Genomic DNA, 271968 nt, shown 5'->3' on the forward strand with positions numbered 1-271968 from the left:
ACATGAAAGATGACCATAAATTGCAAAAAGGGGAAGATTCAACCAAACCCCTTTTTGGCCTTTGTTCTTAACAATTACTAGTACCGGCTAAACAGAGACACCAGAGAAACAAACAAAGAGAGACCCAATAGCCCAAACAACTGAACCCTACGGCACCCACACCCATATAGTGAATACCCTTTTTTTGACACAATATATTTATAGATAAGACCCACAATCAAATTTACTTCTTGAGACTACCACGAATACCGGGGCGACCCTTAGAAGTCTCAACGGCAAGGGCGGCGTGACGATTTACAAGCTTCTCCTCTTCGTATGGGAGCTTCGGATGTCGAGCCTCGTGATGAATCTGCATCGATTTCAAATCAGGTGCGGTTGTCTTGCAGTGCGGACACTCGTACTTTGCGTGACCACCTTTCTCGATGCCGATGCGATCGGCCATGCCAGCCTTTCCGCCTCCGCGGTTGGTGGTTGCCGCATCGATCTTCGCGGCAATTTCCTTGGCTGTGTGCTTCTTCGGCTTCGCCTTCCCTGTCATGGTGAAATGATCAGATCTTGGAGAAGGGTTTTGTTGATTTTCGATCAGAGGTCCAAAAAAAATAGGGAAGAGAAAGAACCGAAAACCCTAATTTGGGGGACTTGACGGGCATTGGGTATGGTGGATATAAATAGAGGCCAGTTTTAAACACTAATCAAGTGCAGTCGAGTCCATTTTAATTTCGTGAAGTACTGGGTTTTGATTGGGCATTGAGAATTTAAATCTGTACAATTCCATTTCTAGTGGAGACTTTAGGTTTGTGGTGGTAGAATTGAAATCACGTGATTAATACCTGTTTGAGCTCCGTTTATCTCGTCCACAGTTTTGGTTTTATTTTTATTTTCCGGATTTACCCAGCGTTTTTTGTTTAGAGGAAGCGTATAATTGTCATTTCAGTTTTCAAGCCAATGAGAGAAAATATATATGGACACTTGGACAGTTTAACGGTGGAAGATTACTTTCTAACTCAAGTTTCTATATATAGAAAATGTGCCATTTTTACTATTAACATTTTACTATGCCAAGATTCTATATTAAATTTTATATATGATTTACAAGTAAAATTCTAATAACTTACCCTTTTTTATAAAAAAATAATAATAATAATGGACAATCGAATTTTTAATTGATTTATTAAAAGTGAGCATCAACAACTTAACAAAGATAAAAATTAGTTTCTACCTATGATAGAAAATATTAGTTGTTAGTGAATATATTATTCAATGAAAATGGAAACCAAAATACAAATCTAAGCAAGAAATACAATATATAAGATTTTGATTAAAATAAATGTTACAACTCAATTGTTAAAAATACAATTAAATAGATGTGAGAAGAAGTAGAAAAAAAGAAGATTACAAACTCAAAACAAAAATATAAAGAATAAAGAAGAACATGAAGAATAAAAAAAAAACAATAAGAAAAGAAAACAAAGCAAAAACAACAATAACATTGTAACACTTACACAATTAAAGTGTTGAGTTGTGTGAATCACTAACTTGAACAAGGTTCAAAATATTTGTCTAAAAGCTTATTTCTCCATATTCTCTATGCAATGAACTCTCAAGTTTGGAAATAGCTCTATGAAATTATCAAGTATTTTTGTGTATTTTTCAGTCAAGTGTTTTGTTGATAGAAAATTGTGTGTCTTACAAGTGAGCATTAGACTCTTATTTATAGAGTTTTGAGACACCCTTTGAATTTCAAATTTCATTAACTCTTTGGTTGTTACCAATATTGAATTGGACGTTTATGAATTTAAAATAAAGATTTGAGAGTTACTTGGGATGTTAAAATCGTTCAAATTGAATAAATGACAAAATAGAATTTGGCTGCCATGCCTGGAAAGGCAATAACAGCCTCCCAATTTTGCATATTTCTTCAAAATGTTTCAAGTTTGTATATTTTTCTCAATTTTGTAACCTCCATACACCTAATATGGGTTAAAAACATGTCTTCAACAACCATATCACATATGGCTTTATGAAACTCAATCACAAATACGTAACTCTCAATCTACACATTATTGAATAATATTTATGAGTTACAAATTTGTAGCTGTTTTTATAACTCCAAAATATGTTACACTTGGATACAGACATATGTCCAATTTTGTGACTCTCAATAATATGTTACAAAGTGTGACAAATCACATTTGTCACATAATTTAATCCAACATAAAATTATATAAAATAATATAACATTAAGATTAGTTGCAAAAATAATTAAGAGACTTGGGAGTTCATGATTGAAAATTAGATGCTATTTGTGGATGCTCTCTATCTCTTTAATTAGCGGAGATAGAGTGGTCGATGTCTATTTTGTTTGAATGGGATAGTGAATGTGTGTTATGGCCATTGAAAATTAGATGTTCTCTATCTCTTTTTAGAGGTGATAGAGTGTTGGTTCAATATCTCCATCATTTAAATAGGATGGAGGATGTGTGTTAGAAAGTATCTTGGTGTTGATGGATTATTCTTTTTCATATTATATTTTTGAACTTCTTTCTATAAACATTATTGACTAAAGAATATGATCAACTCTGGAATAAAAATAGAATTTAGAGTGGGGGTACTTGTATAAAGGAACTTTGATGCTCAAATTAGTGAGGGTTATCTCAACAATTTAATAGAAAAAGTGTAAGAAAACAATCCAAGATTCTTTTAAATATTCTTCATTCTAGTATTGATAGAAATTATAAGGTAAGAGAGTTAGAGGGTGTTTGGCACCTTAACTAAAAAACTGTATTTTGTTTTTAAAAGCTAAAAACTGTTTTTTGAAAACCAGTAAAGGTGTTTGACATTGTTTTCAGAAAACAATTTTTAAAAACAAAGTTACAAAAAAACAGAAAATTTTGAAAACAATAAAAAGTTGTTTTCTGTTGTTCTCAAATTATTTTCTGTTGTTCTCAAATTTTCAATCCTTACTTTTTCACTTCTTATTTTTCATCATTTTTTCTTTTAAATTATTTTATTTTATTATTTATTACGAACTTTTAAAATATTTTTCTCTTTGTTAATTTTTTATTTAAGATTTAAAAAAAATAAAACTAAAAAATTGTTTTTAGAAAACATTAACCAAACACCTCTTGTTTTTTGAAAACTACCAAAATAGTTTTTTGTTCTCATTTCTGATAACACAATTTTAAAAATAAAAAATAGAAAACAATACCAAACAAGCCTTTACTATTTATTTCCTTGGTCCACATCACCTTTGACTATGACTTTCATCAGAGGCCAAACTAACCTAGTTCTTCTTTTGATGATTATTCGATACAAAATCAAACTCCTTTAATTTTGGTGAAACACATTGCATTGCACAATTTATTAACATAGGCAAACTAATCTAGAGAATGAGTGGTTGGCCTATCTTCATAAATTCTTTCCCCACAGAGTCTTGTTCATCTTGTTTCACTACCACATTACTGATTACTCACTTCCCTTTCATATTAACTTATTGTTTACTATGTAGTTATCCTTTCCAATCAAACAAAATCAGTTTCTTCTAAGAAGAAAACTAGAAAGCTCTGACGCCCTAACTTCTCCTATAAGAGCAACTCTAATAGTGGCTACCCCATTAGTTGCTTAACATGTCCAAATCATCCCAAAATATAATTTTTTTTATTTTCTCTCTCATCCATATTATTTTTGGCAACTTTTTTCATAAAAATGCTCTACTGCTAAGACACCCCAAAAGTTGTCAACTATGGTCTCACACATTAATATTTAATATATTATTTTATAATTATAAATATTGTCACACTAAATTTTTTAAATCCATATATTAATATAAATAAATATTACATAAAATTTAAATTAGACGAAATTTAAAGGAGCTTATAAAATGACATAATCATAATTAATCAATCCAACATAATTAAAAAAATACTAATTAAAATGATTTCCAAATTTTGGCCATACGTGCTCTACCAAGTCCGCCTGAAGATTGTGATGAATGTTTCTATCACGAATTTCAGCATTTCTTTGAAGCATTGTCGAGAAGTCAAAAATAGGTTCATGCAATACTTCAACCATTAGGGTGTCGACGGGGTCATCATCATAATTAAAATCAAACAAACTCTCAAATGCATCTCTTTCATCCTCGACAATAATGTTGTGCAATATGATGCATGCATACATAATATCTTTGAGAACATCTCTTTGCCAAAAACGTGTTGGTCCTCATACAATAGCAAAACGAGATTGAAGTACTCCGAATGTTCGCTCAACATCTTTGCGTACCGCTTCTTGGCATCGGACAAATAATTTTCTTTTCTCTCCTTGAGGTAGTGGGATATTGAAAATTTGAGAATATTGAAATTTTGGATTTTGGGTGTTGGTATATGGAGAATTTTAGGAATCCATTGGTAAGAAAAGAAATTTTGTGATATTGATAATTTGGAAGAAGAATGTATGAAATGGTGTGAAAATTGAATGAAATAGATGAGTATTTATAGAAGAAAAAAATTTAATAAATTGTGTGCTAATAATAATAAAAACAGTAATAATTTAGACATTTTTTTACATCAACGGTAATAATAATTGTATGCTAGCTGTATTTTACATACATATATAATATACTAGATACACATTTGCTTAGTTTTATTTATAGAATTTATTAATTATTTTTATTAAATTTCTATTAATGTCATATAAATTTTAAATAAATATCATATTTTAATTAAATAATTAATTTATTTTTGTTTAAGTTTATGTTTGTTCAATTTTTGAATTTAGAATATGACAATTATATATTATATGTTTAATGTAATATTAAATATTATACATGTATTTTAAATTTAAGTTTCTTGCTAGTTTTTAAAAAAAAATCAATTTGTTACTAATTGGCAGTAGATTATATTATATATTTAATATGATATTATTCTAATAAGTGAATTTAAGTTTAATTAAATTTTATTTAAGTTTTTAAAATAATTTTATTATTTTTAAATAATTATCATTGTAAAATATCTCAAAAATATCATATTTTAATTTGTTTAATTATTTATTATTTTTAAATAATTATCATTGTAAAATATCTAAAAAAATATCATATTTTAATTTGTTTAATTATTTATTATTTTAAAAAAAATTATCATTGTAAAATATTTAAAAAATATCTTATTTTAATTTTTTAATTATTTATTTTATTTTATTTAAGTTTAAGCATTTACAACCTACCGTTAGATATAAGAGTATTCTGTTAAATATAATAATATTTCATTAAAGTTAACATTAAAAAAATAAAAAATCGTTAAAACCAATAATTTTTTTATCTACACACTTATTATATAGAATAGATATGCATACTTAAAAAAAAAAAAAAAAATAGCAATCATTGCCTGGGCTGCTTCAAATTTGAAAAGCAATCCCTCTCTCCAATGTTAAACTATCATTCATTCATGTAGCATGTCAGTAAGTCACTGCTTTAACCACATGCAGTGGAGTTGCTCTAAGAGTCATTCGAAAGGTTATCAAAATAAATAAATAAATCAAAATGGTTTAATTATGCCCTAATTTAATTTGTACCCTTGGATTAATTTGATCAAATGATTTAAAATTGATGTAAAAAATGGTCTCCAAAGAACGGCTCCCATCATAAAATATCAAATTCACTAGAATATTTTTTTTGTTTACTTTATTTGTTTTCATATTTCCTATTTTTTATTATTACCATGTTAGTCTTAAATGCAATATAAATTTTTTTTTTTTACAAAATTGAATGAGCCTATGTAATCAAAATTTGATTTTTTTCCTTAACAATTTGGAACTTCTACGAGTTTACCGATTATTTACTTAAAGCTAGTAAATGCATCTTATTTAAATATATATATATATATTAGAAATTTGATTGCTCTCAACCAATTTCCCAACGATTGATATAACCCAACATATAATTTAATCCAATTTTGTTAGTTTTATAATATCGTGTGCGCCGCTGATGGAATGATGAATTGAAATGTAGCCATTTTAATCAAAATTATGTCACTTCAGTAGTATTTGCAAGGAATCTGTTAATTCAATCTAATCCTAATGTAAAGATTCGAGTTTAGAAAATCAGCATTATAAACTATACATGATAATTATGTATCACTTGAAACATTTGATTTGGCTTTATTTGTTATTCTTAAAGCATTAATTTGAAACCAATAGCCTTAGTTGAGTTCACAATCAAGTTTTACTTTATCAAGACAAACCATAATGTTCAAAATGAAAGCCCAAACACATATGACAAGACATGTTTTGTCTTCAAACCCTTAAAACAGAGAAGACAACAAATGCAAGGCAATCAGTCAAGGGTGCCCATTTAGTGGAAAACAAACACCGAAATGAAAATGTTTTATTGGTTTTTTTTTTCTCTAATGAAAGTAATCACAAAATCTAACGAGGAAGATGGAATTTCCGTACTAATTGGCTCGTTCCTATGTGTAAAAAAGATCAACACTTGAGGTTGAGAATGAAGAAGTATACAAAGGTTGTTTTGTTCCAAAGAACCTATTGTGAAAGGAAAAGAAAAACCTAATAGTGGGGACCGCAATATATATATCATATATGCAAACTTAAAGAGGGAAATCTTAATTAGATAAAAGAACAAAACTATATGAACTCGATTGCTAAACTGAAGTCATCTGGGGCTTCTGAACATTGTCTTCTTTGTAGAGAAGCCTTCTCTTTTTGGAACCATAGCCATGGTAACGGTAGATGATGCTGTAAAGGCAATGCCTCAAGGAGAGCACTTCGAATGACTCAATAAACTTCTTGTCTGTTTCTCTAGATTTCACACCAGCAAATCGCTGGTACTCTTCGAATACGGAAGCCAAGCACCAATTCTGCAGTTTTCGCAGGCAACCAACAAGACAACCAGTCCTATGCTGCGGAAACGAAAATGGAATTATGGTTAGATGATGTGTCAAAGTCTCAAAGATAACAAGGTTTCAACTAAATTAACTATAGACTGGTTGAACTAGCACATGTGGCTGGAAATAAAGATATGGTCACCAAACTACGACCTAGAACTAGATAGCAACCGTTGGTTTGGCTCATGCAAGCACATGTCACTAGATACACTATCAAATATTGGAGTACACGTTATCCATTAACTATAAAATCTAGAAAAGTGGAACACATACTATCCATTAACTACATCTACACCTAGTACTAAGTGGAAAACACACACAGACAGACGTAAGGCAAGCATAAAAAAGTGGTATTGAAAAGCTAATTGACTATAACCACATAAATGAACTTATACCTTTCCACGCTTGCAATGGATCAAAACTGGATGGTTTCTCACGTCTGCAAACACCAAACAGTAAATTTATAAATTTAGAAAGTACTTTAAAACCGACCAAAATATTATCGGACAAAAATGAAAGATGAAAAGTATGTTTTCTGATTTTTTCAGTACCAACTAAGATCTTCAGAGCATCCATGATAGCATCCTTGAGAAGAGAAACAGTAGGCTCCTGTAGATTATTGACACGTCATAAGCAATAATTTCAGCAACTAAATTATTATCCTTAAACAACAATGGCAGGCACCGCACACATTAAGATATTCGATTTTCAAAACAATATTTAGCAAATAAGTACATTGCATGCTATGTTGCTCTTTACAGTTGTCACTAACAATATTTTAATCTACAAGCCCACAGATTGCCAATCTAGACATAAAACCATTAATTGAAATACAATAATGCTATAGTTTACTTTAGCACCTTAAGAGAACTATTTCTTTCAAAGCAAGAATTTAATCGACCAACTTTATAAAAAAAATAAAGTGATTCAAATAGTATATTATTATTATTCACCAAAATAATGAAGGAATACTTTTCAACAAAAACCCACATAGGGAATTGGGAACTTGAAATAAGAGCATTAAAATAAATAATACAAACAAATGCTTATCATTGCAAAACAACATGCAATGAAGACATTTGAATACACCCATTCATAGACCTTGTTTTGAAAAGTAGAAAGGGAATGTTTTGGTACTCAAAAACAATGAAAAGGACAGAAAATTCAGAAAGATCAAGAGAGAGAGAGATAGAATGACAACATACCGTTTTGCCCTCTATTCCAAATTGAAAGAGCCTAATATTGTTAGCCTCAAGAAACTTCAAATTCTCTTCTGGATAAGGTTCAGGACACAAATATCTGCAAAATTACACACAGTTTGGTCAAATTCAAAGGGAAATTCAACCAAAGAAATCAGTCAAACAATATATTATTCTTCTCTTAAATAGTACCAACCTTTTAATTCTAAAATTTCAATCAAAACATTAATCAAATTAATCAGAAAAGTGTAAGAGAATATTACTAATTGAAAGGAATATCTCAACATAATTAAGCGCTAAACCCCAATTTTCTTCTGTTTAAAAAATTAACAACGTTTTTTTCCTTTCAATTCTGTCACTTTCTGTGTTTTCTTTTCCCAGACATATACGTCGATACGAATATATACACACACATATATATGTATACTGTACATGCATATTCGCGTGTATGTAAAGAAGACTTACATGATGCAACGAAGATTTAGGGTTTTGAGAAATCGAAAATTGGAGGGTTGAGGTAAGCCAGATCTATAAATGCCATCTTCCACCATTGAGAAATTTACCGGCGGCACCAAAATGTCTTCGTCCGCCGTTTTCTCCTTCAGTATAATCGCCATCGCCGTCTCTGCAACTACTACTATACTATATCTTCTACAATTTGCGATTTCGGCAGAACCAAAAAAAACCAGGAAAGCCGAAACCCAAAAAAATATGAAAAGAATGATCTCTAAAACAAAAAGGGTTTTCGTATGTCACAAAATGAATGCTGGTAATGAATTTGTGTATATATCAATGGCGGAAGAACAAGAGGCGCTCATGGTTTTTTATTTCAAAGAACGCTTTTTTTTGGGGGATTTTGAGGGATTCAAAAGATTTTGATTCAATTTGTGTTCTGCGAAACTTTCTTTAGGTATTTATATATGTATTTTTAACATGAGCGGTGCTTTTTTATTATTAAATATCTTTAATAGATATAATTGGATTTTCCATATTTAAATTATTTTATTGTTTACTAAATTTTCTAAATTTGTAGGGTTTTCTTTTTATTGAAACTAATTTTGGATTCTTTTGAGAGAAAAATTATATTAAAAAAGGAGTGAAAGTGATTGAGGTGTGTGGTGTTTTCTAATTGGATTTGGATTATTTTTGTTGAATGAGTCTTTAGATTCAAATTTCAATTTGAGTGGACTAGTCTAGTGCCTTCTTTTATAGAATCTTTATTCCTTTATTTTTAAAAAAATTTGCAAAGTTTTTATTTATTTTTTAAAATATTATCCTTTTTGGTGAATTATATAATTTTAAACTAATATATTTAAAAATAAAGCTTTGCCAAACAAAACTAACAACAAAGTTTACGGTGGAATTGATATAATAAATTACCACCAATCAATTATACTTGTGTTGAAAGATTCTAATTTTGAAAATTATTATTTTGGTTTTAAGTTGTTACTAGAGTTTACATTTGTATACGCATATAATTTTCAAGTTAAGTATACAATTAGAAGAGGATTTAGTAAAAGATTGAAATAAGAAGAAAATATATAACAAGAGAAATTAATAAAATCAAATAAAAATATGTCTCTCGGCAAAATTACATATATTTTAAAGTTATTTTGTACTCTAGCATAATTCTAATAATTATTTATAATATAGTGTCTCATAATTTAGATAAGTAGTCGAAAAATTCAAACAACCGGTCGAAAATTTTACATAATCGAAAAATTTAGATAACTAATCAAATTTTAAATAAATATTATTTTATAAAAAATTATGAAAAGTAGATCAGAATACAAAACAACTTAAAAAAAAAGTTTATTTTCTTCCATTTATCTTTAAAATAATTATAAATAAGCAAATTTAAGAGGGACCACATGCCCCCACTTGCCTCCCAAAGGTGTGTCCTTGTACAAAGGATATATATTAAATTCAAACTTGTAAGATAGTGCATAGATCATAAACACATTAGCATGATGGTACGATATGCCGTATAACATCACACAACGTTGGTCATTCTATTCATCATGTTGTCCCATACTCAACAATTGAACCAACAATTGAGCCAAGAATTGAACAAGTGTTAAATAGGACAGACATATATCACTACACTGTCCTCAAAAATTAGTCCTACTTTTTACTTAGTGAGATCTCCATGTTCTCCTTGAGGATCTCAGCGCATTACCTAAAGACAGGCCCGGCTCAAGGGTGGGGCGAGCAGAGCATAGGTCTAAGACTTCTCGGCTTGAGAAGGCCCCAAAATTTAGAAGGAAAAAAATACTATATATATGCACCAAAGAAAAAGATAATATGTATAAATGTAATCAATATCATTTTGTTTTAATAGGTTAGCACAATTGGTGAGAGATAATTGTGTTTTACTAAGATCAGGGTTAGGGTTCGATCATAAAAGCATCTCTAACTTTGTTTTCAAACTCACTTTTACTTTATTTTGAAGCCAGAATCATTTTCCAGTCACACTTCAACTTTATCTTCAAAATAAAGAAACTTAATTTCTAACTTCATTAATAAATATAGCACTATTCATTTAAAGTAAAACTAAATTATTATAAAATAATTAGTTTATAAAACGAATTATTGTTTAAATTAATAATTATATAATATTAATATTTATTGATTATTGATGATTAAGAAGAATAAAAAATAATATTTTATTTTGAAATAAGAGTTTATACTTTTTTGGACCATGTATTTTGTCTCATTACCTGTTTGGACCATGTGTTTTGACAAATTACTTTTTGGACTCTATATTTTGTAAAATGGTTAAAATAGAACCCTAAACCCGATTTTGGTCAATATTTTCTCAACTAAAATCACAAATAATTTACTAAACTAACAATTCAGAACAAAAATAAAATCATTCTGCTTAAAAACTATGTTGTTATATTCAATTTTTTCTTCATCAAAATTGAGTTTATGGTTCTATTTTAACCATTTTACAAAACATACAGTCTAAAAAGTAATTTGTCAAAACACAAGGTCCAAACAGGTAATGAGACAAAACACAGGGTCTAAAAAAGTATAAACCCTTCAAATAATGGATCGGACATGAAATGGTAATTTACTATAATAAAAATGGTAAAATGACAATCAAGTTAATTTAAAATAAAACTTGGGTTGGAATTGGCTTTATGACATTAATTTTTTTTTTTTAAAAGTATAAAGAGCATTTATATATATATGTAGGAAGGTTCGATACCTGGCAATTGAACTTTTTTTTTAATTAAACGAAATAGTAAACACATATTATAGTTAGTCAATCAAATACATCTTGATTAAGTAGTATAATGGTGAGCAAAATTTCTTCCTTTAAGGAGGTCTTTTTAAAGATTAGAATATATATTAAGTAGTTAATGATATTCGACATTAACTTGTATGACATATAATTATTGATGTAATTTAATATCGTTTTCGTACATTTTAACTTTGTAGGATATGTGTCAGCTTTTAAACAGTCTAAAATATTTTAAAATTAATTAAAAATATAAAAATATTTATTTTTAAAATTTTTTTTTTTTTTGAATTTTTAATTATTTTTAAAATATTTAAAAATTAAAAATATTTTGAACGAATTGGAAACTAACTTGTGTCTAAGTTAATTTTAAAATAGTAGAGAGTCAATTGTAAAAAAATTCACTACTTGGATTTGCCATTAACTTTTACATAAGAATTTAATTACAAAATTTATAACTAATTAAGTAATTTTGTCACAATCCTTACTTTCAACTTAATAATTTGAGCCAATAAAAAAAAGCAAGCTAATATTTATTTGAATTTAAATATCTTACCTCTTACACGGTAAGGAAAATTATCCTGATAATTATAATTGTAGTTTGTAATCATTTTATTTGCGTAGCGAAAAATTAAAAAAAAAAAAAACATTATTAGCACAAATCAAATCTGTTTGACAATTTTGAACATCAACACATGATTTGAATAATATTAAGGAATTTTAACCAAAATAATAATTATAATAATAACATTTTAACTGTATTTTCCCTCAAAATTATATATTTAGCTATCATACTATTTTATAATAATAATAATAATAATAATAATATAGCCGAACGTAATCTTGACTCCTCAGTCTCATGTTATGTTCCATTTTTTATTTATTTATTTTTAATGTACGTGCAATCTTACGGGATTTAAATAAAAAATAACTTCAAAAAATAAACAATACTCCAAAAATTGATTGATAATATATCCTTTTATATAACAATAATAATAATAATATTATCCTGAATAATTCTTTAAAATAAATTAATATAGAGACAGAGAGTGGCATGTGGTCAATTAGGTTCACTGAATTTGTTCATAACCTTTTTCTATAACACTTTTTTCTTGTGACATACGAACTTTCTCTCCATATGATATGACCACATGATCAACTTTGAGTGAAGTAATTTTTTGATGGCTATACTGTAATAATAATAATAATAATAATAATAACCTTAAACAAATTTTGTCTTATTCCTCGATTATCTACTCCTGATATAATGAGAGGGATTGAAGTTTTCATCTTATTATAATTTTCCATTTATATATATATTTGTACACTAGCGAATGTGAACGAGCATCGTTAATAATGTTGAATGAGTACAAAAATATGCTTATCTGAATTTTTGTAGGTGAATAAAGTAAATAATAATTCATAATTAATAATTTATTTTTTTTGGATTATTATTATTATTATGTATTTTTCTACTTTTCTAATTCTCTTGGACTTAAAAATTGAATTGACTATATTATTGAATTTTTCTTTGTTTATAAAAAGATAATTTGATTGTAAATTAATATTTTTCTAAATATTTAATTAAACTATTTATAACTTCACAAATAGTTTATTAATTTAGAAGAAATAAAAGGCATCATTCTCCCATTAAAAAAAAACAATGACTATATTACAAATCAATAAATCAATAATATTTAATTATAAAAAAAAATTATTTTTTTAGGAAAAAAATAATCTCAATGATTGTGAGAAAATAATTATGTAAGTTAGTAAAATTTAGGAGTTAAAAAAAGCATAATATAGTAAAACAAAAATAAAGGAAAGAAAAACTGACAAAATGAAAGAGAATAATAATAAGATCTTGTTAGTAAGTAATATAGACAGTTTTATAAAATGACATTGTAAAAATTTAGTTGATGAAAGATGATATTTTAAAAAAAATAGAAATTTGGTTTGTAAAATTTAAGATATAAGGGATAAATAAATAAGTCAGATTTGTCAAAAAGAAAAATAGTGGATGACATAAAAATAAAAAATTATTTACTCAAAAGGATAAATTTTTTTTTTTTAATATTCAAAACAGTGAACAGCATGGAACAAAAAAAGAAGAAAAATCAGTAAAAAGTAAAAATTAAAAGACAAAACAACAGAAGATAAGATGGAAGGAATAAATTAATGTAAACTTTACTTACATTTATATTTGTATATTTAATATTGTTTTATATTTATATATTTAATATTGATATAAAATGTTCACGGATAGAAAATTTAAGAAAAAAATAAAATAAAATAAAATAGGACAAAAGAAAGATGAGCAGCAGCTTATCTATTTATATATACTAAATACATGTAACGTTCAATATGCACGTTTGTTTGTGTAGTTTTATTTATAGAATTTATTAATTATTTTTACTAAATTTATATTAATGTCATGTAAATTTTAAAATAAAAATCTTATTTTAATTAAATTATTTATTTATTTTTGTTTAAGTTTATGTTTGTTCTAGTTTATGAATTTGAGAGTGACAATAAGAGATTATATATTATATGTTTAATGTAATATTAAATATTATGCGTAGATTTTAAATTTAAGTTTCTTGCTAGTTTTTTTTTTAAATAATTTATTCTAATTCACAGTAGATTATATTATATGTTTAATATGATATTAATCTAATAAATGAGTTTAAGTTTAATTAAATATTTATTTAAGTTATAAAACATATGATTTTATTATTTTTAAATAATTATTATTGTAAAACATTTCAAAAATATCATATTTTAATTTGTTTAATTATTTTTTATTTTAAAATAATTATCATTATAAAATATATGAAAAATATTTTATTTTTAATTTGTTTAATTATTAATTATTTTTAAATAATTATCATTGTAAAATATCTTAAAAATATCATATTTTAATTTTTTTTAATTGTTTATTTTATTTTATTTAAGTTTAAGTATTTAGAAACTACCGTTAAATATAAGAATATTATGTTAAATATAAGAATATTATGTTAAAATTAACTTTAAAAAAATAAAAAATAAACCGTTAAAATCAAGAATTTCCGTTATCTACACATTTATTATATAGAAGAGATATATAGAGAGAGGATGTAGTGATTTTTTGGGGACTAATTCCGTAATGATAGGTGCACTAAAATTATGCACAAAAACATTACACGCACTATTTTTTAAAACAATGAATCACGTCTGAAATAAATTTAATTGGTTAAATAAAACTATCGCTTTAGTTGGTATAATGTTTTGGTGCATAATTTTAATGTACATATCATTACTCATATGTAATATTGGCATAGAATTGGCCTTCGACCCCTTAGATCAAGGATCCTAATTTGTAAAAAACTTATTAAAATATATATGATAAAAAAAAAATTGGGCTCCTAAGACTAATTTTTATCAAGGTCTCAATAATTTAGGGCTGACCAAGTATACAGCATTGCTAGTATAGTATTGTAAAACTAATTAGAGAAGTTTTTTTTTTTTTTTAAAGTATGCTATATTTTTAATAATACATCATATATTTATGTAAGCAAAAAAGTATAAAATAAATAAGGGAATAATATATAGATATTAAAATGAAGACAATGCAATCAATCTAATCAGCTAATTTCTAGGTTCGTCTTCTCCGATGGCTATTGACCCAGTCACCAACACGTTGATCGTTTTTGGACCCCACTATTGTTTGAACATTCAAGACTTTTTCTTTTTATCAAAATGCAAATATTATTTGGTTTTGGAGCCACTTGGACAATGTCGCGAAAATGATATATTTTATATTTGATTTTTCGAACTATAACCTTTTATGCTTTCCTTGTGGATTATGTGAGCTTGAATTTAATAACCAACAAACGTGGTCATTATTATAAACTCTTTGCAATTATTCAAAATAGGTTAACTTGTAAACTTTGACAATATGAGTTTAGCTTTAGCATCCATGTTCCTTTCACCTTCCTCAATAACCAATTATTGAACACTTCCTCGAGTGACATGATTCACTTTTTGGATCGGTATGAATTGCGTAATATATATAGATTTGAAAATAAGAAATGGTGCATTCGTGACTAAGCAATTCAAGATTGGTGAGCGAAAAATCGCTACGATCTTGAGAGAGATATTCGAGTATGGTGTCCCACATAAAATAAGTATAAGAATATTAAGTCATTAATAAAAACACGGGGAACTCCACTAATCACCAATTGGTTTTGAAATTGAACCTCATGCTTCTTACCATGCACCTCATTCTATTTCTAAAACCAATTTCCACATTCTAAGACTGGAGATATTAATTTAACTTGAAATTCGTTTATAAAAGCAGTCTTAATATATGGCTAGCTATTGTAAAATACATTTTCTTAAAAAAAAAATGAAATGATTTTAAAATAGAACTCTATTTAATCTTTTATTTTATATATTTATAGAATACTATATGCAAGTAATGTGTAATACACGTTTGTTAAGTTTTAATTATAAAATTTATTAAATTTTTATGATTGGCATATAAATTTTAAATAAATAAATAATATTATATATAAAATAATGACATAAACATATTATAGAAAAATTGTATCAAAACATTGTTTATGGTTTTTTTTTAAATATATATAATATAATAACATATTATATCACAAACTACAGTATTTAAAGTACAAAATATTCATGATATTATTCAAATTACACATTAATGAATGGAGAATGAGCTTGTTTGTTCTTGATAGAATATAAATGTTATTCTAATCTCTGATGTAGTTATATAATCATACTATTTATACACATGACACATACATATAATATATTTATAATATTTATTGTTATTCAATATGAATATATATTTATATAAGCTAGATCAAATAAAAAAATGCATGTTTTCTTTTTAAATATAAATAATAATTTTTTAATAAAAATTAAGATTATGTATTATATATTATTATAATGATATTTTATAATATTTAAATTTATATTAATATAATTATTAAATATCTAATCTTGTATTAAATATTATTCTAATAACGATATTTTATAATATTTGAATTCATATTAATATAGTTACTAAATATTTATTCTACCAAAATTTTATTAAAAAAATAGGATTATATATTATATATTAATAATATTTGAATTTTTATTTTTATTAATATAATTATTAAATATGTAGTTTTATATTAAATATTATTATAATAATAATAATATTTGAATTTATATTAATGTAATTAATAAATATCTATTTTTATTTGATTTTAAATGTATATTTTGTTAAATATTTATAATATTTTGTTGAAGTTAAAAAAAATTGTTAAAACTAAGAAAACTTTAAAATACACCGTTTTTAGTGGCATAAGTACCCAATGTTTGGGTTTTGTACGCGCTATAGACCCAATGTTTATTTTTAGTGGCAATAGTACCCAAAGTCAGTAAAAGTGTAATTCTGACAAATACATCGCATATGATCTACTTATACATCTGGAAATAACATAACACTACAATGTGTAAGTAGATCATATCGTAGACTGACAAGTCAATGTAAATCATGTGCACTGACTAATCTTAGGACTAACTTATTTTGAACATATAATCATATTTATATTCCACTGTGATTACGTCACTATAAATACGATTAGCTATATGCTTGAGATTTAATAGAAGTTTATATTAAACAAATAATCATGAAAATAAAACATGTAAGCAAAGTGAATGAATAAGTCAAAAAATGGTTTCTATTCTTTTTGTTGATCCAGATTTTGGCCAACTGACACGGAGTCAAAATACGCTTAACGTGGATGAATATGTTGAAATGAGTGTGATGACGAAAATAATAAGAACACAAGATTTTATAGTGGTTCGGCCCCAAGATCTGGTAATAACCTACGTCCACTTGAATTGTTATTAAAATGAGATTCAAAGGAGTGATCAAAGAACTAGGGTCCAATGAGTTTCACTGACCTCTGAAGAAGAAAAATACAATTATTCTCGTGTAATCTCTCTCTAATCTCAAAAGATCTTTTTTGCTTAAAAGAAAAGGGATCCGCCCTTCTTCCCTGAGCCTTCTTCCTCTATTTATAAGCTCAGGGAAGATTTACATTGATTTGTTACAGATATTCTTTCCTAAATAATTGGATACTCAGGAAATCATGGGAGATAATTTCGGATTCCATCATAACTTCCTCAGATTTCCCCCGCGTATAATGTGCGTACGACCAGGCTGGTCGTATGAATAAACCAATCGCATAATGCTGGATGTCTTCATGGTCGATAGTCGAACACAGATTCTGCAAGGTGTCAGTCACGTGTAATTAATGCCTGCCATGTCATTCGCTTCTGAATTTTGGGGGATAACATTTGCCCCCCAAGTTTGTTTAGTGCGACCAGCAATAAAGAAACTTAAGGGAACAACCGTTCATATCCCTATGATGTCTGTCAGAACCCCCGTGCGTTTTCGGAAACCGTGACATAATTATGTCTAATCAAGCCTTTTCAGTTTCCAAAAAGACACTTTTGACGGCTTATACACTTCCCCACGTTTCGAAAGTGGGAAGTGATGATTATTGCCTTTTGGCCATACCTTCAATCCCTATAAGTAAGCTTTTCTTTCCCATTAAGAAATTTGTACTCACCGTCTTTGCCAATATTCTCAAGAACTTGCACCAGAGTTTAGAGCTTCGAAAACCAGTCCGACGTCTAGCCGAAGGTCTTCCGGTTCGAGTTTTCATTTTCTTCCGAATCTTTATCTTCGCCGAGGTAAGAACTCCATCTTTTAATTTCTCTATTACGCCATGCATGCCGTTTTTATGCTCTGAGACTTCTGTGTTCTTGAATAGGGTTTTAAGGGTTTTTTGGTATAAACCGCCTACTGTCTGGTAAAGGTGCGTTTTTATGCTTTGTATAGGTTAGGACTATAGGTTGATAGTCAGAATCTCTGGTTTGGGACGTTAGGTTGACGAAAGATTCAACCTTTAAACCAGGTGAAAAAACCAAAAAAAATTCCCGCCCTTCAGGAGTCAAAAAAGTTCTCTTTTCAGAAAACAGTTTACTTTCCTTTTTGTTTTTATCCGTCTTTTAAATTACCCACGTTGAAGTTAGCGTAGGATTAGGATGATGCTGGTTATTTAGGCACGAGCAACGTTATCCCAATCTCCCACACTACTTCACGGATTGTGTCTTATCTCCTCCATTGTCTGTTTGCAGTTCATATGCAGGACCCTTGGGGGGGAGAAAGACCTATTGAAGACGAACTCTTGGCCCAACTGCTCGAAGGCGAAGAGAATCCATCCACACTGATTCCAGAAATTCCCTTTTCACGTCCTAACCCAAATCCTCCACCAGCTCCCACTCAAAAAATGGCCAGAACAAAAACCAAAGCTAGAAAAAGACACAACCTTAACTCTCCAAGTCAGCCTCCTGCTGATGCCCCCTCGACCAGTGGTCGAGGTGAATTCCCTCCTGAAACCGAAGTTCAGAGGCGTGCCCGTCCTCGCCATGCCAACCAGCCGGCTGTTGAGTGGCACGTCATTTCCCCAAGTTCGGTGACAATTCGCATGATCACCAACTATTTAAACAAATACAATCTGACGGGGGTGACCCTGGTCAGACCTTCCATCGACCAGCGAGCCAACCTACCAAGGGGGGTTATAGCGCCTGGTCAAGATACCATATCGAGGCGGGTGCCACCCTGCCTCTTCATTCTTTCTTTCAAGGGGTGGCAAACTACTTCGGGGTGGCACCCTTTCAAATTACCCCGAATGGGTATAGGATGCTGGCCGCGCTCTATATCCTCTACAAGCTCAAGAAATGGTCAGCTCCTTCTCCTCATGAGGTCAATTTTCTATTCGACCTTAAGTCCAACCCCAACCAGGATGGTACGGGGTTTTTCCACTTCTGTTACCAGGAGACCGGACGCACCTTCCTGTCCGACACCACCCACATCTCCAACGTGGGGAAGTATCATCAAGAGTACTTCCTTACGCCCGACATTGCCGCGGATAATCTGGCCTTCACTCGAGGAGGTAAAGAAAATTATAATCCTTGAACCAGTAGTTCCTGTGCTTTAATTCTTTCTTGTCGTAATACTTCGCTGTTCCATTGTGTTCCAGGTCCATGGTTACGCCCGACCCCTACTCCAGGAATGGAGTCGAGGGCAGCACTCTTAGCCAGTATGTCAAATGCTTCTAAGAGTGTGAAGAACTTAATTAATGAGGCTAACCTTAGGTTGGCTGGCCTTTTGGGCTCCCAACCTGCAGCTAACGAACCCGCGACAGGTGGTGTCCATGCTGATGTGGAACCTGAGCAGGGACCCGAGCAGCAACCTCAGGCACCCCCTCCTAGGAGGAGGCCAACTGGGGTTACAATCAGGGAACCTGTTGTTCCCCACCGAGCAGCGGAATCATCGGTCCCCAAGGGCAAGGGGAAACAAAAGGCTGTTGAACCTACCGAACTATCTGACGACTCGTCGGATGTAAACGATACATCATTCTCATTTTTAAATAACTTGCCAATTCCCCTCCACCTATTTGATGGGGATGGCAATTTTAGGAACGCCCCTTCTTTAAATTCAGATTTCTTCCAGGAACTAGGTAGTTCAGTAGATAATGTTACGACCAGTAGGTGTAGCTCGAGTACCTTACTTTTGTAATCCTTCTACTCCAATCTCTGTTTTTCCGTGACCCTTTAATCTCATTGTTTGAATTGTTTCTCTTTGTGCAGGTATGGACTCCGGGGACTTCTTTGACCATTACTAAGCTGCTGCTGACTCTTCTGTCCCGAAGAAGGACAGTAAAAGGGCTCGAGGGGAAAGTAGCAAGACCCCTTCGAAGAAGGCCCGGACAGAAGATGCTCCTGCCACAGCCCCTTCCAAGGACTCACCACCTCCGCCTCCTTCTGAGCAGACGACCCCCGCGCCCGTCAATCCTCGACCTTCCTCAAAGGCCGTAGACAAAGAGACCTTGGACCATTTGTCCGAAGGCTCCCTGTCCAGCCACATAGTTGGCATGGCCAGGGAGAGAATATATCGGCTCTCGAAGCACAAACGCACTCAAACCGCCATCAATGACACCGTCACTATGGACGTCGACCAGGTCATCAACAGGGGGTTGAATGAGATAGCCAGCGTAAGTCATCTTTTTCTATTTCATGGTTTATATTATACTTCTTTTCCTGACTTTTATTTCATTTTTTCTTCAGGGGCTGCTGTCTTTGACTGCTGGCTGGCGCCGTGCTGGGGCGTTGGTCTCTCGAGAAAAAAACTATGACTCCAGGCTGGCCCAGGCCAAGCAAGCGCTTGAGGCTAGTAACGCTAAGCTGCTCGAGGATAACAATAAGCTGCTTGTGGAGAACAAGAAGCTATCCAAGCTGAACGAGAAACTGTGCGAGGACCAATCCACTCTCACCCTGGAGCTTCAGGAATCCCAAGAGACATTGAGGCAGGCCCACGAGGAGCGTAAGACCTGGAGGGAGAGTGTTGTACTCATTACCCAAGAATGTAAGCAGGCCCAACTTGACCTGACTGGCAGCAAGGAGGAGACAAAGAGGCTTGAGGGACGGGTGCAGGAATTTGAGGAGCGCGTTCAGGAGCTTGAAGGGCGCATTCAGGAGCTCGAGGAGGACGGGGCCATAAATCTGAAGAAGTACAAGGAAGCCACCTTCCTAAGTTTCTACGATCTCTGGAAATACAACCTGGGGGCCAAAATTGACTACCTCTCTGAGAAGTTGCAAAGGACGCTGATGGCGCAGTGCACTACTCGGTTGGAGGCAGAGGAGAGAGCTAAGGCCAAGACCCCTGCTGCTGATGCTAAGGCTGATCCTCCGGCTAATAAGAGTGCTCCTAATCCAAAAGACCCTCCTGCTCCCCAGTAATTCTCTTTTTATCTCACGGGCCTACTTGTAAAGACAATTTTCTTCTATTGCTGCGAGGGCAGCTTTTTTACTCTTATATTTGAACAATTACAGCCGAGCAATACTGCTCACAGTGTAAAAGGTTTTTTCCTTTTAATTTCATATTTACATCCGAGCACTAATGCTCGCGGTGTAAACGATTGCCTTATTGATATTATAATGTTTCTTTTATTATAATACTTGTTCGCATGACCGAACAAAGCATAGTACTTTGGTTTGATTTAACAAAACATAAATTTTGACAAATGCTCTAAGTACCGTAGCATGCTTTCGCTCATTTTGTTCATGTGTTTACATACCTCATGGTATGCTTTGCTATCGATGTACCTTATATGCCCCCCAAGTGATCGAGGAGCTTTAGGTCCTTGGTAACTTGCCTTGACCACGACCTGTTCGAACATTGCTGCTCGTCATGAAATTCAACACTTGTAATACAGCAAAACAACACACGTAATGAACAAATACTTGTAAAAATAAATTTACAAAGGTTGGCAAGAATGACTGGCTGCGCACAGTCCCTTATAATCTCGTATTAAAATGGACTAAACATGTTTGTACGAGTGATCTTAAAAAAAAAGATCTTACACTTATAAGCGATTAGCCATGCAACGTGGCCAACCCTTTTTCGAAACTTGTAAAAAGTAAAAATTAATACAAGCCAGTCCTTTAAGAAGGACTGTTCATTGGTAATACTTGCGCAGGTGTTCTTCATTCCAGTAGCGTAGAACGAGATCTCCATTTAAGCGTGCAAGTTTGTAGGTGCCCGGGTGAAGGACTTCTTCGATCTGGTACGATCCTTCCCAATTTGGTCCAAGTACTCCAGCAGTGGGGTCGCGGGTATTCAAGAAAACTCGTCGTAGCACTAGATCTCTGACGTTGAATTTTCTTTCTTTTACTTTTGAATTAAAGTACCAGGCGACTTTTTGCTGGTACGCAGCTACTCGGAGTTGGGCTTTTTCTCGTTTTTCTTCTATTGAGTCTAGGGACTCCGTCATCAATTGGCTGTTCTGATCCTGGTCGTATGTAATTTGTCGATGCGAGGGCGGATCTAACTCGTCTGGTAACATGGCTTCATATCCGTATGTTAAGGAAAGCGGAGTATAACATGTCGCTGTTCGGTGAGACATTCTGTACGACCAGAGGACTTCAGGCAGCTGTTCTGGCCATGCTCCTTTTGCATCTTCTAGCCTTTTCTTCATGGTAGATTTAAGCATCTTATTCACGGCTTCTACTTGTCCATTTGCTTGCGGATGCGCAAATGAAGAAAAGCTTTTACTAATTCTGTGTCTTTCGCAGAAGTCTGTAAATAAGTCAATGTCAAACTGGGTTTCGTTGTCTGAGACAATCTTTCGAGGCAGACCATATCGACAAATAATGTTCTTGATGACAAAGTCAAGAACTTTCTTGGTCGTTATGGTAGCGAGTGGTTCAGCTTCGGCCCACTTGGTGAAGTAGTCGACTGCTACAATCGCGTATTTCACCCCACCTTTTCTGGTTGGTAGTGAGCCAATCAAATCTATGCCCCATACGGCGAAAGGCCATGGACTCTGCATCTGCGTTAACTCGTTTGGAGCTACGCGTGGAATTTTGGAAAATCTTTGACACTTATCGCATTTCCGCACGTACTCCGCAGAGTCTTCATTCATAGTTGGCCAGAAATAGCCCCGCCTTAGAATCTTCTTTGCCAAAATTTTCCCCCCAGCATGATCTCCGCAAAAGCCTTCATGTACTTCCTTCATCAATTCCTTAGCTTTCTCGGGCGTGATACATCTGAGTAGTGGCATGGAATATCCCCTTCGGTATAAAACACCATCGACCAGTATATATCTCGCGACTTGCCTTTGAAGAGTTCTGGCTTTGTTCCTATCTGTCGGCAGTGCACCGCTGGTAAGAGACTCCAAGTATGGCGCCATCCATGTATCTTCCATCCGGATTTCCATGCTAGTCACATCTGTTCGTATGCTTGGCTCGCTCAACCTTTCTACTGGCACAATGTTTAAAGTGTCAGCATCTTTCGCGCTTGTGAGTTTGGCTAAGGCATCTGCATTCGAATTCTGGTCTCGAGGTATCTCCTGGAGGGTATACTTCTGGAACTGTGCCAATAGATCTCTATTTTTATTTAGGTAGGCTCCCATTTTGAGACCCCGTGCTTGATATTCCCCTAGAACCTGATTCACCGCCACTTGTGAATCACTGCAAATATCGAGCACCTTTATATTCATGTCTTTTGCCAATCGCAATCCAGCGAGGAGGGCCTCGTATTCTACTTCATTATTCGAGGCTACGAAGTCAAACCTAATGGCACAGTGAAATCGATGCCCTTCCGGCGTTATCAATATCACTCCTGCTCCCGCGTGAGATTCGTTTGGCGACCCATCCGTGAATAACTTCCACGAGGGAGCTTGATCATGAGGCTCAGGCGCATTAGGTTTTTCGCATTGCTCGTCGCCTGGGAGTTCGGTAAACTCTGCAATGAGATTGGCCAAGACTTGTCCCTTTACTGCTGCTCGCGGTGAATATGTAATATCAAACTGCCCTAATTCGACTGCCCATTTTAATAGACGCCCAGCCGCCTCTGGTTTCTGGAGGACTTGCCGAAGGGGCTGGTCGGTTAAAACTGTGATAGGATGGACTTGGAAGTAAGGACGTAACTTCCTTGAGGCCAGGATTAAGCAATATGCTAACCTCTCGATGGGTGGATACCTCTGTTCTGCTCCGATTAGCCTCTTGCTTACATAGTAAACCGTTTTTTGTACGCCTTCTTCCTCTCGTACTAGCACCGCACTAGCAGCAAATTCAGTGATCGCCAGGTAAATGAACAAAGTTTCTCCTTCGATTGGCTTTGATAGAACGGGAGGCTGTGCCATATGGGCTTTTAAAGCCTGAACGGCTTGCTAGCAGTCTCCTGTCCATTAAAATTTCTTATTGCCCCTAAATAGATTAAAGAAAGGGGCGCATTTGTCTGTTGATTTAGAAATAAATCTACTTAGGGCCGCAATTCTCCCAATCAAACTTTGTACATCCTTGATCTTTTTCGGTGACTTCATATCGATCAGGGATTTTATCTTGTCGAGGTTGGCCTCAATTCCTCTTGAATTAACGATAAACCCCAAAAACTTCCTTGATCCAACTCCGAAGGAACATTTGAGAGGGTTTAGTTTCATCTGGTACTTGTTCAATACGTTGAAACATTCTTGTAATCCTTCACATGTCCTTCTGCTTTTCTAGACTTTACCAGCATGTCGTCCACGTATACCTCCATGTTTACTCCGATTAACTCTTTGAACATGTGGTTAACTAGTCGCTGGTAAGTGGCACCTGCGTTTTTCAGTCCGAAGGGCATTACTTTATAACAGTATAACCCCGTATCGGTCCGAAAGCTGGTGTGATCCTCGTCAGGGGGATGCATGCTGATCTGATTGTAGCCCGAGTATGCATCCATGAAAGAGAGGATTTCGTGTCCTGCAGTAGCATCGACCAGTTGGTCGATCCTTGGGAGTGGGAAGCAATCCTTCGGGCAGGCTTTGTTGAGATCTGTAAAATCCACGCAGGTTCGCCATTTGCCGTTAGGCTTGGGAACCAGCACTGGATTAGAGACCCACAACGGATAGAATGCTACCCGGATGAATCCATTCTCCTTTAGTCTTTCGACTTCCTCCTTTAAGGCTTTCGATCTATCCTTATCGAGCAGCCTTCTCTTTTGTTGCACTGGTGGAAAACTTTTGTCTATGTTCAGGACATGGCTGATAACTGCAGGATCTATCCCGACCATGTCTTTGTGCGACCAGGCGAAGACTTCCTGGTTTCGTCGCAAAAATTCCACTAGTGCATGCTTCGCGATTGCTTCCAAATTTTTCCCGACCTTTACTACTCTAGTCGGGTCTTTTTCGTTGAGTTGGATCTCTTATAGGTCCTCAACGGGTCCAACAGTATCTTCAAAATCCCCAAAGCGAGGATCTAAATCTCTATCCTCACTTTGGGCAACACCCTATTTGGTGACTCCTTCACCGGATTGGGCTTGTGTATCAACTGCCATTTGCAACCTATCAGGGGGAGTGCCTTTTGTCATTCCTTTCTTTGCCTTCGTGACCAAAGCGTTATAGCACTCCCTGGCTTCTCTCTAGTTTCCTAACACACGTCCTACCCCTGCGTCTGCCGGGAGTTTCATGGCTAAGTGCCATATGGAGGTGACGGCCCATAGGTCAACCAGTATGGGTCTTCCAATGACGTCATTGTACGTCGAGGGACAATCGACCACTATGAAAGTAGCGAGTAATGTCCTGGTAGCAGGCGTTGTACCTGCTATCACTGGAAGTCTGACTAACCCTGCGGGGGCGAGTCCTTCGCCAGAGAAGCCGTATATTGTTTGGTTGCAAGGCTCCAAGTCCTTGACGGACAACTTCATGCGTTCCAGAGAAGACTTGTACAGGATGTTCACTGAACTTCCTGTATCGACTAGCACTCTCTTAACCATCATATTGGCCATTTGGATGTCCACGACCAGCGGATCGGAGTGTGGGAACCGGACATGTTGGGCATCGCTATCAGAGAAGGTTATCTCGCCCTCTTTTGATCGAGCCTTTTTAGGCGCGCGGTCCTCCACAGCCATCATCTCTATGTCCTGGTCATGGCGTAGGGTCCGAGCGTATCGTTCCTGGCCTTGCCGCTGTTTCCCGCGAGGTGCGGGCCTTTGCAGATGGTTAATAGGGTGCCGGCTACGGGATCAGGCTGCAAAGGTGGCAAGCGTTGGCGTGTGGGCGCTTGCTCGTTGCCACCTGGAGCTTCTCGTTGGGAATTTCCCGAGGCCCGTACATATCTTCTCAAGTGTCCTTGTCTGATAAGGAACTTGATCTCATCCTTCAACTGGTTGCATTCGTTGGTGTCGTGTCCGTAGTCATTATGATAACGACAGAACTTGGTAGTGTCTCTTCTCAAAATATCCTTTCGAATGGGGGCAGGCTTCTTGTAAGGCACACTGGAACTCGTGGCCTGATATACCTCTCCCCGAGATTCAATAAGGGCAGTATAGTTAGTGAACCGAGGTTCATAATGATTACCCTTGGTCCTTTTGTTGTCAGAGGTGGAAGGCTCGTTGTGTGGCTGTTTTCCACCATTCTTGCCATTGCCATTGCTGTTCCCGTTGCCTTTGCCGTTGCCGTTGGGTTTCGACCCATTGGCGGCTTTGGAGGGCTCGGATGTCCCCTTATCTTTTCCTGGGGGTTTTCCTTCATTGGCAATGGCGTCTTCGAGCTTGATATAGCGATCAACTCGATCTAGAAATTCCTGGGTCGTTCTAACCCCATGCTTTTTGAGGCCCTCCCATAGAGGGGTACGGCGCTTAACTCCTGCCATCATGGCCATCATTTTGCCTTCATCACCCACCGTTTTTGCTCCGGCGGCTGCTCGCATAAAACGATGAACTTAGTCTTTCAGCGATTCTCCGTTTTGTTAGCGTATCTCGACCAGCTGATTTGTCTCGGTAGGGTGCACACGACCCACATAGAACTGTCTGTAAAAATCTTTCACGAACATTTCCTAGGAAATTATACTTGCAGGAGGGAATTTGAAAAACCACTCCTGTACAGCGTCAGAAAGTGTTGTAGGGAAGATCCTGCACCGAGCGTCTTCGGACACTTTCTGAATGTCCATTTATATCTCAAAATTGTTGACATGAGATACCGGGTCACCATACCCGTCAAAGTTTGGAAGCGTAGGCATCTTAAACTTGCTAGGAGTTTCCGCCATGGCTATCCTCTGGATGAAAGGAGTACATTTTCTCCTATCATGGTCGATATACGATGCTCTTCCCCCGACGAGCTTCTGCACTGCCTGGTTGAGGGCATCTATCTGGGCCTGTACGGCGCTAGGAATCGCCGGGGCCTCTGCTGTTGCTGGGGGGATGTATTCATCGTGTCGCTCCCAGCGATCGTTGAGGACATCCCACAAATCTTCATCTCTTCTTCTCTGCTCGTTAGGTCCGAGTCGATCAAAGACGTTGTTATGTTGGTGCTGCCCCCCAGCATCGCGTCCTTCAGGGTAGTCGCCCCTAAGCGGTGGGCTTCTGCCCCTTCCTCTTTGTTCGTTTCTCTGACCGACATTACCCCTACCTGAGTCGACTTCATTATAATCGGGATCGTCCCTAAACCTCGAGTGGTCACGACGGGATCGACCGTTCCCTCGATTGCCTTCCCAAGCTGGTACCTCCTAAGCGTTAGAGGGTGGCCTGTGCTAGTCGGTAGGTCCCCGTGCATTATCATGCCGTGGGGGGCCTCGGACCGCAGAGCCAGACTCTGAGTTCCTTCTGTTACCAGAAGGACGCTGTCCTCTGCTCGGGGGATTTGGCTCATCGCCCCTATGGCGTCTAGGACTACGGGGCTGCTGCCCGGCCCTTTTCTGCCTTAACTACGGGGGATTGCCACGACCAGCCTGTGAGACAAGCTGTGCTTTAGCATCCCTTGGTGGGAGATCTTCCTGAGGCACAGTGGGCTGCTCGGGCCTTTGTGGGCTCGAGGGTTGGATAGGCGGGCTAGGATTGGGACCCCTTTGGGGTGGCCCATCCGCGGGTTGATCAGGCTGCGAGGCAGGTGCTGCCCAATTCCTAGCCAACTGTAGGGCTGCTTCGAGGGCTGACATGGCCTCCCTCTGACGGCGGTCCATTTCCGCCTGTCTCTCGCTCAGCTCCAGGCGTTGTCGCTCAATTTCTTGTTGCTGCCGCGCCATGATTTCGGCAGCACTTTCCTGGCTTGCCCTTAGGTTGGCCAGTTCCTCATGTAATGCCCCTAGGGTATTCTTCAGCATCGCATCATCCATTTCTTCCTCATCAAAATCCAAATGTGGCTCATCCTCAGCCACGTTTGCAGGAGGAGGAGGATGAGATGACGCAGCCCCAGCCGCCTATCCAGTTTTCTTGGCAGTTTTCGCCATTGATATTTCAACGATAATCTATCAAGCTCTCAATGAAAGCACCAGAATGTTGACCCAGATTTTGGCCAACTGACACAAAGTCAAAATACGCTTGACGTGGATGAATATGTTGAAATGAGTGTGATAACGAAAATAATAAGAACACAAGATTTTATAGTGGTTCGGCCCCAGGATCTGGTAATATCCTACGTCCACTTGAATTGTTATTAAAATGAGATTCAAAGGAGTGATCAAAGAACTAGGGTCCAATGAGTTTCACTGACCTCTGAAGAAGAAAAATACAATTATTCTCGTGTAATCTCTCTCTAATCTCAAAAGATCTTTTTTGCTTAAAAGAAAAGGGATCCGCCCTTCTTCCCTGAGCCTTCTTCCTCTATTTATAAGCTCAGGGAAGATTTACATTGATTTGTTACAGATATTCTTTCCTAAATAATCGGATACTCAGGAAATCATGGGAGATAATTTCAGATTCCATCATAACTGCCTAAGATTTCCTCCGCGTATAATGTGCGTACGACCAGACTGGTCGTATGAATAAACCGATCGCATAATGCTGGATGTCTTCATGGTCGATAGTCGAACACAGATTCTGCCAGGTGTCAGTCATGTGTAATTAATGTCTGTCATGTCATTCGCTTCTGAATTTTGGGGGATAACACTTTTATTGATAATAAAATGAGATTACAAAGAAATTGGGTTTTAATTAGGATATAAAACCCCATCAGTTATATGCATTTTTTTCAATACTTTTATATAGGGCTGAGCATAAAATCCGAAAAACCGAAAAAACCGTATACACCGACCTTTCGAACACCGAAAAAATCGAAACCGATTAAACCGAGCACCGAAAATACCGCCAACGACGCAAACCGCCACTGTTCGGTCGGTTTGAAAATTTTGTTCGGACCGACCGGCGAAACCTAAATCGACCGAACAATATAATATATAATAATATAATATTATATAATTATTAATTATTAAAATTATTAAATAAAAATAAAAATAAAAAAAATATGAAATTATATTCTATATATTTATGTTTTAAAAATGCACAAAAATGGATTCCAACAATCCAAAAAATTTAGTTTTTTAACTAAAACTTTCAAAAAAAAAAAATTAATTTAAAAATATAAGAAATTCGATTTGGTCGGTTTAACCGACCAAACCGCAGTCCAAAACAGTCGGTTTTTTCTTTTAACTGGTTTGGTCGGTCGGTTTTTGGATTGCACCAATCCGGACCGAAAACTGAATTCTGGATTTTATGTTATGAAAAAATCGTCCAAACCGACCTATGCTCACCCCTACTTTTATATTCTGTTATATCCATATGGAATATATCTTTTGTTTTATATGCATGTAACATATATATATATATGGGGCACTCTTAATGGTTACTACTCATGGATTGTTACTTTAATATTAACTATTAGATTAACATCAATGGTCCATATTTATAGTTGTTAATCAATATTTCTAAAAATAAATTTTGATTTTTTTAAATTTTTTGAAAGGCTACCTGATTACATGGCAGTCACATATTTATTAAATTAAATAATCAAAAAAATATTATTTAAGCATTATATATTAAAATTCAAAATTAATATAGAAAAAAATTTTACCAGTTGGTGACTTGTTATACTAAGTCACTATGGTTCCACATCATCATAATTGTTAATACCCTTCTATGGGTAGTAACCATTGAGAAGTCTTCCATATATATATGTGTGTCATATATGCTTAACGTATTCTAGAATTTTGAGCATATATCATATATTTTTTGTTGTTGCATATTGTGTAGTTTAAATACATATATGCATATTAATGAAATGCTCCAAATTTTCTTATAATAAATAGGAAAATGTATATGCATACTCACTTACCTTAATTGGTATTGTCATTACAAATATTTATTTATAGATATATGTGTGGAAGTATATTATCAACACGATAATTATGAGCATATTATGTAGATTTATTTTTCCATATATATGTATGATTTATGCATATTAATATATATATTTATATGAATACAGTAGTATATGAATTTTACATATATATATATATGCACATATTTTTATATAATTTAAGTTTAAGTTACATTCACTTAAAATTTTATATATTACATGCGACATGAACGTTTTATATAGTAATATATATATACACATGGAAAATTTGATAGTGTCATGATGACAAGTGACTTCAAAATTAATGAGTGAGACAAATGTGTTTATATCAAACATACAAATGATGGATATATTATTCTTTGTTTGTATTTAGATGATATACTCATTGTCAGAACCAACCAACAAATGGTAAAATCTACCAAATATATGTTGAACTCAATGTTTGACATGAATGACATGGGATTGGCTAATGTAATTTTAGGAATAAAAATTACAAGGACGCCAGTTGGACTTAGTTTAAGTTAGTCACACTATGTGGACAAGATTCTTTACAAATTTGGTCAAAATGATTCTGGTGTGTCCAGAACACCAATTAACACAAGTCATCATCTATCCAAGAATAAAAGTGACAGTGTCGCTTAAGCTGATTATGCTAGAGTGATAGGCAATCTAATGTACTTGATGAGTTGTACAAGACTAGATATTGCCTACATTGTAAGTACTTTAAGTCGATTCACAAGTAATCCAGGTGTTGAGCATTGGAAGACAATTATAAAAGTACTTAGGTACTTCTGGTATACTCATGACTATGGGTTGAACTATACCAGAGATCCAGTTGTTATTGAAGGATACACTGACGCAAGATGGATATCTGACATCCAAGACTCGAAACATACTAGTGGATATGTGTTCACTCTAGGTGGCACAGCCGTTTCATGGAAATTCTCGAAACAAACTGTAATCACTAGATCCACGATGTAATCCGAGTTTGTAGCTCTGGATAAATGTAGTGAAGAAGCAAAATGGCTGCATAATTTCTTGGAGGATATTCCAGAATGGCCTAAACCTATGCCTGCAATATGCATATATTGTGATAACCAAGCAACAATTGATAGGGTACAAAATGTTTTGTATAACGGTAAGTCTAGACACATACATCGATGACATAATACCGTTACACAATTGATCTCAACAGGAGTTATCTTGATTGATTATGTGACGTCAAAAGATAAAGTTGTGGATTCGCTAACCAAAGAGTTAAACATAGATCAAGTTGAAAAGACATCAGAAGGAATGAGACTTAAGCTCAAAGGAAATTAAGGTCGATATAAATGAAACCCAATCAAGTTAATTGGGGATCCCAAGATCTAGGTTCAATGGGACAACCTAATTATGGAGACCGAGTAAGATCACTGTGGGGGATTACCCCTACCCGTTCCAATGGTGAAACAGTGATGCCCGTTGTAAAAGAGGTTAAGCTTAAGTTTTTAATGATCTTTACGCATTGGAAGTTCAAGCAGAGTAATGTGGGATTGCTCTTAGAAAAGAGGTCACCTATGTGAGAGAGAAGTGGGGCCACTTCAAAGGAGAATTGTGGGGGCTCAATTCTCTAAAACCTTTTGCAGAACCAGGCAGATGTTCGCACCCAAAATGAACATAACCATGAGAACCGAAACTATGCTGGGAAGATATCCATGTGAGATATATCATGGTTTACACAAATGACAGAACAGTTCAAAGGCATCACGTCTACCGATGAGTTAGTAAAGTAAATATATTCTCACAAAGGAAGGTTCAAAGGCAAACACCCTCCTATCCTATGCAGGTATCAATCATAGAACTCTATCAATTTGTTGCATCGAGTTATGCCAAGTCATTGTTTCTTAATGTTGATCAATTTCATTCATGTGGGGGATTGTTGGAAAAAATTGAGTGAATGAGAAATTGGTGTCTAAAATGGTAATGATTCAGCAAATCACTTTGATTAAAGATGAGATTATAAGAACATTGTGTGATTTATTTTGATTGATTTTAGCAAATCACTTTGGTCAAAACTGAGATTATCATAATATTGTGTGATTAATTCTGATTGATTTTCAGAAAATCACTTTGTGTAACATTTGATATTACCATAATAAGTGTGATGAACTCTTATTGATTTTCAAAAAATAAAATCTCAGATTTGTGGGATATTTGTGCATTAATGCACTTAATTTCACACACATTTTCAACCCTCCATGAAGCCTATAAAAGGAGGTTTCTCCTCTCATTCTAAGACACGCAGATATAGAGTATCACACACAATAATCTTGGTCTCTTTCTCTCTTCTGTCTTTGTAGTATTTTCTAGTGATAGAGAGAATGTTTGTTTCGAGTTCGCCTAAGTAGATGCAGTGGTGCTTTCGTCCTACTTAATAGTTGTTGTATCCTGGGAAGTGGTTTCTCACGAATCATATAGCACCATTCAGATACAGGGGACAAATCTGCTTTAAGGAAAATGCACTTCGTGTACCTCGGGTTTGGTTTATTCTTTCTATTATATTTTTGCATTTCTATTTTTCAATTAAATGTATTAATATATATATATTTCATTATTCTCTACTATATTATTTCTAACAGTATTATTTTGTATTTTGTATTGAATATATATATATTATATTCTATAAATCTTAATAAAGTAGGATTGTATTACAATCATTATTATACTAAATTATATGAAAACAAAAATAACTAATATATAGCTATACGATCCATTCTCAAAAATTAATCCAATAACATAATTTATTTATTTATGAGATAATTTAATATTATTGATTTTTTACATAATTATATTGTATTTAACTTCTCATATATTTATATATAATATATGCAAGCGACGTACAATTCAGTTTGCTTAGTTTTATTTAGAAAAATCTATTAATTATTTTTATAATTATCATATAATTTTTTTTAAAAAAATAATATTATATATACAAGAATTACATAAACATATTAAAAGAACAACTAAACTAAAACATTGTCTTTGGTTTTTTTTTTAAAATATGATAACATTTTAGACCACAAATTACCATATTTAAAGTACAAAATATTCATGATATTATTCAAAGCACACATCAATGATTGAATAAGTTGGAGCAGAAACTTGTTTATTATTGATAGAAGAGAAATTGTATTCTACTTTTTTATATAGTTGTATAATCATATTTTTTATACATACGACACGTATTTATAATATTTGTTGTTATTTAATATGAATATATATATTTATATAAGTTAGATTAAGTAATAAAAAAAAGTAACATGTTTGTTTTTTAAAATATAAATGATAAATATTTTTTATAAAAAATAAGATTATGTATTAAATATTATTATAATTAATAATAATATAATTATTAAATATTTAGTATGTATTATATATTATTTATAATAATAAAATTTAATATATTTGAATTTATATTAATATAATTATTAGATATCTAGTTTTGTATTAAATATTATTATAATAATGATATTTTATAATATTTGAATTTGTAATGCCCTAATTTCTCATAAATTATTGAGAACACAATGTTAGATTATAATCATAAACATTGCTCTTTTATTGAATGAAAACTTAAAAATAAGTATGTGGATCCATAGTTTTACAAAAAAAAAAAATAATAATTGTCTTTAACATATTTAAAATGAGCAACATTAAATAAAACTTTAAAATGAACATGCTTTAATAAAAATAGGTCTGCTTGATCTTCCTCGACTATATGGTCCCCACGAGTACATCACGAAGCTTCTAGGTCTCACTCGTCATCGGCCTTTCTATCTTTAATTGCCCGAAATAACAACATCGTAAGGGGTGAGCTTCTAAGCCCAGTAAAGAGAATACAAACAAGAGTTAGTCATATAATCATATAATCAAACTTATTATAAATTTCATAAGAGTCATAACAAAACTTATTTATACTAATCATACAACAACATAAAACTCTAGGTCATATCATAGCCTAAGTCATAATCATAAATCATAATCTAAATCATAGTTCGTAGTCACAAGTCATAGGTCATAATCATAACTATAGGTCATAATAACAAGTCAAATATAATGAAAAGATAAGTGCTTATACATGGGTGGCAATTAAGTCCCAGGCAATAGTCTGTCATACACCGGACATCAACTTAGGTCCGTCATAAAATTTTGGCAACCAAGCATACTGGACATAAGTCTATCATACATCATTGAACAACTTAGGTCCAAACACACTCACTCCTTTATTGTACCTAAAATGTTAGGTCATACAAAACATAAATTAGATCATAAACTAAACTACCTAATTTTCCTTACCAAATCTGGGATATTGAAGACAAGTGCGAGATCATAAACTAAACTACCTAATTTTCCTTACCAAATTCGGGATATTGAAGACAAGTGCGAGAAACTCCTAAAACCAAACATAAAGAAACCATAAGTCCTCTAGAGAAAAGAAAATGAAGAGAAGATCTAAACCATTGGAATAAGACTTACCAAAAACCTTAAGTTTCAAAGAAATTGAATACCTAACCAAAAGTCATTTTAACGAGTTAGGTTTTGAAATAAAAGAAAAGATTAAGAAGAACTATAATGAATTAAACCCGAGGATAAAAATACCTTAGATAGATTAGAACTTCGATCTACACCTCAATACCGAAATCACACTCTATCTTACTTCCTAAATGTTTAGAAAAACTTTAGATTTGAAAGCTTTAACCCCAAAACCCTTGTGTTTCTCTCTAGAATGAACTTAGTAGCTTGGAGACTCTAAAATGTGCTTGAATGGTGAAGCAAATGGCTGGGTGAAGGGTCCTATTTATAGAGTTCAATGAGTGAAACTAACTTCTATTTCAATGAATAAAAAATACACTTTTCACTCAATAGATGTCCAGAACTCAGTCAAAAACATTTAGGAACAAGTTAAAGTTATTAAGGGTTGTTTCTAGTTTCGAATTCCATGAAAATTCAAAAAATGCATAAGGGAGCCGATATATCACCCCCAATAAGCGATATATCGCCTGCCCCATAATCCCGAGCCTTCGTGGTTTCGTTCGTGCGAAGTCGACGTATTTTCTGTATCAATCATAGCAATATATTGGCCCCTATAGCTGTGATATATCGGCATACACTGATATATCAAACACATTTTTGCACACTTTCAGCACACTTGAATTTGTTTAAACCACTTTAACTGAGTAAAACATGATCCTAACAGCTGAGGGAAGGTTCTAGACTTCTTGGGTTTATCCTTTATTAATTTATTCATCTAAAATCCTTAAATCCTTAACAAATATGCATGTGACAAGTGTCATTCTATCTAAACCTTATGTTATAATAATGTAACGACCCAACTATTATAGACTTTGGACCATTAATGACTACTATACTAATCTTAAGAAAACGTACATATGAAATAACCATAACTTTATTTAAAAACTGTAAAGTAAAGGTTAAATACATAAAAATTCATTTAGGATATGGGATCTCATTGTTTTGAAAACAAAACATAACTTAAATAAATTGGTTACAAAATTAAGTGCGGAAAAATAATACATAGAAATCATAACTAAAAGACTTAAAAACTTCATCCTCGAATTGAACGCGCAATCCACCGATTCCATCCTGCCTCAATACACATCCCCAAGCTGCCAAGAATCTTTCCACCGCCATAACTATTTTCCTGCACACATAAACATAAAGGAATGAGCCTAATGCCCAGCAAGGAAAATCTACTACAAGCATGAAACATAATCATACACATAACTATAAGCTATAAACATATAACATATATCTATAAAGACGTACATCATATAAGACTATACTATTAATGGACTTTCTAATATCTGAGGTAGGTTAGATCACATGGTAGGTTTATGATAACCCATCTACGTCCCTTGTATAATATCTGAGGTAGGGTAAATCATAACCATGAAACATAAGAAAACATAACATAACATACTATAGCATAACTTATCATAACATATCTACATAACATATAAGCATATAAAACTATCCTATTTTCCTTACCAAAATACCGGGATGATGAGAACAAAGTCAGGATTTTGGAACACTCCTAAAAATCATAATAGAGAGGTGAGTTTTCTAAAAGAAAGAGATGAAGAGGAATGAACTAAACCATCGAGAAGATACTTACCAACAAGAAATCTCAAGTTCGAAGAACTTAGATGCCTAATCACGAATAGAGAAGACTGAGTTAGGACTATAAAACTAATGAAACAATACTGAAAGGAACTAATAATAGGAATACCTTGAATGTTTCTATGACCGAACTATACCTCGAAACTGAAATACACTATAACCTTACTTCCCAAGTGTTTATTAAGCTTATAATGATTAAGCTTATAACCCCAACCCAAGTATTTATCACTCTATAGTCTCACTAGCACCTGGAAAGCTCTGATTAATGCTGGAAGAATGAATGAAAAGGCTTGGTGCTAGGTCATATTTATAGAGTTGTAGGAATAAAAATCTTCTTTTTGACTTTGAATAAAAATAATGAATTTAATTGAAAATATTTTAATATCCTTCAGCCAAAGGCTTAGGACTTGGTCAAATTGTTCATAGAGAATTAAGGAGTCAAAGCTTGATTTTTAAAACAAAAATAATAAAAACAAATAAAATCCTAACTTCTAACTCCCTAAATCTCGTAACTCTAGACTCACCCGAAGTAAAATCAATATATCTGGAGCTGTAGGACTTTGATTTAGAGTCTCTTTATACCGTTAGAAATATAATTCAATTATCTACAACTTTTTAGAAATACTATTTTTCGAAATTCATAATATAACTAGGTCAAAAATAGGTAGGAAGTTACAGTACCCTAAAGTTACGAAAAATCTATTTAATTATCTAAATAACAACTTAATCCACAAATAAATAAAATTGTGATAAATGTCATGCTCCTAACAGATTATGGTGAAGACTAAGTCTTTTATTTCCCTTATGTTATCATTAAAATAATAATTCCTTAATAATTATGCATATGACAAGTGTCATATTCCTATAGGCTCTATCTTAACCTTAAGAATAACCATGCTCATGACAAGTGTCATATTCTTATTACCTCTATCTAATCCTTAGGTTATAATAATTAACATATTAATAACCAGAAATATTAATCAAACATTATGTTATAATTAATATTCTTAAACTATAGGTTAAACTTACAAAATCCATAACTATTGTTAGGAGTTTCCAACTAAGTCCTGACTTGAACCAAAATCCACAGTAATGAACATACTGTTGACTGCGTTTTTGGCCAACGACGTGAGAACGTCAAAAACGATAAAGCCTTCAAGATAAATAAAACGACACAGACAGTTTTTAACAGAAAGTGAATAAAACACGCAATTTTTATAGTGGTTCAGCCCCAATATGTTGGTAATAGCCTAATCCACTTAGAGATTTGATTATATATTCACACTCAAGATCAGATGAACCTGTGTCAACTGAGTTTCTTTAGTGTGAATTCTCATAATACAAGAGTTCTCTCACGAAAAAGCTCTTTCTCTCTCTAGAAAGTTCAGACCAAAACTCAATATTTTCCAAAAAGGGTCCATCTCTAATCCCATAAGCCATACATTTATAGGCTTACGATCATACATCTGTTATCCCCTAGAATCGGGATATTTCATTATATTTATTATATCTAAATTACAAAAATATTCAAAATATAACAGAACACCCAATTTGTGGGAAGAATGAGAGATTCCCGCGTATGCCAAGACCGATTCTTGTTGAAGCCGTTTCTGGGAATCTTGACGTAGTCTGCTCTACCTAGTTTATGAATATCACCTTCTGGTCGGCCATACTTCTGCTGGGCAGATATGCTCTTGACTGGTCGGACATGCACTTGCTGGTAGGACATGCACTTGCTGGTCGGACATGCACTTGCTGGTAGGACATGCACATGATCGATCGGCCAATGTCATTCCTAGCAATATCACTCCTAGGCAGCAATGTCACTCCTGGGGCAGTAATGTCACTCCTAGGCAGCAATGTCACTCCTGGGCAGCAATGCCACTCCTGGGCAGTAATGTCACTCCTGGGCGGATTTATCAACTTACCCGATCGGTCATGACACCTCTCAAGCAGTCAAAACTCTTCATTGATGCACTACGCTACTCCTAAGCCAGGTCACCCAACCATTCCTTGCCACTTGTCATTTCTATTGCCACATCATCATTTTCAAATTTTGAGGATAACATTTGCTCCCCAAGTTTATTATATGATACCTCACATAATAAATTTTTTCTCCACAGCTGACGGCATTATGTAAAAAATAACTGTTCAACTTCCTGCCATGCAGCAGACCACAACTTCACAGACCACGATCACTGCAAATAACTGCCAATGATCGTGGGGAGAAAAAATATCGCAGGAATTCCAAGGGTCCAAAAATAAGTGGTAACTCCCACTTTTTTCCTTTAAATAATCCTTACTCTCTCACATTCCCACTTATACAAGAAAATCAACTTTTAAAACCCTTCTTCTTCTTTTTTCTCTCTTGGCCGAAATTTCTTGGCTTCTCCCTCTTTTGGCCTAAACTTCAAGGGACTCCAAGGGGAAGCTCTTCATTCCTTCAAGCAATCTCCAAGCAAGTCAAGGGTTCTCCAAAGTTGGGTAAGTCTTCTCCTCCATGCTCTCATATTGTTGTTATTTTCTTCAAAAACTTCATGAAATAACATGCTATGGCTGAAACTTTATTGGGAGTTTTTTCTTGAATTTGTTCATGAATCTTATAGATATAATGTGTTGGGTGGCTATTTTGATGATGTTTGTATTATGGGTAACCCAACATTATCTTCAATTTCATAAGAATTTCAAGAAAAATAGGTCAATTTAGTATAAACCATGATTATAGGTCATTTTTATTCTTGGTAAACATGTGGTCCAATCAGACCACATATGCACTCCTCGGACCAAGTGGAATCCGACCGGACACACGCATCGGGCATGCTTGGCTTGGACTCCCATGGCTAGACACCATGTTAAGCCTGGTCCGCTCGGACCAAACTCGCACCTCTCCTCGGACACCTCCTCGGACATATGGTGTCCGACCGAACACACCCTAGCTCTTCGTACGCGCCTGCTTGGATGCACACGGTTGGCCACGCATTTCCTCGGACATATGGTGTACGACCGGACACACCTCTAGCCCTTCGTACGCACCTACTTGGATGCATACGGCTGGCCACGCATCTCCTCGGGCCTAAGGTGTCCGACCAGACATGCCCATCAGCTCCTCGTCGGATGCTCTCTTTGGATGCCTAGGCATCTGATCGGATGCACAAGCCTTCCTTGGCACTAGGCACAATTTTAAGACCAAGCATGGTATACTCCATGTCATATGCATTTTGAACACTTTTAGGAAATTTTAAACATTTTTAGGCACTTTCAAGCACTAAAATTATTTTTCCCAAGCATGCAATATTTTTACTATTTAGATAAATTTTTCTAAGTAGAAAAATAAATTGTGTTCTTGTTGAATTTTATCCGTATGGTTACTCACCTCCCCATTTTTGATTTATTTTTGTAGATGAATCACTTTGACTATAGGGGAGGTGACAACCATACGGACTCCAATACATCTATCCCGCAGTCAATCGAGACCCCTCAAAACAGCGATTCCTCATCCGAATCTTCCATCAGTCGCACTCCTGAGGATCGCCTCCGCCGCTTCAAGCAGATCCTTCCTCGTTCAGCCTTGTATTTCCTTCACGAGGAACAATTTCTTCAACAAGCTGTACAGTCAACCATGAGGGTGAAGAAGTCTAATAGAATCCCCCAGGACCAAGATCCACAAGTTGCCTGCAAAGCGGTGCAAAAGGTGGTAGAACGCAGTGAGGCCCACACTGCAGCTCCTTCGAGGTCACCTCTTCAGGTGTCAAAATCAAGTAACACTCAGAGATGAATTACTCAGAAGTTTGCCACCGAGGTCCAGCACTTGGCCATCCAAAAACCACGGAAGGGGCGAGAAGAAGCACCTTCCTGGTTCACTGCCCAGCCTTCAAAACTCAATCCCGGGATGTTCTACAAACACATCCAAGCTTTGGGTTTGAGTGGTGTGAACGTGACATGTCCGGGCCCTCATCAGAGAGCCAACAGGCCTGGCGGAGCATACTGTGCCTGGGCCAGGCACCATATCCATGCAGGAGCGACACTCCCACTATACTCCTATTTCCAGTCTATAGCGGATTATTTCAACGTCACCCCTTTCCAGATCGCACCAAATGGGGTCCAGGCATTGTCCACGCTGTATATTCTTTACTTTCTGCAAGGTTGGGACGAGCCCACTCCTCATGAGGTACATTATTTGTTCGACTTCAGGACTAACCCCACCACAAGAACACGGGTTTTTTCCACTTCTTTCATAGGAAAAAGGGGATTAAATACCTCTGTGGTATTGCGCACAAGTCGAACCCCGGGAAATACTATACTGAGTATTTCCTCACATCAGACATCAAAGCCAACAACTTGGCTTTTACACATGCGGGTCCGTTCGAGCAACCCTTGCCTACTCAAGGGATGTTCAAGCGAGCAAAGGTGCTGGCTAACATGAGTATCAAGGAGAAAGACGTGAAAAGTTTGGTCACTGTAGATAACCTTCAGATGGTGGGTCTGATACCGTGTAACCAAAATATCACGGTGGAGAGTACCACTGAGGAGAACAACGCGACTGATCAGTCCAATGCGGGCACTAAGGTGGTGACTGACCAGTTTTCTTCTGGGCCATCTCGACTTTCCCATAGACCTGGCGATCTTGTCATTAGGGAGCCTCAACCTGAGCCTCGGCACAGATCTGTTATTCCCGCTCAGTCTAGGAAAGGAAAAGCTATCCAGACTGAGAGGGACCTCAGCTCATCTTCGGACGACGAAGATGACTTCCTCGATCAGATTCTCAACTCAGGTCTGGTAGTCATAGGAATATGTTTGATAACTTGGTAATTTGGGACTAATAAAACTATAGTAGTAACATACTTATCTACATTTTATTATATTTATTTTTCTAACAATTTTGTGTTTTCCTCTTTTGCAGATCCAGAGATGTTCAGGCAGTGCATCGCTCCTCCTGCTCCAAAGAGGAAATATGGCGATGGAAGTGGCTCCACGCCCCCGAGGAAGGTCCCGAGGGTAGTGTCGCCCAGCCAAGGGAAACAACCCGAGGGGTTGATTACACTCCCGCAGTTGACTCCTTCCTCGCTTCCTCCCTCTGCGAGCCTAACTCCTACCCGCTCGGCTAGCTCGAGTGAGATCCTCCGCGCTGCTAGTGGCCTCGGAAAAGAACTACTCGAGGAGACTGTCCATGATACTTCAATGCTTCAAAGCTTCGAATCCTTTCCTCGGCTTAGCGTTGAAGTTGTCTTAAGAAGAGGGATTGCTCAATTGATGAATGTAAGTGTTTTATCTTAAGACAATTTGTTATTAATATTTTTACTTATAATAACCTCCCGTTTTTCATGCAGTCTCTTGTCACCATCAGTCACGCTCAGCTCTGAGCAGTTGATTATAAAGAGTTGATCAAGGTCCTATATGATCAACTAGTGGACGCCCAAGCTAAAGTGGAGACTCTAACTGCTTCGAAGAAAGACTCCAAATCCAAGCTGGAGCAGGCAGAGAGGACCGTGGCTGAGCGGGATGATTCTCTTAGGAGACTGTCTGATGAGAATCAACAGTAAGTTCAAACCAACAAGTCCTTGACTGATCAACTAGAGAAGCTGACCCATGAGAACTAGGAGTTAGCTCGCGAGAATGAGGGACTAATTAGCGAGAATGAAGAGCTGAAGCAGGAGAAGGAAGCCGATATAACCCGTTACGAGGAGGCTTGCTTCAACTGCTTTTATCAGGTGTGGAAGCTGAATAAACCTCTCAAGCTCGACTTTCTCACCGATGAGATTAAGGCAGAGGAGCTTGCCAGATGTGAGGCAAGGGCTGCTGAGGAAGCTGCAAATCCTACTGGCACTACACCTGCCTCCTCTACACTATCATTTCGATCGGGAGGAACAGTTGATGCCGAGGAGGGGGTTGATCAGCCTACTAGAGCAACCGACCAGTGATCCCTCATCCTACCAGCCTTGCATAACCAGTTGTTGTCCTACCAGTCTTATCATAGTTTCTTTTGTTTTTTATACCTTTGCTCGTATGATTGAGCTGTTTGGCACTTGCACTCTACTTTTCTTTTTTAACTAGCTTGAAACATTTAAGTCTTTTTATATTTAAGACATTACAAGTGTATTGTGGATAGTAGAGTTTCTATATGCCCTCAATTTTCACATGAGTACTTAGTTTTCTAACTTATAAATTCTAAACATTTCATAAGTCCATACTAAATATACTTCCTCACGCTTTTATTGCTCTAAGATTTTATGAGCATAACGTTTATTTTCACACGAATATCTGCTTCTAACTTAATTTTTTTTTTTAAATTCCAAGTTACTTAAGCTTTGTCAAACAAGTTAGCTTAATGGCCTTTTTAGACTTCAAAAATTTACAAGTCAGCCCAAAAACATATATCTTTGCTCGTGCTCTTATTGCCTGTGTTGAAATGTACGCAAGTGTACGCCAGTATACCCTATGTGCCCCCCAAGTGATTGAGGGTTGAAAAATCCTTGATCACGTGCTACTTAACCGAATTTGTCCAAGCGGTTACTACTCGTGAAACACATAGGATATACAAACATATTTCAGCAGTTAACCACTACAAAAACATGAAACTATTTAAACATTGGTCATTCATCTGATGGGTACCGACCAGTTGATCACTGCCCGGTATTTCTTTTAGAAGACCTCTTATGTTTTAAGTTGTGACGATAGTTGAACACTGCCAAGCAAGAATAATCAACACATATGCAAAATTTGTAGCAAGATCCGACCACGCTGCGCGTGATCTCTTTTATTACTCGTAAAAATAAATGACAAAACGTGTCTAACAACGAGTTCAAAACAAAATAACATTGTTCAAAATAACATGACTGGTTAGCAAATAGCCAGTTCACAAACAAAAACTTAAATAACAAGTGGAGCACTTGATACAAAGCTACTACTCTGTAAGCAGTATTCATTGATAATATTTCCTCAAGTGCTCACCATTCCAATAATTCCTGATCAGCTCTCCATTTAACCGAGCAAGCTTATATGTGCCAGGGGGCAAGACTTGCTCAATTTGATATGGTCCTTCCCAGTTTGGTCCTAGTACGCCAGCTGCTGGGTCTCTGACAAACACCTTTCTGAGGACCAAATCTCCGACCTGGAACTTTCGATCTCGGACTTTGGAATTGAAGTAGCGCGCCACTTTTTGCTGGTGAGCAGCAACTCTCAGGTTTGCCTCCTCCCTTCTCTCCTCGAGGAAGTCTAAAGATTCTGCTAACAATTGATGATTCTCCTCCTGGTTGTACATGGTCCTTCGATGAGATGGTGGGTCTATCTCCATAGGTAACATGGCTTCATACCCATATGCCAAGGAGAATGGGGTATGTCCAGTTGTTGTCCGGGCAGTAGTCCTATATGACCAAAGGACTTCTGGCAATTCTTCCGCCCAAGCACCCTTAGCTCGCTCTAGGCACTTTTTCAGAGTGTCCTTCAGTGTTTTGTTTATGACTTCAACCTGCCCATTGGCTTGTGGATGGGCTACCGAGGAGAAACTTTTTGTGATGCCATGCCGAGTGCAAAAATCGGTAAATATGTCGCTGTCAAATTAGGTGCCGTTGTCAGACACTATCTTATTGGGCAGACCATAGCGACATATTATCTTCTTAACTACAAAGTCCAATACTTTCTTTGATGTGATCGTGGCTAGTGGTTCGGCTTCGGTCCACTTAGTGAAATAATCTACTGCAACCACTGCAAACTGCACTCCTCCTTTCCCTTTGGGCAATTTTCCGATCAGATCAACCCCCCATACTGCAAAAGGCCATGGACTCTGCATTTGCTTCAAGACATTCGGAGGCGCCCTGGGCACTTTAGAAAATCTCTGGCATTTCTCACACCTTTTCACATACTCCATAGATTCCTCGTTCATTGTAGGCCAGAAAAATCCTTGCCGCAGAATCTTTTTAGATAGACTCTGCCCCCCAGCATGATCTCCACAGAACCCTTCGTGAACTTCAGCCAGTAAAGTTTTTGACTGGTCGGGTGTTATGCACCTAAGTAAAGGTAGGGAGTACCCTCTCCTATATAACACTCCATCCATCATGATGTACCTAGCAGCTTGCCTCATAATCTTCCTTGCTTCATTACGATCATCTGGGAGGGTTCCTTGCTCAAGATAAGCAATGATGGGAGCCATCCAGGTGTTAGATATTGTGATAGGCAAGGCTTCTTGTTCATCAATGCTCGGCTCTGCCAAGTATTCCACCGGTACTATATTTAGAGTTTTAGCATCTTTTGCACTGGCTAGCTTTGCTAGAGCATCTGCATTAGAGTTCTGCTCTCGTGGTACTAACTTGATGGTATACTCCTCGAATTGTGCTAGCAGATCCTTGGTCTTATTTAAGTATGCCACCATGCGTAGGCCCCTTACTTGATATTTTCCCAAGATTTGGTAGACCACCAATTGAGAATTGCTGTTTACTTCTACCGACCGGGCACGCACATCTCTAGCCAGTCGCAAGCCTGCTAGGAGGGCTTCATACTCCGCCTCATTATTAGAAGCATTGAATCCGAACCTCAGTGCACAATGAATTCGGTGCTTCTCAGGTGTGACCAATATAATGCCAGCTCCTGAATGATTCTCATTCGACGACCCATCAACGAAAAGCTGCCAAGTAGGAAGTTCACCTTTCTGCCCATTGACACACTCTTGTTGGTTGGGAACATCAACTATCCCAGTACACTCAGCGATGAAATCTGCCAAAGCTTGACCCTTAATAGCAGACCTCGGCTGGTACTTGATGTCAAATTGGCCTAACTCAACTGCCCATTTAAGTAGCCGACCAGACGACTCCGGCTTCTGTAGGACTTGGCGTAGAGGCTGGTCAGTAAGGACTCTAATGGGGTGTGCCTGGAAGTATGGCCTCAATTTTCGTGATGCAAGTACCAAACAATAAGCCAACTTTTCGATCACGGGATACCGGGACTCTGCTCCTATCAATCGCTTGCTAACATAGTACACCGGGTGCTGCACTCTATCCTCTTCTCGTACTAAAGCAGCACTAACAGCATGCTCCGTGAATGCTAGGTACAAAAAAGGTCTTCTCCATCAACTGGCTTAGAAAGAACAGGAGGTTGGGCCAAATGCTCCTTTATGGCCTGGAAAGCTTGCTCACATTCTGCTGTCCACTCAAACTTCTTGCTTCCTCTAAGCAGGTTAAAAAATGGGACACACTTGTCCGTTGATTTAGAGACGAACCTGCTTAGAGCTGCAATCCGCCCAGTCAAGCTTTGTACATCTTTTATTCTGGCCGGAGACTTCATTTCTATGAGAGCCTTTATCTTTTCTGGGTTTGCCTCTATTCCTCGGGAGTTCACAATAAACCCAAGAAATTTTCCAGAACCCACTCCAAATGAGCACTTGAGGGGGTTTAACTTCATGCTGTACTTTCTCAATATTGCAAAGCACTCTTCCAAGTCTTGCACATGCCCTTCAGCTTCTTTTGATTTCACTAGCATATCATCTACGTATACCTCCATGCTTTTGCCGATTAAGTCCCGGAACATACCATTGACCAAACGCTGGTAGGTAGCTCCTGCATTCTTCAATCCAAAGGGCATGACCCTATAGCAGTATAGTCCTATATCTGTTCGGAAGCTGGTATGCTCTTCATCAGGAGGATGCATGCTGATCTGGTTGTACCCCGAATATGCATCCATGAAGGACAATGTTTCATGACCAGAGGTTGCATCTACCAACTGGTCTATTCTCGGTAAAGGAAAGCAATCCTTTGGGCATGCTTTGTTCAGATCAATAAAATCTACACAGGTTCTCCATTTTCCATTGGGTTTGGGCACCAGCACTGGGTTTGAAACCCAGGTAGGGTAATATGCTTCCCTTATAAACCCATTCTCCTTTAGCCGCTCTACCTCCTCCTTAAGAGCTTTTGCTCGATCCTTGTCAAGCAATCTCCTCTTCTGCTGCACTGCTGGATAACTTTCATCCATGTTGAGCATGTGGCTGATCACAGTTGGTGAGATACCCACCATATCCTTGTGAGACCAGGCGAAGACATCTTGATTCCTTCGCAAGAATTCTATCAGCTGTGCTCTCACCTCTGCTTTCAACTTTTTTCCAATCTTGACCCCTCTGGTCGGGTCATTCTCATCTATCGGGACCTCCTCTAACTCCTCGGACGGTCCCACATCACTTTCATAATCCCCAAAGCGAGGATCAAAGTCCCTTCCCTTGCTTTAGGCAACGCCCTATTTGGTGACTTCATCACCGGATGAGGTTTTCTGCTCTTTTAAACCAAGAGTGCTCTCTTGGTCAAACTCCTCTATCATCTCTTCTTGATCAGTTACAATTGCAAAACTTAGGTCGACTTCCATTTTGTCCACCTCCTCTCTCTCAACACATATAATCATGTTGCTCTCCTTGGCCCCCTTCCTTGCTTTAGCTACCGAGGCATTGTAGCACTCCCTAGCCTCCCTCTGGTCTCCTTGGACACAGCCTCTACCAGCACTGGTCGGGAACTTCATGGAAAGGTGCTAGATTGAAACTACCACATGCAAGTTTGTGAGCAGTGGTCGACCAATAACTACATTGTAGGCGGACGGGCAGTCAATAATTAAAAACTCGGTCATTACTGTCTTATGTTTGGGAGCTTCCCCCGTTGTGACTGGTAACTTGATTGTTCCAGCTGGTGACAATCCTTCTTCAGTAAACCCATAAATGACTTGAGAGCAAGGCTTCAAGTCACTGATGGATAGCTTCATCCTCTCGAAGGATGACTTATAAATAATGTTTACAGAACTCTCAGTGTCGACCAGACACCTCTTCACCTTCATATTGGAAATTTGGACTGTCACAACAAGAGGGTCATTATGAGGATATCTCACGTGTCGAGCATCTTCTTTAGTGAAAGTGAGAGACTCACTTTCGTATCTTGGGTTCTTTGGTGGTCGCTCCTCCACCGTCATAATTTCGGAGGTGGATGCTGCATCCAACTCATGACGAAGGGTGCGAGCATACCTCTCCCTCGCCTTATTGCTATCTCCAGCAAGATGTGGTCCTCCACATATAGTATCTAGTGTGAAGTCCACAGGTTCAGGTTGCAAAGGCAGGGATCGTTGCCGCTTGAACCCAGGATTGTTGTTACTCCCCTCTCCTTGGGTCTTCTCTGCTTGATACTTTTTTAGCTTCCTCGACCAGAGGAGAAACTCTATCTCATCCTTGAGATGATTACACTCATTCGTGTCGTAACCATAGTCTCCATGGAAGCGACAGAACTTGTTCATATCTCTTTTACTCATCTCCTTCTTGATAGGTGGGGGTTTCTGGTAAGGGACCTCTTGATGACTGGCCAAGTAGATCTCTGCTCGGCTCGCCGAAAGAGTGGTGTAGTTGGTGAATCGAGGTTCATACTTATTCGGCTTGTCGTTTGATTCCGACTTAGCCTTCTTCTCATAGTGGCGGTCAAACTCGTTATTCCCACGTTTCTTACCACCATTTTGATCGTTTCCACCATTCTTGGGAGGATCAGTCGATCTGCTCGGATTGTTCAGTCCATTCTCTCCCTTCTCAATTGCATCATCCAACTTCATGTATTTGTCCGCCCGGTCCAGAAACTGTTGTAATGTTGCAATTGGATGGTGATGGATGCTGTCCCACAAAGGACTTCGATAGATAATGCCGAAAGAGATTGCCACCATCTTCCCCTCATCTCCAACCGCAGTAGCTCGGTTAGCTTCTCTCATGAACCTCTGAATGTAGTTCTTGAGAGACTCATCTTTTCCCTGTTTAATATCCACCAAGTGATTAGCGTAAACAGGGGGGGTCCGAGCAGTACTAAACTGCCTGCAAAACTCCTTTCTAAAACTTTCCCAAGAAGTGATGGAGTCAGGTTTGAATTTCCAGTACCACTCCTGGGCAGTGTCGGAGAATGTGGTGGGGAAGACTCTGCAGCGATAGTCATCACTCACCCCGAGCAGCTCCATCTGATCTTCGAACTTCCCAACATGTCTTACCGGGTCTGCCTTTTCTGTATAAACTGGCAGTATCGGTGCTTTGTATTTCGCTGGTGGTTGAGCTGCTCTAATTCGAGCACAAAAAAGGCTGCCACTTCTGTGGTCTACGGATCAATTGCAGCTGGTCGTTTTGACAGACTCTGAACTACTGCTGTCAAAGCATCAAGCTGGGCTTGAATGCCTGGGGCCACTGGTAGGGATTCATTTCTGGGACCGCCTGGTCGGGCGTTCCTATCCGGCACACCATCATTGAGTATTTCTACTCGACTGGTAGGACGGATTGGTTCTTGCCCTTCGATCGGGACGGTCCTTCTTTTATCATCAATGATGTCCCTCAGATCCTTCTGAGTAGTGTGCTTTCCCAACCGATCGAACACCGTACTCCGAGTCTTCTTGGAAGGTTTTCTGGGTGGAACATGCTCCTTGCCACTACGCTGGTTGGGATGCAGTGGTGGCCTTCCTGTCTGAGCTGGGTGATCTTCTCCTCCTCGATGGTTATCATTATTATTCTCCTTCGAATGGTCAGTGTGATGACTGTCACCTTCATCACGCCCATGCCCATCTTTGAAGTGAGAAGTCTCATTGCCACGAAGAGCTCTATTGTGCTCCTGCTCAGGAGCTGTTTTCTTGCTGCCTGACTTGCGACTTCCTGATTGTAGGTCTCTGATCGGTGGCTCCTTGAGGGGGTTCTTGAGTTCACCCTTTGAGTTGAGGCAGTATGCGATCAGACTCCATCTTCCTCACGACCAGATGGGTTATTACCACCCCTCCTTGGTCTATCATTGTTCTTATGACCAGCTTTTGTGGTCCTTGCTCTTGAGGTGGCAGCCACTCCAGGTGCAGCTTGAGCATTGGCCCGGGTCTGCTGTGTAGCTGCCTCTAGAGCGAGTGCAGCCTCGCGATGTCGCCTGTCGGCTTCCTCCTGTTGTCGTCGGATCTCCTCACTCCTGGCGTCCATTTCCTGTCTTTGTTGCTCGAATGCAACATTTTGCCTAGCTATTTCTTCAGCGAACGCCTCCTGCCTGGCATTGAACTGTGCCATCTCATCCTGGAAGGCGCTCATGGCTTCCTAGAGCTCTTCAACCTCTGGGGTTACGTCCTCGAGCATAACTCTAGGCTCAGTTTCACGATCTTGAAGGCTAGGACCTTCTGATCTGGCAGGCTCTTTAGAGGAGCCTGTCTTCTTGGAGGCCACATTGGTGTTCTTAGGCGCCATAATATCTCAGGGACTGTCTGTCTTTCTCTTAGGCTCTCAATGAAAGCACCAAAATGTTGACCGCGTTTTTGGCCAACGACGTGAGAACGTCAAAAACGATAAAGCCTTCAAGAGAAATAAAATGACACAGACAGTTTTTAACAGAAAGTAAATAAAACACGCAATTTTTATAGTGGTTCAGCCCCAATATGTTGGTAATAGCCTAATCCACTTAGAGATTTGATTATATATTCACACTCAAGATCAGATGAACCTGTGTCAACTGAGTTTATTTAGTGTGAATTCTCATAATACAAGAGTTCTCTCACGAAAAAGCTCTTTCTCTCTCTAGAAAGTTCAGACCAAAACTTAAGATTTTCCAAAAAGGGTCCATCTCTAATCCCATAAGCCATATATTTATAGGCTTAGGATCATAAATCTGCTATCCCCTAGAATCGGGATATTTCATTATATTTATTATATCTAAATTACAAAAATATTCAAAATATAACAGAACACCCAATTTGTGGAATGAATGAGAGATTCCCGTGTATGCCAAGACCGATTCTTGTTGAAGCCGTTTCTGGGAATCTTGACGTAGTCTGCTCTACCTAGTTGATGAATATCACCTTCTGGTCGGCCATACTTCTGCTGGGCAGATATGCTCTTGACTGGTCGGACATGCACTTGTTGGTAGGACATGAACTTGCTGGTAGGACATGCACTTGCTGGTAGGACATGCACATGACCGATCGGCCAATGTCATTCCTAGCAATATCACTCTTGGGCAGCAATTGCACTCCTGGGCAGCAATGTCACTCCTGGGCAGCAATGTCATTCCTGGGAAGCAACGCCACTCCTGGGCAGTAATGTCACTCCTGGGCGGATTTATCAACTTACCCGATCGATCATGACACCTCTCAAGCAGTCAAAACTCTTCATTGATGCACTGCGCTACTCCTAAGCCAGGTCACCCAACCATTCCTTGCCACTTGTCATTTCTATTGCCACATCATCATTTTCAAATTTTGGGGATAACACATACTATAACTAATACTAGCTATTACTACTACTACTACTATCTAACTAGCTAAGTAAATTCTGGGACTCTACAAATAAATATCATTTCTAGGACCAGCTATCTTAATCAAACCTTATGATAAAATAAATACTTATAAACTATAGGCTAAACTTATAAAATCCATAACTATCTCTATGAGTTTCCAACTAAATCCCGACTTGAGCCAATATCCACGAAAACTAAAATATTACAGCGCAAGCTACTACTATCTAACTAAGTAAAATTCTGAGACGCTACATAATTTATATTAATATAATTTCTAAAATATTTATTGACCATATATTTTTTAATTAGTTTTAAAGGTATATTCTATTAAATATTTGTAATATTCTATTAAAATTAACAAACAAACAAAATTGTTAGATACATAATTTTTATAAAGAAGAGACATGATTAGTAATAGAAAAATTTATAATTTTGTATTTTTTTATATAATTAAGTATTAAGAGAAGACTAACTCATTCATTTTGTGTGACTTATGATTATGGCACCTATATTTTTCACCTAAGAGAAGTTTCCTTCTATATATTAATATAAAAGATAAATATGAAACATAATGCCTCATTAAAGATTTTATTGATTGCAGAAGCATTAGGTAAGCTAAGGTTATACACCAAGGTAGAACTACTTAAAAAATGGGAGAAAACTTATTCAAACCAACACTAATGTGGACAGATTTGAATCAGTTTCTCTCATTTTTACTTGTAATATCCGTCTTTGCATTTTATGTGTATTGTGGTAATTTTGATCTGTTAAGGCAATTTGGTAATCTATGTTAATGCATATGAATTTTTTATTTTATTTTATTTTCATGATAATATGTGATTTATTTCATGATTATGATATGTGTATATGACAGCAGCAAAACACGGCTCTTTCAAGTATCAAGGGCTTAAGTGCCAAAGATATTGGAAATTAGGGGTTAAAATATAATTATGAATCTTGTGGTATAGATTGTAATTTTCATAAGTCAAAACTATTATTTTAAGGAGAAATTACAAAAAAAAAAAAAAACTTGATCCTAAATATGATATGGTTAGAATTAGGGGAAAATTTATCTTTTGGTTTTAGGGTTAGTATTTGCAGATTAAAATAAAATCAAGATTAAATTTATCGTATTATTGTCAGTCACTGTATCGATCAAAGCAAGGATTCTCTCTAAGGTTGAGGTCTAAAGGTTTGGAGAACTAAGAATCAACTTGAAGGTAAGATCCTGTTACTCTTTACAATCTAGGTCATGTTTATGATTATCATGGAATTTAAGGGTAGATGATAAGAATTAGTTGTTACAATTTCATGTTGGGGTATTTTATGAATATGCTTTAATGTTATAAACATGCTATTGAAGAATTAATGATGAATTAGGGACTGATTTTGGGATATATGTTTATAACTTAGGAAGAATGAGTTTTATTGCACGAGAATTGTTAGAGTTATTGAGTTAGGCGATTCTCATGAATTTTTTGTATTTTATTGATCTCTAATAATTGTATGATGATATAGAGGGATTCAATATGAGAAAAACTCAAAAAGAATCGTTCAAATCGGATTTAAATTGAGAGAGTTATGGTTGTTTAAAGAACAGTCGCGATCTGGGTTCTCCGTCATGTGCAACTGCGTCCAAGGGGTAGCCCGACTGCGCTACATGCCCCGAAAACATGTTTTTTTTTCCCCTCATTTTGATGATTTTGGTTGGGGCTTTGATGATATAGTTTAAGGGTTTTCTTTTTGAGAATTTTAGGACTTTCTTAAGGACACTTTAAGGCTATTAGGAGTCCTAGAATGTCTAAGAGAGATTGATAAGTCTAATATGATGCATGGTCTCTAAGTTCAAGATTGTATGTTGTTTGGCTTAGGACTTGCTAAATGATACTCGAATGGAATAAGGAACGTGTTTTGGAGTGTTGTTGGACCTGAGGTAAGAAGAGTGGTCACTGTAACACAAGGTGTGCATTGAAGGCACAAATGTTATGTATATGTGATTTAATTAAGTATATGTATGGTTAAACTTATGAATATAGCATGTTTACGTATGTTGTTGCATGCTTACATTGATATGGGTGTGAATATACTTAAGCAGAGTTGCTATGACCTATGTTTATGTTATGACATTGTTTGGTGTTTGGTAAGATGTTGGGCAGGGTAGTTATCAGAATAGGTAAGGTGTCCGAGGCCGTGGAGGTTTAGGGTGGGACGCCACTTGCTACTATAAACTGTCAACACTTGCTTACGTTGTTGTTTGATGTATGCTTGCGTGACATGCTTACGTTATGAAAATGTATGTGTACGTTATGATAAAATGCATGCTTACGTTTCTCGTACTTAGTTGCATACGTGACCAGATTAGCACTAGCTTACGACAGGAATGACGTTGGTAATACGTGTATGATTGCATTATAATATGCTATGATTATGTGATGTTATGATAGGATATAGTATGCTATGGTATGTTAAGTTATGCTATGAGAATGATATGATACGACATGAATTATTACTGAACTTTATATAGGTTAAGGTATATATTATGAGTGGTATATGACTTAAGTTGTAGTATATGAATTAGGTTGTGATAGTTGAACTAGGTTATATTTTGTGTTTATGTTTTTTGTTTGGGCTTTTGGGTTGTGACCTATATAACTCTTCTTGTTGGGCGTTAGCTCACGGGTACTCTGTGTTGTAGGTAAGATCAAAAGCGTAGTAGATGAGGCAATGAGTTGGAGCAGGCTCGGTCCGATGTGTGCATGCTGTGAATGGTTTACCTAGAGGTTAAGGGGTTTCTACTTATGCATTATTGTTATAAATGCTTTTAACCTTAGGTGTTACGTTAAGTCTTAAAACTTTTATTTTTATTTACATTATACATGTAAAACATGATTTATTTTAAATATCGAGATCTCAAGTTACATATTTGTAAAATGTGTTAATTCATAATTGTTTGAATAAAAAATTTGGTTTTCTTAAAGAAATTCATGTAAACATTAATCTACTTAAATATGGAATATTTGATAAATTAATGAGTTTTAAGTCTTGTCCTTACATTACTTATTAGCTTTTGCTTGTAAATATTTATTTCATAACTAGTAAAGACCTTTGATTTATTCTTCATACCTATTGATATTTTTGTCAAATTGCTGAAAGAATTCATTATCTTTTAAAAGCTACTTTTTGAAAAGAATATTATTATGGGTATATATGGCATATGGTAATTTATTCAATTTAATATGGGATGCTATATATTTTATTCTACATTTAAATATATAAAATTTGATATTAATAAATTATATCAATCATTGTATGCTGCATCATATGATATTCAGCATTTAAGGTGCAACATAATGACAACATTCTTTTGCAAAAGTTTTACAATAAAATTATTTGATAAATACATAGAAACCCTTAGTAAATTAATAAAGAAGTTAAAGCTAGAATATCAAACCAATTTCAAATTTTAATTTAGAATATATAATTATCTTTGTATATTTATTTGTTTGTTATATATATTATTCAACATAAAAAAGAATTGAAATAAATAATATAATAATAAAAATTATTAACAAATCAAAATATAATTTTATATTTATTAAATATTTTAAAATATTATTTATTTTAGTAATTTTATATCAACAAATCACTTTAATTATATAGAGTTAATCAAACATCAAAATATTACTTTTGCATTTGTTGTACTTTCAGATTATAATTTATCAAGCATATTTTAGTTGTTTTTTCTTACAAAGCAGCTAAAGTTGATGGTTGAATAATAAGTTACAACTATACCAAACTCATCTTATATAATATTGAAATATTTGAATAGATTTCCATTTTTGTAGAATGACTATTTTTTTTAAAACAATTTCATTGCATATATAATTAAAAAAATATTTTATTTATTTATATTTTAGGTCTTGTTTCATTACATTCTTATTTCTATTCTCATTCATATGTTTTTATTATTCTCAAGTCTCAACCAAACACATCCATAATGGCAATTTAATATAATATAATTTAAAATTATTTAAAAAATACTTTAGAACAAAATTTAATTGTTGATTAAATTAATCATATAAATTACATAAAAAAGTATCAAATATATTTTAAGAATGCATCAGTAGATATAATATGTATATCTGTATTTTTTAATTTTTAATTTTTTAATATTTGATGTGATTAGTTTAGACTAAATTTGCATTATTATGTATGTTTTCATTGAATATTTTAGTTTTTGCTCATTGGGTTTTAATAAAGCAGGATTACACGCATCATTATACAAAATTATATAAAAACAAAAACAGTTAATATATATTTATATGATCCATTCTCAATAATTAATAATCCAATAATATAATTTATTTATTTATGAGATAATTTAAAATTATTGATTTTTTTTTTACATAATTTGGTTGTGATTTGTCCATATGCTACACTACTTTTTATTAACGAAAAGTAAGCACTACTTTTAGTTTTAGTGCTTAATTATTATATTCCTCAATTATGTAAAGCCAAGATCTGTTTTAGAAAAAGATGAAGACTAAATTAGAAAAAAACTTTAATAATAACTCGAATATTATAAACTTTCACAATGACTCAACTTTTGCAACCGAACAATATATATATATATATATATTTTTTTTCTTTTGATTTGTCGGTTTAACTTTACCTATAAGATATTATTATGTATTTTACAATGCTTAATAATCACATATAAAGTTTGTTTTTTTTTCTTCTACCACATGTTTGGCTTAACAACTAAATCATAAAGAAATGGTGGTTTTATTACTGATAAACTACATACAAATTTATGTTAATAAACTAAAAAAAAATAACGATATAATTATAAGTGGAAGTAATGAGAATTCTAGAATTATATTATTTAATTAATATACCACGTTTTACTTATAATAATAAGTATTATTTTTGTTCGTTTTTTTAATCATTTTATTTTTAATTTTTTACTTTATTATCTTATTTTATAATTTTTTTTGTGGGATCTTATTTTATCATTTAATGATGTCCAATTTTTTATACAAATGATAATTTTTTTAAAAAAAATAAGAACTTCATTGATAATGAGTGCTAAAGATCAGACATAACAAAAGATTGAATAAATAAGTGAAATTAGGGCCTGTTTCATATTGTTTTCTGCTTTTTGTTTTCAAAATTGTTTTGTAGAAATGAGAACAGAAAACAATTTTTGTAGCTTTTAAAAAACAACAAGTGTTTGGTTAATGTTTTATAAAAATAATTTTTTAATTATTTTTTAAAAAAAACTTAAATAAAAAATTAATAAATATATTTATAAAGTATAAAAATCTTTTAAAAGTTTGTAATAAATAATGAGATAAAGTAATGTGAAAGAAAAATATGGAGAGAGAAAGTAAGAAGAGAAATTTTGAGGTTGAAAATTGAGGAGAAAAGTTGATGCAAGAAAAAAATGAGAGAGAAAATAACGAGATACAAAAAATGATAAAAGAGAAAATAAGGATATAGGAAGTGATGAAAGGGAAAATAATGAGATAATAAGTGATGAGAGAGAAAATAAGGAGACCAAAAGTGATAAGAGAGAAAGTGATGTTAGAGAAAGTGAAAAGAGAAGAAGTGAGGAGAGATAAACTAATGAGACATAAAGTAATATGAGATAATAAATAATAAAAAAGGTTATGAGAAAAAAAATTGACAAAAAAAATTTGAGAACAACTAAAAACAACTTTTGGTTGTTCTCAAATTTTTTTGTTTTTTGTTTTTTGTGACATTGTTTTTAAAAATTATATTTTAAAAATAATGTCAAACACCCGCATTTGTTTTCAAAAAACAATTTTTTAGTGAATGATTCAAACACCTTCTAAGTTTCTATACATTTTGTGACTCATATATCCAAAATACACTAATCACTACTAACAATAAAAAAAGATATTGTTATTTGCCTTGTTTCCAAAAATATCATTACTATCTTTTTAGCCTTCCTCTTCCTTTATATTATTTTTTTCTCTCTGTCTTGGTCCATTCTCTCTTTCTCATAGATAACCACAACACCCACCACCACAACTTCTACACCCTCTTCCATATATATATATATATATATATCGAATAAATGTCGACATGATTTTTTTTTTTTATATTTTTTTCATAATTAAAACTTTGAAATTTGCATAAAACTGATTTAGTTTGATGGTTGCTCGATATCAGCTCGATGGAGCTTTCAAAATTAATAATTTCATAAAATAAAAATTTGTTCAATGGTTGTTCGATGATACTCGATATGATTCTTGCAAGAGGCATAATTTTTCAATTAGGTGTTTGTTTAGGGTGATTTTTGTATTTTTGATGTTTTTTTTAGATCTACGCGTTTGAGGTGTATAAACACATTTGTGAAATATAAATCTTGACAAAATACAAAAATTCAAAACACACCTCATGTTTAAGTCGTGTTTTTAATTTTTAAACTTCTCAAATGTGTATATACACATTTCAAACATGGAGATCTAAAAAAAATACCCACATTAAAAAAAAACAATCACCCCAAATGAAAAATTACGCCTCCTGCAAGAATCTCATTGAGCAACCATTGAGCAATATCGAGCAACTGTCGAGTTTCATCGAGAAAAGTCAATTTTTTTATGAAATTTTTTATTTTTAAAGCCCCATCGAGCTTCATCAAGGAGCATTGAGTTGGGCATGAAAAACAAGATTTTTTTATGGCAAAATCGATGAAGCTTGATGGTGGTTGATGCCCTACGCTCGATATTGCTCGATGGTACTCGATGCAATTTTTGGAAAATGCATAATTTTTTATTCGGGTGTTCGTTTGAGGTGTTTTTTTTTATTTCAATTATGTTTTCGAGATCTACACGTTTGAGATATTTGTATTCACATTTAGAAAGTGTAAAGCTTTACAACATGACCAAAATTGGGGTATTGTTTTGAATTTTTGTATTTTTTTAAAGCTTTAAACTTCCCAAATGTGTATATACATATCTAGAATGTGTAGAACTAAAAAAAAATCACACTAACGGATGAAAAATTGTGCCTCTTGCAAGAATCACATCGAGCAACCATCGAGAAAAGTTAATATTTTTATAAAAAATTTGATTTTTAAGGTCACATCGAGCTGATATCAAGCAAAGTTGATTTTCTGCAGATTTTAGAATTTTAGATCTAAAATGAATCACAAAAAAAAATTATACCGAGATCTGTTCGTAATGCAATAATTGATATTTACTTGCCACTATATTGAGTTCTTTTTTACTTAACTTACTCATTGATATTTTTTTCCAGAGAAAGAGAGAAAATAAAAAGATAGAATAAAATATATGCCAGGATGATTTTAGGAAAACAATAAATGAGTCTCAATAATGGTGGCATAGAAACTCAAGTTTTCTGTACATAAAGGGTCAAAATGAGCATGGCCACCATACAGTGTGGTCCACACTACAGTCTCTCTTTCATAGACAAAAGGAGCTTAGCCGCCAGTGAGTGACCTGAACCATTTGCAAGTCTAAACAGAGTGTTTACAAACTTGGAAAGTATCACTCAAAACCATGTATTTACTATTTTTGGTGTATATTATATACATAGATATATGATTATATATTTTTATTTATATTCCTCATATATTTAGTAAAAAAAATTAAAACTGTATTTTTAAAATAAGATATTTTTTAAGACAGTAAAAATAATTATTTTTTGAAAAAAATTATAATAAAAAAGATACATACTGATACAAATTTCAAAGAGAATTTATACTATAAATGGGTTTTTTTGTCATCTTGTAAATAGTATAATTTTTTTGTTTTTTTTATGTTTGTATCATATGAATTTTTTTTTTCTATATAAATGTAGCTTTAAGAAAATAAGCTAATTAGGTTGTATTGAAAAAGATATGAAAGTTAATTGGTAATAAAAGCCATATAACTTTATAAAATTTATATTTGAAAAAATTATTAATATAGAAAAACCAAATTTATAAATATAATCGGTCAAAACGAGTTTAGCCACCATACAGTGTGGTCCACACTATAGTCTCTTTCATAGACAAAGGGAGCTCAGCCACCAGTGAGTGAGCTAAACCATTTGCAAGTCTAGGAGAGAGTGTTTAACATAGAGAGCCAAAACCATTGCAGACTTGGAAAATATCACTCAAAACCATGTATTTACTATTTTTGGTGTATACATAGATATTTGGTGTCTTGCTCGGTACCAAGGCGCCGGGTATCTTATTTTTCGATACATTATTTTATAAATAATATAATATTTTGATTAAATTAATTATGTGACAAATAATAAAGCAATGACAAATGTTATTTTGTCAAATGTTATATTGTAGAGTTACAATTTAAGAAATAACGATCATAATAAGTTTTATAATATATAGAGTGGAGTTACAATTCTTGATAAATGATGATCATAAGTTTCGTAACTCTCGCAAATATTCACCAATTAATGTGTAAAATGAGTTATACATTTTAAATTTGATTTTCATTAGCTATAATATTTTATAGTTGTTGTGTGCATATTTTTAACCCCAAAGGAGTTTAGTGGAATTAGAAAATCAAATGGTGGACGAAAACTCTATAAATATAAATTATTTTGCTTGTTTGGATGTAATGTGTGAATGTGAAAACACACACTGCATAGATTATAACACTTGTGATGATATGCTCATATTTAGAACACTATGATGAGTATGAGAGAATGATTGATAAATCCTTAGAAACATTTCTAGAGAATATTCCCAAAGTTTTCTTATGAGGGAGGAAATAGCTTTTAGAACAAAGGTTCTGAACCTTGTTTAAGTCTTGTGTATCTCTTGAGATCTTTATCTTCTACCTTCTACTTTTATGATAATTTACATAAGTTATGTAATATTTTCTCATCTTTTTCCTTTACTTTTTGTGTTTATTTTGATTGTAATCATCTCTCTTGTTATATATTTCTAACATCTTCATCATGGTTGTCGGTTTGTTTTAGTGTGACCTAGCGGCCCCCCTCCTCTATAAGATATTTCATCTTTACTGTTGAATTTTAAAGTGTTTCATTTTATATCTATTTTTTTTTTCAACTTTGGATATTCCTATCAGGGTTATTAGTTACCCATTCAAGTTTTCATATCTATTTTTTTTTCCAAATTTGGATATTCTCACTAGGGTAATTGATTACCCATTCACATTTTCATCATTTTTTTTTTCTTCACATTTGAATGTTCCGATCAGAGTAATTGGTTACCCATTGACATTTTCATATCTATTTTTTTTTTATCTAAATTTGGATGTTCCTATCAGGGTTACTAGTTACCCATTCAAGTTTTCATATATATATATATATATACATATATTTTAGATTTGGATATTCCCACTAGGATAACTAGTTACCCATTCATATTTTCATATAATTTATTTCTAGATTTGAATGTTTCTATCAGGGTAATTTGCATATTATGCATGCCCAATAAGATTATTGAAATTACATGTTAAACTCTACACTTATAAATAAAATATTTACACCAACATGCAATGACACATTTATCCTCAATATAACTATTTTTTAAAGTGAATAAATTCCAACTGGTCACCAAAACCAGTTACTAGGGTTTTAATTTCTTTTAAAAACTTGCTTAATTTTTATTTGAAAAACTTAATGTCGGCTCAGATAGTACACTTATTAAGTAGGGTAAATAGTACGTGGGGTCCTTAAACTTTACCACTTGTATCACTTAAGGAGAAAAAAAATGATGTTATAGTTAAAAACACCGTTAATAAATTTAATGCTTTTAAAATTTAAAGTATGTATTTTTTTTTTGGATATTGACGGTGATAATACTCAAAATTTTCAAAAGTTGCACTTTAATACCCAATTTTTTTTTTTGCGGTAATAGTACATAAATCTATAATTTTGGTGCATCTATTAGTACTCACCGTGACTGTCTGTTAAGTATCTACGTGGCACATTTTTATTAGTCTAATTGGCGGCGATAATACCCAATTCTTTTCAAAAGTTACACTTTAATACATTTTTTTTGCAGTAATACTTATATCTACAATTTTGGTGCAACTGTTAGTACTCACCGTTAACTGCCCGTTAAGTATCCACGTGAAACATATGGATTTTTGGATGATTTTAGACTAAATTATTTAAATATTATAAAAATCATTTTAAAATTTAAAAAAATCTAAAAGATTATTAAAAACTAATTAATAAAAACTAAAATATGCAAATTTGAAACAACCCAAATTAAAATTGAAACTCAAAATCATCCCGAATTAGTTTTTAATAATCTTTTAGATTTTTTAAAATTTAAAATGATTTTTATAGTATTTAAAGAATTTAGGGATATTGGCGGCGATAATACCCAAATAATTTATAAAGTTACACTTTAATACCTAAATTTACAAGTATAAAAATGTGTTACGTGGATACTTAACAGTTGTACTAAAATTGTAGATTTATGTATTATTACCGTAAAAAAAAAAATTTGGCTATTAAAGTGTAACTTTTGAAAAAAATTGGGTATTATCGCCGCCAATATCCATTTTTTTTATTTCTTAATATTTCAAGAGAATATATAAGTCAATTACTAAAATAATATATTTGGTAATAATGAATGAATTAATTAAAAAATGGGTGCTATGTTTTTTTGTTTGTTAAAATCTTATCTTACCCTAATAAATTAAAATTTATTTAATAAAACATAACATTGAGATCTAAGTGAGCCTAAAAGTAATTGTTGGTGATCTAATTGCTACAAAATAAAGATAGAGGAACTAGGTAATACAATTGTAAAGCTTGGAACCGAAGTGTTATTTACCTACTAAGTAATAAGACCTTTTACATTGTTGAATATTAATTTTATAAAATTTAGGGTTTATACTTTTTTGGATCCTATATTTTTTTTATTACCTATTTGGACTTTGTGTTTTAAAAAATTTATTTTTGCACCAAATATTTTTTAAAATGGTTCAAATAGACCCCTAAACTCAATTTTGATGAAGAAAAAATTGAATATAACAACACAGTTTTTAAGCAGAATGATTTTATTTTTGTTCTGAATTGTTAGATTGGTGAATTATTTGCTATTTTTGTTGAGAAAACTTTGACAAAAATCGGGTTTAGGATTCTATTTGAACAATTTTACAAAACATAGGGTTCAAAAAATAATTTGTCAAAACACAGAGTCTAAAAAAGTATAAACCCTAAAATTTATGGTGTGACCCAACCCACTCAAGTACCAGCAGGTTGAAATTGGTGTATTTAGTATGTTTTCTCAACAAAAAAAAAACTGTATTTTTGAAATAGGATATTTTTTTAGACTATAAAAATAATATAAATGTTTAAATCAATTATTTTTTGAAAAAAATATAATGAAAAAGATTCATACCGATACAAAGTTAAAGTGGAACTTACGCTATAAATGGCCTTTTTTTTCCATCTTTTGAAAAATATAGGATTTTCATTTTATTTATTTTGTATGACTTTTTTTAAAAAAAGAATCAAACATATAGAAAAAAATTTCAATATAAATTGAACTTTAAGAAAATAAGCCATAACTTATGGCTTTAATAAGGTTTTCTTAAGAAAAAAATTATGAAAATGAATTACTAAAAAATTTCATATAAAAATATAACTTCTTAAAACTTATGTTTGAAAAAATGATTAATATAGAAAAACAATATTTATAAAAAAAAATTCCCAATTTAAAATGGGGATTTTTTCATAGATATGGCTTTTTAGCTATTAATATGCAAAAATATGGTAATTAAAATTTTTTTAGTTTGTACGGACAAATTTAATTAAAAAAATCAGATTATGGGAAAAAAATATGGCATAATAATAATTTTTTACAAAAATATGACATAATAATAATTTTTTTACAAAAATATGGAAAAAAAAACTCATAGAAAGGAATACAAGTTTTAAAAAACCATAAAATAATACTTGTAAAAAAAAAATCATATTTTTGAAAACTTTATCGAAAAACCCATATAAAATGTAATTTTCTAATTAAAATGTGACCGGCAAATTATAATTTGGACTCAATCCAAGATTGAAACCAGAAAAGAGATGGGCCCAAAACAAGATTCCTGGTGGAGCCCAAATTGAAGCCCAAAACCAAAAGTGATGGAAGCCCAATTCAGAAATTGGAAAGAATGAGTTGGATAAGGGGATAAGGTTTGTGTTATTTGGTCCACAAATCATCCAATGAAATCCAAGAGTGGCTGAGAGCCACAATCTCCATGGAAGCTCTCTATAATCAAATCAAACTGTTGTTATGTTATGCCTCTGCAACTCTTCCTTGAGACTTGGATAGGTTTTTTTGTGTGTTTTGGTTGTTGTTGTGTGTGTAAGTGAGAGGAGCAGAAGGCACAATCATGGCCTCAGCAACTTCACCAATGCTCAAATCCAACTTCACTTCTTCCCCACTTTCAAGAGCTCTCCTCTCTCCCAAAGGCCTCTCTTCTTCTCCTCTTAGGCTTCTCCCTACCAGAAGATCCTTCTCTGTCAAAGCTGTTCAATCTGAAAAGGTAAATCATATAGTGTTTATATATATATATATATATATATACATAAACTCATGTAGTGTTACTTAACTCTTTACACATGCAAATTCTTGGCAATTGTAACTAGTGTTTGAGATCTTTTAATTGTAACTAGTGTTTGTTTCTACTTGTGTTGTGAAGTTATAATTTGATTTAAGTCAAAAAATAAAAATATTAAATAACATCTGTTAATTCTTGATTTGTCTTGTAAATAACTCCTCAACACAAATTTTGAAAAGGAAAAAAAATATTATTGATGCATAATTAGGGCTGATTTGTATCATGCTAATGTGATTATTAATTAAATGTGAAAATTTATAGTATATGTGGACAATTTATAATAAAAACAAAACTGACTTGACAAATGTAACTAGTGTTTGATTTGGTCACAACTCACAATGATATTTTATTTTATCTTAATCTTTTGTAGTGCTTGATAATATGTAATAATGGCAAATATAATGTTTATATTTTTTTTAGGCACCGTTCCAAGTGATTCAGCCAATCAATGGTGACCCCTTCATTGGAAGCTTAGAGACTCCAGTAACATCCAGCCCATTGGTGGCATGGTACCTATCCAACCTCCCAGCATACAGGACTGCAGTGAGCCCACTTCTGAGGGGAATTGAGGTGGGCTTGGCCCATGGGTTTCTCCTGGTAGGCCCATTTGTGAAGACTGGGCCTTTGAGGAACACAGAGTATGCAGGTGGAGCAGGGTCATTGGCTGCAGCAGGGCTTGTTGTGATCCTAAGCATTTGCTTGACAATGTATGGAGTTGCTTCCTTCAAGGAAGGTGAGCCATCCACTGCTCCTTCTTTAACCCTAACTGGGAGGAAGAAGGAGCCTGATCAGCTCCAAACCGCTGAGGGTTGGGCCAAGTTCACCGGCGGATTCTTCTTCGGGGGAATCTCCGGTGTCACTTGGGCCTTCTTCCTCCTCTATGTGCTTGATCTTCCCTACTACTTCAAATAGAGACTCTCCATTGTAGTTCTTTGAGAATTCACTTTATATCATGTATTAATGCTTTTATGAAGGAAATGGAAAAACATTTGTATATTTGACTTTGACCACTTTGCCACTACTTTTAAATTAATGCACTTCAAGTTTGTATTATTCTTTCTATTATATCTTTGTATATGTATAAATTATAAATGTTTTTACTCAATATTTAACCTCTTGTCGAAAATTCTCAATACTAAATGAATACCTTTAAACAAAGTAACATTGAAAAAGAGTACATTTGAACTTACTTAATAATTAGTAGTAAAAAAATACTAATAAGTACTTATTGAAATGACATGTCTATGTATACATAGAAAGGTTATGTAATCTACAGATTTATATAATTACATATAACCACAATAATAATCACATATGACAATTCACAACATACATATAACATATATATATATATATATGTATATGTATGTAAAGGTTCAAACATATTCACCACAAAAAAGAGTACACAAAAAAGAGAGAACTTTGAACTGAAGATGACTTAAGCATATATAGTCCTGAGCTTAGATACAATTTAAATATAATGATGTGGATCATGGTGACTAATATTCTTGCTTAACAAGAGGTGGCTGATTATTATTATTATGATGATCAGACTGTGTAGCCACCATGGCCGGGAACTCAAAGGATGATCTCCAAGGAACATCATGAGAGAGCAAATCAGGAGGAATGAGATTCTCCCAACCCTTAACGGCGTCGTTATGTGTTGTAGAACCGTCCCAACCTATGTGTGTCACATGCTTTACGTCCGTTGGTCCTCCTATTTCCATATCCATTTCTAGTTCTTCCATTTCTTCTTTGTAAACTGTCAAATATTGTCATCATGCCATCAAAATCTCATATATATATATATATACATACATTCATTAAAATTGTATATATACATATTACCAATATATAAGATTCTAATTTTGATTATTCTTTACACACATTACTAAAAAAAAAAATGAGATTTTTCAACAGTTTTTAACTATTATTATTGAGCAACAACGACAGTCGACTATTTATCGTATTTGCTTATGATATTGTGATGATTCATCACGATATGTTTTTCTATTAAGAAAAATCTGAAAAAGATTTTAGGCTTATTTATATTCTTTTTACAATTTTATATTATATTTTGAGAATAACTTTAGTGTTGACTGTGAGGAAGAGACTAGTTGACATTATTACTTGTACAAAAAATCTTGATAAATTTGGTCAAAAAGGGTAGGACAATTCCTTGATTTTGTCGTATAAATTAATATATATATATATATTTTATAGCTTACCAAAAATTTGAGAGATGTTCTTGAAACCCTTGAAGAGCCTATTGATTCCAGTTGATATGTTTGGCTTTAGAGACCTAAACGAGTTCTTTGTGCTTTCTCCTGATAAGCTCTCATCATCATCATCATCCTCATCATATTCTTTATCCATTTCTTTAGGCCCTTAAACATAACATACATGCATGGAAATGTGAGATGGGTTTGTGTAAGATAAGCCAAAAAGAATAATACACAGAGAGAAAAAGATAGAGATAGGGAAAGAGAAAGAGAAAGAGAAAGAGAAAGAGACTTATGGGATGAGGAGGGTTTGTAGTAGAAAAATTCTTGGATGAAGATGATCTTCTTGGTTGATGTGCACCAACAGCCACGCTTGATTCAGAGACACAACCAACAGAAAATGGAAGAAGAACAAGTCTTTCCATTCTTTCTCTCATTTTTGTTTAATTTTCTGAGATCAAAGATCGATAGAAAGAAAAAAAAGGCAGAGAAAAGAGAATAGAAATAGAAAATATATGGTGTTTTGGTTGATGAAACGCAAACTCAGAAGTGGGAATAGGTTTGTTATAATAAGGTATAACGATCACATGTATGGCTTTGATATCAAGTTACAATAATTTTACGTATAAAAAGTCAAGCTACAAACACAAGCTAGTTAGGTGGGAGATAGAGATATCAACACACAACTAACTAAAGGGTATGTTTGGACGTAGAATATAATACATAACTACATATGTACAACTATTCTTAATATATGTCTTTGTATATAATGAAGTTTAACCTAACATGCAATCATTCAATTCCAAACCCACGTGTCTACATTGGACGTACATAAATAAATGACCTAAAGAATGTATAATGTTTTAGTTAAATTTCACCACTTTGATGAGTTCACTTAAGTTTTCTCTATACGGTGGGGTCACTTGTTCACTTACCTCTCTTGTATAGAAAGCCAATATCTCTTTAAATTTGTTTTTTGTTTACTTAGTTTGAACTCAACACAACAACATTGGAGAAGTATATGCTAAGCTATCTTGGATTGTTGGTGTTTTAAAATTACTTTGAATCCTCATGGCTTTGTGGACTGAAATGGGTATTTCTTGAACTCAAAGAAGGAGAGGATATGATGATGAGTTTAAAGAATAGAAAATGAATACAATTGGATTATTAATTTGTTGAGGCAGCTAGCTTACACTACATTACAGGTTGAATAATAGTACCCACTGCCACTAGCTATGAATATTATTATTATTATTTATTTATAACCCAAAAATAAAAGGGATAATAATTTGGGACCACTCTACCATATATTCTCTTCAATTTTTTTTTAAAAAAAAAAAAGAGAAACCCCAACAACTTCAAAAAAAGAAAAAAAATGATTATGAGGTTAATTAATTCATAATTATAAATCTTTTGAGACTTAATTAATGAGTTAATCTTTTTTTTTAGTCCAAGAATAACCCCACAATCTTATTTTGGTTTATAGCTTTATATATAATATTGCTCAAATGTGGACCACAACCAACCTTTTTTGTTTTATTTTGATCTTTAAACTTTAAAATATTATCATTTAATCATCTATAATCCTCTATTTATTTTATTGACAAAAATAATCGATGTCTAACCAATAAAGAATGTGTTTTTTTTAGGAATTTATTATATAAATTTCAACCTAAAGACCAGAGAATAAACTTGGGAATTAATAATTATAGAAAGAATATGACACTTTAACAAGTTCAAAGTTTAGTGTCTTTCTTCAAGGTCATTATCGTTTTGTAATGTTTATGTTGTTTTTTTTTTGGGGTCGTTGTCGTTTAAAACATGATGTTGCTTTGAGCTTTGTTGCCGTTTGGCTGCTTTCCTTAAATTTTTGTTCATTTTTAGCTTTTTAATTCATTGTCGTTTGAAACTATGGTTGTCGTTTGAGCTTTTACTATCATTTTCTGTCGTTTATAAAGTTCACCGTTTTCCCAAGTCTTGAACTCATTTTAATGTCATTGTCGTTTTCCTTTACAATGGTTTACTACGCTGTCGTTATGTAGTCACTGTTGATTATCTTCTTGTTGTAATTGTAGTCTTTTCTCCTATTGATGTCATTTTTATATTTTTCTTCTTCTTCTTCTTATCTTTTAAACATCATAATTATCACTTTCAATAATTGTTATATAAAAACATTTTTATTTATTTTCAGGACTATACCAGGGCCTTATGCCTTTAAAGAGAAATAAAACTATAGAAACACTTGAACAGTAAACTGAACCTCGAAGGTAAGAAATAAACCTCTCAATTGAAGTTACATGAACAGGACACTCAACAATTGTTTTCAATAACCTTTTGAGTACTCTTTTGTCTAATTCATGAGGAAGCAGTTCTGATAGATATGTTGCTGTATCTATAATTTTTTCAAGTATGCAAGTATATAACTATATATAATTCATTTCATTGTGTTAAAGCAGTGAAATACAAGGATGATTGCTAAGGAACTAAACAAAATGTCACTTGATAAGGTAATTTAAAGCCCAAAATGATGAAAAACTCAATGACCAAAAGCTATAATCGGATGTACACCAAAAATGTTAGAACATGTTGTGTAATGTTAGAACCTCACCAGTAATCTCCACAAGAGCAGGAACCATCCTTAAAGTGATGGAACCTGCGAATATCTCTAACAATGATCTCCCTATTCAAAAGCTGAGAAGTATACTTGATAAAGTTATGACAGTCAGTACAAACTCTAAGGTTTTTCATGATTCGAATTGGAGTCCCGGATGGCAGGCTGATGATTCCGCAAGCAATGGCAAGCTTTTCGCTGTGATAACCGAGGAACTGTTCGCTTTGTTCTTCTTCTACATCCTGCATTACCTGATCCACTGCGGATGAGTAACCTATCTCCTTCAATCTTCCAATCAGTTCATCTAAGTATAAGTATATCTCAGCTTCACTTGGATGAGACCTATCTCCCATAACAAAACTGTGGACTTGGTTCTTCAGTTGGATCCAAGATTGACCAGGGAGTTTATTGATCCCTCTCTGTCTCATTAAGCTCCTCACTTTAGCTGCTTCTTCCCATCTTTGATTGACAGCACACATATTCGAAAACAGGACATGGGATCCGGCATCTGATGATTTGAGGTGGAGAAGCTTTTCAGAAACCCAGTTTCCCATTTCTATATTTCTGTGAAGTCTGCAAGAAGATAGAAATGACTTCAAAACTAAACTCTGATTAGAAATATGGTTTCTATGAATGAACTTTTTAGCCTCGTCTAAGTGTCCAGCCCGGCCATAAAGATCAACCATACAAGTGAAGTGTTCAATTCCAGGTTTGATGTGATAAACTTCTTTCATCAAGCGAAAATAGTTGCAGCCTTCTTCAAGAAGGCCAGCATGGCTGCAAGCCGTTAAAACCACAGTAAAAGAAATTTCATTTGGTTTGAATCCCTCTTCTATCATGAGTTCGAAAATCCGAATTGCTTCGTGTCCTTGCCCATGTAAAGCACAAGCAGAAACCATTGATGTCCACAGCACAACATTGGGACTAGAGGTTTGGTTAAAAATCACCCGAGCATCCTCTAGGCTTCCACATTTGGAATACATATCAACTAGTGAGGAACCTAAGTGAAAATCCAGTTGGTGCCCAATTTTCTGAATGTATGCATGGATATGTTGACCGAGTGTTAAACTCCCAACATTAGCACAGACAGAGGCAATGGTTGTGACTGTAAATCTGTCTACGCCAATATTATCACTAACCATAGAAACAAAAGTCTGTAAAGCATTTTCATACTCGTTATTATGAACAAACCCAGAAATCAATGAGCTCCATGCTATGATTTCTGTCATTGATTCATCGCTAGAAACGATGGGATTTAGAGAGTTCGAATGAAGCTGGCGCATCTTTCTGAAGATCACCAGTGCCTTCTCCATTTCCCCACATCTGCAATAGAAATCTATAAGAGAAGTCTTAATAAATCCCTTGTTGTGGATACCTAATGTAAGGACAAGGTTGTGAATTTGTCTCCCAAGTTCCAAGAGTGATAACTTTGAAGCCAAAACCAAACCTGTGGAGAATGTGAACTCATTGAATGTTGGCCCCTTTTTTGCCATCTCATAGAGTAGTTTCAATGCAGCGCCTTCATACCCTTTGCGCATTAGCCCATCTATAACCGTATTCCAACTAGCGACATCTTTGAAAGGAAACCTATCAAACAAATCAAGAGACTTCTCCACATCTCCAATACGCATATGCCCACCTATCATGATATTCCAAGCAATTGTGTCTCTCTCTTTTCTCCTTCCAAATAATCTTTCTGCATATTGAAAAGCACCACATTTTACATATACATCAAGAATAGAATTTTCCAATGCAACATCCAAATCAATCCCATTTCTCACTATCCATCCATGAATTCCCTTAGCAATCTGAGGTTCACTTTTACTAGAACACAAGCTTAACACGCTAGATAATGTAAATTGGTTTGGAGGAACACCCTCAGTCTGCATTTTCCTAAAAAGTTCAGACACCATCCTAGAAGAACCAATTCGAGCTAAACCGGAAATAAAGATAGTCCACGAGCGGATATCCCTGCCGGGTATTTCATCAAACAACTTGTGTGCATTGTCAAAGTTCTGAGATTTCACATACAAGCTCAAGAGGTAATTCGCCGCGTTCAAACTCCTAACTGTACCATCCTTCACCGCCTTGGCATGAAGAATATGAGCCATGGAATTGCAAGGGAAATCACACTAAAGATCCTGTAATGGCTGTTAAAAGTACATAAAGGATTAAACTTTCAGGTGCTCATACAATTTCACATGGTTAGTGCTCACAGATCAACTTAGTGCCAGAAAAATGTAAGATTTTTCAAAAAGCAATAAATTGGTTAAGAACCCATCAACCCAGATTATCAGTCAATAAAACTTTCTTGCAAGAGAGGACCTTCTAAATCCCTCAGATGTCAGCAACACAGTAAACTTCAACTTCTATCTCTCTGTAAAAGAGGGTCTATTTTGTATGTTACTATATAGTGTATATGTATATTATGTTGCATTTATCTATATCTAAGGTACATTATATAATTTGGTTAGTATATTATTTTAACAATATTTAAAATATAAAATATTTAGCTTATAAATTAGCATATGATAGACATAACTTAAAGGAGCAAATTCCAAAACGGTAGTAATACTTATCATTACTTCAATTGAGATAATGAAAAAAGAAGCATAAAGACTCCACAATCTCTTATATAAATTACTGATAAATAAAGCTCAAGGCACTATTGGCTGAAGTATAACCTCCATCAACGACAAGATTATGAGCCGTAATGAAGCCAGCTTCATCACTAGCCAGGAACAGAGCAGCCATAGCCACATCCTCCACAGCCCCTCCTCTCCCTCTCAGCAAAGTTCCCCTCTCACCAATGATCTTCCTCACATCCTCAGCCTTCATATCAACTTTCCCAAGAAACTTTCTATAAGCACTGACAAGCATATCCGTGGGAACCCCATGTGGAGAAATGGAGTTAACTCGAATCCCATGGATTCCCAGCTCACAAGCTGAGCTTCTAACGAACCCAATAATGGCTTCCTTCGATAATGTATAGCCATGGGATCCCAAGCCTCCCATAATGGCCGCCGAGCTCGATGTGCATATAATGCTTCCCCTGATTTGAGCCTTGATCATGGCTCTGGCTGCGTACTTCGTTCCATGTAACATGCCTAGAACGTTCACAGAAAGAAGGCACTGAACTTTGTCCATCTCAAGACTTGTTATGCTTCCTCCGGCGGGGCCAGAGATTCCGGCGTTGTTGAACATGATGTCTAGTTGGCCTTTCCATTTTATTGCCAGTTCAACGGCCGATTCTACGTCGGCTTCTTTTGCCACATCGCAGTGTATGTATCGGCCACCTATCGAGTCCGCCAGCGCTGCGCCGAGGTCGTCGAGGATGTCAGCGACGATGACATGTGCGCCATTTTGAGCGAACACCTTGGCTGTGGCTGCTCCAATCCCTCTTGCACCACCGGTTATTACTGCTACTTTTCCCGCCAACCTAACAGAATTTCAAACATGAAACTCCAACAACATAGAAAATAGACTTGTATTTGAATACCCTTTTAACTAAATTAACTACTAGTCATAGCCATTCTGATATCAAGAACAATTAAAGCTTATTTGGTTAGAAAAGGGTTGCCTTTGTTTTAACAAATTTTGTTTTAGACTAATTACCTCTTTTCAGAAACCTTAGTAGATAGCTCCATCTGAACTATTGAAGGTAGTTTATATGTGATAACATCAAAACACCATAAAAAAGATTATAAGATGCTTATAAAGAACAGATTCAGGTAATATTTAAAGAGTGTTGTTGTTGTTGTTGAAATGGTTGGCTTGCCTTTGTTTAATGTTTCACATTCTTTTCATGCCCAAAGCTACTTCCAAACCGTAAATTTCGAACTTCAATCAAACCCCTCTGTTTTCAATGAATTAATTTTCAATTGTTGGTTTCCATTGTTTATTGTTATTCTCTAATCATGAATTTTCAATTTCTCAACTCTCACAAAGCTGATGCTTAGCAATATTTTCTCGTCCAATTCAATTAGAGATTATATTTTCAAAATTCACAACCAATCCATTCAATGTCTTTGATATATATACATATATTTAATTTAATCTTATCTAATTGGTAATTTTTTAATTGATTTTTTTATATTAATTTTAAATAAATTCAAAATTACTAATGTAATAAATTAGTGTATAAATAAAACATAACATTCAATATTAAAAATGACAATAACAATAACAATTATACACTAATTTTCTGAATTAGTATATTCCTCCTTCAAAAAATTAATTAATGTAATTTAGAGTGCAATGTGAGTTTTTTGGTCCTTGATTTGTTTGTGTCATTTGAGAAATTCCTGAAATTTTGGAGTGCAATGCTATTGGTTTTTTTTTTTGTTGTATATTTTTTTTATTTAAATTATTAGTATAATATAAAATTAAAATTGAAAAAAAAATATAATTATAATAACCAAAATAAATAATTAAATAAAGAAAATTATCATGGGTGTTTTAGACCTTAAATCTTGGATATTCATTGTTACACCCGAATTTCAATGATGAATAAATGAGTCTCGAAATGTAGGATCGTAAAGCGTAAGCTCGAAAATAACAAGCAATGACTGAACACTCGTATAGATAAGCATGATTCCTGACTTGTTCTTGTTGGCGATCGAGCACAAGTTTAAAAAGCTCGAGCTTAAGGTTCAAGTTCAAAAGAAAGAATATTCTCTGACACTTATAGGTGTTATTCGAGTCTTGGTTGTAAGCTCGAAGATATTGGTTTCCGAAGAGTGAGTTCGATGAAACCACTAGCTGAGGAGGAGGTTGACTGGAATAACGAGCTCAAAGTATTGGTCGCTCTCGAAAGCGGGTTAACCTTGCGTTCGAGGTCAGCAACGCGTTTTGCACACAACAACTATTAAGAGATCCCTATTCCATAGGGATTTGTTGTTATCTGATATTAAATCCCAATTATCATAGGATATTATGTATGTAATGTATTTATTTACATTTATTTCATATTTGAATAATTGGTTGTAACTTCCCTGAATCAGGGGAATGTTTTCTCCCAACTAGGCTTATAAATAACCTATTAATTTTCATTTGTATTGACAAGCAAATTGGTATTGAGAATACTCTGTCGAATTACTCTGAGAAAGTTTTGAAGGAGTATTACGATTCAATAATATTGACTCGAGGACTAGACAGATTTTAACTGTTGAACCACGTAAAATGTCTACTGTTATTTTCTTATTTTCTAAAGTATATTTAGTGCTCTTCAAATTTAACTTGACAAAAAACGACGTCAACATTCGTTGAGCCATTATATTTGTAATTAAAAAATATATATAAATACTCCATTAATTAAAAAAAAAACATTTTTAACATCCTTTCTTAATATTTTTTTGACATTCTTTGATTTCTTTTTCTTTTGTCAATTTCAAAAAATTTATTTTATCTTATTTTTATAGTTTTTTTTATAAAATATTGTATAGTTTTTTTTTTCAAATACTTTTTATATTTTTTTGTTTTAATTTTTATTTTAATATTTAAAATATATATTATTTATATGTACTTTTTTAGAATATAAAAAATTAGAAAAATGTGGGCATTGAAAAAAATATATTATATATTATTTTTTAATAAAAATGGGCATCTATCTATACTATTAGTAAAAGAGCGCATAAGCAGCTCTTGGTTCATCTTTTTTTTTTCTTTCCATTTTTACCATTTAATTATTTTATATATTACTTTTGCTATTTAATCAAAAAAACATGTAATTCTTCATTGAAATAAGGTTATTTAGGTAGTTTGAGTGTTTTTGTTTTGAACTTGTCTGATTTTTTTTTTCGTAAAGTGTTTTGCCCAGCACATCATCATCTATTCATCTATTCTCCTGTCACGATAAAAAAAAAAAGTAGTTCTTCGTCCATTTTTTCTTCCCATTTTTACTTGTGTACAATCTTATATTTACTTTTTTTAATATAACAAAATTGCATACTTTTTTTAATTACGCTTTTTTTTGTTTTGGAGTGTTGTGAATCTTTTACCTTTTCACTAGCAAATAGATTACGAAAAAAAAATTGGAACAGTCCAAAACAAAAATGTGTGATTTTACTTAAATACCCAAATATAATATAGAAATTATACTTTTTATGAAAACAAGATAAAGTAAATATAAATTAGCATAAGGTTAAAAGTGGCAAAAACGTGGCAAAAAAGTGGCAAAAATTAGCATAAGGTTCTCCTCAGCTTTGTGTGATATAACTCTTTCTCTCTCCTCACATTAGGGAGGATACCAGACACAGTTCAAATCCGGCGAAAGCTCAAGCTCGGGAGAGGAATAGAAGGGGTAAGCATACCTAGGCTCCATAATTATTTTTTTCCTTTGCTCTTTAGCAGGCTTCTACCCACTTCATAATTATTTAGCTCATTCTATCTCTTTCTCTTGCTACCTCATCATTATCTAAAATTTATCATAAAAGTATAAATTTATAATACATGACCAGCACGTGCCTTGCACGTGCTACGCCCTACTAGTACTATTAGTAAAAGAGCGCATAAGCAGCTCTTGGTTCATCTTTTTTTCCATCTTCACCCCTTAATTATTTAATATATTACTTTTTCTTCTTTATTTAAATAAGGTTATTTGGGTAGTTTGAGCGTTTTTGTTTTGGACTTGTCTGATTTTTTTTTGGAAAGTGTTTTGCCCATCCTTGTTTCAGTACATCATCATTCATTCTCCTGTCAGGATAAAAAAAAAAAAAGCAGCTCTTCGTTCATTTTTTCTTCCACTTTTACCTGTGTACAATCTTATATTTACTTTCTTTAATATAACGAAATTGCATACTTTTTTTAATTACGTATGTCTACTTAAGTAACTTTACTCTTTTTTTGTTTTGGAGTGTTATGAATTTTTTACCTTTTTACAAACCTTTCTTCAGCTCATATTCTTTCTCTCTCCTCACGTTACCCATCCAGACATTTTATTTATACCATTTTTCCCTTTTATTTCTCTCTCTCTAGCTTTGTGCAGTAGTATTGTTTAAAAGAAGAAACTCTTTAAGCTGCCTTATTTTTTATTGTAAATATGCTCCAAAAGTAACTTAGAACTTTTGGAGAGCACCTCTATATAAAATTTTGGAAACTAGCTTTGTATAATAAAGAAGCCTTCAGTTGTTGTTTCAGTACATCTTCTCTCTATATGAATTATTTATGTTCTCTGTATATGTATAGATGTGCGTGCATACACTTTTGAAAATGCTTGTTTTAAAATTTTAGATTGTATAGCAAACCAATATTAATATACTTATAAGTGTTATGAGACAAAAGAGAAAAAATATAGTTTATTTCTCTAAAGCTAACAGATAAAAAAATATTCTCGATTTTCTTTATATGCATATACATACAAGTTGATTTATAAACTACGTAGCCTCACTCACACGTAGTCTTTAATACAAAGCAATTGGACAAAAGAAAAAAAGACAATAATCTATAATACAAAGCAGTGATATGATAAAACTCCTTCAAATGTCCACTTTCCATAGAATATATATTAAAATATCAATTGTTTTGTTGCTTAGTTTGTGAGTATGACCAATTTTGGTGGTCATTCTTACAAGTATAATACTCAAGGTTCTGTAACAGATCTTTTCTTCACAGAGCTTCACTATACACTTAACATCATCGCCAGCTGCCCACCCTCATCCAAACTCTTCAGCTTTTACACTTCTCTCTTTTGCCTCATTGGGATAAGTCCAATTGAATGCTTGCAAAAAGAAAAGAGATTTGGAGTTAATTTCTTGAAAACATGTTATATGACTTTTATATGAGTTAGTTATTTTCCAAATTATTTAAGTTGTTTCACAATAAAATAAAATCTTGTAATAAGTTCTCTTTTTCCATTCTCAAAAACCACTTTCTACTCAAATATAGCAAGACAGAAGTTGACGTGGCCAAAGATTCGCTAAAAAATATTGAAATTGCTAATACACTTAGATTTAGAGAAAGAAGAAGTAGTTACATAGTCAATAAATAATGTATATTTTGCAAAGCCTGAAAACTCATCTACAACATAAGACTTAAAGATAATATAATATTGATAATCAATACAAATAAACAAGTATACTTAAGTAATGTTACTCTTCATTTTTTGGAATGTTATTTTTATCTTTACTCAGGCTTCTACCCACTCTATAATTTTTAGCTCCAATGTCTTTTTCTCTTGCTCCCTCATTGTTTTCATCATTATCTAACATTTCTTTTTTAAAAGTATAAATTTATAATATATGACTAGTGCACGTACTACCCCCTAGTAGTATTCATTTAAAAGGCAAATAGTACATTTCGCTAAAGGCAAAAAAAAAAGTCTTCTTTATCTTTGATTGGCGCGAGCTCGTTCTGTCAAAGTTTTAATCTTTTCAAGATTTCCATTGTAATACAGTATGTTTCTGTGTTTCTTTTGCTAATTCATAGCTCTTTATGTTAAACTTCAGTAAAATGCGTGAAGTTTCGCTACAAAGGTCTTCTTAATAATGTTATTTTTCTTCTTGGTTTTGTAGCTGCTTGATTACTGGGTTTTGGTCTTTTTGGATATGGCTTCTTGTTCTGAGCCATCCCTAAAGAAATACGACGTGTTCCTCAGTTTTAGAGGCGAGGACACCCGTGACACTTTCACAAGTCATCTCTATGCTGCTTTGTGTCGAAAGAAAATCGAAACTTACATTGATACAAGACTTGAAAGGGGAGATGAAATTTCTCCTGCTCTTATGGAAGCTATTGAGGAATCAGATGTCTCAGTAGTAGTTTTCTCTGAAAATTATGCTTCTTCCTCGTGGTGTTTGGAGGAGCTTGTGCATATACTCTATTGCAGGGAAACCAAAGATCAAGTAGTTATACCTGTATTTTATGATATTGATCCATCCCATGTCCGAAAACAAAAGGGCAGTTATGAAGTTGCGTTTACAGAGCTTGAAGATCGGTTTGAGGATGAAATGGATAAGGTGCTCGAGTGGAAGGAGGCTTTAAAAGTAGCAGCTAAAATATCTGGGTTTGATTCAAGAGTCACTAGGTAGGATCTTGCTTATGAAATTCTACTTACATCAAGTGGCTGAACAAAATGTTTAGTAATGTCTTTATACTTTATGCATTTATAGTCATATCGATTCTTATATGTATGCATATATATATATATTTATATGCTTAGATTTTATCATACCAATGTGTACAAATATGAGGAGAATTTATCAGGATTCTGATTAGTCACTAAGGAAACTACTACTACTATATATGAAAGTACTCACTCATCTGAGGCTTTGATTCTAGGACTATGGTTTCATGGACATTTTGAAGACTTACATTAAACAAATCATTCAGAAAAAATAAAAATAAAAATAAAAAAAAGAGTGCAATGTCGAATATAGATATATCCATCATCAACCCCAATCTTAAATGATATAGAGAGTCATGTGGTCATAGGCATAGCCTAATGGTACTTGTTGACGCGGTTCTTCGGCAACAGGTAATTAAGAGAAGAAGAGAAAGAGATTAGTACTTAAAAGTAGAACCGCCGCAGATATGAAATCTTTGTGAGAAGAACTAGGTGACCCTAAACACGTTTTTTAAGTGGTTCGAAGGTTAAAATCCTTCTACTCCACTAGTCAATATTATTGATCTTTTCTGGGTAATTGGTTTACAAAATATATAGTTCTTACAAGACTATTTTTTCCAACCCCTATCAATTCCCAGGGTCTCCATATTTATAGGAGAAGGCACCTGGAAATTGGTAGGGAGGTCATCCCGTGACCTTACCATTTGTCATATCAAGTCTGTGATATTCATGATTACTTCCTAAACCTGACACACAAGTGTGGTCTAATCAGTATGGAAGGAGATAATGGGCCGCACGGCCCAACCCATCCGTGGGTGTCTGAATACGCACGTTCCTGCGGCGTGTCCGAGAAGTCAGGGGGATATCGGACACGTGATGGCAGGATTATGCACGTTTATCTTGCGTGTTGACCTCCCATAGGGTCAGAGCTTCCTGAGAAGCTCGCTACCGGAGCAATCCATAACCCGAGCTGATCCTTCAGTGGTCGTCGGATGTTGTTCCCAGCTCCCGGAACAACAAGAAGGAGCAGGAAACTCCATCCCCTCGAGCTAGAAAGGGCCCGTCCTGAAGATAAAGCCTCTGGCCTGTGGGAGCCTCGGGCTAAATCATGTTTAGTCCGAGGATCGTCCTGCTAAACAGCCCGTGGGAAATCCAGGGCGTACATCTGCCCCCCAAGCTCCTGCTCGTGGTCCATGACGTCAGACATGGGAGACCACAGTTGGAGCTTTTAGACTTCTCCCACAACCCTTCGCATTCCATGCTTTTCGCATGCGTCTGATACGTGGAACGCCGCGGGTGGCGACGGTACATTCTACGAGAACCGCATTAAATGGCCTAGCCTACTGTCCAGCCGTCGTTTCACATTTCGAGTGGAGGGTCTCCCAGGAGCCTTTTACACGTGATCCCCCCTTGTATAAAAAGGGGGTGGTCATCCCACGCACGGACCACCTTACCATTCAGAACCTCTCAAATTTCCTTCTTTTCTCTCTGACCTTCCGAAGAGCAAAACCCTCATTTCCATTGCTCTCATCTTCTCCGTTCACGAAGCTTAAGCGTGCGAGTTCCTTCAAGGCCTTGGAGACTACTGTGCCAACGAAGCCCCTACCCGCGCAGCAACCTCGCTCACCATCCAACCCTATACTGTAAGTCTTCTGTCCCCATTTATTTTTGAAAGCATGCCACTGTAGCCTAGGTAAAAAAATTTACTGTAGCCACATGCAGAGGTTTTCTGGGTCGCGCGGATATGGAGGGTGATGGCCCTTCTTTGATTAGGGCACATTTGCCATGGGACATCGCCTTAGAACATGGGTTCCATGATTCTTTCTTAGGAACAATTTCTGGTAGGATCCGTAGGAACTTTGGGTGCAAAAACCGGGTAGCTTAGGGAATACGCCTTAAAAGCGGTTTTGCCACGCCTGGCCTGTTGAAACTTTCCCCCCAAGGCAAAATTTTTTATTTTTTTTTTACTCTGAGCCATCTGATACACGAATTCCGAGTAATCTGGGATCTGTTGAGGGCATAGGCGCGTGTTCCTTGGAACGCGTGGCACCACTCTCCACGGGCTGGGCTTACCCCAGCTCGTGTACTTAATGCTTGCCTCACTCTCCTGCTTGGGTCGCCTTTTCTAAAGTGTTTTCTTTTGCTCGATAGGCGACCAGATGGCTCCAAAGAGAAATCTGCCACAGAAGAATGTGGGAAGTTTGGCCTCCCAGAAGGATAAAGGAAAGGCGGTGGTGACCAGCTCGCCAATTCCTCACTTTGGACCGGCGATGGAGAAGCAGGCCGAGGTGGCTCCTGACGCGTTTTTCGAGGCGGAGAGAATCGTCTCGAAGATAACCAGCCAGGCAAAGATCACCAAAATCTTCCTTAACCACAACATTCCTCTGGGGAAGACCTCCGTGATCGCCCGACCTGCTGCGGATGGGGAGAGGAGCTGCACGCCGCTCGACGAGTCGTTCGCGGCCTGGAGCGGGGAACACTTCAAGGCAGGGGCCTTCCTCCCCCTGGATCAGTATTTTGCTGATTTTCTGAACTACGTGGGGTTGGCCCCATTTCAGCTCCCCCCCAATTCCTACCGTCTGCTGGCGGGACTGAGGTATTTGTTCCAAAAGCATGAGTGGGAGGTCCCCACTCCTGCTGATATCTTGTATTTCTTCTGCCTCAAAGCCAGCCCGGACCAGCGGGGGCGAGGCGACGGGTTCTATTACCTAACCCGCTTCCCTAACACAGCAGCAGTGATCGAGCTGCCGAGCCATCCAAACGACTTCAAAGACCAGTTTTTTATGTCTACTGGGTTCCGAAACTGCGATCATCATTATTTCAACCGCCCTCGTAAGTAATCCTCCATTTAGCTCGCCTTTTAACGGTTATCTTATTTTAGCCCGTCCCTTATTCCAATTCTGATTTCGACCAACCTTGCAGCCATCTACTCGAGGACCGAAAAGTCCGTGACCCTCGGGGGTCAATACGACACACTGGCGAACCTGCCTCCCAGTGAGAAAGACTACCGCGTGCTCGTGACGGACGAGACGATGGTATTCTGCAAGCTGATTTTCCCAAATCAGACTTTGAATTTGAAAAGGCCCCGGGGGCCTCCCCCAGCCCGCGACAACAGGCCGATCGTCGCGGAGGAGGTCGCAGATGACGAAGGCGAGGAAGAAGGTGAGGAAGTTCCTCTGGTGAGGAACAGGAAGCGGAGCTTGGAGGTCGCCCAGGGGATGATCGAGGAGAGGGCCCAATCCGGAGCAGCCGCGGGTCCTTCCGGTCAAGGTAACTTTTACTTATTTAAGAACGTAGATAGGGCCACTGCAGACCCCCGGCTGGTTAGGTTCAACCCTAGGCAGCTCGTCCATCGTCACCCAAGGAATCCGGACCTGGACACGCTTCTGCTCCACTGCGTTGACCAGCTCGTGCTGGACAACCAAGAGAGTCGGCCCAAGGGTACCGTAGTAGTAGATAATACCCTAGCCTTTAGGTCGGCCATTTTTGAGGAGTACAGGACCAATTTACGCACGTGGCCTGCGCTCCAGAGGGGCGTCTACGCTCCGGGGATTAGGCAGTACGCAGAAGAGTCCAGCCCCGATTCAGAACCGGACCTAGAACCTTCGCCAGTTCGTGAGATAATCGTCCTAGGCTCTTCCAGCTCGGGGGGTAGGGCTCCCTTAGTATTTGCTTTCTTATTGCCTTTATTTCTGTATGATTGCTGATAACCGTGTTTTTTGCTCTTTGGCAGAAGAGATGTCTCAGCCCGGGAATAGTCTGCGGGGCGTTGTGTTTGGTGGGAATCCCCCAGCGGGGCCGAGGTTAAAGAGGCTTCGCGATTCCAAGAGCTCGACTGGGGTCTCCACCAAATCCCCAGCTACGGAGAAGGGGAGAGACCCGTCATCCCAGGTCGCGGGGGCGAACCTCCCTGTCGCCAGGACAGGACTCATGCATCCGCCACCCCAACGATCTCCACTGGCCGCCCAGGACGGGGTAATAGAGGTCGGGAATCTGGCCGCGGTAGCCCCGGACGTGCGTATCCCGGTCGACCCCCGGGCTCTGGAGAAGATGCCCGAAGCATTCCGGGGTACGGTGTACGAGTCGGCCAGCTACGCCGTCAGCCACTATTACAATATCAGGGAGAAGGAGCTCCGGGCCATCGAAACAACGAGCCCGGTCCGAGTTATAGAGTCCGCTATGGACATGACTTTAACGGTAAAGTGCCCCCTTCTTTTAAGGCTTTGACACTCACACGCCGCCTTTCTCCTTCCAGTTTGCTAATTTATCACTCTTTTCTTGCAGGGCATGGCTGCCGCCTATAGAGGCATCGTTAGAACCAAGGCCCAGCTCGAGGGTTTGGAAGCAGATCGCCAGACTGCCCTCCAGGAGTCTCAGGAGGCGAGAGACGCCTTGGCGGCCTCAAAAGCCAAGCTAGAGAAGGTCCGCTCGGAGAACCAAGAGCTTAAATGCTCCCTGGCCGCATCCGAGCTAGAGAAGCTTCGCTCCGAGAACCTAGAGCTTAAAAACTCCCTGGCCGCATCGCGGGCAGACCTTGAGGTGGCGAAGGCCGAAGTCCAGACCTCCCAGACCGCCCTGAAAGACGAGCGGGTCGTGTCGGAGCAGTCCTTACAGGACCTATTCTATCACTGCTGGTCCCACAATCCGGACTCGGACTTCTCCTTCATGCCGCCGGACCTCTGGGCATTCCTGTTGCCGCGGCTTCAAGCCCGCCTGAATAAGGAGGCTCCTCCATCGGAGACTGGAGAGGCCTCTGCCGCGGCGGAGCAGGGTGAGACCGCGACCTCCAAAGGGCCAGCTGATGGGGCTTAGGATGCTTCTTGTTTTCGTATTTTGAACTCTTTTTTTTTTATTGTAATTCTCTTTTTTTTGTGAGGCGTTTCCGCCTCGAGACAATTTGCTCAACCAGTTTTACATATATATTTTCATGTATTTGGTCATAATTTATCTCTTTATTTTTATGAACGTAGTTCGAGCTAACTTTATCCGTATCCCGGGCTCTTTAAATAAGATCCGCGTTCAACAATTTTCTAGTTCACTCCTAAGTTTTCTGACCTGGTTAAGACCAGGAGCTTATTTTGAAAAAACTCAGATCGCGTCAACTTTTATCCGTATCCCGGGATCTTTAAAGAAGAACCTCGGTCAACAAATTTTAGCTAACTTCTAAGTTTTATGACCTGGTTAAGACCAGGAACTTATTTTGAAAAAACTTAGTTCGTGTCAACTTTTATCCGTATCCCGGGCTCTTTAAAGAAGAACCTCGGTCAACAAATTTTAGCTAACTTCTAAGTTTTATGACCTGGTTAAGACCAGGAACTTATTTTGAAAAAACTTAGTTCGTGTCAACTTTTATCCGTATCCCGGGCTCTTTAAAGAAGAACCTCGGTCAACAAATTTTAGCTAACTTCTAAGTTTTATGACCTGGTTAAGACCAGGATAGGACTTAGTTTGTGATAACTCTTATCCATAGATAAAAATTAACACCTAAGTCGTTAAGGAGACCTGGATATATCCGGGTACCATATGCCCCCCAAGTAACTGGGAAAGGGTCTTTCGTTGTTACTTTAAAATTACCCTTGCAAATAACGAGAAACATTTGATTTTTATTTATACATCGGAGGTGACCTTCTAGGTCTTACACATGTTTATTGATAATATTTCTTTAGGTGGATTGCATTCCAAGTCCGCGGGACCGCCCCTCCACCAAGTCGAGCTAATTTATACGTCCCTTCTTTGATGACTTCGATGACCTGGTATGGTCCTTCCCAGCTTGGTCCCAGAACCCCATCTTTGGGATCTTTCCCGGCCAGGAAAACTCTCCTCAAGACCAAATCGCCGACGCTAAAGGCACGTCTTTTGACCTTAGCGTTGAAGTAGCGAGTGATTTTCTGTTGATAATGGGCGAGCTGGAGTTGTGAATCCTCTCGCCTCTCATCCATCAAGTCTAAGGAGTGGCATAGGAGCTCGTGGTTCTTGTTCTGTTCGGAGGACCGGACCCTGTGCGATAGGACCTTTACCTCCACGGGGAGGACCGCCTCACTTCCAAAGGTTAGGGAGAAAGGAGTGTGACCCGTGGGAGTCCGATGTGAGGTCCTATAGGCCCACAGAACTTGGGGGAGCTGTTCTGGCCAGATCCCCTTTGCCTCATCTAGCCTCTTCTTGAGGCTTGCCTTCAGAGTTTTATTGACAGCTTCGACCTGGCCGTTCGCCTGGGGATAGGCCACGGATGAGAAACTTTTCACAATTCCGTTCTTTTCGCAAAATTCGGTGAACAGGTCGCTGTCAAATTGAGTGCCATTGTCGGAAACGATCTTTTTGGGTAGGCCGAAGCGACAAACGATGCTTTTAACCACGAAGTCTAGCACCTTTTTCGATGTTATTGTCGCCAACGGCTCTGCTTCGGCCCACTTTGTGAAGTAGTCAATGGCTACCACGGCGTAACGGACCCCGCCCTTTCCGGTGGGCAGGGCGCCTATTAGATCTATGCCCCAAATGGCGAAGGGCCAGGGAGACGATATCATTTTTAGCTCGGTCGGGGGTGCTCGTGCAACCGCGGCGAACCGCTGACATTTGTCGCACTTTTTTACGTATGAGATCGAGTCTTTGGACAGAGTCGGCCAGTAAAAACCCTGCCGAAGGATCTTCAAGGCCAGGCTTTGCCCCCCAGTGTGATCTCCGCAGAATCCGTCATGAACTTCCTGCAGGATGGCCTTCACCTCACTTGGAAGAACACACCGGAGGAGAGGTAATGAATGCCCACGTCGGTACAACACCCCCTCGACTAGCGTATATCTCGGAGCTTGATAAAGGACTCGCCGTACGTCGTTGCGCCCTTCGGGTAACTTGCCCTCGACGAGGTACTCAACAATGGGAGTCATCCAGGTCGGCCTGATGTCAATCATCTCAATATCCGCTCGATCTCCGTCTATGCTTGGTTTGTCCAAGAACTCAATTGGCACCAACCCCAGGGTTTCTGCCTCCCCCGAGGTGGCGAGCTTGGCGAGAGCATCTGCATTGGCGTTCTGCTCCCGAGGTATCTGCTCGATCGACCCTTGCCCAAACGTAGATAATTCAGATTTTACCTTAGCCAAATAAGAGGCCATCTTGGGACCCCGCGCCTGATACTCGCCTAAGACCTGATTCACCACGAGCTGGGAGTCGCTGAAGCACTGGACAGAGCTTGCCTTTAGCTCGCTAGCTATCCTAAGTCCGGCTAACAAGGCCTCGTACTCTGCCTCGTTGTTGGACGCCTTGAACCCGAATCTCAGCGCCGAATGGAATCTATGTCCTTCTGGGGATATCAGAATAATTCCGGCCCCGGAGCCGTTCTCGTTAGATGAGCCATCAACGAAGATCCTCCACTATGAGCCTGAGGATGTGAGCTGCTGTGAATCTTCTGATGGGATCTCACGGAATCCCGCGCATTCTGCCACGAAGTCGGCCAAGGCTTGACTTTTTATGGTAGTTCGGGGAGTATAGAAAATCTCGAACTGACTGAGTTCGACCGCCCACTTTAGCAAGCGTCCCGAGGCTTCAGGCTTTTGCAAAACCTGCCTTAGAGGCTGATCGGTCATGACGTGTACAGAGTGGGACTGGAAGTATGGCCTGAGTTTTCGCGAGGCCGTGATTAGGCAGAACGCCAGCTTTTCCATCAACGGGTACCTTGACTCAGCTCCGAGGAGTCTCTTGCTGATGTAATAAACCGGTTTCTGAGCCCGGTCCTCTTCTCGCACCAGAACGGCACTAGCTGCGTCCTCAGTCACGGCCATGTAGAGGAAAAGAGGTTCTCCTACCCTGGGCTTTGATAGCACAGGTGGCTCAGCCAGGTGCGTTTTTAGGTCGAGGAATGCGCCCTCGCACTCTACTGTCCATTCGAACTTCTTGTTTCCGCGGAGCAGGTTGTAGAAAGGCAGGCACTTGTCGGTCGATTTGGAAATGAACCGGTTCAGTGCCGCCACCCTTCCTGTGAGTCCTTGGACATCTTTCCGCGACCTGGGGGATGGAAGCTCGAGCAGTGACCTGATCTTGTCGGGATTTGCCTCGATTCCTCGGGTATTGACTATGAAACCCAAGAACTTCCCCGATGCGACACCGAAAGTGCATTTCTGAGGATTGAGCCTCATGCCATATTCTCGTAGTATGTTAAAACATTCTTCCAGGTCGGCAACGTGGTTGGTGGCAGACTTTGACTTGACAAGCATATCATCGACGTACACTTCCATGTTCTTCCCGATCTGATCCGCGAACATTCTATTTACCAGCCTTTGGTAGGTAGCTCCGGCGTTCTTTAGACCGAACGGCATGACCTTATAGCAATAGACATTAGTCGGGGTCATGAAGCTGGTGTGATCCTGGTCTGCTGGATTCATCGCGATCTGATTGTAGCCCGAGTACGCGTCCATGAAGGACATGAGCTCGTGCCCCGCCGTGGCATCCACCAGTTGATCGATCCTCGGCAACGGAAAGCAATCCTTGGGGCAGGCTTTATTCAGGTCGGAAAAATCAATACAGGTCCGCCACTTGCCATTGGGCTTTGGAACTAACACGGGATTGGCAACCCAAATGGGAAATCTGGCTTCGCGGATAAAGCCACATTTCTTGAGCCGGGCCACTTCTTCTTCAAGGGCCTCGGCTCGGGTTGTCCCTAAACGCCTCTGCTTTTGAGACTTTGCAGGGACGCTTTTGTCTAGGTGGAGCGTGTGCATGATTACGCTCGGACTGATCCCTATCATGTCCTCGTGCGACCATGCGAATATGTCTAGGTTCTTTTTCAGAAACGCGGTCAGATCCGCCTTTCTTCTATCGCAGAGGTTCTTTCCGAGCTTCACCATCCGTGAAGGGTTTTGTTCATCGATGCCTACCTCCTCGAGATCTTCAATAGCTTGGAGCTCGGACCTGTCCTCGCCTACTCGGGGGTCAATGTCCTCGCTTAAGGCGAGCTTTTCATCTTCGGAAACCCGAGGTTTTTCAATCTCAGGGGCCGCCTTGGGTCCCTGCGATTCCTCTTCATCCTGAATGGCCATCGCCACCTGCCCGGGTTTAGATTTTCCCTTCATGGAAATGCTGTAGCATTCCCTGGCAGCGAGTTGATCGCCCTTGATAGTGCAGACCCCTGTCGAAGTAGGGAACTTCATGGCGAGGTGCCGGACGGATGTGATGGCTTCGAAAGCAACGAGCGTTGGTCGGCCCAAAATTGCATTGTAGGCAGCGGAGCAGTCAATGACTACGAATTCGAGCAGTTTGGACACTGTTCGGGACTCGTCGCCTAGGGTGATCACCAGCTCGATCGTTCCTATCGCTGCTGACCCTTCGCCTGAAAAACCATATAGCATCATCGAGGTTGCCTTTAGCTCGGAGACGGTCAGACCCATTTTTTCTAAGGTTGAACGGAATAGGAGATTCACCGAGCTCCCATTGTCCACTAACACCCTCCTTACTCTCCGGTTGGCGAGCTGGACTGCTACGACCAAGGGATCGTTATGAGGGAATTGGACATGGCCCGCGTCCTCCACCGTGAAAGTGACTGGTTGTTTCTCTAACCTTTGTTGTTTTGATTGACGCTGTTCCGGGACGAACTCCCCTCCATTGTGGGCCTTCAACTCATTTATGTACCTCTTCTGGGCGCCTCTGCTCGTGCCAGCCATGTGTGGCCCTCCAGAGATGGTGGAAATCTCTCCCTCGACCACGGGGGGAGGGACGTCCTGATCTACTCGAGGTCCAGGTTGACTGGCTGGGATCTCCGGAGCGGGTCGACCTGTGGGGACCCTGTTCCGCGAGTATTGCGCCAACGGACCTGCTCGGATGAGAGTCTCGATTTCATCTTTGAGGTGCCTGCAGTCGTCGGTATTGTGCCCGACGTCGTTATGAAAACGGCAGAATTTGGAAGCGTCTCTCTTTCCCTTAGGGTGCTTTATTGGCTCCGGTCTTTTCCAGGGGACTCGCGTAGCGTTGGCCAGGAAAATATTCTCTCTGGTTTGGGTGAGCTCGGTATACGCTGTGAACACGGGCTTGAATTTATCCACGGACTTATTCTTCTTTTGACCGTGCTGGACGTTTTCACCATTTCCTTTTCTTTTGCCGCCACCGGGCTGGTTGCTCTGCGTGACGTCGGGAGTCGCTACTACGATCTCTGTTCCCGCCCCAGCGGGCTTCTCGAGGACCTGGCTGGTCCCTGCGGCTGAAGCTTCAGCTTCCTCCAAGTTTATCCAAGTTTATCACTAACTGAGCTGACCCCCCTCCTTTGAATATCCTTCCACAGATCTCCGCCTACTAGGATCCCGGTCCTCATAGCCATGAGTTTGGAGCTGTCGTCGGCATCTCTGGCTCGAGCAGCGACATTTGCAAATCTGCTCAAGTAGGCTTTTAGCGTTTCTCCAGGTTGCTGTCTCACGTTAGCTAGGGAGTCGGCCTGGACCCTGGCGGCCTGAGAGGCGCGGAATGCCCTCTTGAAGTCAGCCGAAAAGGTCTTCCAGGAGCTGATTGACTGCCTTTTACTTTGTTTGAACCACTGCCTGGCAGGTCCAGTTAGGGTGGAAGGAAAGATCAAGCAACGAAGCTCTGGCCCGATGTTATGAGCCATCATTAGGGTGTTGAACATCCCTAAGTGGTCAGATGGGTCTCCATCCCCGTTGAACTTTGACAAGTGAGGCATACGAAAGCCAGAAGGGTATGCCGTTGCTGCTATGTTGGGGGCGAAGAGCTCCATCTCATCCCCTGAATCATATTCGTCTTTTTCTTTCTCTGACAGGAGCTTCTTCATCAGCTCTTCCATTTGAGTTAAGCGCTCTAAGGTTTTGTCCTGAGATCCTGGGTTATTCCGGGGCTGTTCAACAGCTCCGGACCCGTTGTACATATTAGGCGGGTTATTGCCCCTCCTATCTGGAGATAGGTCATTTGGGGCATTCCCGCCATTACGTACTTCGGATCGGACCCCAACTGAGCGGGCCTGGCTACCATCCCTAACTCGATCCTCTCTGTGAGAGTTGAGGCGATCTCGAAGGTCGCCTCCCTGGGTATTATGGTGACTTTGTGCTGAACTTAGTCGCTGTCGCAGGTCTCCTCCCGAAAGATCACTCCGTGCACTACCGGTCCTGTGACTCCTGCTGGACAGGCTCGATGTGCGTCTTTGGCGGCTCCGACCTGATCCTTCCCCCGGCACCCTGCTGCGCCGGGAAGGCCCGGCCGATGGCGGGTCTCTCCTACTATTTATGTAGGCCGGGATGTCTCGGATGGTTTGAGGAGACGGATATCTGATGGGAGAGGGAGGATGTCTGACCGGAGAGGCGATCCTAGTGCCGTCTGGACGGACTAAATTTGGTGGGGGCCTCTCGGCCCTGCCAGCTTGATGGTTTCGCGCTGGGCGATCTGGACGAGGAACTGGACGCTCTTCGGGGACGGGCTGACGTCTCCGGATCTCCTCGGCCCTCCTTTGGGAATTTCCCCTATCTCTTCTGGGTGTCCTCGAGGAAGGCTGAGAGCTAGGGGTTGATGTCCTAACCGAACGGCTGTACTGCTGCGGTTCGGTCTGAGGCATTTCCCTGAAGTTCGCCTCTTGATGGCGTGATGAAGGGGTGGAGTTGGCTGCAGGGAGTCTACCCGAACGGCTATACCTGGATCGATTACTCTGGCGAGACTTAGGAGCCTCGCCTTGCCTCTCTCCAACGTTACCGTTGGTTGTGAGAGGGGGTAGTCGACTCAGAATATCCTGGATTTGCTGACCAGCTGCTGCTAGCTGGCTCCTCAGTTGAGCATTTTCCATCTCCACCGCAGTATAATAACCTGGATTCGGATTAGGCGGCCGGGGCGTCGAACTACCAGTATCGTCTTGGCCGGCCGGCTGCTTTCCTGGCCTTTGCTGGACTTCAGGAACTTGCTCCTCGGGGAGGGCAACATGGCGGGCCTCCTGCCCATCATGCTGTTCTGTCTCGTTGCCATGTTTGGATCGAGTGGTCACCATAGTTGTATGTTTGTGGTAGTACTAATTAGATTCGCTCTCAACGAAAGCACCAAACTGTTGACGCGGTTCTTCGGCAACAGGTAATTAAGAGAAGAAGAGAAAGAGATTAGTACTTAAAAGTAGAACCGCCGCAGATATGAAATCTTTGTGAGAAGAACTAGGTGACCCTAAACACGTTTTTTAAGTGGTTCGAAGGTTAAAATCCTTCTACTCCACTAGTCAATATTATTGATCTTTTCTGGGTAATTGGTTTACAAAATATATAGTTCTTACAAGACTATTTTTTCCAACCCCTATCAATTCCCAGGGTCTCCATATTTATAGGAGAAGGCACCTGGAAATTGGTAGGGAGGTCATCCCGTGACCTTACCATTTGTCATATCAAGTCTGTGATATTCATGATTACTTCCTAAACCTGACACACAAGTGTGGTCTAATCAGTATGGAAGGAGATAATGGGCCGCACGGCCCAACCCATCCGTGGGTGTCTGAATACGCACGTTCCTGCGGCGTGTCCGAGAAGTCAGGGGGATATCGGACACGTGATGGCAGGATTATGCACGTTTATCTTGCGTGTTGACCTCCCATAGGGTCAGAGCTTCCTGAGAAGCTCGCTACCGGAGCAATCCATAACCCGAGCTGATCCTTCAGTGGTCGTCGGATGTTGTTCCCAGCTCCCGGAACAACAAGAAGGAGCAGGAAACTCCATCCCCTCGAGCTAGAAAGGGCCCGTCCTGAAGATAAAGCCTCTGGCCTGTGGGAGCCTCGGGCTAAATCATGTTTAGTCCGAGGATCGTCCTGCTAAACAGCCCGTGGGAAATCCAGGGCGTACAGTACTCGAATCCCCCTCTCCCAATATAGAAAAAACGATATAGAGAGTCATGCATATAGGGGAAGTACTGAAACAAGCCTTAGCCAAAAAGAGAACTGATCTTTAATGATAATGTCTTTCTTAATGCTATCCTTTTGGTTTTTTCTTTTCGTTTCTTTTTGAGATTGTTGAAACTCTGCACCCATTAACCACAAACACCAAATTTATGTTGAAACAACCCTAAAATAGTATAGTTTTAGCACTAAAATATTTTTATATTCCAATTATAACACTAAAATTTACACCAAAAATATACTCTAATAAAATATACTATCTTTCTATTATTTTATTTAAATAAATGTATTATATACTTAAAACAATTAATACTATTATACCGTTGTCTACAGTACCATACTATATAAGGTGGTACCGTAGACAACATCATATTTGATGTAAAGTTTGCAGTTGGATTGGATTTGCTTTTGTGCCTTTTAGGTCATTTCCAATGTAACACCAAAAAACTATATTTGGTGTTGGAGATACTCCAATGTAACATTATATACAACTGCAATTTGCTGTGTTTGCTACAGTATACAGCATATATGTCGTGTACTGTAGCACACGGTATTCTCTTCTTTTATTATTTTATTATATATATTTATATTATTATATATATAATTTAGAATTTAGTTTATTATGTGGAGATTAAATTGTATATACCACAAATTATTTTTTTAATTATAATTTAAATAAAACATTATTAAATATTTGTATTTTTTTTAATATTACACAATACAAACATTACAAATTTAAAGACACATTAAAAAAATTAAAATCGAACACATTAAACATCACATTCTCATTATATTCAATAGTACACATTCTCAACATTCACAATCACATTACAATTTTTTTTAATATTAATCATAGTAATGCATACGAAACATGCCCAAAATTATACAATAAAACATTATAAACTTAAATCATAGTCAATGTTACACAATAAAAACATTACAAACTTAAACATATATTGAAAAATTAAAATTAAACACACCAAAATCAAACGGAAAGCAATAACAAAGAAATGAACCTTATGAGATAATATAATAATAAAAAGAATATTCAATTTATTTTAAAAAATAATATAATAATAAAGATTTTTTTTTGTAGTTTTAGAATTTTTAATAAAGAATATATTCAAATAGCTTTTTATACCAAATTTGATGTTGTAGTGAAACCAAATTTGGTGTCAAGATTGGAGATGCTCGTATATGCATTTTACCACCTTTTAGCATATAAGGTGTACTGTAGACAACATCATATATGCAGTTTTGCAGTCTAGTTGGAGCTGCCCAAGAAAACTCTAATTAAAGCAGGTTAGAATATGCTAGGGCCACAGTAGAACAGAAAAATTAATATGACATCCGACATTACTAATATAAAAGGCTCACATTCCACAGGTTTCTTTGTTTAGTTGTGGTTCAGTCTTACTAACTATTGTTTGTCCTTCAAATATGCAAGGTCTGAGGCTAAATTGGTCGATGATATTGTTGAAGACATTATCAAGAAATTGAATCGTATGTCATCAGCTGATGATTTAGAAGGTTTAGTTGGAATTAAGAAACACATTGAGAGAGTTACATCATTGTTATGCATTGATTCATTAGAAGTTCATACTACTGTTATTTGGGGCATGGGTGGTATTGGTAAGACGACTCTAGCCGGTGCTATCTATAATAGAATCTCTTCTCAGTTTGATGGTTGCTCATTTCTTGCAAATGTTAGGGAAGAATCAGAGAGACATGGGTTAACCAGTTTACGAAATAAGCTTCTTGCTGAATTACTTGACGAAAAGAATCTGAACATTAGAACTCCATCTTTAGGATCAAGTTTTGTTACAAAGAGGCTTCGAAGCAAAAAGTTTCTTGTTGTTCTTGATGATGTTAGTTTACCAAGCCAGTTGAAATGTTTAGTTGGAGAGCCTAATCAATTTGGCGCTGGAAGTAGAATCATTGTTACAACTAGAGATGTGCAGGTGCTTAGGAAAGGAGTTAATGAGATATACAAGCTCGAGGGGTTAAATTTTGATGAAGCTCTTCAACTCTTTCGTTTGAATGCTTTTGAAAGAAACTCTTTTACAAATGATTATCTAGAGCTATCAAAAAAGGTGGTAAAATATGCTAATGGTATTCCATTAGCACTTGTTGTTTTAGGCTCCCACCTACTAGGCAGGAGCAAAGGAGCATGGGAAAGTGCAATGGCTAAATTGATGCAAACACCCCATGGAGAAATTCAAGATGTGTTGAAAATAAGTTATGATGGACTAGAACTTGATCAAAAAGAGATATTTCTTGATATTGCATGTTTCTATAAAGGAAAAAGCATAAAGTTTGTAGAAAGAATACTAGATGGATGTGGTTTCTCTGCAAAGATAGAGATAGATATTTTTATTAAAAAGTCTCTTATAGCTATCATAAACAACAAGGTCTGGATGCATGACTTGTTAGAATATATGGGTCGGGAGATTGTTCGCCAAGAATCTACAGATGTCCCTGGAAATCGCAGTAGGCTGTGGATTGCAAAGGATGTTTATGATGTATTGAAAACAAATTCAGTAAGACCTTGCTAAAAGATGATGAGACTATTTCTACTAATTATGCATAATGTAAATTTTACATCAAATTTCATTTATATTTGTGTTCTTGATTGTTAGGGAACTGAAGCTATTAAAGGCATATTCTTAAACATGTCAAAGATTGAAGAAGTACGATTGAATCCTATGGCCTTTTCAAAAATGCAGAAACTGAGGTTGCTTAGGATTTATAATTCTGATTCTGTCCATGATTGTAAATTGAACCTTGGTGAAGGTCTTCAATCACTTCCTTATTCGCTTAGATATATCCATTGGCGTGGATACCCTCTGAAATCAATACCACCAGAGTTTAATCCCGAGAATCTTGTTGAACTTAACATGCCCTACTGCAATGTTGACAAGCTTTGGAATGGGGTCCAGGTATAATTTTAGTCTGCATGTGTACTACTTGCAGAGTCTAAAGTTCATACTAAGTTACTCAAGCTATTTACTGAAACTATTTTTCTGTTGTTACAGAATCTGAGCTGCTTAAGAAAGATCAATCTTAGTCACTCCAAACAGCTGACTGAAATCCCAGATCTCTCCAAGGCTCAAAATCTTCAATATGTCAATCTTCAGTACTGCATATGTTTGCTCAATGTTCCATCTTATTTTCAGAGCCTTGATAAGCTTGCCAAACTCAATCTTACAGGCTGTCGACGTCTTACAAATATTCCGGAGATAAATGGAAATATGGAATACCTGAATTTGAGTCGGACTATGATTGAAGACTTGCCCTCATCAATTGGTTGCCTGCATAAACTTGTGTCACTGAATCTTGATTACTGTGATGGCATAAAGAATCTCCCTAGTATTTGCATGCTAAAGTCCTTACAGAATCTTATTCTAGTTGGTTGCTCATCTTTCTACGAGTGTCCTGAGTTACCAAAAAATATAAGAGAATTAGATTTGAGTGATTCACTGATAGAAACAGTCCCTTCATCTATTGAGGGCCTTCTTCATCTCAGGAAACTATCTCTGGAAAATTGCATAATGCTAGAGTGTCTCCCACCTTGCATTTATAAGTTGAAATCTCTTGAGTATCTTTCGCTGTCTGGTTGCTCAAGCTTGGAAACGTTTCCAGAAATATCAGAGCCTATGGAACATTTAGTGCATCTTAATTTAAATGGAACATCAATTAAAAAGTTACCATTGTTGATTGAAAATCTGATAGGGCTTGAAATATTATACTTGGACATGTGTGAAAATCTTGAGTTTGTCCCAGATAGCCTCTTTAACTTGCAGCACCTTGAAACCCTCGTTATTAACTTTTCAAAACTTGAAAAATTGCCATCCTTGTCATTTGGTTTGTGCTCTTTAAGTCTTCTAGAACTGAGCTGTTGTAATTTATTAGAAATCCCTGATCAGCTCGGTTGCTTATCCTCATTGAAAAGGTTAAACTTAAGTGGGAATGCTTTTCATACCATTCCTACATCCATTAAACAACTTCTTAAGTTGGATTACATTGACATAAGCAATTGCAAGAGTCTTAAATTCTTACCAGAGCTTCCATCACGTATTGAATTTCTTGATGCTCATGGCTGCACATCATTGGAAATTGTTTCTAGCTCAAAGGCTGCACTCATGGAAGGCTGGGAGCACTTCAAACTTTCCTCAGAGCAACTTATATTTTTGAATTGTGTGAACTTAGATGAGACTGCACGCATCAACATAATCACTGATTCCCATATTAGAATTTTGCGTATGGCAACTTTAATGACCTGGTCAGGATATGGATATGTACGTCTCTCTCTCTCTCTGTTCACTGAATAGCTTGTTTCTTTCTTCTTCATAATAAATTAACTATTTTTCATAGCTTCTTAATCAAAATCCTTTCCTTCTTACAGGGGCATACTTATTCAATTAGTATCTGTTGTCCTGGATGTGAAATCCAAAAATGGTTTAGCTACCAGGCTACTGGACCCTCAATAACTATCAAGCTTTCTCCGCATTCGCTTAATGCAAACTTTTTAGGTTTTGCTTTATGTGTTGTGGCAACATTGGAGGATTATTGTTTGTATGGAGATTTGAATTTTCAATGTCACTGTCATTTCAAAACAAATAATGGTGAAACCCGTGAATTCCAATGGCGTTTGAGGGGTTGGGGATGGCATAATGAGGTCGAAACCAGAATTGTCAATTCAGATCATATATTTCTGTGGTATGATTACAGAATGTGTTGTATCGCAAAAGAAGATAGTTTTACCGAGGTGTCATTTGAATTCTACCCTGTAGATGCGTTAAGAAGATCTATCAACTCGTGCAAAGTGAAAAAATGCGGGATCTGTCTACTGTACGAGGAAGACACAGTTAGTCTCTTTGAGCTTGAATGAAGATGTTGGAGAACCAGAGTATGAAGAAGGTACTAAAACTAGGTGACACTTGAGTGAACTTCAAGACAATTTGAAACTAATGCATTTCCCTATGAGTACTAAATGTTTGTCTCCTACATTATGGTGACTGGTGAGTAAACTTCTCTCATTCAAGTGTTCATCAAAACATTTTTGTTGTTTTGATCTTATGGTTTTTAAGGCACTCCACAATTCTGTAGTAGATAACAAGACAAAAACATGTTTAACCATGTGAAACTTTTCAGACCCTATGAAAGAGGGCACATTGAACTCATTTTGATGAGTAAGCTGATCTTACGACATTTTTTTTATGATATGATACTATTTTCTGTACAAGGCAATCTTTTGTTCTTAATATACATGCACATATCTTTACTATAAATAAACTTTTGCTTGAGTTATTAACAATATGCGTTATGAATTTTATGATGATGTTATCTTCTTTTTTTTTTTTTGGATGGAAAATCTGCTTTTATTAATCACACACTTCTGCTAAATGAGGCAGCAAATCAGTTGGTTCCTCCCCCAAGTTGAATATACGATCAGCATATAAATGTGAGGCTCTAGCAAAGTCATGAGCAACTACATTTGCGGACCGTTTTACAAACAAAACTAAAATATTGTTTGTCTTAGATAAAAGTGACATGCACTCATTTATCATCGACCCAAATATTGAAAACATGGTAATTGAACTTCTCAAAGCTTGAATTACCACCAGACAATCAGTCTTTAGGATGACATTGTTTCACGCATGCCCTTGATCCAGCTAAGGGCCTCATGAACTCCCGTTGCCTCATCTACAACAGGGTCCACTCCACCTCTAAGAAATCTGGTTTGAGCTTTGATCAGCAAACCTCTTTCCCAACTGCATCTACATTGACCTCAATACTTTTTGTCTGTGGTGAAATCCAATGCTCCGTTCCATCTAAATTCTGCAAACATGAATAAGATGAAGAGCATTTCTCCATTGATTAAGGTAGACTATAGCAGTTGCAACAATTTCCTCAGCCCCTGATCTCTTCTTCTTCTTCCAAATCATATCATTTCTAGCTCCCCAAATGGCCCAACACACCACTGCCATCCTGCATTGCTTCTCCTCACTCAGCCTACTAAACTGTTGAGCAAACCAGTTGAAGAAATCCCTTTCCTCTGCCATAACTGTCCCAATCCCAGCAGTTTCTAGCTTCTGAACAGGACACTAGGCTATGAGTAATAGTTTCATACTCATAACCACAAACTGGACAAAGCATACAGACATCCACGTGTTTAGAAGCCAGCTGAACCAAAGATGGTAGGCAACCCGAACAAGCACGCCAGACCAAGTTTTTTACTTTAGGTGGCAACTTCAACTTCCAGAATCCCTTCTAGAAAACTGAAACAGCTGCTTCATTCCATTTCCCATTGCTCTCTTGTAATAACTTGTATGCGCTTTCTACTTTCTACTGAGTAAATCCGATAAACTTCTTTAGTCCATACATAGTGATCCCCAACCTGTGTCAGATGCAAATGAATACTCAGAATCAATCTTCTATCTCTTTCTTCAAACATGTCTTAGATGATATCCACGTCCTTGTTAGGCCTAAATTGGTTTTAAATAAAAATACAATTTTATTATATTTGAATGTTATAATTATTATTTGAATTAATTATATAATAATATGAAGAAAATTCTTTATTCATTCATAAGCATATATATGATGTTGTACTAGTATGAGAGAATTAAGATCATATATAATGAATAAAATAGTCAGTAACATATTAAAGTAAGATATCTCTAATGAATGATCACTAGTGTTTGCTAAGCATACAAGATGTAAGTAATCTAGATTCAGATTACTGACGTGGATAGACATCTTAGTAAAAGTGTTGTATATAATAGTGATTATATATGACATGACTGATGAGAATTAATTATCTTTATAAACTTGTCGTTTGACGGAAAGATTTAATTCTTGTCATAATAGATGATCATTTGTAGAACAGTCTAAATTCTAAGTATTCATGAATTCATGTTTATGTTCATTGGATCTTTTGATTCACTCGTTAAGATCTCTTAGAATAATGATTTTTGTTTTGGAGATTCAATATCATAGACGGCTGAGAATATGAATTACAATATTGGAAACTATACTTTCCTAATAGATCAAATATTAGTTCTCTTAAGGGTTGATTCTGGAACTGAATAGTTATTAAACTCAAATCTATAATTAGATTATAAATTAATTATTCGTTAGTGAATTAATGATACTTAAGGATCAAGAGGTAATTAGAAAGGTAAAACGATAATTTTGAACAGCTCTAATTAACGAACTAATAATGGATGACATAACTATATATATTGATTATATCAATGGACTACTAGAGAAAACTCTGTAAGTATAATTCTATAAATACTTAGAGTATCATGTAATTAATAAAGAAGATTATTAGATTAAAGAGTTTAATTAATAATCTGATTTATTGGAGTTTCGTATTATAGGTTCATGGTCCCCAAATCACCTCTGTCCTACACTATCAAGGGTAAGGATGTCAAATGAAAGATTTGTTAAGAGAAATGACTAAATTGCAAATGAATTAATTTTTCAGGGCAAGAAAATAATTATTTGATAGTTATGGGTAATTAATTAATTATGAATTAATTAATTATTTAACTATATAATTTTTATTTTGAAAAATTATAGATTACAATTAATATTAATCTTGTTTATAAAGCTGATGGTTGGCAACATTTTTTCTTCCAATTCAATTAGAGATTGTATTTTCAAAGTTCACAATCAATCCATTGAATTCAATGTACTTTAATATTTTCTTTTTGTTTTAATATTTAATCTAATCTAATTGGTAGTTTTTTAATTAACTTTTAATATTTGTTATTAATTTTAAATAAATTCAAATTTACTAAATATTTATAATAATTACTACTTATTATAGATATGTTTTAGTCAATATTAATACTAAAGACATCCTAACTATTTAGTATCAGATCAATAAAATAAAAAGAGTGTCAAATTTTATTATTATAGAACGTACTTAGAGTACTTTCCTCTTAGAGTACTTTTAATGGAGGAAGTAAAATGTCTAATTCTTTATAATATAGAGAAAAATGGTTAAATAGTATTCCAATGGGTGATGTAAACTTATATTTTTTTTACCTAAATGAATAGTATTTCTCTATATGGAGTGAAATACTATTTATCAAGTTATAAATATTTTATTATTTTTTATAAACTTTTTTATATATATATGAGTGTGATACTATTATATTTAGTTATTTTATTTCTTAAAATAAATAATTTTTTTTAAAAAAAAATATAATATTTAAATGATGTAGAGAAAAAATAAGGAAACTAATGTATGGTATAATGTAAAAATTTGAGATAAATTATAAAAAAATATGTTTTAGTGATGTATTTTGTAATACACGTTCTCTATAATATTTAGCTAAAACTCATTTATACATATATTTATAATAGCTATGCACAAACTCCAATTAATCCATATCTACTTTTACATATCATTTATATAATATTTTAATATTATTATTTTTCATTATAAACTTTCTTTCTTCTATTTAATATATATTTATTATTTATTATTTCTTTTTTCTTTTTCAATTATTTTATTTTACTTTAATTAATAAAATACGTTTAAAGATATAATATTTAAATGATGTAGAGAAATATATAGAAAATCTTATGTATGTTATAATATAAAACTTAGAGGTAAAATAGAAAAAAATATATTTTGGGGACATATTTTAAAGGATGGAGTAGAATAATCATTGAGAGTGCTAAGTGTTCAACATTATAAATACTTCATAATAATCTCTTAAAATATTTCATATTAAATTTAGTATATTTATTAAGAAATATATAATATTTTATGTTAAATTTAAATTATATTATATAGATTGAATTTAATAGGTTTAATGGGTTCTTAAATAAATGAATAATAATAATAATAATAATAATAATAATAATAATGGGTTCTATTCTATCTATTTCAATTATTATTAATTTTTTGTTGTTGTTCCCTCCAATTTATTTAACCCATTAAATTTGATCGGATCAGTTACCCAGTTTGTAGCGGATCTTAGCACCCAGCGAGGAAGACAGACAAAAAAAAAAAGTCTTCTTGATCTTTGACTGACACGAGCTCCCTTTGTAGCATTGACCTGGTACAGAAATGGGTTCTGTTGAAGTTTTTATCTTTACAAGATTTCCATTGTAATACAGTATGTTTCTATATTTCTTTTGCTAAACAATAGCTCTTTATGTTAAATTTCAGTAAAATGTGTGAAATTTAGCTCCTACAAGGCTCAAAGGAGGTTACTTTTTCTGGGCATTTTATGGTTTTGTAGCTGCTAGATTACAGGGTTTTGGTCTTCTTGGGTATGGCTTCTTGTTCTGAGCCATCCCTAAAGAAATACGATGTGTTCCTCAGTTTTAGAGGCGAGGACACTCGTGACACTATCACAAGTCATCTCTATGCTGCTTTGTGTCGAAAGAAAATCGAAACTTATATTGATACCAGACTTGAAAGGGGAGATGAAATTTCTCCTGCTCTTATGGAAGCTATTGAGGAATCAGATGTCTCAGTAGTAATTTTCTCTGAAAATTATGCTTCTTCCTCGTGGTGTTTGGAGGAGCTTGTGCATATACTCTATTGCAGGGAAACCAAAGATCAAGTAGTTATACCTGTATTTTATAATATTGATCCATCCCATGTTCGAAAACAAAAGGGCAGTTATGAAGTTGCGTTTACAGAGCTTGAAGATCGGTTTGAGGATGAAATGGATAAGGTGCTCGAGTGGAAGGAGGCTTTAAAAGTAGCAGCTAATTTATCTGGGTTTGATTCGAGAGTTACTAGGTAGGATCTTGCTTATGAATTTCTACTTACATTGAGTGGCTGAACAAAGTGTTGAGTAATGTCTTTATACTTTATGCATTTTATACTTATATCGATTCTTACATGTATGTGTATGCTTAGATTTTATCATACCAATTTATGAAAATATGAGGAGTATTTGTCATGATTCTGATTAGTCACTAAGGAAACTACTAATACTCTATATGAAAGTTATCTCTCATCTAAGACTTAGCTGAGAGAAAGAAAGAAAGAAAGAAAAAAAAAAGAGTGCATATAGATATATCCATTATCAACCCCATTCTTTAATGATACAGAGAGTCATGCATATACAATTGTGGAAGTACTGAAACAAGCCTTAGCCTTGAAGAGAATTGATCTTTAATGATAATTACTATCTTAATGCTATCCTTTTAGTTTTTTTTTTTTCCTTTTCCTTTTGAGATTGGTGAAACTCTGTATTTACTAAGAAATCTCCAAGTAAAGCAGGTTAGAATATGCTAGGGCCACAGTAGAACAGAAAACTCAATATGAAATCTGACATTACTAAAATGAAAGGCTCATATTCCTCAGGTTTCTTTGTTTAGTTGTGGTTCAGTCTTACTAACTATTGTTTGTCCTTCAAATATGCAAGGCCTGAGGCTAAATTGGTTGAGGATATTGTTGAAGACATTATCAAGAAATTGAATCATATGTCATCAGCTGATGATTTAGAAGGTTTAGTTGGAATTGAGAAACACATTGAGCGAGTTAAATCATTGTTATGTATTGATTCATTAGAAGTTCGTACTACTGTTATTTGGGGCATGGGTGGTATTGGTAAGACGACTCTAGCCGGTGCTATCTATAATAGTATCTCTTCTCAGTTTGATGGTTGCTCATTTCTCACAAATGTTAGGGAAGAATCAGACAGACATGGGCTAATCAGTTTACGAAATAAGCTTCTTGCTGAATTACTTGATGAGAAGAATTTGAATATTAGAACTCCATCTTTAGGATCAAGTTTTGTTAAGAAGAGGCTTCGAAGCAAAAAGTTTTTCATTGTTCTTGATGATGTGAATTCACCAAGCCAGTTGAAATGTTTAGTTGGAGAGCCTAATCAATTTGGCGCTGGAAGTAGAATCATTGTTACAACTAGAGACGTGCAAGTGCTTAGGAAAGGAGCTAATGAGATATACAAGCTCGAGGGGTTAAATTTTGATGAAGCTCATCAACTCTTTAATTTGCATGCTTTTGAAGAAAACTCTTCCACAAATGATTATCTAGAGCTATCAAAAAAGGTGGTAAAATATGCTAATGGCGTTCCATTAGCACTCGTTGTTTTAGGTTCCCACCTACTAGGCAGGAGCAAAGAAGCATGGGAAAGTGCAATGGCTAAATTGATGCAAACGCCTCATGGAGAAATTCAAGATGTGTTGAAAATAAGTTATGATGGACTAGAACTTGATCAGAAAGAGATATTTCTTGATATTGCATGTTTCTATAAAGGAAAAAGCATAACGTTTGTAGAAAGAATACTAGATGGATGTGGTTTCTCTGCAAAGATAGAAATAGATATTTTAATCAAAAAGTCTCTTATAGCTATCATAGACAACAAGCTTTGGATGCATGACTTGTTAGAATATATGGGTCGAGAAATTGTTCGCCAAGAATCTACAGATGTCCCTGGAAATCGCAGTAGGTTGTGGATCGCGAAGGATGTTTATGATGTATTGAAAACAAATTCAGTAAGACCTCGCTAAAAGACGATGAGACTATTTCTACTAATTATGCGTGATGTAAATTTTAGCGAACTTTTACATTGAATTTTATTTATATTTTTGTTCTTGATTGTTAGGGAACTGAAGCTATTAAAGGCATATTCCTAAACATGTCAAAGATTGAAGAAGTAAGATTGAGTCCTATGGTGTTCTCAAAAATGCAGAAACTGAGGTTGCTTAGAATTTATACTTCTGGTTCTGTCGATGATTGTAAGTTGCACCTTGGTGAAGGTCTTCAATCACTTCCCTATTCGCTTAGATATATCCATTGGCATGGATACCCTCTGAAATCATTACCACCGGAGTTTAATCCTGAGAATCTTGTTGAACTTAACATGCCTTATTGCAAGGTTGATAAGCTTTGGAATGGGGTCCAGGTATAGTTTTAGTTTGCTTGTGTACTACATGCAAAGTCTAAAGTTCATACTAAGTTACTCAAGCTATTTACTAAAACTATTTTTCTTTTGTTACAGCATTTGAGCCGCTTAAGAAAGATCAATCTTAGTCACTCCAAACAGTTGACTGAAATCCCAGATCTCTCCAAGGCTCAAAATCTCCAATATGTCAATCTTCAGTTCTGCACATGTTTGCGCAATGTTCCATCTTATTTTCAGAGCCTTGATAAGCTTACCAAATTCAATCTTACAGGCTGTCGACGTCTTACAAATATTCCGGAGATAAAAGGAAATATGGAATACCTGCATTTAAGTCAAACTATGATTGAAGACTTGCCTTCATCAATTGGTTGCCTAGATAAACTTGTGTCACTGAATCTTGATTATTGTGAAGGCATAAAGAATCTCCCAAGTAGTATTTGCATGCTAAAGTCCTTACAAATTCTTATTCTAGTCGGTTGCTCATCTTTTGACAAGTTTCCCGAGTTACCAAAAACTATAAGAGAATTAGATTTGAGTGATTCACTGATAGAAATAGTCCCTTCATCTATTGAGGGCCTTCTTCATCTCAGGAAACTATCTCTGGAAGATTGTATTATGCTAGAGTGTCTCCCACCTTGCATTTATAAGCTGAAATCACTTGAGTATCTTTCGCTGTCTGGTTGCTCAAGCTTAGAAACGTTTCCAGAAATATCAGAGCTTATGGAACATTTAAAGAGTCTTAATTTAAAAGAAACAGCAATTAAAGAGTTACCATTGTCAATTGATAATCTGATAGTGCTTCAAACATTAAACTTGCAGATGTGTGAAAATCTTGAGTTTGTCCCAGATAGCCTCTTTAGCTTGCAGCACCTTGAAATCCTCCTTGTTGACCATTCAAAACTTGAAAAATTGCCTTCCTTGTCATTTGGTTTGGGCTCTTTAAGTGTTCTAGAACTGAGCTGTTGTAATTTATTAGAAATCCCTGATCAGCTTGGTTGCTTATCCTCATTGGAAAGGTTAAACTTAAGTTGGAATGCTTTTCATATAATTCCTACATCCATCAAACAACTTTCTAAGTTGACTTACTTTGACATAAGCAATTGCAAGAGTCTTAAATCCTTACCAGAGCTTCCATCATGTATAGAATTTCTTGATGCTCATGGCTGCACATCATTGGCAGTTGTTTCTAGCTCAGGGGCTGCACTCATGCAAGGTTGGGATCACTTCCAAGTTTCCTCAGAGCAACTTATATTTTTGAATTGTGTGAAGTTAGATGAGAATGCACTCATCAACATAACCACTGATGCCCATATAAGAATTTTGCGTATGGCAACTTTATTGGCCTGGTCAGGAGATGGATATGTATGTCTCTCTCTCTCTCTCTCTCTGTTCACTGGATAGCTTGTTTCTTTCTTCTTCATAATAATTAACTATTTTTCATAAAATTGTCATCAAAATCCTTTCTATCTTACAGGGGCATGCTTATTCAATTAGTATCTGTTGTCCTGGACATGAAATTCAAAAATGGTTTAGCTACGAGAATACTGGACCCTCAATAAATATCAAGCTTTCTCCGCAATGGCATAATGCAAACTTTTTAGGTTTTGCTTTATGTGTTGTGGCTACATTGGAGGATCATTGTTTGTATGGAGATTTGAATTTTCAATGTCACTGTCACTTCAAAACAAACAATGGTGAAACCCGTGAATTCCAATGGCGTTTGAGGGGTTGGGGATGGTATAATGAGGGTGAAACCAGAATTGTCAATTCGGATCATATGTTTCTGTGGTATGATTACAGAATTTGTTGTAGCGCAAAAGAAGACAGTTTTACCGAGGTGTCATTTGAATTTTACACTGTAGATGCGTTAAGAAGACCTATTAATTCTTGCAAAGTGAAAAAATGCGGGATTTCTCTACTGTACAAGCAAGACACATTAGATCTCTTGAACTTTGAATGAAGATGTTGGAGAACCAGGGTATGAAGAAGATACTAAAACTAGGTGATACTTCAGTGAGTCTCCGGAAAATTTGAAACTAATGCATTTCCCTTGGAGTGCTTGATGTTTCTCTCCTACAATATGGTGACAGGTGAGTAAACTGCTCTCATTCAAGTGTTCATCAAAATTTCTTTTGGTGTTTTGATCTTATGGTTTTTGAAGCACTCCTCATCACCTATGCTGTACTAGATAATAAGACAAAAACATGTTCAACCATGTGAACTTTTCAGACCCAATGAAAGAGATTGAACTCATTATAATGAGTAAGTTATTCCTATGACAGTTTTTTAATGGTATTATATACTATTTTCTGTACAAGGGCAATCTTTTGTTCTTAATATACATGCACATATCACTATAACTAAGCTTTTGGGATTGAATTTGAGTTCGAGTTTGTATCTCAGATTTTGTTCAATTTCTCTTTTGGATTTGTACAAATTTGCTTGATGTTAGATATGAGTTTTGTGTTTGTATTGATTTGAATAATGTGTAATCTCTAAAAAATTACTTGATTGGTTTTAGTTAATTTGAAGTTTTCTGGGTCTAGTTTTCTTCATGTTCGTATGACAGGTTCATTATTCAAAGGTTCATCCAAATATTTTGATTTCAAATTCATTTATCATATTGAATCAATAAACCAAATATTTTAATTTTAAGAAGCAAAAAAAAATTGATTTAATTAATTGTTTTGTTCCACTTAACATAATTATCTTATCTTATTTTATTTTAATTAAAAAGATATATACTATGAAATGGAATTAGAATTCCACTCATCCTAGAGTGGAATGTCCATTCCACTGATCTGGGTGAAGCTTTCCTTTCCATTCTTGGCCATTACTACCAAGCAAACAGCCCCTAAGGGCACAAAAGCTACCAAGAACCAGGATAAAATTCTTGAAACACCATGTAACTGTTGTAATGGTTATTAATTACAATTCATATGATCATTAAAGTAGTTCAGGTTCAGCTAAGATCTCACTAGTTCCATGTAAAGGCATTCCTTGCCTCATAAACATATGTGTTATTATTGACTTTTCAGCCAGAAAGTGGTAGATTTGGAATAAAATAGATACAATTATAGAGTTTGTTAATTATAACAAAGTGACAAGTCCTACAAGAATATGGTATTGAGTCTAATTTTCTCTGTTCTCATTAGTATACAATCTTAAAGTTACTTTTCAAATTCATCAAATATTAAAGTTAACTTAAAGTTTCAACTATTTGTGATCTCTCAATACTATGACATAGGCACAAATGTGCATCGTTATACAATCATATGGGTGATAAATTTACTTAAGAAACCAAGACTATTTGTAACAAATTACTTTTCTTTTGTCATTTTTCTAATGAATTAGCAATTTCTCAACAATCACAAGATTGATGCTTGGGCTTGGCCCAGTCCAGGGCCCGTTATGATGCCGAAAATGGGCTGGGCCAACAAGAGGGAGAGACAGACACTGAGGCAGTGGTCGTCTTCTCCATCGTTTCTGTTTAAAAAGAAAAGAATAAAAATGACTTCTTTATCATTCACTGGCGCGAGCTCCCTTTGTGGCATTGAGCAGGTACTACAATGGGTTCTTCTGTAAAGCATTGATCTTTGCAAGATTTCTATTGTAGTACAGTGCCTCTCAATCAAAATAAGCATTTCCAATAGCTTCAATGCTCATAAACCTCAGAAGAAGAATACCCATTCTTCCAAGTTTCTCCATTAACGCTTCTCATTCCATTCCCTTCTTCAGATTTAGCTCTGCTTCATTACCAAGTCCTTCACTTGACGATGACCCTCAAATTCCATCGCTAAACTCTGTAAACCCTCTTTCCAAGTCCCAGCTCCAATCTCTGGTTCTCGCTCGATACTCCAATGGAAACTTCACTGACCTCGTCTCGAACGTCGTCGTTTTCCCACCTGTTCTCCTCGCCGCCTGTCAAAACCTTGCCGCCACTCGATCCGGAAATGGCTCCGACCCGGTTGAGTTCTCGTCCCTGTTTCGTTCTGTCTCGAAGCGGTTTTCGCTCGACGAATTGGGTCGGGAGATACGCGAGAATCGGTTCGATATCGAGGCTGCTTGTGTCAGAATGGCGCCTTCTGTGAATAGAGGTGAGTGTTTGGTTTTGCCCAATTTGAAATTGAAGGTTTTGGTTGAAGCTATTCGAATGGTTTTGGAGATTGTTTATGATGAGAGGTTTGTGACTTTTTCTTATGGTGGTCGAATTGGTATGGGACGACACACCGCCATTAGATACCTCAAGAACACAGTGGAGAATCCCAGTTGGTGGTTTAGTGTTAGCTTTAATCATGAGAAGTTTGATTATCGTCATGTAGAAAAGTTATGCTTGTTTATACAAGAGAAAATCAATGATAAGATACTAGTTGATATTATTAAGAGGTTGTTTGAATGTAAGGTTGTGGGAATTGAATTGGGTAGTTGTTACTTTGGAAGAGGGTTTCCTCAAGAAAGTGGATTGAGTTCAATTTTGGTTAATGTTTACTTCAATGGGTTTGATAAAGAACTTCATGAAATGCGCCTTAAAAAGAATCAAGAAAATCCCAAATTTGTGTCGAAGGAACTCGTTTCCAAGGATGATGATGTTTTCTATAAGCCAGTAAAGATATATGCAGTTAGGTACTTGGATGAAATACTAGTGATGACATCTGGGTCAAAGATGCTGACTTTAGACTTGAAGAATTGGGTGTTGAAATACTTAGAAGGGAGATTGGAATTGAAAGTTGATAATGTAAAGACAGCAATTCATAGTGCAGTGTCTGAGAAGATTGGTTTTATTGGAATGGAACTACAGGCAGTTCAGCCTTCGGTTTTACATCCTCCAGTATCGGAAAAGGCAATGAGAGCTCGAAAGAAGTATCTTAGACAGAAGGAAGTTAGAGCTTTAGAGTTGAAGAATGCCAGAGAGAGGAATAGGAAGAAATTGGGGATGAAGATATTGAGTCATCTTTTTAAAAAGTCAAAGCAAAGTGATGGCTTTAAATTTGAATATCAAATTGAGAATGAAGTAAGGAAGATCTTCAGCACTTGGGCTGATGAAGTTGTGCGAGAGTTCTTTGGGTCACTCGAAGAGCGTTGGGCTTGGCACCGTCAGCTATCAGCAGGGCATTTTCTTTCTTTGAGACACATTAGAGACCAATTGCCCCAAGAGCTTGTTGATTCTTATGATAAGTTCCAAGAGCAAGTAGACAAACATCTAAATCCAATCAAAGCCAAAAAGGCATTGGAAGAAGAAGAAAGGAGAAAAGAAGAGGAAGAGGAAAGGAAATATGCTAAGAACACAGTTGAGGATTTAACGAGGTTATGTATCAAAGTTGATGCACCAATAGAACTTGTTAGGAAGGCAGTTAGGTTGGTTGGGTTTACAAATCATATGGGCCGTCCAAGACCGATCAGTTTACTCACTGCTCTTGAAGATGCTGATATTGTGAAGTGGTATGCTGGTGTTGGAAGAAGGTGGCTAGATTTCTTCTGCTGCTGTCACAACTTCAAGATGGTCAAAACTATTGTAACTTATCACTTGAGGTTTTCTTGTATTTTAACATTAGCAGAAAAGCATGAATCGACCAAACGGGAAGCCATGAAGCATTACACTAAAGATTTGAAAATTTTCGATATGAGTGGAAATGAAGAAGTTCATTTCCCCACAGAAAGGGAAGTAAAGATGATGGGAGATAGAAACCTTTCTGATCCAAAGCTTGTGGATGGCGCTATATCTTTGGCTCTGATTAGATTGGCCTCTGATGAACCTCCATATTCATGCGTTGCTCATTTTTGTGAGAGAACAGATACTACTGTTTACAGAGTAATGTTACTGCAAAAACATATAAAGGTAAACTCACTGGATGATGATAAATGGGTGAAGGGGATGGGTGCTATTCATGATAGCCTTAATCTGAAGTGCCTTCCTCTTTGCCCCGATCACATTCACGACTTTTATATGGGAAGAATCACATTCCAGGATATTGATTGTGCTTCGTTTGTGGATGTAGACTAGGTATTAGAAGATATCAAGGTTTTCTCCACATTGGCTTAATGCCCAACTCTTTGGGTTTTGCTCTGTTTGTTGTGGCTGCATAGCCTGCATTGGAAGATTATTGTTTAGATGGAGGTTTGAATTTTCAGGATGGTGTCACTGTTACTTAAAAACAAACAATGGTGAAAGCTGTGAATTCGAATGGCATCTAAGGGGTTGGGGATGGTATAATGAGGGCAACACCAGAATTGTCAATTCAGATCCTATTTTTGTGGAGTACTTGTATGATTACAAAATTTCTTGTAGCGAAAAAGAAGGTAGTTTTATGAGTGTCGTTTGACTTCTATGCTCCTATTAACACCTGCAAAGTGAAATATATGGGATGTCTACTGTACATGCAAGATGTGACTACTATTAACTCCTGCCAAGTGAAAATATTTAGTTTCTTCAATGAAGATGTTGGAGAACCAAAACATGAAGTTACTTAAACTAGGAGATACTGCAGTGAGTCTCAATACAGTGGAAGTGGAATTTGGTAGCTGTTGTAGGAAAGAAGAACTCCACACTAAGCCGATTTTTCTTTCTTACATTATGGCGATGGTTGGTGAGTCAACTACTCTCATTCAAGCATCCATCAAAGCATTTTCTTATCTTATATTTATGGTCATTGAAACAATCTACATCACCAATGCTGTGGTAGATAACAGGCAAAAACATATTTAAGAACATACGTTACTTGTCAACTTTTTAAACCATATCCTTTGCTAGACACAATGAACTCATTTTAACGTGTGAGCTGATTTTATAACTTTTTTTTTAATTGATTAATTTGGTTTTTTTTCAAGGTGGTATGATACTGTATTTTGTAAGGAAATTATCCCAAGTGCAAATGCTTACCGTTTTAAAAAATAAAATGGCAAAGTACACGAAACTTACTCGCGCATGGTATGGGGTTCAACTATTATTCCATATTATCAACCTGATAAAAACGCGCTCGTTGACCCAAAAGCAATCAACTCATAGAACATCAAAGTCAAATTACATATCGTATTAATCAAGTAATATAGTTTAATATTGTAGTTTATTGCAAAGTTTCAACATTTATTATTTGGGATCTCTCTATTTATGAACTATCTTCATTTTTATTGGTATCTCACTATTAAATATTGAATACTTTTCACATACAGGTACATACATACATTCATATGCGACATGGGTTCTTATTTCTCAAGCTCAAGGTGCGATGTCTTTATTAGTTTCAGAGGCGAGGACACTCGAAATGGTTTCACTAGTCATCTTTACCATGCTTTAAGAGCAAAGAAAATCAGTACTTACATGGATGACAAATTGAAGAAAGGAAATGAAATTTCGCCAACACTTACCAAAGCCATTAAAAGAGCAAAGCTTTCTGTAATTGTTTTCTCAGAAAACTATGCTTCTTCGTCTTGGTGTTTGGACGAACTCGTTCAGATACTCGAGCGCAAGGAGAAGAAGAAACAACTTGTTGTGCCTATTTTTTATGGTGTAGATCCATCTGATATCAGGAAACAAAAAGGGTGTTATACAATTACATCTGAACGCTTTGAGGGTAGAAAACGCAAAGTTCTTGATAAATGGAGGAAGGCTTTGAACAAAGCTGCTAGTTTATCAGGATGGGACTCATCGAGTATTAGGTAATAACTAACAACAATCTTCATGTTTTGTTTTATTTATCAATAAACTACTCTTAATTATAGAAACTTGAGACTAATTGTGTACTCTGTTGCTATTGTTTGTGTTAAGGCCGGAATCAAAATTGATAGATGAAATCGTCAAAGATGTTAAGAAAAAGCTGAAAGTTCTTGAGGAAGAGGAAGCTGCAATCATGGCGGCTGTGATTGCTTCAAACACATTTGCTGGAGCATCCGTATCTTGAGATTGTATAGCTTGCTCTGCTGGTACATACCAATTATTGTTGTATTACATTTTTCGTTTTCAAGCTAGATTTTTATTTTTTATTTATATAAATTTTTTCTGTGTAAATGCTTTTTTGCTGAAGAGCCAAATGATAATAAAGAACAACGATTATGTTGTTGCTTGCTTATTTAATTTTGATCATTTTGTATATTTATACTTATGAAACCATGAAACCACCAAGAAGTAAGAGCAATATCAATTAATATAGAAAAGAAAAACAATAGAATGATAAAATCACAGCAACACAATGAGATTACAATGCCTTTTTAAGCTCAGAGATATCTTTGTTTAACTTTCTCTGTACAAGTTCCCTCACAGAACAATTTTTTCTATACAAGTTCACTCATCAAATCTAAGGTTACAATTTTATACAAGCTTTTAGCAAAATTCACAGAAGCCTATGAAGCAAGCTGATTGATTTCTTTCTTTCCTTAAAAATAAAAATGAGAGAACTAAACACACATATGGAGGTATGAAGACAGTTTTTAACAAACATTTGAGAAGATATAGATTGATATATGGATGTATTTGTCTAGAGAAAAGAAATCATACACGATGCATCTTAATTTATAGCTCTAAGTGTCTTCAGTCCCTCAGACGCATGCATATGGTATGTTCTCCTTGTGTCTATTGTATGTATAGGAATAATTGACTGCATTTGATTCATGTGCAGGACAACACTTTGTAACAATACTGCCTGAAGTACTAGATTGTTTGTCAACAAATTACGCATTGTTCCAAAGTCATGAATGCTTCATCAGAACAGGTAAGCTTGTAATATGAATCAGGCTGGAGGCCGGCCTAATTCGTTAACTTTTAGATGTGAAATATTAAAATAGCTTTCCACTAAAAGGGAAGATAAATCTCTCGAAAACTTCGAGATAGACATGGATCATGCTTTCTTACTCTTTCCAAGCTCTTAACTTTATTTATTCTTGAAGGTTCTGGTTAAATTTGGTTGTGTTTAATTTTGGCTACTTACATTTTTTTTTCTTTCCATTTCGGTTATTTGTTTTTGGGAACACGTCAATTCCACTTCAGCTACTGTTGTTCTTGAGGAATATGGTCACAAAGAAGAGTATGGACCTTTGTTTGTCACCACGTTTGAAAGATTTACTCACGCATCGTCAGTAGTTGCTCTCAATTCTTCGTATATATGCGACCAAGAGCCTGATCTAGTAGAGGCATACACAAATTTTGCATCCTCTTTTGTCCGCTGCTGTCATAAGGTCTTTTACAGTTCTAAATCACTCTTTCTGTGGGGTTGGGGATGGTATAATGAGGGCGAAACCAGAATTGTCAATTCGGATCATATGTTTCTGTGGTATGATTACAGAATTTGTTGTAGCGCAAAAGAAGACAGTTTTACCGAGGTGTCATTTGAATTTTACACTGTAGATGCGTTAAGAAGACCTATTAACTCTTGCTGAGTGAAAAAATGCGGGATTTCTCTACTGTACAAGCAAGACACATTAGATCTCTTGAACTTTGAATGCAGATGTTGGAGAACCAGAGTATGAAGAAGATACTAAAACTAGGTGGTACTTCAGTGAGTCTCAGTAAAATTTGAAACTAATGCATTTCCCTTTGAGTGCTTGATGTTTCTCTCCTACAATATGGTGACAGGTGAGTAAACTTCTCTCATTCAAGTGTTCATCAAAATTTCTTTTGGTGTTTTGATCTTATGGTTTTTGAAGCACTCCACATCACCTATGCTGTACTAGATAATAAGACAAAAACATGTTCAACCATGTGAACTTTTCAGACCCAATGAAAGAGATTGAACTCATTATAATGAGTAAGTTATTCCTATGACATTTTTTTAATGATATTATATACTATTTTCTGTACAAGGGCAATCTTTTGTTCTTAATATACATGCACATATCACTATAACTAAGCTTTTGGGATTGAATTTGAGTTCGAGTTTGTATCTCAGATTTTGTTCAATTTCTCTTTTGGATTTGTACAAATTTGCTTGATGTTAGATATGAGTTTTGTGTTTATATTGATTTGAATAATGTGTATTCTCTAAAATATTACTTGATTGGTTTTAGTTAATTTGAAGTTTTCTGGGTCTAGTTTTCTTCATGTTCGTATGGCAGGGCAGGTTCATTATTCAAAGGTTAATCCAAATATTTTGATTTCAAATTCATTTATCATATTGAATCAATAAACCAAATATTAAAAATCGATTTAATTAATTCTTTTGTTCCACTTAACATAATTATGTTATCTTATTTTATTTTAATTAAAAAGATATATACTATGAAATGGAATTAGAATTCCACTCATCCTAGAGTGGAATGCTTTCCTTTCCATTCTTGGCCATTACTACCAAGCAAACAGCCCCTAAGGGCAGAAAAGCTACCAAGAACCAGGATAAAATTCTTGAAACACCATGTAACTGTTGTAATGGTTATTAATTAAAATTCATATGATCATTAAAGTAGTTCAGGTTCAGCTAAGATCTCACTAGTTCCATGTAAAGGCATTCCTTGCCTCATAAACATATGTGTTATTATTGACTTTTCAACCAGAAAGTGGTAGATTTGGAATAAAATAGATACAGTTATAGAGTTTGTTAAATATAACCAAGTGACTAGTCCTACAAGAATATGGTATTGAGTCTAATTTTCTCTGTTCTCATTAGTATACAATCTTAAAGTTACTTTTCAAATTCATCAAATATTAAAGTTAACTTAAAGTTTCAACTATTTGTGATCTCTCAATACTATGACATAGAGGCACAAAGGTGCATCGTTATACAATCATATGGGTGATAAATTTACCTAAGAAACCAAGACTATCTGCAATAAATTACCTAAGAAACCAAGACTATCTGCAATAAATTTCTCAACAATCACAAGATTGATGCTTGGGCTTGGCCCAGTCCAGGGCCCATTGTGATGCTGAAAATGGGCTGGGCCAACAAGAGGGAGAGACAGACACTGAGGCAGTGGTCGTCTTCTCCATCGTTTCTGTTTAAAAAGAAAAGAATAAAAATGTCTTCTTTATCATTCACTGGCGTGAGCTCCCTTTGTGACATTGAGCAGGTACTGCCATGGTTTCTTCTGTAAAGCATTGATCTTTGCAAGATTTCTATTGTAGTACAGTGCTTCTCAATCAAAATAAGCATTTCCAATAGCTTCAATGCTCATAAACCTCAGAAGAAGAATACCCATTCTTCCAAGTTTCTCCATTAACGCTTCTCATTCCATTCCCTTCTTGAGATTTAGCTCTGCTTCATTACCAAGTCCTTTACTTGACGATGACCCTCAAATTCCATCGCTAAACTCTGTAAACCCTCTTTCCAAGTCCCAGCTCCAATCTCTGGTTCTCGCTCGATACTCCAATGGAAACTTCACTGACCTCGTCTCGAACGTCGTCGTTTTCCCACCTGTTCTCCTCGCCGCCTGCCAAAACCTCGCCGCCACTCGATCCGGAAATGGCTCCGACCCGGTTGAGTTCTCGTCCCTGTTTCGTTCTGTCTCGAAGCGGTTTTCGCTCGACGAACTGGGTCGGGAGATACGCGAGAATCGGTTCGATATCGAGGCTGCTTGTGTCAGAATGGCGCCTTCTGTGAATAGAGGTGAGTGTTTGGTTTTGCCCAATTTGAAATTGAAGGTTTTGGTTGAAGCTATTCGAATGGTTTTGGAGATTGTTTATGATGAGAGGTTTGTGACGTTTTCTTATGGTGGTCGAATTGGTATGGGACGACACACCGCCATTAGATACCTCAAGAACACAGTGGAGAATCCCAGTTGGTGGTTTAGTGTTAGCTTTAATCATGAGAAGTTTGATTATCGTCATGTAGAAAAGTTATGCTTGTTTATACAAGAGAAAATCAATGATAAGATACTAGTTGATATTATCAAGAGGTTGTTTGAATGTAAGGTTGTGGGAATTGAATTGGGTAGTTGTTACTTTGGAAGAGGGTTTCCTCAAGAAAGTGGATTGAGTTCAATTTTGGTTAATGTTTTCTTCAATGGGTTTGATAAAGAACTTCATGAAATGCGCCTTCAAAAGAATCAAGAAAATCCCAAATTTGTGTCGAATGAACTCGTTTCCAAGGATGATGATGTTTTCTATAAGCCAGTAAAGATATATGCAGTTAGGTACTTGGATGAAATACTAGTGATAACATCTGGGTCAAAGATGCTGACTTTAGACTTGAAGAATTGGGTGTTGAAATACTTAGAAGGGAGATTGGAATTGAAAGTTGATAATGTAAAGACAGCAATTCATAGTGCAGTGTCTGAGAAGATTGGTTTTATTGGAATGGAACTACAGGCAGTTCAGCCTTCGGTTTTACATCCTCCAGTATCGGAAAAGGCAATGAGAGCTCGAAAGAAGTATCTTAGGCAGAAGGAAGTTAGAGCTTTAGAGTTGAAGAATGCCAGAGAGAGGAATAGGAAGAAATTGGGGATGAAGATATTGAGTCATCTTTTTAAAAAGTCAAAGCAAAGTGATGGCTTTAAATTTGAATATCAAATTGAGAATGAAGTAAGGAAGATCTTCAGCACTTGGGCTGATGAAGTTGTGCGAGAGTTCTTTGGGTCACTCGAAGAGCGTTGGGCTTGGCACCGGCAGCTATCAGCAGGGCATTTTCTTTCTTTGAGACACATTAGAGACCAATTACCCCAAGAGCTTGTTGATTCTTATGATAAGTTCCAAGAGCAAGTAGACAAACATCTAAATCCAATCAAAGCCAAAAAGGCATTGGAAGAAGAAGAAAGGAGAAAAGAAGAGGAAGAGGAAAGGAAATATGCTAAGAACACAGTTGAGGATTTAACGAGGTTATGTATCAAAGTTGATGCACCCATAGAACTTGTTAGGAAGGCAGTTAGGTTGGTTGGGTTTACAAATCATATGGGCCGTCCAAGACCGATCAGTTTACTCACTGCTCTTGAAGATGCTGATATTGTGAAGTGGTATGCTGGTGTTGGAAGAAGGTGGCTAGATTTCTTCTGCTGCTGTCACAACTTCAAGATGGTCAAAACTATTGTAACTTATCACTTGAGGTTTTCTTGTATTTTAACATTAGCAGAAAAGCATGAATCGACTAAACAGGAAGCCATGAAGCATTACACTAAAGGTTTGAAAATTTTCGATATGAGTGGAAATGAAGAAGTTCATTTCCCCACAGAAAGGGAAGTAAAGATGATGGGAGATAGAAACCTTTCTGATCCAAAGCTTGTGGATGGCGCTATATCTTTAGCTCTGATTAGATTGGCTTCTGATGAACCTCCATATTCGTGCGTTGCTCATTTTTGTGATAGAACAGATACTACTGTTTACAGAGTAAGGTTACTGCAAAAACATATAAAGGTAAACTCACTGGATGATGATAAATGGGTGAAGGGGATGGGTGCTATTCATGATAGCCTTAATCTGAAGTGCCTTCCTCTTTGCCCCGATCACATTCACGACTTTTATATGGGAAGAATCACATTCCAGGATATTGATTGTGCTTCGTTTGTGAATGTAGACTAGGTATTAAAAGATATCAAGGTTTTCTCCACATTGGCTTAATGCCCAACTTTTTGGGTTTTGCTCTGTTTGTTGTGGCTGCATAGCCTGCATTGGAGATTATTGTTTGGATGGAGGTTTGAATTTTCAGGATGGTGTCACTGTTACTTAAAAACAAACAATGGTGAAAGCTGTGAAATCGAATGGCGTCTGAGGGGTTGGGGATGGTATAATGAGGGCAACACTAGAATTGTCAATTCAGATCGCATTTTTGTGTAGTACTTGTATGATTACAAAATATCTTGTAGTGAAAAAGAAGGTAGTTTTACGAGTGTCGTTTGACTTCTATGCTCCTATGAACTCCTGCAAAGTGAAAATATTTAGTTTCTTCAATGAAGATGTTGGAGAACCAAAACATGAAGTTACTTAAACTAGGAGATTCTGCAGTGAGTCTCAATACAGTGGAAGTGGAATTTGATAGCTGTAGTAGGGAAGAAGAAGAAGAAGAAGAACTCCACACTAAGCTGATTTTTCTTTCTTACACTATGGCGAGGGTTGGTGAGTCAACTACTCTCATTCAAGCCCCCATCAAAACATTTTCTTATCTTATATTTATGGTCATTGAAACAATCTCCATCACCAATGCTGTGGTAGATAACAGGCAAAAACATATTTAAGAACATACGTTACTTGTCAACTTTTTAAACCATATCCTTTGCTAGACACAATGAGGACACAATGAACTCATTTTAACGTGTGAGCTGATTTTATAACTTTTTTTTTAATTGATTAATTTGGTTTTTTTCAAGGTGGTATGATACTGTATTTTGTAAGGAAATTATCCCAAGTGCAAATGCTTACCGTTTTAAAAAATAAAATGGCAAAGTACACGAAACTTACTTGCGCATGGTATGGGGTTCAACTATTATTCCATATCATCAACCTGATAAAAACGCGCTCGTTGACCCAAAAGCAACCACTCATAGAGCATCAAAGTCAAATTACATATCGTATTAATAAAGTAATATAGTTTAATATTGTAGTTTATTGCGAAGTTTCAACATTTATTATTTGGGATCTCTCTATTTATGAACTATCTTCATTTTTATTGGTATCTCATTATTAAATATTGAATATTTTTCACATACAGGTACATACATACATTCATATGCGACATGGGTTCTTCTTTCTCAAGCTCAAGGTGCGATGTCTTTATTAGTTTCAGAGGTAAAGACACTCGAAACACTTTCACTAGTTATCTTTACTCTGCTTTGAGAGCAAAGAAAATCAGTACTTACATGGATGACAGAATAAAGAAAGGAAAAGAGATTTCTCCAACAATTACCAAAGCCATTAAGAGAGCAAAGCTTTCTGTGATTGTTTTCTCAGAAAACTATGCTTCTTCTTCTTGGTGTTTGGATGAACTGGTGCAAATACTGGAGTGCAAGAGAAAGAAGAATCAGATTGTTATACCTATTTTTTATGGTGTTGATCCATCAGATATCAGAAAACAAAAAGGGAGTTATACAATTTCATCTGAACGCTTTGAGGGCAAAAAAAGCAAAGTACTTGATAAGTGGAGGAAGGCTTTGAAAAAAGCTGCTAATATATCAGGATGGGACTCACAAAGGGTTAGGTGAAAACTAATTGCTATCTCTATATTTTTTTTTTAATTATATTATTATTGTTTTTTTTGGCAATATATAATTATTGTTTTTAGGGTTTATATATTTAGAATCTTGTGTTTTGTATATATTTTATAAAATAATTCAAATAAATTCCTAAATTCAATTATGATAAATAAAAAATTAAGTATAACAACACAATTGTGAGTCAGTATGATTGTGATTTGATTGTGAGATATTAGTTTGGTAAATTATTTATGATTTTAGTTCAAAAAATTATGATCAAAATCAGATTTAAGAGTTTATTTGAACTGTTTTATAAAATAAAAGATCCAAAAAATAATTTATCATGATCTAAATCGATAATAAAACAAAACACATAATTCAAATAATATAAATCCTTATTTTTATTAAGTAGTTCCCACCTAAAATCTTCTTATGTCATATCAACCAAATTATAATCTTATCATTTTTTTTTAGGGATTTATATTTTTTAAGCTCTGTGTTTTGTTTTATTATCTGTTTGGATTCTGTATTTTGACAAATTACTTTTTGGACCTTATTTTGTAAAATGGTTAAAATAGAACCCTAAACCTGATTTTGGTTAATATTTTCTCAACTAAAATCACAAATAATTTACCAAACTAACAATTCAGAACAAAAATAAAATCATTCTGCTTAAAAACTATGTTGTTATATTCAATTTTTTCTTTATCAAAATTGAGTTTAGGGTTCTATTTTACAAAATATATGGTCTAAAAAGTAATTTATCAAAACAAAAGGTCCAAACAAATAATGAGACAAAATACAGGTCCAAAAAAATATAAATCATTTTTTTTAGTTACTACTTTTGACTGGTATAATGAATATAATGATTAATGTACTTCAACTTAAGTAGTTCTATAGATAAATTTAGTTAGCTTATCAAGTTTAGGATTTTATTTATTTTTATGAAAATCATTAAAAAATATTATGACAATATTTATTTCATTTTTATCATATATTTTTCAGAGGAAAAGTCCTTAATATTTTCAATTTCAATTTATTACACTTATCTTTTTAATTATTTTTCTTCACGGAAAAAATCTCTCACGATAGGTTTTAGATTTTAGTGCGACTTTTAGTTCTTCACTATTACCTTCTAGATATTTGTGATGAAAATTTGTGATATTTTAAACTTGTTGCACTTATTCCTTATTTTTTATGGCAAATATTCTTAATATTACAAAAAAACTGGGAAATTTAAAATAAATTAATATCCTAAACAAATGTTAGTTACACATTTTAAAATTTTGAAATAAATAAATAAAAAAAATTATTTGATCTAGGTATATATTAAAAAATAATTATTATTTCAAAATCTTAAAGAATTTATTTATTAAAGCTTGTTAAGATTTATTTATGATTTTTAATATTTTTTTAGAGCCACACCAAAAATATAACTTAAAACTTAATTTTGTAATAAAATAAAAATATTGAGCATATTAGTACAACAAATTAAAAATATTGATGATTTTCACCACCAATACTAATTCAGCATCAAAATGTAATGTTAAAGAGTGCAACAAATTGAAAATATTAGGAGCTTTCGTCAAACACATATCTCAACTTTATAATTAACTATGTCATTTTCAAGTGTGTTTAACACTAATCGTAATTCTTAATATTTAAAAACAAATCACATGTTTGTGTTTAATATAATATCTCGATTTTGTGTTTTATTATTAATGAACTGCTCTACTTAATTAATTAGTTAGAAACTTGAGACTAATAACTACAGCATATTGTTGTTTTAATTGATTATATGTTAAAAGGCCAGAACAAAAATTGGTTGAGGAAATCGTGAAAGATGTTACGAAGAGATTAAAAATTGACAGTGCAACCATGGTGGCCACGGGCGTTGTTGCTGGAAGCACTGCTGCCGGAGTAACTCTATGTTTTTAAAACTGAATAATAGTTTGTTCTCTTGTTGTATACGAATTATATTGTAGTGTTTTACAAAGCCAAAAGAACAAGGATAAAATCACAGCAACACAATGAGATTACAAGTTCACATAAATGTTTCACTCACAGAACAGTGCTCTATTTTAGCTTTAAGACCTTTTTAACTCTTTTTTTTTGTTGTTGTTGTTTACAATTTGGTAACTACTCAAATGTTTTCTTTATTTCATCTTTCAATTCTATGGCACTCATATATTAGCTGTACATTGGCACAACAGGCATGTCAGACCTATGCCTGAGGCCATAATTAAAAATTGCCTAAAGTTTAGAAAAATATAAAAATTTCTTGGACCCTCAATGGTTCAATGTTGGCGCTAGATATGAATATTTATTTCTTAGTTATTTGACAAGTAGAAATGAAAAGAAGATTCGGCCATTATAAAATTACAATATTACCTTTAAATTTTGAATGGTGTTGTTTGGTAATATTTGAAAAAAATAATTTTTTATTTAATTAATTAAAGATTTGATAATTAAATATAAAAAGTGTTTGATAAATCTATTTTTATTTATTATTTTTTTTTAAATTTATTAAATTTTGAAAATAGAATTTTTTTTAAATCATTTTGATTTTTTTTTCTTCTCTTCTTCAAATCAACATTTCATATTGTTAAACAAAAAATATAAATAAGAGTTATCAAACACGTTTATTATCTTTTATTTTTAAAAATAAAAAACAAAAATAGTCACCAAATATATTTTTATTTTTTAAAAATAAAAAAACAAAAATAAAATAATATTTTTATTCTTGTGTTTAAAAATTCAAAAACAAAAATTTTACCAAAAACAACCATTATATAAATTCGTTTTCTTAAGTAATTCGTTTTCTTAAGTAAAAAGACTAAAATATTTTACTTTTTGAGTAAAATTACCGATGATGCAGCCAGGGTGGCCACAGTAAAACTCTCTTGGTTTGGTACATGGGAATTATTGTAGTATTTGCTCAAAGCCAAAACGAAAATTAAAATTGATATTACAAGTCTTTATTTTAGCTCAAGACCTTTCTAACTATCTCTTTTGTTCACAATCTAAAAACTACTGAAATCTTTTATCTAAGTGCTTAGTTTACGATAAACTAACTGCCCATATCAGCTGGCACAAGTTAGTTAAATGTAGTAATAACGGATATTGACCAAAAATTTCAGAACTAATTGGCACTTTGAACAAACAACTGTTAGAGAATAGAATCCCACATGGAAAGTATGTGGGATCATCATACCATTTATAAGAGTATGAGTTACTCCACTTATCACCAATTGGTTTTTAGATGGAGCCTCATGATTCTTAACATGGTATCAGAGCCAAAGAAAACTCTAACGAGTATGTCCGATCCAAATCCAAAAACCGGTCCCAAAAAAGAGAGCCAAAAGAGCCCTTTGTGATTCGGGGATAGTGAGCCAAAAAGAGCCAAAAGAGCCAACGAGTCACTTGCGATCGAGCCGTCCAAGATTGGTGAGCAAAAATAGCCACCATCTTGAGGGGGGATGTTAGAGAATAGAATCCCACATGGAAAGTATGTGGGATCATCATACCATTTATAAGAGTATGAGTTACTCCACTCATCACCAATTGGTTTTGAGATGGAACCTCATACTTCTTACCATGCATCACTTTCCACATTCTAACAACAACTAATATTTTAGATGAACATACACCAAAAATTTCATCAGAACTAATTGGCACTACGAAACTTTTTTGTTTTTGATTTTGGAAATTAGGGAATGATTGAATCCTTTAATTTAACAAGTACTATTATTTTTGGCTCAGTATTGAGTTTTTATTATTAGCAAATTGAAGGTTTTTGCAGTTATTAACATCCTAATCTTACTTGACAGATTTTCCTCATAACTATAATAATAATTACATACGAAAACTTGCCTCAAAACAAGAACATATATATCACTAAACTCAGAACCAAAAACATGTCTTTCGTGTTCCATAACTCCTGTCCGATCTTCTCTACCACACCTTTTGGGTTAGCTTTAAAAACAACTCGCTTTTTCTTACCAAAAAAGTGTGAACTATTTGTGGCTTTCTTAGGTTCACGCTCTTTAAATCATCACGATCTTATTCTTCTATATAAATAATCACCACCCTAATCGATCAATCCATGCACGAACTCATAAGTAATATCAAAATCCAACCATGGTTTCAATTTCCCACTTTTTGTTATCTTTTTTGCCTTGTATTTCTCTCATTTTCTTCTCAGCTGCCCAAGCTTTACAAGAGCCCAGAGAAGGTGTTTCATCAGAATCTGTAGGAGCCATGTTAACACCAAAATCTTCTAAGTTCCAAACCTCAGACTCAGAGCCAGAGCCTCCTTTCTCCTCTGCAAATGTGGACAAGGATTCTATGGACTCTTTGAGAGTGGAAGCAAGGCCTTCTAGTATAGAAGGACATTTTAAGATGATGAAGATGAAAATGATTCCAGTTCCCATGGAAGTTTCATTTTCAGAACCTATGCATTTAGACAAGAATCCCATGGCTTCTTTGCCACAAGATAAAGCAGGAACTTTCACTAGTACAGACCCAAATGTTGAGAAGATGATGATGAAGAAGACTCCAGCTCCCATGGAAGTTTCAGTACTGCCAGAGCCTATACATTTAGACAAGGATCCCATGGCTACTTTACCACAAAATAAAGCAGGAACTTTCACTAGTACAAACCCGAATGTTGGTCAACCAAGCTCTATTTCTCGGAAGCTAAAGGTTTAGAAAATAAAAGATTAGGAAGGATCTTGAATAAGATGTATGCGTGTGTGACTAAAAAATCATATGGAGTTTGTGATGGAATCTATGCTACTTATCTTAATGATTATTATACGTGAATAAACTTGTTTTCTCGCGGTTATAAGTGTTATCTTTTGTAGCTTTAGATTTTGGAAATATAGTATTAGCTCATGCATACTCTGCTACAAAATATGCTAACTGTTTCTTATCAAACTCAGATTGATAATAGTAAAATCAAGATATATGTTAGAATTTTCTTCTTCTTATTCTCCAAAGCAAGGACTTGAATAATGCCATTGGCCGATGCTAAGTATAGGGACACGAAAATGCTTTTTTTTTTCAGTGGTGACAGGTCAATATTTAAACAATAACAAATGACAAAAAAAGTGTAACAACAACTGTACAAATCAGAAACTAAGATCAAGCAAAAGCTAAATTCTCATCATCAAAACCCCAACAGTAAAGTTAATTTCCAAATCATATTCACCATTATGATTCTTGGAGTGGAAGTGATCCAATTTTTACTAAATGGCCAATTTTTGGAATAAGCCATAATGTTGGCATATCAATAAATTTATTCCAAGAAATTTCCCAATCAAAAATAAAAACAAGGGAATTGAAATGAAGTTCTCTCACAATCATAAATAGTTTAGTTTTTTAATAGTTAATCCTAACAGTAGAGACGAATTTCACTTCAAATTATGTTCCACTTTTCCTCTAGCGACTGGCAAATCATTGTGGTACAACGTGCAGCGCTTAGCGGATAATTAGAAACTACAAACAAACAAAAAAATTACAACAAATAACAAGTTAAAAAGAGCAATGTTCAAAGATAAAATAAAAAACAATACAAATAAGAAAATGTGCTCAAAAAGTAGAAAGACTTTTACCAGCTATAAAATCATCGACATAGTCCGGCTCAATCTTTCCATGAGCCATTGCACCAACCTCATCCAAATGCATGCATAATAAGAGTCAAATAACATTTATTAGAAAATTCACACGAGAAAAATTATAACATTTTTGTACGTACCACAAAAACGATGTCTCTATCACTTTCAAAGTTATGGACATAATCTTTCATTTTTATCAACTTTTCCGAGCTAAAAGAGAATCCTTTCATTCAAACATATATATTAAGTCAGTTAATATAAATGTTATAATATGTAAATATATGATACAGAGTTGCTAAGGGCACCAGTGGTGTCCACACTACAAAGAGTTGACGTATCGCTATTGGTGCAATTCAATATCAGGTCCCACATATTTGAATTTAATAAATATTGTAGGATATCGTTAACCAATTATGAAGTATCACCTCGTGGGTTGTTGGGCACCATAAAGTGTCAAATATCAACATTCATTAAAGAAAAGCAAGAGTTAAAAGCTCACCGATTTTATGAGAATTGATAGGTAAATACTGAGTTACAGGATTTTTGATTACACGCAAAAGTTTTGCACGAGTTTTTTCATTCTTTATACTTAGCCTTTGTAATAGTTGCGCTGCAAAGTTTAGATGAAAATAATAGTGAACAAACAAACATACTAAAATAAGCCATGTTTTGAGATAACTATTGAGTGAGTACTTACATATAAGACTATAAAAACGTTTCGATGTTCTTGGCAAATGAGTTCGAGGTTTTACTTCAATTAAAACCCCTTTCTCAGTTCTTATGTACAATCCTTTTAACCTTCCAGCTTTGTTAAGTGGACTATCTAAGATGGCCAAAAGGGCCTGCACAATATCAAGTCAAATTCACTATAATAATAATTATAATAATCTTAATTAATTAGTATAATCAAGTCAAATTCACATTTTTGGTTAATTAAAAAAATGAAAGAAGAAGAGAAACCTGATGGACAATATCGGGTCGGTAATCACTTTCGTTTTTGCCATTGTTCCTTAAAAAGTTTGAGTGATTGTCAGAGTTTAAAAGCTGATAAGTCTGTTGTGAAAAGATAGAAAAACAAAAATATATTCAAGAGAATACATAAGAAAAAAGTATATGCACACAATGAAATTAAAGAAGAATACCAAGTACAATACATAATGGGAAGGTAGCTTTGTAGGTAAATATATATATATGCGAAAATTACTTTGGTAATATTTATAGTATTTTCGATACATGGATTAACTCTATTATGATTGTTTATAATGTAGTTACAAGTAAATTCTCACAATTTTTCAAAAAAATTTAGATGTCGAAATTAAGATTCATATGCGCACAACAAATTGTTTGAATCTTAATTTTAATATCCTAAATTATTTTGAATTTCTTAAAAAATTGTAAGAGGTCCCGTTATGTAAAAAAATTAGAGTTAACTTATTTATGTATCGAAAATACTAAAATATATATCTAGATAGTGATTAAAAATAATCAATATTATAGTGGTACCCTGTATATACCCACATTTAGTGACCACCACTTAATCACAACATTTTTTTTTAAATAAATGTCATAAGTTACAACAAAAATTTGATCGTGATTAAGAAATAGCATTTAGTCAAAACTTATTTTATGTAGAGATCAAATTTGTTGGGCTAACGAATTTTAGTGGTTAGCTAGTAATTTGGCAAATAAATAGGTATATAAATAATTAAACATGCCGGCCTAACATAATTTTTGGTTATATATATATATATATAGATAAGATGAATTAAATATAAAGTAGAGAGAGACCTTTCCAACTTTGCCAACTTCCAAAGAAGCTCTCTCAAGGACAAATATAACACCAGCTTGTGGTTTGGGCTTTGATTGTTGGGATTGCTGAGGTGGATTTGGAATTCCATATTCAATCTCAAATGAACCATCTTCTTCTTCTTCTTCTTTGTCATATCTCTCAGATTTCTTCATCTTATTACCCTTAATACTATAAGGTCGTACTATTGTAATATGTTAATAAAAAGAAAATAATAAAATTAGAGGAATATCTCTATAATAGTTTCTTAGAGAACAAGTCAAATATAAAATAAATAAATCAAATAAGTAAATATTTATTTGATGAGATTCTCACTACTGTAATTGCATAAAAAAACTAACAAACTAACAAATTAACAGACTCACCATAAAAAAGAAAAATTATATATCATCAAACTAAACAAACAAAAATCTCACAAATAATATCAATCAAAGGAATTGTTTACCTATTTCACTTTGCTCAAATCATCATGATAACTTCAAAAAAACCCTATAGTCGCTCTCCTAGGATGATTTTAAATATTTAAAATTAATTAATATTCGTAATCGTAACTAAGAATCAATATTGATGCAAACCTAAAACAAAAATTAACCTGTACAACAAATAATTAACTAAATTGGTATAATATATATATGAGGGTCTTTTAATGATTATTACCCATTAATGATTACTTTAATATTAACTAATGATTCATATTTATAGTTGTTAATTAATATTTCTGATTACATGACGGTCACATATTTATTAAAAAAAATCTTATTTAAGCATTATATATGAAAATTCAAAATTAATGTGAAAAAATATATATATTGCCATAATACAAAATTACTATATTGCCATAATTATTAGTAACATTAAAAAGTCTTATATATATTCAGACAAATTTTAAATAAATGTGGCATTTAGCAAATTCAATCATGAACATAAAATACTAAAATTTATAGTAAAAATCAAACCATTCAGTAATAATATTTTATATTACAGAGAATATCACATATTTCATAATACAATATTAATTAATGCAAAGTAATATGGTGAGAACATATTAATTGTTGGGTTCCGACCAAGTCTCATTCATGCCTATAAAATATTCCAATCAACCCATATTTTCATTTTCTTTCGTTATCATTTTATTTAATTTATCTCTAATTATTATTTTTTTTATTATAAATTTTCATAATATTTTCTCTGTCTAAATATATTTATTAACATTTTTATTCAAGATTTTTATAACAAGAAAATTAAAATTAGTGGTTATTAGTTAAACTCTTTTTGTTTTTTTGAAAACAACCAAAATAATTTTCTATTCTCATTTTTGAAAATAAAATACAAAGAATAATATCAAAGAGAAGCTTAGCAACCATGGAGAGAAATCATCATTAGAGGTAGGGTGCTTATCCGATCCGATCCAACATTTTTATCCCTAACTAATCCAATCCAATTAAATGTTGGATGTTAGAAATTATTATCCAATCCAATCCGATTTAGTCTAAAAATCCAATCCAATTGTAATTGGATTTGTAATTAGATTGGATCGCTTATTTTATATTTGAACCTAAATTTTAATATTAAAGAAGTTAACAAGTAAAAAAAAACATACAAAAAACTATACACTATGTAGTAATAATACTAAATTAAGTCTTTACAATTGCTACATTAAATCCATTAATTTTTTATTACTAATTTCTCAAAGCTAATAACTAAAGTGCTATAATAACATAACATGAAAAAATATAAGAAAATTAAATACATTTATAATTTTCATAATTGTATTTTCATAGTCTCATCCGATATTCGATCTAATCTAATTAATATTCAACTTTACAAATTCAATCTAATCCAATACAATTGTAATTGAATATCTAATTTTTTGTAATTGGATTGGTTTGGATTAATTCAAGGTAATCAAATTAGTTTGAATTGATTCGGATAATTGGATTGGTTTGGATCCTGAACACTCTTAATTAGATGAACCAATTTACATTCCCATCCAGATTTATTTGGTGTTTTCAAGTGGGACACAATTGATTGATCTTATCTAAAGATTATTAGTGGTCCAAACATTAACGTTTCTTTACGTAGTAATAAATAATAGTCCATAATTTTGGGCACACAATTGAAGAGTACAAATAATTATGCAATTCAATGAACGATATTAAGATGAAAAGAAAAAGAAAGAGAACGATCATCACATATATATAGGGGTATTGAAGACTGCCTTTGCGGAATCAATTGGAAATATATATGTAATGTTCATATTAATTAAATGAATGTAATGTTTGATATAAGAAAGATAATGATGAATCAAAAATAAAAACTCTATATCAACCCAACCAAGAACAAAGGACCCAAAATAACTCAAACGTTAGGATGAAATCCTTGAAATCTTAAATTTCTACAGAAACACAAAATCAAAGTGCAAAGAGAAGAACCCAATCTAATAAACTAACAAAGTAAATAAAGAGAACATACCACTAAAGAGGGATGAGAGGGATATATATATATATATATATGACAGATCCTGCGTGGTAGTTGTGGAGCTTTAGAGAGGAGAGGGTGAAAGAGAAGTGACGAGGAAAGCAATAGAGATGGAGGAGAACAATGAGAGTTAGGGTTATTAGGCTTTGATTATTATTGTTATATATTTTTTATATATATAAATTTCAACAAAAGTATATAAATATTAAATTATAATAAAACTTTTCTATTTATGAGTTTATTTGGTCTTTTTACTATGTCGTGTCTTTGGGCTCATCTATTCGTGCTTTCATGTCGTGTCACTAGACTCCGGACTTGTTCATATTTAGACAATTTATTACCGGAGAGAGGCAGATCTATGGTTGCTGTGAGACTCCCGAGAGAGACGGTGGCCTACGCAATGTGCCGCCGAGGGAGAACGTGGATTTTAGAAAACAAATGTTAATTAGAGTTCTTTTTAATTAGGTTATGAGATTATAATTTTTTTAGATATTTATAGAGTCAATAATGCAAACATTTTTTTAAGGACAATAATGGAAACAATTTAGCTAATTTAATAATAATAAATTCAATTAAATTGACCAAATATAATTATTAAATATCTTTTCCTTTTCATATTTTTAAGGAATGTTAGTTTTCATTTTACCTAATACTACTAGAGGACAACGGAAAAAAAATTAATGTATATAAAAATTTATAGTAGCCATAATAAATATATTAGACATTGATATCTTTCTTCAACACTTTATTCACTTTTCCACCTTTAGAGAAACAAATCAAATGATAATTCAGTTTTATAGGTTACGGACCATAAAAGTCTCTACTTAGTTTGAATTTTAAATAATAAAGTAAAAATATATACGTAATTTTTTATATTCAAATAGAAAGATATTATATGCTGAAAAAAGAAGATTTTTCTAATTTTTTAATTATAACTTTTATTTTGTAGTTAAATTTGAGAAAAAACTTACGATTTTATCTAACTTATTATTATATTGGTGATTTTTTTTATTTTCATTTTCTTTATTTGTAACAAATACAAATTTAAAAAGTGTGAAAAGAAATTTTAAACTCTCAAAATTTAGTGATATTTATTATTATTATTATTATTATTATTATTATTATTATCTCTTAGCTAAATACACATAATCTCAAATACTTAAAAAAAAATCAAAAGATTTTACTTTAAATTTAAATATTTGATCATGGTCCTATTCCTATTTGGATTATAAGTACTGAAAGTTAACTCTAAATATAAAAGTTGTCATCATATCTCACAAGTTTTCCAAAACTACGTACTCTTCTTCTTCTTTACACAAGTGTTGAAATTCAATTGATTTGGAAGAGAGTAAAGATGTCATCCAATAGTTCTATTGTTTCCAATAGTGTTCCTCAATCCACTGATTCTCAACAAACTACTCCCCCTGATCCACAGGTTAATTCTACTCGTAATCTACAGGCTAGTAATTATATTATTATTATTATTCTTTTTCTTATTTTTTATTTTTTTATTTGTGTTAATTGTTTATTGCTTTTTATTCTACACAGAATGCGGAAGAGGAAACCAATATCAGCAACAATGTTATTTTCCACAAGAATAAGATCTTTGTTGGAGGTCTTCCCCACCAAATTGAGGAAATAGAACTAAAATCATATTTTAGCACATATGGTAAAGTGATGCACACCAAAATTATGCGTGATGTATCAAGCGGAAGAGGCAGAGGTTTCGGATTCATTACCTTTCAACAGGAAGAAGTTGTGGAAAATGTATTAAAAACCACATTTCATAAACTCAAGAACAAGCGTGTGGAGGTTAAAAGGGCCGCTGTGGAACAAATACGTGTTACACAACCCAAAATCTATAGCAACAACAACTACTCCACATTCAACAGCGACAGCAGCAGCAGCAACAACTATTACAACACATTCAACAACAACAACATCATGTACTGCTATGACTATAAGCATTCCATCTATAATCTACACCCAATTATGCCTATAGACCCCACTCCTTTCATGTACCCCAATAACTTATTCTCATATCCTCAGCCCCCGTACTACCTGATTTACCCAATCCACCTTCATACGTACATGATGAACATGGACAAAAAGTTTTTTTATCAAGGCCACAATTAGATTAATTTTTTTTATTTAATTAGGATTTTAGTAATCTATGCTAGTTGTGTATTTATATGTACTAAAATCCAAATTAGTTTACTATAATATTTAGGATAAAAGTGAGAGAAACCTTTCCAATTTTTTTGCCAACTTCTAAAGAAGGTTCTCTCAAGGATAAATATAACACCAGGTTGTGGTTTAAGCATTGATTGTTGAGATTGTTGAGGTGGAATTCTATCATCTTCTTATTCTTATCATATCCTTGATAGCATAAGTTTGTACCATTGTAATTCTTCTCTGTTAATTTTTTTATATAAAAACTTAATACATTACATATAACAATGCAAAATCTATAGTTTTCTCTGTTGAAGCAAAATCTATATGTTTTTGTTTGGCCTCTTTTAATAGTTTCTTAGTCAACAATCCAGTTATAAACTAAATAAATAAAATTGGTAACTACCTAAACATTATTATCAATCGATTTAATTTATGATATTTACCTAATTAGAAAATAAATTAATTTCCTAATCTCATTATTCGAATCTAATAAAGAAAAAGCACCGTAAAAAAACTACAAATTACGTTCACCTTTTTTTTTTTACTTTGCAAAGAAAAAGCTCTGTAGTCTCTTCTAAACCCTAATGAATATTAAGAGAAAAAAGACTAGTTCTTGAAATTAATAACAATATGAGAAGAATATATAATTTCGAAGATAAATGACAACATAATTAAAGTACAGACCCAAATGTTGAGAAGATGATGATGAAGAAGACTCCAGCTCCCATGGAAGTTTCAGTACTGCCAGAGCCTATACATTTAGAGAAGGATCCCATGGCTACTTTGCCACAATATAAAGCAGGAACTTTCAATAATATAAACCCAAATGTTGGTCAACCAAGCTCTACTCGGAAGCTAAAGGTTTAGAAATAAAAGATGAGGAAGGATCTTGAATAAGATGTGACTAAAAAATCATATGGAGTTTATCTTAATGTTTATTATACGTGAATAAACTTGTTTTCTCGCGGTTATAAATGTTATCTTTTGTAGCTTTAGATTTTGGAAATATAGTATTAGCTCATGTTTCTTACCAAACTCATCACAAACTCAGATTGATAATGGTAAAATCAAGATATATGTTAGAATTTTCTTCTTATTCTCCAAAGCAAGGACTTGAATAATGCCATTGGCCGATGCTAAGTATAGTGACACGAAATATTTAAACAATCACATATGACAAAAAAAGTGTAACTGTAAGCTAAATTCGCATCATCAAAATTCCAACAGTAAAGTTAATTTCCAAATCATACTCATCTGCAGGTGACAGCATTACCATTATGATTCTTGGAATGAAAGTGATCCAATTTTTACTAAATAGCCTATTTTTGGGATTAGCCATAATGTTGGCATATCAATAAATTTATTCCAAGAAATTTCCCAATCAAAAATAAAAAGGAGGGAATAGAAATGAAATTCTCTCACAATCATAAATAATTTAGTTTTTTTAATAGCTAATCCTAACAGTAGAGACGAATTTCACTTCAAATTATGTTCACTTTTCCTCTAGCGAATGGCAAATCGTTGTTGTACAACGTGCAGCGCTCAGCGGATAATTAGAAACTACAAATAAACAAAAATAATTACAACAAATAACAAGTTAAAAAGAGCAATGTTCAAAGATGAAAAAAAAACAACAATATTTACCAGCTATAAAATCATCGACATAGTCCGGCTCAATCTTTCCATGAGCCATTGCACCAACCTGATCCAAATGCATGCATAATATGAGTCACATAACATTTATTAGAAAATTTACACTAGAAAAGTTATAATACATTTTGTACGTACCACAAAAACGATGTCTCTATCATTTTCAAAGTTATGGACATAATCTTTCATTTTTATCAACTTTTCCGAACTAAAAGAGAACCCTTTCATTCAAACATATATATTAATTAGTTAATAAATGTTATAGACTGTAAATATATATGATAACACCTATTAAAGAAAAGCAAGAGTTGAAAGCTCACCGATTTTATGAGAATTAATAGGTAAATACTGAGTCACAGGATTTTTGATTACACGCAGAAGTTTTGCATGAGTTTTTTCATTCTTTATACTTAGCCTTTGTAACAGTTGCGCTGCAAAGTTTAGATGGAAAATAATAGTGAACGAACAAACAAACAAACAAACTAAAATAATCTATGTTTTGTGATAAATATTGAGTGAGTACTTACACATGAGCCCATAAAAACGTTTGGATGTTCTTGGCAAATGAGTTCGAGGTTTCACTTCAATTAAAACCCCTTTCTCAGTTCTCACATATAATCCTTTTAACCTTCCAGCTTTGTTAAGTGGACTATCTAAGATGGCCAAAAGGGCCTCCACATTTTGACAATTATAATAATGTTAATTAATTAGTATAATCAAGTCAAATTCACAATTTTGATTAATTAAAAAAAATGAAAGAAGAAGAGAAACCTGATGGACAATATCGGGTCGGTAATCACTTTCATTTTTTCCATTGTTTCTTAAAAAGTTTAAGTGATTGTCAGAGTTTAAAAGCTGATAAGTCTGATAGAGAAAAAATATATATATTAAAGAGAATATATACAAGAAAAAGGTATATGCACACACTGAAATTAAAGAAGAACACCAAGTACAATATATAGTGGGAAGGTTTGTAGCTAAATATTTATATGAAAATTTATTGGGTAGTATTTATAGTATTGTTGGTACATGAATTAACTCTATTTTTATATGACTATGTATACTGTAGTAGTTAGTAGTTCTCAAAAATTTTCAGGAAATTTCAAATGCCGAAATCAGGATTCTATGTATGTATAAATATTAAAACAAGTACACGCACAATAAATTATTTGAATATTGAATTTGACATCCTAAATTATTCTGAATTTCCTAAAAATTTATAAGAGGTCTCGTCATATAAAAAAAATCAGAGTTACAACTTATTTATATGTCGAAAATACTAAAAAAACATATAGTTAGTGATTAAAAATAAATAATACTATAGTGGTACCCTATATATACCCACATGTAATCTATCATTTAGTGACCACCTTTTAATCACAACATAATTTTTTTTAACTAAATGTCATAAGTTACAACATAAAATTGGTTGTGATTAAGAAATAACATTTAGTCAAAACTTATTTTATGTAGAGATAAAATTTGTTGGGGTAAGGAATTTTAGTGGTTAGTCATAATTTGGCAAATAAATAGGTATATAAATAAACATGCCTAACATATTATTTGGTCATATATATAGATAAGATGAATTAAATAAAAGTAGAGAGACCTTTCCAACTTTGCCAACTTCCAAAGAAGCTCTCTCAAGGACAAATATAACACCTGTTTGTGGTTTGGGCTTTGATTGTTGAGATTGTGGAGGTGGAATTGGAATTCCATATTCAATCTCAAATGAACCATCGGCTTCTTCTTCCTTGTCATATCTCTCAGATTTCTTCATCTTATAACCTTTAATAGCATAAGGTCGTACCATTGTAATTCTTCTGTTAAAAAAAATTATAAAATTAGAAAAATAAATCTATAAATAACAGTTCCACATAAGAATGTAAACTAGTTGATAGTTTCTTAGTGAACAAGTCAAATATAAAATAAATAAATCAAATAAGTAAATATTTATTTGATGAGATGGTCACTGTAATCACATAAAAAACTAACAAATTAACAGATTATATATCATCAAACTAAACAAAAAAAATCTCACAAATAAAAAGCCAAATCAAGCAAAGAATTATTTACCTATTTCACTTTGCTCAAATCATCATAATAACTTAAAAAAACTCTAGTCGCTCCTAGGATGATTTTAAATATTTAAAATTAATATTCATAATCGTAACTAAAAATCAAAATTGGCCAGCACTATCATGATATACCAAGAATCCCAAAAGTTGCTTTATTTTATGCTTTAGATTTTTTCTCCATATAAATATTTACTACTACAAAATTGGGCTTTTCTGACAATTTCTAACTGTCCCTATTGAGCCTTTGCCTATGCCGGCATAGAGTTAGGCTTTGCCAATAGTTTATAACTGTCCATATTGCTCTCTACGCCGACAATTAATGACTGTCGCTAAAAATCATGAAAGAAATTAAAAAAAAACTTTGAATACCCCGCACCATTAAGAACAAGCACCAAACACAACAAGAACATGTCAAAATAAACCAAATCCAAAATACATTACAACAAAATTAAATCTGAATTCGCCCAAAACACAAAAATAAAGTGAGAGAACAGCAAAGTTAGATTGAAACAAGATAAAGATGAACAATCAATACAAATCTGTTTATGTATTAAGAAAAATACATGCCTATATCAAAAGAAATACAACTCCAAATGGGCTTAGAACAAATCCCAATTAAACCAAGATCACCACACCAAGATCTGAAATACTACAGCTATAGGTTACACTCGAAACGTCTCATGCTAAAAGCTCTCTCAAAAGAAGAACTTATTAATTAATGTAAAAGCCAAACAAATTAGACAACAATGGAGATGGTAGCTAGAAAAAAGAAACAAGTGCATCAAACAAACTGATGTAACTTGTTTGTATCTCTACACTTGAAGAGATCTTGATCATCATATCTCAACCATCACACTACTACTAGTATAAGCATCAGCGCAAAGCACATTTCATTTAATTTTAGTAACTAAAATTAAGGGAAATAAAACCACACATAAGAACAAACCCCAATGAAATAAACTATATATATTTCAAATGATCAAAAGCTTAATAATCAAGTAGAAAAAGATAAACTAGCTTAATAAGCAAGTAGTAAAAGATAAACTAGTTTTATCATTCACAAACATTGATGTTAGCCTCTAATATTTCTTATACGATCATTTGAATTTCACAAAACATAAACACAAATAATACCATACTACCCCACTCAATAAATCAATAAATGAATTATTTAAATTCAACAACACAACAGTTACAAAACTCATACAGACATTTCATCGAATACTGTACATGCATATCTTAAAACTTAAAATATTAATCAAAACTAAAAAACACCATCAGCATACACAAATAAATTATTAACTCCCAAGCACTACATGGGAATCGAACGAAGAATTTTATCCATGCTATTTCAAAATATAGTAAACCCAATTCCATACAAATCAAACCCCTTAACAAAAAAATCTCCCAAACCACTTTACAAACCCAATCACAGTCATAAACACAATAGCCAAAAAGCCTGTACGATTCTCAGACCAAATCAAACAACCAAACATTATTAAATTCATTTTCACTTTAAATTAAACTTACCTGAAATGATACCTCACAAATCAAGCTCTTCGAAATGGACACTTCCGCTATTTGGACGTTCAGACCACCACAATTTGAATCTACTGCAGAGATCAATGACAACTGAGCCAATCAATGAGGTCAGGGAAGAAAGTTGAGAAGACACAATCTCTCAAGGCCTTCACTGCGTATAGCCTCAGCACATATAGATCATAATTTTACAGTTCAAAATATACATTGCAAAAATGGATTGAATGTACCTAGTCGCCGTTTATGGAGCTGTCTGCGGGAGGAGGGACGTCGGAGCTAGTTCGGGCGAGAGAGAGAGAGAGAGATAGATAGAGAGAGAGAGAGAGAGAGAGAGAGAGAGAGTCATCGGCGTGTGAGTGAAACGAGAGAATATGATGGGAATGGATATTTTAAGTTTAGGGAAAAATAGGGATTGTAGTTTGGGCTTCGGCCCACCACTTGGTAGTTAAATACCAAATAGCGATAGCTTATTATAGTCACTAATTGGCTATTAAATTAAATGCCTTCTCTCTCTGGTCCCTTAGATTTATTCCATTTTCTCAGACGAGCTCAAATGTCTGCAATGGCGGCTTGCACTGTGAATGTGCTCAGGTGACTGGCTCCAGCGACTCTGCTTCATCGACGTGCTGCGTGGTGCTCAGGTGAGTTGCTCCGACTTGTTCATAACTTATTGTCCTTATAGTTTTTGTGTGATTTTGATGTTGATTTATCGATTGATCATGGGGCAAATTAGGGAAAATCATCGATTGATTGATGATTTGATATCGATTGAATAAAATGTTTTTTTTTTAGATTTTATTCAAGATTCTTGTCTTCATGCTATAGATATATGAAGTTATATAAATGCTATAGAACATAATATATGAAGAATGAAGTTATATATACATATATATTATGATTCTTCATTTTGCAAACAAGATCTTGAGTAAAGTTTCCTGATGGTCTATCTATCTATGGCCATATAATGACGCAGTGGTGGTTTTGTAAAGGCATAGCACAAGCTAGCTGCTGCAATAGCTTATGCTTTATGATTTTTTATCATAATGTTAAGATCTAATTGTTTCCATAATTGTGTGTGCCTTCTTGTTAATGGATAGCTTTGGAAGAAGGCTATGCTCATCTATTTGAAGAGAAGTGCATATGAGAAGTATATAGAATATTACTACCTCCTTATATAAGTTTCAGGGTGACTCTTCAATTTGTATTGTGTAGTTATTGAACATATTTCCTTTAGTCTTTTTGACAGTTAATTTCTTACCAAAGTCGCTGTTTCCTTGCTGCTTCATGACCATTTTTTTCCAATTTAACAATTGTTTTTTTCAATACCATTATATAATTGGGTATTCATGTAAGTTAGGATCTAGGATCTGCTGCATATTTGGCTTTGGATGATTAGTGTTCTGTCTTAAACTGAGACGTCTATCATTGTTGTTCTGTTCACTTTTTTTTTTATCTTTATTTAGTCAAGAAAGACAGTAAGACTTGTTCAATATTTTGAAGTCACATAAAGTTCACAAATTGCTTATGTAGCTTTCTTGTTATTGCTGTTATTGAATTTTGTTTATTTGTCTATTTGATGTAGTCCTTTTACTTTTAATATTTTTAAATTTTAATAATGAATTCTCATTATGTCTCATAATTGACTGGACTGTTGACATCAGTTTTCTTAAATTTTTTGAACAAATTGGTACGTAGTAGGTTGTAGAGCTGCTATGATTATTTCCAGAAACATATTGTTGGGGTTAGAGCAAATGATACCAAGCTATGTTTTGTGATTACTCTGTTTAGTCAAAATGAGCTTAAACTTTGAATATATATATAGGTTTATTTTAAATTTAATATTGAGTATTGAATTTCAAGTACCCCAGTGACCTTTGTGCCTTGACTAAAATGCATGAGCATAACCGTATATTTATAAATAAATAAAAAATTGTCATTTTCTTGAACGACATCAGCGTTATCATGGTCTCTTCTCTGTAACAACCTCAGCTAGCCTTGCAAAGAGAGGCCTTACTGTCTTTTTAATAGGTGGCATTCGTATCTGGTTTTGAATTCTGAAGTGGTTTAAATGAGTAGATAGACCTTAGACAAAACTTACCAACTTTTAGCCATTTCTGTAGTTTATTAAAATTTGAGGCTTTCTGTATTTCCTTGTATATTTTGCATCTTTTATGGCTATGTTCTTATGCTGAGCACTAAGAGAAGTCGATGTAACTTATGCTAACCATTTACTAGCTCTGTCACTAAACATTTACTAGCCCTTACACTTTTTTTTAGTTGTTACACTTGGGGTTCGAACCCCAACCCAACACACACACACCCTTGCAAAAATTAATCGTGAAAAACTTAGAAACAAACATACGAGGATAAGGTTTAGTTCACTTAAACTATGTTGTTCAAACTTGCAGAAAGTCTTGATCCCAGTTTTGCAAGAGACAGGTAGGTTACACAAGGCAATCTCATCTGATGTTGGATGATTTCATTAAGGTACTTTCCTTTTTACTGTATAATCTTAATCTGTCATTGGTGAGAGAAAAATTCTTGGGTATAATTGAGGTCAGGATTGTGACCTATGAGTTTTTGTAAACAATTTTGTAATATTTCTATTTATAGTGAAAGATATGCAGCAGCTCGTCGTGAATGTAGTCATAATTTGGTGAACCATGTGAATTGTATGTCTTTTTATTCCTCATATATTTTGCTTTCACTAATCTATTTACAAGAAAACTAAGTTGCTAATTTCTTAACATAAATTATTGTGCACAGAAAAGTGGTTCAAATCCACATTTTATATTTAAGGATACAGCAATGCTTTTAGTTAGATGGAAGATTTTGAGTGACATTTTTCTAATACGAAATGAAAACAAGCTGTTTTTGTAGGTTTGTTGTCGCATTTGCTGTGTACTGTTAAATACTGCATTATTTTTTTGTTGTTTCTATCAATTTTTATGGTCCATATATTGTTCCATAAAAGTTTTTGTTCATTTTTTGATTTAAGATGTTATAAAAAAAGTTTAATATTTTGATTTATTGTGTCTCGCTGAGCTATAAGTAAACTTAGTTGTTTTTTAAAAAAAAATTTATGATATGATTCTTCCTCAAATTGAAGTCAACTAATTAGTTGATCTTGGTATGGGACAAACACCGTTGTCATAATTTGCAACTTGTTTTCAACAATATACATTTAAGTTTATTTTTATGCAAACATAGTAAACACAAATATTCATTTTAGTTTATTTAGACTAAACACTTTTGTTTATACTATGCCGTTTAGTAAATTACTTAAAGATACAAATGACCGACATTTTTTTTATTATTGTTTTGTGCAAATTGGCCAATTCTTTTGTAAGGTTGTTTTGTAGAAATGAATTATTCCAAATTGCGTTGACAAAAGTAGTTAAAGCTATTATTTTGATTTCAAAAAAGTCTAGCGTTTGTATTATATGTAGTAGTTATACTTTTCTTGCCAAGGATTCTTGTTTTAATTGCTTGCATTCTATTGATTGGAAAAAAATTGGGTTTCACAAAAGTAGATAATGTTTTATTTAAATTGTTGTTAAAAAAAATGTTTTATTTAAATTCCATAAATCTGAACTTGGAAATCAAAAACAAAAACGAGGGACTAGAAATGAAATTCTCTCACAATCATATATAGTTTAGTTTTTTAATAGCTAATCCTAACAGTAGAGACGAATTTCTCTTCAAATTATGTTCTACTTTTCTTCTAGCGACTGGCAAATCATTGTGGTACAACGTGCAGCGCTCAACGGATAATTAGAAACTACAAACAAACAAACAAAAATTACAACAAATAACAAGTTAAAAAGAGCAATGTTCAAAGATTAAAAAAAAAAAACAATACAAATAAGAAAATGTGCTCAAATAGAAGAAAGACTTTTACCAGCTATAAAATCATCGGCATAGTCCGGCTCAATCTTTCCATGAGCCATTGCACCAACCTGATCCAAATGCATGCATAATATGAGTCACATAATATTTATTAGAAAATTCACACTAGAAAAGTTATAATACATTTTTGTACGTACCACAAAAACGATGTCTCTATCACTTTCAAAGTTATGGACATAATCTTTCATTTTTATCAACTTTTCCGAGCTAAAAGAGAATCCTTTCATTCAAGCATATGTATTAAGTTAGTTAATATAAATGTTATAAAATGTAAATATATGATACAGAATTGCTAAGGGTACCAGTAGTGTCTAACACTACAAAGAGTTGACGTATCGCTATTGGTGCAATTCGATATCAAGTCTCACATATTTGAATTTAATAAATATTATGGGGTATCGCTAATCAATTATGAGGTATCGCCTCGTGTGTTATTGGGTACTATAAGGTGTCAAATAGCAACATTGATTAAAGAAAAGTAAGAGTTAAAAACTCACCGATTTTATGAGAATTGATTGGTAAATACTGAGGTACAGGATTTTTGATTACACGCAGAAGTTTTGCATGAGTTTTTTCATTCTTTATACTTAGCCTTTGTAACAGTTGCGCTGCAAAGTTTAGATGAAAATAATAGTGAACAAACAAACATACTAAAATAAGCTATGTTTTGTGATAACTTGAGTGAGTACTTACACATGAGACCATAAAAACGTTTCGATGTTCTTGGCAAATGAGTTCGAGGTTTCACTTCAATTAAAACCCTTTTCTCAGTTCTTACGTACAATCCTTTTAACCTTCCAACTTTGTTAAGTGGACTATCTAAGATGGCCAAAAGGGCCTGCACATTTTGACAATTATAATAATCTTAATTAATTAGTATAATCAAGTCAAATTCACACTTTTAGTTAATTAAAAAAAAATGAAAGAAGAAGAGAAACCTGATGGACAATATCGGGTCGGTAATCACTTTCGTTTTTGCCATTGTTCCTTAAAAAGTTTGAATGATTGTCAGAGTTTAAAAGCTGATAAGTCTGTTGTAAAAAGATAGAAAAACAAAAATATATTCAAGAGAATAAATAAGAAAAAGGTATATGCACACAATGAAATTAAAGAAGAATACCTTGTACAATATATAATGGGAAAGTAGCTTTGTAGGTAAATATATATATATATGCGAAAATTACTTTGATAGTATTTATAGTATTTTTGATATATGGATTAACTCTATTATGATTGTTTATAATGTAGTTACAAGTAAATTCTCACAATTTTTCAAGAAATTTCAGATGTCGACATTAGGATTCATACGCGCATAACAAATTGTTTGAATCTTAATTTTTATATCCTAAATTATTTTGAATTTCTTAAAGAATTGTAAGAGGTTCCTTTATGTAAAAAAATTATAGTTAATTTATTTATGTATCGAAAATACTAAAAAATACATGTAGGTAGTGATTAAAAATAATCAATACTATAGTGGTACCTTATATATACCCATATATAGTCTATCATTTAGTGACCACCATTTAATCACAACATTTTTTTAAAAATAAATGTCACAAGTTACAACAAAAATTTGGTCGTGATTAAGAAATAGCATTTAGTCAAAAACTTATTTTATGTAGAGATCAAATTTGTTGGGCTAACGAATTTTAGTGGTTAGCTAGTAATTTAGCAAATAAATAAGTATATAAATAATTAAACATGCCTAACATAATTTTTGGTCATATATATATACATATATATACCTTTCCAACTTTGCCAACTTCCAAAGAAGCTCTCTCAATGACAAATATAACACCAGCTTGTGGTTTGGGCTTTGATTGTTGAGATTGTTGAGGTGGATTTGGAATTCCATATTCAATCTCAAATGAACCATCTTCTTCTTCTTCTTTGTCATATCTCTCAGAGTTCTTCATCTTATTACCCTTAATACCATAAGGTCGTACTATTGTAATCTGTTAATAAAAAGAAAATAATAAAATTAGAGGAATATATCTATAAATAACAGTTACACATACCAATGAAAAAACAAGTTGATAGTTTCTTAGAGAACAAGTCATATATAAAATAAATAAATCAAATAAGTAAATATTTATTTGAGGAGATTCTCACTACTGTAATTGCATAAAAAACTAACAAATTAACAGACCCACCATAAAAAAGAAAAATTATATATCATCAAACTAAACAAAACAAAAATCTCACAAATAAAAAGCCAAATCAATCAAAGGAATTGTTTACCTATTTCACTTTGCTCAAATCATCATAATAATTTAAAAAAACCCTATAGTCGCTCTCCTAGGATGATTTTAAATATTTAAAATTAATTAATATTCGTAATCGTAACTAAGAATAATCAATATTGGCTAGCTATCACTATCATGATATACCAAGAATAATCCGAAAAGTTGCTTTATTTTATGTTGTAGATTTTTTCAATACTAATTTATTGGAAAGAAAAATTATTTGGACAATGTATTACCAGAGAGAGGCCGATCCACGGTTGCTGTGAGACTCCCGAGAGAAATTGTGGCCTGCGCAAGGTGCCACTGAGGAAGAACGTGGTGGATTTTCGAAAACAAATGTCAATTAGAGTTCTTTTTAGGTTATGAGATTATAATTTTTTTTAGATGTTTATAGAGTCAATAATACAATAATGGAAACAATTTAGCTAATTTAATAATAATAATAATAATAATAATAAAGCAAATTGCATTCACCGAATATAATTATAAAATATCTTTTCCTTTTCATATTTTTAAGGAATGTTGTTACGGGTGGAAACAAGGGGATTGGGATTGAAATATGCAGACAATTAGCTTCAAATGGCATCAAGGTTGTTTTAACTGCCTGAGATGAAAAGAGGGGTCTTGAAGCTGTTGAGAAATTGATCAAAGAATCAAATTTCACTCGTGAAGAAGACCATGTCGTTTTTCACAGGCTTGATGTCGTTGACCCTGATAGCATTGCTTCTTTGGCAGATTTCATCAAAACCCAGTTCGGGAAGCTTGACATTTTGGTACGTTTTGATATTTAAATATCAAGATAATATATAATAATTGCAATAAGCTTTAATCCATATACGTATATTACTTAAAAATATTTAAAAATGGAAAAAAAATAATTCTTAATTTTATAAAGTATTTGGTTGTGTTTAGTAAAATTTTTGTTTTTAAATTTTTTAAACACAAAAATGGAAATATTATTTTTGTTTTTGTTTCTTTATTTTAAAAAAATAAAAATATGTTTGATAAATTTTTTTTTGTTTTTAAAAACAAAAAATAAGAAATGTGTTTGATAAATTTTATTTTTATTTTTTATTTAACAATACAAAATGAGGTGTTGATTTGAAGAAAAAAAATAAAAAACTGTTCAAAAAATTTTTAAAAGTAAAAAAATTCTATTTTCAAAATTTAATGAATTTTAATTAAAATTTTAAAAAATAATAAATAAAAATAGAGTTACCAAATATTATTTTATGTTTAACTATCAAAATTTTTATTAATTAAATAAAAAACTATTTTTTAAAATATTACCAAACAACACCATTATGTTGTATTATTTTTTAAAATACAAAACTAGGTGCTTTTATAAAATAAAATATTTGGATGTCAATATATAATAATGATAACTCTACAAAATAGAGTTATTTTACCATATTTTATATGTTAATTATTGTTTAGTTCTTGAGTTTTTAATTAACTTATTAAGTTTTTATGTAATTTTTAATTTATTAGTCTTTTTGTAGTTTTCTAGATTTTTATATGTTTTTATAGTTATTATATTGTAATATGTTGTAATTTAATTATTTGAATTATTGTTGTGTGTTTAGTGGTAAAAATAAATGCATATTTATTCAACTTAAGTGTCAAAACAAATTAAGTTTAAATTAATATTTTCTTTAAATTAATGAGATGTATTTGTATGTTGAAAATATTTATTTGAAGTTAATTTATACTATTTTATAGAAATTAATTTGCATTTTTTGCATTTTTATTCAAAGGAAATCAATGATGGAAGTGGCATTTGTGAAAAGAAGGCAAAGAAATTGGCACAAGGCCATATACTCCATTCAGCCCCACGGCCCAGGCCCGTTGGCCTTCTTCAGCCTTCAATCTTCTCTCCACGCCAGCCGTACGCCCAGCATCATCTGCCCAGCCTCCCACGGCTCAGCTCACGCCAGCTGTCCCTCTCAGCCTCTCCTCCTTGCGCCAGCCACTTCCCTTCAGCAAGTTTCAGCTTTCACGTGACCCAGCAGCAGCAATTCTTCACCATTTAGCAAGTTTCAGCAAGCCCAACCGGCCCATCCACCCATTCGGCCAGCTCCCAGGCCCACGTTGGCCCAACCTCCTCACTCCAGCAGCTATCCCACAGCCTCTACCAGGCCCAGTGAGCCCAGCCGAAACCGCCTGGCACCAAGCAGCCACCAGCAGCCTAAATGCTGCATTTTGTCACTTTTTAGCCTAAAAATGTCTAAGTGTACCAATTGTCCCCTAGGTTCAAAATGCCACTTTTTACCCGTTTTCAAAACACTTTTTACCCTAACATCATCATCACTCCTACAATTTACCCCTATTTACCACATTATTATTAATTTAATCAATTTACTTAATTTAAATTGATTATTTTAATAATCTCATTTTGACTATAAATAAGGGTTTTGAAGACCATTTTGGGGTGTGGAATGTTGGTTACCATCTTTTTTCTCTCATTTTTTCTCTACCATTCTCTCTTCCATTTGGGTTTTTCAAGAGCATTTTGCAAGTATGTATGTCTTTTATTTTGTAATTTCTACTCTAGTTATGTGCTTCTAATCTTTTTCATAAGATTATTAAGATCATGATGAAGCAACTTGTAACTAGGTAATATTTATGTTGTATGTTGATTTCCCTTGTAATACAACAAAGTTTATGGATTTTTCTTCTACATATATTTCTTTCATCTTAAATATCTTGTATTTTAGATTGTTAGAACATATTTACACTTTGTTCTTCTTAGTGCATAAACATAATATTCTTTGTGTAAGATGTGTCATTAAATTGTACACATCCATGCTTAGAACAAAAATATTATGCTTTGCCTTATAAATAATGTTCATTGATTTATTTGTTATTTCATTAGATTGATTTACACTAAATGCTTTGAAATTATAATTTTGAAAGGTGAAGAAAAATCCTATCTTTTTATAAGAAATTTGTACTTAAAATTATAAATCTTTTTGGAAAATGATAGTTTAAATTATTTTAACTATCACTAAAACTTGGGAATCAATATACTAATAAATATTATTAAACTTACATTTTATGGATTCTAGTATCTTAATAATCTTTTCTTTTAACACTTATTGTCAAATCATTATTGGTTTATTTTCATTCTCTTAAATAGCTTTATTTTTCAATCTTTTATTTTATGTTCATAATATTAAAACTCATCAATCTTTGGAACTAGGTTAGAATTTATTACTTTTGATTTAAAATAGTTTTCTTTTTTTGATTTTAGACAATTCCTTTGGGTTCGACCTCGTGCTTACACGAAAACTATTCTATAAATACGATTCGTGCGCTTGCGAGTATAATTTTAAACATACCCGTTTTGGGTCCATCAAATAACCTTTATTATTGTATGCAGATAAATAAAACTCATAAACTAAATAGATAATGAAACAAAACACTGAGTTAAAATAATATAAATCCTTATTTTTATTTAGTAGTTCCCACCTAAAATCTTCTTATGTTATGTCAACCAAATTATTTGACAATTTTCTTATAGGGGCTTCACTTTAAGTCCTATCGGTGGGACTTTTAGTGTTCTTGACTTTTGAACAGTTTTTGATGTAATTTTTTTTTATAATCGTGTATATTGAAGCTATTTATAGCATCTGCGCAATTTTTAGAAAATTCTGAATAGTTTACAATACCGAAAACTATATTCAAACATGTTGTTGCATACACGACTAATTTTTTTTTATGATCGTGGAATACAACATGTTTGAACCTAGTTTTCGGTACTGTAAATTATTCAGAATTTTCTGAAAATTTGCAAAATACTCTAAACAACTACAATATACACGATCATAAAAAAAAAATCAAGCTGAAAACTGTTCACGAATCATTTTGGAAATATAGTATTAGCTCTTGGATAATACTCTACTACAAAATATGCTGACTGTTTCTTACCAAACTCACAGATTGATAATGGTAAAATTAAGATATATGTTAGAATTTTCTTCTTATTCTCCAAAGCAAGGACTTGAATAATGCCATTGGCCGATGCTAAGTATAGTGACACGAAAATGCTTTTTTTTTTTCAGTGGTGACAGGTCAATATTTAAACAATAACATATGACAAAAAAAGTGTAACAACTCTACAAACCAGAAACTCAGATCAAGCAAAAGCTAAATTCGCATCATCAAAATCCCAACAGTAAAGTTAATTTCCAAATCATATTCACCATTATGATTCTTGGAGTGGAAGTGATCCATTTTTATACTAAATGGCCTATTTTTGGGATCAGCCATAATGTTGGCATATCAATAAATTTATTCCAAGATATTTCCCAATCAAAAATAAAAACAAGGGAATAGAAATGAAATTCTCTCAATCATATATAGTTTAGTTTTTTAATAGCTAATCCTAATAGTAGAGACGAATTTCACTTCAAATTATGTTCCACTTTTCCTCTAGCAACTGACAAATCATTGTGGTGCAACGTGCAGCGCTCAACAGATAATTAGAAACTACAAACAAACAAAAAAAATTACAATAAATAACAAGTTAAAAAGACCAATGTTCAAAGATAAAAAAAATATATATATAAATAAGAAAATGTGCTCAAAAAGAAGAAATACGTTTACCAGCTATAAAATCATCGACATAGTCCGGCTCAATCTTTCCATGAGCCATTGCACCAACCTGATCCAAATGCATGCATAATATGAGTCACATAACATTTATTAGAAAATTTACACTAGAAAAGTTATAATACATTTTTGTACGTACCACAAAAACGATGTCTCTATCACCTTCAAAGTTATGGACATAATCTTTCATTTTTATCAACTTTTCCGAGCTAAAAGAGAATCCTTTCATTCAAACATATATATTAATTAGTTAATATAAATGTTGTAAAATGTAAATATATGATACAGAATTGCTAAGGGCACCAGTGGTGTCCAACACTACAAAGAGTTGACGTATCGCTATTGGTGCAATTCAATATCAGGTCCCACATATTTGAATTTAATAAATATTATGGGGTATCGCTAACCAATTATGAGGTATCACCTCGTGTTTTGTTAGGCACCATAAGGTGTCAAATATCAACATTCATTAAAGAAAAGCAATAGTTAAAAGCTCACCGATTTTATGAGAATTGATAGGTAAATACTGAGTTACAGGATTTTTGATTACACGCAGAAGTTTTGCATGAGTTTTTTCATTCTTTATACTTAGCCTTTGTAACAATTGCACTGCAAAGTTTAGATGAAAATAATAGTGAACAAACAAACAAACATACTAAAATAAAGCTATGTTTTGTGATAACTTGAGTGAGTACTTACACATGAGACCATAAAAACGTTTCGATGTTCTTGGCAAATGAGTTCGAGGTTATTTGTGACGCCCCACGTCACTATGGCTGCTTTCTGGAATGACGACTGGCCCTACAAACCAACACGAGTCTTTTCAGCGTGCTTTGTCCTCACTCACATGCTTCCTAGGAAATCTTCCCAGGAGGTCACCCATCCTTAGATTGCTCCAAGTCAAGCACGCTTAACTTTGGAGTTCTCAAGTGATGGGCTACCGAAAAGAAGATGCATCTTGTTGATATAGGTAGTACCCATCAATCCATTTAAGCCCTCTTATCCTGTGTAGTCTCATACCTACACAGTCTTAGAATCATCACACTTGACCTTCCCCAGGCGGTGTGGGATTGCACTGCTTACCCGGTCTTTCCCCTTCCGGATCACGGGATTCTGACTGTCACAATCACCCCCCCTTACGGGTCCGACGTCCCCGTCGGCCACACTTCCGGCTGGGTCAAGGCTCTGATACCATTTGTGACACCCCACGTCACTATGGCTGCTTTATGGAATGACGACTGGCCCTACAAACCAACACGAGTCTTTTCAGCGTGCTTTGTCCTCACTCACATGCTTCCTAGGAAATCTTCCCAGGAGGTCACCCATCCTTAGATTGCTCCAAGTCAATCGTGCTTGACCTGGGGTAATCTAGGGATGGGTGACCTCCTGGGAAGTTTTCCCAGGAATTGTGAGAGTGAGGACAAAGCACGCTGGAAAGACTTGTCTTGGTTTGTAGGGCTAGTCGTCATTCCAGAAAGCAGCCATAGTGACGTGGGGCGTCACATAATGGTATCAGAGCCTTGACCCAGCCGGAAGTGTGGCCGACGAGGACGTCGGGCCCGTAAGGGGAGGGGTGATTGTGACAGTCAAAATCCTGTGATCCGTAAGGGGAAAGACCGGGTAAGCTGTGCAATCCCACACCGCCTGGGGAAGGTCAAGTGTGATGATTCTAAGACTGTGTAGGTATGGGACTACACAGTTGAAGAGGGCTTAAATCGATTGATGGGTACTACCTATATCAGGAAGGTGCATCTTCTTTTCGGTAGCCCATCACTTGAGAACTCCATGGTTAAGCGTGCTTGGCCTGGAGTAATCTAGGGATGGGTGACCTCCTGGGAAGTTTTCCCAGGAAGTGTGCGAGTGAGGACAAAGCACGCTGGAAAGACTTGTCTTGGTTTGTAGGGCCAGTCGTCATTCCAGAAAGCAGCCATAGTGATGTGGGGCATCACATTTCACTTCAATTAAAACCTCTTTCTCAGTTCTTACGTACAATCCTTTTAACCTTCCAGCTTTGTTAAGTGGACTATCTAAGACGGCCAAAAGGGCCTGCATATTTTGACAATTATAATAATATTAATTAATTAGTATAATCAAGTCAAATTCACACTTTTGGTTAATTAAAAAAAATGAAAGAAGAAGAGAAACCTGATGGACAATATCGGGTCGGTAATCACTTTCATTTTTGCTATTGTTCCTTAAAAAGTTTAAGTGATTGTCAAAGTTTAAAAGCTGATAAGTTTGTTGTGAAAACAAAAATATATTAAAGAGAATAAATAAGAAAAAAATATATGCACACAATGAAATTAAAGAAGAACACCAAGTACAATATATAGTGGGAAGGTAGCTTTGTAGGTAAATATTTATATATGGAAATTTATTGGGCAGTATTTATAGTATTTTTGGTACATTGATTAACTCTATTTTTTCTATTTTTTTTTATGATTATATATAATATTTATATATGAAAATTTCAGATGTCAAAATCAGGATTCATGCACCTATAAATATTGAAACAAGTACGTGCACAACAAATTGTTTGAATCTTGATTTTGACATTCTAAATTATTCTAAAAAATTTTAAAATGTGTAAGAGGTCTATGTAAAATAAATTAGAATTACAACTTATTTATGTATCAAAAATACTAAAAAATACATATAAGTTGTTATTAAAAATAATCAATATTATAGTGGTTGATAACTCTACATTATAGAGTTATTTTACCACTTTTTATGTGCTAATTGTTGCTTAATTCTTGAGTTTTTAATTGATTTATTACGTTATTAAGTAATTTTGAATTTATTAGTCTTATTTTGATTTTATATATTTTTATGTGTTTTTATAGTTATTTTTTTGTAATATATTGTAGTTTAATTATTTGAATTATTGTTGTGTTTAGTGGTAAAAAAATATAGTGTATTATTGAACTTAAATGTGAAATATAAATTAAGTTATAATTAATATTTTCAAAGAATTAAATTGATTTATTTTATAGTTGAAAATATTTTATTATGATTTATTTTATATTTATTTTGTAGGAAAATTTATGACACTTTTGCTCTTGAAAAGAAAGAAAAATAAAGAAAAAGTGGCATTTTTAAAGTAAAGAAAGAAATAAAAAATGGCATTCTTGAAATGTCATAACCAAGGCCCAACCTTCAGCCCATGAAGATGTCCCAGCCGTGTATCTACTCAACCAATGCACCCAAGGCCAACGCATACCCTCTTGAACTTCCTCATCAACTGCCTCTTGATGCACTAAAGCCGCCAGCTGTCACCATCTTCAGCACTCCACATGACTGCCCAAGTCACCCCAGCCCCAGCACTTCACGCCAGCACACTCCAGCTCCAAGGCCCAGGCCCACGCCTGCCATCCTCCAGCCAGCACCCAACGCTCAGCAACCTCCCAGCCGTACGGGCCCAAGCGTGCTCCAGCTGAAGCAATTCCCAGCACCTACCACAGCCCACAACCAATTTGATTATTTTTTAAAATTACACCTAGTACCCAATTTAAGTTAACCTCTTTAATTTTTACCCACCTTTTAAAACTCTTTGATTAATACCCAAATTATTAATGACTCTACCCATTATACAGTGGTCTAGTGGAACTGACGGTGGAATATTATTTAAAGAGGGAAGTAAATGACACGACAGAGGCAAAGATTGAGATTTTTACATTGGACTTCTAGTAGTGTTTTAAGGGTAATATGAGAAATGTGCTTAAAAAAGTGGGTAATATTCAACTAAATATTATTAGTAGCTATTTTTAGTTAACTAATCCTAAAACTGGGTATTTTTCAAGTTATCCCCAACCATTTTCTTCTTTATTTTTCTTGAGCCCATAAATAACTTAAGTGTACCATTTGTCTCTTTGTCCAAAAATACCATATTTTTATCTCACTTTCTACACATTTTACCCCAAAACATCATTATTATACCCTATAATTTACCCCTATTTGCCATATTATAATTAATTAAATTAATTTAATCAATTTAATTAATTTAAATTGATTATTTTAATACCTCATTTTGGCTATAAATATGGAGTTTTGAAGACCATTTAGGGTGTCCATTTTTAGAAGGAGAGGTTACTATACCATAATTTCTACACATTCAAAACCTCTCTATTCTCTTCATCTTTTTCTTCTTTTTTGTTACTTTCTATGTATTTTTAGAGGAAAAATTTGGAGGTTTCTCCTCCAAATTTTCCTATTTATGTTTGTAATTTTTAGTTTGTATTTGCTATTCTAGTTATGTGCTTCTAATCTTTTTAAGATTATTAAGGTGATGATGAAACAATTTGTAACTAGATAGTGTTTATTTTGTTTGTTGATTTCCCATTTTGTGCAACAAAGTTTATGGAATTTTCTTCTTCAAATATCTTCTTTCATCTTAAATATCATGTATTTTGGATTGTTAGCACATATTTACACTTTGTTCTTCATTAGTGCAAAAACATAATATTCTTTGTGTAAGATGTGTCATTAAATTGTACACATCCATGTTTAGAATAAAAATATTATGTTTTGCCTTATAAATAATGTTCATTGATTTATTTGTTATTTCATTAGATTGATTTATACTAAATACTTTGAAATTATAACTTCTTGAAAAGTGAAGAAAAATCCTAGTAATTTGTGCTTAAAATTATAAATTTATTTGGAAAATGATAGCTTGATTTATTTTAACTATCACTAAAACTTGGGAATCAATGTACTTATAAATATTATTAAACTTATATTTTGTGAATTCTAATCCTTAATAATATTATTTTACTATCTTGATTTCTATTATTAATTTATATTATATATTGTCTTTAATATCTTTATTATTATCTTTTAGTTTATTTTTTTGTCAAAAATTCTTATCAATCTTTAGAATTAGGTTATAATTTATTAATTTTGGTTTAAAATTGTTTTCTTTTCGATTTTAGACAACTCATTTGGGTTCGATCTCGTGCTTATACGAACACTATATTCCATATACGATTCATGCGCTTGCGAGTATAAATTTTTAAAACATACCCGTTTTGGATCCATCAGTGGTAACCTATATATACCCACATATAGTCTATCATTTAGTGACGACCTTTTGGTCACAACATAATTTTTTTTTTAACTAAATGTCATATAAGTTAAAACAAAAAAATTGAAACATTTAGTCAAACTTATTTTATGTAGAGATAAAATTGGTTGGGCTAAGGAATTTTAGTGGTTAGTCATAATTTAGCAAATAAATAGGTATATAAATAATTAAACATGCCTAACATATTATTTGGTCATATATATATATATATATAGATAAGATTAATTAATAAATATAAAGTAGAGTGACCTTTCCAACTTTGCCAACTTCCAAAGAAGCTCTCTCAAGGACAAATATAACACCTGCTTGTGGTTTGGGCTTTAATTGTTGAGAGTGTGGAGGTGGAATTGGAATTCCATATTCAATCTCAAATGAACCATCTTCTTCTTCTTCTTTGTCATATCTCTCAGATTTCTTCATCTTATTACCCTTAATAGTATAAGGTCGTACCATTGTAATGCTAATTCTGTTAAAAAGAAAATTATAAAATTAGAGGAATAAATCTATAAATAACAGTTTCACATAACAAATGAAAAAATCAGTTGATAGTTCCTTAGTGAACAAGTCAAATATAAAATAAATAAATCAAATAAGTAAATATTTATTTGATGAGATTGTCACTGTAATCGTATAAAAAACTAACAAATAAATTAACAGACCTACCATTAAAAAGAAAAATAATATATCATCAAACTAAACAAATAAAAAAAGCTCACAAATAAAAAGCCAAATCAAGTAAAGAGTTGTTTACCTATTTCACTTTGCTCAAATCATCATAATAACTTAAAAAAAACTCTAGTCGCTCCTAGGATGATTTTAAATATTTAAAATTAATTATAATATTCGTAATCGTAACTAAGAATCAATATTGATGCAAACCTAAAACAAAAATTGACCTGTACAACAAATAATGAACTAAATTGGTATATGTTGACCCAGATTTTGGCCAACTGACACGGAGTCAGAATATGCTTGATATGAATGATTGAGTTGAAAAGAACGTAATGACGAAAATAATAAGAACACGATATTTTATAATGGTTCGGCCCCAGGATCTGGTAATGACCTATGTCCACTTAGATTGTTATTGATATAAGAGCCAAAGGAGTGATCAAAAAACTCGGGTTCAATGAGTTTCATTAACCTCTGAAGAACAATACAATATTTCAGATAGAATTGCACTAGTATCCAGTAATTGAAAAGCCAAAAAAGTCCCTTCCTTGAGCTATCTTTTCCTATTTATAGGCTCAAGGAGGATTACATGATTTAGTTGCCGATATTCTCTCCTAAATAACCGGATATTCAGGAGATTGTGTGAGTTAAATTCGGGATCTACAAAGATCTTTACAGTAATATGAAATTTCATGCGGAACCATCAACCAGACTGGTCGCAGGTAAGACTGGGCTGCTTACTGCTTCTAACAAGTCTTCTGGTCGATGCACTAGCAGAGTTCCTCCAGGTGTCAGCCACGTGTCTAGGGTTCACTTGCCACGTCATCAATGCCAATTTTTTGGATAACAGTATAATATATATATATTACCCATTAATGATTACTTTAATATTAACTAATGATTCATATTTATAGTTGTTAATTAATATTTCTTAAAATAAATTTTGATTTTTTTATTTTTATTTTTGGAAAGACTACCTAATTACATGATGACGGTCACTTATTTATGAAAAAGTCTTATTTGAGCATTATATATGAAAATTCAAAATTAATGTGAAAAAATATATATATTGCCATAATACCAAATTACTATACTGCCATAATTGTTAGTAACATTAAAAAGTCTTCCTTATATATTCAGACAAAAAATTTAAATAAATGTGGCATTTAGCATATTCATGAACATAAAATACTAAAATTTATAGTAAAAATCAAACCATTCAGTAATAATATTTTATATTACAGAGAATATCACATATTTCATACTACAATATTAATTAATGCAAAGTAATATGGTGAGAATATATTAATTGTTGGGTTGTAGTGGTAATTAAAAAAAATAAGTACACTTGATCATCACATATATAGGGGTATTGAAGACTGCCTTTGCGGAATCAATTGGAAATATATATGTAACGTTCATATTAATTAAATGAATGTAATGTTTGATATATATGAAAGATAATGATGAATCAAAAATAAAAACATGGTCTCTTGAAATTAAAAATAAAGAAACTCTGCATCAACCCAACCAAGAACAAAGGACCCAAAATAACTCAGACGTTAGGATGAAAGCCTTGAAATCTTAAATTTCTACAGAAACACAAAATCAAAGTGCAAGGAAGAACCCAATCTAATAAACTAACAAAGTAAATACAGAGAACATACCACTGAAGAGGGATGAGAGGGATATATGGCAGAGCCTGCGTGGGTAGTTGTAGAGCTTTAGAGAGGAGAGGGTGAAAGAGAAGTGACGAGGAAAGCAATAGAGATGGAGGAGAACAATGAGAGTTAGGGTTAGGGTTTGATTATTATTGTTATATATTTTTTAAATATATAAATTTCAACAAAAGTATACAAATATTAAAGTATAATAAAACTTTTCTATTTATGAGTTTATTTGGTCTTTTTACCATGTCATGATTTTGGGCTTATCTATTCGTGCTTTCGTGTTGTGTCTCCAGACTCCGGGCTTGTTCATATTTGGACAATTTATTCACAAAGAGACAGATCCACGGTTGCTGTGAGACTCCTGAGAGAGGCTGTGGCCTGCACAAGGTGCTGCCGAGAGAGAACGTGGATTTTAGAAACAAATGTTAATTAGAGTTCTTTCTAATTAGGTTATGAGATTATAATTTTTTTAGATATTTATAGAGTCAATAATGCAAACATATTTTTTTTGAAGGACAATAATGGAAACAATTTAGCTAATTTAATAATAATAAATTCAATTAAATTGACCAAATATAATTATTAAATATCTTTTCCTTTTCATATTTTGAAGGAATGTTAGTTTTCATTTTACATAATACTACTAGAGGACAACGGAAAAAAAATTAATGTATATAAAAATTTATAGTAGCCATAATAAATATATCAGACATTGATATATTTTTTCAACACTTTATTCACTTTCCCACTTCCATTCTACCAAAATAAACTTAAGCAACATATTGTTCATATATATACAGAGAAGAAAAAATTTAGAGAAACAAATGATAATTCAGTTTTATAGGTTACGGACCATAAAAGTCTCTACTTAGTTTGAATTTTAAATAATAAAGTAAAAATATATACGTAATTTTTTATATCCAAATAGAAAGATATTATATACTGAAAAAAATAAGATTTTTCTAATTTTTTTAAGGCTATTTAGGTTTTTTACCCCCGAACTATTACCTATGCATTATCGTGCCCCCCGAATTTTTCAGCCCGTTAAAAAATCCCTCCAATCTATTCACAGTCATGTAAATTAGGACTTCCGTTCATTTTTTGTAACGTTTGGATGATGTGGCCTTTTTTTTACATATTTGGGATGACACGTGGGACTTATAACCCGCTGACATGGAAGTTTAATTTTAAACCAAATGTATTATGAAAATAGAAAAGAAAGTAAATAAAATTTCAACAGGGATCGAGTCAATTGGGATTTTAGGGATTACTTTCAGATTTGAACCATTAGTTTAGGGAGGTGATATTGGTGATTTCCGCCTGAGTTTGCTACAAGCCAAACGAGCTAAACGTCGAGCAAACCACGCCTGAGTTCCACCTGAGTTTGCTACAACCCAAACGAGCTAAACGTCGAGCAAACCACGCCTGAGTTCCGCCTGAGTTTGCTACAACCACGCCTGACTGATCGTGTGGTGGAGAAACATGGGGAGGAATCGTAAATCTTTAGCAAAGAGGAAAGGATACCCAAAACCCCATGAAAGTGTGAATGAGGTTCCATTTTGGGTATCCTTTCCTCTTTGCTAAAGATTTACGATTCCTCCGCATGTTTCTCCACCACACGATAAGTCAGGCGTGGTTGTAGCAAACTCAGGCGGAACTCAGGCGTGGTTTGCTCGACGTTTAGCTCGTTTGGGTTGTAGCAAACTCAGGCGAAACTCAGGCGTGGTTTGCTCGACGTTTAGCTCGTTTGGCTTGTAGCAAACTCAGGCGGAAATCACCAATATCACCTCCCTAAACTAATGGTTCAAATCTGAAAGTAATCCCTAAAATCCCAATTGACTCGATCCCTGTTGAAATTTTATTTACTTTCTTTTCTATTTTCATAATACATTTGGTTTAAAATTAAACTTCCATGTCAGCGGGTTATAAGTCCCACGTGTCATCCCAAATATGTAAAAAAAAGGCCACATCATCCCAACGTTACAAAAAATGAACGGAATTGGACGGAAGTCCTAATTTACATGACTGTGAATAGATCGGGGGGATTTTTTAACGGGCTGAAAAATTCCGGGGGCACGATAATGCATAGGTAATAGTTCGGAGGGTAAAAAACCTAAATAGCCTAAATTCAATGCTTCTAAAATTTAAAGTATGTAATTTTTTTTTATTTCTTAATATTTCAAGAGAATATTTTAGTCAATTACAAAAATAATATATTTGGTAATAATTAATTAATTAAGGATTTAAAGAAAAAAAAAATGAGTGCTATGTTTTTTTTGTTTTTTTTTTGTTAAAATCATATCTTACCCTTATAAATTAGAATTTATTTAATAAAATATAACATTAGGGACCTAAGCGAGGCTAAAAGTAAAGGTTGATGATCTAATTGCTAAATAATAAAGTTTGGGGACCTAAATAATACAAATAGTAAAACTTGAGAACTTGCTATTTACCCAAAGTTTGATGAAGCCATTGTCTCACACGAGTTTAGACACAATAGAGCAAAAAAAATGCTTATACTCTAAAACTTGTAATGACTATATCATTCTAGTATGTCTATACGTTGATGATATGTTGATATTAAGTAATGATATAAATGTATAGTAGAAATAAAGAGGTTTCTATCTTTTACCATTAAGATGAAAGACCTTGGGGAAGTTGATATCATAGTAGGTATTAAAGTAAGAATAAATGTGAATGGATATGTCTTAAGCCAAACTCACTATGTTGAGAAGATGCTTAACAAATTTGGTCATCTTAATATCAAAGAGACAAACATGCCCTTTGTTTCAAGCCAAAAGCTTGAAAATAATAAAGGTAAAGCAATAGCTCAATTAGAATACGCAAGTACAATAAGGAGTTTAATGTATATCACACATTATACAAAAGCAGATATTGCATTTGCAGTTAGTAGACTAAGTATGTTTACTAACAATCCAAGTATCAAATATTGGAAGGTCACAGAGCGTTTTTGGATACCTCAAAAAGACGAAAGATCTATATCTCTAATATTCAAAGTTTTCAAAGATACTTAAAGGATGTTCCAACACTGGTTGGATATCCGGTGTAGGAGGTAATCCCTCTACAACTAGTTGGGTGTTCACCCTCGATGAGTGTGAGGTTTCTTGGGGATCTAAGAAACAAATATGTATAATTCATCTTAACCTATGAATAAAATAAATTTTGAGCCTACCATACAACTTTCAAAACTCTGACTTTTAGACCTCTATTCTCAAGCACAGGCAAGGAAGATAAAATTTTGGCTTCTTAAAAGTGATTGTGGATTCCTCTTCTTTTCTCTTCCTTATCTGAAAGGGACCTCCCTTACTTGCTTCCTTTCTTCCAGTTTTGCCTCCCCTGTTGTGTTGGGTATTTATTTTTTTTCTCTAAATATAGAGCTTCAAGAAAGCAAAACATTCAATGTGACATTAAATACGTTTAACAAATTAAAAAATTAAGTTGAATTTACAAATAGATTAATTGCAAGACCCAAAATTAACTTGTGTAGCCTAAAAAATATAGAGATTTACAAGAGGAATCCAAAGATAGGAATGGTGTGCAGCAGAGGTAGATAATTTAGATGACACGAGTAACAGCAGCGTGAATTGCTTCCACCAAATGGGGCACTGTCCTTGAGCTCAAACCAGCCATGCTGATTCTCCTGCCCAATGTAGTATAAGCAAGTCATATGTAAGAGCCAAACAAATCAGTAAATGAAATAAGAACACCATGTATCCCCGTTAAGAGTATTGTGTAACTAGCGTTTGGATACAAACCAGATAACTTCCAAACTTGAACACTTACAATGGAATGTAAAACAAATGTATTTTGCTTATGAAATCAAAATACACAGTTTTAATCTAAACTAAAAGTTAATTTTAGACCGAGGAACACAGTATGAAAGGGTTCATCATACGAGAGAAGTTTATTGCATTTGCATAAGAATGTGCCAAAGTTTCCAAACTAATGGAATGGGCTGAAGAGACTTTTTTCTTCTCGTTTTTTTTTTTTTTTGATACACTGGGGATTAGAACCCCTCCCCCTTCCCCTATCACACACACACCCAACCACTTGAGCTAGCCTCTAGTAGCTGAAAAGACTTTTGAGAGCAAGTGATACTTTTTATCTTACAATGACGACCAGTAACACAAGTTTGATCTAAACTAAAAGTTAGTTTCAGACCTAGGAAAGCAAAATACATAATGAGACAAGAATATTGAAAAAACTCAGAGAACATGATATACTAATCAAATATGATATATAATTCAAATTTAATCAAGACGCTATAGACTTCCTGGTCTCAAACTCAAGTATGTAAAATTAGAGGGAAGCTGATAGGCCACCACTAACCTATGTGTACACACAGAAGAAAAGGAATGCCAAGGAGACTGCCAAGTCAGCAGAGGAGAGTGTAGAAACTGTAGAGAATTAAGTTTGAGACCAGGAAGTCTATAGCGTCTTGACTAAATTTGAATTATATATCATATTTGATTAGTATATCATGTTCTCTTAGAGTTTTTTCAATATTCTTGTTATGTGGGCAAGGGGATGGGACAAGTTTGTTATGTGGGCAAGGGTAGTATACGGTCAGGTACAGGATTGCTAGTGTGCACCTGTTAGTAAATAAGGACCAGTAGAGTAAGGAAGAGGGTGTGGAATAGCTGAGTAAGGTTGTAGAAGGAGAGAATACAGGCTCTCGAAATCCTGTTATTTCTTTTATTCAATGAAATTCCTTCATTATTATCCTATTTCTACCGTTTAGTGTTGCTGAATTAGCAGGGATACCCTATCAATTGGTATCACAGCATTGATCCTCAGTGGCCAAGAAATTTGAGGCAGTTGTAGAGGCTTTGGAAGGAAAATTTTCGAAACTCCAGCAGGAAGTGCAGTCTGAATTAGCAACCATGAAGACAGTCCTCTGTGAAAGAAGGTACAGCTCAGATGTCGACAATGGAGAAAGCACTACAGCTACTTGTTGCTTAGCTGAGCCAACCAGCCCGTAAGGATCCCAGCGACTCGTCGGCTATCAGTTCCGACCAGGCTCGACGCACAACTGACGGAGAGGCAACCATGGGTAATCAACCATCAGGATCTCATGATGTGCGATCGACTCCGTTTTCACCTCCAACCCACTCGGACTCAGTTTTTTTCTGCTCCTTGGTTTGGTCGAGACTATCGCCCACCCAAGATGGAGCTACCCTTGTTCTCGGGGGACAACCCAGACGGTTGGGTCTATCATACCGAGAGCTATTTCTTGCTCTCCAAGATGACTGAAGCACAAATGTTGGAAATTGCTATCATCGGCTTAGAAGGGGACGCCTTAATGTGGTTCCAGTGGGAAAACCAACGTCGACCGACCCATCACATCATGGGTGACCTTGAAGGCTTTGCTGCTGTCGAGATTCCGTTCCCAACCGGTCGGGTCTTGCTCAAAAGAGTTCCTGTCGGTGAAGCAAGAGACCACCGTCAAAGAGTATCGTCTCCTGTGGGAGGCGCTAGCTTCTCGGGTACCCGACACACCCGAGCATATATTAGAAGGGAACTTTGTAAAAGGGGCTCAAGGAGGAAATCAGAGGTGCTATCCATATTTTAAAGCCCATGGGCCTTGCTCAGGTTATGGATATGGCCCAACGTGTAGAAGAAGGCCACCAAATGCTAGCTGGGTCAAGCCCGACTAATCGGACATCCACAACCAAACCAACAATGAGCCCTATCACCCAAATTCATTCTTTGTTTTCTTCATGGACGAACAGGACACCATCAACTCACAACCTGTCTTCTTCATCGTCGACAGCCATCACTCAAGCTCCGACCAACACAATGGGAACCACCAAAGCAACTCCAGCAAAGCGTATCACAGAGGCAAAATATCAAGACCGAAAAGCTAGAGGGGTTTGTTTCAAATGTGAGAAAAAGTGGCACAGAGGGCATGAATGTGAGTTAAATGCTTTGTAGATGATATCGGTTATGGTTGAGGAGGAGAGCAGTTCCCCACTTGAATCACCACCACCAACAACGGAATCCTTGGAGGATGCCACCGTGGAAGAAACATTAGCTACTTTATCATTGAATTCTCTAGTTGGTATCACCTCAGCTAACACAATGAAATTGGCAGGTAGGATTGGGCAGCAACCAGTTTCCATTCTTATCGACAGTGGAGCGACACACAACTTCATTTCAGTCGACATTGTGAAGGCAGCGAGTCTCCCAATTGCTGCCACTTCTTGTTATGGTGTTTTGTTGGGCACAGGTGGTAAGGTGAGAACCGATGGCATTTGTAGCTCAGTGGAGCTTGATTTAGGAACTCTCTGAGTAGTGACTGATTTCCTTCCTTTGGAGTTAGGAGGGGTAGATGTAATATTGGGGATTAAGTGGTTGGAGACCTTGGGGAATCTGCAAGTTAACTGGCGTACCATGGTGATGAAGTTTGAAGTAGGAGGCTCATGGATAACTCTACAAGGGGACCCTAGTCTTTGCAAGTCTCTGATTTCCTTGAAAGCAATGATACATTCGGTGCAGCAAGGCGAGGGATTTTGGGTAGAGTTCGAGACCTTTACAGTGGAAGGAGAGCCAAAAATTACCTCTATACCATCACCGATAAGGGCAGTTTTGGATAAGTACGATGTTGTCTTTAATATGCCGCAAGGGCTGCCACCTACACGAGCAAGAGAGCATGCAATTTGTTTGACCGAAGGAATGGGACCGATTAGTGTACGATCATATCAGTACGCTCAAGCTCAAAAAGATGAGATTGAAAGATTGATGGCTGAAAATGTTACAAGCTGGGATTGTGCAACCCAGTACCAGCCCCTTTTCGAACATGGTACTATTGGTGAAAAAGGACGGCAGTTGGTGATTTTGTGTAGACTACAGAGCCCTTAATCGGGCTACAGTGGCGGATAAGTTTCCCATACCAGCCATAGACGAGCTATTAGATGAGCTACATGGCGCAAAGGTATTCTCTAAGTTGGATTTGAAATCTGGTTACCATCAAATTCGGGTTTGTGCCAAGGATGTGGAGAAGACGGCTTTCCAAACTCATGAGGGCCGCTATGAGTTTCTAGTCATGCCTTTCGGCCTGACAAACGCCCCTGCCACCTTCCAAGCATTAATGAATGAGGTATTCCGTGAGTTTTTGCGAAAGTTTGTCCTTGTGTTCTTTGACGATATCTTAGTGTACAACTCTACTTTGGAGGACCATGAGAATCACTTGGACATGGTTCTAAAATGATTACAGCAACATCAGCTATACGCTAATCGTAAGAAGTGCTTATTTGCCCAAGGGCGGCTAGAATACTTGGAGCATATCATCTTAGTTGAGGGTGTAGCAGCCGATCCCAGTAAACTAGCAACTATGGCCAAGTGGCCCATTCCGAAGACCTTGCGAGATTTGCGAGGTTTTTTGGGTCTTACAAGATACTACCGTAAGTTTGTGACGGGGTATGGACAGATTGCAAAGCCATTAACTGACCAGCTGCAAAAGGATGCTTTTGGATGGACGAATGACGCTCAAGAGGCCTTTATTTGCTTGAAGAAGGCTATGTGTTCAATGCCTGTCTTAGCTTTACCAAATTTCTCAATCCCATTTGTACTAGAAGCGGATGCGTCAGGCAGTGGTTTAGGGGTGGTTTTGATGCAAAATCAGCGGCCCATCGCTTTTTACAGTCAGGTCCTTTCTTCTAGAGATCGCACCAAGTCCGTTTACAAACGAGAGTTGATGGCAATTCTACTAGCTATTCAGAATTGGCGCCCTTGTTGGGTCGCAAGTTTTTGGTTCGCACGGATCAACGCAGTCTAAAGTACTTGTGGGAGGAGAGACTAGTGGCTTTAGAACATTAGAAATGGCTCACCAAATTGTTGGGGTATGATTTTGATATTGTCTATAGACCGGGTCTTGAAAACAAAGCAGTAGGCGCTCTCTCTAGGATTCACCAAGACGTGTCTTTGGCTGCCATATCTATACCAACTTTGCTTTCTATTCCGAATTTACAGGCACACGTGGCGGCAGACCCATCTTTGGCAAAGATTGTGCACGAAATCAATTTGGGCAGGCACACAGGCGGATATTCTTTGGTTCAGGGGTGTATGAGGTTTCGGGGCCGATTCTCCATTCATCACGTTATTACTGCGAGTATCATAGTGGCAGTATTGGTGGTCATTCTAGGGTGTTTAAGGCATTTCAGCGGCTGGCTAGAGATTTGTATTGGTCGGGTATGAGGAGAGACGTTCAAAAGTTTGTGGCGGAGTGCCCCACATGTCAGCAGAGCAAGTTCTTGGCTCAGTCCCCAGCAAGTTTGTTCAACCATTACCGATTTCGGAACTAGTTTGGGATGACATCTCAATGGATTTTATTGAGGGCTTGCCAATATCGAATGGATTTGACACGATATTGGTAGTGGTCGACCACCTTAGCAAGTATAGTCACTTTGTACCTCTCCACCTACGGTGTTTGTGCGTGAAGTGGTGAAACTTCATGGAGTCCCTCGCTCAATTGTTTCCGATAAGGACAAGGTGTTTATGAGCTTGTTTTGGAAGGAGCTATTTTGCTTACAAGGCACTCAACTCAAGCATAGTTTAGCCTACCACCCCCAATCTGATGGGCAAACTGAGGTCGTCAATAGGTGTCTCGAAACATACTTGAGATGCTTTGTGAGTACTAAACCCAAACAGTGGGTCAAGTGGCTGCCATGGGCTGAGTTTTGGTACAACACCTCCTACCACACTTCAGCTTGAATGACCCCATTTCTAGCATTGTATCACAGGGAACCTCCACCATTGATTAGATTTGAGAATGGAAGCACAAAGGTGCCAGCGTTTGAAGAAACTCTAAGAGCTCGAGATGATGCTTTGGAGCTATTGAAAATGAACCTCCACTGTGCTCAACAAAAAATGAAGGTTCAAGCTGACAAAAAGCGCCGTGAGGTCCACTTTTCAGTTGGTGACTTGGTCTATGTGAAGCTGAGACCTTATAGACAGAGATCTGTGGCCAAACGCCGCAATGAGAAATTAGCTCCTCGTTTCTTTGGACCATTCCCAGTTTTGGCTAGGGTGAGGACAGTGGCATACCACCTTCAATTACCTCCAGATTCCAACATTCATCCAGTTTTTCACATGTCACTTCTTCGTGCCGCTTTAAGACCACATCAGCAAGCGTCGACGTTACCTCCTGAGTTGACAGAGGACATAGAATGGCTCCTTACACCAGAGAAAGTGCTTGATGTACGCCCCGGTATGCATAAGACCCCTCCACAAGCTCTGATTAAATGGGCAAACATCCCTGAGTTTGAGGCGACCTAGGAAGACTTTTCGGTACTCCAGCAGCGATTTCCTTTTTTTCACCTCGAAGACAAGGTGAGACTTTGGGCAGGGGGTATTGATAGGCTACCACTAACCTATGTGTACACACGAAAGAAAAGGAATGCCAAGGAGACTGCCAAGTCAGCAGAGGAGAGTGTAGGAACTGTAGAGAATTAAGGGGATGGGACAAGTTTGTTATGTGGGCAAGGGTAGTATACGGTCAGGTACAAGATTGCTAGTGTGCACCTACTAGTTAGTAAATAAGGACCAGTAGAGTAAGGAAGAGAGTGTGGATTAGCTGAGTAAGGTTATAGAGGGAGAGAATACAGGTTCTCGAAATCCTATTATTTCTTTTATTCAATGAAATTCCTTCATTATTATCCTATTTCTACTGTTTTGTGTTGCTGAATTAGCAGGGATACCCTATCAGAAGCCTAAATTAGACTACGTAGTATATGCCACACTAGCCTTAGAACCTATCTGACTCATAGATAAAATACAAAAGGTTTCCTTGTTGGTTTTGCGTGATCATGCTACTTTTACCATGTGGAAGTGAGAAGTATATGTAATTATTACCCATCAGATGACATGTAGACGTGGTATTCTTTAGTCATGAAGGCAATTTGATCTTGGCTTAATCCTGAGAGAGAATACATTCCCACCTGCCTGATTATGTGACTCCAATCACCAGGTGTGCCTGTGAAATTTGAGAAAAGATGTTTTCTGACATGAAATTGAACCGAGTTGATACTTATACTTTGGATTGTGGAAATGATTTTCTATCAAGTTAAAACTTCACTATACGTACAATATTCATTTAACCAGCAAAAAAGTAAGACACCTCAGTAATCAACTTCAGTCAAAATTCAAAATGAAAATACTTCCGCAAGAAAAAAATGATCCCATTATCCATAAATTCAGAATGCATATACTAACATACGAATATAAGGGTGCATGATTATACTATTTATGACAAAATAGAATTATGGTGCTACAGTGAACTCATTCCTTTATTCTTGCTTTGCCTGCTCATGTTGCCTTCCCGTTCCCCATACCCAACTATTGTTTGATATTATTTACCAAGAGAAGTGGATAAGAAGAATAAAAATTAAAAACAAGGTTGATTAACTTGCCTTTATCACGTAAAGTATTAACAAGTTTTTGTCGAATATTAATAAGGCGATCATTCATTTTCTTCAAGTCGCTAGTCCACTCGTTATACATCTCCCTGCAATTAAGCATCGTTAATTTTCAAGGATAGGTTTCAGAAAAAACAGTAAGTCATAATATTATCAAGCTTACGCGCACGCACACGCACAAAAACATGTCTCCTAATAAAGATTCAAATGATTAAACTATGTTTTTGTTGCACCAATATGTAAGTTAAACTTCCTTAGGTCGTTTTAATTTCATCTGTAAGTGTCTTACTTTGTGTATTTTGTATTTTGGCAATTTTATGATTCATCTGTTACTTTTTCAGTTGCATCTGTATTTTGTATTTTGACAGTATTTCGGTTCATCTGCTATTTTGCCAGTTGCATCTGGAAATTTGATATTGTCATAATATTTTTCTGTTGCTTACGTGGCTTAGTTTAATGTGTCTGTTATGTTTAATTGACTGTGATTTTAGGTTTCGAGTTTTTAGGTGTGCTAAGCTAATTAGTTTTTCTAACGATTTTCTGTTTTCAGAGTGTCTGTGTATTTGAGTTGGTTAGAACTTAGATCTGAACTCTCTCATCAATTTTAGCTCGGCTAGGTTTTGTTTTGTGTGGGTTGTTTTTCTTTGTTGTCTTTCTTTTACAGGTTGAAGAACTTCATTCTTGGAAGGATGTTCATCCATGCCTGGCAGTGATATTCTTCAGGTGCAGTATCAGAAGAAAGTTAGATCTGCAAAATTTCAAGTGTAAAGATTCAAACAAATCAAGCTAAGGAATTTTGCAAGAGAGACAAGTATAGATGATTTACTGTTATTGTTGTAAAATCAGAGATACTGTGTAGAACTTGTATTTTATCTTAGTGGAATTCTTTTTCTGGACTAGGTCCCAAGGATTAGCCATTACTTTGTGTAGTGGTGAACCTTGTAAAAATTGCTTGGTGTGGTTCATTTACTTGTTCTTTGTGATTTCTTTAATTCTTGTTCTTCTTCTTAAATAAATTCAATACGTAGGTAGTAAATCACTATCATCATCTAATTTGGATTGGGAAATTTGAGGGTATTATGGAGCACTCCAATGGCTGAGAAAAAATTGTGAAGATGAGCTTCCAATGGGTGAGCAAAACTTGAGCTATATTACATTTTTTTTACCAAAATGAATGGTACTACTCTACATTTAGAGAGAACTATTCATTGACCTATAAATATTTTATTTTTTCTTTCTATTTCTTGTTTCATTGTATTTTATTCTTTTTTCTTTCTATCTCCTTTTCTAGTATTTAAATGAATAAAAAAATATATTTAAATAATGCAGAAAAGAAAAAGAGAAGTTATGGTGCAATGTTAATATTTGATGTAAAATAGAAAAAATAAGATTTTAGTGATGTATTTTGAAAGATAGAATAGAGCATCCGTGCTGAGCCTATATTTATTATTTATACCAACTTTAATAATTATTACAAAAATATCCCCCAAACCATTTTTTTGACAAATTTGCCCCTAACACAATTTCCATCTTCTCTCACTAAACAAAAATACCCCGACCATAAATCCCTCTTTCACCCAATTTAGACACACTCATCTAAAACAACACATATGATAAACACCCCCAATGAAGCACCCATCAAGTTTTTTTTTTGTTCTTTTTAATGATTCAAAATCCAATCCAAAACTCAAACCCACTAAAACATTCAATTAAAACACTAATAAAGGTTTGGAACACATTAGTGCATAATTTATTGGTTTTGATCACAATTTTTTCTGATCTGAAATCTACAGAATTTCAAACAAAAATGATGATCCCATAAAAATCTGCCCTCTAAAATCAAATTTTCATGGGACCATAGTTAACCATTGTTTTGACCTCTAAAATTAAGTTTTCTTGGGACCATCATTAACCATTGTTTTAGCCTCTAAAATCAAATTTTCCATGGGACAATCGTTGCATAAAATTTGATAAATACTTTCGTGAAGCATAACTTTTTACTTTGTTGTCAGTTTGAGATGTTTTATTTTATTTTATTTTGGTATTTATTTTTAAATCTACATGTTTAGAATGTGTAGAACAATAAATTTGGAATGTGTAGAACCTAACATATTAATCATTTATGTCTCAATCTTCATTACAGACTCAAACAGACTGATTTTGAAATTTGAGGGTCTACACCCAAATTTAAGGTTCTAAACATCCTAAATGTGTAGATCTCAACAAAAATATCATTAATAAAAAATAAAAAATCACCTCAAATTGACAACCGAGTGAAAAGTTATGCCCACCAAAGTTTTTATCAAATTTTATGCAACTATGATTAACAATAGTCCCATGAAATACTTTCTTTAAGAGGTGAAAACGATGGCTAGCCATGCTAAAACAATGATTGACAATGGTTCCATGAAAACTTGATTTTAGAGGTCAAAACAATGCTAAAAAGATGCTTAACAATGGCAGACAAAATTTTCATGGGACTATCACAAACCATTGTTTTTGCTCTAAATTCTGAAGATTTCAGACTAGAAAAAAAATTGCGACCAAAACCAATAAATTATGCACAAATGTGTTTGAAACCTTTAAATTATTGTTTTAAGTGAATATTTTTGTGGGTTTGAATTTTAGATTAGATTTTGAATTAGTTAAAATAAAATTTAAAAACTAGATGGGTGCTTCAATGGTGATGGTGTGTTTATTGTATGTGTTGTTTTAGAAAAGAAGTAAAAAAATTTGATGAAATGAGTGCTTCAATTGGGTGAATGAGGGATTTATGGCCTGAGTATTTTTGTTTTGGTCAGAGAGAAAGAGAAGAGAAGAGAGGGAAGAGGATGAAAATTGTGTGAGGGGCAAATATGTCAAAAAATGACGTGCCCTTGTTCAATACACCAAGAGAGTATACACAACACAGATAGTAATGGAGAAGAAATTACGATTTTGATTGGAAAAGAAGGTTTCTCAGTACAAAAGCTAAACAGGTTTTTGGGAGACCTGTACTCTCCAGATGCAAATACTCACACTGAATTTCTGCATACCTCACTCTCATTCTCTGACCCCACCTATATTCTTTTTGCATAACTAACTCTGAAATTGCAGAAATACCCATAATGACTCACAACAAACCTGCCCAAACTACCCTTGAGCAGAAGCGTGCCCTTGCCCTTTCCCTGTCCTAGCATAAGTGAACCGAATCAAGGGTCTAACACATATTTTAGTAATAATTATTAAAATTGGCAAAAATAATAAATATAGGGTATTAGGATGCATAACAACTAAAATTTCACCGTGGATTTTCACCTAGAAGTTTTCTCGTGTGTGAAGAGCCACTAGAAGTCATACATTTCAACCCAAGAAATGGCCTTTCATTCATAAAATCGTCTTTACCAAAAATACACAATCTTAATCTAGAGAAGGAAATGAATTCACTTATCTATTACTGTTGCTCTTATTGACCTGCTCTATGCATGTGAAAGGAGTAGATTATTATTAAAAATAACTCAATTTCCTAATTCAGATTAGTGATACAAGGAAGAAGCAAAATGAGTTCACATCACCCAATACCTGTCCTTTAGGATAGCCGTCACCATGGAAGCCCCATGGATAGGTGGATTAGAATACATGGGTCTTATCACAAGTTTCAGCTGGCTCTCAACCTCGATAGCCACTTCAGCTGTCTTGCAAACCTACTAAAAGGAAGTTTCCGTCAAACGTGCCAACAACAACAAAGCCATTGAGGTTGATGGACAAGAGTTTAGAAATGAGCAAGTACAAATGCATGCAGTGTTGATAAAAGAGTGATAATGTCCTCAGAATTATATAAATGTTTTAAAATGACAATAATTTCGGTCCTTACAATGAGAAGGGCACCAACACGTTCCCCATATAGTCCCATATTCTTTGAATAGGACTGAGCTATAAGGCTCTCACCACCATCAGTAACAAATAATCGTACGGATTGTGCATCGGCATCCAAGTTTCCACTAACTAAACCCTAAGACAGCTCAGGAGACAAAGGTTGTTCAAAAAGTAATATCAAAAGCTTTGTACCTAGTTCTTGGAGAGCATGTTTTTTAGGGTAAGATGGGGTAGAGAAAATGCCTCGAGCCAATGTTCAAGTACCAAGGGACTACTCTTTGAAATGATCTAAATTTAAATGAATCAAAGCCTACCTGATAAGCAGAATCAAAAAATGGTAACAACCCTTTAGATCTTATGAACTGTCTTATTTGTTCCCACTCCTGAATTGTAGGATCAACACCAGTTGGATTATGACCACATGCTTGGAGAAGCACAATAGATCCAGGGGGTGCAAAAGAGAGGTCTTCCAACAAGCCTGCATCCAGAGCCAAGACAATCAATTTAACTCTCAATCAAATAAGAGTAAACAAGTTAGAAGTCAAATGAGACATAAAATATTTAAATTGCAACAGAACTGGCGAACAATTTCATCCAAAAAAAGTTGTCATAAAACCAATAATTAAAACAAAGTAGCTTCAAATATATAGACAATCCCCCAGACCTTGAAAGTCCAGCCCATGCGTTGCTAGATCGTAGTAGCGATACGTCTTCACAACCAGACCAACCGAAGAGAAAAAATTTGGGTGGTTTGAATAGGTAGGCTTAGGAATATATACTGTCTTCTGCATAGGAAATAAACAATAAAAACCATGGATGCTGCATTAGTACCAAGTAAAATGAATGCAAAAAAATAGAAATTTGAAGTATGTAGTACTTGGTGGTAATGTTTAGCCAAAAACTCAGCTCCAACTCTAAGGGAGCCACAGCCAGCCACGCACTGGACAGTAGCCACTCTGTTTTCTTTGATAGCCGGGCTACTTTCAGACAAGTGAAATATGCAACAGAATAAGAAAACCATTACACTTTCTGATTTAGAGAAAACTCAGTTGGCGATGTGTGACATAGATACATTCGATGATTTAAGACACGTTGCATATCACTGAGTATTCTAAGTATCTTAATGTGACCCCAAAAAAAATAAAGAAAAGAAGAAGGTAGCTTAGCACTTCTATTATACCTCTCAGCACCCAAAATGAGCTTAGAGCTCAATTCATTGAATTCTGGTATGCCAGTTATAGGAAGATATTCCTTACCCAAGGACCTACACCATGCCATGTTCAGTTTACTCACCAGTGTTCATACAAAATCATATTGCAACTTGAAACAAAAATGAAGGTCTAATTAAAAAAAAAAAAAAAAAAAACGTACAGGTCATTGACTAGAAGCTGCTCTACTCGTCTAACTACATCCAAAACAAAGGGTTTTCCCTCCTGTTGTGTCACAAGAATCAAATGACATTTAGTGATTTTATTTTATTTTGAATAAGCAGCGCTCATGTATGTGTCTATATAAATATATATATATATTGTGTACGGTCACAAACTACAAGTCTAGTAGTAAAAAATCTACAGAAGTGACATAAGAAAAGATTGAGAACACACCTCTGTTCTATAAACTCCAATACCCAGATTCAGCTTCAATGGACTTGGGTCTTCTCTGAAAGCAGCCATAACCTGTAGTTGAAACGACGATTATAAGTTGAAAGTAGAAGCATTTGATGACATTGAAGTAGATGATGCTTACCGCATAGACCAGGGGTTCAGGAGCGAAGGGAACATCTGCAAACGCAGATTCACCATTTTGGGAGTCCGAACAAAATTCAGGAGACTCCATGGCCAAAACTCAGAGGTGTGGCCGTACGGAGATTGTGGGTGTTTGGGTTGGTGTAAACTTCACAACCACCGATAAGAGAATTGCTAAGGGCGTGCCGAACAATTCAATATGTCTCACTTATTTAAATTTAAAAAATATTATCACGGAGACTCATTTTATTATTATTAAGTATGCCTACAAGGACCTCAATAATTAAAAAAAAAATTTAATTTTAAAAATCATTTTTAATACCTTTTTTTTTTTTTTTTTTGGAAATTATCCCTTATATGGTCTTTTATCATTATTTTTCATATTTAATATTTAAGTTACTTATTTTTCCTTTTCATTTTTATAAAACTTTTTATTCAAAATTAAAGTTTAAATATTTTTTTTTATTTTTCTTTACTATTTCTTCTACTCTTTCTTTCCCATGTCATAAAACCAAGTGTCCATAAAGAATTTATTTGTTCATCCAAAAATTTCATTTTATACAAGTAGAAACACTCTCCTGTATAAATATATTTCAACTTTTAAAAACAAATAATTTGTACTTAACATCATCATAATTGTCAAATTTAACATCATTCATAAAAGAAAAAAAACTTTAAATAGCGATAGAAGTACTATACATAATCTTATTAAATATATAAATCACAAATTCCATCTTACGCATATATATGATTTATTTTTTCTCCTATATGTAATATCATATGAATTGTTGAATTTGAAGTTTTCTTAAGTAACTTTTTGTATATATTTTTCATAGAGTTTAAGTTTGTTTCCAAGGATTTTCCTTGTAATAGTGCAAGTCTGATAACCAACCATGTGGTTAGTTAGTTAGGAAACCGTTAGTGTAGGTCAAATCTACTTAGCTCTTTTCTTTGTAACCAATTCAGTTGTAACAGATTCGTGCCTGGTTGTATTGATTCTCTATGTATATAAATAAAGAGCTACTCAATGAACAATGCTGAAGCTTTCTAAGCATTTTGTTCTGAGGTTTTCTTTACTCTGTTTTCTTTCTCTGCATTCTCTTTCATGGTATCAGAGCATCATTGACTGACGTCCATGGCTTCTTCCGGCGACAACTCGTCTCCTGTGGGAGTCACCGATCCAATACCTCAGACCACTACTCACGCTTTCTCTCTTATTCAATCCTGGAATCCTTTTTCTAATTCTCTTAGTTCTTCTTTAACTGTCAAACTTGATCGAACAAACTTTTTGGTGTGGAAGTCTCAAGTTGTTCCCACGGTGATTGGCCATGATCTTGATGAGATTCTGTTCAGTAATGAAGCTCCTACTTCAAGGCTCATCAATGGTGATGTCAACCCTGTTTTTACTCAATGGAAGCGTAGAGATCAACTTCTACTTTTGTGGCTCCGATCCTCGATGACTGAAGGTGTTCTTGGAACTGTTTTCAGTTATACTAGCTCCAATTCTGTTTGGACAGCCCTCGAGCAGAAATTCTCTAGCCAGTCCAAAGCTCGATTGTTGCAGCTCAAGAGTCAATTATCCACGATTCAGAAAGGTACTCTTACTATTTCTGATTATGTTGACAAAATCAAGATGTTGTGTGATTCTTTAGCTGTTGCTGGTCATCCCATTAGCGATTTTGATCTAATCTTGCATCTGCTAAATGGTCTTGGCCTTGAGTTCGATCCTGTGGTGTCTGGAATTACATCTCGAAGTGACAACTTGTCTCTTGAAGAAGTTCAAGCTCTTCTTATGTCGCATGAGACTCGTCTTGAACGCCACAACTCTGTGATGGATCTATCTAACAAAATGTATGCTAATCTGACCTTTGGTTCAAGAAATGGTGCTTATCGTCCCTTCAATACCACTGGCAAAGGTTTTGGAGCAGAAAATCAGCCTAAGTCTTCTGTTCGTGGCTATTCTAGACCTTACAATCAGAATCCCAATCGTCCCTTGTGTCAAGTTTGCATGAAGTATGGTCATACTGCAGTTACTTGTCATTACAGGTTTGATAGGAATTGGGTCACTCCAAAGCCTAACTCTTCTCAACCTCAAGCTCACCTCATTGAACAAATCTTTGACTATGATCCACAAGCATATGTTGCTCAATCTATTTCAGATTTTGGGGATGATGCAGGGTGGTATGCTGATACTGGTGCCACAAATCATATAGCATTTAACATGGAGAATCTTGATTCTGCTGTCCCTTATTCTGGTCAAGAATCTGTAGCAGTTGGCAATGGTAAGAAGCTTGTTATTTCTCACATTGGTAAAGCTACTCTTTCTCCCAATTCTTCTAATCCATTGCATCTAAACTCTGTTCTACAAGTTCCTACTATTACCAAAAATTTAGTGCGTGTTTCTAAGCTAACTGATGATAATGATGTTTTCTTGGAATTTCACAAATCATGTTGTTTTGTTAAGGATAAGCAAACGGGTGTAGTTCTGCTCAAAGGGAAGGTTAAAGATGGTCTTTACTGTCTAGGGGAAGATAGCTCGAGTCTTTCTACCAAATCTTGGGAGTGTCATCTTGTTACTTCTTCTGAATCCACTCCTGCTTACACTAAGTGTCTGAGTTGTAGTAATTCTTGTACTAAAACTGTTCATTTAGTTTCCAATTGTAATTCAAAATCAATTAATAAAAACTCAGATATTGTTCTTTCTCATTCTTCTCCCACTGTCCTTACTTCTACATTGTCTTCTAACATTAATTTGTGGCATTGCAAACTAGGACATCCTGCACTTGCAACTTTAAGTAAAATACTGTCTAGTTTTAATGTCCCTCATTCTCTCAAAAATCTAATATTTTGCAATGCATGTCAACAAGGCAAAAGTCATAAACTTCCCTTTTCATTATCTACTAGCAGAGCTTCTCAACCCCTTGAACTTATCCATACAGATCTTTGGGCTCCTTCCCATGTAGCTTCTAAGGACAATTACAAGTACTATATTATCCTTGTAGATGATTATAGTAGATTCTCCTGGATTTTTTCACTTACTCTCAAATCTCAAGCCTTTGAAACTTTTATCCAATTTAAGGGTCTTGTAGAAAAACAGTTCAATCTCCCTATTAAAAGAGTACAGGCTGATGGTGGAGGTGAGTATAGGCCTTTTGCAAAGTTCTTAAGGGACCAGGGTATTCTTTTTACACAACCATGTCCACATACTCATGAACAAAATGGCAGAGTTGAGAGGAAGCATCGACATGTTATTGAGACAGGTTTAACTCTTTTAGCTCAGTCTGGTTTGGATATGTCTTACCGGTGGTTTGCTTTTCAATGTGCTGTGTATTCCATCAATAGAATGCCTACACCTGTGCTTGACAACATTAGTCCTTATGAGTGCCTATTTCATCATGCTCCTGATTACACTATTTTCAAACCTTTTGGGTGTGCTTGTTTCCCACATCTCAGACCTTATCATCACCATAAACTTGAGTACAGATCTGAGCAATGCTTATTTTTGGGATACTCCTCTAAGCATAAAGGTTTTCTCTGTGAGAATGCAACAGGCAGACTTTTTATTGCTCGCAATGTGGTCTTCAATGAGTCCTATTTTCCAGCAGCTCATTCAGTTGCAGCCACTTCTCAGGTACCTTCTCCTGCTGATTATCCTTCTGCTACATTTTTACAAACAACAATGCAGTTGGCACTAATCATGTTGTTTTACCTGCCGTATATGATGCAATGCCTGGGTATTCTTCCACTCATACATCTGCATCTAGTACTGCACCAGTTGCCACTACTGTAGATGTTCCTGAACTAGTTGCAGCTCCTGAAGTTTCTGATGCATCTGTTGAACTAGCTGTACCAGTTATGTCACCTTCTGCTACTTCTTTATCTGAGCAGTCCTCAAATGGCTCTCCTTTGCTATATCCTGTTGCTAGTGCTTACTCTTCCACTTCTATGTCATTTGTTGCTGAGCCATTACCCCCCTCTCAAAACTCACTCTATGACAAATCGGGCTCAAAATAGCATTCATAAGCCTAAAGCTTATCTTGCCACCAAACACAAGATGGTTGAATCTTTGCTACCTCGAGAACCAAAATCTCTCAAAGCTGCTCTTCGAGATCCAACATGGTTTGCTTCTATGCAGACAGAGATGAAAGCCTTAGTTAAAACTAGAACTTGGACTCTTGTTCCCTATAAGCCTCATATGCATTTAATTGGAAACAAGTGGGTACATATGGTCAAATTAAATGCAGATGGCTCCCTTGATAGGTTCAAATCTCGGTTGGTTGCTAAAGGGTATTTGTAGCAAGCTGGCATTGACTTTGAGGACACATTTAGTCCTATTGTAAAACCAGTCACTGTCAGACTGGTTCTTACTTTGGCTGTCTCCTCAAATTGGGATGTAAGGCAATTAGGTGTCTCCAATGCCTTTCTAAATGGACCTCTGCAAGAAACAATTTATATAACTCAGCCTCAAGGCTTTGAGGATCCCTCAAAACCCTCTCATGTTTGTCTTCTTCATACGGCTCTTTATGGCCTCAAACAAGCTCCTCGAGCATGGAATGACAAACTCAAACAAACATTACTTAGCTGGGGTTTTCAAGCATCCAAAGCAGACACATCTCTCTTTGTCTATGGTAGCTCTCATACTCTTGTCATTTTACTGGTTTATGTGGATGACATATTGGTTCCAAATTCCCAACTTATTCAAAAACTCATCTCAGATCTCAACTCAGCATTTGCTTTAAAGGATTTGGGACAAGTTCACTACTTTCTTGGTGTTGAAATACACAGGAATGAAGAAGGGGCGTATCTTTCTCAGAGCAAATACATCACTGATTTGCTTGTCAAGGTGCACTTGGAAGGTGCCAAAAGCTATGCCAGTCCCACTAGTAGTGCACATAAGGTTGCTCTTACTGAAGGTACTCCGTTTGAAGATCACACCTTGTATAGAAGCACTCTTGGAGCATTGAAATATTTGACCCTTACTAGACCTGATGTTGCATACATCATTAATAAATTGCCTCAATTTATTCATGCTCCTACTAATGTTCATTGGGAAGCCTGCAAACGGTTGCTAAGGTACTTGAAAGGGACTGTATCAGAAGGCCTTCTTATTCGACCTACTCATAGAATGTCCATTGAAGCCTATTCGGATGCTGACTGGGCCAGCTGCTTGGATGATCGTCGATCCACTAGAGGCTATGCTGTGTTCTTAGGCTTGAATCTTGTCTCCTGGTCTGCTAAGAAGCAACAGGTTGTTGCTCGTTCTTCCACAGAGTCTGAATTTCGTGCTCTAGCCAATACCGCAGCAGAAATAAAATGGTTGCTCTCTTTGCTCACTGAACTTAAAGTCACCCTTGTGGATGTTCCCATTATTTGGGTTGACAATCAAGGTGTTGCTGCCTTGGCTGCCAATCCTGTCTTTCATGCTCGATGTAAACATATCGAGATTGATCAACATTTTGTCCGAGATCAGATTTTAAACAATGAAGTTTCAGTTCGTTATGTGCCTTCCGTTGACCAGGTAGCAGATGTGTTAACTAAAGCTCTTCCCAAAGATCAATTTCATTACTTAAAGACCAAACTCAAAGTGGTTCTTACCCCTTTTCGTTTGAGGATGGATGATAACCAACCATGTGGTTAGTTAGTTAGGAAACCGTTAGTGTAGGTCAAATCTACTTAGCTCTTTTCTTTGTAACCAATTCAGTTGTAACAGATTCGTGCCTGGTTGTATTGATTCTCTATGTATATAAATAAAGAGCTACTCAATGAAAAATGCTGAAGCTTTCTAAGCATTTTGTTATGAGGTTTTCTTTACTCTGTTTTCTTTCTCTGCATTCTCTTTCAAAGACCACTTTTAACTTAGAAGGTAAATAAATCATTATTTTTTATTTTCTTCTTTCATCATTATGCAACTCATGCAATCCTCTACAACCTCAAATGACAACTCAATGCAATCTGTACGCCCTGATTTTCCCACGGGCTGATTAACGAGCTGAGATACGGCCTAATCATGACTACCAAGTGGACATCCCCAAGACTGGAGCTGCCATCATACGATCCTACCTCTTTAGCTCGAGGTAGCCCAAGGGTTCGCCAAGATTGCTTAAGGACTGAGTCTGGACTCTGAAGGCCGCAGGTCGAGGGAAGCATCCAGCTCGAGGTACGAGCTAGAGTTGGAGGTTGTGACCCTTTATAAAGTCAACCACGCAAGGTAAACGTGCATATATCAGACATCACGTGCCTGATATATCCCTGACTTCTCGGACACGCAGCATGAACGTGCGTATTCAGAAACCCACGACTGGGTTGGGTCGTGCGTCCCATTATCCCCTTACCTATTGATTTGACCACACTTATGTGTCAGGTTTAGGAATTAATCATGAATGTCACAGAGTTGACATGATAGGTAAGTAGGTCACGGGGTGACCTTCTTACCAACTCCCAGGTGCCTTCTCCTATAAATATGGAGACCCTGGGAGTTACAAGGGGTTGGATTCTATTATGTAAAAAATACCCTGTAAAAGAATACACAGCATATAGCAATAATATTGACTGGTGGAGTAGAAGGATTTTAACATTTGAACCACCTAAAAAACATATTTTGTGTCACCACTCCATTTCTAAGATCATTCATCTATTTCAGTTCAACATAAGCACTAATCTCTTCCTCTTATCTTCTTAATTTCCTGTTGGCGAAGAACCGCGTCAACACAATCTAATGCAACTTTAAAAGGCTCATTTGCAAATTTCATCTATATGTAGCTTACGCAACCTCAAATGCAAGCCAATACAACCCAATGCAATCCTAATAATGCAAATAATGACAATTTTAAAACTCATATATGCAACTCATGCAACTCTCTACAACATCAAATGCAAGTCCTATGCAATCTAAAACAATTTTAGAGAATCTCATTTGCAAATTTTATTCTTATGCAATCTAATGCAACCTTAAATGCAACATAAATCAACTCATTGCAACCTCAAATGCAAGATCATGCAACCTATTGCAACTTAAAAGCTCATATGTTAATTTAATCATGATGCAACTCATGCAACCATAAATGCAAGCTCAATGCAACCCCATGCAATCTCAACAGCCCAATGCAGCCTAAAACAACTTTAGAAAGCTCATTTGCAAATTTCATCCTTATGCAACTCATGCAACCTACTACAATCTCAAATGCAAGCCCAATGCAACCTAAAACAACTCACTATAACCTCAAATGCAACTAAATCAACTTAAGCAACATCATTATGCAACTTAGTCATCCTTATGCAACTCATGCAATCCACTGCAAAATCCAAGCTCATGCAACCCAATACAACCTCAAGTAACCCACGACAATCTCAAATCCTATGCAACTGAATGCAACCTATTGTAACCTCAAATGCAAGCCTATGCAACGTAATGCAACTCATTGCAACATCCAATGCAACCTAATGCAACATAAAGAAACTTTAACAAAATTATTTGCAAAATTGATACTTATGCAATCCAAAGCAACCTCAAATGCAAGCCCAATGCAATTAAAACAACTCATTGCAATCTCAAATGTAAACCCATGCATGCAACTTTAAAACTCATATACTAATTTCATCGTTATGTAACTCATGTGGCCTAAACCAACCTCAAATGCAATCTCAATGCAAACTAAAGCAACTGACTACAATCTCAAATGCATGCTCATGTAATCTAATGCAACTTAAAAAACTCAGATCTAATTTCATCATTATGCATTTCATGCAATAATGTCATGATAACTTGGTTCGTTCATAAATCCCTTTGTGGTACTATTCAATAAAATTATATCAGACATTTTACTAATATATATGGTTTATTGTACTATATAGTAGTTGAACACATCCACCTACCATTCATAATATTAGCACAACTCATTTTTTAGAGACAAAATTGTTGAACTTTAAAAAAGGTGAGCTAACAACAAAATTATATGAGAAGACAACCAAGATCTCACATATCCATTTCAAGGGTGTTGAATTCTTTAATTTTAGAATATAAATGATTAATTATCTCATCACTAACTCAATCATCGTTGCATATGATCAAAATGGTGGTTATATATACAAATTATAACTATATATATAACTGTAAATACATACATATAAATATTGATTAATTATTGTCAAGTAATTGTGACTTTTTCTTCGTATGATTAAATTTTATGGAGATAAATTACATATTATTAGCATTGCATGTAGTAAGAGTAAGTGTGCAAACTTTTATTTTGTAAACATATAATATATATGATGACACTACTACATATACTATATCTAAGTATATATTTAATTCTCTTATTACAATTTGATGATATATATAGAGCCATTTATATAGTCAACAGTCACAAAATGGTGGCTATAATATGATATATAAGTGAAGAGAGACATAGAATGAGATCTTGTAGTGCATACCATAATTTGGAAAATAGAAAAACTAAATTACGTACTGATAAAATAAACTTTTACTTCACGTATAAATAAAACAAAAGTTTCTTATAAACGTATTAATAAAAAAATCCTTTTTTTACATTCTTTCATTTCTTTTTATGTTAATTTCAATAATTTTATTTATTATTATTTTTAATAAAAACTTCTTATTTTATATATTTTTTAACAAGTTTTTATATATTTTTTATTTAAATATTTAAAATATATATTATCTATATGTATTTTCAGAATATGAAAAAGAAAAAAAATTAGAAAACTGTGAGCATAAGTTAAAAAAATATATTTTATACTAATTTTTAATAAAAATGGGGTTTCTTAATCAAATTTTGGGGTGTAAACATAATGCCCTTATTATTATTATTATTATTATTATTAGGGTAAATACTATTTTGGACTCGGTATTTTGCAAAAATTACCGATCGGACCCTTTGTTTTGTCAAATAACAATTTGGACCCTGCATTTTGCAAAATAGAACAAAATGATACCCTGAGCTCGATTTTGGTCAAATAATTTTTCAATACGACTAAAATATTTTTATTAAATATTGAATTTAAATTATTTTCAAATTTCAAAACTAAATTTGCAAAATATAATATTTAAATTAAAAAAAACAGAAAATAAAATTTAGATTCAAAAATTAAAACTTAAACTAATAAAATTTTCAATCATTATCTGTCCTAAATAAAAACAAAATATCGATTAAACATCATAATCTCATGCGTTTTATCACCATGCAAACTTAAAATCATAAATAAAAAATGAAACAATTTATCTTCTTTTTTTGTTCCTCATCATCACAAATTACTTCAAACAAACCCACAATTATCAATCTAATAAAGGAATCCCCCTACAATAAAACTCAGATTTGCCAAGAACAAAGGAATAAAGTTATATCAGATTTGAAGCCACAACTGGGATAGGAAACCACCTACTATACGAGCTAATGGGGAAATGGAGAATAGTTTCACCTCCATTCGATGCCTAGATCTGAGAAGGAGAAAGCCTCAACTTCGTAAGCCCCACCACGACCGAACCCACCTCCGTATGAATACCAGATCAAAGGAGGAGTATCTGTAGAAACCCAGATCACGTAGTTGTAGAAACCTAACCCCATCGCCATTTGAAGACCATCTCCGAGAAAGATGAAGGAGGAAGCCCCCATAGTTGTAGAAACCCAAATCCTATTGGAGATCACACTGTAGGGAAGAGGCTTTGTCGTTGTCCAGATCCCTTGTCGTCGTCCGGGCTTGAAGTGCTCTGAGCTCCACCGATCTACCTGCAAGACAAGGGAAGAAGAAGAAGAAGAATGAGGTAGGAAGAAGAAGAAGAAGAGGCAGAAAGGAAAAAAAAAATCAAATTTTTTTATTATGTTAGATTAGTTTTAATTTTTGTTATGTTTTTGTTTATTTGATTTCTAAATACGTTTTTAAGTTCAGTATTATGTTTAATTTTGATTTTTATTCATTAAAATTATTTTTACACTTATTAATTTAAATGTATTTAATAATAAAAATATTGTTTTTAAATTTTTAATTCATTTTATTTGTTTTTTTATATTATTAAATCAACTAATTAATAAATATATGAGGGCATTTTGGTCATATTGAAAAATAGTTTGACCAAAATCAGGCTAAAGTTATCATATTGTTCTATTTTGTAAAATGCATGGTCAAAATTGTCATTTAACAAAATAAAAGGTATGGTCGGTAACTTTTGCAAAACACAAGATCCAAAATGATATTTACCCTTATTATTATCAGGGAATATGCAGTACCCTCATAAATAATTATCATTCGGTAGTTTGTAAAATCAGTTAAAAATAGTATCTTACACATAAATTTGGTTAATAATTTTTTTATAATACCCAAATTACTCTTAGTTATAAATAATTAAAGGCTATTTAGGTTTTTTACCCCCCGAACTATTACCTATGCATTATCGTGCCCCCCGAATTTTTCAGCCCGTTAAAAAATCCCCCCGATCTATTCACAGTCATGTAAATTAGGACTTCCGTCCAATTCCGTTCATTTTTTGTAACGTTGGGATGATGTGGCCTTTTTTTTACATATTTGGGATGACACGTGGGACTTATAACCCGCTGACATGGAAGTTTAATTTTAAACCAAATGTATTATGAAAATAGAAAATAAAGTAAATAAAATTTCAACAGGGGTCGAGTCAATTGGGATTTTAGGGATTACTTTCAGATTTGAACCATTAGTTTAGGGAGGTGATATTGGTGATTTCCGCCTGAGTTTGCTACAAGCCAAACGAGCTAAACGTCGAGCAAACCACGCCTGAGTTCCGCCTAAGTTTGCTACAACCCAAACGAGCTAAACGTCGAGGAAACCACGCCTGAGTTCCGCCTGAGTTTGCTACAACCACGCCTGATTGAGTTTGCTACAACCACGCCTGACTGATCGTGTGGTGGAGAAACATGGGGAGGAATCGTAATCTTTAACAAAGAGGAAAGGATACCCAAAACCCCATGAAAGTGTGAATGAGGTCCCATTTTATGGTAAGGTTTTTTTTCTTCTTGTTTCTGTGGGTTTTTGGTTAGGATTTTATATAGCTGCTCGGAATATGGTGAACCTAATAGACAAAGCATTGAAAAAAGATAAGGAGTGTTTGAATGCTTTATGGTGGGTGGGCATTTTAACTTTTGAACTAACTGGTGGGTATAGGTATTTGGTCTTTGTGGGGTATGTGGCATCTGTTATGTATTGGTTTATTTGGTCTTTGTGGGGTCTGTGGCATATGTTATGTATTGGTTTGTGTATGTTGTGTTTTACTTTGACTAGATTCCATTCAATAAATTAATGTGTGTGTTGGGACCACCCATTGTTTTGGCTTTGAATAAGTAATATATGCTATTTTTTTTTCTTTTTTTGCAGAACCAACATCTAGTATCTTCACTCTGAAAGTGCATCATAAGGGACAATTAAAAATGATAGGTAACAGTCCTAGTTACTTTGGTGGGATTGTTACCAATGTTTATTATCAAGATGTGGATAATATGAGCATATTTGAATTGCATGGAATAGCAAAAGACTTGGGGTACTCGGATCCTTCTTCTATTAGTTATTATTTTAAGTGGGCAGATTGTGTGACTTTGCAATGTGTAACCAATGACAATACTTTGCTTGAGAAAGTTGGGGCATCTGTGAGGAATAATCGAGTCCTTGATTGTTTTTTCTGTGAACATGTCTTCAATGAAAGTCAAGCTTCAAGTGTAGTTGGGTCGAACCAAGTAGGTGGGGTGAGTTTAAATACTAATGAATCTGGGCCTGCTTTGGGTAGTGTAGTTAGGCCGGATCAAGTATTTGGGCCTGCTATATATGAGGAAAATGTCATAGAAACTGAGGTTACAAGGGCTGGTTTGGATGGTTCTACTGTGGTTCATGAAACAAGTGAGGGAGGGGTTGGTTAGTTCATGAAACTTCTGAAGGAGGGGCTGGTTTGGATCATGGAACAAGTGAGGGAGGGGCCGGTTTGGATCAAGGAACAAGTGAGGCAAGGGTTGATACTAGTGAAGATAGTGGTGATGATGAGGATGAATATGAGGCAGACTCGGAATATGAACAAGAGGATGACGGAGTGGAAGTAAATGATATTGCTGAGAAACATTTGATTAGGAAAGGTAAAAGGCCTATAGAGATTGATGTAGGTAATGATACTTTTCAAGAAGATTCTGACATTGAATATGGTGCACATGATAGCTCCACAGATGATGAGGACACTACTGAAACTGTTGGTGAGGACAGTGAGCCACACAAACCAAACAAGAGGTCCAAAAAAGTCAAGATGCTAGAGTTGCCTGAGTTTAACACTACATTTGACATGGCCAAACCCAAATTCAAGTTAGGATTATCCTTTCCATCTGGTGGAGTGTTTAAGAAAGCAGTAAAGGAGTATTCAATACAAAACGGGAAGGACATATTCTTTAAGAAGAATGACCCGCACAAGGTTAGAGCACAATGTAAGGGTGTAAACTGTCCTTGGGTATGTTTTACTTCAAAAATTGATGACACTCCTACCTTTGTCATCAAAACATTGAATGATGAACACAGGTGTTCTAGGACAAATACTAACCGATTCGCAACTTCCAAATGGTTGAGTGAGAAGTATTTAGAGGAGTTCAAGATCAATGAGAAGTTGGGTGTTTCCTCTTTCATGCACAAAGTTAACAAAGACCATGTGCTAGACATAACAAGGGACAAGGCATACAGAGCTCGACTTTTAGCAACAAAAGCCATTGAAGGAAGCTATGAAGAGCAGTATGATGCTCTTTGGGACTATGCCGAGGAGATTAAAAACACCAATAAGGGTTCAACTGTGGAATTTTTTACTGAACCAGGTGAGAATGAAAAACCAAGGTTCAAGAGGATGTATTTATGCTTTGCTAGGTTGAGGGAAGGTTTCAATGGAGGAGGCAGACCAGTGATTGGTTTAGATGGAGCTCATATTAAAGGGGTTCATCCTGGCCAACTTTTGACAGCAATTGGAATAGATGGAAACAACCAGATGTATCCTATTGCCATTGCCGTGGTTGAATTAGAGAATAAGGATTCATGGAGTTGGTTTCTTAATCTACTTAGAGTTGACTTGATAATTGAGAACTCTAATCACTGGACCTTCATAACAGACAAGAAAAAAAGGCTTGGAGCAAGCTTTGAAGGGAATGTGGGATGAAGGGATACTTGAGGCCGAGCATCGACATTGTGCTCGAAACTTGGAGAAGAACTTCATTAAGGTGTTCAGGGATAAAATCCTTAAAGCCTTATTATGGAAGGCTGCTAGAGAAGTGACTGTTAGAAGGTTTGAAGTTGTGATGAATGAGATTAGAATGATCAATGAAGCAGCTTATGAGTGGTTGATGGCTGCAGGACCAAAACACTGGGCTAGGTCACACTTTAGGACTAATCCTAAGTGTGACATTTTATTGAATAACATGTGTGAGGGTTTCAATGGGACACCAGCAATATTGGCAGCAAGAGATAGACCCATTTTGTCTATGCTAGAGCGTATCCGGATGTATTTGATGCAAAGGATCAGCAAAAATAGACAATCAGTTGTCAGATGGGAGTCCAACATTGCTCCAAAAATTGCCACAATTCTTGAGAAGAACAAGGTTGAGGCTTCATCCCACATACCCACAAAGTCTTCAGATGACATTTACCAGGTCCATAACATGTATGGGGGAATGTACTCAGTTGATTTGAAAGCATGGGTATGTTCGTGCAGAAGATGGGAATTGACCAGCATTCCTTGTAGTCATGCGGTGGCTGCGATTTGGCAAAGAAGGCAAGATCCAGATCTCTATGTCAGCAAATGGTATACCAAAGAGTACTACATGAAGGCTTACTCAGTGCAGATTTTTCCAATTAGGAATCAAGATGAGTGGCCTATAAGTGGAAAGCTTGGAATGGTTGGCCCAATTAACAAAAAACAGCCTGGTAGGCCAAAGAAGAGCAGGACTTTGCAACTTGATGAAGTAACTACCGGAATGAAGTTGAAAAGAGGATACATTAGCATTAGATGTTCTGTTTGTGGTGCAAAGGGACACAACTTCAGAACATGTTCAGGAAACAACAAAAAATCGGTATGTAGACATTGCCATTTTAATTTTGATGTTGGGTATGTTTTGCTATTTTTAATGGTTAATAACTTGGTTGAATATGCTTCCCTAGGCAAACAAAGCTCCTCCACAAGATCCTTCTACTGATGGGAGGAATAGTGATCCTTTACCTCATGGTTCTGTGAGCTCTTCTTCACAACAGGCTGCTTCAGAAGTCACGAATCCACCACAGGTATTCCAATCTAAAATCAATGTTGTTATACTTTGTTGGTCTGTGCTACTGAAATAAAGATCCATATTGCTATATTTTATTCAGTTTACTACTGAAATAAAGTGGGGCAGGTGGTTATAAGGCTGGATAGTTAGTGTTGTTCATATATTCTGCTTAAACCTATGGATAATCATGTTGTTTAAACCACTGCAGCAGAAAAGTCCAGGGTATAAGGAACTGGCGCAAAGAAGGAGTACTAGACTTGGAGGACGAGGAGCCTAAACATGACAGAAGACCCTTTTTTTGGACATGGGATGCTTCGACTCATTTTGGATGTATAGTGTACTGTATAGCATTTTGATAAGTCAGTGTACTGTATAGCATCTCAACATAATCAAATGTAATTTTTGTCAGTTATTTTGAGACATTTGCAGCAAGAATAATTGCCTTTTTATTTATCTACACTCAGATTGTAAGCATGATAAGTATTCAATGAAAATATTAGATCTGAGATAGCTTTATTGTGTTGAATTCTTCTTATGTTACTCCAGATATATTGTAAAAACTATATTATTCGGAAACAATTTGTCAAAGTTAAAAATAGACTCAAACAGACTTTGGACACTCAGAAATTTGTGTCTGAGAAATACCAGATTAAACAAGGTTATTTGCTGTTATGTCCAATACAGAATGCAGTTACTTGGCATCATCTGGTGTGGATCTGGTTTAGAAAATATTCAGCATCTGTTCTTTGGCTAATCATCTGGTGTGGATTTCTGGTTTGGTTTGGCTACCAGATTAAACAAGGCTTCAGAGATTTCTGGTTTGGCTAATCATCTGGTGTGGATCTGGTTTAGAAAATACTCAGCATCTATTCTTTGGCTAATCATCTGGTGTGGATTTCTGGTTTGGTTTGGCTACCAGATTAAACAAGGCTTCAGAGAGTTCTGGTTTGGCTAATCATCTGGTGTGGATCTGGTTTAGAAAATATTCAGCATCTGTTCTTTGAATGCTTGTATAGCAGCTGAGTTTTACAAGAAGTTAAGACATGGTTACAGTGGAAGACACCAGCTATCTCGATTCATGGCTTACTGAGTAATATAAGACACAGCAAGCATAGTAGACTTAAAATGTGGCTCAACAGATTGGCTGCTTTATGCTATCAACTTTGGCTCAACAGATTGGCTGCTTTATGCTATCAACAGATTGGCTTAAAATCTCGGTTCATGGCTTACTGTCACATTGGCTGCTTTATGCTATTAACTTTGGCTCAACAGAAATGAAGTTTTGTGGCAATTTAGATGTAAACAAACAGGTTCAATTGCACAGACTACAAAGAATGTGGTCAAATATAGGTACAGGGAATTAGCACTTAGAGATAAGTCTTGGATTGATCATTTGTAATTAGAACAGTAAAGAATTCAGGCCTTTTATGGTGCTGTAGGATGTAAATTTTTTGGTTTAATATACTATTCTCTGATTTACCAAGAAAAAAAAAACTATATAATTAAAACAACACATCACAGTTTAATTCATTAATTCTATATGACCAATACATCTTGATTCAACAGGATTCAACAAGATGTTCCATTTGTTTTACTTTAAGATATACAAAACTAAGATATACAAAACACACGAAAATATTCCAACACAAAAACAAACACCAGATTTCAAATCTCTTAACATCTTCAATATTGAACCAAGTTCTTCTTTTCTTTTTTCAGCCATAATCTGTAGTTGCTTAACATTATCTTCCATCTCCTCTAACCTTTTCAAAAACCCTCCTATTTCCTCCTTAAAACTTTCACCATGTATAGGGAATGATGGAGGGTCCACCCATCTGATAAATCCACACCCATCAACCTCATTCCTCTGAAATAAAAACAAAAATCAGAACCAATAATCCAAATCAAAGGAAACCAATAAATTTACAAACCTTGTATCTTGGGCAGCCATAGAACCTTCTAGTAGAATTGTTCAATGTCCAAGTAGTGCGTAGTACACACTAAAACCCACAATCACAATTGGGTTTACTCCATTCTTCTTCAAACGTTCGACCACCATCCATGGAGAAATAGGCATCAATTGAAACTAGGGTTCTAAGTTTGTTGTAAAAAATTCGGTTTATAACAAATCATAATACATTTGGTTTAAAATTAAACTTCCATGTCAGCGGGTTATAAGTCCCACGTGTCATCCCAAATATGTAAAAAAAAGGCCACATCATCCCAACGTTACAAAAAATGAACGGAATTGGACGGAAGTCCTAATTTACATGACTGTGAAGAGATCGGGGGGATTTTTTAACGGGCTGAAAAATTCGGGGGGCACGATAATGCATAGGTAATAGTTCGGGGGTAAAAAACCTAAATAGCCTTTTTTTAATTATATCTTTTATTTTGTAGTTAAATTTGAGAAAAATCTTACGATTTTATCTAACTTATTATTATATCAGTGATTTTTTTTATTTTCTTTATTTGTAACAAATACAAATTTAAAAAGTGTGAAAAGAAATTTTAAACTCTCAAAATTTAGTGATATTTATTATTATTATTATTATACACATAATCTCAAATACTTAAAAAAAATCAAAAAATTTTACTTTAAATTTAAATATTTGATCATGGTCCTATTCATATTTGGATTATAAGTACCGAAAGTTAACTCTAAATATAAAAGTTGTCATCATATCTCACAAGTTTTCCAAAACTACGTACTCTTCTTCTTCTTTACAAGTATTGAAATTCAATTGATTTGGAAGAGAGTAAATATGTCATCCAATAATTCTATTGTTTGCAATAGTGTTCCTCAATTCGCTGATTCTCAACAAACTACTCCTCCTGATCTACAGGTTAATTCCACTCGTAATCCACAGGTTAGTAATTATATTATTATTATTATTCTTTTTCTTATTTTTTATTTTTTATTTGTGTTAATTGTTTATTGCTTTTTATTCTATGCAGGTTGCGGAAGAGGAACCCAATATTAGCAACAATGTTATTTTCCACAAGAATAAGATCTTTGTTGGAGGTCTTCCCCACCAAATTGAGGAAATAGAACTAAAATCATATTTTAGCACATATGGTAAAGTGATGCACACCAAAATTATGCGTGATGTATCAAGCGGAAGAGGCAGGGGTTTCAGATTCATTACCTTTCATGAGGAAGAAGCTGTGGAAAATGTATTAAAAACCACATTTCATAACCTCAAGAACAAGCGTGTGGAGGTTAAAAGGGTCGCCGTGGAGCAAACATGTATTGCACAACCCAAAACCTATACCAACAACAACTACTCCACATTCAACAGCGATAGGAGCAGCAACAACAACTACTACAACACATTCAACAACAACAACATCACGTACTGCTACGACTATAGGCATTCCATCTATAATCTACACCCAATTATGCCTATAAACCCCACTCCTTTCATGTACCCCAATAACTTATTCCCATATCCTCAGCCCCCGTACTACCTAATTTACCCAATCCACCTCCATACGTACATGATGAACATGGACTACAAAAAGTTTTTTTATCAAGGCCACAATTAGATTAAATTTTTTATTTAATTAGGATTTTAGTAATCTATGCTAGTTGTGTATTATATGTGCTAAAATCCAAATAAGTTACTATAATATTTAGGATAAAAGTGAGTCAAACCTTTCCAACTTATTTGCTAACTTCCAAAGAAGTTCTGTAAAGGATAAATATAACACCAGGTTGTGGTTTAAGCCTTGACTGTTGAGATTGTTGAAGTGGAATTCTATCATCATCTTCTTATTCTTCTTCTCTGTCATATGATTTCTTCATCTTATTATCCTTGATAGCATAAGTTCGTACCATTGTAATTCTTCTCTGTTTATTTATTTTTTTATAAAAACTTAATACATTACATATAACAATGCAAAATCTATAGTTTTCTCTGTTGAAGCAAAATCTATATGTTTTTGTTTGGCCTCTTTTAATAGTTTCTTAGTCAATAATCCAATTATAAACTAAAAAAATAAAATTGGTAACTACCTAAACATTATTACCAATCGATTTAAATTAAGATATTTACCTAATTAGAAAATAAATTAATTTCCTCATCTCATTACTCGAATCTAATGAAGAGAAAGCACCATAAATATATATATCATCAAACTAAAAAAACTCCAAATTACGTTCACCTTTTTTTACTTTGCAAAGAAAAAGCTCTTTAGTCTCTTCTAAACCCTAATGAATATTAGGTGGAAAAAAGACTAGTTCTTGAAATTAAAAACAATATGAGAAGAATATAATTACGAAGATAAATGACAACATAATTATTGTTTTCTTTTGTTTATTTTGATCAATGACATGGGCCATCAAGAATGCAATATGTTGGGTTTTATGTTCTTATAAGACCACATTTCTTAGGTAATTCATTCATTATCAATAAAGTAGTAGAAATCATTTTGTTCAATCAAATTGAGCATTTTGTCTTATGATTAAATCGGTACACTGGATTTTTACTGATTGGGTAATCTACGATAAGATCTACTTACACATCTAGTGTGATGTTATATCCAGAACATTGACCAAGTAGATAAGATCGGATGTATTTTGTTACATTGGACTGGACTGATATTGATTATTGACAAAAGATAAGTAAGTATCGTTATTATCTAATATAATCATATCACAACGTTGACCATGAGTCAATTCAATCTTAATTCTGAATGATTAATATTCTACTAATTGTATTTTTCAAGTCTTTTGATTTGTTCGTTACCAGCTTACCCTACAGACTAACTCATACTTACATATTGAATATTTTGTAGTATAATTGAGTGGGAGTGTTTATCATAGATATGAAATCTATAGATTCTGTTTAAAAAGTGAAATGATGATTTCCTCTTGGTTCAAGTGTTAAATGATAGAGTACTCATTTCTGTAATTAAATTTACAGAAATATCATTTACAAAGAACTTAATGGGAGTTAAGGATAAAATACCAATGAGGGGTAAAACGGTAATTTGCACTCATCTCATTAGTAGATCATCTATAGAGGATTGAATGACGGTTATGGTTATAACAATAGATAACATATTTACATTATTTGGTGTAAAACGTTCTATGAATTCAAGAGTGCAATTCTGAGTCTATAGTGAAAGCCAAATCAAGCAAAGAGTTGTTTACCTATTTCACTTTGCTCAAATCATCATAATAACTTAAAAAAACTCTAGTCGCTCCTAGGATGATTTTAAATATTTAAAATTAATTAATATTCGTAATCGTAAGTAAGAATCAATATTGATGCAAACCTAAAACAAAAGTTATCCTATACAACAAATAATGAACTAAATTGATAATATATATATATGATGACACTCTTAATGGTTACTAAACATTAATGATTACTTTAATATTAACCATTAGATTAAGATTAATAAACTATGATTTTTTTAATTTTTTGAAAAAGCTACCCGATTACATGGTGGTCATATATTTATGAAATTAAATAATTAAAAAAAATCTTATTTAAGCATTATATATGAAAATTCGAAATTAATGTGAAAAAAATATTTACAATGACTTGCTATACCAAGTCACTATGTTGTCACATAGTTAGTACCTATTAACCATTGAGAAGTCTTCTATATATATATTTAGATAAATTTTAAATAAATGTGGCATTTAGCAAATTCAATCATGACATAAAATATTAAAATTTATAGTATAATTCAAACCATTCAGTAATAATATTTTATATTACAGAGAATATCACATATTTCATAATACAATATTAATTAATGCAAAGTAATATGGTGAGAATATATTAATTGTTGGGTTGTAGTGGTAATTAAAAAAAACAAGATCATCACATAGCGTTATTGAAGACCTTAGCGGAATCAATTGGAAATATAAATGTAATGTTCATATTAATTAAATGAATGTAATAATGTTTGATATAAGAAAGATAATGATGAATCAAAAATAAAAACATGTGGTCTCTTGAAAAAAATGTTAATCAAGATGGGATTTCGACCTTACTGGGTTAACAAATTAATGAAATGCGTAACTTCAGTCCGATATTCGTTTCAAATTAATGGAGTAATCTATGGAGAAGTACTTCCATCAATAGGGTTGAGACAGGGGGACCCTCTATCACCTTATCTTTTCTTGGTCTGTGCAGAAGGTTTTTCAGCTTTACTTCAACAAGCGGAAAGAATAAAGGAAATAAAGGGACTACGATTATGTAATGACCCACTAATCTAGACTAATTGGACCATTATCGAAACTATACATAAAACTTACATTTTTACGAAAATACCATAATTTATTGAGTAACTTGAAAATAAGAGTTATTTACAAATAAACAGAATACTAAGAAGGATTTTGGGATCCCATTGTCTTTAAAACAAAACAAGATTTAAAATAAAAGACATTACATAATAATGCGGAAAAGACACATAAAAACCATAAAAAACATAAAAGGAGACTATATCCTCGAATTGAATAACGCTCGGATCCTTGACTCCATTCATCATCGATACACATCCTCCAAGCGTCACGAATCTTACCGCCTCTAAACTTATTTTCCTGCACATAAACAGAAAGGAGTGAGCCTAATGCCCAGCAAGGAAAACCTAACACATAGTCATATACATAATTTCATAAGAAAACATAAAGACATATCATAACACATAATTCACTTATTATAATGGCCATTATTACTTGGGGTCCCATAGACTAAACAAGCTTATGCCCATGAGATTAGTGGGGTCCTACCAGCTAAATAGGCTTATGCCCACAATCCTTTTGGGGTCTTGTTAGTCAAATAGGCATATGCCCAAGCCTACAACATACACATCAATAACATATAACATATGAAAACATAACACATAAAATAGCATAATCATAAACATGTAGACTCTAGCCTATTTTCCTTACCAAAGTTACCGAGATTATGGACTGAGTTGGGATTGTTGGAACACTCCTAAAACCATAAAAAAAGAGTAAGTCTAAAGAAAGGAGATGAAATGAAAGAGAATAGGAAGACTAAACCATTAAACGAAAATATGCTTACCACCACTTAAGTGCTTAAGAACTTGGATTCCCTAACCAAAAATAAGAATAAGGTTAGGGGACTGAGTAGAAGGTTTTGAGAAAAGAAATAACATAGAATACAGAAAGGACTAGAGTTTTGGGTTTACCTCAAAGATTGCAAGACCAATCTAACATCCACCGAAATACTATAGCACTCACTTCCCAAAGTGTTTGATAAGCTTATGATGTTTAAGCTTATAGTTTTTCCCCAAACCAAGTGTTTACACTCTCACACTCACTTAACACTAGCAGCCTCTGAACTTAGAGCAAATGGTGAATAATGGCTGGGTACTAGGTCCTATTTATAGAGTTTGGGAATGAAAATATCTTGATTTTACTTGAATAAAAATAATGGCTTTTTAGGTGAAAATCATTTGAATAATCGTTCAGCAGAGGCTGAAGACTCGTTCAGAAGATGCTGGACTGTTGAAGGAGTTTGAATGGCTGAAGGGAAAAGAATTCAAATGTATTTGAATTCATGCTGGTGGAGGCGATATATCGCCCCCTATAGGCGATATATCGCCTGGACCTTTGTTCCCGAGGCGACCGTGCATCGATTCGTGTTTTCCGTATCTACGTGCTGCGACATATCGCCCCCTATAGCTGCGATATATCGGCATACGCAGAATATTTAAACACGAATTTACACATTTTTAGCTAAGTTTGAATGGATTAAACAGCCTTGACTAAGCCCTCAACGTGCTCAAAGCTGCTGACTGACCCTATACATTCAAACTTTTACCCTTATTTAATTTAATCCTCAAAAATACTTAATCCTTAATTACCATTCAAAACATGTGCTTAAAATCCTATTGGTTGATGTCTAAACCTTATAATATAATAATATAATCCTTAATATCAGACACATTAATCAAACCTTAGGTTATACTTAATATTCTTAAACTATAGGTTAAACTTAGAAAATCTATAAGTACTACTATGAGTGTCCAAATAACTCCCGGTCTGAACCAAAAATCCAAAGTAACAATGATAACACTAAACATACTATAATACTACTAAACAATTAGCTAAGTAAAGTTCTTGGACTCTACAGATTAGCTAATACAACTCCTTTCATTACCCACTTATTCTTTGCGGATGACAGCCTCATTATTGTCCAGGCATCTGAGAGATCTCTACAAGCTATACAAAACATTTTTTCTCTATACTCGACATGTTCTGGACAGGTAATGTTTTTAACCATTGCAATTAAATTCTGAAAGACACAATAAAGGCATTCATTAGTAACTAGCTCCAATTAGAGATATCAACACATATGTTTTTCCAATTATTCAAATATAGCTATAACTATTATTTCTCTTTTCTACGCAGATGATCAACTTTACAAAGTCTTTATTATATTTTTCTCCAAATACTTTGGAAGAGATTGCCACATTGTATACATCCTCTCTAAATATGCAAAGAACTGATTCTATAGAAACATATTTGGGTCTACCGATGTTGGGAGGTAAAAATAAGAGAATTTTGTTTAATTCAATAAAAGACAAAGTTTGGATGAAGTTACACTTATGGCAATCAAAGCTTTTTTCTCAAGCTGGTAAAGAAATCTTACTTAAAGCTGTTATCCAAGCTATGCCAACTTATCTAATGTCATGCTTCCGTATACCAGAAGGTTTGTGCCAAGAAATTGAAAGAATACAAGCCCGATATTGGTGGGGCTCTACTACTGAACAAAAGAAAATTTATTGGCGCGCTTGGCATAAAATGTGTAGACCAAAATGTGAGGGAGGATTGGGATTCCGTGGTTTTATTCAGTATAATCAGGCACTTCTGGCAAAACAGGCTTGGCGATTACTAATAAACACTACATCCCTTCTTGCAAAAGTACTCAAGGCAAGATACTATCAACATACAAGTATATTGGAGGCTAGAGAAGGTCATTATCCTTCAATAACGTGGAGAAGTATCATTTGGGGTAGGGATCTTTTACGAAGAGGATTGCGACGACGTATAGGAAATGGAAAAGAAACTTTGGCCTTTAGTGATCCATGGATCCCAAGACCTCCATCTTTTCTCCCAAGTATAATTGATATATCTGATCCCCTTAGAGTACATGATCTCTTTGAAACTCCTGGTTCGTGGAACATGATACGAGTCCAACAATTTTTTAATGCTGCTGATGCCCAGAACATCTTAACCATACCTCTAACTCAATTTGATCATCCAGATTCGTGGCTCTGGCACTATACAAATCATGGGAACTATACTGTCAAAAGTGGGTATAATCTAGCCTCAGCTATGGACACTGCACTGTCGTCTTCATCTGTTACATTAATAGCAATGTGGTGGAAGTCTTTTTGGGGAATCAAAATACCACGTAAAATTCTACATTTTGCTTGGAGAGGCTACCATGAAATTTTGCCCACTCTTAAAGGTTTAAATCGACGAAATATCTCTAAACACAGTGTTTGCCCATTATGTGGTTTTAGAGAGGATTCTAATGCACATGCTGTCTTTTGGTGTCCTTCCTCTAAAGAAATATGGGATCAGTGGGATTACCCTTTCATGTCAGATAGGAAAGAGGACATTTCCTTTAAGGAGATACTACTCTATGCCTCTGAAATTTTGGAAAAAGAAAACTTTCAAAAAATGCTCATCATAGCTTGGGCAATTTGGTTTGAGAGGAATAAAAGAACCCATGGACATCCAACAAGACAAGGACAACAAGTGTTTGAATGGGTAACCCGATATTGGGAGTCGATAAGAATTACACAGATAACGACGGAGCAACCCATACAAAATGCAACATCTACAAATCAAAGAAGAGAAGATTTGGGGAATCAATCCAAAATCTTATCTGTTGATGCTGCATTATCTAACCAGACAGAAACGATAGGATTTGGAGCAATCATCCTCTCCCCAGAGAAGGAAGTTATTGCAGCTTTATCTAAGCCCTTAAAAGGTAAGTGTCGTTGTTCTTTAAGTTAAAACTTACTACAAAATCTCAAAATTATCTGATAAGAGGCATTCATATAAGTGAGCAAAAAAGGTAAATGGTTATATCGATCTTTGAAAACTTAACCAAAGGGATTCATCCCTTTGGTTAAGGTTATCTTATTGTTCTTGAGGGAGGTTTGTTTATAGTCTTTTCAATTCCTATGAAATCTCTTAGTTTTGTTTTTGTCTAAGATCTCTTATGAATTATTTTGCAGGAATGTTGTCAGCCTTTCAAGCAGAAGCTATAGCACTGTTGGTCGCACTCAATTGGGCTCAAAGGCTTGGAATTCAGCTGGATGTTATCTTTTCTGATTCCCTTTCTCTTGTTTTGGCTTTAAATAATAACATAACTTATCAAAATGAACTGGGGATTATTTTTTCAGATATTAAAACTTTATTGTCTAATTTTTCGGGGGTAACTCTGTCACATGTTGGTCGAAAGTTTAATAATTTGGCCCATGGTTTGGCAAAGCATGCCCTTAGGCTAGACAATGAGTTTTGTTGGTTGGAGGAAATCCCCCCTCCAATTTGTACTCTTCTTCCGTTACATTCTGAATAGTTATAAAATCTATTCCCGACAAAAAAAAAAAATAAAGAAATTCTATATCAACCCAACCAAGAACAAAGAACCCAAAATAACCGAGACGTTAGGATGAAAGCCTTAAAATCTTAAATTTCTACAGAAACACAAAATCAAAGTGCGAAGAAGAACCCAATCTAAACAACTAACAAAGTAAATACAGAGAACATACCACTGAAGAGGGATGAGAGGGATATATATGACAGAGCCTGTGTGGGTAGTTGTGGAGCTTTAGAGAGGAGACGGTGAAAGAGAAGTGACGAGAAGGCAATATAGATGGAGGAGAATAATGAGAGTTGGGGTTATTAGGGTTTGATTATTATTGTTATATATTTTTTAAATATATAAATTTCAACAAAAGTATATAAATATTAAATTATAATAAAACTTTTCTATTTATGAGTTTATTTGGTGTTTTTACCATGTCGTGCTTTTGAGCTTTTTACCATGTCGTGCATTTGGACTCATCTATTCGTGCTTTTGTGTCGTGCCACCAGACTCTGGGCTTGTGGCCTGTGCAAGGTGCCACCGAGGGAGAACGTGGATTTTCGAAAACAAATGTTAATTAGAGTTCTTTTTAATTAGGTTATGAGATTATAATATTTTTAGATATTTATAGAGTCAATAATACGCAAACATTTTTTTTGAAGGACAATAATGGAAACAATTTAGCTAATTTAATAATAATAAATTCAATTAAATTGACCAAATATAATTATAAAATATCTTTCCCTTTTCATATTTTTAAGAAATATTAGTTTTCATTTTACCTATTACTACAGAAAAAAAATTAATGTCTATAAAAATTTATAGTAGCCATAAAAAATATATCAGACAATATTGATATATATCTTCAACACTTTCTTCACTTTCCCACCTTCATTCTTCTCTTCTACCAAAATAAACGTACACAACATATTGTTCATATACAGATAAGATAAACTTTAGATAAACAAATGATAATTAAATTTTATAGGTTAAGGACCATAAAAGTCTCTACTCTCTAATAACCTAATTTAAATTTTAAATAATAAAGTAAAAATTAATCTTACCACTTTATCTATCTTATTATTATATCGGTGATTTTTTTATTTTTTTTATTTGAAATAAATACAAATTGATAAAGGTGTGAAAAGAAATTTTAAACTCTCAAAATTTAGTGAGATTTATTATTATTATTTCTTAGCTAAATACACATAATCTCAAATACTTAAAAAAAATTCAAAATATTTTACTTTAAATTTAAATATTTGATCATAGTCCTATTCCTATTTGGATTCTAAGTACCGAAAGTTAACTCTAAATATAAAAGTTGACATCATATCTCACAAGTTTCCAAAACTACGTACTCTTCTTCTTCTTTACACAAGTGTTGAAATTCAATTGATTTGGAAGAGAGTAAAGATGCCATCCAATAGTTTTACTGTTTCCAATAGTGTTCCACAGTCCACTGATTCTCAACAAACTACTCGCCTTGATCCACAGGTTAATTCCACTGGTAATCCACATGTTAGTAATTATATTATTATTATTATTCTTTTTTTAATTGTTTATTGCCTTTTATTCTATATAAAATGCGGAAGAGAAACCAATATCAACAATAATGTTATTTTCCATAGGAATAAGATCTGGAGGTCTTCCCCACCAAATTGAGAAAATAAACTAAAATCATATTTTAGCACATAGGGTGAAGTGATGCACACCAAAATTATGCGTGATGTATCAAGCGGAAGAGGCAAGGGTTTCAGATTTATTACCTTTCATGAGGAAGAAGCTGTGGAAAATGTATTAAAAACTACATTTCATAACCTCAAGAACAAGCGTGTGGAGGTTAAAAGGGTCGCTGTAGAGCAAACACATGTTGCACAACCCAAAATCTATAGCAACAACAACTACTCTACATTCAACAGCGACAGCAGCAGCAGCAGCAACAACTACTACAACACATTCAACAACAACAACAACACGTACTGCTACGACTATAGGCATTCCATTTTGCTTTGTATGTCTCTCATTTTCTTTGCTGCTCATTTATTTTCTCTTTGTTCAGCTGCCCAAGCTTTACAAGTGCCCAGAGAAGGTGTTTCATCAGAATCTGTAGGAGCCATGTTAACACCAAAAACTTCTAAGTTCCAAACCTCAGACTCAGAGCCAGAGCCAGAGCCTCCTTTCTCCTCTGTAAATGTGGACAACGATTCTATGGATTCTTTGAGCGTAGTGGAAGCAAGGCCTTCTAGCATAGAGGGACATTTTAAGATGATGAAGATGAAAATGATTCTAGTTCCCATGGAAGTTTCACTTTCAGAACCTATACATTTAGACAAGAATCCCATGGCTTCTTTGCCACAAGATAAAGCAGGAACTTTCATTAGTACAGACCCAAATGTTGAGAAGATGATGACGAAGAAGACTCCAGCTCCCATGGAAGTTTCATAGTCAAAGCCTATACATTTAGAGAAGGATCCCATGGCTACTTTGCCACAAGATAAGGCAGGAACTTCGAATAATGCAAAGCCAAATGTTGGTCAACCAAGCTCTATTTCTCGGAAGCTAAAGGTTTAGAAAATAAAAGATATAGGAAGGATCTTGAATAAGATGCATGCGTGAGTGTCACTAAAAAATTATATGGAGTTTGTGATGTAATCTATGCTACTTATCTTAACGATTATTATACGTGAATAAACTTGTTTTCTAGCGGTTATAAGTGTTATCTTTTGTAGCTTTAGATTTTGGAAATATAGTATTAGCTCATGCATGCACTCTTGGATGACACTCTACTACAAAATATGCTAACTGTTTCTTACCAAACTCAGAATGATAATGGTAAAATCAAGATATATGTTAGAATTTTCTTCTTATTCTCCAAAGCAAGGACTTGAATAATGCCATTGGCCGATGTTAAGTATAGGGACACGAAAATGCTTTTTTTTCAGTGGTGACAGGTCAATATTTAAACAATAACAAATTTAATGACAAAAAAAAGTGTAACAACTGTACAAATCAGAAACTAAGATCAAGCAAAAGCTAAATTCGCATCATCAAAATCCCAACAGTAAAGTTAATTTCCAAATCATATTCACCATTATGATTCTTGGAGTGGAAGTGATCCAATTTTTACTAAATGGCCAATTTTTGGAATAAGCCATAATGTTGGCATACCAATAAATTTATTCCAAGAAATTTCCCAATCAAAAATAAAAACAAGGGAATAGAAATGAAGTTCTCTCACAATCATAAATAGTTTAGTTTTTTAATAGCTAATCCTAACAGTAGAGACGAATTTCACTTCAAATTATGTTCCACTTTTCCTCTAGCGACTGGCAAATCATTGTGGTACAACGTGCAGCGCTCAACGGATAATTAGAAACTACAAACAAACAAAAAAAAAAATTACAACAAATAACAAGTTAAAAAGAGCAATGTTCAAAGATAAAATAAAAAACAATACAAATAAGAAAATGTGCTCAAAAAGTAGAAAGACTTTTACCAGCTATAAAATCATCGACATAGTCCGACTCAATCTTTCCATGAGCCATTGCACCAACCTGATCCAAATGCATGCATAATATGAGTCAAATAACATTTATTAGAAAATTCACACTAGAAAAATTATAGCATTTTTGTACGTACCACAAAAACGATGTCTCTATCACTTTCAAAGTTATGGACGTAATCTTTCACTTTTCTGAGCTAAAAGAGAATCCTTTCATTCAAACATATATATTAAGTCAGTTAATATAAATGTTATAATATGTAAATATATGATACATAATTGCTAAGGGCACCAGTGGTGTCCACACTACAAAGAGTTGACGTATCGCTATTGGTGCAATTCAATATCAGGTCCCACATATTTGAATTTAATAAATATTATACGATATCGTTAACCAATTATGAGGTATCACCTCGTGGGTTGTTGGGCACCATAAAGTGTCAAATATCAACATTCATTAAAGAAAAGCAAGAGTTAAAAGCTCACCGATTTTATGAGAATTGATAGGTAAATACTGAGTTACAGGATTTTTGATTACACGCAAAAGTTTTGCACGAGTTTTTTCATTCTTTATACTTAGCCTTTGTAACAGTTGCGCTGCAAAGTTTAGATGAAAATAATAGTGAACAAACAAACATGCTAAAATAAGCCATGTTTTGAGATAACTATTGAGTGAGTACTTACACATGAGACCATAAAAACGTTTCGATGTTCTTGGCAAATGAGTTCGAGGTTTCACTTCAATTAAAACCCCTTTCTCAGTTCTTATGTACAATCCTTTTAACCTTCCAGCTTTGTTAAGTGGACTATCTAAGATGGCCAAAAGGGCCTGCACATTTTGACAATTATAATAATCTTAATTAATTAGTATAATCAAGTCAAATTTACACTTTTGGTTAATTAAAAAAAAATGAAAGAAGAAGAGAAACCTGATGGACAATATCGGGTCGGTAATCACTTTCGTTTTTGCCATTGTTCCTTAAAAAGTTTGAGTGATTGTTAGAGTTTAAAAGCTGAAAAGTCTGTTGTGAAAAGATAGAAAAACAAAAATATATTCAAGAGAATAAATAAGAAAAAGGTATATGCACACAATGAAATTAAAGAAGAATACCAAGTACAATATATAATGGGAAGTAGCTTTGTAGGTAAATATATATATATATACGAAAATGACTTGGGTACTATTTATAGTATTTTTGGTACATGGATTAACTCTATTATGATTGTCTATAATGTAGTTACAAGTAAATTCCCACAATTTTTCAAGAAATTTCAGATGTCGAGCAAAACAAATTGTTTGAATCTTAATTTTAATATTCTAAATTATTTCGAATTTCTTAAAGATGTGTAAGAGGTCCCGTTATGTAAAAAAATTAGAATTACAACTTATTTATGTATCAAAAATACTAAAAAATACATTTAGGTAGTGATTAAAAATAATCAATACTATAGTGGTACCTATATATACCCACATATAGTCTATCATTTAGTGACCACCATCTAATCACAACATATATTTTTTTAAATAAATGTCATAAGTACAACAAAAAATTGGTCGTGATTAAGAAATAGCATTTAGTCAAAACTTATTTTATGTAGAGATCAAATTTGTTGAGCTAACGAATTTTAGTGGTTAGCTGGTAATTTAGCAAATAAATAGGTATATAAATAATTAAACATGCCTAACATAATTTTTGGTCATTTATATATATATATATACATATAAGATGAATTAAATATAAAGTAGAGAGAGACCTTTCCAACTTTGCCAACTTCCAAAGAAGCTCTCTCAAGGACAAATATAACACCAGCTTGTGGTTTGGGCTTTGATTGTTGAGATTGTTGAGGTGGATTTGGAATTCCATATTCAATCTCAAATGAACCATCTTCTTCTTCTTGTTCTTTGTCATATCTCTCAGATTTCTTCATCTTATTACCCTTAATACCATAAGGTCGTACCATTGTAATCTGTTAATAAAAAGAAAATAATAAAATTAGAGGAATATATCTATAAATAACAGTTACACATAATAATGAAAAAACAAGTTGATGAGATTCTCACTACTGTAATCGCATAAAAAACTAACAAATTAACAGACCCACCATATAAAAGAAAAATTATATATCATCAAACTAAACAAAAAAAAAAATCTCACAAATAAAAAGCCAAATCAAGTAAAGAGTTGTTTACCTATTTCACTTTGCTCAAATCATCATAATAACTTAAAAAAAACTTTAGTCGCTCCTAGGGTGATCTTAAATATTTAAAATTAATTAATATTCGTAATCGTAACTAAGAATCAATATTGATGCAAACCTAAAACAAAAATTGACCTGTACAACAAATAATGAACTAAATTGGTATAATATATATGAAGGCCTTTTAATGGTTATTAAACATTAATGATTACTTTAATATTAACTAATGATTCATATTTATACTTGTTAATTAATATTTTTAAAAACAAATTTTGATTTTTTTTTAAATTTTTGGAAAGACTACCTGATTACATGATCACATATTTATGAAAAAAAAATCTTATTTAAGTATCATATATGAAAATTCAAAATTAATGTAAAAAAAATATATATATATATATTGCCATAATACCAAATTACTATATTGTCATAATTGTTAGTAACATTAAAAAGTCTTCCATATATATTCAGACAAATTTTAAATAAATGTGGCATTTAGCAAATTCAATCATGAACATAAAATACTAAAATTTATAGTAAAAATCAAACCATTCAGTAATAATATTTTATATTACAGAGAATATCACATATTTCATAATACAATATTAATTAATGCAAAGTAATAAGGCGAGAATATATTAATTGTTGGGTTCCGACCATGTCTCATTCATGCCTATAAAATATTCCAACCAACCCATATTTTCATTTTCTTTCGTTATCATTTTATTTAATTTATCTCTAATTATTATTTTTTTTATTATAAATTTTCATAATATTTTCTCTTTCTAAATATATTTATTAACATTTTTATTCAAGATTTTTATAACAAGAAAATTAAAATTAGTGGTTATTAGTCAAACTCTTTTTGTTTTTTTGAAAACAACCAAAATAATTTTCTATTCTCATTTTTGAAAATAAAATACAAAGAATAATATCAAAGAGAAGCTTAGCAACCATGGAGAGAAATCATCATTAGAGGTAGGGTGCTTATCCGATCCGATCTAACATTTTTATCCCTAATTAATCCAATCCAATTAAATGTTGGATGTAAGAAATTATCATCCAATCCAAACCGATTTAGTCTAAAAATCCAATCCAATTGTAATTGGATTTGTAATTAGATTGGATCGCTTATTTTATATTTAAACCTAAATTTTAATATTAAAGAAATTAACAAGTAAAAAAAAAACATACAAAAAACTATACACTATGTAGTAATAATACTAAATTAAGTCTTTACAATTGCTACATTAAATCCATTAATTTTTTATTACTAATTTCTCAAAGCTAATAACTAAAGTGCTATAATAACATAACATGAAAAAAGATAAAAAAATTAAATACATTTATAATTTTCATAATTGTATTTTCATAGTCTCATCCGATATTCGATCTAATCTAATTAATATTCAACTTTACAAATTCAATCTAATCAAATACAATTATAATTGAATATCTAATTTTTTATAATTGGATTGGTTTGGATTAATTCAAGGTAATCAAATTAGTTTGGATTGGTTTGGATCTTGAGCACTCTTAATTAGATGAACCAATTTACATTCCCATCCAGATTTATTTGGTGTTTTCAAGTGGGACACAATTGATTGATCTTATCTAAAGATTATTAGTGGTCCAAACATCAACGTTTCTTTACGAAGTAATAAATAATAGTCCATAATTTTGGGCACACAATTGAAGAGTACAAATAATTATGCAATTCAATGAACGATATTAAGATGAAAAGAAAAAGAAAGAGAACGATCATCACATATATATAGGGGTATTGAAGACAACCTTTGCGGAATCAATTGGAAATATATATGTAATGTTCATATTAATTAAATGAATGTAATGTTTGATATAAGAAAGATAATGATGAATCAAAAATAAAAACTCTACATCAACCCAACCAAGAACAAAGGACCCAAAATAACTCAGACGTTAGGATGAAATCCTTGAAATCTTAAATTTCTACAGAAACACAAAATCAAAGTGCAAAGAGAAGAACCCAATCTAATAAACTAACAAAGTAAATAAAGAGAACATACCACTGAAGAGGGATGAGAGGGATATATATATATGACAGAGCCTGCATGGGTAGTTGTAGAGCTTTAGAGAGGAGAGGGTGAAAGAGAAGTGACGAGGAAAGCAATAGAGATGGAGGAGAACAATGAGAGTTAGGGTTAGGGTTTGATTATTATTGTTATATATTTTTTAAATATATAAATTTCAACAAAAGTATATAAATATTAAATTATAATAAAACTTTTCTATTTATGAGTTTATTTGGTCTTTTTACCATGTCGTGCCTTTGGGCTTTTTACCATGTCGTGTCTTTGGGCTCATCTATTCGTGCTTTCGTGTCGTGTCTTCAGACTCCGGACTTGTTCATATTTGGACAATTTATTCCCAGAGAGAGACATATCCACGGTTGTTGTGAGCCTCTCGAGAGAGATTGTGGCCTACACAAGGTGTCGCCGAGGGAGAACGTGGATTTTGGAAAACAAATGTTAATTAGAGTTCTTTTTAATTAGGTTATGAGATTATAATTTTTTTAGATATTTATAGAGTCAATAATGCAAACATATTTTTTTTAAGGACAATAATGGAAACAATTTAGCTAATTTAATAATAATAAATTCAGTTAAATTGACCAAATATAATTATTAAATATCTTTTCCTTTTCATATTTTTAAGGAATGTTACTTTTCATTTTACCTAATACTACTAGACGACAACAGAAAAAAAAAATTAATGTATATAAAAATGTATAGTAGCCATAATAAATATATCAGACACTGATATCTTTCTTCAACACTTTATTCACTTTCCCAGCTCCATTCTTCTCTTCTACCAAAATAAACTTACGCAACATATTGTTCATATATATATACAGATAAGATAAAATTTAGAGAAACAAATGATAATTCACTCTCTACTTAGTTTAAATTTTAAATTTTAAATAATAAAGTCAAAATACATACGTAATTTTTTTATATTCAAATAGAAAGATATTATATGCTGAAAAAAAGAAGATTTTTCTAATTTTTTTAATTATATCTTTTATTTTGTAGCTTACGATTTTATCTAACTTATTATTATAACGGTGATTTTTTTTATTTGTAACAAATACAAATTTAAAAAGTGTGAAAAGAAATTTTAAACTCTCAAAATTTAGTGATATTTATTATTATTATTATTATTATTATTATCTCTATCTCTTAGCTAACTACACATAATCTCAAATACTTAAAAAAAATCAAAAAAATTTACTTTAAATTTAAATATTTGATCATGGTCCTATTCCTATTTGGATTATAAGTACCGAAAGTTAACTCTAAATATAAAAGTTGTCATCATATCTCACAAGTTTTCCAAAACAACGTACTCTTCTTCTTCTTTTTCTTTACACAAGTGTTGAAATTCAATTGATTTGGAAGAGAGTAAAAATGTCATCCAATAGTTCTATTGTTTCCAATAGTGTTCCTCAATCCATTGATTCTCAACAAACTACTCCCCTGATCCACAGGTTAATTCTACTCGTAATCTACAGGTTAGTAATTATATTATTATTATTATTATTCTTTTTCTTATTTTTTATTTTTTATTTGTGTTAATTGTTTATTGCTTTTTATTCTACACAGAATGCGGAAGAGGAAACCAATATCAGCAACAATGTTATTTTCCACAAGAATAAGATCTTTGTTGGAGGTCTTCCCCACCAAATTGAGGAAATAGAACTAAAATCATATTTTAGCACATATGGTAAAGTGATGCACACCAAAATTATGCGTGATGTATCAAGCGGAAGAGGCAGAGGTTTCAGATTCATTACCTTTCAAGAGGAAGAAGCTGTGGAAAATGTATTAAAAACCACATTTCATAAACTCAAGAACAAGCGTGTGGAGGTTAAAAGGGCCGCTGTGGAGCAAATACGTGTTACACAACCCAAAATCTATAGCAACAACAACTACTCCACATTCAACAGCGACAGCAGCAGCAACAACAACTACTACAACACATTCAACAACAACAACATCATGTACTGCTATGACTATAGGCATTCCATCTATAATCTACACCCAATTATGCCTATAGACCCCACTCCTTTCATGTACCCCAATAACTTATTCTCATATCCTCAGCCCCCGTACTACCTGATTTACCCAATCCACCTTCATACGTACATGATGAACATGGACAAAAAGTTTTTTTATCAAGGCCACAATTAGATTAATTTTTTTTATTTAATTAGGATTTTAGTAATCTATGCTAGTTGTGTATTTATATGTACTAAAATCCAAATAAGTTTACTATAATATTTAGGATAAAAGTGAGAGAAACCTTTCCAATTTTTTTGCCAACTTCTAAAGAAGGTTCTCTCAAGGATAAATATAACACCAGGTTGTGGTTTAAGCATTGATTGTTGAGATTGTTGAGGTGGAATTCTATCATCATCTTCTTATTCTTCTTCTTTGTCATAAGATTTCTTCATCTTATCATATCCTTGATAGCATAAGTTCGTACCATTGTAATTCTTCTCTGTTAATTTTTTTTATAAAAACTTAATACATTTCATATAACAATGCAAAATCTATAGTTTTCTCTGTTGAAGCAAAATCTATATGTTTTTGTTTGGCATCTTTTAATAGTTTCTTAGTCAACAATCCAATTATAAACTAAATAAATAAAATTGGTAACTACCTAAACATTATTATCATTCGATTTAAATTAAGATATTTACCTAATTAGAGAATAAATTAATTTCCTGATCTCATTACTCGAATCTAATGAAGAGAAAGCACCATAAAATATACATATATATATCATCAAACTAAAAAAACTGCAAATTACGTTCACCTTTTTTTACTTTGCAAAGAAAAAGCTCTTTAGTCTCTTCTAAACCCTAATGAATATTAGGTGGAAAAAAGACTAGTTCTTGAAATTAAGAACAATATGAGAAGAATATAATTACGAAGATAAATGACAACATAATTATTGTTTTCTTTTGTTTATTTTGATCAATGACAAAATGCATGGGCCATCAAGAATGCAATATGTTGGGTTTTATGTTCTTATAAGATCACATTTCTTATGTAATTCATTCATTATCAATAAAGTAGTAGAAATCATTTTGTTCAATCAAATTGAGCATTTTTTCTTTTGATTAAATCGGTACACTGTATTTTTACTGATTGGGTAATCTACGATAAGATCTTGATAACTCTACAAAATAGAGTTATTTTACCATATTTTATATGCTAATTGTTGCTTAGTTCTTGAGTTTTTAATTAACTTATTAAAGTTTTTATGTAATTTTTAATTTATTAGTCTTATTGTAGTTTTCTAGATTTCTATATGTTTTTATATCTATTTTATTATAATATGTTGTAGTTTAATTATTTGAAATTTGTTTTGTTAGATTATAAGTTAAAAAATGTGATTTTATTGAACTTAATTGCCAAAGTAAATTAAATTTTAATTAATATTTTCATGGAATTAATATGAGTTATTTTATAATTGAAAATTTTTGATTCTAATTTAATATTTACTTATTTGTAGGTTGTACTTTGCGATTTTTTATGCTTGAAAAAGAAGAGAAAATGAAATAAAAGTGATATTTTTGTAGAAAGTAACAAGAAAAATGGTTTTTTTTCCAAATGCTCACCAGGCCCACGTTCAGCCTTGCATCAGCTCCTCCAGCGTGAAAATTACACCTAGTACCCAATTTAAGTTAACATCTTTAATTTTTACCCACATTTTAAAACTCTTTGATTAATACCCAAACTATTAATGACTCTACCCATTATACAGTGGTCTAGTGGAACTGACAGTGTAATATTATTTAAAGAGAGAAGTAAATGACACGACAGAGGCAAAGATTGAGATTTTTACATTGGACTTCTAGTAGTGTTTTAAGGGTAATATGAGAAATGTGCTTAAAAAAGTGGGTAATATTCAACTAAATATTATTAGTAGCTATTTTTAGTTAACTAATCCTAAAATTGGGTATTTTTCAAGTTATCCCTCCTCCAGCTAAAGACTTCCCAGCCGTACTGTCCCCAAGCCTCTCCTTCACAAGCAGCTACACCCCCTGAAGACAATCCGCAGCTTCTACTCACCATGGGCCGCCTGCCCCAGCCCAAAGCCCATTCGGCCCAGCACTCCCCAGCCGACTGCCACAAGCACCAACCACCATCAGCCACCTCTTGAGCCCATCAATTTGCATTTTGTCCCCTATGACAAAAATACCAACTTTTTACTCTTTTGTCTACACATTTTCACCACAACATCATCATTACATCCTATATTTTACATCTACATACCATATTTATTTTATTTAATTAATCAAATCAATTTAATTAATTTAAATTGATTATTTTAATAACCTCACTTTGGCTATAAATATGGAGTTTCAAGACCATTTTAGGGTGCTTAATTTTTGGTTACTATATTCTTTTCTCCCATTTTCTCTATACCATTCTCTCTTCCATTTTGGGTTTTTCAAGAGCATTTTGCAAGTATGTATGTAATTTATTTTGTAATTTCTACTCTAGTTATGTGCTTCTAATCTTTTTCATAAGATTATTAAGATCATGATGAAGCAACTTGTAACTAGGTAATATTTATGTTGTATGTTGATTTCCCTTGTAATGCAACAAGTTTATGGATTATTCTTCTTCATATATGTCTTTCATCTTTAATATCTCATATTTTGGATTGTTAGATAATATGCACTTTGTTCTTCATTTTGCAAAAAACATAATATTCTTTGTATAAGATGTGTCACTAAATTGTACACATCCATGCTTAGAACAAAAATATTATGTTTTGCCTTATAAATAATGTTCATTGATTTATTTGTTATTTCATTAGATTGATTTACACTAAATGCTTTGAAATTATAATTTTGAAAAGTGAAGAAAAATTCTATCTTTTTAGAAGTAATTTGTGCTTAAAATTATAAATCTATTTGGAAAATGATAGTTTGAATTATTTTAACTATCACTAAAACTTGGGAATCAATATACTAATAAATATTATTAAACTTACATTTTGTGGATTCTAGTATCTTAATAATATTTTCTTTTAACACTTATTTTCAAATTATTATTGCTTTATTTTTCAATCTTTTATTTTATGTTCATAATATTAAAACTCATCAATCTTTGGAGCTAGGTTAGAATTTATTACTTTTGATTTAAAATAGTTTTCTCTTTTCGATTTTAGACAACTCCTTTGGGTTCGACATCCTTGCTTACACGATCACTATTCTATATGAACGATTTGTGCGCTTGCGATTTATAAATTTTTAAACATACTCGTTTTGGGTCCATCAGATCTACTTACACAACTAGTGTGATGTCATATCTAGGACATTGACCAAATAGATAAGATCGGATGTATTTTGTTACATTGGACTAGACTGATATTGATTATTGACTATAAGTAAGTATCGTTATTATCTAATCTAATCATATTACAACGTTGACCATGAGTCAATTCAATCTTAATTCTCAATGATTAATATTCTACTAATTGTATTATTCAAGTCTTTTGATTTGTTCGTTACCAGCTTACCCTACGGACTAACTCATACTTACATATTGAAGATTTTGTAGTATAATTGAGTGGGAGTGTTTATCGTAGATATGAAATCTATAACTTTTGTTTAAAAAGTGAAATGATGATTTCCTTATAACTTGGTTCAAGTGTTAAATGATAAAATACTCATTTCTGTAATTAAATTTACGGAAATATCATTTACAAGGAACTTAATGGGAGTGAAGGATAAAATACTAATGAGGGGTAAAATGGTAATTTTCACCCATCTCATTAGTAGATTATTTATAGAGGATTGAATGACGGTTATGATTATAACAATGGATAACATATTTACATTTGGTGTAAAACGTTCTATGAATTCAAGAATGCAATTCTGAGTCTATAGTGAAAGCCAAATCAAGCAAAAAGTTGTTTACCTATTTCACTTTGCTCAAATCATCATAATAACTTAAAAAAAACCCTATAGTCGCTCCTAGGATGATTTTAAATATTTAAAATTAATCAATATTCGTAATTGTAACTAAGAATCAATATTGGCTAGCTATCACTATCATGATATACCAAGAATAATCCGAAAAGTTGCTTTATTTTATGTTGTAGATTTTTTCTCTATATATAAGATCAATACTAATTTATTGGAAAGAAAAATCATTCGGACAATGTATTACCAGAGAGAGGCCGATCCATGGTTGCTGTGAGACTCCCGAGAGAGACTGTGGCCTGCGCAAGGTGCCACTGAGGAAGAACGTGGTGGATTTTCGAAAACAAATGTTAATTAGAGTTCTTTTTAGGTTATGAGATTATAAGTTTTTTAGATATTTATAGAGTCAATAATACAATAATGGAAACAATTTAGCTAATTTAATAATAATAATAATAATAATAATAAATTCAATTACATTGACCGAATATAATTATAAAATATCTTTTCCTTTTCATATTTTTAAGAAATGTTAGTTTTCATTTTACTTAATACTACCAGACGACAACGGAAAACAAAATTAATGTCTACAAAAATTTCTAGTAGTCATAAAAAATACATAACATTGATATATTTCTTCAACACTTTCCTCACTTTCCCACCTCCACCATTATTCTCTTCTACCAAAATAAACGTATGTATTGTTCATATACAGATAAGATAAATTTGATATATAATAAATAATCTATGCTTGTGTATATATATATGTACTAAAATCCAAATAAGTTTACAATAATTTAGGATAAAAGTGAGTGGAACCTTTCCAACTTTGCCAACTTCCAAAGAAGTTCTCTCAAGGATAAATATAACACCAGGTTGTGGTTTAAGCCTTGATTATTGATGTGAAATTGGAATTCACTACTACTAGAAATATAAGCTTACACCAAAAATTTCAGAACTAATTGGCTCTTTGAAACTTTTTTGTTTTTGTTTTTGCTTTGGAAATTAGAGAATGCATCCATAAATCGAATCCTTTAACATGTACTATTATTATTTGGCTCAGTATTGAGTTTTTATTATTAGCAAATTGAAGGTTTTTGCAGTTATTAACATCCTTATCTTACTTTGAAAGATTTTCCTCATAACTATAATATTAATTACATACGAACTTGCCTCAAAACAAGAACATATCACTAAACTCAGAACCAAAAACATGTCTTTCGTGTTCCATAACTCCTGCCGGATCTTCTCTTCCACACCTTTTGGGTTAGCTTTAATAACAACTCTCTTTTTCTTACCAAAAAAGTGTGAACTATTTGTGGTTTTCTTAGGTTCACGTTCTTTAAATCATCATGATCTTATTCTTCCATATAAATAATACTCACCACCCTAATCGATCAATCCATGCACGAACCCATAAGTAATACCAAAATCCAACCATGGTTTCAATTTCCCACTTTCTGTTATCTTTGTTGCCTTGTATTTCTCTCATTTTCTTCTCTGCTCATTTATTTTCTCTTTGTTCAGCTGCCCAGGCTTTACAAGAGCCCAGAGAACGTGTTTCATCAGAGTCTGTAGGAGCCATGTTAACACCAAAATCTTCTCCTCTGCAAATGTGGACAAGGATTCTATGGATTCTTTGAGAGTGGAAGCAAGGCCTTCTAGTATAGAGGGGCATTTTAAGATGATGAAGATGAAAATGATTCCAGTTCCCATGGAAGTTTCACTTTCAGAACCTATACATTTAGAGACAAGAATCCCATGGCTTCTTTGCCACAAGATAAAGCAGGAACTTTGAATAATACAAACCCAAATGTTGGTCAACCAAGCTCTATTTCTCGGAAGCTAAAGGTTTAGAAAATAAAAGATTAGGAAGGAACTTGAATAAGATGTATGCGTGAGTGTCACTAAAAAATCATATGGAGTTTGTGATGTAATCTATGCTACTTATCTTAACGATTATTATACGTGAATAAACTTGTTTTCTAGCGGTTATAAGTGTTATCTTTTGTAGCTTTAGATTTTGGAAATAGAGTATTAGCTCATGCATGCACTCTTGGATAATACTCTACTACAAAATATACTAACTGTTTCTTACCAAACTCAGAATGATAATGGTAAAATCAAGATATATGTTAGAATTTTCTTCTTATTCTCCAAAGCAAGGACTTGAATAATGCCATTGGCCGATGCTAAGTATAGTGACACGAAATATTTAAACAATAACATATGACAAAAAAAGTGTAACAACTGTACAAACCAGAAACTAAGATCAAGCAAAAGCTAAATTCGCATCATCAAAATCCCAACAGTAAAGTTAATTTCCAAATCATACTCATCTGCAGGTGACAGCATTACCATTATGATTCTTGGAGTGAAAGTGATCCAATTATTACTAAATGGCCAATTTTTGGGATGAGCCATAATGTTGGCATATATCAATAAATTTATTCCAAAAAATTTCCCAATCAAAAATAAAAATGAGGGCATAGAAATGAAATTCTCTCACAATCATAAATAGTTTAGTTTTTTAATAGCTAATCCTAACAGTAGAGACGAATTTCACTTCAAATTATGTTCCACTTTTCCTCTAGCGACTGGCAAATCATTGTGGTACAACGTGCAGCGCTCAACGGATAATTAGAAACTACAAACAAACAAAAAAATTACAACAAATAACAAGTTAAAAAGAGCAATGTTCAAAGATAAAAAAAAAAAATACAAATAAGAAAATGTGCTCAAAAAGAAGAAAGACTTTTACCAGCTACAAAATCATCGACATAGTCCGGCTCAATCTTTCCATGAGCCATTGCACCAACCTGATCCAAATGCATGCATAATATGAGTCAAATAACATTTATTAGAAAATTTACACTAGAAAAGTTATAATACATTTTGTACGTACCACAAAAACGATGTCTCTATCACTGTCAAAGTTATGGACATAATCTTTCATTTTTATCAACTTTTCCGAACTAAAAGAAAATCCTTTCATTCAAACATGTATATTAATTAGTTAATAAATGTTATAGAATGTAAATATATGATACCACCTACTTAAGAAAAGCAAGAGTTAAAAGCTCACCGATTTTATGAGAATTAATAGGTAAATATTGAGTTACAGGATTTTTGATTACACGCAGAAGTTTTGCATGAGTTTTTTCATTCTTTATACTTAGCCTTTGTAACAATTGCGCTGCAAAGTAATGGAAAATAATAGTGAACAAACAAACATACTAAAATAAGCTATGTTTTGTGATAACTTGAGTGAGTACTTACACATGAGCCCATAGAAACGTTTAGATGTTCTTGGCAAATGAGTTCGAGGTTTCACTTCAATTAAAACCCCTTTCTCAGTTCTTATATACAATCCTTTTAACCTTCCAGCCTTGTTAAGTGGACTATCTAAGATGGCCAAAAGGGCCTGCACATTTTGACAATTATAATAATGTTAATTAATTAGTATAATCAAGTCAAATTCACACTTTTGATTAATTAAAAAAATGAAAGAAGAAGAGAAACCTGATGGACAATATCGGGTCGGTAATCATTTTCGTTTTTGCCATTGTTCCTTAAAAAGTTTAAGTGATTGTCAGAGTTTAAAAGCTGATAAGTCTGTTATGAAAAGATAGAAAAACAAAAATATATTAAAAGAGAATAAATAAGAAAAAGGTATATGCACACAATGAAATTAAAGGAGAACACCAAGTACAATATATAGAGGGAAGGTAGCTTTGTAGGTAAATATATACAGGGGACTTCTGCAAGTATAAATATTGACACAAGTACGCGCACAACAAATTACTTAAATCTTGATTTTGACATCCTAAATTATCCTGAATTTCCAAAAAATTTGTAAGAAATCTCGTCATTTAAAAAAAATTAGAAGTACAACTTATTTATGTATCAAAAATATTAAAAAATACATATAGGTAGTGATTAAAATTAATGATTCACTATAGTGGTACCCTATATATACCCACATGTATCCCACCTTTTAGTCACAACATAATTTTTTTAACTAAATGTCACAAGTTATAGCAAAAATTTGCTTGTGATTAAGAAATAACATTTAGTCAAAACTTATTTTACGTAGAGATAAAATTTGTTGGGCTAAGGAATTTTAGTGGTTAGTCATAATTTAGCAAATAAATAGGTATATAAATAAACATGCCTAACATATTATTTGGTCATATATATATAGATAAGATACCTTTCCAACTTTGCCAACTTCCAAAGAAGCTCTCTCAATGACAAAAATAACACCTGCTTGTGGTTTGGGCTTTGATTGTTGAGATTGTGGAGGTGGGATTGGAATTCCATATTCAATCTCAAATGAACCATCGTCTTCTTCTTCCTTGTCGTATCTCTCAGATTTCTTCATCTTATAACCCTTAATAGCACAAGGTTGTACCATTATAATGCTTCTGTTAAAAAGAAAATTAGAAAAATAAATCTATAAATAACAATTACACATAACAATACAAACCAGTTGATAGTTTCTTAGTGAACAAGTCAAATATCAAATAAATAAATCAAATAAGTAAATATTTATTTGATGAGATGGTCACGGTAATCGCATAACAAATTATCAGACCCACCATTAAAAGAAAAATTATATATCATCAAACTAAACAAAAAATTCTCACAAATCAAGCAAATAATTATTTACCTATTTCACTTTGCTCAAATCATCATAATAACTTAAAAAAAACTCTAGTGGCTCCTAAAATGATTTTAAATATTTAAAATTAATATTCACAATCGTAACTAAGAATCAATATTGGCCAGCACTATCGTGATATATCAAGAATCCCAAAAGTTTCTTTATAAAGTTTCTTTATTTTATGTCGTAGATTTTTTCTCCCTATAAATATTTACTACAACAAAATTGGACTGCAGAGATCAATGACAACTGAGTCAATCAATGACGTCAGAGAAGAAAGTTGAGAAGACACAATCTCTCAAGGCCTTCACTGCGAATAGCCTCAGCACATATAGATCATAATTTTACAGTTCAAAATATACATTGCAAAAATGGATTGAATGTACCTAGTCGCCGTTTATGGAGCTGTCTGCGGGAGGGACAGAGGAGAGGACGCCTGAAGCTTTTGGGGTCCAAGAAAATGGCAGTCGGAGCAGCTCTGATTTGCGTGAGGGAGAAGAATGGGTCGGGACGTCGGAGCTAGTTCGGGCGAGAGAGAGAGATAGAGCCGACCGAGAGACGCGAGAGAGAGAGAGTGTGTGTCATCGGCGTGTGAATGAAACGAGAGAATATGATGGGAATGGATATTTTAAGTTTAGGAAAAAATAGGGATTGTAGTTTGGGCTTCGGCCCACCACTTGGTAATTAAATACCAAATAGCGACAGCTTATGATAGTCACTAATTGGCTATTAAATTAAATGCCTTCTCTCTCTGGTCCCTTAGATTTATTCCATTTTCTCAGACGAGCTCAAATGTCTGCAATGGCGGCTTGCACTGTGAATGTGCTCAGGTGACTGGCTCCAGCGACTCTGCTTCATCGACGTGCTGCGTGGTGCTCAGGTGAGTTGCTCCGACTTGTTCATAACTTATTGTCCTTATGGCTTTTGTGTGATTTTGATGTTGATTTATCGATTGATCATGGGGGAAATTAGGGAAAATCATCGATTGATTGATGATTTGATATCGATTGAATAAAATGTTTTTTTTTAAGATTTTATTCAAGATGCTTTTGTCTTCATGCTATAGATATATGAAGTTATATAAATGCTACATAACATAATATATGAAGAATGAAGTTATATATACATATATATATCTATATATATATATAGCTCCTTTTTATAAATCGGTAGGTATTGAAATGTCCTGTTTAGTTAGACAAGTGTTTTGATATTATGATTCTTCATTTTGCAAACAAGATGTTGCTATAATTGAAGTAAAGTTTCCTGATGGTCTATCTATCTATGTAAAGGCATAGCACAAGCGAACTGCTGCAATAGCTTATGCTTTATGTATTTTTTATCATAATGTTAAGCATGAAATATCGTAGCTGGTATTTTTCGAGATTTGTTCTAGTTGTCTCCATAATTTTGTGTGCCTTCGTGTTAATGGATAGCTTTGGAAGAAGGCTATGCTCATCTATTTGAAGAGAAGTGCATATGAGAAGTATATAGAAAAATTACTGTGATGAATTCTCAAATAAACAATTCTAACTATTACCTGATAGCTTAATTCTATATTTCTTGTTCCGGGCAGAGTGTGTTTTCTGAGGCTGCAATGATGGCAAAGAAGCACAGAGCAAAGCTACCTCCTTATATAAGTTTCAGGTATGACTCTTCAATTTGTATTGTGTAGTTATTGTTGCAGCTGACAATTGTTGGTTTAGGAAATGAATGCCATTTAGTAAAAGTTTAGCAACAACTTAATAACCAAAACAAATTGCAGGTTCACTTCTCAGTTCAAAGATAATATAAGATTCATCGTGTTCGAACATGCAAGGGAACTTCCTTTACTTCAAATGACAAGTAAGATATTCCTTAACTTCCTTTATTATTTCCTTCATAATAGATGGTTTCAGGATGTATGAGAATTTTCACCATCAGGAAGTGATAATACATGTAGAATTAGCACACCAACTCTTAAACCAATGAGCTTTTATGAATTTGAAAAGATGTCAGCTCACTCTAACAAAATTATTCTATAATACAGTTATGGACACAAGACTTTCCCAATTGATTGACATAATAGAAAAAAGAACAAAAAAAATCCATACAATAAATGGTCGGTCTAATATAGTGGGGAATATTCTGGAATCCAAATACTAATCATTTAGAGAACTTTGGTTCATTTATAAGTTTGAGCTGGTAGTGAAATGCAACTTTTGGAGTAAAATCCGTTATAAGGTAGAATCTTAACACTTTCTTTGAATTTTTTTCAGTTGAAAGTAAAGAGGTCGGAAGTATCTAGAGCAAATTCTTGTGTAAGCCAATTTTGGATCGTTATATTGGAGAAGATCCATTTGATAAACAAGCCAAAGAAGATGTTAAGCTCAATGTAGCCTCACTTCTTCAAAAATAGGGAAATCTGTAGATTACAGAGTAAGGCTTCAATTTTTTTATTTTTTATTTTTGCAAGTCTTAGTTATTACTGTAACCCCGCTTAAAGTTTATTGGCCATTGAATTTATGCTCTTGTTTACTTGGCCTTTTTTAATAACGAGCAAATTGTGGGAAAGAATCCATTTGTAGTGTAATCTGTGTACTTCTTTTTTGACTTTTGTTGCCAAACTAGCTTATGGATCTCATAAACAAAATGAACGAATGGGGTTCACCTTCAGAAAGAAATCTCTTCTTAATCCAGTGTAACAAGCAAGTAATAATACAAGTAATTGGCAATTAAAAAAACAGTCCAGTTCAATTTTGCTACAGCCAAAGCTCAAGCATTTACATCTATATTGGTGATCACTATACTTTCAGCAACTCCTGAAAATGTCGGCAAATCCAATAGCAAATACTGCTTAAAAAATGGTATGATGACTAACCTTTCCCGCAAAACTAAAATGCCAAAGGAATGTAGATATTGAAAAGCTTCCTCTCATAGGACAACAATAATTGTAAGACTTGTATCTTCTCTTTCTGTTTGAAAATGGTCTCAATCTTCTTCAAATACTCCTCATCTATCAATTTCTACACAAAAAATCAATAGAGAAAAATTAGTATTTAAGTTAAAAACGTAGAGGAAATGAAATAAATTTCAAAAAGAAAGAAACCCTCTTTTCTTTGCTACCAAACTATGGATACCCCTATAGATAAAATTCTTAAGATACTGTGTAACTAACTTCACAACAAATTAAAATATTTGACTTTTTTTTAATCAACTTCATTCAACAAAGAAGGGATTACACGGGTCTAGGCAACTCTGCATAAACAAATGCAGATGCACAGAGAGAAACTTCCTATAACCACACACAATTTAGGCAATTCCTTAAGCCAAATTTAGCAAGAGTGTGAGCCACTCTATTAGCACTATGTGGGGATTGGGGAATGAAAAATCTTACAGCAGTAATCAATATATTCCAGTATGTAAAAATTATTAATAACCATTTCCTAATCAAGAACCCCCAACAACTATTTTGCATATCAGAAATAACAGAGATGCAATCTGAAGTTACAAAAATATAAAAAAAAAAACATTAACTTTATGAAAGTGAAATTTTTTTTGTAGACTTACTTTTCCTTCCTCAGCCTGTTTTGCTACAACTTTTGACAATTCCTAAATTCACAAATCAGCAATGCCATATTAAAAAAAAAAAAGCAACAACAACAAAAATACTACAACTGAGTTTGTTTAGAAGAATCTTTTGAGTGCTTTATTGATTCTCAACGAAAGTTAAGAGATATTTAAACAAAAAGGAAATAGCTTCCTTCTATCTGATCTTATAACATCGCCATCATTGTTTGGTGTCATACCAAGATCGGAACTGACTATTGCTTTCTCTATAGCCTTCAAGCTGAAATATAGATGATTACATGAAATGTAAAGATAAAACAGAATAACATATCTTATATATGAAAAGTTTTCTAGCTTTGAGGTGACAATGGGAAAGGCAATTAAGAATATATTGCCAAAAATCGAATTAGAATGATTTGCTGATATTGTAAAATTCCAAGCTCTTTTCAAACCCAATAATATATGGAATATCTGGATTTGTCATATGGCTGGACCATGAGGGAACTTGTATTAGGAGTACTGATTTGAGCAATGCTCTTCAAAGTAACTGGAGTTCCATAGTACTCTACCTAGAAAAGCAGCCAGTAAAAGATGTTCTTTGTATAACTATCAACAACACAGTTCATGTCAAATAACAGACTTTTGGGTAATATTGAACTGTCTATCTATCACTTCCAAATAATCAAAGTTATTCTCTAAACAATTAACTTAAAAAAGAAGATGAATTAAAAATCTGGACTACCATAAAATAAATATCCATTAGATTATAATCAAAGAGAGAAAGAAAAACCTGGCTTAGAGAGCGCAATGGAAGAAAATACTCGTATCTCCTCTTCCGTTCAAGATTTCTTCGATCAGTTAAGCAACGTACAAAATCCCTCTATCATACCCATCCCATTTCTTTATCAATTTAAGAAATTATCTGTTAACAATAGGCACACCGTAGCAACTATGTGCCCGTGAAATTTGGGTCATCGATTACAATACCAACGCTAAATAAAACGTCTGCACCGTTGCGGTTGATCCGTACGACCGCACCGAATAAACAAATTTGAAAATTGGCGCCATTATAAATACTACATTTCTTTTTCCTTCTCATGTTTTCCATCAGACCTTTCCCGGTTGAGTGGTTTTCTCTCTCCCTTTTCATCACGTTTCATCAGGTTTTCTGTTTCTCTCTAATTTCTTACTCGTTTTTGAATTTTTATTTTCAGAAATGGAGGATTTTCTCTTTGGAGAATTGATCCTTAACACCGACTGCTTCTTTCTGCCGAGAACCCTTGGAACTGCCATACGACGACTCCCTCTTCCGCAGAGAGAGGCTATTTCTGTCATTGACAGAGCTTTTGCCGGTGGTGGCGGTGGTGACGATGTACCTGCTAGGCTGATTCCAGTGATCCTCAGAGATGGTAGAGTCGTCTTCGAAGGAGAAGCTTGGACTTCTTACGTCACTGATCGCGGCATCGTGATTGGAGATGTTCTTCTCATCAAGGCTCGTGACCTCCAGACTATAAGAATCGCAGTGCTCCGATTGGGCGACAACCTCCAGATTGTGATTCCTCCCCTGCCACAGCCACACCAGCAACAGCAACAGCCTCACCAACAACAGCATGAGCATGTTCACCAACCTTTCATTTGTGTGAAAAAGCTAACCAAATATGACGTTGAAAGTCAATTGAAGCTGCCCGAGCAAATTGTACAGATGCTTCCATTGGCGTTTCCAAATCAGCATGATAACTTTGAGATTGAACTGGGCGATCATAGTCCTGGCTTACAATTTCTACTCAGCACGCAATTGGCTTTCAGACGTGATGGAGTCTATCTCAAAGGCAGAACTGGAAATGGTTCAACGGAGATCGTGGCCTCCAAGTCGGAGACATAATGCTCTTCTCAGTGGATCTTCCAGTAGTCATAACAACACTCTATAGAGCTGATGAAGAGGCAGATTTTGTGATTCCTGCTGATCACGTTGACATGTACTGATCTCATGCTCTGTTCTATTCTCCTCTCTGCTCCGTTCTGCTACGATCGTCTTCTCCTTCAAATTTTTTAAAATTGTTAGTGTTTTCCATGTGTTTTTTTGGGCTGGTCTATCCTGAGGGCGTTTTGGACCTGATCTTTGTTTTGGGCTCTTTGTTTTGGGCCTCTCTTCTTACATACATATTTGTTTCTTTAGCAAAGACAAATTAGTCTATTACTTTTGTATAATAAGAGGCTAATTGAAGTTTGAACAATCATTAGTGCACATCCTGTCATGTTTTTCTGCCCCTTTATTTTTCTGCAAATGGTAAAACTGGATAATCCAAACCAAAGGACCATAATGAGTTGCTTAATTCTCAAAATATTCGTTCAGCTTTAATCATCCATATTATTTAATTTTTCCTTTTTCACTTTGTATTTTGTAAAAAAAAAAAAGCAAAAAATTCCTTCATTTGAACCTAATCAGTTAAATCATTTAAAATTTATTTCTTGAATTATATTGAGGTGAATACAAATAAAAATATATATCATGTTTATTCTTTCTACTTTTTGTCTTTCACACATATTAGATTTTCTTATCATTTAGAAAATCCAAATTAAGAAACTTATATGAAAAATGTAAATTAGAAACACATTGACTTTTAAACAAAATTCTAAATCCGTGGTGGTTATAAATTTGTAACTAAGTGATAAATAATCCGTGCCATATGTACTCGTATCGTATGAGTAGTTTTAGATCCAAATGTATCCATTATTAAATTTGAAGCATGACCTAATTGGTTCTACTTTTCTTATACGTTAGAAACAGTTATGTTGAGTTTCTTTTCTTGGTTGGTTTATAAGCTTGTTTTCTTACCAGAATTATTATACGTTTTTATAACAAATATTATAATAAGTTTATAAAGTTATGTTATTTTTGAAAAACGGGCTTTAAATTAAAAGAAAGCCCAGTCTTTTGATAGATAGAATAACAGTAGGCCCAATCACTAATTGCCTATTTCTCTAAATTAAATTCCTTCTCTCTCTGGTCCCTTAGATTTATTCCATTTTCTCAGACGAGCTCAAATGTCTGCAATGGCGGCTTGCACTGTGAATGTGCTCAGGTGACTGGCTCCAGCGACTCTGCTTCATCGACGTGCTGCGTGGTGCTCAGGTGAGTTGCTCCGACTTGTTCATAACTTATTGTCCTTATGGCTTTTGTGTGATTTTGATGTTGATTTATCGATTGATCATGGGGGAAATTAGGGGAAATCATCGATTGATTGATGATTTGATATCGATTGAATAAAATGTTTTTTTTTAAGATTTTATTCAAGATGCTTTTGTCTTCATGCTATAGATATATGAAGTTATATAAATGCTACATAACATAATATATGAAGAATGAAGTTATATATACATATATATATATAGCTCCTTTTTATAAATCGGTAGGTATTGAAATGTCCTGTTTAGTTAGACAAGTGTTTTGATATCATGATTCTTCATTTTGCAAACAAGATCTTGCTATAATTGAAGTAAAGTTTCCTGATGGTCTATCTATCTATGTCCATATAATGACTCAGTGATGGTTTTGTAAAGGCATAGCACAAGCGAACTGCTGCAATAGCTTATGCTTTATGATTTTTTATCATAATGTTAAGATGAAATATTGTAGCTGGTACTTTTCGAGATTTGTTCTAATTGTCTCCATAATTGTGTGTGCCTTCTTGTTAATGGATAGCCTTGTAAGAAGGCTATGCTCATCTATTTGAAGAGAAGTGCATATGAGAAGTATATAGAAAATTACTACCTCCTTATATAAGTTTCAGGTATGACTCTTCAATTTGTATTGTGTTGTTATTGAACATATTTCCTTTAGTCTTTTTGACAGTTAATTTCTTACCAAAGTCGCCGTTTCCTTGCTGCTTCATGACCATTTTTTTCCAATTTAACAATTGTTGTTTTCAATACCATTATATAATTGGGTATTCATGTAAGTTAGGATCTAGGATCTGTTGCATATTTGGCTTTGGATGATTAGTGTCCTGTCTTAAACTGAGACTTCTATCATTGTCGTTTCTGTTCACTTTTTTTTTGTCTTTACTTAGTCAAGAAAGACTGTAAGACTTGTTCAATATTTTGAAGTCACATAAAGTTCACAAATTACGTATGTAGCTTTCTTGTTATTGCTGATTATTGAATTTTGATTATTTGTCTATTTGTTGTATTCCTTTTTCTTTTAATATTGAATTCTCATTATGTCTCATAATTGACTGGACTTTTGACATCGGTTTTCTTAAATTTTTTGAACAAATTGGTAAGTAGTAGGTTGTCCATTTATAAAGCTGCTATGATTATTTCCAGAAACATATTGTTGGGGTTAGAGCAAATGATACCAAGCTTTGTTTTGTGATTACTTTGTCTAGTCAAAATGAGCTTAAACTTTCAATATACATATATATAGGTCTATGTTAAATTTAATATTGAGTATTGAATTTCAAGTACCCCTAGTGACCTTTGTGCCTTGACTAAAATGCATGAGCATAACCGTATATTTATAAATAAATAAATAAAAAATTGTCATTTTCTTGAACGACATCAGCGTTATCATGGTCTCTTCTCTGTAACAACCTCAGCTAGCCTTGCAAAGATAGGCCTTACTGTCTTTTTAATAGGAGGCATTCGTATCTGTTTTTGAATTCTGAAGTGGTTTAAATGAGTAGATAGACCTTAGACAAAATTTACTAACTTTTTGCCATTTCTGTAGATAGACCTTAGACAAAATGAGTAGATAGACCTTAGACAAAACTTTGACGCATTCCGTATTTCCTTGTATATTTTGCATCTAATATGGCTATGTTCTTATGCTGAGCACTAAGAGGAAGTCGGTGTAACTTATGCTAACCATTTACTAGCTCTGTTCTTTAATAGCTATGTCACTAATCATTTACTAGCCCTGACACTTTTTTTAGTTGTTACACTTGGGGTTCGAACCCCAACACAACACACACACCCCATTGCAAACAATAATCGTGAAAAACTTAGAAACAAACATACGAGGATAAGGTTTAGTTCACTTAAACTATGTTGTTCAAACTTGCAGAAAGTCTTGATCCCAGTTTTGCAAGAGACAGGTAGGTTACACAAGGCAATCTCATCTGATGTTGGATGATTTCATTAAGGTACTTTCCAATTTACTGTATAATCTTAATCTGTCATTGGTGAGAACAAAATTCTTGGGTATAATTGTGGTCGGGATTGTGACCCATGAGTATTTGTAAACATTTTTGCAATATTTCTATTTATAGTGAGTGAAAGATATGCAGCAACTCATCGTGAATGTAGTCATAATTTGGTGAACCACGTGAATTGTATGTCTTATTATTCCGCATATATCTTGCTTTCACTAATCTATTTACAAGAAAATTAAGTTGCTAATTTCTTAACTTTAATTATGGTGCACAGAAAAGTGGTTCAAATCCACATTTTATATTTAAGGATACAGCAATGCTTTTAGTTGGATGGAAAATTTTGAGTGACATTTTTCTTATACGAAACGAAAACAAGCTGTTTTTGTTGGTTTGTTGTCGCATTTGCTATGTACTGTTAAATACTGCATTATTTTTTTGTTGTTTCTATCAATTTTCATGGTCCATATATTGTTCCATAAAAGTTTTTGTTTATTTTTTTTTATTTAAGATGTTATAAAAAAGTTTAATATTTTTATTTATTGTGCTTTGCTGAGCTATAAGTAAACTTAGTTGTTGTTTTTTTAATTTTTTTTTATGATATGATTATTCCTGAAATTGAAGTCAACTAATTAGTTTATCTTGGTATGGGACAAACACCATTGTCATAATTTCAGCAATATACATTTAAGTTTATTTTTATGCAAACATAGTAAACACAAATATTCATTTTAGTTTTTATTTAGAATAAACACTTTTGTTTATACTATGCCGTTTAGTAAATTACTTAAGGATACAAATGCCCTGCATTTTTTTTATTATTATTATTGTTTTGTGCAAATTGGCCAATTCTTTTGTAAGGTTGTTTTGTTGAAATGAATTATTCCCTGTCACAATAATGCTCCAAATTGCGTTGACAAGAGTCGTTAAAGCTATTATTTTGATGTCAAAAAAGTCTAGCGTTTTTTATATGTAGTAGTTATACTTTTCTTGCCAAGGATTCTAGTTTTAATTGCATTTTAGTGATGGGAAAAAAATTGGGTTTCACAAAAGTAGATAATGTTTTATTTAAATTATTGTTAAAAAAATGTTTTATGTAAATTCCATAAATCTGAACTTGGAAATCAAAAAGAAAAAGGAGGGAATAGAAATGAAATTCTCTCACAATCATATATAGTTTAGTTTTTTAATAGCTAATTCTAACAGTAGAGACGAATTTTACATCAAATAATTATGTTCCACTTTTCCTCTGGCGACTAGCAAATCATTGTGGTACAATGTGCATTGCTCAAAGGATAGTTAGAAACTAAAAAAAATAAAAATTACAACAAATAACAAGTTAAAAGGAGTAATGTTCAAAGAAATAAAAAAAACAATACAAATAAGAAAATGTGCTCAAAAAGAATAAAGGCTTTTACCTGCTATAAAATCATCGACATAATTTGGTTGAATCTTTTCATGAACTGTTGCACTAACTTGATCCAAATTTATTAAAAAATTTACACTGGAAATGTTATAATACATTTTCTACGTACTACAAAAACGATGTCTTTGTCACTTTCAAAGTTATGGACATAATCTATTTTGGAATTGGAATTCTATATTCAATCTCAAATGAATCATCTTCTTCTTCTTTGTCATACCTCTTAGATTTCTTTATTTTATTACCATTAATAGCATAAGGTCGTACCATTTTAATTTTTCTGTTAAAAAGAATTAAAATAATAAAATTAAAAGAATAAATCTCTAAATAATAGTTTCACATGATAATGAAAAAACAAGTTGATAGTTTCTTAGTGAACAAGTCAAATATAAAATAAATAAATCAAATAAGTAAATATTTATTTGATAAGATTGTCACTGTAATCTCATAAAAAAGTAATGAATTAACAGATCCACCATTAAAAAAATAAATTATATATCATCAAACTAAACAAAAAAAAAATCTCACAAATAAAAAGCCAAATCAAGCAAAGAATTGATTACCTATTTCACTTTGCTCAAATCATCATAATAACTTTTAAAAAAAAAAACCCTATAGTCGCTCCTAGGATGATTTTAAATATTTAAAATTAATTAATATTTTTAATCGTAACTAAGAATCAATATTGGTCAGCATTATCATGATATATCAAGAATCCCAAAAGTTGTTTTATTTTATGTTGTAGATTTTTTTTTCTGTATATAAGATAAATATTAATTTATTGGAAAGAAAAATCATTTGGACAATTTATTACCAAGAGATGCCGATCCACGGTTGTTGTGAGACCCCCGACAGAGACGGTGGCCTGCGCAAGGTGCCGCTGAGGGAGAACGTGGTGGATTTTCGAAAACAAATGTTAATTAGAGTTCATTTTAGGTTATGAGATCATAATTTTTTTAGATATTTATAGAGTCAATAATGCAATAATGGAAACGATTTAATAATAATAATAAATTGAATTAAATTGACCAATTATCCATTCAAAAAAAAAATTGACCAAATATAATTATAAAATATCTTTTCCTTTTCATATTTTTAAGGAATGTTAGTTTTCATTTTACTTAATACTAGCTATAAAAAATATATCAGACAATATTGATATATTTCTTCAATACTTTCCTCACTTTCTCACCTCCACCATTCTTCTCTTCTACCAAAATAAACGTACACAACATATTGTTCATATACAAATAAGATAAATTTGATATATAGTAAATAATCTATGCTAGTTGTGTATATATATGTACTAAAATCCAAATAAGTTTACTATAATATTTAGGATAAAAGTGAGTGAAACATTTCCAACTATTTTGCCAACTTCCAAAGAATGTTCTCTCAAGGATAAATATAACACCAAATTGTGTTTAAGCCTTGATTGTTGAGATTGTTGAGGTGAAATTGGAATTCCATATTCATTCTCAAATGAACCATATTCTTCTTCTTCTTTTTCTATGTCTTAAGATGTCTTCATCTTATTATATCCTTGATAGCATAAGGTCGTACCATTGTAATTCTTCTCAGTTAATTTTTAATTTTTTTTTTATAAAAACTTAAGACATTACATATAACAATGCAAAATCTATAGTTTTCTCTGTTGATGCAAAATCTATATGTTTTTGTTTGACCTCTTTTAATAGTTTTTTAGTCAACAATCCAATTATAAACTAAATAAATAAAATTGGTAACTACCTAAACATTATTATCAATCGATTTAAATTACGATATTTACCTAATTAGAAAATAAATTAATCTCCTAATCTCATTATTCGAATCTAATGAAGAGAAAGCAACATAAAAATATTTATATATATATATATCATCAAACTAAAAACACTACAAATTACGTTCACTTTTTTTTACTTTGCAAAGAAAAAGCTCTGTAGTCTCTTCTAAACCCTAATGAATATTAGGTGGAAAAAAGAATAATTCTTCAAATTAAGAACAATATGAGAAGAATATAATTACGAAGATAAATGACAACATAATTATTGTTTTCTTTTGTTTATTTTGATCAATTACAAAATGCATGTGCCATCAAGAAGTGCAATATCCAAAGGTGATATTGCAAATGAGTTTACTACAGTGGTACCTTATATATACACACATGTAGCCTGTCATTTAGTGACCACCTTTTAATCATAACATAATTTTTTTAAACTAAATGTCATAAGTTAGAGCAAAAGATTTCTTGTAATTAAGAAATAATATTTAGTCAAAACTTATTTTACGTAGAGATAAAATTTGTTGGGCTAAAGAATTTTAGTGGTTAGTCATAATTTAGCAAATAAATAGGTATATAAATAAACATGCCTAACATATTATTTGGTCATATATATAGATAATGACCAAATCAGTTAAATCATTTAAATTTTATTTCTTGAATTATATTGAGGTGAATACAAATAAAAATATATATCAAGTTTATTCTTCCTATTTTTTGTCTTTCACACATAATAGATTTCTCTTTAACAGAATAGCTTTAATTTTCTTATAATTTAGAAAATCCAAATTAAGAAACTTATATGAAAAATGTATATTAGAAACACACTGACTTTTAAACAAAATTCTGAATCCGTGGTGGTTATAAATTTGTAACTAAGTGATAAATAATCCGTGCCGTATGTACTCGTATCGTATGAGTAGTTTTAGATCCAAATGTGTCCATTATTAAATTTGAAGCATGACCTAATTGGTTCTACTTTTCATTTACATTAGAAACAGTTATGTTGAGTTTCTTTTCTTGGTTGGTTTATAAGCTTGTTTTCTTACAAGAATTATTATACGTTTTTATAACAAATATTATAATAGTGGAAATTACATTTTAAATGGGTATTTTTAACAAAACTTCGCAAAAATATGGCTTATTTAAAAAAAAAAAAGTTATTTTATGGGTTTTTATGAATTTAATCACTTTTATGGATATTTTCCCCATATTTTTGTAACAAATCCTAATTATGCCATATTTTTATTACTAATAAGAGTTTATTAAAGTAGAAGGGTAGTTATGTAAATTGTTTTTTTATTTTATTTATTATTCATTAAAAAAATTTACATTTTCAATTTGTTACATTTTTTTATTTGTTTTATCCTTATTATGCCATATTTTATTTTATGTTTATTTTTTATTACTTTATACCAGAAAATTTTACTTTTTCAATTTTACTTTTACCTCATTCTCTCTGCTCTGTCCTCTCTCCTCTCCCGTCTCTGTGTGCGATTTCTTCCTCTGTTTGGCGGTTGTGGCAATTTTCTGGGTTGCCTATCTCAGCAACATCGGTAAACGAAGGACAAAGGCAAACAAATCTCTTCAAGTGCGGTGATCAGAGTCGAACGGTGATCTTAAGGTAGGCGATCAGTGGTATTTCTGCTGGCATACTAGTCCACACTCACACCACTCTTAGGTTGACGACATTCTCACTTTCTTAGCCTCAGGTATGTTGTTTCCATACTCCTCATTTTTTGTAGTGCATTTTTCTATCATATTTGAAAATTCAAGTTTGATCAAAGTCGGTTCATGTTTGAAGATTGGGTATTGCATTTTTAGTGTTTGCATGCTACATGTTTGATACAAGTTGACAGAGAATGTGAACTTTAACTGTTAATCAAAAGCTTTGTGTTTCTGTATGTTGTTTTTTGAACTAATGTAGTTACATTGAATTTATACACATATTTTTCATTGATTTAGAAGTTATATCGTGTATGTTGTTTCAATTTTTTTATTTTTATTTTGTGTAGAAATGGTTCAAAATGGAGGGGATGCTGGCCCTTCTATGTCCATTGATCAGGCTGGACCGTCAGTAAAATTGTGACGTTCTCCTCGAAGTTCTGGGGAAGGATTGAAGCCCTGTGGACCTGTGATTATCGATGAGACTAACAATCAGATATTTTAGTTTCTTATTTTCATGTTTCAATGTTGTTTTTTTTCTTCAGTAGGTTGTTTAGTTTTTTTATAGTTAACAAATTCTTATATTCTTAGTAACCGATTACTATATTTTTTTATTTATTGTGCTTTATTTATATCTTTTTTGGTTCTAGGTAACTGGTTACTTTGAGATTATTCATATTTTAACTGTGTTGTTTAATTGTTAAGGTAACCAGTTACTTTGATAAGTAATTGGTTCAATTTTTAGAGTGTCTGTTTTTAATGATGCTAAGTGATCATTTATTTATGATTTTTAAGTGTTCTTGTTTCTATATTTGATATGTTTTTGCTTTGTATAGGTTGCATGCTTTTTTCATGTGTTGTGTAATTTTATAGGTAACTGGTTACTTTTGGTATGTAATTGGTTTCTTTTGTGAGTTTTTGTTTATAATGATTGTTAGTAATCATTTTTAAGTTTGATTTTTAGGTGTTGTTGTTTTATAGTTTTTTTTTTTTTTGCCTTATATAAGTTGTAATGTAACTTGATAAGTCTACATGTAAGTGGTTACCCTACCAGTGTATGCATTTTCATGTGTTGTTTAATGTTCAAGGTAACTAGTTTTTTTTTTTTTTTTTTTTGCGATTGTCTAATTTTAATTCTGCTACATAATCATTTTAATTGTGATTTTTTAGTGTTCTTGTTTTAATTTTGATTTGTTTTTGTACTGTATATGTTGTAATGTAGCTGGTTAGCTTTTGTAGAGGTGGTTTCCTACAATTGATTAGATGGGCACCAGCAACCTGTCAAGAACAGAGAGAGAGACGAGAGTTCAATTGGGAGCACCGGTGGGGTGTCAGCCAAAGGGACTCCGACGCTCAAGTCAGTCGGGTTGTAATGAGAGCCAATAGAAAGTAATAAAATTACAATATAAATAATCGAAATAATGATGGATGGAAGAGTCGTAAAATGGTCAGAGTGACGGTGGCGATGACGGAGGAGCCGAGCGACTAGGTCAGGTCCAATCAGGCTGACTAACTAGTCTTGCTTGACTGGATCGCTCAGAAACAGAGTAGCCTTTGTTTCAATTAGAGAGTAAAGAAAGTCTTATTTATTGTCTGATGCCTTTTCTCAACCCCTGATGGTCTTATTTATTGTCCCCCTTTTCGTTCCGTCCTCCTCCGTCTTTCTAATTCGCTTGACTCGCTCCAAGTGGTTTCTTTCCAAAATATTCTCGGCGAATGTGGTGGGAGCCTTGACTGTTTCAAGGTCCCTAGCTGACTGAGCGTATCCGGGTTCAAGTTCGAGTATGGTTTTGGGCGTTTGGATGGCACATTGTATATGCGAGCTCATTTACATAGGTATGGGCCTTATTGGCTAATTAGGCTAGCTTATTGGGCTGAGTGATTGCTTGTTGGATTCTTTTTTATCGAGCAGACTGATTTTTCCCACTACAGTTTGTCCCTCACTCTTTGGTATAGAATTCATTCTTTATCAAAGAGTAAAAAATAAATTAATTCTATCGTGATTTATCCAACTTCCCCATGGTTAGAGAAAATTATTAGAGTTTGCCTTGACTCTATTTACCCCTTTCAGCAATTATTCACGGGGGTTCGAGGGCGCAACGCGGCCCCCGAAAGGTATACGTGGTTTAAATTGTTTCCCGGACCCATGTCCGAGTGTGTGGCCTTATGCGGCCACGTGATGTACATGTGGCCGAGTGTCCGATTGGTTGTGGATGCATGCAGGCCTCGCTGGCCGAGTGACACGCACTCGCGCGCAGCTGGATGTCCGAGCGGTCGAGAGGTTTGTTGATGCACGCAGCTGGCTGACCAGTTGTCCGAGTGGCCGAGGGGCCTACTGATGAGCGCGGGCCTAGTTGGCTGGTTATCCGAGTGGCCGAGGGGCCTACTGATGTGCGCGGGCCTAGTTGGCTGGTTGTCCTAGTTGCCGAGGGACCTGCTGATGCGCGCGGGCCTTGGCTGAGTGACATGCATTCGTGAGTTAGGTTGTCCGACTGTCCGGTCAAGATGTTTACTAGCCAGGTATATACACGGCCAGGTGGTGGATTGTCCGAATGCTTTGCAGACTAGAGTGCATATTGTTTGGTACGAACTGTGCGCATGAGGGGAGCCAGGTCCAATTGGAGCTCATAAATTTTATCAAGCTTTATATGATTTTGCGTGGGTTTATATTTTACTAAGTATGTCCAAACCCAAACCTGCTTTTTGGTAAATTTGTTTGTAGGTACACTATTTTCCCCATTGGATGGTCGACACTTGTCATCCATCCAAGGTCCCTTTGAGCCTATAAAAGTGAGCATTGTTTACAAGCTCTTCACATTTGGTGGAGCATTTGGTGGGGCTTGTCTTAAAGGCTTGGAGGAAAGCTCTCTAGAGGTTGGTTTCCTTTTCCTTTTCCTTTCTTTCTTTGAATATTCTTATGTCGTTCTTCGTGTTCTTGAAGTCGTTTTGTATGGGTTGTAGTTGTAACTTTAGTTTGATTAACTTTTTATTGCCGTTTGCATTTGATCTTTGTTGATAGTAGGAACATGTTTTTTTACTGTTTGCCATGTATTATGATAGTTTTGCCTTTGTGAGTACGTACTCTTAGGACGAGTGACCCTATGTCCGACCGACTAGATGGTTAGATGAGAACTAGTTGTCTGTCTGTCTTTCTGTCAGTCAATAACTTTTTTATCTATATTGTCTTGCTGTCTGGTAGGCCGGTAATGTTTATAATTACTTGTACGTCCACTCAAACTTAGATAGTGCATTTGTTCTAGGTGGTTTTTCGAGCATGTCATCCAGTAATCGAGGCAGTCTTGCTGGGTATTCTGGTAGGATGACCTGTTCATCTAGTGATGATGGTAGCTGCACCAATCCCAATATTCCTATTGGCGTGGTCGGCATTGGTGTGGATAGTGATGAGCCTATAGTTGGTGGTCTCTTTAGTCGCATGCTTCTGGGTTATAACCCGGAGTCAAAGATTACTTTAGAGGATTTGCCTCGGCTTCGTCGGGCTTATGATATACCTAGTTATGCTAGTCTGCATGCCCCGTCTGGTGGGAAGCGGGCTAATTGGAATTTACCTGGCTGAGTATGCATGTATGAGCTTCCTTTCAAGGAAGGGTTCAGATTTCCTCTTCCTAGGTTAGTGAAAGAAGTATGTGAGTATCATACTGTATCACCCAGTCAGCTGATGCCGAATGTCTGGCGTGCTCTAATGGCCATGGAAGTTTTTAGTGAGAAACATGGCATTGAGTTTACTGTCAAAGAGGCGTTACTTGCATACTCTTTGAAGGAGCATCATACGGACAAGGGTAGATACCAATTCTTGTCTCAGTCGAAGAGTTCCCTTATTGTAGATCTGAAAGATTGTGACAAACGTTGGAAGGATCGATACTTTTTTGTTTCTCATAATGTGTTGGGGTTGCCGGCTGATTGTAAGATTCCTCATGCATGATCTTCAGCCAGTGAGTGCTTGTGTGTGATGAAATTAGTAATTTCTTTAGGTAGTTTTTGCTGACATTCTTCTGACTGGTTGTTTTGTTTAATTTGTAGGCAGAGTGAACATCCCGTTTGCCTGGGTGTGTCGAGGAGCTCAAGGAAGGGTTGATCGGTTTGCTGAGTTTCGAGAAGAAGATCGTAGGTGGCAAGCGATCTTGTCTGAGGAGAATCTTCGTGGTAGCTCTTTGTGGAGTCAGGCTCCTCATCATCCTGAAGGTATTACCCTTCCTACGAGTCGTATTCAATCTCGCATTATACTTATCACACGAATTCTTGAGATTTTGGGGTATGAATCGTCTTTGCTGACTGAACTAACACCAGGCGAACGAAATTTTGCAGACCTTCTTATGGCTGGAGAAACGTTTCGTCTAAATCTGACAGGCTCTGGGGCTATGGAACGCCTACGAGCACGTAAGAAGCAGGCAATTGCATCTTCAAGTGTTGAGAAGGATGTTGTCAATGAAGTTCCTCTTCCTCCTCCTCTTCCTACTGCTGGAAAGACTCAAAAGAACAAGAAGAAGCAGACTTCTCCAACTGATTCGTCTGACTGGTTTGCTGAGAAGATAGAGCTTTCTTTTCCGTCATCTGCCTCAGCACATTCTGAGTTTGTTCCTCACCTTGAGGAGGTTAATAAGCTACTATGGCCTGAGGACAAAGACAGGTTTGATCAGCTTGGATCAAAGTCATCGCTTTCTGCTTCCATTTCCCACGTCTTTCAGGTTTGTCTGATTTGTCAATTTTATTTCATAATGATGGGTAGTCAGATTGCTTGATTGATTTATTGTTTTGTTATTGTTTTTCTTTATTATGTCAGGGTATGCAAGGCCTTATGTGGGCAAATGAGAAGATTCAATAACTGGAAAAACAAGTGAAAACATTGAACCGTCAGAATGTTGATCTGCGGTCTGAGGTCAATGGATTGAAGACTTGTAAAAAAGGCCTTGAGAAACTTAACGGGGATCTTAAGACCCAATTAGATGCCAAGGAGCTAGATGCTAGTCGACTACAACCTACTTTGGATACTTTGGCCAATGTTCGAACCAAGGTTGATATGTTAGAAGGTCGTTTGACTGATATTGCCTTAGAGGCCGAGATCCAGTGTCGTGGTCAGATGGCGATTGACTTTCGTGATGGGAAGACTGATTCCTAGAATGTAAGTCAGTTCATAGCCGACTATGAAGAACTGCAACAAATGAGGGTTGAAGAGGCTATTCAAGCTAACAATCTGGCTGTCTCCTTTGGAGACATGACTACAGGCGATCTTGGGCAGGAAGATTGATTTCTGATCCTTGCTTGATTTAGTATTTCTTTGTCGTAGAAGCCTTTTCTTTTTCTTATATGTTTTCTACGATTGCACAAACTTTTTATAAGTTATTGTTGTATGTTGTTGTAATTTCTTTCTAACAAGATTATGTCGGTAGTAGTTGGTCTAACCTGAATGGCAGGCTGGCAGTCTTGATGGTTATGAAACAATCTTGTATTTTGGCTCAAATTAATCTTGTATCCTACATATTTTTCTTTATATTAAAATGACTAGAAGTATTATCTTACTTTTCATATTAATCTTGTCTGGATGACTAACTGGGTGGCCGATTGTCTTGGCTAATCATATCATTCATCGTGGTATTCAGGCTGACTCTATCTTTGTCCCCAGTCTAAGTGTTATATACTTGGAATTTTAGACTTAGACTATTGGTTTTCTTTTTTGTGTTAACTCGGGCGTTTGTCCTCGAATAAATTATGGTCAGGCTAGTTCACTTTCTTGACTAACTTGCTGGACGACCAATCTTAGGTAAAAAGAAAACATTGGACGTAATTTTGGGGCTGCACTCCATAGATCTGCCTACATACCCTTGTCAGGGATCAAGCCCAAATGTAGTTCTGACATATCATGCATGATAGTGTCAGTATGTTGCTTGAATGGAGATCCCGTGAGATCAATGATGAAAGAAAATGAAAAAAGACTGGGTTGAGTTAAAAGTGATACTGTTTTAAGTGGACAACGTTCCAGCTGTTGTTGATTTCACGTCCATCTTTAGTTTGTAGCTTGTATGCTCCATGTCCGACTACCTTTGTGATCAGGTAGGGACCTTCCCATGTCGGGGCGAGCTTACCTGCTCCCACTTCTTTAGTGTTCTGGAAGACTCTTCGTAGAACCCAATCTCCTACTTTGAATGTCCGAGTGCGGATGTTCTTGTTGTAATGTCTGGCTATGCTTTGTTGATAGGCCGAGACTCTTAAGAGTGTTTTGTCCCTTCTTTCGTCGATGGTGTCGAGTTCATGGCACATGTTTTCCCAATTTGCTTCGTCTGTCGTCTGTCATATCTGGCTGTCGGAACTTCGCTCTCAGTAGGGATGACTGCCTCCATCCCGTAGGCTAATGAGAATGGTATCTCCCCTGTCGCAATCCTGGTTGTGGTTCGATAGGACCATAGGACTCCCGGCAACTCGTCAACCCATCTTCCCTTAGCTTTTTCAAGGCACTTCTTAATGTTGTTCATGATGGTCTTGTTGGATGACTCTGCTTGTCCATTTGCTTAAGGATACCTTGGTGTGGAGAAGCTGAGCTTGATGTTCCAGAATTTGCAGAAGTCTTGGAAGTCAAAACTGATGAATTGAGAGCCGTTGTCCGTGACGATTTCTTTTGGTACTCCATACCTACAGATCACATTCTTCCAAATGAAACCCTTTACTTCTTTGTCTCGGACTTGGTGGAATGAGTCTGCTTCGATCCACTTGCTGAAGTAGTCGGTCACTGCAAGCATGTACATCTTCTGTCCTGGTGCGGTTGGAAGCTTGCCTACTATATCCATCCCCCATTTCATGAATGGCCAAGGGGCTGTGATTGAGATTAGACGCTCCAGAGGTTGGTAGGATATTTGAGCGAACCGTTGGCATTTGTCGCATCGTCTTGCATAGTCAGACAAATCAGCTCGCATAGTTGGCTAGTAGTAGCCTTGTGTTAGGGCACGGTGCACTAAGCTTCGCCCTCCAGAGTGGTTGCCGCACTCTCCTTCATGCAACTCAGCCAATACGTATTTGGCCTCTGCAGGGTTAATGCATTTCAAATATGGACCAGAAAAGGAACGTTTATAGAGCTTACCTCGTATAATAGTGAAGCGGGCTGACTGAGCCTTGACCCGACGTGCTTTGTTCTTTTCTTGGGGAAGAATGTCCAGTTCCAAGTACTCGACTATTGGAGTCATCCATGTCCGGTTGTTGGAGATGTCACTAACTTACTCTTCTTCATCTTTCCAGACAGCTGACCATTGGAGATATACCACAGGTATTGTCTTGGGGTCGGTTGTCTGGATGGAGGATCCAAGGTTTGCTAATGCATCTGCATGACTGTTCTCCCCTCTTGGTACTTGGTTGATAGTGAACTCGTCGAAGACTGACTGCAACTCTTTAGTCTTGTTGAGGTAGGCTATCATTTTGTTATCCCGGGCCTGATAGCTACCTTGCATTTGGTTGACTACCAATTGAGAATCACTGAAGACCACGATCTTTTTTACTCCCATGTCTTTGGCTAGTCCGAGTCCAGCTATCATTGCTTCGTATTCAGCTTCCTTGTTGGTAGCTTTGAACCCGCATCGGACTGCTTGTTCGATTACGTCACCTTGGGGTGAAGTCAGGATGAGTCCGAGTCCACCTCCTCTGGTGTTACTTGAGCCGTCTACTTGCAACTTCCATATTCCGACTGACTGTCCCTCGGTCAGACAACAAAGTTCTTTTTCTGCCTGCACATGCATGTTAGGTGTAAAATCTGCAATGAAGTCAGCTAATACCTGAGATTTGAGGGAAGTTCGTGGCTTGTATGTTACTTCGTACTCGCTGAGCTCTACCGCCCACTTGGTCAGTCTGCCTGACAGTTCTGGTTTATGGAGAATTGTTTTGAGTGGAAAGGTGGTCAAGACCGTTATTGGATGGCACTGGAAGTATGGGCGTAGCTTCCTTGCTGCGTGGATGAGTGCTAGTGCAAGCTTCTCCAGCTGGCTATATCGGGTTTCTGCATTAAGCAAAGCTTTGCTTACATAGTAGACTGGAGACTGCCTGCCTTCCTCTTCCCGGACTAGGACTGCGCTAACTGCCGTCTCAGAAACTGCTAGATAGATGAATAATGTCTCATTGTCTTTTGGCTTTGAGAGGAGAGGCAGGCTGGTCAGGTACTGTTTTAGCTGGCCCAGTGCCTCTTCACATTCAACTGTCCACTCGAAGGTTTTTGATTTCCTTAGTGTGTTGAAGAAGAGGTGACATCGTTCTGAAGACTTTGAGATGAATCGGCTGAGTGCTGCTATGCGTCCAGTTAATTTCTGTACGTCTTTTATGCACGTTGGGGAAGGAATCATTTGGATTGACTTTATCTGTGCTGGGTTTGCCTCGATTCCCCTTTGGGTTACTAGGTACCCAAGGAACTTTCCTGCAGTCACACCAAAAGAACATTTAGTAGGATTCAGTTTCATATTATATTTCCTAAGAATGTCAAAAGATTGTTTTAAATGGCTGATATGGTCCTTTGCAATGAGGGATTTGACGAGCATGTTGTCAATGTAGACTTCCATCGTCTTCCCTAGCAAGCCGATAAATATCTTGTTGACTAGTCTCTGATATGTTGCTCCTGCGTTCTTCAATCCGAATGGCATGTCCTTGTAGCAGAATATGCCTAAGTTGGTCATGAAGGCTGTCTTTTCCTGGTTGTCTAGATGCATCAGGATCTGGTTGTATCCTGAGTATGCGTCCATGAAGCTTAGGAGTTCATGACCGGCTGTGGCGTCTACTAGCTTGTCTATGTGTGGTAATGGGAATGAGTCTTTTGGACATGCCTTGTTGAGGTCTGTGAAGTCAATGCAAACTCGCCATTTGCCATTCTTTTTTTTTACGATGACTACGTTAGCCAACCAGTCGGGATAATGCACCTCCCTCATGAACCCATTATCAATAAGCTTTTGAACTTCTTCGTTAATGGCTTTGTTCCTTTCAGGGGAAAAATTTCTTCTTTTTTGCTTCCTTGGTGGGTAGTCTGGATCAACCTGCAATTTATGGACATTTACTTCGGGGTCAATTCCAGTCATGTCCGCATGGGACCAAGCAAAACAATCATAATGGGCAGATAAAAAATCAATGAGTTTAGTTCTGATGTTAGGGTCCAATCGTGATCTGATTTGGACTTTGTGATCTGGATAGTTCGGATGTATATGGACTTCGTCCAACTCCTCCATGTCTGGTTGGTTCATCTGGGAGTCAGTCAGTCTGTCTTCCTGTAATTGCTATAACTGAGCAGGTTTGGCCTTCATGGTAGTCTGGTAACATGCTCTCGAATCTTTCTGTTGGCCTTTAATTTCTTTTACTCCCCACTTAGTTAAGAACCTTAGGACTTGGTGGTATGTTGAAGGGACTGCCTCCATTTCATGTATCCATGGTCGACCCAGTATCACGTTGTAAGCAGACGGAGAGTCTACTACCAGGAATCTTGTGCATAGATTGACTCCTTCGGCATAAACAGGTAGCTCGATCTCTCCTAGTGTGTTCTTTTGTTCTCCACTGAAACCGATGAGGATTGTAGTCTTCTTTATAATCTTTGATTCATCTATCCCCATTTCCCTGAGAGCACTTAAAAATAAAATGTTAGTTGAACTACCATTATCAATAAGTATACGTTTAGTAAGACAATTAGCAATGTAAAGTGCAATGACAAGAGCATCATGATGTGGGTTGAGGAGTCTGGTTGACTCTGTTGTTGAGAAACTGATAGTTTGAGCTGGTAGGTTGATGGTATTCTTCTCTGTCTCGCTGGACTCTCCTTTGATCCAGTTGGTCTGCCTGGCATGTCTTTTGGCTGCTGAATGGGTGACTTCACTTCTTGACTGTTTCAAGGTCCCTAGCTGACTGAGCGTATCCGGGTTCATGTTCGGGTACGGTTTTGGGCGTTTGGATGGTACATTGTATATGCGAGCCCATTTACATGGGTATGGGCCTTATTGGCTAATTAGGCTAGCTTATTGGGCTGAATGATTGCTTGTTGGATTCTTTTTTATCGAGCAGACTGATTTTGCCCACTACAGCTTTTAAAGTAACTGGTTTCCTTAGATGTGTATGGTTTGTTAATGTTGTAGTTATTATTTATTTTAATTTTCCTTTTTGTGTTAAATTTGTTATATTTTATTCAGGTTGTGCATTATATGATCAAACCAGAGTTTCGGTTTAGAAGTAAGTTTCAGCAATGGAATAACACAAGAGGTTATAGCTGATTTGAAAAAAGTATTCATGAAGAAGCAGAATGCTATGTTTAGAAGAACTCTTTTTGGTCATTTTTTTGAATTTGCCAAAAACTGCATAACAAGCACAGTTTGTACATAGTATTTTGATGAGGGAAGTTCATCAGGAAAAAGAAGAATTTGAGTGTTGGTTTAAGCTTGGTGATAAGGTAATGAGGTTTTCTATTAGTGAGTTTGGATTAATTACTGGGTCAGATTGTTCTGGTAGTGTTGATTTAAGTATGTTTCCTGATGGTAAAAAATGTCTTAGGAAAGAATTTTTCCCTTGTGTTAAAGTGAATGACAAAGTTAGCAAAAATGAAGTTAGTAATCTTTTTAATTCATATAATTTTAATGCCATGGATGATGACCTTGTTGTGAAGTTGGGGATTGTTCACTTTTTGGCTGGTTTTTTGTTTGGGACCTAGAATGAGACAAGGGTAGACAACAAGTTTTTTGGTATGGTTGATTGTGAGCTTTCCATGTTGAAAAAGTTTGCATGGAAAAAAACTAGGTGTTATATGCGCTCAACTTTAAAAGAGAGGAATGCTCTTTATATGAAGATTCCTAGAAAAGCAGATGGGTCTCTTGATAATTGGAGTTATAAGTATTTTGGTTTTCCTCTTGCATTTCTTATATGAATTTACGAGACATTTCCAATTTGGTCATCGTTTTTATGTCGAAGGATTGGTTCTTCATTTCCAAGGATATTGAATTGGCATAGCAAGGATAGTGTGAGTTATCAAGAAGTTCTTGAGAAAGTCTTTTTAGATGAGAAGGTAATATTTTCCCTCTTTTGTTTTGTGTTGTATTTTTGTATCTATTATATTTGTTTTATATTTGTAAGTAATTGGTTACTTGTCATTTTGATAGTTTTTTTTAATTTCATATTTAATTATTGAAGCTTTTTGTTGCTAGTTATGTTCGTTTTATTTGATTCTCTTTTTTTTTTTTTAATTTAATGCAGTGTGATGTCAATATTGTCGTTCCTGATGCGAATGAAAAGAAATTGGGTATTTTGAAAAATTTATCATTTGAAAGTGTAATCTGCCCAACACCACCACCTATAGATTAGGATATTCCACTATCGAAGATGCCTTTATTAAGGCCTGGACTTTTTCTGCCAAAGAAGCATTTGGAGTTTATTTTTGTTTTTTTTTTCATCTTTTATTTTTTTAAAACACTTTGTATATGTGATTATGTTTTAATGTTTTTGTCTTCTTGTTTAATTATATGTAGGATCATTATAACAAGGGGTTCCAAGATCAAATCAAAGAGTTACATGTAAAGTTGACTCAAGTCCAAGCTTCCCAAAAGTTGATTATTGGTGAAGTTGGTTCTTTGAAGAAAAGTTTTGAAGCTGATTTTGCTACAGCGATTGGTTTGCTTGTAAACATTAAGTCTGATGTGTCTGTCAAAACTGATGGTGGAGATTTAGATTCTCAAAATCAAATGGACTTTGAGCATGTTTCTTAGGTAACCAGTTTCTTGTGTAATTGTCTTTTTGTATAATATTTGTTGTCTATCTTGTTTAAATATGTTATTACGTTCTTTAGGATTATTTTGATGATGTTTGTGTGGGAGGGTACCAAGATGTTGAAGTTGGTGAAAAGTTGGGGGCTAATTTGAAGCATTCTGTGAAGATTGCTTCAGATTTTGTTACTCTTGTTAAGGTATATTTTTTTAATCATATATTGTTTTAGGAAGTAGTTTGTTTTTTTTATATTTGTTATAAATTATATGTTTTTTCTCTTTTGTTTTTGCAGAGTCAATCTAAAGAAGCCTAATTTCTATGATCGACTCCTTCAACTCCTACATTTCATGTGTCAAATGAAATGTGGAAGGTTATAAATGAGTCTGCTGAGAGACCATTAAAAGATAGCAGTTATGTGGAGGATAAAAGTAATTGGTCGATTGTTGTTTATGATTCTTTAAGGGTAGCTGATCTTGTGGCTATTTTGCCTAAGAAAAGAAAGGCGAAGTCGAGTGCTGTGGTCAAGTCTCATTTCATGACAAAGTTTGGGTCTTCTCAAGATGAAGGTAAACAGAAAAGAAAGAAGACTGTATTGGATAATATATGTCCTTTTTCTAATGATCTTGGTCATAATCACACTGAAGAACAAGCTTCTGAGTTTCATAGTTGGATTGAAACTAAAGTCAAGCACAATAGCAAGTATGTACAATTTATTTTTTAATTTTGGCTTTGTTGAAATTATTTGGTTTTTTTGTTTTTTAGGTTTAAGAAATTTGATGATAACAAGGTTGAACCATCGATCGATTTCACTTTCATTTTTATTGATGAGAAGACTTCGTTCTACCGTTTGTATTATCATGGGCAGTTTGTTGATTTATCTATGAGTTTCTTTCTTTTTATGTTGTGTTTATCATTTTTCAATTTTAAAAAAAAAAAATTACATTAATATAATGTTGTGATGGGGTAACTAGTTCCTACAGTCATTTTTTGTGTTTCAATGATATGTGTAACTGGTTACCCAAATGTATATTGTAGTAGTTTAGATGGGGTAACTAGTTACCACAGTCATTTTTTGTGTTGCAATGCTATGTGTAACTGGTTACCTAGATGTATATTTTTTATGTTTAGTTGATGGTAACTTGTTACCCAAACTTTATACTTTACTGTGTAGCAAATGGGAACTGGTTACCTTTTTTTTTTTTTTTCAAATATGTTATGTTGTAAGTGGTAACAGGTTTCTTCATAGTGGTCTTATAAACATTTATTTTTTAAAATGCAACATATTGATGTCATGATGCATTATTTGAGGAGAAATGTTAAGTTGTCCAAAGGTTTGAATGGGAGAGTCTCTATTACTGATAGTTGTTTTGGCCAAAATATTGTGTTCATGTATGAGAAGTTTAAGAAATCAGGCAGTGGTACATTTAACATTGATGACCGTTGTGTTCCTTTGAAGATTATGATGAACGAGTCATTGTTTTGCAGCACTCACTGGAATCTACTTGATCGTGTTCTCATGCCTGTTAATGTGAATGATCTCGCTCATTGGCTTTTGCTACATTTTGACATAAAGAGGAGTTTGCTCATTGTTTATGATTCTATGTCAGGGGCAAGGCATGAAAATTTGAGTTTACCTGTAATTGAAGCATTTGCTGTAATACTTCCTCTTTTATTGGAAAATATTGGTTTTTTATGATCATCATGATATATTGATCATAGTCCTTATGATGTCGCTGAGTGTCACGCCCCGGTTACCCCGAGACCGCGACGGTGAACCATAAATTTAACTCGTTACCCGAGTCCTTTAGTTAAAAACATGCTTCTGAGTGTCATTAATAGGTTAAGGTGTAAAACCAATTAAAAATGAAAGGATATATTTTATTAAAAACTGTTCATGGGCCCACCAGAACATTTACAAGTTATTTACAACTCAAAATGGTCATTACTATTTGAAATTTACAACCCGCCGACCAAAGCGGCAAAAATTAGGGTAAACCCCCTAGTTCCTCTGAGAACTCCTTGGCCGTGGTGGTCAAGCGGCCGCATATGTACACAACGCCACCTAATCTCTCCACTCAAGGCTGGGTGAGCTATTCTTTTCCTTTACCTGCACCACATAGCACCCATGAGCCAAAGCCCAGCAGGAAAACACAATAATGCATGTAAATAATATCAGATGATGATCATTACAATCACACAGAGCTTATAGCTCTGAACAGATGAGTGATTTAACACTTGGAAGTTCTGATAATCATATTGAGGCTTATAGCCTAAATCAAATGAATGACTGATGAGTAAGTCACTAGCCATGCTCAGTATAGGTGACTAATGAGCCACGCTCTGGATAGGTGACTAATGAGTCACAGTCTGTATAGGTGACCAATGAGTCACACTCTTTATAGGTGACTAATGAGTCACACTCTTTATAGGCTAATGAGTCACGATCTGTATAGGTGACTAATGAGATACGCTCTGTATAGGTGACTAATGAGTCACGCTCTGTATAGGTGACTAATGAGTCACACTCTTGTATATGTGACTAATGAGTCACGCTCTTTATAGGTGACTAATGAGTCACGCTCTGGAGGTCCCATACCCTCCTAGACATGTGACGTGTAGGTCACCTTAGCCTTTCTGGCTCTGGCTCTAAATAACTGGCCCTTAGATTAGATAAGCGCTTTTAGTTTTCATCGAACTTGAGGTCGGTCCGACATTAATGCTCATTTGATTCATTCAATGCAGATGTCGATTAGATCTAATTTTTGTAGGCTTGCATTAAACATGTTAAAACCATCCTTGACTTATGAGTCAATGCCATGTGACCAGTGCTCAGTACTACTGCCGAACTTGACTAATGAGTCACAGCTTCACAGTTAATACTGACACCATTGCCAATCCCTGACTAATGAGCCAGTGCCATTTACAGATGAGCAAGTATGCTAAGCATTTAATATGCAATCAAGGTCCACATTTAAACAGTTAACATGCCTTATGAATAACCATGCATGTCACATATGGGGTGCAGTTTTCTTACCTCTAGTTCGAGCGAGAAATCACAATTGAACGACCCTTGAGAATGATCGATCCTTTAGCGGTCACCTAGTCATAACCAAATACAATCTCCAATTAATGACAATCAACAAAGATAGGGTCTTGATCTAAACCCCACTCTCGGGACCTCGAAATGTACCCACACGGTGAGTAGATTCGATCCAGGCCTTAAGGATTGAAACCCCGAGCCAAAAACCCTTAAAAACACTCAAAACGGGATTCTGGAGAAATAGAGTAGCGCTACAGCGCTGCTCAATAGCGCCCCAGTGCTATACTCAGAACCCCAAACCGCCCAAACAAATCTTGTGTAGCGCTATAGCGCCCTCTGATGGGCGCTGTAGCGCTACCCACAGACAGATCCTCCCCTGAAACCTCCTTCTTCGACTCCTTTAATTCCAACCTGTTTCCAATACTTCCAAACCCCATTTTTGATGCCAAATGAACCCAAAAACCATCATCACATGTCCTAGGGATCACAACCCCAAGAACCCTAGCCAAAACTCCCATCAATTCCCAACTTTCCTACTCAAAAACCAGCTGAAACTCAACTAAGAAAACAGAGCAAAAGCAAGAGTTCTAATGGCTAAAAACTCACCTCAATCTCAGCAACACACCCTCTTCAGTGGTGGAGCATAACCCTAGCTTATCCCAGCTTGGTTCCTTGGCTTGATTCCTCCAAAATAGCTTGAAAATTCAAGGAGAAATGGAGGAGAAAACCATCAGGAGAGAAGAGGAAATGGGACTCTGTTTTTGGTTTCTTCCACAGCCATCTAATGGATGATATAAATCATAAGGTGAAATGACCTTAATGCCCCTAGGTCATTTAAGGTTTTCTAAAGACTCCCAAGGGAAAAATTGACCTTTCGCACCTATCTCGTTAATCTTAATTAACACCCTCCAATTTCCGTTATTCTCAATATTCTCAAACACCAATAATTTATATCTCGTTACCCTTTAATTCCCGGCAACGCTCTAATCATTAAAATCACCCTAAGACTCACCCCGAGCCCCGAAATTAATCGTGTTATGACTAAACTACTAATTTTCACTCAATATCGTCTCATGCCGAATGGCTCGAACAAATCCACATTATGATGTGGCCTTATCAATTAATCACAAACATGCACCAAAATACACAATTATGCCCTCAACGGGCCAAATTACCAAAATACCCTTACCATGAAATGTGGACCCATATGCATGCATTTATCATCATATTATAATATAATTCACATAAGCATGCATATAATCAATTAATAACATAATAAATCAATTATGACCCTCCCAGCCTCCTAATCAAGGTTCTAAACCTTATTAGGAAATTTGGGGCATTACAAATATTGATGCAAACCTAAAACAAAAATTAACATTGTAAGCCCTGATTTTCCCACGGGCTGATTAGCAGGCCGAGCTTCGGACTAATCATGGTCAGTCCATAAACATCCCCCAGGTCGGAGCTCCTGTCTTGAGGTCGTACCCCCCTTAGCTCGAGGAATCCTCAAGGACTCGCCAAGACTCCCAAGACTGGAGCAAGGAATCGGAAGGCCGAAGGTCGGGTCAGATGCACAGCTCGTGGTACGAGCTAGATATGGAGGCCATGACCCCTTGTAAAGTCAACACACGCAAGATAAACGTGCATATATCTGACATCACGTGTCCAATATCTCCCTGACTTCTCGGACACGCTGCAGGAACGTGTGTGTTCAGACACCCACGGCTGGGTTGGGCCGTGCGGCCCATTATCTCCTTATCTATCGATTTGACCATACTTATGTGTCAGGTTTAGGAATTAATCATGAATGTCACAGAGTTGATATGACAAATAAGAAGGTCACGGGGTGACCTCCTTACCAACTTCCAGGTGCCTTCTCCTATAAATATGGAGACCCTGGGAGTTGATAAGGGTTGGAAAAAATAGTCTCTGGAGAGATATACTTTGTAACCAAATACCGAGAATATATCAATAATATTGACTAGTGGAGTAGAAGGATTTTAACCTTTGAACCACTCAAAAACGTGTCTTGAGTCACCTATTTCATTCACTAAGATCTTACATCTGTTACGGTTCTACATTCGGCACTAATCCCTTCCTCTCTTTCTCTTAATTACCTGTTGGCGAAGAACCGCGTCAACAAACATGTACAACAAATAATTAGCTAAATTGGTAATATATATATGAGGGTACTTATAATAGTTACTACCATAATTATTTTAATATTAACCATTAGATTAAGATCCATATTTATAGTTAATTAATATTTCTAAAAATAAATTTTGATTTTTTTTAATTTATTGAAAGACTACCTAATTACATGACGGTCACATATTTATCAAATTAAATAATTAAAAAAATCATATTTAAGCATTATATATGAAAATTTGAATTTATTGTGAAAACAAATATTAACTTATTGGTGACTTGCTATACCAAGTCACTATGTTGACACATCATCATCTTCATCATCATCATCATAATTATGAGTACTCATCATCATAATTATGAGTACTCATATATGAGTATAGTAAATTGAGAAGTCTTCGCTATATATTAGACAACTTTTAAATAAATGTGGCATTTAGCATATTAACATAAAATACTAAAATTTATAGTAAAAATCAAACCATTCAGTAATAATATTTTATATTACAGAGAATATCACATATTTCATAATACAATATTAATTAATGCTCAGTAATATAGTGAGAATATATTAATTGTTAGTGGTAATTAAAAAAAAATAAGTACACTTGATCATCACATATATAGGGGTATTGAAGACTGCCTTTGCAGAATCAATTGGAAATATATATGTGTAATGTTCATAGAGTAATGATATATGCACTCAAAATATATACCTAATGTAATATTTGGGTGCATATTTTGGGTGCACATATCATTACTCAATGTTCATATTAATTAAATGAATGTAATGTTTGATATAAGAAAAATAATGATGAATCAAAAATAAAAACATGGTCTCTTGAAATTAAAAATAAAGAAACTCTATATCAACCCATCCAAGAGCAAAGGACCCAAAATAAATATATCGACAAAATAATGGAAAGGCAAGGAGAGGTAGACAGTAGTTATTAGGATGAAAGCCTTGAAATCTTAAATTTCTACAGAAACATAAAATCAAAGTGCAAAGAAGAACCCAATCTAAACAACTAACAAAGTAAAAGAGAACATACCACTGAAGAGGGATGAGAGGGATATATATGACAGAGCTTGCGTGTGTAGTTGTGGAGCTTTGGAGAGGAGAGGGTGAAAGAGAAGTGACGAGGAGAACAATGAGAGTTAATTAGGGTTAGGGTTTGATTATTATTGTTATATATTTTTTAAATATATAAATTTCAACAAAAGTATAAAAACATTAAATTATAATAAAATTTTTCTATTTATGAGTTTATTTGGGCTTTTTACCATGTCGTGTCTTTGGGCTCATCTATTCGTGCTTTCGTGTCGTGCCTCCAGACTCCGGCCTTGTTCATATTTGGATAATTTATTATCAGAGAGAAGCAGATTCATTGCACAAGGTGCCACCAAGGGAGAAAGTGGATTTTCTAAAACAAATGTTAATTAGAGTTCTTTTTAATTAGGTTATGAGATTATAATATTTTTAGATATATATAGAGTCAATAATGCAAACATTTTTTTTTGAAGGACAATAATATAAATAATTTAGCTAATTTAATAATAATAATAAATTCAATTAAATTGACCAAATATAATTATTAAATATCTTTTCCTTTTCATATTTTGAAGGAATGTTAGTTTTCATTTTACCTAATACTACTAGACAACTACGGAAAAAAAATAATGTCTATAAAAATTTATAATAGCCATAAAAAATATATCAGACATATTTCTTCAACACTTTCTTCACTTTCCCACCTCCATTCTTCTTTTCTACCAAAATAAATGTACGCAACATATTGTTCATATACAGATAAGAGAAACTTTAGATAAACAAATGATAATTCAGTTTTATAGGTTACAGACCATAAAAGTCTCTACTCTCTAATAACATAGTTTAAATTTTAAATAATAAAGTAAAAATACATACGTAATTTTTTATATTCAAATGGGAGATATTATATGCTAAAAAAAAAAGAAGATTTTTCAAAAAAAAATTATTATATCTTTTATTTTGTAGTTAAATTTGAGAAAAATCTTGTGATTTTATCTATCTTATTATTATATCGATGATTTTTTTTATTTTCTTTATTTGTAATAAATACAATTTTAAAAGGTGTGAAAAGAAATTTTAAACTCTAAAAATTTAGTGAGATTTATTATTATTATTATTATTATCTCTTAGCTAAATACACACAATCTCAAATACTTAAAAAAAATTCAAAATTTTTTACTTTAAATTTAAATATTTGATCATAGTCCTATTCCTATATATTTGGATTCCAAGTACCGAAAGTTAACTCTAAATATAAAAGTTGTCATCATATCTCACAAGTTTCCAAAACTACGTACTCTTCTTCTTCTTCTTTACACAAGTGTTGACATTCAATTGATTTAGAAGAGAGTAAAGATGTCATCCAATAGTTCTACTGTTTCCAATAGTGTTCCACAGTCCACTGATTCTCAACAAACTACTCCATCTGATCCACAGGTTAACAATTATATTATTATTATTATTCTTTTTTATTTTTTTCTGTGTTAATTGTTTATTGCTTTTTATTCTATATAGAATGCGGAAGAGGAAACCAATATCAACAATAATGTTATTTTCCACAAGAATAAGATCTTTGTTGGAGGTCTTCCCCACCAAATTGAGGTAATATAACTAAAATCATATTTTAGCACATATGGTGAAGTGATGCACACCAAAATTATGCGTGATGTATCAAGTGGAAGAGGCAGGGGTTTCAGATTCATTACCTTTCACGAGGAAGAAGTTGTGGAAAATGTATTAAAAACCACATTTCATAACCTCAAGAACAAATGCGTGGAGGTTAAAAGGGCCACCGTGGAGCAAACTCATGTTGCAGAACCCAAAATCTATAGAAACAACAATTACTCCACATTCAACAGCGACAGCAGCAGCAACAACAACAACTACTACAACACATTCAATAACAACAATAGCACGTACTGCTACGACTATAGGCATTCCATCTATAATCTACACCCAGTTATGCCTATAAACCCCACTCCTTTCATGTACCCCAATAACTTATTCCCATATCCTCAGCCCCTGTACTACCTGATTTACCCAAATCCACCTCCATACATACATGATGAACATGGACAAAAAGTTTTTTTTTATCAAGGCCACAATTAGATTAAATTTTTTATTTAATTAGGATTTTAGTAATCTATGCTAGTTGTGTATATATATATATGTACTAAAATCCAAATAAGTTTACTATAATATTTTGGATAAAAGTGAGTGAAACCTTTCCAAATTTTTTGCTAACTTCCAAAGAAGTTCTGTCAAGGATAAATATAACACCAGGTTGTGGTTTAAACCTTGATTGTTGAGGTAGAATTCTATCATCATCTTCTTATTCTTCTTTTTTGTCATAAGATTTCTTCATCTTATTATCCTTGATAGCATAAGTTCGTACCATTGTAATTCTTCTCTGTTTATTATTTTTTTTATAAAAGCTTAAGACATTACATATAACAATGCAAAATCTATAGTTTTCTCTGTTGAAGCAAAATCTATATGTTTTTGTTTGGCCTCTTTTAATAGTTTCTTAGTCAACAATCCAATTATAAACTAAATAAATAAAATTGGTAACTACCTAAACATTATTATCAATCGATTTAAATTAAGATATTTACCTAATTAGAAAATAAATTAATTTCCTGATCTCATTACTCGAATCTAATGAAGAGAAAACACCATAAAATATATATATATATATAGATATATCATCAAACTAAAAAAACTGCAAATTACGTTCACCTTTTTTTACTTTGCAAAGAAAAAGCTCTCTAGTCTCTTCTAAACCCTAATGAATATTAGGTGGAAAAAAGACTAGTTCTTGAAATTAAGAACAATATGAGAAGAATATAATTACGAAGATAAATGACAACATAATTATTGTTTTCTTTCGTTTATTTTGATCAATGACAAAATGCACGGGCCATCAAGAATGCAATATGTTGGGTTTTATGTCCTTATAAGACCACATTTCTTATGTAATTCATTCATTATCAATAAAGTAGTAGAAATCATTTTGTTCAATCAAATTGAGCATTTTGTCTTATGATTAAATCGGTACACTGGATTTTTATTGATTGGGTAATTTACGATAATATCTACTTACACATCTAGTGTGATGTCATATCGAGGACATTGACTAAGTAGATAAGATCGGATGTATTTTGTTACATTGGACTGGACTGATATTGATTATTGACTATAAGTAAGTATCGTTATTATCTAATCTAATCATATCACAACGTTGACCATGAGTCAATTCAATCTTAATTTTGAATGATTAATATTCTACTAATTGTATTATTCAAGTCTTTTGATTTGTTCGTTACCAGCTTACCCTACGGACTAACTCATACTTACATATTGAAGATTTTGTAGTATAATTGAGTGGGAGTGTTTATCATAGATATGAAATCTATAGCTTTTGTTTAAAAAGTGAAATGATGATTTCCTTATAGCTTGGTTCAAGTGTTAAATGATAGATACTCTTTTCTGTAATTAAATTTACGGAAATATCATTTACAAGGAACTTAATGGGAGTTAAGGATAAAATACCAATGAGGGGTAAAACGGTAATATGTACCCATCTCATTAGTAGATCATCTATAGAGGATTGAATGACGGTTATGGTTATAACAATGGATAACATATTTACATTTGGTGTAAAACGTTCTATGAATTCAAGAGTGCAATTCTGAGTTTATAGTGAAAGCCAAATCAAGCAAAGAGTTGTTTACCTATTTCACTTTGCTCAAATCATCATAATAACTTAAAAAAACTCTAGTCGCTCCTAGGATGATTTTAAATATTTAAAATTAATTAATATTCGTAATCGTAAGTAAGAATCAATATTGATGCAAACCTAAAACAAAAGTTAACATGTACAACAAATAATGAACTAAATTGATAATATATATATGTGTGAGGGCACTCTTAATGGTTACTAACTATTGATGATTACTTTAATATTAACCATTAGATTAAGATTAATAAATTTTGATTTTTTTTATTTTTTGAAAAAGCTACCTGATTACATGGTGGTCATATATTTATAAAATTAAAGAATTAAAAAAAAATCTTATTTAAGCATTATATATGAAAAGAAATTAATGTGAAAAAAATATTTACTAGCAAGTCACTATGTTGCCACATAGTTTGTACCTACTAACCATTGAGAAGTCTTCCATATATATATATTCATATAAGTTTTAACTAAATGTGGCATTTAGCAAATTCAATCATGAACATAAAATACTAAAATTTATAGTAAAAATCAAACCATTCAGTAATAATATTTTATATTACAGAGAATATCACATATTTCATAATACAATATTAATTAATGCAAAGTAATATGGTGAGAATATATTAATTGTTGGGTTGTAGTGGTAATTAAAAAAAACAAGTACACTTGATCATCACATAGGGGTATTGAAGACCTTAGCGGAATCAATTGGAAATATAAATGTAATGTTCATATTAATTAAATGAATGTAATAATGTTTGATATATAAGAAAGATAATGATGAATCAAAAATAAAAACATGTGGTCTCTTGAAATTAAAAATAAAGAAACTCTATATCAACCCAACCAAGAACAAAGGACCCAAAATAACCCAGATGTTAGGATGAAAGCCTTGAAATCTTAAATTTCTACAGAAACACAAAATCAAAGTGCGAAGAAGAACCCAATCCAAACAACTAACAAAGTAAAAGAGAACAAACCACTAAAGAGGGATGAGAGGGATATATGACAGAGCCTGCGTGGGTAGTTGTGGAGCTTTAGAGAGGAGAGGGTGAAAGAGAAGTGACGAGAAAGCAATATAGATGGAGGAGAATAATGAGAGTTATTAGGGTTATTAGGGTTTTATTATTATTGTTTTATATTTTTTAAATATATAAATTTCAACAAAAGTATATAAATATTAAATTATAATAAAACTTTTCTATTTATGAGTTTATTTGGTCTTTTTACTATGTCGTGTATTTGGGCTTTTTACCATGTCGTGCATTTGGACTCATCTATTCGTGCTTTTGTGTCGTGCCTCCGGACTCTGGGCTTGTGGCCTGTGCAAGGTGCCGCCGAGGGAGAACGTGGATTTTCGAAAACAAATGTTAATTAGAGTTCTTTTAAATTAGGTTATGAGATTATAATATTTTTAGATATTTATAGAGTCAATAATATGCAAACATTTTTTTTTTGAAGGACAATAAATGGAAACAATTTAGCTAATTTAATAATAATAAAATCAATTAAATTGACCAAATATAATTATAAAATATCTTTTCCTTTTCATATTTTTAAGGAAAGTTAGTTTTCATTTTACCTATTATTACGAAAAAAAAATGTCTATAAAAATTTATAGTAGCCATAAAAAATATATCAGACAATATTGATATATTTCTTCAACACTTTCTTCACTTTCCCACCTCCATTCTTCTCTTCTACCAATATAAACGTACGCAACATATTGTTCATAAGATAAACAAATGATAATTTAGTTTTATAGGTTAAGGACCATAAAAGTCTCTACTCTAATAACCTAATTTAAAATTTAAATAATAAAGTAAAAATTAATCTTACAATTTTATCTTTCTTACTATTATATCGGTGATTTTTTATTTTCTTTATTTGTAATAAATACAAATTGAAAAGGTGTGAAAATAAATTTTAAACTCTAAAAATTTAGTGAGATTTATTATTATTATTATTATTATTATTATTATTATCTCTTAGCTAAATACACATAATCTCAAATACAAAAAAAATCAAAATTTTTTACTTTAAATTTAAATATTTGATCATAGTCCTATTCCTATTTGGATTCTATGTACCGAAAGTTAACTCTAAATATAAAAGTTGACATCATATCTCACAAGTTTCCAAAACTACGTACTCTTCTTCTTCTTCTTTACACAAGTGTTGAAATTCAATTGATTTGGAAGAGAGTAAAGATGTCATCCAATAGTTTTACTGTTTCCAATAGTGTTCCATAGTCCACTGATTCTCAACAAACTACTCCCCCTGATCCACAGGTTAATTCCACTGGTAATCCACAGGTTAGTAATTATGGTATTAGTATTAGCACTGTTATTATTATTATTATTATTAATTTTTTTTTATTTGTGTTAATTGTTTAGGGAAATTTGATTAATCATGCTTACATTAGCTTAATAATTAAAATTTGAACCAAAGTTAACCACCATATGATATCAATGCTCATCTTTCATTTAATACCAAAAATACCCCTCTCATAACACCTTTCCTCTCTATTCTCCCTCTTCCTCTCTACCTCTCTTCACCATACATTCTCTCTCACTCTCTCTTCACCATACGTTTTACACACAAGATTTTTATACTAAAATCTTGAAAGAAAGATACACATTCGGACATTGTGGATTGTTTGAGGAGAAACACCAAGCTTTGTGTTATTTTTGCTCATAGTGAAGAGATTAAATGGGTAAGTGATTTTCTTTGATTCTTGTTGTTGTTGGTTGCTTTTATGATTCATAATGCTGTTTAGATGTTGGATCTGTAGTTTGTTGGTATTTTTTGCTGTTTTTTTGGGTGAAAATCGTGTTATGTGAAAATCTGCGTTTTCTTGGGTTCCCTGAGTTTTTTTCTAAATGCCCGATAGTGTCCGATAGAGACCCGATACAGGCACGATAGTTGTTGAGTTGCAAGGTTAGGGATGAAGGTCCGATGGCAACCCAATGGTTGCCCGATAGTTTGGTTACCCGATGGTTATAAAGGTACGATGGCTACCCGATGGTTGCCCCGATTATTATTTTAAATCTATACACCCTTTTAAGTACGATAATGGATCGATAGTAGTCCGATATATTCCCGATTGTTATTATTAAGTTACTGCGGACCTAATAGTACGATGGTACTCGATGTTACCCGATACTTGCCCGATATTAGTGTTTTAAGTGATCAAAAACATAAATAAAACTTTGCCCGATACCGCCCGATATGGCCCGATACTGGTACGATGCCAAAACATTTGAACTAAATTTCGACATTTTGTTGCCATTTACTGATTTTTTTTCTTTGTACATGATAGGGTCAACTTTGTTTGCGTACTTAATGTATAATGGTGTTTGGGAGCGTGAAGGTAGAGATTGGGTTTTTAATGGAGCCGAAAATTTAACGTTCGAGTTTGAGAAGGACATAACTTACTCACAACTTGTTGAACTTCTGTACTCAGAGCTGGAGGTTGACAAAGTGCAGTATGACCTGAAATTAGAAGTGAATTATAAGTACATGAAAGGGTTAATGTATCGGCCTGAACTTATAAGGAATGACAAGGGTGTAAGCTTATATTTGTCAATGCTTTTGAAGAAGCCAGATGAATTTGTTCCCCTTTTTGTGACTTTGGTGGAGAAGAATATCATTGCTGATCGTAATCCTCCACCAAGTACTGTTAAGGATACTCGTAGTGAGGTTGGGACTTATGTTCCAGAAACAAATCCGGAGGTGCTGGTAGCCACTGCTATACCTGAATCAAACCCTTTCATACCAACAGTTGACCATGTAGCATAGATGCCATTTCATGATGATTTTCCTGATTGTCCTGACCCTGAAAATGATTTTGAGGGCAATGACGACCAAGAAACAGAGGTCCGTTCTCAAGCTTTGAGCCTGAGTCCACTGTCGTACCAAATACCGAGGCAAACAACATGTAGAAGTAGACCCCGTAGAGAAGATCGCCAAACACCTGGTACTAGTAGTAGTCGTCCAGACGGAACAAATGATGCTAGAGAATTTAGTGATCCACTCTCTTCTTCGACATATTATAGTAAATTCAAAGCTCAGATGTTTACAAGAGAAGACATTGAGGATAATAGTCACTATATATCTATGGGTGGCACATCGGGCGGGGAGATTCATTTAGGAAAGTTTTTCAGAGACAAGGAACATTTAAAGAAGGTTGCTGGCTTGTTTGCAATGAAGAAGGGATTCGACTTTATAGTTAAGAAGTCTGGTAATGATGTTTGGTATATTACATGCAAGGATCCTGATTGTGGGTGGAGGTTAAGAGGGAAGAAAAAGCAACTTTCTAACATGTTCGAGGTGACAGCATTTGAAAATGTACACACATGTTCCCTCGATGTTCGAAAAAAAGATAACCGTCAAGCATCACCTTTGGTAGTTGCCGAACTGATCAAGGATAAATTCTCAGTTAACGGTTCAGATTATTTAGCCTCCAAAATAAGAGAAGATATGAAGAATTCTTTCGGGATCGAAATGAGTTATGAGAAGGCTTGGAGATGCAGAGAGAAAGCACTCCACATAGTTAGGGGTACGCCTGAAGCTTCATATTCGAAGTTACCTGGGTACTTGCACATGCTGCAGTTGAACAATCCCGATTCCATTACTGATTTCAAGGTAGACGAGGGTCGCTTCAAGTATTGCTTTTTTTCTCTGGGTGCTTGTAGGTGGGGATTCAAGTTTTGTCGACCTGTTATATGTATTGATGGGTCCTTCTTGAAAACTAGGTATGGTGGCCAAATGTTGTGTGCCGTGGCATTGGATTCAGACAGCCACATATTTCCGATTGCTTTCGCAATAGTTGACAGTGAGAACCACGACTCTTGGACCTATTTCATGAGGAAGTTGAAACAAGCGATTGGTGATGTTGAGAACTTAGCATTCGTATCGGATAGGCATCAAAGCATTGTTCGTGCTTTGGAACTTGTCTTCCCTGATGCACCCCATGGCGCATGCTACCACCACATTATTATGAACGTGGCTAGCAAGTTCAAGACTGATTGCTTCACGGATCATATTTACAGTTGTGCATACTCGTATAAGAAGACAGATTTTGAAAGAGAATTTGAGAAGATAAAAGTAATGGATGTTCGAGTTGCACTATATCTTGAGGGCATTGGATTTGAAAGATGGGTTCGTGCGTACTTTCCAGGGGACCGTTACAATGTAATGACAAGTAATTGGGTTGAAAGTTTCAACAGCAAAACTAAGGACGCAAGAGCCTTCCCGATCACTGCTTTTGTTGAATTCATCAGGTTTACTATTCAAACATGGTTTGCTACTCGAAAGGAAAACGCTGAAAAGTGTAGCACGACTCTATCACCAGTTATGGAGGGGGACTTGTCATGTCAATTTGAGAAATCTCGGTTCTTAAGCGTCGACAGAGCTGGACCTTATACATTTAATGTCCACCCCGGAGGAACAGTTCAGAGCGGTGGTATAGTTGATTTGGAGGCACGACAATGCAGTTGCGGCCTATTCCAAATCATGAAGATTCCTTGTCCACATGCATGTGCTGCTGCTCAAGAACGAAATATTAGCATGTACGCATTGTGCTCTCAATATTACACAAGAGAGAGTTGGAAGAGCACATATGAGGGGACAATTATGCCAGTTGGTGATGAGGATGATTGGGAATTGCCTGAAGACATTAAGAACATCCAAGTTGGAGTACCGATTGAGAAGAAACCTGTAGGCCGACCGAAGAAGCAAAAGGTCGGACGAATTAGGAAAAATCGATATCCTTCTAATGGAGACAAGGTTGTGATACAACGATGTTGTAGCAAGTGTGGTGGTAAAGGGCACAACAAAGCGTCTTGCAAGTACCGAGGTTAACTTGTTTTGTTTGTATTCTAGTTGACCTATTATGTTTTATTTCTGCTTGAACTAGTAATATTTGTTATGTGCTGGATTTTGCAAGTTTTTTTCTGTTTTTTTCTCCATTATGAAACTCTTAAATATGTAATAATCCAGTGTTGGTTCGATAGTGCACGATGCCGGTACGACAATGCACGATATTGTTTGTTGTATGATTATTTAAATGTATCTTACAATATGGTACGACGTTGCTCGATGTAGTACGATAGTTAATGTACGACATTAGGGTACGATAATGTACGATATTGGTCCGATAATGGTACGATGGTATGGTTTCAGTACAGTTCGTGAAATTTGTGAGGCATGTGAGGGTACGATAGAGTACGATAGTGATCGACGATAGTACGATGCAAAGATTAAGCACATTAAAATGTAGTAATTACAAAAAGAGCAATCAAAAAAATTATACAATTCAAAAAAATTAAGACCGTTCAACATAAGTTTTGGTAGAATAAGTCTACACACCACATTTGCCTAAAAAGTTTCATATTATTGTCAGTTACATTATCAAAATGGTAGTTGTAGAAGCTTATGTTCAATATGCTCAATTACGTAACATCCGCAATCGCCACTGCATTAGAAAATAAACAATAATTTAATAAAGTTTTGTAATTAAGAAATAATAATTAATATGTGATATTTAATAAAGTTCACCTGGATTTTGTTTGCGGTACGAATTCACGTGGAATGAGTTTCCAATCGAAGGGTCTGACCTGACTCTCTGATGCTGTCAACTGAGGCGCGAGTATAACGTCATGGTTCTCAAATAAACCGGACTGTCGCAAGACCGACGGGAAAATGGTACACCAGTCAACCATCAAGCTGATCAAATCGTTTTCGGAAATTGATCCAATACTGGAGTCAAAGATGTTGAGCATCCACCCATTCAGGTCTGCCTCTACAGCTACCCAATGCATTTGGTCTTTCAAGAAGAGGGCAAAATAAATGAACTCCTTATTCTGCCAACTCGGTAAGAACTGGACTGCATCACCCTAACCAGGTCCAATATACTGTCATCCCAACTAAATCTAGAGTAGTCAGAACCTGGAAAAGCGTCCCACCGACCCTTCAATGATTCGGGAAAAATTGTAGGCATAACAACACATTTCTGAGGGTACACGTTAGGATAAAATTCTAGACGCCTCCTCATGAGATGGAATGCTGCATCTAAATGCTACATTAAAGGAAAATTAAGTCAGTAACCACATTATCGTACCAAAATAAATAAACAAAAAACTATCAGACATGAATATAGTAACTATCGTACCCCAATCGTACCATTATCGTACCCCAATCGTACATGAATATAGTAACAATAAAACCTTCTATCGTACCCATATCGTGCTAATGTCGTACCATCATCGTACCTTTATGGCAAAAACTAGTATTATACACCATCGTACCCACTAGCGTCCCTGAATCGTACCATCGTCGTACATTATCGTACTACCATCGTACCTATATCGTCCCACTACAAATTCTAAAATTACGATGGTAATAGTAACTACTTAACAAATTATATCGTACCACTATCGTGCTAATGTCGTACCACCATCGTACCATTGACATATACACAGTTTATAATTTGACACTTATAATTATCGTACTACCATCGTACAGAAATCGTACCTATATCGTACCACTACATATAGAAACATTTAAATAAATTTTCAACATTATTTAATTATGAAGTTATAGAAAACTTACAGAGTCAGAAAGCCATGTCCTCGGAGTATGCAGTTTCAGGAACCAAGCAGCATCGTGTGTCCCTGAGAAGCATTCCCTCGGATATTTATTCCCAATGGTGCCAAGCAACCACTTGTGAAAGGTCATAAGTAATTTACCATCAACAACCCTCAATGGATCCACATTCACTGCTGTCTTCGATTTCTTATTCCTTTTCCTCATTGCAGTGTACTCATCGAACCACCTAGGCCTCTTTCTTTCTCTCCTCTTCTCCGGTGCTGGTGGAGCTATGTTTAAGAATTGTACTTCAGAATCTTCAGTATCTCCGATTACAGTAATTTGCATATCCTCTGGTGTGCGAAAAATGTGATCATCTACATCATCAGGTCTGTAATCGTTAGGGAGAATGTCTTCATCTACAGGAGACTGAGGGCCTTCTTCAGTGGACTGAGGGTGTGGATCTGGAACTGGCCTACTAAGATCTTCCATCATTGTCATCAGCTTCTGCAATTGACCCAAGATCTCGGACTGACCTTTAATAAGGGCACTTTGTTGCCCTTCAACCTTTTCCAACCTGGCCAAAATCATAGAGTAGCCTGGTTGCTCAGCTTGGGAGGAGGTGCTGGCATGAGGTGTTGATGGGGGAACCTCAAGTGCCTCAGGTTGAGCTGGTGGAACCTCCTTAAAAATATTTGCTGCTTCTGCTTGCTCAGCTAACTTTTCAGCAAGCTTTTCAGCCTGGCTCTGTAAGGCTTCCTGTGTAGGCTGTCCATCGGGACCCACCTCTAGTTCCTCTAACCCCATGTCCACATACAATGGGGCTTCATTGTCTGTAAGGGTCCTCACATACTGTTCTTCAGCAGGTCGGGCACACAGGTAGGGGTATACTGTCAACTGCCACAAAAAACAATGCATATTTAGATTGGAAAGTAAAACAATATAAAAAATAAGTAATTGTCATCGGTGAAAAATGGTACACTATCGTACCCCCCATCGTACCCCAATCGTACCATATCGTACCCTTATCATGCAATTATCATACCCATATCGTACCCATAACATAACAATATCGTACCCGTAAGTGAGAATTACTTGCTAACTATCGTACCATCATCGTACAACATCGTACCAATATCGTACCTCTACAACTACATTAACAAAGAATGCATATCGTACCCCCATCGGACCATCATCGTACCAAATCGTACCCCTTAGCCAGTTTTCAAACAGTTGACAAAAAACCACAAAATAACCCCATAATCGTACTCAAATCGTACCCTATCGTATTCCTATCGTGCAGTACCCATAAAATTGCATATCTAGAAAAAAATATAGAACATTCAAAAGTAAAGTAAAAGCTCACCTTTTTGGCAAACAACTTAATAAGTTGCTCTTTGTGTATCTCTACTTTCTCCTTGCTCTGCCAGTTGATCATTCTTGGAATGCCTTGGCCCAATCTCACAGCATAATCCTGACCCAACTCAATGATGGACTCAAAAGCCCAATACTGCAATGCTGCAGCATACCCATAAATCGAGTACTTGGCCTCCTTCTGAGTCTTTCCTTTCTCAATCTTCTTCTGTAAATGCTTCTTCATTTCAACAAAGTCTTTTTGACAAGTTTGTAACAACTTCTGGTATGATATCTTCCCCCACGGGTACTGGAAAAAGAAGTCAACGTCGTCTACCATCTTCAGCATGTCAGCCCAAACCATCAACTTCTCCTCACGACCTTTCAAAACACCCTCAACTAATAAGCACAAACCCATCTTGTACACATCATCAACTATTTGACAACTCTCAAAAGTTCTGCGCAATTGCCCTATGCTCACTGGGGAATGACCATTGAAGTACTCAAGAATCAACCGATCCGAAGTGGTCTTCGCTTTAATCTCAGCTTCAGACTGTCCGGCCTCAAAATTTAAACCAGTAACTAAAGCGAACTCCAATTGGCTATATCTACATCTTTTTTTCCCAATATAAAACTGGACTTCGTCGGTCTTCTCCCCTCTGAATTTGTGCAACAACAGCTGATGGACTAAGGCACCAGAAAAATTTAATGGTTCCGCCATGAAGAACTGTTTGAAAGGGGATTCCTTCACCCTATCCAATAAACCACACTGTATAAATTTTGCTTTAATCTTTGGAAAGTACCAACTGCCGCGCCAAGTGATACGTCCCGTAAAATGTTCCTCTACTGGAACTATCAGTTGTGGAGGTCTTAAGTTCTGCATAAAACAAATAAATACCCAATTAAATAGAATAACAAAAAAAAACATCAAATTTTATATTCTGCAATATACTATCGAGCAACTATCGGACACTATCGCACCATATCGGACACCAATGAAAAACTGGAACTATAACATTATCGTGCACAATCATACCTCATATCGTATACCATCGGAATATAACAACACAACCATTTGTTCCCACTATCGGGCACACATCGTACCCAACATCGTACCCTATCGTACCTCCATATTCAACCTCAAGTTATCAGAAAACACAAATCTATCGTACCACCGTCGAACCGCTATCGTACCCCTATCGTACACTCATCTTCAACCTGAAGTTATGAGAAACACAAATACTATCGTACCCCTATCGACCCACTATCGTACCCTATCGTACCTCTAAAAAACCCAGAATTTTTTTTCAAAATTTTACGGTTTATCAGATTTCACACAGTCAAATTCAAAAATACATACTATAACATTTTCCAATGGAAAAGAAATTAAAAAAAACACATACCCTAGACATTTTTGAGTAATGGGGTGTCGGTTTTTCTTCTCCGGTGAGGCTTGGTTTTTCTTCGTCTCCGGTGGGGGTTGGGGCTTGGTTTTTCTTCGTCTCCAATGGGGGTTGGGGCTTGGTTTTTCTTCGTCTCCGGTGGGGGTTTTTCCGACCGTCGGGTGAGGGAGAGAGAAGCGTCGGGTGTGAGTAGTTATGTTGCTCGATGGTTTTCTGGGAGTGAAGAGTTTTGGGAGGGAACAGGAAATGGGCAGGGGAAAAGCCGAAAGGTACGGTTTTTATTTAAGTTTTTTTTTATCACTATCGTGTACCATCGTGCACCATCGTGCACCATCGTACTATCGGGCAAGCATCGGGTTTTAATCGGGTACCATCGTGTACACTCGTACTAATAGGTCCGCATTAACTTAATAACAACTATCGGGCATGCATCGGACTACTATCGATCCATTATCGTACTTAAAAAGGGTTCGTAGATAGAAAATAATAATCGGGCAACCATCGGGTAGCCATCGAACCTTAATTACCATCGTGTAACCATACATATCGGGCAAGCATCGGGTGGCCATCGGACCTCACCCCTAACCTTGAAACTCAACAAATATCGTTCCTGCATCGGGCCTCTATCGGACACTATCGGGCATTTAGAAAAAAAACTCAAGGAACCCAAAAAAACGCAGATTTTCACAGACCACGATTTTCACCCAAAAAACAGCAAAAAATACCAACAAACTACAGATCCAACATCTAAACAGCATTCTAAATCATAAAAACAACCAACAACAACAAGAATCAAAGAAAATCACTTACCCATGTGTATCTTTCTTGCAAGATTTTAGAGAGAAATGTATGGGATTTTGTTATGAGAGGGGTATTTTTGGTATTAAATGAAAGATGAGCATTTGTATCATATGGTGGTTAACTTTGGTTCAAATTTTAATTATTAAGCTAATGTAAGCATGATTTATCAAATTTCCCATTGTTTATTGCTTTTTATTCTATATAGAATGCGGAAGAGAAACCAATATCAACAATAATGTTATTTTCCACAGGAATAAGATCTTTGTTGGAGGTCTTCCCCACCAAATTGAGGAAATAAAACTAAAGTCATATTTTAGCACATAGGGTGAAGTGATGCACACCAAAATTATGCGTGATGTATCAAGCGGATGAGGCAGGGGTTTTAGATTTATTACCTTTCATGAGGAAAAAGCAGTGGAAAATGTATTAAAAACCACATTTCATAACCTCAAGAACAAGCGTGTGGAGGTTAAAAGGGCCGCCGTAGAGCAAACACATGTTGCACAACCCAAAATCTATAGCAACAACAACTACTCCACATTCAACAACGACAGCAACAGCAGCAACAACTACTACAACACATTCAACAACAACATCAGCACGTACTGCTACGACTATAGGCATTCCATTTTGCCTTGTATTTCTCTCATTTTCTTCTCTGCTCATTTATTTTCTCTTTGTTCAGCTGCCCAAGCTTTACAAGTGCCCAAAGAAGGTGTTTCATCAGAATCTGTAGGAGCCATGTTAACACCAAAAACTTCTAAGTTCCAAACCTCAGACTCAGAGCCAGAGCCTCCTTTCTCCTCTGTAAATGTGGACAATGATTCTATGGATTCTTTGAGAGTAGTGGAAGCAAGGCCTTCTAGCAGAGAGGGACATTTTAAGATGATGAAGATGAAAATGATTCCAGTTCCCATGGAAGTTTCACTTTCAGAACCTATACATTTAGAGACAAGAATCCCATGGCTTCTTTGCCACAAGATAAAGTAGGAACTTTGAATAATACAAACCCAAATGTTGGTCAACCAAGCTCTATTTCTCGGAAGCTAAAGGTTTAGAAAATAAAAGATTAGGAAGGATCTTGAATAAGATGTATGCGTGAGTGTGACTAAAATATCATATGGAGTTTGTGATGGAATCTATGCTACTTACCTTAATGATTATTATACGTGAATAAACTTGTTTTCTCGCGGTTATAGAATTATAGAATTAGCTCCATGCATGCACTCTTGGATAATACTCTACTACAAAATATGCTAAATGTTTCTTACCAAACTCATCACAAACTCATATTGATAATGGTAAAATCAAGATATATGTTAGAATTTTCTTCTTATTCTCCAAATATAGTGACACGAAAATGCTTTTTTTTTTTCAGTGGTGACAGGTCAATATTTAAACAATAACATATGACAAAAAAAAAGTGTAATTATAACAACTGTACAAACCAGAAACTAAGATGTAACGCCCCAAACCCCAGGGACCGTTACGGTGTGCCTTGTAAACAGTGCTAAACTCGCTAATCGAGTCATTTGGCCAAAACGTGTAACTAAGTATGATTAGCGGTTTAGGGTCTAAACATTTTGGTTAAGATGTAACGTTTCACTAGAACGTTTAATATATACATTGGGATCCCGAAAATAAAGTTTCAGAGTTTATTACAGAAAATATTTACAACAGGCCGTTCTAAGCGGCAAAAGAGGGTTCAACCCTAGTTCCACTTTAAACCTCGGCCGTGGCGGACGAGCAGCTGCATATGTACACGTCATCACCTAAGCTCTCCAACTCAAGGATGGTCCAGCTTCCTCTTGCCTTTACCTACACCACGAAGCACCCGTGAGCCAAAGCCCAGCAAGAAAACACCATATAACATGATATGATATCAACAACAACCATAGTAACCATTCGGAACCAACGGTCCATACAGATAGGTGACAATAGCCAAAAGTCACAGTAATGAACATCGCTCCCTCTAGCCATGTGACGATAGGGTCACCAGGGCTCAACTGGTAAGTGGTTCTTTCATAAGCTTGGTTAGGACAGGTGCAAGGTGATTTGTCACCAACATAACCTTCCTCACGACTCTAGAGTCAAAACTATGGACAACATCCCTTATCCTTGTGACAAACAGTCACCGGGGTCATATACCTTGGCTATAGTCATCTGGTCATAGACCAGGCAAGCGCTTATAGTTCTCATTGACCTTCCGGTCGGTCCAGCACTAATACCCCATATGAGTCATTCAATGCCGACCTCGATTAGATCTAATCTTTAATCAGCCCGGCGTTTACAACGCACTGCCACTTCTGACCCTTGGGTCGGTAAAACACGACCAGTGCTCAGCCCGTGGTGAACTCAACTAATAAGTCACAGCTTCACAAACGGATCTGACACCATTGTCGATTCTGACTAATAAGTCAGCGCCATACACAGGTAAGCCATGCCACCAAACATATATCACATGTCCAATGTCCACAAACAAGGTATTTAGCATGCTTACTAACAGATACCAGTACAGTTAGGACCATGCACAACCACAGAGGCTCAAGCTCTGAACAATATCATACCCGGTATACAAAGCATGTCCTAATCACATGTTTCTTATGCATCATATGCAATATATTCAACAATCCAACATGCACCAATAACAGCCATGCATGTCACATTTAACAGTCAACCAACATGCATCAAGAATAGCCATGCATGTCATACATAATAATCAACCGACATGCATCAAGAATAACCACGCACGTCACACTCAATAATCAACCAACATGCATCATAATAGCCATGCATGTCTCATATACACAGGGTGCAGTTTTCTTACCTCAAATCCGAGCTAGAACCAATATAAGAACGACCCTTGAGAACGATCAACCTTTAAGCCCTTAGCGGTCACCTAATCATAACCATATATGGAACACCATCAATAACATGATAACCAAAGGTTTTCAAACCAATATCTAGCCTCCAAGAGATCAATCCAAACTAATCCAAGTAGTAGGGACACTCCCGAGGCCCATAGCTAAGTTCCCGGGGTCAAAACGAGCAAACGGGGTGAAAACAGGGCAAGGGCTGCGGCCTTAGCACCTTGTGCCGCGGCCCCCAGAATTTCCAGAGGCAAGCGCCGCGGCGCCCCACACAAGGGCCACGGCGCCCAGCGAAACAGAAAGGCCACCTGCTAACTCGAGCTAGGGCCGCGGCGCCCAACCCATAACCATTCTCCAACGTGTTTTCAACACTTCAAAGTCCCCAAAAACACACCTAAACATTCCCCAATCATCAAAACAAAGTTCCCAAGCTTCCCAATACCTCAAAACCCAAGGTTCAAACGAACCGAAAACTCAACGATCCACAAAATCAATTCAAAGCTTAGAAACTCGGAATAACTCAAAACTTAAACTTCAAGTACCTTTGATTGGGTTGTTTTCCGTCAAGTCCTTCGGTTAAGAAGCTTCTATTCTTTCCTAGGATCGCTATGCCTCGACCCTCGCTTGATTCCGACTCCTAGAACTCAAGATATCTTCGAAAACGCTCAAACGGTAAAACGGACCGTCGAGAGAGAGAACGAGAGGTTTCCTAACGTACGTTCTTATCTGACAAGCTACTTCAAGCTTAAGTAACCTCAAATAAAACTTAGTGCTCGGGGTCCCGAAAACACCCCCGGGGATACTATAGTCAAAACTTCCAGAATTCCATCCTGATCTCAAATACTCCCAATCCATCACCAAATAAACATTTCTATTACCCCGAAATTGACCCCGTTATGACAAAACCGCTAATCCATTATATATGACCGTCTCATGTCGAATAGCTCGAATATATCTCCATAATAATAAAATCTCATTCACAAATTACATTATGCACCCAATTTACAAATATGCCCTCATAACTATAAATACTCCCATATGCATGCATTTACCACCATATAATAATATAATTCACATTAACATGCATATATTCATTTTATAACATATTAAATCAATTATGGCCCTCCCGACCTCCTAATAAAGGTCCTAAACCTTATTAGGAAATTTGGGGCATTACAACTATCCCCTCCTTACAGAAATTTCGTCCTCGAAATTTATCTGAACAGCCCGGAATAAGAATTCCGCACAACCGATTTTAGTTTCCCAGGTCGTTTTCTTGACCTCACTGTTTCTGCAACATACCTTGAACCAAGATATACTTTGTTCCTCAAAATCTCATAACTCAACTCATGAGTTCTTTCAACCCATGTCCACTATATGGAAATGCACAAAACAACGTACAACCACCAGAACCAAAACTATGGTCCAACAAAGGATAATCTGACCAGTCCTATTCAGGACTTAAACTGTTATACCCATCTAGGCTCAACTTGCCTTTACTCATCACCCCTTACCATGGTGATTCTTTAGGAAAACATAACTTCCTACCTGGAACTTCATGTTTCTGCTTTTCAGTTTAGTATCACTTTCCATTTAATCTGAGAAGTGAGCATCCCTGCTCCAACCTCTAATAACCTCTATGGTCCCCTGAACCATCTCATGATCCAGATGTAACATTTCACCCATCACATTTCAATGTACAGGTGATGAACATGTTCTACCATACCTTATCTCATAAGGTACCCTTTCAACACTGTACAGTTCTCCCTCTGATTATGATCAGCCCGAGAACAAAGGTCTGTACAAAATTCTATCTATAACCTTATTCATCGCCTTCTCTCACCCTTCCATAACCTGGAAGTAACATTTGAGTCTTCATCTGATAAGATGGACCTTGAGTTCACGAAGGCTCTCTATCCTTCTCACAAGGAGATTCAAATATAGATCAGCTATACTATTCACCTGTCCTTACTGATACACTAGACTCACTTGGACTACCAGTCCACAATGACCTAATACCAGATCATTTCGATCCATCAACCTGGGAATCCCACCACGAAACCCATCGCGATGCTCACTCATTCCCCACTATGAGATTCCCAAAAGCTGTAATGGTCTTGCTGTTTCCTAATACACTGTCTCGACCTGCTAACAGGTAAGAGCTTTACACATACCTCGATACACGCCTCTTCGTCTCAGGCCATCACCATAAAATTTCCATATTAGGTTACCCTTTCACAATGCCTGAATGAAATGAATTAAAGAATAGCATGAGATTCATCCAGAATCTCTCAGTTAATCTCAATGTCCATCGGACCCCAGATCCGATCTCTAAACCACCATAAGCTCATGTCTATCACTAGACAATCTTTAGCTAGTCCAGCTAAAGCTTTCCATTCAACCATGTCCATCTGTGGCTCACTTAACCATCTTTCCTTTTATCTTTCTTGAGATAATAATCTCAACCAATAAACTGGCCACCTGGCCCACCAGAAACTCCACCCCAGTTCTAGTCAAATTCTTTAATCAACATGTTGCACAGGTAATCACTTCCCTCTATCACTAGGGTGTCATAACAATCCTCAAACTGATCCTGGTCCATAAAAGACCCAGCATTTCCTTCCTAAGGCACCTTAAATATCTTTACTATCTATGGACACTCCTGTCCCCAAGGCACTTTTCACTCATGGCAATTCTCCGCAGAGAAAACACCACTATTCCATCGTCCAAGACGATCATAAGTCCCATTCAAGTCTACCCTTGAATGCGCTATTCACCTGATTCACAAACACTTAACATCAACCCAACTCTCAAGACATGCTCAGCACTCGCGGTGCTCTAGTCTGATACCAGCACAATCCTTTACATAATTTTCTCACTCTGATCTCTAACTGGTCTTAACCAGATCCAAGATCCACCTCAAAGGGTTCCATCTTACTCAGCAACTAACTCTTTAATTCTTATAACCCCACTGAGCCACTCGAAACAGTGTTTACATCTAATTCCATCTCTGGTACTAAACCAATTACCATTCCAATCTTCTTTTAATAAAAGAAGGCCTGACAGACCACTTGGGAACACATTCAGAACTCACAGACTAGTCCAGTCTGTTCTGACCTCACTAACACAATCTAGGTGGTATCCACCACACTGGCCAAGAGTTCCATGCACCTCCCTGCATAAATTCCAACCCTCACATCCGGTACCATAAACATATCAAATTCATGCACAGTGCCAATTATCACAAGACTTTCCGCTCACAAGCTCAAGAATTACTACACTTTCCTTGCCATTCAAGACTGCTCTCTAGTTACTAAACCAATCCAAACCCTGGATCAACCATAGTCAGTCATAACCAATTCATGGAACCAACGATGAGTCCTTGCCATAACCCAGCTTATCTCTTGAGTTGCCAATACCGTATTACATTTCCCATCACAACATAACCATGTGATCTACATATACCATCAATATACCCTTCTCTGTATACATACCAACAAAAGAATAACATGGCGCCAAAGCCAAACAACAATACTCAAAACTCAGAACTAGAAGACTGACCTGTCATCCCCGAGGAACTAGTCTCGGTCTCAGACTCTGATTGCCCTGGAATAAACACTCGAGTTGGAATCGAGCTATTTATCCCCTTTTGCTCATTCTTCTTCCGCATTGGGCAATTCTTCTTTCGATGTCCAAACATCCTGCATGAGAAACATGCCCTTGCTCGACATACTCCAAGGTGATGCCTCTTGCACCGAGTGCATATCGGATATGTCTTCCGACCTTCTCTATTACTTGATCTAATAAGTGGAGATACCACTATCTGAGCTCCATGCTCTCCAGCACTCTGCTGCCCAACTACTATACTCTCAACAGAAAGAGCCTTCTCTACCACCTGAGCATAGGTAGAGACTTCATGCACTGAGGCAACTCTAATGCCCTGAGCTATTCCAGGATTCAACCCCTGAATAAATCTTTCCTTCTGAGCTATATCTGTGGGTACCATGTCTAGGGCAAACTTGGCCAACCCATCAAATTCAGTAACATACTCGGTCACTGATGCATTACCCTGAATAAGATTCAGAAACTCATTCATCTTGGCAGTCTTAGCTACATCACAGTAATACTTCTCATTAAACAGCTGCCTAAATTCTTTCCAGTCCATCACAGCTGTATCTCGTGTCTGGGATACTACCTCCCACCATGTCCGAGCATCATCCCGCAATACACATGTAGCACAGATCACTCTATCGTGACCCACCAGTCCCATACTATCAAGGATGGAACTGATCATGCCCATCCATTGCTCAGCTCTGAATGGATCTAGGCCTCCCTCGAAGACTGGAGGATAAAACTTCAGGAATCTTCCACAGAGAAATTCCCATCTATTCTCAACCCTAGGCTGAGCTGAAACTGATGCCACCCCTGGCATAGCAAAGGAAGAGGTACCACCCAACAGACTCCGTTGTTGCTTCAAATACCTGATCTCTTCTTCCTGCCTCTGTAATCTTAATTGCAAGTCTGTAAGTGTCTGCTGAACATTCAAAGATGCAGACGAAGAACTGATACCCTGGTTGTAACTCCCAGCCCCTGTATTACTATCACCAGGCCTCATAATCTGCCTCGAATATAAACTTGTTGTTTCAATCTGCAGTCAATAACTTGATCCATTAATCACAATAAGCATATCAAGGGCTTTCTCCCACGGGATAAATCTTACCACACCACAAATCATAATCCACTTGCAGTGCTACAAACATGCCCATGGCATTCATACATACTCATAATTCCTGCTCTTCCAATACTCAAACCATGCTTCTAACCCCAGCATGCAAATAACACAATTATATATATATATATTCACTGAGCAGGTAACCATATGATCACAGTCATATATACATATATATTCACGGAGCATATAATCATATAGTCAAGAGGCAGACTCTATCAGAATCTCATGCTCCCTAATGCAATATGCAGGTAAAGGATTCACATTTTATACAACCAGCTATGCACATAGCTACAGAAATAGTTATCATTCCATGAGTGAAGCTATCTTCAGTGATGAGTGTACATGCCCAGCTTGTCTTCAGGAACCATAAACCTTGGCTTTCTCTGATACCAAGTTGTAACGCCCCAAACCCCAGGGACCGTTACGGTGTGCCTTGTAAACAGTGCTAAACTCGCTAATCGAGTCATTTGGCCAAAACGTGTAACTAAGTATGATTAGCGGTTTAGGGTCTAAACATTTTTGTTAAGATGTAACGTTTCACTAGAACGTTTAATATATACATTGGGATCCCGAAAATAAAGTTTCAGAGTTTATTACAGAAAATATTTACAACAGGCCGTTCTAAGCGGCAAAAGAGGGTTCAACCCTAGTTCCACTTTAAACCTCGGCCGTGGCGGACGAGCAGCTGCATATGTACACGTCATCACCTAAGCTCTCCAACTCAAGGATGGTCCAGCTTCCTCTTGCCTTTACCTGCACCACGAAGCACTCGTGAGCCAAAGCCCAGTAAGAAAACACCATATAACATGATATGATATCAACAACAACCATAGTAACCATTCGGAACCAACGGTCCATACAGATAGGTGACAATAGCCAAAAGTCACAGTAATGAGCATCGTTCCCTCTAGCCATGTGACGATAGGGTCACCAGGGCTCAACTGGTAAGTGGTTCTTTCATAAGCTTGGTTAGGACAGGTGCAAGGTGATTTGTCACCAACATAACCTTCCTCACGACTTTAGAGTCGAAACTATGGACAACGTTCCTTAGCCTTGTGACAAACAGTCACCGGGGTCATATACCTTGGCTATAGTCATCTGGTCGTAGACCAGGCAAGCGCTTATAGTTCTCATTGACCTTCCGGTCGGTCCAGCACTAATACCCTATATGAGTCATTCAATGTCGACCTCGATTAGATCTAATCTTTAATCGGCCCGGCGTTTACAACGCACTGCCACTTCTGACCCTTGGGTCGGTAAAACACGACCAGTGCTCAGCTCGTGGTGAACTCAACTAATAAGTCACAGCTTCACAGACGGATCTGACACCATTGTCGATTCTGACTAATAAGTCAGCGCCATACACAGGTAAGCCATGCCACCAAACATATATCACATGTCCAATGTCCACAAACAAGGTATTTAGCATGCTTACTAACAGATACCAGTACAGTTAGGACCATGCACAACCACAGAGGCTCAAGCTCTGAACAATATCATACCCGGTATACAAAGCATGTCCTAATCACATGTTTCTTATGCATCATATGCAATATATTCAACAATCCAACATGCACCAATAACAGCCATGCATGTCACATTTAACAGTCAACCAACATGCATCAAGAATAGCCATGCATGTCATACATAATAATCAACCGACATGCATCAAGAATAACCACGCACGTCACACTCAATAATCAACCAACATGCATCATAATAGCCATGCATGTCTCATATACACAGGGTGCAGTTTTCTTACCTCAAATCCGAGCTAGAACCAATATAAGAACGACCCTTGAGAACGATCAACCTTTAAGCCCTTAGCGGTCACCTAATCATAACCATATATGGAACACCATCAATAACATGATAACCAAAGGTTTTCAAACCAATATCTAGCCTCCAAGAGATCAATCCAAACTAATCCAAGTAGTAGGGACACTCCCGAGGCCCATAGCTAAGTTCCCGGGGTCAAAACGAGCAAACGGGGTGAAAACAGGGCAAGGGCTGCGGCCTTAGCACCTTGTGCCGCGGCCCCCAGAATTTCCAGAGGCAAGCGCCGCGGCGCCCCACACAAGGGCCACGGCGCCCAGCGAAACAGAAAGGCCACCTGCTAACTCGAGCTAGGGCCGCGGCGCCCAACCCATAACCATTCTCCAACGTGTTTTCAACACTTCAAAGTCCCCAAAAACACACCTAAACATTCCCCAATCATCAAAACAAAGTTCCCAAGCTTCCCAATACCTCAAAACCCAAGGTTCAAACGAACCGAAAACTCAACGATCCACAAAATCAATTCAAAGCTTAGAAACTCGGAATAACTCAAAACTTAAACTTCAAGTACCTTTGATTGGGTTGTTTTCCGTCAAGTCCTTCGGTTAAGAAGCTTCTATTCTTTCCTAGGATCGCTATGCCTCGACCCTCGCTTGATTCCGACTCCTAGAACTCAAGATATCTTCGAAAACGCTCAAACGGTAAAACGGACCGTCGGAGAGGGAACGAGAGGTTTCCTAACGTACGTTCTTATCTGACAAGCTACTTCAAGCTTAAGTAACCTCAAATAAAACTTAGTGCTCGGGGTCCCGAAAACACCCCCGGGGATACTATAGTCAAAACTTCCAGAATTCCATCCTGATCTCAAATACTCCCAATCCATCACCAAATAAACATTTCTATTACCCCGAAATTGACCCCGTTATGACAAAACCGCTAATCCATTATATATGACCGTCTCATGTCGAATAGCTCGAATATATCTCCATAATAATAAAATCTCATTCACAAATTACATTATGCACCCAATTTACAAATATGCCCTCATAACTATAAATACTCCCATATGCATGCATTTACCACCATATAATAATATAATTCACATTAACATGCATATATTCATTTTATAACATATTAAATCAATTATGGCCATCCCGACCTCCTAATCAAGGTCCTAAACCTTATTAGGAAATTTGGGGCATTACATAAGATCAAGCAAAAGCTAAATTCGCATCATCAAAATCCCAACAGTAAAGTTAATTTCCAAATCATACTCATCTGCAGGTGACAGCATTACCATTATGATTCTTGGAGTGAAAGTGATCCAATTTTTACTAAATGGTCTATTTTTGGGATGAGCCATAATGTTGGCATATATCAATAAATTTATTCCAAGAAATTTCCCAATCAAAAATAAAAATGAGGGAATAGAAATGAAATTCTCTCACAATCATAAATAGTTTAGTTTTTTAATAGCTAATCCTAACAGTAGAGACGAATTTCACTTCAAATTATGTTCCACTTTTCCTCTAGCGACTGACAAATTATTGTGGTACAACGTGCAATACTCAACGGATAATTAGAAACTAAAAAAAAAAAATTACAACAAATAACAATTTAAAAAGAACAATGTTCAAAGACAAAAAAAAAAAATACAAATAAGAAAATGTGCTCAAAAAGAAGAAAGACTTTTACCAGCTATAAAATCATCGACATAGTCCGGTTCAATCTTTCCATGAGTCATTGCACCAACCTGATCCAAATGCATCCATAATATGAGTCAAATAACATTTATTAGAAAATTTACACTACAAAAGTTATAATACATTTTTGTACGTACCACAAAAACCATGTCTCTATCACTTTCAAAGTTATGGACATAATCTTTCAATTTTATCAACTTTTCCGAGCTAAAAGAGAATCCTTTCATTCAAACATATATATTAATTAGTTAATATAAATGTTATAAAATGTAAATATATGATACCAAAGAAGAGAATTGCTAAGGGTACCAGTGGTGTCCAACACTACAAAGAGTTGGCGTATCGCTATTGGTGCAATTCAATATCAGGTCCCACATATTTGAATTTAATAAGTATTATGAGGTATCGCTAACCAATTATGAGGTGCCACCTCGTGTGTTGTTGGGCACCATAAGGTACCAAATAACAACACTCATTAAAGAAAAGCAAGAGTTAAAAGCTCACCGATTTTATGAGAATTGATAGGTAAATACTGAGTTACAGGATTTTTGATTACACGCAGAAGTTTTGCATGAGTTTTTTCATTCTTTATACTTAGCCTTTGTAACAATTGCGCTGCAAAGTAATGGAAAATAATAGTGAACAAACAAACAAACTAACTAAAATAAGCTATGTTTTGTGATAACTATTGAGTGAGTACTTACACATGAGACCATAAAAACGTTTGGATGTTCTTGGCAAATGAGTTGGAGGTTTCACTTCAATTAAAACCCTTTTCTCAGTCCTTACGTACAATCATTTTAACCTTCCAGCTTTGTTAAGTGGACTATCTAAGATGGCCAAAAGGGCCAACACATTTTGACAATTATAATAATGTTAATTAATTAGTACAATCATATCAAGTTCACACTTTTGGTTAACTAAAAAAAACGAAAGAAGAAGAGAAACCTGATGGACAATATCGGGTCGGTAATCACTTTTGTTTTTGCCATTGTTCCTTAAAAAGTTTGAGTGATTGTCAGAGTTTAAAAGCTGATAAGTCTGTTGTGAAAAGATAGAAAAACAAAAATATATTCAAGAGAATAAATAAGAAAAAGGTATATGCACACAATGAATTTAAAGAAGAACACCAAGTACAATATATAGGGAGAAGGTACCGTTATAGTTAAATATATATGGAAATTTATTGGGTAGTATTTTTAGTATTTTCTATACATGGGTGTATAATGTATTTACTGGGAAATTCTCACAAATTTTCAAGAAATTTCTTATGTCAAAATCACGTATAAATATTGAAATAATTACGCACACAACAAATTGTTTGAATCTCAATTTTGACATCCTAAATTATTCTGAATTTCTTAAAAATGTGTAAGAGGTCTCGTTATATAAAAAAAATTAGAGTTATAACTTATTTATGTATAAAAAATACTAAAAAAATAGATATAGGTAGTAATTAAAAATAATCAATACTATATTGGTACCCTATATATACCCACATATAGTCTATCATTTAGTGACCACCTTTTAATCACAACATAATTTTTTTTTAACAAAAAATTGGTCGTTAGTCAAAACTTATTTTATGTAGAGATCAAATTTGTTGGGCTAACGAATTTTAGTGGTTAGCTAGTAATTTAGCAAATAAAGAGGTATATAAATAATTAAACATGCCTAACATATTATTTGGTCATATATATATAAATAAAAAAGTAGATGAATTAATAAATATAAAGTAGAGAGAGACTTTTCCAACTTTGCCAACTTCCAAAGAAGCTCTCTCAAGGACAAATATAACACCAGCTTGTGGTTTGGGCTTTGATTGTTGAGGTGGATTTGGAATTCCATATTCAATCTCAAATGAGCCATCTTCTTCTTCTTTGTCATATCTCTCATATTTCTTCATCTTATTACCCTTAATACCATAAGGTCGTACCATTGTAATGCTTCTGTTAATAAAAAGAAAATTATAAAATTAAAGGAATAAATCTATAAATAACAGTTAAACATAGCAATTGAAAAAACCAGTTGATTGTTTCTTAAAGAACAAGTCAAATATAAAATAAATAAATCAAATAAGTAAATATTTATTTGATGAGATTCTCACTACTGTAATCGCATAAAAAACTAACAAATTAACAGACCCACCATAAAAAAGAAAAATTATATATCATCAAACTAAACAAACAAAAATCTCACAAACAAAAAGCCAAATCAAGCAAAGGAATTGTTTACCTATTTCACTTTGCTCAAATCATCATAATAACTTAAAAAAACCCTATAGTCGCTCTCCTAGGATGATTTTAAATATTTAAAATTAATTAATATTCGTAATCGTAACTAAGAATCAATATTGGCTAGCTATCACTATCATGATATACCAAGAATAATCCGAAAAGTTGCCTTATTTTATGTTGTAGATTTTTTCTCTGTATATAAGATCAATCCTAATTTATTGGAAAGAAAAATCATTTGGACAATGTATTACGAGAGAGAGGCTGATCCACGGTTGCTGTGAGACTCCCAAGAGAGACTGTCACCTGCGCAAGGTGCTGCTGAGGAAGAACGTGGTGGATTTTCGAAAACAAATGTTAATTAGAGTTCTTTTTAGGTTATGAGATTATAAGTTTTTTTAGATATTTATAGAGTCAATAATACAATAATGGAAACAATTTAGCTAATTTAATAATGATAATAATAATAATAATAATAATAAATTCAATTACATTGACCGAATATAATTATAAAATATCTTTTCCTTTTCATATTTTTAAGAAATGTTAATTTTCATTTTATCTAATACTACCAGACGACAACGACAAACAAAATTAATATCTATAAAAATTTATAATAGTCATAAAAAATATATTAGACATTGATATATTTCTTCAACACTTTCACCTCCACT

At 34.8% G+C, this 271968-nt stretch overlaps 20 protein-coding genes, 2 long non-coding RNA genes and 3 pseudogenes across 33 annotated transcripts in view; 10 read left to right on the forward strand and 15 right to left on the reverse strand.

Annotated features, from left to right (window-relative positions):
* The window catches only part of LOC133790511 (protein METHYLENE BLUE SENSITIVITY 1-like), an 863-nt gene extending 69 nt beyond the window's left edge, over positions 1-794 (reverse strand). Inside the window, exon 1 of the mRNA XM_062228169.1 lies at positions 1-794. This exon is cut by the window's left edge and continues 69 nt beyond it. Within this exon, the coding sequence (XP_062084153.1) occupies positions 224-538 (315 nt within the window). The 5' untranslated portion in view covers positions 539-794 and the 3' untranslated portion in view covers positions 1-223.
* Positions 795-6195: 5401 nt separating this feature from the next.
* LOC133790513 (tyrosine-protein phosphatase DSP3-like) lies at positions 6196-8984 on the reverse strand. Its single transcript, XM_062228170.1, has 5 exons — positions 8558-8984; positions 8099-8192; positions 7445-7502; positions 7289-7332; positions 6196-6908 (listed from the first exon to the last, which is right to left on the reverse strand). Exons 1-5 carry the CDS (start codon positions 8707-8709, stop codon positions 6651-6653), a joined length of 606 nt encoding a protein of 201 aa, XP_062084154.1. The 5' UTR covers positions 8710-8984; the 3' UTR covers positions 6196-6650.
* Positions 8985-62747: 53763 nt separating this feature from the next.
* On the forward strand, positions 62748-64148 carry LOC133790514 (photosystem I reaction center subunit XI, chloroplastic-like). The gene is made up of 2 exons (XM_062228171.1): positions 62748-63020; positions 63516-64148. The coding sequence occupies exons 1-2, from the start codon at positions 62868-62870 to the stop codon at positions 64005-64007; spliced, it is 645 nt and encodes a 214-aa protein (XP_062084155.1). The 5' UTR covers positions 62748-62867; the 3' UTR covers positions 64008-64148.
* LOC133790515 (CRIB domain-containing protein RIC4) lies at positions 63986-65874 on the reverse strand. Of its 2 annotated transcripts, none has more exons than XM_062228174.1 (3): positions 65610-65874; positions 65324-65473; positions 63986-64857 (listed from the first exon to the last, which is right to left on the reverse strand). In XM_062228174.1, exons 1-3 carry the CDS (start codon positions 65752-65754, stop codon positions 64595-64597), a joined length of 558 nt encoding a protein of 185 aa, XP_062084158.1. In that variant the 5' UTR covers positions 65755-65874; the 3' UTR covers positions 63986-64594. The 2 variants fall into 2 exon arrangements, with proteins under 2 accessions (XP_062084158.1, XP_062084156.1); XM_062228172.1 differs by having other exon boundaries at positions 65324-65482; positions 65610-65873.
* A 1904-nt stretch (positions 65875-67778) lies between these two features.
* LOC133789389 (pentatricopeptide repeat-containing protein At2g22070-like) lies at positions 67779-70294 on the reverse strand. The gene has a single exon (XM_062227234.1). It carries the CDS (start codon positions 70037-70039, stop codon positions 67922-67924), a length of 2118 nt encoding a protein of 705 aa, XP_062083218.1. The 5' UTR covers positions 70040-70294; the 3' UTR covers positions 67779-67921.
* A 274-nt stretch (positions 70295-70568) lies between these two features.
* On the reverse strand, positions 70569-71588 carry LOC133789390 (short-chain dehydrogenase reductase ATA1). The gene is made up of 2 exons (XM_062227235.1): positions 71544-71588; positions 70569-71367 (listed from the first exon to the last, which is right to left on the reverse strand). Exons 1-2 carry the CDS (start codon positions 71573-71575, stop codon positions 70569-70571), a joined length of 831 nt encoding a protein of 276 aa, XP_062083219.1. The 5' UTR covers positions 71576-71588.
* Positions 71589-76332: 4744 nt separating this feature from the next.
* Positions 76333-95077, forward strand: LOC133790517 (disease resistance-like protein DSC1). Its single transcript, XM_062228176.1, has 5 exons — positions 76333-76947; positions 91275-92367; positions 92467-92766; positions 92863-94125; positions 94233-95077. The coding sequence occupies exons 1-5, from the start codon at positions 76472-76474 to the stop codon at positions 94716-94718; spliced, it is 3618 nt and encodes a 1205-aa protein (XP_062084160.1). The 5' UTR covers positions 76333-76471; the 3' UTR covers positions 94719-95077.
* A 3715-nt stretch (positions 95078-98792) lies between these two features.
* Positions 98793-104005, forward strand: LOC133790516 (disease resistance-like protein DSC1). The gene is made up of 5 exons (XM_062228175.1): positions 98793-99605; positions 100237-101329; positions 101440-101739; positions 101836-103101; positions 103214-104005. The coding sequence occupies exons 1-5, from the start codon at positions 99130-99132 to the stop codon at positions 103697-103699; spliced, it is 3621 nt and encodes a 1206-aa protein (XP_062084159.1). The 5' UTR covers positions 98793-99129; the 3' UTR covers positions 103700-104005.
* Positions 104006-105220: 1215 nt separating this feature from the next.
* LOC133790518 (nuclear intron maturase 3, mitochondrial-like) lies at positions 105221-111595 on the forward strand (annotated as a pseudogene).
* Positions 111596-112688: 1093 nt separating this feature from the next.
* Positions 112689-115900, forward strand: LOC133790519 (nuclear intron maturase 3, mitochondrial-like). Its single transcript, XM_062228177.1, has one exon. It carries the CDS (start codon positions 112829-112831, stop codon positions 115169-115171), a length of 2343 nt encoding a protein of 780 aa, XP_062084161.1. The 5' UTR covers positions 112689-112828; the 3' UTR covers positions 115172-115900.
* LOC133790520 (disease resistance protein RPV1-like) lies at positions 115571-118800 on the forward strand. The gene is made up of 3 exons (XM_062228178.1): positions 115571-115705; positions 116298-116783; positions 118587-118800. The coding sequence occupies exons 2-3, from the start codon at positions 116323-116325 to the stop codon at positions 118714-118716; spliced, it is 591 nt and encodes a 196-aa protein (XP_062084162.1). The 5' UTR covers positions 115571-115705; positions 116298-116322; the 3' UTR covers positions 118717-118800.
* Positions 118801-121963: 3163 nt separating this feature from the next.
* LOC133791293 (uncharacterized) lies at positions 121964-124864 on the reverse strand. Its single transcript, XM_062229221.1, has 8 exons — positions 124861-124864; positions 124185-124387; positions 123357-123449; positions 123094-123238; positions 122896-123006; positions 122537-122619; positions 122394-122451; positions 121964-122277 (listed from the first exon to the last, which is right to left on the reverse strand). Exons 1-8 carry the CDS (start codon positions 124862-124864, stop codon positions 122198-122200), a joined length of 777 nt encoding a protein of 258 aa, XP_062085205.1. The 3' UTR covers positions 121964-122197.
* Positions 124865-128035: 3171 nt separating this feature from the next.
* On the forward strand, positions 128036-128817 carry LOC133791294 (uncharacterized). Its single transcript, XM_062229222.1, has 2 exons — positions 128036-128116; positions 128230-128817. The coding sequence occupies exons 1-2, from the start codon at positions 128036-128038 to the stop codon at positions 128815-128817; spliced, it is 669 nt and encodes a 222-aa protein (XP_062085206.1).
* A 1213-nt stretch (positions 128818-130030) lies between these two features.
* On the reverse strand, positions 130031-212094 carry LOC133790527 (ribosomal RNA small subunit methyltransferase NEP1-like). 4 transcript variants are annotated; one of them, XM_062228191.1, is made up of 9 exons: positions 211956-212094; positions 134115-134197; positions 132116-132329; positions 131278-131370; positions 131034-131178; positions 130827-130937; positions 130645-130727; positions 130501-130558; positions 130031-130416 (listed from the first exon to the last, which is right to left on the reverse strand). In XM_062228191.1, the coding sequence occupies exons 3-9, from the start codon at positions 132317-132319 to the stop codon at positions 130349-130351; spliced, it is 762 nt and encodes a 253-aa protein (XP_062084175.1). In that variant the 5' UTR covers positions 132320-132329; positions 134115-134197; positions 211956-212094; the 3' UTR covers positions 130031-130348. The 4 variants fall into 4 exon arrangements, with proteins under 4 accessions (XP_062084175.1, XP_062084174.1, XP_062084177.1 ...); XM_062228190.1 differs by having other exon boundaries at positions 134115-134216; positions 211956-212088; XM_062228193.1 differs by lacking the exon at positions 211956-212094 and having other exon boundaries at positions 132169-132329; positions 134115-134216.
* Positions 134582-136817, forward strand: LOC133790530 (uncharacterized). 2 transcript variants are annotated; one of them, XR_009874028.1, is made up of 2 exons: positions 134582-134764; positions 136532-136817. It is a non-coding gene; the product is annotated as an uncharacterized LOC133790530 (long non-coding RNA). The 2 variants fall into 2 exon arrangements; XR_009874029.1 differs by lacking the exon at positions 136532-136817 and adding an exon at positions 135221-135301.
* Positions 137609-140095, reverse strand: LOC133791296 (uncharacterized). The gene is made up of 8 exons (XM_062229223.1): positions 140054-140095; positions 139781-139990; positions 138971-139063; positions 138726-138870; positions 138530-138640; positions 138170-138252; positions 138025-138082; positions 137609-137904 (listed from the first exon to the last, which is right to left on the reverse strand). Exons 1-8 carry the CDS (start codon positions 140093-140095, stop codon positions 137837-137839), a joined length of 810 nt encoding a protein of 269 aa, XP_062085207.1. The 3' UTR covers positions 137609-137836.
* Positions 144693-150464, reverse strand: LOC133789391 (uncharacterized). Its single transcript, XM_062227236.1, has 8 exons — positions 150230-150464; positions 147041-147135; positions 146848-146941; positions 145595-145645; positions 145394-145504; positions 145035-145117; positions 144890-144947; positions 144693-144772 (listed from the first exon to the last, which is right to left on the reverse strand). The coding sequence occupies exons 1-8, from the start codon at positions 150429-150431 to the stop codon at positions 144693-144695; spliced, it is 774 nt and encodes a 257-aa protein (XP_062083220.1). The 5' UTR covers positions 150432-150464.
* On the reverse strand, positions 155199-168562 carry LOC133790521 (aspartate aminotransferase, cytoplasmic-like). 7 transcript variants are annotated; one of them, XM_062228180.1, is made up of 13 exons: positions 168358-168562; positions 168216-168287; positions 167983-168044; positions 167792-167875; positions 167489-167591; positions 167276-167396; positions 166926-167089; positions 166610-166747; positions 166318-166439; positions 162751-162845; positions 162194-162314; positions 155851-155981; positions 155199-155718 (listed from the first exon to the last, which is right to left on the reverse strand). In XM_062228180.1, the coding sequence occupies exons 1-12, from the start codon at positions 168445-168447 to the stop codon at positions 155897-155899; spliced, it is 1257 nt and encodes a 418-aa protein (XP_062084164.1). In that variant the 5' UTR covers positions 168448-168562; the 3' UTR covers positions 155199-155718; positions 155851-155896. The 7 variants fall into 7 exon arrangements, 6 of the variants coding, with proteins under 6 accessions (XP_062084164.1, XP_062084165.1, XP_062084163.1 ...); XR_009874027.1 differs by lacking the exon at positions 162194-162314; XM_062228181.1 differs by lacking the exon at positions 155199-155718 and having other exon boundaries at positions 155744-155981; positions 167489-167588.
* On the reverse strand, positions 196233-198679 carry LOC133789392 (uncharacterized; annotated as a pseudogene).
* LOC133790526 (uncharacterized) lies at positions 209197-212092 on the reverse strand. The gene is made up of 8 exons (XM_062228189.1): positions 211956-212092; positions 211117-211330; positions 210426-210518; positions 210183-210327; positions 209989-210099; positions 209809-209891; positions 209665-209722; positions 209197-209550 (listed from the first exon to the last, which is right to left on the reverse strand). Exons 2-8 carry the CDS (start codon positions 211318-211320, stop codon positions 209471-209473), a joined length of 774 nt encoding a protein of 257 aa, XP_062084173.1. The 5' UTR covers positions 211321-211330; positions 211956-212092; the 3' UTR covers positions 209197-209470.
* A 6016-nt stretch (positions 212095-218110) lies between the features above and the next one.
* On the forward strand, positions 218111-220265 carry LOC133789393 (uncharacterized). Its single transcript, XR_009873549.1, has 2 exons — positions 218111-218251; positions 220184-220265. It is a non-coding gene; the product is annotated as an uncharacterized LOC133789393 (long non-coding RNA).
* Positions 220266-229447: 9182 nt separating this feature from the next.
* Positions 229448-230446, forward strand: LOC133789394 (uncharacterized). The gene is made up of 2 exons (XM_062227238.1): positions 229448-229839; positions 229935-230446. Exons 1-2 carry the CDS (start codon positions 229468-229470, stop codon positions 229974-229976), a joined length of 414 nt encoding a protein of 137 aa, XP_062083222.1. The 5' UTR covers positions 229448-229467; the 3' UTR covers positions 229977-230446.
* Positions 230447-234387: 3941 nt separating this feature from the next.
* On the reverse strand, positions 234388-235026 carry LOC133791298 (uncharacterized). The gene has a single exon (XM_062229225.1). The coding sequence runs from the start codon at positions 235024-235026 to the stop codon at positions 234388-234390; it is 639 nt and encodes a 212-aa protein (XP_062085209.1).
* Positions 235027-252837: 17811 nt separating this feature from the next.
* LOC133789395 (uncharacterized) lies at positions 252838-254210 on the reverse strand. The gene is made up of 2 exons (XM_062227239.1): positions 253394-254210; positions 252838-253310 (listed from the first exon to the last, which is right to left on the reverse strand). Exons 1-2 carry the CDS (start codon positions 253654-253656, stop codon positions 253247-253249), a joined length of 327 nt encoding a protein of 108 aa, XP_062083223.1. The 5' UTR covers positions 253657-254210; the 3' UTR covers positions 252838-253246.
* Positions 254211-268593: 14383 nt separating this feature from the next.
* LOC133789396 (uncharacterized) lies at positions 268594-270999 on the reverse strand (annotated as a pseudogene).
* Positions 271000-271968: the final 969 nt, after the last annotated feature.

This window comes from Humulus lupulus, chromosome 7, assembly GCF_963169125.1.
Source record: "Humulus lupulus chromosome 7, drHumLupu1.1, whole genome shotgun sequence".
Lineage (NCBI taxonomy): Eukaryota > Viridiplantae > Streptophyta > Magnoliopsida > Rosales > Cannabaceae > Humulus > Humulus lupulus.

Coding starts and splice junctions, on each gene's coding strand:
- LOC133790513 (XM_062228170.1), bottom strand. CDS start 8,709: ATGGCGATTATACTGAAGGAGAAAACGGCGGACGAAGACATTTTGGTG. Junction 7,333..7,444: donor TGCTCTGAAGATCTTAGTTG/GTACTGAAAAAA, acceptor TGGTGTTTGCAG/ACGTGAGAAACCATCCAGTT. Junction 6,909..7,288: donor TCCATTGCAAGCGTGGAAAG/GTATAAGTTCAT, acceptor TCGTTTCCGCAG/CATAGGACTGGTTGTCTTGT.
- LOC133790514 (XM_062228171.1), top strand. CDS start 62,868: ATGGCCTCAGCAACTTCACCAATGCTCAAATCCAACTTCACTTCTTCC. Junction 63,021..63,515: donor AAGCTGTTCAATCTGAAAAG/GTAAATCATATA, acceptor TATTTTTTTTAG/GCACCGTTCCAAGTGATTCA.
- LOC133790515 (XM_062228172.1), bottom strand. CDS start 65,754: ATGAGAGAAAGAATGGAAAGACTTGTTCTTCTTCCATTTTCTGTTGGT. Junction 65,483..65,609: donor AAACCCTCCTCATCCCATAA/GTCTCTTTCTCT, acceptor GTTATGTTTAAG/GGCCTAAAGAAATGGATAAA. Junction 64,858..65,323: donor GAACATCTCTCAAATTTTTG/GTAAGCTATAAA, acceptor AATATTTGACAG/TTTACAAAGAAGAAATGGAA.
- LOC133789389 (XM_062227234.1), bottom strand. CDS start 70,039: ATGGCTCATATTCTTCATGCCAAGGCGGTGAAGGATGGTACAGTTAGG.
- LOC133789390 (XM_062227235.1), bottom strand. CDS start 71,575: ATGGAGCTATCTACTAAGGTTTCTGAAAAGAG. Junction 71,368..71,543: donor ACTAAGGTTTCTGAAAAGAG/GTAATTAGTCTA, acceptor AAATTCTGTTAG/GTTGGCGGGAAAAGTAGCAG.
- LOC133790517 (XM_062228176.1), top strand. CDS start 76,472: ATGGCTTCTTGTTCTGAGCCATCCCTAAAGAAATACGACGTGTTCCTC. Junction 76,948..91,274: donor TTTGATTCAAGAGTCACTAG/GTAGGATCTTGC, acceptor CAAATATGCAAG/GTCTGAGGCTAAATTGGTCG. Junction 92,368..92,466: donor ATGTATTGAAAACAAATTCA/GTAAGACCTTGC, acceptor CTTGATTGTTAG/GGAACTGAAGCTATTAAAGG.
- LOC133790516 (XM_062228175.1), top strand. CDS start 99,130: ATGGCTTCTTGTTCTGAGCCATCCCTAAAGAAATACGATGTGTTCCTC. Junction 101,330..101,439: donor ATGTATTGAAAACAAATTCA/GTAAGACCTCGC, acceptor CTTGATTGTTAG/GGAACTGAAGCTATTAAAGG. Junction 103,102..103,213: donor CCTGGTCAGGAGATGGATAT/GTATGTCTCTCT, acceptor TCTATCTTACAG/GGGCATGCTTATTCAATTAG.
- LOC133790519 (XM_062228177.1), top strand. CDS start 112,829: ATGCTCATAAACCTCAGAAGAAGAATACCCATTCTTCCAAGTTTCTCC.
- LOC133790520 (XM_062228178.1), top strand. CDS start 116,323: ATGGGTTCTTCTTTCTCAAGCTCAAGGTGCGATGTCTTTATTAGTTTC. Junction 116,784..118,586: donor TGGGACTCACAAAGGGTTAG/GTGAAAACTAAT, acceptor ATATGTTAAAAG/GCCAGAACAAAAATTGGTTG.
- LOC133791293 (XM_062229221.1), bottom strand. Junction 123,450..124,184: donor AAGTTGGCAAAGTTGGAAAG/GTCTCTCTCTAC, acceptor TTTTCACAACAG/ACTTATCAGCTTTTAAACTC. Junction 122,620..122,895: donor TATCAATTCTCATAAAATCG/GTGAGCTTTTAA, acceptor TTTGAATGAAAG/GATTCTCTTTTAGCTCGGAA.
- LOC133791294 (XM_062229222.1), top strand. CDS start 128,036: ATGTCATCCAATAGTTCTATTGTTTCCAATAGTGTTCCTCAATCCACT. Junction 128,117..128,229: donor CTACTCCCCCTGATCCACAG/GTTAATTCTACT, acceptor TATTCTACACAG/AATGCGGAAGAGGAAACCAA.
- LOC133790527 (XM_062228191.1), bottom strand. CDS start 132,319: ATGGTACGACCTTATGCTATTAAAGGTTATAAGATGAAGAAATCTGAG. Junction 130,938..131,033: donor ACGTTTTTATGGGCTCATGT/GTAAGTACTCAC, acceptor TAAACTTTGCAG/CGCAACTGTTACAAAGGCTA. Junction 130,417..130,500: donor TGTCGATGATTTTATAGCTG/GTAAATATTGTT, acceptor GTTTATTTGTAG/TTTCTAATTATCCGCTGAGC.
- LOC133791296 (XM_062229223.1), bottom strand. CDS start 140,095: ATGACTTGTTCTCTAAGAAACTATCAACTTGTTTTTTCATTG. Junction 138,871..138,970: donor GACCCGATATTGTCCATCAG/GTTTCTCTTCTT, acceptor CAAAATGTGCAG/GCCCTTTTGGCCATCTTAGA. Junction 138,641..138,725: donor ACGTTTTTATGGTCTCATGT/GTAAGTACTCAC, acceptor TAAACTTTGCAG/CGCAACTGTTACAAAGGCTA.
- LOC133789391 (XM_062227236.1), bottom strand. CDS start 150,431: ATGGTACGACCTTATACTATTAAGGGTAATAAGATGAAGAAATCTGAG. Junction 145,118..145,393: donor TATCAATTCTCATAAAATCG/GTGAGCTTTTAA, acceptor TTTGAATGAAAG/GATTCTCTTTTAGCTCGGAA. Junction 144,948..145,034: donor ATAGAGACATCGTTTTTGTG/GTACGTACAAAA, acceptor CATTTGGATCAG/GTTGGTGCAATGGCTCATGG.
- LOC133790521 (XM_062228180.1), bottom strand. CDS start 168,447: ATGGAGTCTCCTGAATTTTGTTCGGACTCCCAAAATGGTGAATCTGCG. Junction 168,288..168,357: donor CTGAACCCCTGGTCTATGCG/GTAAGCATCATC, acceptor TTTCAACTACAG/GTTATGGCTGCTTTCAGAGA. Junction 166,440..166,609: donor GTGTTGGTGCCCTTCTCATT/GTAAGGACCGAA, acceptor TCCTTTTAGTAG/GTTTGCAAGACAGCTGAAGT.
- LOC133790526 (XM_062228189.1), bottom strand. CDS start 211,320: ATGGTACAACCTTGTGCTATTAAGGGTTATAAGATGAAGAAATCTGAG. Junction 210,100..210,182: donor ACGTTTCTATGGGCTCATGT/GTAAGTACTCAC, acceptor ATTACTTTGCAG/CGCAATTGTTACAAAGGCTA. Junction 209,723..209,808: donor ATAGAGACATCGTTTTTGTG/GTACGTACAAAA, acceptor CATTTGGATCAG/GTTGGTGCAATGGCTCATGG.
- LOC133789394 (XM_062227238.1), top strand. CDS start 229,468: ATGGCTGGAGAAACGTTTCGTCTAAATCTGACAGGCTCTGGGGCTATG. Junction 229,840..229,934: donor CCATTTCCCACGTCTTTCAG/GTTTGTCTGATT, acceptor TTATTATGTCAG/GGTATGCAAGGCCTTATGTG.
- LOC133791298 (XM_062229225.1), bottom strand. CDS start 235,026: ATGAACCCGGATACGCTCAGTCAGCTAGGGACCTTGAAACAGTCAAGA.
- LOC133789395 (XM_062227239.1), bottom strand. CDS start 253,656: ATGCATTGGGTAGCTGTAGAGGCAGACCTGAATGGGTGGATGCTCAAC. Junction 253,311..253,393: donor GTACCGCAAACAAAATCCAG/GTGAACTTTATT, acceptor TTTCTAATGCAG/TGGCGATTGCGGATGTTACG.